Raw genomic sequence first — 281,123 nt, 5'->3', positions numbered from 1 at the left:
TTATGCATTACCTCGCCCTCAGACTCCACCCCTTGGGGGAGTTTCCCACCAACATCCACATCCCTGGCCCTGAATCCGCCCCTTCTGCCTCTCCTCCAGTTCCCAGGACCTCACTTCCAGTTCCCACGGTTCAAGTCCTGGGAGGGAGCGTGGGAACTGCAACCTACCCAATCCCTGCCTGCCTTCACTGCCGCACCAGTCACCTACACCCCGCAGCAGGGGGTAGGCCCGAAACACAATGGTCCCCCATATCGCAGCAAGTGATAAAAAGATGTATGTAAAGTCCAAAAAGAATTTGGCAGGGAAGTGAATTTTTCCGAGGTCTTTTAAAGGCAACATTATCCTCTGCTGAGTATGTACCAGCAGATCTGAGGACTCTCTTTTCATGTTTGATAATACAAGCAGAGTTCTTAGTCTGGGAATCAACATGGAAAAGGGCAATAAGGCATTTGTTGCCAGATCTATGGGCTAATCAGGACACCTCTATAGATACGGATGGGACAATAATATCAGTAGATCATTTGTGAGGGGTAGGAGATTGGGACTCAGGCCCTAAACAAGCAGATATGATTCCGCAGGAAGCATTAAAGTTAAGTAAGAAAGCAGCAGAAAAAGCCTTCTTTAAGTTAAAACCTAGCAGCCCAGTTATTAATTATCTTTGTATTAAGCAGAAACCTTCTGAGTCTTTTGTTAGATTCATTGATAGACTACATAGAGCCATAGACCTACAAGTACCAGATGAGGGGCTCAGGAGGGGGATCATCAAAGGAATCGCAAAGCAAAATGCAAATGAAGCCTGCAGAAACGTGATCCTCAGCCTCCCCTTGGACCCTGAGCCCACGTTACAGAATATGCTAGAAGTCTGTGCCAGAAAAGTCATCATTCCCACAAGAGATCACTGAGAGCCTCTCCGACCTCCACCCAGGACAGTCTCCATTGCAAAACCTACACCCTTGCACTCGACTCGCCACTTCCCGGGGCCGCCAAGAGGGCCTCAAAAAGACCCTTCATGCCATCTCTGACAGCAGGAGGGTCATTGGGCTCAATAGTGCCCAATGAGGGATGATTTCTTGAAATTTAAAAATCAACAACCAGGGTGAGGAATTTCCCACCAGGGAGGAAATTAAAAACACTAGAAGATCAGCGCAGTCCCTCCCTGCATGCAGACAAAATGAGGTGGGACAAGAACCATCATTAGAGGGGAGGGGCAGGGATATTCAACACCCACCTGAGGACACAGACAACAATATACCAGACATGACTTTATCAAATAAGACAAATAATACAGGAGACAAAGTTACATTCTTATCCAGGTTTTGGCTAGGTCGAGACCCCGATCATCCAAAATCCATTCTTAACACCTGTTCTAATTTTTCCTCCCTTTAGGCTAACCTTAGCTGAGCCTCTGTACCTTAAAGACACAGACTGGCGGCTCACCACAGCTGCCACCCAGAACCCCGGAACCTGGCAGAATATCCACTGCTCCACCCAATGCACCACCCCTTGAGGCTACGTCACCTGATCACACCCCTTTTCCCACAACACCAACATCTCCGCCCTCTTCCTACGTCACTTTGGTGCAAGGCTCCACTCTCCAGGACACTGCCCATCACCTTCCTGTTTCACACACCCCACCTTCCAGTTCCCACGGTGACGTGGGGGGTGGGAGCGCCGGGCCTGGGAAACAGAAAGTGATCAATGATGCCAATCCTCTGTTCCTGGCTCCAGTAACCTACAATGCAAGAGGGCAACATCGAAGATGGGAACCCCTCTCATATGAATGCATAGGGGAGCTCTGTGAAACCAAACGCAAATTTGGCCCTACAAGTGAATTCTTTAGGAGCATTTTAAAGGCAACATTTAACTCTAACACCAGGGTCCCTGCCAATTTGAAGCATCTGTTTAGTTGCCTGTTCCCTCAATCCGAGTATAAAATGTGGGAAGGAACTTGGAAAAGGTTAGCAGGGGACCTCCTTCCAGGTATTTTACAGAGCACCGATTATGCCACAGACATAGAAGAAGATGAAATCACCACAGACCACCTTGTTGGTGAGGGTGACTGGAGCCAGGCTCAGAAGCAGGCAGCAGGGATTCCTAGGGCTGTGTTAGGTCTGACAAAAGACGCTGCAGAGTGGGAATTCCTTAGCATGCCCTCTATGGAACCTCTAATATCTTATATTGCTCTTAAGCAGTCTGTTACAGAGCCATTCATTGACTTTGTTGACCGGCTGAGAGCCGCTGTAGAGAAGATGGCGGAAGGGCAGGAGTTGCAAGATCAGCTCACTCTAGAGATCACCACCACCAATGCAAATGAATCTTGTCAGCGGGTCATCTTGGCAATTCTAGCATCCCCTCCACCAACGCTTGATCAGGTTATCGAGGAGTGCACAAGAAAGGCTACCCTGATATCTGAGGACTGGATGACAAATCCATGGGAAAGGTGGCTTCAACATCGGCGGCCCCAAGAACTCCAGCATCGAGGCCTTTTCCACCTAAACGCCAATGTTTTCACTACATGCAGGAGGGCAACTTCATCAGACAGTGCCCCTTCCTGGGAATGGCACCTCCACAGGGGGCAAAGGCAGGGGAGGGGGAGACCTTTAACCAGTCAAAAAACTAATTGTGGAGCACGGACCTACCCCGCGTGATGACACAACTCGGGTAGGTCAAGGCATTGCTGCAAAGGCTGCCATACATCACGTCATACCAAGTATCAGCAGCAAAGCTTATACCACAGACAAGACTGAACCATACCGGCTAGGACTCACTAAAGCCATTCATTTCTTCAACCAGGACTGGCACTTCATCACAGCGACAGCAGAGCTTCTGCCCCGCATTCGAGATTGAGAGACTCACAGACGGAACAATCTACTAAACTGCAAGTACTTTGTCACTGGGGACACCAAGCACACCCCACATGAGATAGAGGTCCCTCCTGCCGTCCTTTCACTCAATCCTAGGACTTTCTATTTCATGGTGCGCTGTGTCCACCCCCCTCTCTTCCTGCTGGAGGGACAGATCATTGCACAGGCCATTCCAGAGCTTCGTCTTTTGTATGATGATCTGGACCTCTCTGTTTTTTACACTGAGATGCTGGGAGAAGAGAAGCCCCTCATATGTTGTGGCCTTAAGAGTGAAGGGGCATTCCATTCAACTTCAGGGGATGCTGGACACAGGGGCAGACGTGACGGTCATTCCCCCACACAAATGGCCGCCACAGTGGGAGCTGCAAAGTATAGGCAGCACAGTTTTAGGTGTAGGGGGTCCACAACTGGCACAACAATCTAAGGGCATAGTCCAAATTACAGGGCCAAATGGGCAATTAGCGTCTGTATACCCATTCATTTTAAATTCGAAATTCACTCTCTGGGGAAGAGATGCCATGTCCCAGTGGGGGGCCAAATTGGAACTTCTGGTCCCTCAGGATTTTTAGGTGTGGCCACTGAAGTGCACCCTACCCAAATACTCAATTGGCTCACTGATATGCCTGTCTGGGTAGAGCAGTGGCCACTAAGCAAGGAAAAATTAAGAGTGCTCACTCAAAGTGTGAAGGAGGAACTGGCCAAAGGCCATATAGTAGAAACCAACAGCCCTTGGAATTCTCCAGTTTTTGTTATTAAGAAGCTGGGGAAGGACAAGTGGCGTCTCCTCCATGATCTGAGAAAGATTAATAATGTCATCGAGGACATGGGGTCTCTCTAACCAGGGATGCCTTCCCCATCTATGCTGCCCCAAAATTGGAAATTGGTGGTAATTGACATCAAGGATTGTTTCTTTCAATTCCCCTGCACCCAGCTAATGTGCCGCGCTTTGCCTTCTCTGTGCCCTCCATCAACAGAGAGGGTCCAATGAAGCGCCACCACTGCGGATGAAGAACGAGTTCTCCCACAGTGGATGAAGAACAGTCTCCCCATCTGTCAGTGGTATATCGTCAGAGTTCTGTCCCCAGCACTGTCCATCTGCGCGCCAAGTGGGAGAACTGTATCTTATACCATTCTATGGACAACGTCCTTGTTTGTGCCCACAGTGACAACGTATTTGCAGAGGCATTGGAGGACACTATCACAGCCTTGTCGGCAGCCCGATTTGAGTTACAAAAAGAAAAGGTGCAACAGCTGCGGCCTTGTGTAGGATATGGGAAGGGAAATGAGGAGATTGAGATGCCATGGGAGGAGACCATTGTATGAGAAACTACACCCCTTTTCCTCTCCATCAAGTTACTGTTCAGTCCCATGTTCTAGAAAGTTCATTGTTCTGTGTTTGTTCATTGGCCCCTGTACCTTGCTAACCTGTACCTTGTCCTTCCATTGGTTGTTCCCTGATCACCCCATCCTTGCTCCTCCCCTTATCTCTTCCCTGGTTGGTTCCCTTCAACAGTTACCCCTCCTACCCTGTCCCGGTTATATACACTAGGCCCTCCCTCACTTGGGGCTGACTTTCTTTGCTGCCTCTGACCCCTTCAGCCTGTTTTCTTGCTCCTCAATAAACAGAGTTGGAATTTCAAGCAGCCAGCCTCTCTTGGTTCACTGGCGAGCCTTCATTACTACACCTCCACCCCGAGCATCTGGTGGTACACAGGAGCTAGCCGCACCAACCAAGGAGTTTGCTCTTGGGAAGGTGGCCCTCAAGGCGACTTCTGTCTGTGAGGCTGCAAACTTGTAAGTATCTGGGCCTCGAGATCCGACACAGAACCATCATGCCTCAGAGTCCAATTATAAATGACAACCCCAAGACGTTACACGACCTCCATCAGCTGCATGGGTCTTTAAACTGGATCAGACCCTGGCTGGGGCTCACCACGGGGGACCTATCCCCCCTCTTCAACTTATTGAGGGGGAGGGAGGAGTTAGATTTCCCGAGAGCTCTGACCCAGGAGGCCAAGGCTGCTTTAGAGAAAGTCCAGTCCACCTTGGCAGGCAGGCAAGCCCACCGGTGCCACGAGGGCCTGCTCTTCTGATTCATCATTCTTGGTAAGTTGCCGCACCTCCGTGGGCTGATTTTCCAATGGGACACAGACCAAAGGGATCCCCTCTTGATCATAGAATTGGTGTTCCTTGGTCATCAGTTGTCCAAAAGCATCACCAGGCCACAAGAGTTGATAGCCCAGCTGATCACATGGGCCAGGGCTCGCCTGCGGGTGCTGGCGGGGTGTGACTTCATGTGCATTCATCTCCCTGTTAAAATATCCATGGGAAGACTGTCTAAGGAAACACTCAAGCACTTGCTTCAGACCAATGAAAACTTACAGTTCTCCCTGGACATCTACACAAGACAAATTCTTATTAACCAGCCTGGCCATAAATTATTTGAAACACAATTTGATTTGATTCCAAAAAATATTCAAAGTAATGAACCACTGTAGGCACTGACCATTTTCACAAACGCATCCAGAGGGTCCCACAAGTCTGTGATGACATGGAAGGACCCCCAGACTCCGCAGTGGGAAGCTAATGTTAAGGTTGTGGAGGGTTCTCCACAAGTTGCTGAATTGGATGCTGTTGTCAGGGCCTTTGAGAGATTTTCAGAACCAATAAATACTGTTACAGATTTGGCTTACGTGGCAGGTGTCGTTTCCGGGCAGAGCATGCAGTGCTCAAGGAGGTTTGCAGCCCAGTGATACCTGGCTTGTTCTCAAAATTGATCCATCTGGTTTCCCACTGACAGCAACCCTTTTATGTAATGTACGTGAGGTCGCACACCGACCTCCCTGGTTTTATCGCGGAAGGTAACCACAGGGCAGATGCTCTGGCCGCTCCTTTACAGCTGGCTGGACAACCAAACATCATCCAGCAGGCCAAGCTGAGCCATCAGCTGTTCCATCAGAATGCCCCAGATCTGGTCCGACAATTCCACCTACGGCGTGACCAGGCCAAGGCAATTGTGGCCACATGCCCTGACTGCCAGGAGTCCACCTTACCCACTTTGGGTTCTGGAGTGAACCTTAGAGGACTCCGCAGTTGTGAGGTGTGGCAAACTGACCTTATACATATAGAAGAGTTTGGAAAATTCCAACATGTGCATGTTTCCGTGGACACTTTCTCTGGGGCAGTCTTCGCCTCGGCCCACAGGGGGCAGAAAGCCGTGGATGCGCGAAAACACCTTATGCAAGCATTCTTGACCTTGGGGGTCCCCACCACCATCAAGACCGACAATGGCCCCACCTATACTTCCACGGCGTTCGGTGAGTTTTTACAAGAATGGGGGGTTAACCATTGGACAGGAATTCCACACTCCCTCACTGGCCAGGCTGTGATAGAAAGGACCCATCAGACATTAAAGAAAGTCCTCCTTCGCCAGTAGGGAAATATCTGAACTTTATCACCACAGCTCAGGCTCTGCAAGGCCCTTTTTACTATTAACTTTTCTAATTGTTCTTTCAATAGGCCTGAACCGCCAGTCCTGCGCCATTTTAGACAGCATCAACAATTAAGACCCAACGAAAGACCACCAGTGTTAATTAGAGATCCAGACTCTGGAGAAATCCAGAGTACGTACCAGCTTGTCAGCTGTGGACATGCGTGTCCATGTCCTCAGGAGTCAGATGGATCCCTAAGAAATGGGTCAAACCCTATACCCCTGATCAGAGAGTGAGTCAATCACAGAGCACCTCCCCAGATACCTTGGAAGACCCCACAGATGATGCAGTTGCGTCAAACACAAAATGCTGCAAGGGGAGAAGAGTCCCCGAATTCTTTCTATCCTTCATGTTGTTACACCAAGTGGCATTTTCCTCCCATTGTTAATTTTTTATGTGGTCTCATTTTCTTTCAGAATCACATTAGGTCAACTTCTGTGTCCCTGTTCTTCCTTTGGCTCCAGTATGTGGCCCTCTACCAGTTCTCTCTGGACGCGTGGATCGTCCTGCAGCCCCAGAAAAATGTATGGCTAACCCTGGCCCATGCCCTCCAGCAAGATCATTTGTGCCTTTCCACACAGAAAGAAAATCCTTTCCACAGCAGAAAATCCAATGTCCACCTGCCTAGTGGGGATTCCATCTAAGTTGGAGGAGTATCCCACCTTGCTGCGCACCCTCCAAGCCCAAATCAACACCAAGAACCCTCCAAACAAGTGGGTTGAAATATTCAGGTATTGGGGGCTTGTCAACAATGCTAGAACACCCATTGTGCACCCTCTGGTGCTCTGGGCAGAAATGGGTCTACGGTCTGCCCTACGCTGATGCAGAGCCCCAAGAATTTGAATTATTGGGCTCTGCGAAAGCCACCTTCTGTGTTCACTTTGATTATGAGCCCAGTTTCTGCCGCGATCTATATGAAGATGTAACGTGGGAGAGGGTTCTGGGAACAGTCCCCCTGAGATGCCATGGAAGGCAACCAATGTGTCAGTTCCTGCCTCCCCCAATGTCAATCTTTTGTTATACCTTCCCTTTGTTGCTGTCCATCATTATGTAAGCCATCCCTCAGTTCCAAAATTTTCCTTCTTCTCTGTACCCCCATTGGTTCCTTCCTAATAGCCACTGCTTCCCCTTGTCCCCATTGGTTGTTACCCTATCATTTCTCCTGCCCTCCGCCCTTGAACCTTTCCCTCTTTGGTTGTTGTACACCCTGACCCTCCTTCCCTGTTGCTGTTAAATACTTTACCCCACCCTCAGCTGAGGGCTCTCAGAGCGACCTCCCTTCTTGAGTGGTTGCTTTCCTTCACCCCCGACTTTGCCTTCCTCATAATAAACCCTCAAGAAATCAAAGCTGCCTGAGTGTCCTCCCACCATCAGTGGAAGCATCATCTTAGCTATCCGGCTCCTGTTCCACTGTGGCACTCTCAGTGGTCACAGGACCCGGGTGCCACAATGTAAGGCAACATAAGCTTGAGTTTCAGGCAAATCAATGGTGCCAGTACGTCACCAAGGTGGGTGCTCCCTCAACTGACAACTCTTACACCAGTAAGTTAGACCAAGGAATGTTTCTGATTTGTGGAGATCGGGCGTATCCAGGAATCCCCTCTCGCCTTCTTGGAAGTCCATGCGCTCTGGGGCGTCTTTCCCTTGCTTCCCCCAACAGGACCCAAATTCCAATTTGGCAAGCAAGAAATAGAGCAAAATTTACTAAACTGAGTGCAAGTCAATTTGATGAACATTGCGATGCTGAAATTTACCACTGGGCAAAATCAAAAAGGGTTGCCATCCATGTGTTCCTACCATGGGTGGCGGCAGCCAAAGCACTAAGTGAATTAGGCAATCTAGAGTGTTGGATGACGAAGCAGGCGAATTTAATATCAATGGCCTTAAGTAACCTCCTCAAAGACGAGGAAATAACCAGGAAAGCTACCCTACAAAATCAGGCAGCTATTGATTTTCTGCTGCTGGCACACGGGCATGGGTGTCAGGAGTTTGAGGGGCTATGCTGCTTCAACTTGTCATCAAAGAGCCAAAGTGTCCATGTGTCCATCTGAGAGATGAAGAGCCTGATTGGCAGTGTACAACAAGAAAACGAGGACTGATTTAGGGACATGTTTAAAAACTGAACCCTTTCCAGATGGATGGTATCCATTATAAAAGACATATCTCGTTGTTATCTTCTTCATTTCGTTAGCATTCGGAATTCTGAAGCAAATAATTTCCACCATCATCACCAATTCTACAGCTTCAAAAATCGTGGTCGCTGCTGCTTTCACTGCAGAAAACGAATGGTTCCGGGAAAGGAACAGAGAAGCCGGCACTGAGGTCTAATGACCACAACTTCATCTTTCCCCAAGGTTCCATTGAATATATTAAACATAGAAGGGGGAGATGTGGTGTGTGTGTGTGTTTTGTAAGATTTTGCAGTGTTTTATTACGTGAGTTAGAAGTTTATTGTTAGAAAGTTTTGTTTGGCATGTTCCTTGTATTCCTTCCCCTCATAATGGTTTCTCCCAGGTGGTTTACTCTTACGTTTTCCCTCCACTTAGCTGTCACTCTGCATGTCAATCTTTCTGTTCCTCCCCTTTCACCCTAAAATAGATGTGTCAATCCAAGCTGCGCTGCCTATCTCCCCTCTCTGTCATTGTAGCCATCCCCAATTTGTTCTCAAAAGTTGTCTATCAATCACCCCTGTCCGTGTAGTTGGTTGGTCCCTTGAGGCTTCTCCCCTTTCCTGCTTTTCCCCATTGGTTGTAACCTATGATTTAATCATATTTTAATCTGTTCCCATTGGTTATCCCATGTTGCCACCCCTTCACACCCACACCATTTATAAATTCTAGCCAGATCCCATTTTCTTTGGATGTTTCTTTTCTTGTCCCTGACCCGGTTAGTGGAATAAAATCTCCTTGGACCACATACAAGTGTCATCTCCTTTGTCCCTCTGTCTTGGATCTTCGTGACACCTCTGTGCAAGCGTCACCCACACCGCCGCTGCTCACACCACCACCTGGTAATCTCATTAGAGACCCAGGGGCGGCCACTCCGGGGGACTGCTGGCCGGCACTCTAATACTCAGTGGCCGCTGAGAAGGTGCCACACCTGGCTACAATTAATAGCCAGGCTACAAAGGAGATTGCAAAGCAGGGAAATAACCTTGGGCTCTATGTCCTTTCCAGGGATGTTGGGTGTATTTTACTGAGATGCCCTGGGCAAGAGCACTTAGATATCCTCTGGTAGAGGTATGCTGGATGGCAGAGTGGACAGAAGAGTTTCTAGCAGCTTCAGCAACTGTTTGATCAGTGTGAGAAATGAGGCCCATTCTTTAAAATTTTTAAAGGTGTAATAAGGGATAAAGCAAAAGTAACAGCACTGGGTGCAGAGCCACATGTGTCGCTGCTGAGGCAGGGATGGAAATTAGGAGACTCCATCTTCAGAAGGCAAAGAATAATCTTTATTAACAAGTAGCATTCCTTTTTTATAACCAGGATTGCTAAGGTGAAATATGATTGGTCTCAAAGTGAAAACCTTTCACTCCATTGGTGCACTATGAATGGCACACTGTGGTAGAACATATCTACAAACAACATGAACAGAAAGACAGATAATAATTGCTTTCATTCCTTCTCCTAACTTTCCCAGGCTAGGCCTAGGTTAATTCTTTCTCTCTTCTCTCTGACTGAACTGAGAATATCCACACACATGCACACGGTTAACTATAAAACGCTTACATACTTTTTCATTGTATTAGTCAAATATATATTCATGAAAATTATGCAGATTCAAACATTCCTTTGAGTGCACATGTTCCAGGAATTTTTTATCTTAGTTCAACCCCTTGAAGAAGAGATTTTTAGAATTCACCTAAGTTAACAAAATTAATTAATCATTCATATTCTAGCTCATAGAGTTATGTGTTGAATTTTAACCTTTTACTTAAGAAACCTCTGCCATAGTAGAAAGAGCAAAAGAAAATGCAAATTTCTAAAGCTTCTTGCATAAAGAACAATGTCTAAGGATGCAAAGAACCCAGATAAAGAAGCTCCTCTGTCCCTAAGCCTATCAAGACTGATGGACTACTCAGATCAGCACCAAAAGACCAAAAGCGCACAACCAAAAAAGAAAAATTCAAAAGTTCAATCATGAAGAAGACCACGATTTTCAGCCTCAAGAGACCACCTGCAGGACCACCAGAGCAAACCTCACATGCCTAGAAGGGTGTGGACCTATTTAGCATGAAAGGCAAGGACAGGTTGAATATGCATGAAGAGTTGTGGAATGTATTGCATGTAGAACACCTTTGTGAATAAAGGTGTGGGCTAGACTGAGGCTCAGAGCACAAGTTTTTAGAGAGATAATATCTCACTTGCCCATGTGCTCAGTGCTGGCAATACAAACCCAACTCATAACTACCCCAGGTTGTGGAGTCCATTTATTTATTCTGCATATCTCTTCATCTGACCTAATCTTCTTACAATACATGCCACAATGCAGATGTGATTTTGAGAGTCTTGAATTTTATTTCATGGCAACGCCCTGAGTGGTCTGTGTTTAGAATTACTGATAGCCAAAGGGTCGGTGGTAGATTCCTCCTTGCTCTTTCTAGAAGTTCTAGCCATTTTTACAAGTACTTCCAATCAACATCAGCTATTTCACTACTTGTCAACTAGTTACAACAATGAAAGGCAGTAGTTCTTATTTCACAGTTACAATTACTTCTGCAAAAGTTAATGTTATAATACACATTACATAACCTCTATTTTAATATTTTGTGAAAGACTAAACTATAATATATATCACACCAAGATATACAATCTACACAGGGAATAGGGTATTAACCATAAAAAGCTGACAAATTATACTGTATCAAAAGCAGTTAAAAAGAGATTACAAACTGTACTATATCAAAATAATTTACTAAAGCCAGTAACAGCAAAAGCCAATAGCTACATAAATTATGCATAACAATCAGTTAAAAAATGGTTTCTGCAGATGGGATTATGAAGGCAGTGGATTTTGATGGGGGAACTCATTATACAGGGGGATCCTTCAAGGGATTATGGCTGCTTTGAGATTTCAGCGAGACCTCCATACTCCCTGGCACCCTGAGAATTCAGGTCAAGTAGAAAGGATGAATGGAGGAATAAACACCCTTTGAAGCTGGTGACAGAAACTAAGATGCCATAGGTACAGCTTTTGCCATTATCTTTGGCAAGAATGAGAGCCAAAGCCATGGGAATATTCAATTATTCCCCTTTGAATTGTTTGAGATTCTTAACTTGTCCATTTTCAAGGTGGCAGAAAGGAGAAGATCTATATTTGAACTAGTACGTAGCCAGGATGCCATGTCTTGTGAAATCTCTTTGACAGGAAGCCCAGTTAGCACCAACACTGCCTTTGGACTTTGCTGTTCATAACATCCAACCGGGATTTCAGAGAGAGCAGCCAGGAGATCTGAACATGGATGGACCCATCATATTCAAGTCAAAGTCTTGAAAGCCCCAAAGATTTGGACATCTCAGCTGGAAGAAAAGCATGGGAGACCTAGGCTATCAGTAGCCATGGACAAAGACTTCTAGTGATTAATGGGTTAATACATACAGTTAATATGAACTGTAATTATCTACTTTATTCTCTCTATTTACTTGCCATATTTGGTGCAGGGACCAGACAAGGAAAAGTCGTCAGGGGGTGTTTCAAACGGTCCACGTTGTGAAGAAGGGTTAATAATAGCTAGGGTTTGTGAAGACAAATTGAGAAGTAAGAAGAGGAGGGATTGAGAGGAAAGATGTGTGCTAATGTCTTTACAAATAATTTAATGGTTGATACTGATTACAAGTAATTGAATGGCAGGGACATTAATGGGGTTTTAATGTCTCTGCTGACTTCAGGCAGCACGTTTGTTGCAGAACTCACACAGTTTGGCTCCTGAGATAAACAAGTGGGTCTGCACAAGCCTGAACTTCAGAACTTTGGGGTAGAACAGGAGGTTCAAGGGGGGATATGGTATAGGCGGTTCAGGAAGGCTGTACCTCAGGCAAAGGGGAAAGGCAGGGGGCAAACTACAGCCTGGAGTTTAGGATAAAAGGAGGCTGTGCCCTCTGAAACACCAAGAGAAAACCCGATGGTCATGTGCCCCAGTTGCCTTTTCTACGTTTATTAGAATAAAGGTGAAGGGACTAATCTGTCACTTTTCCGGACATAAACCCCAGCGTTTGCGGTTTTTCCTGATACCAGGAAAGTGTGGACCCTTTGGAAACATCCCAAGCCCATGTGGATGTGTTCCTCTGCCACCTGCTCCAGGTGACTCTGCCTTGGCAGGGGGTTGCACAGGGTGACCTCAACCCTGCGATTCTGCGATTCAGCTTCCCCCACACACCAGCCGCTCCCAGAGCTCCTCCGCTCTCCCGCATCCCGCGGGGGTCCTGCCCCTGACCCGGCACCTCCCCACAGCGCCAGCCGGACACGCCGCGGGCCCGTCCCTCCCTCCGCGGGTGTGCGCTGCCTGCAGCCCCCAGCGCCCCCTCCGTCCTCCGCACGGCACCTCCCGGCTCTCTGCGGCCCCGGCCCTCCCCACAGAGCCGCCGCCGCCCCGTCCGGCCGCCCTTTCACGCTCGCCCCTCGGCAGCGGCAAAGCCAGCACCGACCCCGCACCAAGGACGGCGGCGCAGGCAGAGCTGCCTCACCCACACGCGGCCCCGGCGGAGCGGCCGCCTCCCTGCCCGCCCCTGGATGGAGCCGTGTCCCGGCCGGACCGGGGGGCAAGGGCGTCACAGATGCTGAATGTGGGCAAAACATCAATGGTCTGTCCTGGCCATGGTGTGGCAGGAGGGCCAGGACAGTGATCGTCCCCCTGCATTCGGCACTGGAGAGGCCACACCTCGAGTGCTGTGTCCAGTTCTCGCCCCTCAATTCAGGAAGGACACTGAGGGGCTGGAGTGTGTCCAAAAGAAAAGCACGTCTTCAAGTCTCTTCATCATTTCACCTTCTCCCATTTGACCTGTCTGCCTGGAAGCCAGGAACTCTGCAACCCCTAACAAATAAGGAAACTATTTAGACTAAGACCTTTTTCCTGACTTTGGCTATGCAGAAATGAGAATGATTTTGTTTTCACTGGAAAAGAGCTAGAGTTTTGGATGGGATTTCTCAGTTTGGGCCTTTCTGGAAGCTCCTGCACTTGCCTTGGTGGTTTGGGGCTGTATTGCAAAGCAAAGACAGAAGAATGACTGCAGCCAGGGAACGAGAGGGTTTGCACCTGGCCCTGCCGTGCACAGCCCACCCAGCCCTGGGAGCCGCCCTGTCTGTGCTGTGTATGGCTACTTGAGCCATAATATCCTGCTGCTCAACTTCCTTGAGAAAAGCTGCCATCTTTTTGGGAAAGGGCTCTTCACTAACAGTTTGACTCACAAGTGGCTCACTGATGTCCCTCTCATTCCCAAGTCCTTTCAGATCTACAGTTGCCTTGTAGGGATGTACCCCTGTTGCTCCTTTGATTTCTGTGGCAACCTCTTTGCCTACCATTTTCAGGAATGAGCCAGAAGAGGCAAGGTTCACCGGAAGGACATCCTGGGTCATTTCATTTGAAAAATTTTACACTTGGATTTTCAACAGTGAATTGTCATTGGCCCAGACTTCAAAATCTCTCTGCACACTCGTGTTTCAATGTGAAAGTTTTTACTCCGAAATAGTACCTTTCCCTGAATTTTAGTAAAAAATTAAATGGGAGAAAAGTCTTCCACTTAGTGTTTTTGCTTCATGAAAATTCCATGGAAATACCATATTGATCCAGAACACAGTGCTTTATTTGGATACTCATGAAAACTCCATGCCTTCCTTCTCCCCATCCTTTGCTCAATGCAAGGAATAGCAACATTTCTTATGCCATATTTGTTGCCAATGTGTTTGTTTGAAGATCATGCATTTAGTAATGTTATGTTAAAATCATCTGATCTGGAATCCCTTCCCAACTTCAAAATTTACACACTTCATTTGTTACTCCAGCTGCACCACACCTAGACGTCTCTTTCACCTACTTTGTTGTAATTGACCAGTCCTTACTCTCTTTGATCACTCATTGGGTCAGGTAAGACTAAAATGCAATGGTCCCTTTGAAACATGGTGATCTAGTCAGTGTATTTCATATTTTCCCATTTATTAGGTATCAAGACTTAATTCTGTCATGTAATAAATACAGACCTTCAGCTTTTAGAGGCAGAAGACATGAATTCCTTTCAAATTGGCTCAGTAATATTTATTTTATCTTCAGACTGACTCATGAACTGTTTCAAGTTTAGATAAGCAGTTAATGCATCCATGACTCTTAAGAGACAGCGAAAAATGATTGTGAGCAAGCAAATAATGGCTTTCTTTGGCACGCAGCAGACTCTGTAGTTTTAAAAGAGAATTTTGCTACATTTTGTGAGTTTTAAAGGAGCAAATGGAGAACAAAAATCTTTAATGTTTGGAAGTATCATATATAAATATGCAAGTGTTAATGTGAGAATCTACAGATTATCCTGCTTAATGATACATGTAGTTGTGCTGGTCTTTTATTTGCTCATAGGTATGTTTGTGTAAATAACCCCATGTAAAGGATTTTTTATAACACTTTGCAGGAATATTTAAATCGGATTTATATTCATTCTCTAACCCCGTGTGCTGTGGAAAGAACACTAATGCCTATATAGCGTGGTTTCCTTTTACAAAAACTCTTTTTTCCTATTAGTTTCCAACTTGTTCCCTGTTCTGCTTGGGTCAACAGAGCAGTGCCACTCTGTCTCCATCTGGAGTGTGTCCCTTTCTTCTTCCTGTTCCAAAGTCACCTTCAATCCCTGTCTCCCACAGTTCTGCTGGATGACAAGTAAGTGCAGCAGCAGTTCATTATCTCAATACCTGTGCATTATTTGCTGCCATTCTGCAGAACCCAGTAGAGATGTGTAGGCTGTGCAACAAGTGGTGGATTTTTCTATTTTCACACCTATATATTGTCGTGGACTTAATGCTGTTTCTGCTCCCTAAGTCTCTCTAGGTCCATTTATCTACTGCTATTGCTCAGGGCACAACATAGCCAGTGCTTTTCAGCTGGAACAGAATTGTTTTAGCAAACATCTGTGTGAATGCTCATGCAGATACAGTGCAAGATAGGTTTAGGAGAGCTGCATCATACAAAACAAGAAGAGTGTGCATTTTTAGGAGAATCTGAAGGAGAGGTAGTTCTTGCACACTGGACAAGAGCTCAAAGTGCCTATTGTTACAGAGCACCCTGCAGATCATGCTGTGCTGCCTTTGCGCTCGGCCTGAGGTGCCATGTGCTGGTCTCTGGGCTCGTGCATAGCCAAGGAGATCCCCGTGGAGGGCACTCTACAGCCCCATGAACGCACAAGAACTTTATGACGCATTTAAGCCTCACACACATGCAAAAACCCCTAAAGCAAAGTAAAACACCACAACAATTCTTGTAGGTACTTTTATATGGACTGCAAACATGCAAAACTTCAGAATGAGATTTTCAAAAGCAGTATGTCTTCACCGTGTTCTAACAGTTTTTCAAACAGAGGCAACAAATATATTAAAATTCTGGAAGCTCTCAAATCCTTTCATCTCAGTCTAATCCTGAAAATAAATTTATGTTATGTGTCTTCTGAAAAATAGGCTTAATTATATTCTATTAAGGAGAATTTTTTTCTTGGGTTTTTTGTTTTTGTTTTTGGTTTTGGTTTTTGTTTATCTGCTCTCTAGTACTGGAAAGAAAGCAAGATCTTTCTTGTGGCATAGAATAGCAGCAGAAAGAAGAATTTAATAGACTGTATTTAGAGCTTCATTTTTCTTACCGGTTATTTTTGCTGGAATTGCTAGACAGCCAAGCTGATAGGATATGGGTGGAGCAATGGATGATGTCTACCCCAGCTTTACCCAAGCCTTTGAGTGTCTCCTAGAGAATGCTTAAACACAAATTGCCAAAATGCCCAGCAAGGAAGACTGAAGAAATGGATGAGGACTGGCACAAAGTAAAGCTGGAGGCAAGTCAGGAGTGCTCTGACCCCCAGAGCCTGATCCTGGGGCACATACTCTTTACTGTCTTCATTCATGGCCAAGCTGGAGGAGCAGTTTACCCTCAGCAAGTCTGCAGACAATATGAAACTGGCAAGAGCACCTGATAGCTCAAATGCTTTTGCCGTTCAGAGGGATCTTGGCAGACTAAAGAATTGGCCTGAGGGGAATCTGATGGCGTTCAACAAAGGGAAATTGAGAAGTCTTGGACTTGGGCAGGAATAACCCCAGGCCTCAGGAGCTGCAGGAGGCCAACTGCCTGGGAAGCAGCTTTTTTATTTTCCTCCCTTGCCGGCTTGGGGTTGGGCTGCAAAGCACAGGCGGAGGGATGGCTGCAGCCAGGCACAGAGAGGGTTTGCACCTGCCCCTGCCGCGCCGAGCCCGGCCCGCGCCGGGGGCCCGAGCGCAGCGCCCCCCTCAGGCCGCGCGCCGCCGGCGCAGCCGCGGCCGTCGCGCTGCGGCCGTTGCGGCGGCACTCGGCGATCGGTGCCATGGCGGAGCTGCCGCTGCCCGCCGGGCTCTGCGCCAGCACCTTCCCCGCCAAGCTGTGGCGCCTGGCGAACAGCCCCCGCGTCCGCTCCGTGCGCTGGGACAGCCGGGCCCAGGGGCTGCTCATCGACCGCTCCCTCTTCGAGCGGGAGCTGCTCAGCCCGGGCGACGCCGCCGGGGCGGGCGGTGAGAGGGCGGGGCCGGCCCCGGACTCCTTCCAGGCGTCGCACTTCGGCAGCTTCGTGCGGCAGCTCAACCTCTACGGCTTCCACAAGGTGCCGGGCAGCGTTGGCTCAGCTGCGCCGGGCGAATCCGGACGCTGGCTCCACTACAGCAACCCCAACTTTCGCCGCGACCGCCCCGACCTCCTGCTCCGTGAGATAAGTAAAAGATAATTTGTTCACTGTAGTATGCTTGCTTACTTTGGTTTGCATAAGAATATACTGTGGTATGTTAACCTAATTTGTTTTGCATAAGATAGTGGCTAAGAATGTACTGGTGTGTCTTTGAAATGCTTATTTGCTTACAAGGTGATAAGGAGGTTGAGATTACAGTCCTGGGTGTGTGTGTATCTGGTCTGCTTGCTGTATCTCAAAAGAAGAGACTTAGAAGCTCTCACAACGACCAGACTCAGACTACATCTGGAGAGTCACGCCTGCAAGGAGAAGGGGGGGGATAAAAGGAAGGTTGGGACAGAACATTTTTGCGCGCCGTTGGTGGAGCAGGAGACTCCCCGGCCGCCCAGCGCTGGATTTTGCCTGCCTTACTCGCTTGCTAATTCTAAATAAAATTGCTTTATTGAATTAAGACACTTCAAATTGCCGTGTCACAATTTATAACAATTTGGTGCCGTGACTCGGATGGAGAAGTAGATCAGTCGCTACGGGACGATCGGGAGGCGTCCCGCCCTTATGGCGGCCCGGCTGCCCCAGGCTTTCTGATCACTCTCCACCGACGAACCTAAAATGAGTAACGGGCAAAGGACAACCGGTTACCCCTGTAATCTTTGTGCACGAAGAACCAGCGAAGACGCAAGACGCGTGAGTATAGGCCGGTTTCCCGCTCGGTTTGGGGTGGTTTTCCCGGAGTGCTGTGTGTGAGAGGTCTCGTGGAGACCAAGTGAGTGCGGACTCTGTATTAGTGCGTTTTCCATTCCCCGCGAGGGGCTGGGCCACGAACCAGGGGAGCACGTGTGTGAGAAATTGAGTGCACTCCGGAAGATGGGACAGAGGAAAAGCAAGCCCTCTGGTCCCATGGGAGAGGGGACCCATGCTAAGCTTCCCCAGATTCCCAGGGATAGCCCCTTGGGTTTAATGATAATTAATTGGGATGCTTTCCCATCTAGAAAAGGGAAAGACAAAGTTAAAATGATACATTATTGTATGGAAGGGCCTAACCCTAATTCCCATGCAAGGAATGTAGAACAAAGGGAGAATCGGGAGCAGAGTTATATTTCTAGGGAAGGAAAAGGAAGAGGTCGTGAAATTGTCTGCTTCTACCGTGGAAAGAAGGGACATATGAAGAGGGGATGCAGACAACAGATAGTGGATGAGAATGCCTTTAAGGAAGATTAAGGGTGTGAGGCCCCAGGCCAGCAGAGAAGCAGCAAGGTCCCTTCACTGCCAGCCCCAGAGGTGGCAGTGGGGTTAGAAATGTCAACCTGATGGAGCTTATGGTGTAAACCACCCTTGTTTGGACAGCTGCACTCTTGCATTACTCTCCAGTGCCAAAATTTCTGCTTCCACCCACACTGCAGTGTAGCTGCTCAGCCTTTTCAAGATTTTGGGACATGCTGTGGAGCCTGTATGGGGTGAGATGCTGGCAGTGCTTTTACTTGCTTTTTATAATGGACCACATTATCTTGCCCTCCTTAAGAAGCCTTTTGCTTCTGCAGCTTCAATTCTTAAATGCAAAAGTATTAATGTATTGTTATTGTCATTTAATTGTACAGTTGTCACATAACTTACTGTTCAAACATGGTCCTACCTCCACCCTTTCAGGACACTTCCCACACTGCTGCTGCTACTGTCTGAGGGAACAGAAATTGAGGTTGGGAAGCCGCTTTTTGAAGTTCTTAGATTAGTCAATTCATTCTGAGCTCTGCTTAACTTGTTTTCTTAGGTACACAGTGAAGTAAGTATTGAGGTAAGTCTCCCTAGCAGGGAGCATGGTCCAGGGAAGTGTACTATAGAAAGAGCTCCCTTTCAATAACCAGTACTTTGATATCATCACTGGAAATCACTGTCTGCTAATGATAGATGATGAGGTTTTGTGCCTAGAGACATTGTAAACAACTGTTAGTTACAGCACAAATAACTTCTTCTAAGCAGTTCTTCCTTATTACTTTCAAAATACTGAAATTGCTATCAGCCAGAGCATTATGTCTATTTTAAGTAGGTCTGAGATTCAGGGAAACAATGTGTGCAAGAATAGTTTTCACAAGTAATTGCAGACATTGTCAGAACTGCATGTGTTGAAGCCTTGGTGCCTGCACTGGTAAAATCAGCCGGAGTGCAAAACATGACCTGAGTAATTCAGCTCATTTGCTTCTAAAAGGCAAAAAGCCCTTTCCTTTCAATGCATTTTGGATGTAAACACAGTTAATGAGCTTGTAACAATTTCTTAGTAAGGCTGTTCATTCGTTTGATACTTATTTTCTACATTTAAGGGAAGACACTAAAAAAAAAAAAAAAAAAAAAAAAAAAGTGTTCTTAATCAGAAACTGGTTGATCCTTTGTATGATCTTCAAATGCAGTCTCTGCTTTCCTGCTGTATGCTGTGAAACCTCGTGCATTTAAAAATGACAACAGCCACATCAATGATGTTGTGGACTCCATCCTCTCCCCCTAAGCTGGAATAATGCCAGGACAATCTAAACTCAGAAGAGTGAATTCCTGCCTCAGCTTATACAAATTCAGCTTAGTGTGCAGTCATTTTATGAAATGTCTACTACAAAAACTATTCTTCCCCCTTGCATTTCTGTGGAAGTAATTTGAAATCATTGTGTACGCACTATTATTTAAGCTATGATATTTTAAAATAAGTGAGTTATTTACGTATGTAAAGAAACATCATAAGGAGCCCTTGGTAAAGCTTAAAAGTAGGACCCCAACAACAAGAGATGGAATTTTTAGTGGATACCAGGGCTGAAAGATCCACAGTGCAAGCCTTGCCGCTTGGATGTAAAAAGTCATCTGACACTGTACATGTAATTGGGGCAAAAGGAGAGCCCTTTGAGGTATCTGTTATCAAGGATGTGATGGTAGAAACTGATTCCAAATGTGGTATAGGTTCTTTACTACTGGTACCTGAAGCAGATTACAATTTATTAGGGAGAGATCTGATAATAGAATTGGGTATTAATTTAGAAGTTGTAAATAAAGAATTACAGATAAAGCTCTGCCCTTTAAGGGTGGAGGATGAAAAGAAAATTAATCCTGAGGTGTGGTATACCCCAGAAACGGTGAGGAAATTGCAGATTAAGCCTTTCTCAGTAGAAATAAGTAATCCTGGCAAACCCGGAAGAATAAAACAATACCCTATCCCTAGGGAGGAAAAATTAAGACTAAAACCTGAAATAGATAGGTTATTGGAAAAAGGGCTTTTTAGAGCCCTGTATGTCTCCCTTCAATACTCCCATCCTGCCTGTAAAGAAGTCAGATGGGTCCTACAGATTGGTGCATGATTTAAGAGAAATAAATAAGAGGACTTTGGCCCGGTTTCCAGTAGTTGCAAATCCATAAAAAGATTTAAAGGTAATTGAATCCAGACCACTAAGTAACTCCTGGTCTGCACAAGCTTGTGAATTATATGCAGTACTCAGGGCTTTAAGGTTATTAAACGGAAAAACTAGAACAATAGACACAGACTCTAAATATGCATATGAGATAGTAGAAACAATAGATTCTGATAGGGGACCTCACTTTGTGTCCAAAATAACTGAGGATATCTAACATGCTCTGGGAATTAAGTGGGAATACCATACCCCATGGCATCCCCAGAGTTCGGGAAGAGTGGAAAGAATGAATGGGGAACTAAAAAAAGCAATTAACCAAATTAATAATAGAAACAAAATTGACATGGGTCAAGTGTCTCCCTTTAGCCCTATTGTACATAAGAACAAGACCCAGAGCAGATGTTGAGATTTCCTCTTTTGAAATGCTATACGGGATGCCATATGATTTAGAGGAACCCCGAGACCACCCCCGGTTAAAAGACTATAAAATAACCTCATATATTATTGCCTTAATGAAACGCCGCAATGAACTTTGGGAAAAAAGAATCATTACGCAAAGAACCCCTTTAGATTTAAAAATACATAAAATATACCCAGGAGACTATGTGTTAATAAAATCCTGGAAAAAATCTACACTAACCCCACAATGGGAAGGTCCTTATCTTGTGTTACACACTACAGAAACTGCAATTCGGACTGCAGAAAGAAGATGGACACATGCCAGTCGAGTAAAAGGACCAGTTAACAACACTGTGTGGCAAGTAAGCAGTCCTCCCGGGAACCTGAAATTGAAGTTACAGAGAAACTAATGGACTCTTATCAGATTAAATACACATCAGACTTATATTACTTAGATAGTGGGCTAATTAGTAATTCAAGTGTTAGAGTAAAGTGTAAAAATCAAAATTGTAATTGCTATCCTTTTGTATACTATATCTGTAAGGTGTGTGGGGAACAGTGGTGGTCACATTGCAACAGAGAGTATCCTCCACGAGGAACTTGCAATTCCTGTTAGAACGTACAAAGAGAGATTACAGCTTGGGTACTGACCTGTAAAGTGACTAGAAGGGAAATCCAATTGGAATCTAAAGAGTGGTGGGAAATTTTCTCAAATTACTGCTACCATACAAACGAGCCGAGCCCATTTGTGGCAGAGATCATAGAAGGCCTTTGTAAGAAAGACCTAAAAGGGGTCAGTTGTACCGCATCAGAAGTAAAAGATCAAAATTGGCGTTCTTATTGCACGCGGCAAAGCACTAGAGGGCATAAATCCCCTCCTGAAGAATACTCTTGCTGCCAAGAAGATGGTACACCCTGTGGCTCGAAGCACCCAAGTCGACAGGCGAGGCAGAGGAGTAAACAGCTGTGGAGGAAGGAGCCCTCAGGATGGAATACGCAAGCAATATTTGCGGAACTACCCCAGGACTGGGAGTAACAAAGGCAGAAATAGTTTTTGGGCTCAAGAGTATAATTGTTGCAGTGTGAGAAATCAGACCCCACATGCCATTTGCTTACTGCTTGTGATTTTCCTTTGTATATATTGTAATACTGCGGAAGTAACAACTCATGAACCTTTCAAGTGGACTTTAGGAAAATGGGAGGATTCACGAGTTATAAGGAGCAATACTACAGCTAGAGCTCCCACTTTCCAGTTACCTGTGGCATCCTTAGGTACTGGTTAGGGTTCCCATTGAGTTTCATCGTTTTATATGTGTCCTGCTTCAAATCCTGGTAAAGGGTATTGCAATAGTCCTAGACAATATTACTGTGCATATTGGGGTTGTAAAACAATAGCTAGTACATGGGACCCCCCACTCCTGATCCATACATTAAGGTGGTCTGGAAGCCAGATGGTTATATTCCTCCCGGCTACTAGACAGGTCATAAACCCCCAGAAAATATTTGCAGGAATATACAAATTACTGCATTAAGGCCAGAGGATAGTATATGGTTAATTGGAAAAACTTAGGGCGTTCGCTTATATTCGGCTGATTTTGGCAATTTTGGTAGCTTAATATTTATAAAGAAGGAACTTGTGCCCCCTGATCCTGAACCTGTAGGGCCAAACCCAGTGTTATTAAAAAAGAAGGTTGTTTTAGCCAACCAAACAAAAGAAAGAGATCAGACCCAGAATAAAATTCAGAATGAAAACACTTCAGGAGACGAACAAGAAAAAACCCAGGAGGGTAATATACTCTGGAAGGTTATGAAAGCAAGTTATAGTGTCCTAAATAGAACCAACCCAAAACTGACAGAAGACTGTTGGCTGTGCTATAATTTAAGACCCCCATTTTATGAAGCCATAGGGGTCACTGCAAAGCCCAGAAGAGTGAATGGAACTAATCCGAATCAGTGTTTGTGGAAAAAGGGTAAAGAGACAACACCGGGGCTTACCTTGGCTCAGGTAACAGGGAAAGGGAGATGCATAGGAAAAATCCCAACACAAAGAGAATACCTTTGTGGAGTAATAGAAACAGGCAGAAAGAAACCGGCTGACTGGCTATTGCCAGCAGCTAACACTAAGTGGGTATGTAACACTCTGGGTGTCACACCGTGCATCTCACTGAAACTGTTTAATCCAAGCCAAGACTACTGCATCCAGGTAACGATTATGCCCAGAATTACCTACCATACAAGTGACTACATATATGAACAACAAACTGTGCCAGAACACCACCTAATGAAAAGGGAACCCCTCACTGCCTTAACTATTGCAACTCTCCTTACCATCGAGGGAATAAGAGCTGGAACTAGGGTGGCATCCCTAGTAAATCAACAAAAAGAATTTAAAGCATTAAGAATTTCAGTAAATGAAAATCTGAGTAAAATTGAGCAGGCCATCGATGGATTGGTAAAATCATTAAAGTCCCTATCTGAGGTAGTGTTACAGAACAGAAGGGGTTTAGACTTGCTATTATTACAACAAGGGAGATTGTGTGTAGCCCTAAAGGAGGAATGCTGTGCATACGCTGATCATACTGGAATTGTTACAGACACCATAGCAGAATTAAAGAGAAGATTAGAGCAGAGAAAGAGGGAAAGAAAGGCACAGCAAAGTTGGTATGAATCATGGTTCAATCAATCTCCTTGGTTAACTACCTTGCTATCCACCCTTGCAAGACCTCTGATACTAATAATATTGGGACTGATCTTTAGGCCATGCATCTTCAATAAGGCAATAAAAATAGTAAAAAGACAATTAGAGGCAGCACATTTAATGCTCATTAGGGCAAAATATGAACCCATACACAATGTGGATGAGACCCTAATACTAAGTCACCAGGAGTTACAAAAATTCAGTGAACAAAATAAAGATAAACAAGAAAAGGGGGAAATTGAGATAAGTAAAAGATAATCTGTTCACTGTAGTATGCTTGCTTACTGTGGTTTGCATAAGAATATACTGTGGTATGTTAACCTAATTTGTTTTGCATAAGATAGTGGCTAAGAATGTACTGGTGTGTCTTTGAAATGCTTATTTGCTTACAAGGTGATAAGGAGGTTGAGATTACAGTCCTGGGTGTGTGTGTATCTGGTCTGCTTGCTGTATCTCAAAAGAAGAGACTTAGAAGCTCTCACAACGACCAGACTCAGACTACATCTGGAGAGTCACGCCTGCAAGGAGAAGGGGGGGGATAAAAGGAAGGTTGGGACAGAACATTTTTGCGCGCCGTTGGTGGAGCAGGAGACTCCCCAGCCGCCCAGCGCTGGATTTTGCCTGCCTTACTCGCTTGCTAATTCTAAATAAAATTGCTTTATTGAATTAAGACACATCAAATTGCCGTGTCACAATTTATAACACTCCGCATCAAGCGCCTGACCAGGGCCAACAGGCAGCGGCTGGCGGCGGGGCTGGAGGTTCGCAGCCGCCAGCCCAGCCGCTTCCAGCAGCTCCACGCGGAGCGCGCGGTCCCGTCCTTCCCCGCCGGGCAGCCGCCCGGAGCCGGTGAGACAGGGCGGGAGCTGCGGGCGCGGAGGGCGGCGGGGCTGAGGCCGCGGGCACTGCCCGGCGGGGCAGGAGCGGGCCCTGCCCGCTCTGGGGCTGCTCAGCGCAGCTGCCCCGGCCGGCACAGGGGCTGTCCTGGGGCAAGGCAGCTGTGCCGGCAGGGCCCGGGAGCTGTGCCGGCTGTGCCGGGCTGCCGGGGCTGCGGGACAGGCCCGCCGCGGCTGCGCTCACGCGGCTCGGCTGCAGCTGGCCCGGCCGTGCGCCCTGGCTGGCGCTGCTCCTTGCCAGCCCTGGGGTGCTTGGGGAGCTCTCCGTGAGTGCGTGTGAGCTGAGGGCTCGGTCCTGGTCAGGTCCGCTGGGAGGGACCCCTCTGTCCCTCTGGGGCAGCGGGCAAGAGACCTGCAGTTGGGGTTCTGGCAGTTGGCCCCTGCCGGGGAAGGGCAGTGGGACAGTTTTCCCAGACAGTTGAGCCAATAGGGGAGAGCAAAGTAGACAAGGAACTGCTAGTTAAATAGCCCCACAGCATCTTGGATTCTTTTTTTTTTCCTTTCTCACCCTGCTTGGGAGGGTGGGAGCTTTTGTCTTCCCTGACATAAGTACAGCTGCTGCCAAGGGAAGCACACCCAAATCCCAATAATGATCCAGCCCTTCCTTTGCTTCCTTTCTTCTTTCCTCACTTCTACACAGTGCTCTCCTACCAGGACCTCAATGCTGCCTCACCTGAGGGTTTAGAGCTGCCTCCAGGCCCTTCCAGGCAAAGTGCAGGTGCTGAGTAGTCTGAGTTTTTCCTAGCATCTCCCAAGAAAATCTTTACCTCGTCTGGACCTCTTGGGGTTTCATCAGAGGAACCAGGCATGGACACATTTAATCCCAGCTGTGAGCTCATCATCCCACTGGGTGCCATGGAGCACAAATGCCACCCTGACCTCATCGTTCCTCTGTTTCCTATAGACCATCACAGCCCTTCCATGGCTTCTCCACAGAGAAGCTGCTGCACATCTTCCACATTTTCCCTCATTCTTTGAATGAAGACAAACTAGGACAGTGATAGGAGATTGCAGATATTTAAGACTGTCTGCCCTGCAAATCAAGCCATGCCATTGAAATGAGCTCTGTGTGCTCCAGAACAGCTGCACCAGCAGCATATGGCCTCAGCCTCAAGGTTGTTTTTAGAATAAACTCACTAATTTCAGTGTGTGTGTCTGAGGATCTGGGCTCTTCCTGGGCGACTCTGCATTCTGTGGTCTTTTGTGATGAGAAACTCCAGCAGCCAAATCCCAAAGCTGCTGAGAAGATACAAAAGGCTGTGATTAGAAGGTGTCTTTGTGTGTGTGTGTCTATACCAGATTTACAATCCATGGTAAAATCTATGTACATGTCAATTAGGATAACTATTTAAGAGGAAGAACTCACTTTTCCAATTCTCTGGGAAGTCTGAATACATTTTTGGAACGGAGGTTGCTGTATGCTTCTTGTGATGTTTGATCCAAGGCAGCACTAGAGCTCTGCATCGCAAAGCGACATTCAGGAGCCTGACCAATGTGTTTGGATTCTTGCAGCCACCAAAGACACTTCGGCCCCCTGTGCTGCAGCTGTCCGTGCTGGTTTCATAGCATGGACAGCTCCCAGCTGGCTGTGGAGTACTCCTGGGGAAGAGGAATTGCCCCCAGTGGATCTGGACATGGTGCTTGAGACACTGGAGGAGATGTTTTCTCCGTCTGCTCAGGTAACTGCATTGCACAAGATGAAAGGGGCTGGACTGAGAGCTTTTGAATGTTGTTGCAGGGCTGAGAAGCAAAGGCTTCTTGAGTTCAGCTGTGAACAGACAGCTGTGAACAGTGCTTGCTAAAGCAAGGTTTCCTGAAGAAGAAGGAATGAAAAATTCTGCCCCCTGAGTAAGGATGAAAAGGTGTGAGCCTTTTTGGGTTGGCCAGGTTTGGGTGCTCGTTTTCCTGGGAAGAATCCCTCCTGCAGGGGCATTTGTGGTGAGGAAGTGGAAGCTCTGTAGGTTCTAAGAGGCTTTGTTTGATGGAAAGAAGAGAGGAGTGTTTGGAGAATTGCCACTGAAGGCAAAGTGTCCCGTGCATGGAGGGGCATGCGAGAGGTGCCTATGTTCCAGCAGCAGATGTGGAGATGTGGGCTCTGCCTCTTTTGGGTGGGAAGGCCAAGGCAAAGCAGGGCTGGGCTGCAGCTGCTGCTGCTGTGAGAGGCCTGCCGTGCCTGCAGGCGCTCCCAGAGCCATGGGTGGGGCTGGGCTGGAGCTGCAGCTTTCCTCTCAGTAACCTGGTGCCTGCAGTCCAGTTTCCATCTGGGAAATCCTCAGCTGGGCAAACTGGCCAGTCTTGCTGTCCATGTTGCAGAGCTCAGTCGCCTTGCTCTTGGGCATCTCTGTGGCAAGAGATCTGTGTTCCCACGCAGTCCCTGCCAAGCTGCAGCCTGGATGAGACTGCTGTGCTCAGGGCTGTGGAGGGAGGAGCACATCCCTGTGCCAGGAGCTGGCAGGACTCCTTCCTTATCAGCCATTTCACGTATTCAGTGTCACATCCATGTCCAACCCTGTCAGCTTTGACAGTTTCTGGACTGTGTTTGAAGAAATGAAATCTTTTTGACAGTTGAAGGGCTTTGGGGCCCAGACTTCTTGTTAGGAACAAGGGATTACGAGTGTGAGCCACAGAGTTGTTGGACCAGGTGTTCTGTGTAACTGCTGAGAAGGGTTTCTTTCTTTCTGTTTCTCTTTCAAGGAGAATACTGTTGTTGTGCCTGAGTCTTCAGGAGGGGAGCCTGTGGACAAGGCTGCAGCAGAGGGAGCTTCCTCTGGCACGCAGAGCTGCACGAACAGTTCCCAGGAGCCCGAGGAGCCTGGTAAGGACAGAGCCCCCATTGGGTTAGAGAGGTGTGAGACGGCTGCTCTGAGCCTGCCTCTGGCAGGAAGATGAGATGAGAAGAGCTGAGTTCTTGTCTGCAGGGTTGGTGCTCCCCGTGCCTTTAGTTCAGATCCTGCACTGGCACGATGTGCCTGAGCCCTGCCCTCCACCCTTCTGCAGGGGCTCTGACACCGAGTCCTCTGCTGTGGCAAGAGAGCAGGGAATAAACCCGACCTTGTGGGAGTTGTGTCACCAAGCCAGGTGTGTCCCAGTTTTGTGCTGATGCCCATGGATAAGTTTGCTGCAGGGTGTCAGTGCTCAGGAGGCAACACTGAGTGACTCTTGAAGCAAGAGTGGAAATCCCCAGCAAAAAGTCAGTGTAGGAGTCTGAGCTTTTTGTCTCCAGGCATTAAATCAATGTAGTACCAGTCTGCTGGCAGCTATAGTGAGATACATTAAAAATACAAGCACCATAAGCTCTGAGACTAAACAAATCATTAAGTCATAAATCCAGTAGCTCAAGGAAAAACTGAAATTACCCCAAATTAGCGAGAACTAAATGAGAGAGCCCTTTGGATTGGCATTCTTGTGCAAAGCTGGTGTAGCCTGAAGGCCTGGTAGGGAGCTCTTTCCCTCCCAGCTTTTAATCCCAGAGCTGGTGGTTGTTTGGAGGAGCTGTTGCTCACTGCAGAGGGCAGTTTGTAGGTGGCAGGGAACGGTGCTAGTTCATAACTCAGCCCCCAGCAGCCCTCAGCTTCAGCCATTTCAGTGAGGACTGAGGTCTGTCTGTCCTCAGAGGACAGAGGGAGCACAGAGAAAGAACAATCCTGGGCTTCTCTGTGGCAGCTGGGACTGTCTGTGTTTCAAGCTCTCATGGGTGCCATTTGCACTGCGAGTGCAACTTTACCGAGGTACGTCAATGCTTTACACAGTTTTGAACAGTTAGAAGGATCTCTGTTCTTTAAAGAGCAGGTCTGAAATTGCCAACTAAGAATCTGCCTTTCAGGCCATCTTTGACAGTCGCTGGTATTAGGACAATTACTTCCAAAGGGAAGGATGCACAGAGGCCAATATTGACCCAGCATTCCTTTTTCTTCCCAGATATCCACCTGATCTACCTTGCCAGGAGGGCTGCCCTGCGTGGGAAGAAGGATCAGAAGGACAGCCTGTGACCATCGGGCAGGTGGAATCCCTCTGTTTATACATACTTCCATAGATTCCTGTAGTTCTATTTATCTATCTATATAGTTACAGCTATAGATTTATAGATGTCTGTTTATCTAGTTAAACATATATATATTTATCTTCATAGATGTGATAAATTTATATTTTTATATATGGAGTAATGTTTATACATTTTTAGATTTTTCATTTATAGATGTATAGAGTAAGATGTATATATATGTATAAATATGCATAGTTATGTAGTTAAGAGTTATATGAATATTTAGATGCGTAGATAGAACTGTGTAGGCCTAGGCTGCATTTTTCCCTCTTTCTCCCCTGGGCTGCCTTTTTCACCTCTCGCTTTTCCCCTGTGCCCCCCGTGTCCCCTCTCCCTGTGCTGGTCCGAGCTGGGGCCGGGCCGGGCGGAGCAGCAGTTCCAGCCCGGGTGTCCCTGGAGCGCTGGGAGCTGCCGCTGGCCCCAGGCACTGTCCCCTGAGGAGCTGCTGAAGGACGGTGAGAGCGAGGGGCCGAGGGCCGGTGGCGCTGAAGGGACGGTGACCCTGAGGTGCTGCTGGGGCTGAGGGTGTGGGGCAGCCGGGGGCCATGGTGGCACTGAGGGGACAGGGAAGTGGCACAGGCCGAGGGCGTGGCGGGTCGAGGGGGACGGGAAGGGTCAGAAGGGCCTGAGGGGGCGAGAGGACTGTGAGGGCTGAAGAAACTGAAGGGGGCTGGGGCTTTGCCCGGAGCATGGCGGGGCTGAGGGGATGGAGGGGCCGGCAGGGAGCACAGAGGGCTCCGGGACTGCAGCTCTGCCGGGCCTTGGAAGCAATTCCAGAGCCTCCGCTTTTGCCACAGCCGCACTGAAGAGCTCGAGGACAGCCGGAGGCGGACGGGAGCCAGCAGGGAGAAGCTGCCGGCCAGCAGCAGGAGCAGGACCGGGGAGCTGCTGCTGCCAGCCTGGAGAGAGCCCGGGTGAGGCCACAGCCCGGGGAGGCAGGGTGGGGCTGCGGGCGGCGGGGCTGAGGCCGCGGGCACTGCCCGGCGGGGCAGGAGCGGGCCCTGCCCGCTCTGGGGCTGCTCAGCGCAGCTGCCCCGGCCGGCACAGGGGCTGTCCTTGGGCAAGGCAGCTGTGCCGGCAGGGCCCGGGAGCTGTGCCGGCTGTGCCGGGCTGCCGGGGCTGCGGGACAGGCCCGCCGCGGCTGCGCTCACCACGGCCTGGCCCGCTCGGCTGCTTTTTCCTTCTGGCCCTCCTGGGGAGGCTCTGAGATCTTCTCCTCCCCGATGGAAGTGCAGCTGCTGCCAAGGGAAAGGTCCCCGTACTGACTCAGTGTTCCCTTTGCTTGCCAGCTGTGCCTTCTGCCGTCCCTGTCCAGCAGAGCTGCTCTGCACAGGAGGAAGAGACCGAGGGAAAAGCTTTGGAGATGGGGCAGCTGGGATCCTTCTGCTTTGTAGTTCTGCTTAAAGATGTCTGGACTTGTACATGAACACAGATAATTACCTGGATATTTCCATATGTGTGTTGCTATTTGTATAGGTTTATTTCTATGTGTTTGTTTTTATATTTATATATGTATTTATATGCACATGTATGTAATAAATGTGTACATATATATCTAAAAATCCATATTTATTTCTGTATATTGTGGTGGTTTTATATATATATATTACTTTCATTATGTATGCAGTTGTTTAGCTATGTAATTCTATCTATTGAGTTCTTGGTAGAGGGTTATTTAAAGAGAGAGATTGATATTTTTGTGTATCTACGTGCTGCGGGTCACAGGGAAGATGTTCTCCAGCCAGCTCACTCCTCGAGACCTGTGTGCAGTCACGAGGGTGGCCACCCCCAGATCTCCACTGAGATCTCCTGGGTGGTGGTGCTTGCTGGGGACTTGCAGCTCCCTGCAGCAGACGGCTGTGGCATGGGTAACACAGCAGCAGCACAGTGCGAGAAACCGAGGCAAAGGAATAAAAAGGAGTCACTTGTTTGAATTCTAGGGAGTTTTATTCCCCAGAGGATTCAGGGACAAATGACAATAACTGAGGGCAAAAAGCTGCTTTTAATGAGAGCGGGATTTAAGGAAGGACACAACCTTTTACTAATAGGAAGGCATCAGGGGAGGGGTGCAGGATAAGGACTATCCAATAGAAGCCACCAAGGGGAAGGAGCAAACCTTGCACCCCAATCTTGTTTCGAGGAAGGGATGAAGGACAGGGAACACTCCAGAAGAGAACAAAGGAGATACAAGGAGATTGACAGGTGGATTGACATCCACTTGTGGAAAAATTTTGGGGTAAACAACTCAGGACTGAACCATTACAAAGCCAAATGTGGTACATGGAATGCACCATTACAAACTTGTAACAAGGAATATGTAAAACCTACTACAGAAGAACAAACTTCAAAACAGAAGACAACCACATTTTTGTATTCCTAGATGGGTTTTACACTCGTGGTAATATGTAATAAATTAAGTTGTGAAACAACTAATTGATCTTTGTGTACAGTGAATTGTTGTAGAGGTTGGCAATAAATTAAGGCTTGCTAACTGAAGTTGGTATTTGTATATTTTTACATAGCATTGTTTGACTAATGTAATAAGTTCCTTTTTTAACATAAATTAATACTTGTATAGTTCTGTATTCTCAGCGTGGGTGTAGCAATTTGTAATAAATGACGTTTTCCAACTGAAATTGATTCTCGTGCATTTGTCGATCAGCCGTGCAGCTGTAGCAATCTGCAGGAAATGCCATTTGTCAGCTGCACTGGGTGTTTTGTGATTTGTGCTGCCCAAAGCCATGAGCAGATGGAAATGCTGGAGGATTTTGGCCATGAAAATCTCTGGCCGTGCCCAGGACTTGCACTCAGGCTGGGCAAGGGAAGCGCAGATTTGGGATGGCAGCAGAGCCACACGTTGGCTCAGAACTCGCTGCAAAGGACTGCTGAGGAAACTCCAGGATTCCACTGAGAGTAGAACTCCAAGCAGGAGCCACCCTGGCAACAGAAATCATTCACAATGAAAAAAGAGAGCAAATGTGGCAAAGCAGACGTGGGGATACTCTGTGAGTCTGATAAAAAGCTCTCAATCACCGCTGCCTAGGCACATCTGCAAAAATACTTTGTTAAAAACTGAGCACCTCCCATGAAATACAGATTTCACTTTCCCCTTTACTTACCTTGCTCTGTGAGTGGAGACACTCTCTCCTTTTCACTGAGAATGTTTGCCCTTCAGCACCTGACATGAAATCAAAGGTTCTCTACTGCCACTTGGCACCATACCTGAAAACAGCCCTGCCCTTGTGACAGTGTTTGCAAAGTCTTCCCTCCTCCTGTCCCCACATCTCACAAACGGAACCATCCCCTTCCTGTGCAAACTGTGCCTGAGGTGAGTGAGGGCTCCAGGAGCTCAGGAGGGTGCAAGAGCTCTGCAGGTGGAAGGTTTTGCAAAGCTTCCTGAGCATCAGTAAACTCTGGCTTTGCCAATCTTCCCCTGGAATATTGTGCTACTCAGGGATGATCTTGGAGGACACTGCCTCCAGCTCACTCAAGTAAAGTTTGTTTTCTTCAAGACTTGAATAGAGGAAAATGAAAATTGTAATAGTAAGTGTGAAATTTGGGGTTTGGTGCAGCTGGGTTTGCTCCATTATTTGCAGTGGAAAGTAGGGTAAAAGCTTTAAATTCCCAGCAGAAGCTGACTACCAGCCCACACAGACCTGAACGAGGCCCAGGTGTGTTTGCTGCATGCTGGTCCCAGGGAAAAGTTGGAACCGAGTCCCCTTTTATTGCAGCTGGAGCCCGTCTGTACTGTTGTCTCCAGGGCTGTCTGTGGTAAAACACAGCAATCCAGCCAGAAAAGGTGGATATGAGAGTTCCAACAGCAACCTGCTTCTCCAGAGGGAGGGACGAGGCCAGCCCGAAAGCCTGAAAGGTGTTCTGGGTACTGGAGAAGGCCAGGCTGTCCTTGTGCAGGGATGGCCTTCGAGGGGACCTCACACCTTGTGCTGCTGACAAAGGACAGCTGCTGGCCTTCCACAAAAAGCTTCTTTTGTTCAGCTCTTCGAAATGTTCCAGCCAGCAACAATTCCTGCTGCTCACACCAGCCCCTTTCCAAGCAGGAGGAATTTGTGGAAGCAGCCTGACAGCTTAGTGGCAGGAGAATAAAATACTCAGCTGAGTGTTATCCACTCTCTGCCAGAAGCTGCATCCTCAGCCCCTTATCTCTTCCAGTTGTCTCTGACGTGCAAGAAGCAGCAGGAAATCACTGATCCTGGAAAAGCAGAAGGAGGAGAGGCAGTTAGTGGCTGGTCCCTGGAGGCCATGGGAGCAGTGAGAGCCATCCAAAATAGGATCTCTGCTGGGTTGTGGAGCTAAGTGACCAGCCACCAATGCTCTGTGTGAGACTGGGGCCATCTGTGTATGTGAGCATGGAAATCCGACCTTGCAAAACAGAGAAAAAGGGCTCCTTGGGTATTTGCCACAGCTTGGAGGGGCTCTGAGTCACCTGCTTCAGTGGAAGGTGTCCCTGCCCATGGCAGAGGGGTTGGATCTAGAGGGTCTTTAAGGTCCCTTCCAACTCAAGGCCCTCTGTGAGTCTAAATTCCAAACCCAGGATGACAAGGAGATCACAGCAAACCTGGGTCCTGCTACATTACTGGAGGCTGCCTTAGTCACTTGTGTCCCCTGGAGACTGGTTTGTATCAGGAGATGTTTTCATGGTGTCACAGTACTTGGGTGTGACTTTCCTGGTTCAGGGCCCCAAAAGATGCCAGAAGAGATTATTTGCAAGTACAGAATTGGTTAAGCTGCCTGTGAACCTGATGGGAGAAGTGTACTCATGTTATTGCAGTGTTTGCCCTGTACTGGTGATATTTTTTCCATTTTGAATATGCAATGTTCTTGCACAATGTTTGTATATGCATAAATACTGGCTTTAAATCCTAATTCCATCTTCACACAAGGATGTGTAATTCATCAGAAATATTTAACAAGGAGCCATATTAGCTTTGGGCTTGATGGTATGTGTTGTTTAAAATGTGTGATGAGGAATGGTAGCTCTAACAAATATCCCTCTTGTTAATTTGGGTCTGTCCTTTATCAACCCTGTTGCATACCAATCACTTCTTTACAGCAGAGACAAAGTGGAATTCCTTAGTACAGATGAGAATTGTACAATTCAAGCTGATTAAAGGGGAAGTTTTTTGGTATTGTGAAAAGACGATCTAGATAATGTGTTTGCTGTACATCCTGGAGGAGACTTTGCAGTTAAGAATGGAAAGGAAAAAGACATTTCTCTTAAGAAGGGTCTTCAAAGAGCTTTCTGTCTTACCAGAAGCAGCTACACTGATAGTGACCTCCACAATTAGAAATGCACAACAACCACTTCCATTACTTAATCTGGCCATGATTTTTAGCTGCAATTCCAAAATCTCATTAAATACATTGCTGTGCTTTAAACAAGGAAGGAGAGCAGAAACACCAACATTTCTCATCAGCCTTCTGGCCTGGAAAGACCATTTATGTTCCCTTAGCTGTCAGCCTAAACTCTGCTGTGCAAACCTTAGGTCTATGTTGGACCTTATAAACTTCTTTAGCGCTGACATAGGTGCAAACCTGCTATAAAACCCTTCAGGCATCACACTGATTTAGAGTGACAGGACTTCACTGTTCCAGCACAGAATTTACTTTACTTGCCCCTGCAAGTCATTTCCACAGTGGAAGTGAAATCAGTGCCTTGCTATCTGGATGTGGTAGGATTTTATTCCTGTCCTGATAGACAACAGGGAATAATATTTGTTTCTACTATACCATTACATCGAAATCTTGGTTTGGAGAGCAAAAGGAAAATGTTACTTTAAGAAGTAATTTCTGCCTGGACTTTCTGATATGAGGGCAAGCTGTGGTGTCCTGGCAAGAACAGCATTGTCCCTGTGGGTACAAACCCTCCTGAAGGATGAACAGACTGCTGTGACAGGGGCCACATCTGCAGGATGAAAACCCACCGTGCCGTAAACTCGATGCAAACTAAACACAAGTGACACAGCTCTTCATCCTCAGTAAGGACTTGCCCCTGCAGAGATGTTACTGACAGTCTCAGCTCTTGTTTACAAGTGTTGTTAAATTGTCATACAAATCAACCACCCCTCCCTCTCTCGTCCTTCTTGGTGTTCGCTTGCTGAGCTGCTGCTGAGAAAGGAAGAGGTAGAGTCCTTCAGGGCAAACAGAGACTTTCCAATGGGCAGGAACTTCCTCCTTTCCTTTGTTTTCAGCAACAATAGAAGGGTTTGTCTGCAATCTCTGTGTCAGCGGGGAAATTGTGCTTACACATGATGTCAAGGATCTGAACAACCTGGATTTTTATTGGTGTAAAACCCAGAGTGGCCTCACCTTCTGCAGGAATAGGGTGAGAAGAGTCAAGAGGGATTCCTGGAATGTTGCAATAAGCAGATAGTGGTATTAAACATATATAGATAAAAAGGCATAAAAGCTCATAAAAGCATATGGAACTGATGTAAACCTAATCAAAAAAGCAGCATTTTATTGTAATAAACAGTGAGGATTACAGAGCACAAGAAAGTAAGTTTCTGGTGAGACGAACACTGGTTTTCAAGGTAGGACCAGCTCTTGAGGTTTGATTTGTTCCTTCTTTCATATCACAAGGAAGTTATGGTGTTAGAGTACGATCTGGTGCCAAAAGTTTGAGAAGAGGGTGTGGGAAGATCACCAGGGTATTTTATCTGTATCGAAGAAGAAGCCTTGCAGAGTTTCTCTGGCTTTGATTGAATGTAGAAGTCCCGTTTTTAACAAGAATTTGGATCTCTTGGTGTTTTGGAGGAAGAAAAAGAAAACAACAAATGCCTGAAGTCTGCACTGAGGTGAGGTGTATCACAGAGGGCAAAGAGCTCACCAAGGCAAGAGACCCTCCTGTAATTTAAACTGTACTTTCAATAACAATAAATTCTCAGTACATGTTTCTTTCAGCAGGCAGCAGAGTAAGTCAGTGTCTCATTTCTTGTTCTGGCCTTTGACAGAAGCTAGGGACTTGTTATAATATGAGGGGAGCTGGACTGGCCAAAACGCAGATCAAGCCAATATGGTTAAAGCTACTTTCTCCGTTTATTGTCTAAATGATGGCAGTTTATATACACTTCAATATAATTTACAAGTTGTGAACATGCTATCATTGGTCAGTAAACATTGTTTACCTTTGCCTTAAGGTGGTCAGGCTTTTCACACTGCAGCTCTACCCTAATTCACACTGGGAGAGCTCATTAATTGGTGGTTACCTTAACATAATTTCTAACTGCACCACCACTAATTTCTTAGCACATCAAGGCTTCCAGGCCCCACCAAGGCTGCTTATCTGAGGCCTAGTCTGAGGGGTAGCTCAATCCTTACTCTAAAAGTAAATCATGTCCTGTCTCTCAGAAATCTTACAACAGAAAAGTCAAGAAGAAGAGAAGGAACAGGAGGAGAAAGAAGGAGAAGGAGAAGGAGAAGGAGAAGGAGAAGGAGAAGGAGAAGGAGAAGGAGAAGGAGAAGGAGAAGGAGAAGGAGAAGGAGAAGGAGAAGGAGAAGGAGAAGGAGAAGGAGAAGGAGAAGGAGATATTGGGATGAAATAAAGTTTTCAAGACTTAAGGAAAATGGCAGGGAGAAACCCACTGCAGTTATGGGGAGGAGATTGGTTCACTCCCAGCATCCCCTGTGTGTACATGTAAATCACCTCCAGGAAGTTCTCAGTTCTCTGTGAAATTGTTGGTTTAAAAGTGCTGCAATATTCTGCATATTCCTACTCCCTCTTTCCTATTGGACCCCCACCCTAAAACTCCATCTCTATCCTACCTTATAGAAATTCTGTTTATGCTTGCCCTGGGCCTTTTTGGTGCACCCCTCTGTACAGTGCATCTTCATTCCTGTTTGTTAATTTCATATTAATAAATTGTGGGAGTTGCAATTTTTTTCTTTTTCTCCCCCCATTCTCCCTCCCTCCTCTCCATCCTTTGTCCCAATCCTGTGTTCCCTTATCCCTCCCCCTCGCTACATGGTCGGTCCATGCCCCCTCCCCACCTTTCCCATCGCCATCCCCGGGTCTCCAGGGTTTCCCCACCCCCTGCCCATTCCCCATTGGCCGCGGTTCCTGTTTCCCCCCTCCCCTGGGGGTATCACCGACCCCCGGCCGGTGCCCCAGGGTCTCAGGAACACGCTCCCACAATAAACACGTGTTTGCACCCGAGCCCCGTGTCGCCCTCTCCTCTGTTCCCGTGCTGAAGCTGAGCCACGCAGAGCCGAAGGGGAAAGCGGCGCCGCCTCTCCCCTCTCCCCCTGCGGTCCCACCGGCGCCAGCCCGGAGCCGGTCTCGCACAGCAACAATAAATCCTCTTAATTTTTGGGTCACCAGTCTGTGCCCATCTCTCATTTTGATCTCCAAGTTTGGAGATCTTTCACCAATCTCCCAGGTGGTCTAAGGGTCTGTTCATTTCCGCAAGCCCCTTGTGCTTTTCACAAATAAAATTAAAGTACTCTATAAGAAATTAAACACAGCTATCCAATATATCCCCCGTTTCCAGAGGGAAAAATAAAAAGAAAAAAAAAACTTTTCCAGGATAAGAAAATAAGCAGTGCTTTAGTCTGTGTTTTTCTGCTGCCCAGCCATAAGCTAAATAAAATAGTGAAAGCATATAATACACGTGATGAGCCTTTTTCTTCTTTTCTCCTCTCCTTTTTTTCCTGTTCCATCCACTATTGAATTCTGAAGATGCAAAGCATGTCCAAGAAAAATATTCTTTCCCCTGTATCTTTTATTTCTGGGCAGCAACTTTCTTGCTGTGTCTGCAGTTCTCCACAATGACAGTCATTAAATATGGGACATAAACCTCCATAAAACACACAAACAGAAACAGCTGTTAGGTGTATTGATTCAGTGAAACAGTGTAATTGTATATATATAAAAAAAAAGGTTATTCACCATTCTCTGAGAGAATTAAATGCTTAAGATGCCACTTTCACAGGGGAGAGAGGTTTACTAATAAATATGAATGACTTTATAATGGAAAATTTGTTCCAAATTTGTTCTAGAAGTGAGAAATACCAGGGCAAGGGCAAGCTGGAATTATTCATAACCATGACGTTTAGCTGCTGATAATTTGCTGCAAGGATGTGGTGACACTGTTGAGGCAGGACAGGAATGAAGTAGTCTCCAAGTCAGAAGGCAAAGAAGAGAACTGAACTGATTTATTTCAAATACATTGCTCATTTTATAGAGCACATGGTGCAGACCAATTTCAGTGGTCTTAAAGTAAAAACATCTCAACCCATTGGTGCGCTGTGAATGGCACACAGTGGCAGGACATATCTATAAACAATGTGAACAAGAAGGGAGATAATGAATTATTTACATTCCTTTTGAACTCTTTACCAACAGCATGAAGTTTAATAAGTCTAAGTGCCGAGTTCTATATTTTGGTCACAAAAATCCCCTACAACGTTACAAGCTGGGGACGGTTTGGCTGGATAGTGTTAAGGTGGAAAGGGGCCTGGGGTACAGCTGGTTGACAGCCGGCTGAGCATGAGCCAGCAGTGTGCCCTGGTGGCCAAGAAGACCAAGGGCATCCTGGCCTGTATCAGGAATTGTGTGATCAGCAGGAGCAGGGAGGTCATTCTTCCCCTGCACTCGGCACTGGTGAGACCACATCTCGAGTGCTGTGTCCAGTTCTGAGCCCTTCATTTGGGAAGGACGTTGAGATGCTTGAGCACATCCAGAGGAGGCAACAAGGCTGGTGAGGGGCTTGGAACACAAGCCCTGTGAGGAACGTTTGAAGGAGCTGGGGTTGTTCAGTCTGAAGAAGAGGAGGCTTAGGGTGACCATATTGCTCTCTACAGCTTCCTGAAGGGAGGTCGCAGACAGGTGGGGGTCGGTCTCTTGCACCGGGCAGCAACTGACAGAACAAGATGACACAGTCTCAAGCTACATCAGGGAAGGTATGGGTTGGACATAAGGAAACAAATTTTTCACTGAAGGAATAATCAAGTCTTGGAACTGTCTTCCCAAGGAGGTGGTGGAACCACCATCTCTGGATGTGTTTAAAAATAGACTGGACATGGCACTCGGTGCTGTAGTCTAGTTGAAGTGTTAGGGCATAGGTTGGACTTGATCTTGGAGGTCTCTTCCAACCTCATTATTCTGTGATTCTGTGATTTGCATTGCAAAAAAGATACCTTTTTTTAAATTTAAAAAAAGTCAGACATTGCAGAAATACATGTGAAAAAGAGGTGAGGATGAGCTTCCCACCATTACAGGGAACTGCAACATGCCAAATTTTCTGGGAATTTTGCTTTTGTCAGTAACAGTGAAGTATGGCTACAATAAACCATGATACAAATGGTGAAGAAATATTCCCAAAGTTCTAATTAAATGTAATTAATTCTATTAAGAGCAAAATTTGCTCTTTCTGTATGTATTTTTTTTTGTCTAGAATTTAATGGAAGAAGAGCTGTAACATGGTTTGTCAGGGACATGGTAGCAGGGGTAAGCAGCAAGCTCACGAGAGCCCTCATAAGAGAAACTCACTACCAGTAGATGAGATGACTGGGAGAAGGCAGCACTGAGTGCTCACCTTGGGAAATCAGTGTCAGGTTTATTACAGAGGAGTGCATTTAAAATTAAACGGCAGACATCAATGACACAAAAGCAGCAATTCCGTTTTTTTGTCTGCTTGAACCTCAGTGGGCCATCACTAGCTGTTTCCATCAGAAGAATTAACTATCCTTCTCCTTTAAATATTATTTAGCAAAGACTCCTGCAACCTGAAGCCCCTGAACCAAAGGTCTCTCTAATATGAGGGATGGAGAACTGTGCCTCAAAGTGCTGCCCTTCCCAGATGGTGAGAGTCAAGCACAGAGCAAATCACCCTCTGCAGAGGTGGTGAGCCCTACTGTGGAGGGCTGGGCCTGTAGCTGTGCTCTGCAGCACAACATTGATTATATTCGTGGCTTCAGCTGGTTTATTTTTCCAAATATTTCAGCTGAGATCTTGGAAGAGGCTGATTTACATCTCTGTGAGTCTGTGTATCAGGCTGCCTTTCCTTACATCTGGTGGTTTGCCTGTTTCTGTGAGTTAGATCAGAGGCTCTGCAGCCATGATTTATCACAGACAAACCACTCCATCTGCTCCTTCGTCTTCCTGCAGACAAAGCAGACACAGCAGGTTTGGCATTGTCCAGTGAAGTATTAAAATTCAAACAACCAACCAACCAACCAAACAACAAAAAAGGAATATGGAGTTAGGAATCACAATCAAAATTTACAGCCCCTTCTTTCACACACTGAAACCTGTTTATCTCCAGGATAACAAACTCATCAGACTATATGACTATTTGTTATTTTTTTTCTTTTTTTTACAATAGGCATCTGATGTTAAAAAATTTCTTTGTGATTAAACTTTTTAATATTTAGCAGTATCCCAGCTCTAGAATTCAGCATGTGTAGAACACACAAGATTTTTAAGAGCTGCAGGCTGGCCTGTGCTTCTCTTCTTTTTTTCATTTTTTTGTCAGGGAATAAGATGCAGTGAAAATATAGGAACTGTGCTTATGAACATTGAATGATGATTTAGGAATTTAAGATAATTTAGTGCAAAGTATTTTTAAGTTTTTATTCAAATATCTCAGCCTTTTACTTGAAGCGTCAACATCATGGATATTCTGTGAAATAATTTGGTATTAATGTCCTGTGAGTTGAGCCAAACCTCCAGAGTCAAAGATTGCTCAAGATCTAATTCTTTTGTGGGCAATATTCTCTTCTATTAAAGACATTAGAAATAAATTGCTTAATTTAAAAACTACAACAAATCCAATAGACCTTTCTACTTAAATTAAAGCTTTTCCAGAAGACTTAATTAATGGTATACTGCATTAATTAATTTAAAATCTATTATCTTTGCATTTCTAAAAAAGACCCTTAAATATGCTTAGTCTTCTATAATTAAGAAGAACAGAAGAATATTTGCAGGAAACCTAAAAACCTGTAGGGTTTTCTTTGTGCAAATGGACACAAGAGACATGAGAGAAGTCTTTTCACATCTTTCTTTCCCTTCAAAGTTCTTCTGCCTTGTCACCTTTGTGTCTCAGTTCCTCCACTACGACAAGAGGCAAAGAAGGAAATTATGTCTTTGTGATGCATTTGAGTTGCTTTATTTCTGTATCAGTTCAGGCAATAAAAAGCACTTAGATAAACATGAAGTCCCTAACAGAATGTTTAAGTGTGAGGAGTTATTAGCCCCATGCCATTTAGCTAGAAACATGAATACAACTTTAACAAAAGTCTCAGGGGGCTCGGTAGAGGTGATTCCTATAGGCTTCCTTCTTTATTTGAACACAGTTTTAAATTTCACAGGGTAAAGATTCTTCCTGGTCTGTGAAGGTCCATCCTCCACTCCTGGCATGGTCCCACAAGGGCTGTGAAAGCCTCCCAGTACCAAGACAAGGCTGATTAGAGAGTTTCTTCTCTCTGACACAGGCTGAATCCCTGAACTAAGGGATTGAGGCAGTAGGTGTTAAAAAGTGCTGCTGTTCAATCAACTTGTGCCCAGGTCTCCTCCTCCTCTTCTGCCGGATCCTGCAGTCAGACTGCACTTGCTGGGCAACCTCTGCTCAGCAAAGCTTTCGGCTGCCCCTCCACAAAGGAATTTAGGGCAGCTCCTTGCAGCGTGGGAGTCTCCCTGGACAAAGACTGGCAGATCTGCCTCTACAGCCACTCACAACGAGACAACCAGCAAGGAAGCTGCAGAAATGTTCAATTTCATCCCAAAACAGGCACTTTCATCTGCTCCTCTGAGTCGTCATCTCACGTTCTCCGCTGACTGACTTAATGGATGCCAACCAGCCACAAGGGACTCCACGGAGACGCTCACATGGACACCTCTGCAGGGACCTGTGATCCACTGAGTGAAAACTGCATGGAATGATTTTGACTCTGCTTCACAGAGACTGCCAGAAAGGAACACCCTGGCCTTGCCAGCTGGGTTTTAGTATTTCTTTTTATTCCATCTGCCAGAAGGACATATGCATTTTTCTTGACAAAGATTTCAGTACAGTCCCCAGTCACAGGAACTATCCTGAATCAGCCTGGATTCATTATCCTGAAATATTCCCAAAGATTTCCCCAAAGGAATGTTGGGGGGGAAAAAAGAAAGTAAGCAGAAGGACTGTGATCTTTGTTCTTTATTTATCATTCTTTTGCATAAACTTTTTTAGCTGAAAATGCCTTGACTAGTTTTGGCTTTCCTCATTAAGGGGTTCTCAATTTGCTACCACCACCACAACACCCGGGCAGGTAGTTCTGGTGGTCATTGTCATAAAGTTCCTCACAAGTTACATTCTCTTCCTCCTCCCCATTCTGCATGCACAACATGAGCACTGATAGCCATATGGCTTCAGGAAAGCACCCTCGTTGCTGGACTGTGGTTCTGCTGTAATTTCCTAAAACAAATCAATAAACACTTGCTGGCAGTGGGGAATTCTATAAAATGTGGAATAGAACAGAATTATTATTTCCAATTCATGGCATTACCTCTTTTTTTTTTACAAAAAAAAAAAAACAAAAAAAAAACAAAAAAAAAAAACAAAACCCAAACCATTTCCAGGGTTGTTTTGTTTATTTGATTGTATTACTCCAATTCTCTTTAATTCTACATGATAAATTTGGTAGATAATGTTCTGACAGAAGTGAAACAGGAGGCCCTGGGTGGGCTGTGGCTGCCCGAGGTCGGAGCCACCACCTTCGCCTGGGAGCCACCAGGGTTGAGTTCCAGGTGGCCCAGGGAGCACTTGGCGGCTCCAAGAGAGCAGAATTTTGGCTGGGTCTCCCTGCTGGCTGCTGGCAGAGCCCCGATGGTGGGAGCTGGGATGCGGGGTCCCCCTGCAGCAGGGATTGGTGTGCCCAGGCCAGGCGCTGCATGGTCCGCCCAGAGACACATGGGGATCACTCGGTGCCGGCAGGGCTGGGGTTGGGAGAGCAGAGAGTGGCGGTACCTGAGCTGGGGGACACTCAGCAGCCTGCAGGGAGATCTCCGGATGCGGGGGACCCCCCGGACCCTGAAACGTGGCCCCGGAGAGGGGGAAGCTCCGGCAGTCTGGAGATATTGAGAGCATGGACAAGGGGGACCCATGGGTACCCCAGAGCCCTAAAATGGGGACCCAGACAGGTGAGACTCTGGAGCCACTCCAAAACCAAACTGGGGAGCCCAGGGAAGAAGAACCTCTGGGATTTGGGATTCCCAGGATCTCCAGCAGCCCAGAGAGATGGGATACCAATACAGGATCTGCAGCAGCCGAGACATGAGTGACCCCACAAGCCCTAAAGGTGAGAGACAGAGTGGGGCAAGTTCTGGGTAGGAGTTTTTTCTGAATCTTGGTGTTTCACAGGTTTTTATGGACATGACGTGCCTGGAAACTTTTACAGATGAATTTGGGCAAAGGATTATTTTGTTAAGTTATTTTTGAATGGTTCGTTCTATTGTTCGCCTATGTTCTCCACAATGTTGCTTTAGCCCGAGTTGTATAATCCCTTAGAGCTGTCCCTCAAGCCATTCCCCTCCCATTGTTCTAGTATCTTCCCTGCCTATCAGGCAAGTCAGCCTCTTTTTCCTGAATCTTCCCTGCCACTCTTTCCCTGGACCAATCCCTGATTCAAACACCCACTTGGAAATCCTCTAATCTATGACGCCCCATTGGGCCCTGTGACCTTTCTCTCTCCTCCCCCTACCCTGACTGGTCCCACACTACTGATGTAATCCCCTTGTTCTACCCTTGAAATTTTCCTATTGGGTTTTTTTTTTGTATCTGCCCCCTGGTTTGTGACAGTATTTTAACCCATGCACTGAGGTGCTTAGGGCCCTTTTGACCTGTCCCCTTCATGTGGAATAAAGTCGTCCCTGTGGAACCTCAGAACAGAGAGCCTTCTCCTTTCTCCTTCGCCCAGTCCCTGACATTGCTGATTCTGCTGGCTCTTCAGGTTCAGCTGTGGGCAGAACCCAGTTCCCAGCTGTTCCCCACTCCTGGCACAGTGCCGGAGTGCCAACAGAGGTAGCCGGGACTCCGGTGGGCTATGTCACCAACACAATGTACTCTCATCTTGCTTTACCCCAGTACAGGATTCCCTTTCCCAAATCTTGACTGGATGAGCAAGCTGGCAGAAAGGAAGAGGAAGATGCCCCAGAACACCCAGGCAGGTGAGGACAAAGTCACTGCCCTTTTCCTCCTCTCTCCTCCATCTCCCAGCCCAGCACCACCCCCAGCTGCAGGACAGCCCCACTGCCAGCATTATCCTTCCGGGGACAGATTGAAGAGATCTCTTTCCCCTTCTTCTGGCTTGGAGACAAATCCCATCCTCTCCTTGTCCCTCCTTCCCCAGAAAAGGAGCTGAGGATGTAGACCAAGAAGGACAAATCCCCATGGCAGAACCTCGTGCAAGAGGCTGTTTTGAGCAGCTCCACAGTGCAAGAATCCAATGGGGAAGAAGATCCCCAGAGATCTTGCTCAAGGAGGAGTTCCAAACCCAGCTCAGGGTGCTCCAAGGAGGAAAGACCCACCCTGTGCCAGGATGGCAGCCGGAGATCCAGCTGGAGCTCGGACCTGGTGGTGTATGAGCAGCTTCATGCCAGAGAGAAGCCCTACAAATGCTTAGAATGTGAAAAGAGCTTCAGCTGGAGCTGCAGCCTGATCCGCCATTGGAAAATCCATATCGGGGAACAGCCCTATGAGTGTGAGGCACATAGGAAGAGTTTAATCCAGAGCTCCAATCTGATCTTTCACCAGATGATCCACCCACGAGCACATCCACCCTGGGAGACAACCTACAATTGTCTGGAGAGTGGGAAGAGCTTCTCCTGGCCATCATCCTTGACCAACACCAACAAACCCACCAATAAGGGAAGCCCTGTAACTGCCCCCACTGCACAATGAGCTTTGTCCTCTGTTCCAACTTCATCCCCCATCAGAGGATTCATGTTGGGCAGAGACCTGGTGGCCCACTTTCCCCTAGATCCACATTGGGAAGACACCTGTCCCTTTGCTTGCACCTGGCAATGATGCAAGGTGGGACCAAAGAACACGAGAGTCTGGCCATGTCCCCATCATTATCTTTGATCCCACCTCAGGTCATTGCCAGAGACTAAGAAAGGAGCTCTCTCTCTTCCCATAGGAGAAGGGTGACCTTTCCAGGTAGGAGAAAATACATGGCCTGGAAGAGCTGGGTCAGTGTTGTCACAGTTTTCCCTGTAAGTCGTTTCTTTGTCTTATTCCTTCTGTTCTCAATATTGTTGTGGTTCCCAGTAACAACTTCCTATCCCAGCCTGGGATCTTTGCCTCTTGTGCCTTCACAAAACAAAACAGGGCCACTGTTTATGCTGCTGGAGCCCTGATCAGTTACCAGGAGGCATTTCTGCTCATCCACGCTGTAGCACTGTGGACTCAATTGAAATTTTGGTATTATTGCAGCTGAATGAGCCTTTGCCCCTGTTTATGCCTGGGCTGATTCCTATCCTTTCCTTTTCATAATTCACCAAACAACAACAGAAGTAATGTAACAATGGCAGATGAAAATAGTTGAAGAAGAGAGAAAAAATCCCCTAGAAATAATTTTTTCAAACCAGAAACAGAATCAACCTTAGTCAAGGATGTGCTGCCCAACCCGGCAGCACAAGCTCCACCAACAGACATGAATATAAAACATGTTTGACACCATAAATGTGTGTGCTGTCATAAACTGCTTTTCCAAAGTGATTTCAACTTCATTTGAGGATTGAAACACATTCATGCTTCAGCACCTGATGTATGAGCTGGGCGCACTAGGCAGCTGAGCTGCTTTGGGCAGCCAGAAATAAGACAAACTTTCTCAGCAGTATTTGGTTTGCTTTCTCTTTAATTTCTTCTCATGCGAGAGGAGACGGACTTCAGACTTACAGCTTCAAGAATATTTGAATTTTAACCACCTCGTAATTCACCTTATCTGGCTTTTTGTACAACCTGGTCTTATAAAACAGATGGATTTTTATTTATTTACTGTGGGACATAAGAACAGCTCAATAGCTGCCCCAGTGTTTCATTTTTTTCAAACAAAATCATATATAAAACAAATTACATCTGAGAAAGCCAATCAGAGTCAAAACAAGTTGCTGCATTATTCAGTGAACATAAGCTAATTTTCAGAACTAAACCATAAAGTTGGGAATGTGAGTAAAGGTGTGAAATTGTTATAAAATGAATTGGCAAATTCCGTAAGTTCATGATTAAGCATCACAGATAGATCAAAAGAAGAATATCTTTCTTAATCATCACCATATGATCAAAAGATGTTTAAGTCCTGGGTTTCCAATGAATTTTTTTAAAAGAAGTTGCATTTATCATCATGCTTCAGGAGAAAATAAAAATTGTCATGTTTTCAATTCAGGTAAAGTATATTTTTTAAATTAAAAATTTCAGTGCTATTTCTTTGGTTTTTAAACTAGTCCTGTAACTTGGAGATCCTGCTATTTCACAGCTCTTAGCTCACAATATTTTACTCTAATGGAAGTAAGTTTGACTTGAGACTGTAAGACCGTTAGCTATTACAGTTTGTTGATTTGGGTTTTTGTTGAACACATTTCTAGTAAGGCCACTTTTCTTTGCAACATCTTGCTGTTATTCTGACACTTCTACCACACCCCCTCCTGTAGATGCACAAACACATGCACAGATAGATGTAAGGCAATCCAAAATTCAAACCCCAGTTAAGGAATTACAGATTTTGGGCCACGATGTGGAAGCACTACAACATAGCCCTGTAGACATAGACATGAACAATGTGTTGTAAACTCCATGACAACAGACATGTGACTCTTAGGCAAAAATGAGGTTTATATTGAATTTTCTAGAATTTATGGAGCAATGACCTTAACGTGGGAAGTAGCTAAGCAGGACGTTCTGATAGGCTTAAGGAGTCTCGACCCACAACTGCAGGAAGAAATTCACTTCTAAATATAACTGAAAGTGAGATTAAAACACAAAGGAGGTTACATGTTGAGAATTCAAAGCGATAATACAACTTTTTTTTTTTTTTCATGAAAGATGAAAGAAAAGGAAATAGAAAATTAGAGAAATGCCAAGAAAAAATATGAGAAGCACAGGAAAGGGGTTACTACCACCATGGCTCCAGCCCTGATTTCTCTTTCAGCTGTGGCCCCAGGCAGCCAGACCTGCAAGGTGGGGCAGGAGAAGCCTCATAGGAGCAGCCAGGACAGCAAAGGACAGCAATGACAGCAAAGACTCCTGACACTTTGTAGACACCGTGCCATGTTGGGCATTTGTTTATTTAGGGATATCTTGCTTTAAGGACAGATGGTAGCAATGGCACATGCACCACGAGCACCCTCAGGACAATGGCACATCCAGCATGTCCCTCATGAACTCCCTCATGATCTCTGCTCCCTTGAGGAGTCGCTGAGGTCCATCATGTGTCCAGCTCTGCAGGACAACTGAATAAACTACCCAGAGCTGGTGGAAAGTGCTGCAAACAGCACCAGCACCAGCTCCCTTGGAGCAGGAGGAACACGTGTAGCTGATCCTGAGTCAGTGCAAAGTGCTGTTGGGTGGTTTGGCAGCAGAACCTTGACTCGGCACCGTGCAGAAGATGTCCCCTTGTCTGGTTTTGTTTTGTTGGCTGTTTGCTCCCACTGTTGACACTGAGCTGCTGTGGCTGAGGCTGAGACATCCCTCCTACCTTGTCAGCAGCAGGCCCTGTCCAGAACTGTACAAAATATGAGAAAAGCAGCTGGGAAGAACAATGCATGGAATCCTACAGCTCAGGAGCTCTTATGTCAGAGCCCTGCCTGTGCCTTCTGTTTGTCAGCACCTCCTTCTCTATGCACACAATAGTGACTGGTGAAGGTCTTTTTTGCCTAAGAGCTCTTGAGAACCAAATGCTCTGCTGGGATTCTCACAATCTGTTAAGTTCATTGCAGGGAAACAGAAAAGCAAGGGCAGGGTAGCAGATCAGCTGGAAGCTGGTCACTCCCTGCAAAGGGCTTGTGTGTGATGTGGGAACATCACATGCACGGATGGGCAAGAAGGGTAAATGTGCTCAGGTTGCTGCAGGTGAGGTTTAGGCTCATCTCAAGGGCAGTCAAGGGTGGTGAGCACTGGAAGATCCAGCTCCAGTCCCCAACCATTTCAGTGATGTCTGCAGCCTGGATCCAGAACACCCTGGGGGGCTCCTGTGGCTGGCTTTGCACTCAGGTGAGGATAAGAGGCCGTCTGAAGACCCTCACTCATTTCTCTGCCGATTGCCATGAGCAGGAACTCCCTTCTCCCACTGCAGTTCTGGCTTGGAGAAGGCAACAGTGCTGGTGCAGCCACTGCACTGTCACGTTGGCTGTTCCAAAGGAGCCTGGCAAGAACTCGGCAAGGAGTTGGCAAGGACTTGGTGAAGACCCAGCGTGGACCCAGCACAGAGTGGCCTACTGCAATTCCTGCTTCACTCTCCATCCTTAAGCCAAATGAACTGTTGGGGTGACTCTGGTGGTCTCTCACTGCAGACCCCTCATCTCCCTCGTTGTCACCATGACAGACGGAGATCAAGAACCCTCTCCCCAAGGACTGAGACTGAGACCCCTGCCACAGGGAGTGGAGGGATGGAGGGAATGGTGGTGTGACCACTATTGACATGACCTGTTCTTCTCCAGTAACTTCAATGGACTTATTCTTTATTGTGTTCATCCTGCTTGGGGGTTTCAGTGGACTCACCTGTTCTCCCACAGCAGTTTCAATAAACTCTTAAGTTCTGTATGTTCTCCCCTTTTTCCGCAGTGGACTATAACTGGACCCCTGGGTTAGGTAGGACTTTGGAGGCTTTCCCCAACACAATAAGATGGATCTCCATCATCCGGACCAGTGAGGATCTCACCTGTGTCAGTAGCTATTCCCATCCCCCTCTTTTCTCTCTCTCTTCTTCTATTTCCTCTCTGATCCCACTATCACATGTATTGTTTTGGCCCCTAATAAAGGTGAGTTTGTTGTGATTAAACTGATGGTGCTCTGCTGTTTGCCTTTTTTGCACTTTTGGGATTGGCCAACGAACCATCACAACACCCCGCTATGGGCAGATCGTGACACCAGGAGCCGCTGAGGCCAGCAGTGGGCACCAAGGCTGGGGCTCGTGGGCCGGGAGGCGGCTCTGGGGGCTGTGACACGCCAGGGCATGGGTCACAGTGGCAGCTGTGAGCAGGGGCACTTGGCAGCTGAGTGACATGGTTCTGCTGGCTGTGACATCACAGAGGACAGGTGACACAGGCTCCTGTGTCCAGGGGCAGCACAGGGCAGTTGGATTCTGGCAGCCAGTGAGTGCACATGCAGGGGGAATGCTGGGCTGGATGGGAGCTGGGAAAGGTGCCCTGGGGGTTTAAAGCCAGAGTGGGAGCTGGGACCCTCAGGGTAGGGCACTGTCCTCTGAGCTGGGGGAAGAGGAGCTTGGAGATCTCAGCGTGGCAGGTGCCCAGAGAGGCTTTGGGGACATTGCAGGTGTCGCCAGCCCCCTGCTCCCTCCCAGCCAGACATGCTGAATCCTCTTTCTTCCACTAGGCCATGTCTCCAACAGTGGCCTTCATCCTGGCCTTGTTAGCCACTCATGCTGGGCTGAAGGTGAACCTACAAATTGAAAAGAATGAAGATAATGAGATGCTGAAGCGTGAAGAATATTTGCATCAAGAGATGATGCGGCTCCTGCAGGAGATTGAGGGGAGCAGTGGCACCATGGAAGCCCTGCTCCGCTCTGGGATGGAAAAGCAGTGGCTTTTTTTCATCAGTGCAGCAGTCCTGGCTAAGGTTCTTGCTATGGGCTGCTGGCTGGTCAGGAGAAGAAAGCGTGGCTCTGCCAGCAGGAGGAGGCAGGAGGGATCCAGCAGGAAGGAGAAGGTCAGTGAACATGAGAAGGTCAAGGGTATAGGCAGGGTGGCAGCACTTTGGCTGTGCCCAGCCCATCACCAGTGGGCACATCCAGGATAAGGCTGGAGTGGGCTGTCAGCAGCCTGATCTAGGTGAGAATGTCCCTGCTCGTTGCTGTGGGGTCACAGTGGACAGCCTGTAAAGGTCACTCCCAAGCTCAGCTGTTCTGTGATTCTGCAGCAGGGCCTGCCCAGCACAAAGGTGCTGCAGGAGCTGGTGGACGATCTCCTCAGTGTCTGCCGAGTGCTGTCCCGGAGGAACTTCATGCCGGAGCTGCACCCAGCCGCCGGGACGGACACCAGCCCCACCTGCAGCGCCCAGGAGAACAGCAGCACCTACCGCACGCTGGTCATCCTGCGGCCACCGCCCGGCCACTCCTTCAGCCCGGAGAGCAGGAAATGGCCGCCAGCCGAGCGCATCCGCGTGGAGCTGGAGTGCCTGTGCTCCGGGGAGCAGCTGCTGGGGCACACGTGCTTTCTCCACGCCTCTGGTGGCCAGCTGCCCAGCGACCAGGAGTGGTACCTGATGGACACCCTCTGCACGGGCTCCTACTTGGACCCAGAGAAAGTCACCCGCTGGGTGCAGATGTTGGTGGCGTCGGCCTGGCTGCTCCTGCCGCACTCGCGCCGTTTGCAGCTGACGGCGCTGCCCTGCGGCAAGTCCTGCAGGTTCCGGCTGAGCGGCGCCTCTGGCCTGCACCGCAGCATCGAGATGGTTCTGGCCGTGCAGCAAGGCAGCTCCTGTGCCTGCCTGAGCCTTGAGTAGGCAGCAGCCGTCTCTGCCAGCAGCACCGTGCGGGCCACAGAGCTGCCACCTCTCCGTCTCACTGCCACGATGGCTGTGCTCTTGAGGTGACAGCACTGCAACCAAACAGGAATTGAGGAAGGTGAAGTCAATCATTCCTCATGGGACATTTTTTGTGTTCTGTTAGGATTCTTTAGTTCATTTATTATGAACTCTGAAGAAGATAGCCAAGTGAAAATACTTCTAAAATCTCCCAAGGCAGAGCTGGGAAGGTTAACATGATTTCAAACATGTCAAAAGTTTTGTTAAGGAAAATTATACATACATAGGAGGTTTTCCTACAGTTTTGTATTCTTAAAAAAATAAAATTCAATGATTCAACAAACATTTGGTCTACCATCAAGTCAGGAAGAGGAAGGAAGAACTGGGTTGGAAGAGTGCCATGTGCAGGAGTGTGGGCAGAGCTGGCTTACCACGAGGTTGGTGCGGCAATAGGATATATAAGGGTGACTGTCCCTTTTTCTTTATTCAGTCCCTTGTTGCAGTTCAATAAACCTTCTAAAATTTTAAGAAGTGACGCGTTGTTTCTCACAATGCATAAGGCTGATGCAATATCAGGTGTATAAAAGGTGGAGCCACCATTTTGTGCACGAGCCTCTGGCATTTTGCCACACACCCAGCGGTGTCCCTTTTGCTTTGCTGATCTTTTTATTGTTCTCAATAAAAGGTCTATAATTCATTCCCACTTGGGGTCTGGGTCATTTATAACAAGCAGCAGGCAGAGGCCCTCAGCCGTGCCTGTGCCTCAAGGGCAGGAGCACAACGGAAATGAACAGGGCTAATGTCTTTATTAATGTTCAGCTCGTTATTAAAAAGATCAGCTGGGCAGGGGACCGACACGGAGCTCAGCCCCGCTGTTGTAGCTTTCCCAGGTAGCCAAAGGGTGAGGAGGTGTGCAGAATCTGTCACTGAGGTCCAGAGCAGCAGCTGTTCCCTCTCCTTTCCTCGTGGCACACTGGTAGGTGAAGGGTGAGGAGGTGTGCAGAGTCTGTTACTGAGGTCCAGGGCAGCAGCTGTCCCCTCTCCTTTCCTCATGGTAAGACCAGGGAAATCTGCCTCTTTGTTCCTGGTTCGCACAGCTCATTCCAGTCTAATCTTCTGTAGGTGATGGTGACAGGTCAAACATCGATCAGGGGATGTGTTTCCCTCTTCCTCAGCTAGGGCACCTGTCCAGCCCCCTCTGCTGTGTTTAGTTCTCCATGTGGAGCCGCCAGTGCTGTAAAGACAGTGCAGCCAGCACAGGTTGAGGAGAAAGAGATGAGGCTCTTTCTGTGCCACGCTGTGGCAGCTCTGCCCTCTCGGCCTTCACCTTGAGCCCTTTGCTTTTCCCTCAGCTCTGATCCCTGTCCTTGGCCAAGGGCCCCCGGAGCCCTTTCCAGGGCTGCAGGAAATCTCCCTCAGTCACAGAATCACAGAATCCCTAGGCTGGAAGATCATCGAGTCCAGCCCATGCCCTAACACTTCAACGAAACTGTGGCACTGAGTGCATATCCGGTCTTTTTTAAACACATCCAGGGATAGTGATTTCACCACCTCCCTGGAGAGTTCTGTCCCAGGAAGAACCAAGATAGCACTTGGGCCTTCTACCCACTGCTGCTTGGAACTCTAGAAGTTTTTCTGCTTAGGGAAAGGCTTTAGAAAATTAGTCACTAATACAGTAGGCTACAGACTTACAAATATATGTTTGAAAACTATAGAAAACATATGAAAGAAAAAAAGGCAAAACACAACGACATCAGCAAGGTCCTGAGCATGAACATGTATGTCCAGATGGTCTTCTCAGCCCTATTTCTGCATATTTCTGGGAACTAGAGGAATCCTGCTTGAGCCTGTGGGCAGGTAGGTTTGGGAAGTAAAAGTTAATTTCATTTTTTCTCCTGAGGGCAGCTCCTATTCCTAATATCAGCCAAGCCTGTGTCCAGCCTGATGCCTCTGATGGTTGCAGCAAAACAATTTATGGCAGACAGAAGACACTGACACTTGCAGGGACATGGATTTCTCCGGTAGCAGCTATGAGTGGGAGTCAGATTGAAAACTCCATAAACTACGACTGCTGTGGCAAGTGCTGGTCTTGGATGGTTGGGACAGATGGAGACGAGAGATCTCTGGAGTCAGGTCTCGGGATGTATGGTTTATTGTGGGGCCCTGCTCAGAGCTGCCAGCTGCAGCTCGAAGCAGGCCCCAAGGAGTGCGGGTAGGGCAAGACAGCGGGAGAGTTCCAAGAGAGGGTCCAAGAGAGTGGAGAGAAGGGGAGGGCAAGAGAGCACACAGGAGAACGGGCAGGAAGAGGGGCAGAAGAAGGGCAGGAGAAGGGGCTGGAGCGAGAGGCAGGAGAGAGAGAGCGTGGTCTCCCGGGAACAACTTATCAAGGGGGCTTGAAAGTGGGTGCAGTATAGGACTTTGGACCAATGGGATTACAGATACATCATGCATCAGGGGAGGGTTGCAAATGCAAGATAAACTCTACATTTTTGAGGAAGGAGACAGAGCACTTTATCTGACCCCTTCATTTGTCTGTGGATCAAAAATGGGAGTTACCTGCTACTAGCTACACCACTGTCCACCAGTGCTTAGCAACCAAGGTCTGCCATCTCAAAGCTTGTTTTCATCTCAGTCTGCTTACACTCTCTGTATTTTCTAAATCCTTTGTCAGGCAATCATATTTATTAGACTTTCTTATTTCATCCTCTCCAACAAACTCCATTGGAAGATTCCCTTCCTTTTCACTCTGCAAATAAGCTCTGCATTCAGTACTGAATTGTCAGTTGTTTGCTAAGGATGCAAAGTTCTCTTTTACGTTTCTTTTAATGTGGTTTGGAATTGGGTAAGGGTTTCCTTCATTCACAAACTCCAGACCAAACTGCCTTTGGAATATGGCACAGTGGGCAGTTTTTGCCCAGCCATCGTACTGCTAGATCAGAAAGCAAGGGCAATGGTATTTGCAGTCAAAGCCCAACAAAGCCTGGGACAGCCAAAACATCCTGTGGAGTTACAGGCCTCCAGCTGTTACTAGAAATAAGCAGAGTTCCTGCCAAATGGTTCTGTATCCCTAAATGCAATCTCTTGTCCTGGATCAGAGGCTTGCTCGACTGAAAAAGCAGAAAGATCAGCCAAGGTGCTCCCAAAGGCCCATCACATCTTTTTTATTCCACTCATCTGGCTTAAGTTTGCAACTAAATGTGTGGCATGATATTCTGGAGAAGGAATCACTGGTGTATATTTCATGGACCCCTCTCAATCCTATTAAAGTCTTGTAGTCCTGGTTTAAAATAGGCAGGTATGAAACAACTTTGAGAGACAGAGACTAAAATGGCTTGTGGATATTTTTTTAAGAATGAGGAAAACTATCCAAAAGATGTTTTTTCAAAACATTTTAAAATATGCTACATAAAAATTAACAACTTCAATAAATAAGAGTTAAAAAATAATTGCTTTGGTATACAAGAAACTAGAAAGACGTAATTGTGAAGATATGAATGTACATTTTCAGAAAAATATAAAATTACAGACACAAAAATACATATACTGAAGTAGAATACAAAGCTAGTACTTGAATTAGTTCTTTTTACATTGATGGAGTTTTTTCTTTGTGAAGAGAAGCTAGGATATTGCTGAAGAAGCCCAACACAAACAGGACGGGGCAGCATGCTGTGCTTTGTGCACTGATCCAGTGTAATCCATTAGGTGCTTTTCATCTGATTTTTATGCTCTCAGGCTCATCTCAATACTTAGTCAATTTGCTGATTGACCAATATGGGTTAGCTCCAGGGGTTTTGTACCAGCAAAGCCCAATGTTATAACTCCGTTCACAGTTATCCTTTTTTTCCTGGCTCCAGTACCCAGTAGGGCTTTCAGGCTGCCAGACCTTGATGTGGCTGGTGGAATTTATGGATAGGGTGGATACGCATGGAGTGTATCCTACAATTTCTGAATATAACCCTCCCTCTCTGCTAAGTCAGAATATTCCAATTACTCGTTGGTCCAGTACCCACGCCTCCGGTCTCAGAATTCTTTTGGGGGTCCCACAAGTTTCCCATTTCAGTAGTTGCTCAGGAGTCAAACCCTCACCCCTCCAAGGCCATTTTTCAGTGGATTTTAGCCCCCCACAGACCCAGCAATTAGACAACCTCAGCTCTGTGGAAATTTCCTGCATCAGATCCACAAAAAGATTTTGATCTGAAGCAGGCAATCCCCATTTTGTGTATTGTTTTTCCAACTGGTCATATTGCTCACTTAGAAATCTCAGCCTTTCTTGTTCTATTCTCTTTTTCTTCATCTCGGCTTCCTCTCTTTTTATCTCTTGCATTACCTGTTTCATCTTATTTTCTGGGTCCATCCCTTCTTTATCCTTGGTGAAACAAAACATTTTATCATACTGTAGACAGGCCCTGTCGTCCTGGTCCTCTAAGAGGTCCAGGATGATTGGCTCAGTTTCTAGAGGTATCCTGTTTTCATATTTTAGGTTATTTCCCACCCAGTAGATTTTTTCCCCCCATTACACACATACGAATCTTGTTTTGATTATAACACACTGGGTTAGCTTGGAAATAAGCAACAAAGATAGACTCCTGCTTTACCCCAACCCATAATGTAGGATTACATTCGTTACAAGCCGGAATTGAGATTTCCCCTGTGCTCCTTCGATGTAAATGATGAGCTGACTGTCCATTTTCAAGGTATGTTTTTGGTTTCCCTTTGAATTTGTACACCCCCTGTTGAGTGTTTGTTTTAAGGCAAGGTTTATTCGGCTTACCCTCACTGCAGTTCCATGAGGTAAGGGGTAATTTCTCTGGGTATCTGCCACCGAGTTCCCCCTTCCCAAGATTAGGGAGGTTATTGAGGCACGTGGCTAGACTCGGGCTCACCAGGAGTACTTCCACCGCTAGGATCCCTCTGCCGTTCCCGATGCCCACTGGGGTGCCTCCAGCAGCCGAGTAGTCCATCTTCTTGGCAGCAGGAATCTTTGTCCCTGGTTTCAGAGCAAGACCGAGCTGCATTCCTTCGTTTAAAAATGTCCCACTGGCATAATTCAACAGGATCTTCACTGCAGGGTACCTTGTTCAACCTGTGACACTCAACAGTAATAATTTTAGCTTTTCCTTCTAATTTCCTCCTTAATCCATTCTGATATAAGCGAAACCAGATTATTGAATTCAATTGAGACAATCTCAGCTTTGCGGCTAATACCAGAAAATGGCTTGTCAGGTCTTGCTCCTGCTCAAAGCACTTTCCACATAACCCACTTGGTCTTATTCCTCCCCCGCAATGAACAACCCAAACCTTATGAAAGTATTTGTGAGGGAAATGTACAAAAGGATAACAGTTACACTTTGGCACAGAACATTTGACAGAGATGCTTTCAGTCATTTACTTGGCTGGCACAGGGTTATCTTCAAATCTCCAGTGGGGGAGGTGATTTCCCACTCTGGAGATCGACTTCCTTCACTCTCCATGCATGTGTCCACCCCTTTTCTGCAGTTCCTATAGCAGTATCTGTAGTCAAAAGAAGAATGAAGGGTCCCTCCCAATGAGGCGCTAATGTGGCCTCCTTCCATGCTTTCACAAATACTTTGTCCCCAGGTTGTATTTTATGTATCCAGAAGCTAAGAGGGCTGTGCTGCATGATCAGCCCTGGCTTTCGCAATTGCTCGAGATTCTTCTTTAATGCTACCAGGTATGATTGTATTTGTCTATTCTCTAATCTTGGATCCCTACAGGCATACCATGGGTATAAGGCATATAACATTTCAAAAGGTGAAAGCCCCGTCTCAGAATGAGGCATAGCTCTTATATTTAATAAGGCAAACAGGAGGCATTTTATCCATCACATTCTTGTTTCTAACATCAATTTGGCTAATTGGGCTTTTAATGTCTGATTCATTCTCTCAACTTGCCCTGAGCTTTAGGGGTGCCACGGGGTGTGGTATTCCCATCAAATGCCTAAAGCATCTGCCGATAGCTTAAAAATTTTTGATGTGAAATGTGTTCCTTGGTCGGAATCAATGCAGCTTACTAACCCGTATCGAGGTATCATTTCTTCCAATAAGATTCTTGATACTGTTTGGGCTAGAGCCCGGGAGCTTGGGAAAGCCTCTACCCAGTGGGTTAGTTTGTCTACTATGACTAATAAGAATTTGTATCTCCCAGCCTTGGGTAGATCAGTGGAATCTACCTGGACCTGATAATCCAGGAGGCAGTTGTTGGACTGTGGTTTTTTCCACTCCTGTATCCACTAAAAAGCCCAACTCCTGTTTTTGGTGTCCAACCTTTAATTTTATCAAGGGCTCTCTAGATGTCTGTGACCCCAAATTATAAAGCCCCTCACACCTCTATTCTTCTTCAAAGACCACTTCATCCTTTATTCTTTTCTTACAATCCCTCTTGAGGTGTTCTTTCTTTTTACAGTAAAAACATTCGGGGGCACTTATTCGTTTGTTTGTCTTTTGTGTGTGTCCCAGCTTTCCCTGGGGCTTCCGGGCTGGAGCTGATGTTCCAGCTGTTTGTGCTTGTGCTTCCCTAACTGCTGCTACCAACACCCTGGCTTGTGTCTTTTGTTTTTCCTCATCCCTTCTCACACACACCTTCTGTGCTTCTCTCAATAGTTCCTGTAAACTTCTTTCTTACCAATTATCTATTTTTTTCTAACTTTCTTTGAATGTCCTCCCATGATTTAGCAATGAATTGCATTTTTAAAAGGACCTCCCCCCCCACCCTGCCCCAGGGGATTCAGGGTCCGTACCAGAATACATTTGAAGACTTTTTCTGAGCCTCTCCAGCCACTCGGTAGGAGTTTCATCCTTCCCGTGGCATACCCCCAGCACCTTGCTAATATTTTGTCCCTTGGGGACCGCTCCCTGAATATCTTGTACTACCATGTTTCTCAATCCAATAATTTTTGCTCGATCCGCCCCTGTCTGAGCGTTCCCTGACGGTCTTTGTTCCAGCCACTTTTCTGCCCCACTCCTGCCCTGGGGATTCCTGAATTCCCAATCTTTTATGGCAGCCTGCCTTATTATATCTCGTTCTTCAACATTAAACAAGGATCTTAATATAGCTGGGATCCCCCTGCTTGGAGTTTTGTTTAAAGATGTATGGACTTGCACATTGACAGTGATAATTACATGGATATTTACATATGGATGTTGCCATTCGTATGGGTGTTTTTCTGTATGTCTGTTGTAGTATTTATGGGTGTATGCTCTGTATATATTGGTTGTGTATATATTCATATGTGTTTGTGATTACATATATGTGTATATATGTATCTAAGTATACATGTATGTTGTTTTTTCTGTGTTTAGTTCTATTTTCTATGGGTACAGTTTTGTTGCAGTCTAAGTCTGTTGATGAAGTCATAGATATATGGCTCTTTAAATAGGTATGTTGGTATTTGTACTGGTAGATACGTCTATTTTTATACTTACATATGTATATTATTCCATTTCTGTGTGTAATTATTTTTACCTACGTATCCAGATGTATAGCTGTATATTTGTATTTGACGGATTTGTATGGATATTGATCTTGGTACAGTGATATTTGTAAATTTATAGATAGGTTTGTGTTCTATATCTGTTTATATATTGTATATAACATGTCATATTTAATCTGTGTTTATGTCTATTGTTATATATGTATTTATATATATGTGTGTGTGTATATGTATTTAGTTCTATTTAAACATGTACAGAGATCTATAGTTGTATAATTCTCTCAATCGAGCTCTTGGTACAAGGTTGCTTGGGGAGGGAATGCATATTTTTCTATTTTTATATGGGCTGTACACTTGTAGTTGTCGGAATCTGTGGTATTGATGATTCTGAGATTGTAAAACATCTCTGTCTTTCAGCCCCGTTGCCAAAGAAGAAGTCATAATTCGTCTGTGCTGGTTTTCAAGGTTGTTTATTCTTGCTTATCTATAACATGTTGTGCTGCCCTGCCACAGCTCTGTCCTGCAGGGCAGCATGTGGGGCTGTACCCCTCAGTGGGATGTCACAAACATTATATACCAGAAACTACGTGTGCTATATTTACAATAACATGCCAAGATCTATCATCTACCTTGAACAGTGTGTCCCCAGTCTAAACCAATAGAAAAATGCCAACACTGCAGTGAAACATGGAGGGCATGAAGAAGGAGAAAAAGGACAAGACACACCCAATTGCCTCCATCTTGTCCCCTTGGAACCCCTAATCCAGAAACCTACAATTTTACTTTTGCACCCGTGCCACACTTAATTATTACTTCTATCAAACACTCAGAGCTTGTAATTCATCCTGTAAGATTGAAAACTCTTTTCCATGGACAGAGATCACAGACAGTGTCTCTTGGGGCTCTGTACAGCGGGGATCCTCACCCCCTGCCAGCATCCCAGGCCTTCCAGGGCAGCCAGAAGGAAGCCCTGGATTCCCACAGTAGCAATATGTCATCAATTAAGTTCTTAAATACCTAATTGATCTTTGTATATAGTGAGTTGTTGTAGAGGTTGGCAATAAAGTAAGTTTTGTTAACTGAAAGTTTTTAACTGAAGTTGGGAAGCCAGAGCCCCAGGAATATTTCTTTGTCTGCTCTGGGGTGTCCTGACCCCCAGGGGAGCACTGACTTTGACCCTCATTCATGGAGAAAACTTCCAAAGCCTTAAAGGTAAAATAGAAACCACAAAAGTGTGAAAGAAATTGTACAGATTGTAGAGAGTAGTGTAGCATGTCACAAGGGTGAGGAATTTATGCTTTAGGATTTTTAGTATGTTACAGATGGGTTCAAGATGGACAATGTTGTCTCAAGTTCCTTTCTTCTCTCTTCTTCCTCTTTCTTCTTGGGTTTAGGTGGTATCTTGTAATTGGGTAGAAAAATCTACATTGCAGGCCTTTAGGGGTCAGTTTTGGGGTGAGAAAGGAAAATAATCTAGGTGTCACCTCTTAATTGGGTAATTTAGTTTTTGATTAGACTTAAAAAGTCCTTGCAGCACAAGGTTGTTGGCCATTTTTGTGCTGTTTTCACGCATGCAAGATCTGGGCACAGACAGTGTGCTGAAGTTTTGATAAGATAACAATAAACAGCAGCTGAAGACAGAAAAGGTCCAATGTGTCTCCTGTTCCCAACACAGAACTGCTCCAGGAGGGTCTCCCCTGCCAGGGGAGCCCCCAGGGAGTTGCCCAACTTGGGGCCCGCAAACTCATAGTTGGTATTTGTATATTTTTACCTAGACTGGTTGTAATAATCTAATAAATTCCTGGTTTCAGCCTTAATTGAGATTTGTATAGTTCTGTATTGTCAGTGCAGATGTAGCAATTTGTAATAAGTGACATTTTCCAACTGAAATTGATTCACATGTGTTTGTCGATCAGCAGTGTGGCTGTAGTAATCTGCAGGAAATGCCATTTGTCAGCTGCACTGGGTGTTTTGTGATTTGTGCTGCCCAAAGCCATGAGCAGATGGAAATGCTGGAGGATTTTGGCCATGAAAATCTCCAGCCATGCCCAGGACTTGCACTCAGGCTGGGCAAGGGAAGCGCAGATTTGGGATGGCAGCAGAGCCACACGTTGGCTCAGAACTCACTGCAAAGGCCTGCTGAGGAAACTCCAGGATTCCACTGAGAGTAGAACTCCAAGCAGGAGCCACCCGGGGAGGACAAATCCACGCCGTCCCAGGGGCAGCTCTTTAGGCAGCACTCCAAGTGTCCCTCTGAAGCTCGTCCTGGAGACCAGGAGCCAACAGGAATCCTGAGCCAGCTCCGCTGCCTTTGGCAGCACTTTGGCAAATGAGCTGCAGCAAGGGGGAGGCGACAGTGACTGTGACTGCTGCAGGCTGGGGATGAAGGAAGGGCCATGGACACAAGTGCTGAGATGCTCCAAAATCCAGGACAACTGGGGAGCAACAGGTTCTGACAAGCAGTAAAATGATGGAAGCCCTCTGTGTGAAGTGCCCTGAATTGCCAGGGGAGTTGCTGCTAGCATCAGCAGGAGCAGAAGGCAGCAGGATCTGCTTGTTTTCCCGGGTCTGTTTCTGGACACAGGCTCTGATGGCCCCTGCTCCCACAAAGCCTCTGCCCATGGAGGCTGCAGGGCAAAAGCAATCCCAGCGCAAGGAGAGGCTTTGCAGTTGAAGTCCACTGTCCTTTCGTTTAGGGGAGGAATGAGTGCAGTGCCAAAGCACAGCAGCTGGGCTGCAGGGCCCCTCACAGCTGTGTGTGTGTGTGCTGCAGGCCCACTGATGTGCCCATGCTGCAACATGTGCAAGAAGGACAAAGTGACCTGACTGTATTTTTAGCACAGCAACTCCTCCATCTGATGGCACACTTCCCCACCAGCCAGGGCGAGGCCTTGGCCAGAGCCAAAGCCTGCACTGGGAGGAGTTTCCCCCAAAATACCCTACAGAAGCCTGTATTTATGTCAATTGGGAAAGTTTCCTAAAGTGATACATTTCTCGCAGATAACTACACAAGGTTATACAGAGTTAGCCTGTCTCTGTAGTCGATTTTTAGCCAAATATTAATGGGGTTAATGACCCCAGGATCTATCTTGTAAGTCAGCTGTGGCTCAGGCTTGCTGCTCAGGCCTCAGCACATCAGACAGTGAATTTAGAGAATGTTTGAATTTAGAGAATGATAAAGGCTATCGTTTCTTTACTTCTTTTAGCCCAATACTTCTAGTCGTGATAAATCAGAAGTCTTTCTGTACATTCTGGCAAACAGACTATCCAAAACTTTCATTGTTTCTAAGTGTTAAAATTATCCACCCTGAGAAACTCAGTCACTTCCAAAATGAGCTTGAAATAAGCTATTATTTTAAAACAAAACCAAAACTTTTGCTAAGGGAGAGGTTTCCAAAACTCCTCTGGGAAACTAATGCAGATTGTTTGAAGTACCCATTTCCTGCCAGGAGCAGAGAGATGCCAACCTGGGCAGAGTTCACACAAAGCTCATTTCAGTACAAAGGTGATACAAGAGTGACTGGGGACGGACAGAGGGGCTTTGCAGCTCTGCTGGGGCTGCAAAGTTCAGGCTGCTGTTCACAGCTGTAAAAGGAACTCCTGCTGCTGTAGCAAAGCTCTTTGAAGACACAGACAGTTTATTTATGAGCCAGATCCTGCTGTGATGAAGAATAATCTGTTCCCCAAAATCTACCAGCAGCATTACCACATCATTCCTCAGCCAATTTGCTGCCAGAACCTGTAATCCCAGGAGCAATTTCCAGGGAAAGGGGAGCAGGTTCTACTCATTCCTTCTAACAGCTCTTACACCATGGCAGAACTCTCAGCAGCCCAGATTCCCCTTGGAAAGGCAGGATGCTATCTTGCTTCTCACTTTTCAGGATTCCTCATCATTTACAAGGCTTTACTCATATATTCTGAATGCTTTCACCAAGATAATGAATAGTCTAAGAGCCTGTGATGAAGTCCTTTTACTTTGTATCTGCTATTTCACGCAGGGAGGGGATGGAGGAAGGCAGGAGATTCCATGCTTCAGGGAAGGGACACCCAGGAGACAAACCTCTGACAGGTGCACCTTCCACGCAAATTAAATTTACAGGGAAAACATTACACCCTAGGAAGAAATGTCACAATTCAACTTCCCATTTTGATTTTTGGAACAGGCTTCAAATGCTCCAAGCACAGGGACCATTGAGACTCTAAGCCACACCATATCCCTGCCAAAATTCCCAGCAGCCATGACAAAATGGCTGCAGAAATAACGCAGCATCCTGGCCCTCCTGTTGTGTCAGGAATAAACTGCTGGGAATAGAGCCCAAGGGACAAAAGTTGTTCTAGCTGAGCATATTTTGAAAGGAGACAAAGGAAGAGATCAAGCGTCTCTAGCGTAGAAGTTTAAAGCTTGTGAGAAATGTTTCCAAGAACTGGACAAAGGATGGGACAGGAGACAGAAAGTACCAGAGGCAGGATAACCAGAAAAATAAACCAAACAACAGCTTTAATAAGAATTTGTACATAACAAGGTTAATCTTTGTGGTAAAGCTGCAGCAAATGAACCACTAGAAGTCCTTTGCCGAGAAGGACAATGACAGCACTGATGCTTCAGCCTAGGTGAAGGTGAGCACATCAACCAGGGCTTGTCAGTGGAATGCTATTTCCTAAGGGTCTCCAAGATCTCTGCTTTCTCCTCTTGTGGATATTTAGATGCGTTTGTTTGGGGCTAGGGTTTCCTAGTGCACCAGCCCTCAAGGGTTCTTGCCCTGACTAAGGAACGTACAGAGGTACCTAAGGAATTGCTCCGCTGAGTCTACAGATTAATTTCCTTGGTCTCTATTGAGCCTGTTAACTGGGAAACTCTTCCCTCTCAGAAGCAGTGCCATTTCTTGATAGACTTAATCATCAGCCAAAGCAGAGCCCTCAAATAAAGCTCTAATTTCTGCTGCAGCTCAGCTTTCATCCCACCAAGGCAGCACTTCAGCTGCATGTTCCCACCTTGGCAGTGTGAAAGCAAGGGTTGCAAAATTTCCTCTGAGGCACAAAGAGCACACAAAAACTGAGGGCAAGACCAAAGGGACAGGGCCAAGAAAAGAAGCAGATCCAGAGATCCAGGTTTCTCTTGAGACCCTGAAGGCTCCTTGCACGAGATGCTGCAGCTGAGGCAGCAGAAGCTGAGAGGGAGAGAGGGAGGCTGGCTCAGCACCAGCAGGGGCTCTGAGAGGGCTCAGCCGATGTAGATCCTGTGGAAGTCGTTGGCCCCAAAGGCCGCGTTGCACTTGGGGCACTTGCGCTGCCGGGTGTCGTAGCGCGTCTTCACGCACTCGAAGCAGAAGACGTGGAAGCACTTGGTGAGCACCGCGTCCTTCTTGCGCATGTTGCAGCACGGGCACGTCAGGCGGGCCTGCAACAGACACACACAGACACGCAGAGCTGTGAGGGGTGCTGCAGCCCAGCTGCTGCACTCAGAGATGTCTCAACATGAAGGTACCTCCATTCCTCAGAAGGACAATGCGCTTTCTCCAGTGCCAGAGAACAGACGAGAAATGCCAGTCACTGAAAGTGTGCCTACACACCCCTCTGACTAAAGCAAAAAGGGAAGCCAATGGACACAGGTACTCACCTTGTAATCCTTGATTTCCTCCATCAGGATCTCATCACAGTTGGGAACCATGTCAGGCTTCTTTGTGGTCTCCAACTTCCTGCGCAACCTAGAAATATCTTCCTGCATAAAAACAGGAGACCAAGTGAAGGAGCAGTACGTTCTCTGTCAGCTTCTTCAGGGACCAAAGAGAACGTGCTCCTGGCTAAGTCATGCCAGCCACAGTTTCATCTCCTATAATCCAAGAAACAAAACGATCATCTGATGCCACAAGCATTATCAGTTATCAGGGGACAAAATCTGAAAGAGCCAAGACCTGATGAAGCCAAAATCAAAGTGAAACTGGATACCAAGAGCAGTTGAGCTGAAACCCTCTGCAAGCTTAGTGTATAAGGAGAAAGACACTAAAGCAGACAGATCTTGAAGAACTGTGCATAGGGTATATACCTCAGCCCTTTTGAAGTTGAACATCTCCTTCTCTCTAGTTACTCTGTTTTCCACAATCTCCTCCTGAAAATCATGTAACTTCTTCTGAGCCAGCTCTAGCTGAGCTTTCAGATCATCTGCAAGCTGGGCTGCATCCATGGCCTGAGAAAGAAAACCAGTGTATAATGACCAAACACGGAAGAACAGCTCTAGTGGTTTCTAGTCCCGTGTTACTACCTTATTATCAACAAGTTCTAATCATTTAGCTTCAAGATTCCTTTGGGCAGAGCCAAACCTTGTCACACTCACATCTCTTACAAATGTGCCACACGCATCTCTTACAAAAACCAAAATTCTCTTCTTAATGTATTTTCAGCCTTCCAGCTTCCATGTCTTCTCTATTAAAGTGTTCAGAGGCAGTTCCATAGCTGAACTAGACAGAACTGCAAGATACCTATTTCTAACAATCTCTCTTCACCAGTTCTCTTCTGACTTTATAACCAAATGCCCTTAATACCACAGATTGTCATATTAAATACAGGTGACTGCTGAATTCTCCCTGGCTCCTCTTCACAGGAATATTCCTGCTTTCCTTTCTGCCTGTTCTAATGTAATTTCTGCATTTGTACTAAAACTTAACAACAAAGGCAGCATCAGCTATAACTTAAGACTTATTTTACTGGTAACACACCTACTTTACTGATCTTAGGCATTTGTAGAAAGTGTTCACATTCCCCAGATGCATTTTCTTTTGCTTTTCCCATCTTTGCAACAAAAGCTTAGACCAGAGTTCATCTGGCTGCTATCTCTCTTCAACAAAGGATACACAGAAAAACATATGACTTGCTTCTCCTTATCAAAGGAAAACATCAGTCTCCAGGACTTTAATCATAATTCTCTCCAAGCCTCTTCAGCCTTCTAATATACTCATCCAGAACCAGGGAATACTAGGTTCTCTAATGCCAATGAGAGCTCAGAGCCTTCCATGCCTCCCACAAGGCAGCAGCTCCACCTCACAACCCAAGAGGAAACAAAGGCATCACTCACCTTGCGTTTGTTCATCTCCAGGGCCTGTGTTCGCAGACCCAGCTCCTTCTCTCCTGTTCCAATGCTGCTCTGCAGTAAGTGTTCCTTCTCCTCCAGCTTACGTACAACCTGCAGCTGGGCATCCACCTTGGAAAAGGAGACAGAGGGAACAGAAAGAATTAATATATGCTCTGTGGGTCTTCAGAACTGTCACTCAAGCTGCAGGCTAAAACTACCCCTGCATCCCCATCACCAGGGAGCACACCATCAGCTTGCCTTTTTCTCCCTGAACAGCTGTGACTGTATCCAGAGAGCTGTACCCAGATCTCTATGGTCAACACTTTAAAACTTAGCAGTCAAATATTTGCAACAAAGATTTCTTAATTTTTGGACAGTGGCTTAAAGACTTCCTGCAAGGCAGTGAACAGTTCCACAGTGGTTCTAAGGATAACAGGATACAGAGCCACAGAATGGCCTGCATTGGAAGGGACCTTAAAGATCATCTAGTCCCAGCTTCCCTGGGCTAACTTCCACAGGGCATGTTTCTCAAAGCCCCATCCAAGCCTGGCCTTGAACACTTCCAGGGATGGGGCATTCACAACTTCTTTGGGCAACCTCCAGCAGTGCCTCACCACCGTCTGAAATTCTTCTGAGTGAAAAATTTCTTCATAACATCTAATATGATCCTGCCCTCTTTCAGTTTAAAACCATTGCCTCTTGTCCTGACATTGTATGCTTATATAAAAAATTCCTCTCCCTCATTTTTCTAAGTCCCCTTCAAGTACTGGAAGGCTGCAATGAAGGCTCCCCTGAGTCATCTCTTCTCCATGCTGAACAGGCCCAGCTCCCTCAGCCTGTTTTTGTAGCAGAGGTACACATTTTTTCTCGTTGCCTTTATAGGCTCCTCTGGACTCCCTCCAACAGGTCCATGTGTCTTTCCTGTGCTGAGGACCCCAGAGCTGGATGCAGCACTGCAGCTGGGGTCTCATAAAGGCAGAGCAGAGGGGCAGAATCCCCTCCCTACTGTCCATGCTGCTTTGGATGCAGCCGAGGATGCAGTTGGCTTTCTGGGCTCCCAGTGTGCACTGGTCAGGTCCAGCCTCTCATCCACCAGAATCCACAAGTCTTTCTCTGTTTCAGTGTTCTCAGTTATTTCCTCTCCCAGCCTGTACCCATGTATGAGGTAGTTCAGACTGAACCACAGTTTCCAACTCCTCCTGCTTGTTACCAATATATACAGCTACAGGTAGAATATACAGGCAGAAGTAACCTTCCAACAGGAAAAGGACTTACCACTTTTCCTCACCATCTGCTCTCCGTAGCCCATAGGACATTTTAATGCTGATAAAGCAGTCTCAGTTTCTAACAAAGACAGGCTCCTTTGAAGTCTGATGCATTCCTAGGCTGGTGAGAGGAACATTCTATCCTGGACAGATTCTGGTGAGGACAGTTAATTCTCTTCAGAGCAGCTCACATGCTGCTGCTATGTTTTGCATTTTGGAGCAAAAGACTTGTCAGTAACACAGCACTGTTTCCGCTGCTGCTGAGCAGCACTTAGCACCAAGACCTTCTGTGTCTCATGCTGCCCACCAGCAGGTAGACTGAGGATGCCCAGGAAGCTGGGATGCCACACAGCCAGGACAGCTGATCCAGCTGGCCCAAGGGGTGTTCCATACCCTACAATGCTGTGCTCAGCAATAACAGCTGGTGGAAAGGAGGAAGTGGGAGGATGTTCAGAGCTGCAGCCTTTATTAAATAACAGTAAGACATGATGAAGCCCTGCCTTCCTGGAGATGGCTCAACTCCTACCTGCCCCAGGAAGTAACCAATTAATTAATTTCTTGTTTGGCTTGTATGGACATCTTTGCTTTAGCTGTTAAACTCCCTTTATTTTCCCTTTACTTCATCTCATCTGTTTTCACACTTTGTCCCTTCTGGTTCTTTCCCCTTTCCCTCAGTGGGGGAGTGACCAACAGTTGTGTGCAGCTGCCTCAAACAGGTAACTCACACCTCCACCTCACTACCAGCTCTTGTCCTCTTTGATTTTTTCCCTATTACCTGTGTTTTCAGTGTCAAAACTTGGTCTGCCAGCTCCTCCTTTTCCTCTTTCAGCAATTTATGGATCTGGTTGGACTTGATACGTTCTGACATCAGCTTGAAGTTGGCATCATCCTTCTCCCGCAGCTGCTGCATCAGGCGGATGTTCTGCTCTTGCATGTCTTCAAAGGCTTGGCCTGTGACATCCATTTCTGACAGCAGGGCCTCTTCCTCCTGCAAAAGAATCACAGGCTCTGGCCAAACTGTGCCCTGGACCCCTTATAGTGAGCCTGAACATTTTATTCAGACACACCAAGCCTAGTGAAGATGGAGGAAGATTCTTGGTGTCAGGGAACACCATTATCCCAACAACCAGAAAACTGTATTCCCTACAAGTCTGCACCACAGCAGAGATACTCTAAATCTGAAGGTGCAGAAAAAGGATGGTCACCTGTCACTTGTCTGGCAGAATCAGGTTTGACACAGTTGTTGCCAGAGCTGGGCAGAACCCAACACCCAATTCCTAGCAGCTGAACAGCTGTCAGATACCCCAGGCCAAAAATTCTACATGTGTACAGCTTCCAACTAACAGGCTGCCAAGCTCCTTAAATTCACTTTGGCCACTTCAGCATTGACAAGGTAGAGCAGTTCTGTTCTACAATGAAAAGAATCTGAATTCTAAAAAAGTACATGTCAATTAATTGGCTTGCCTCTACCCTGCTGAGGTGGTCCTGCTCTCTCATTGGATTGAGCCTTTTTTAGCAGAAGGTATTTACCACTTCCATGCAAACATATTCATTAGATGAACTGAGGAGGTAATAACTCTTAAAAAGAAATTGTAATCTCTTCCCCTAATGGCTGATAAAGGCAATTCTCCTCCGTGTACTTCACTCAGGCCACGTGTTTAATTGTTTATTTAACATTTAATTGTTATTTAACATTTCCCACCATCGCCTGCCTGTGATATCCTGGAGCTGAGGGTGGAGGGGGTTATTTTATTGGTGGTTCTTTTGCTTGCTCAGTTTTCTTCCCCTTTGGTAAACAAGCACCAAACTCCCATCTCTGGCCTATATGGATATACATTTCTTTTCTCTTCCTGGATGTAACCGGAGGGCAGCTCCTTCAGTTGCCCAGCCAAAAGAGAACTCATCGGGAATTTCTCACCTGCTTAGCCATGGCAAGTTTCTTCTGTAAATATTCAATTTGCTCCTCCACTGCTCGGATCTTGCGGAGGGCATCCTCATCAGCCATCTTCTTACTCTCCTTTTTTTCCTTGTCTTCCAATTCTTTCACCCTCTGCCTCAGTTCTTCAAGCTACAAAAACCAACCAGAAATGACACTAAACACAAGGATATCCCCTGAGCATTGATAAGAGCCTGTTTTCTCCAAAATTCTCTGAAATACTCAGGACTGCCTTCAAAGCATGGCAAAAAACCCCAGGCTGTTTTGACAGAGTATTACAGGCAGATGTACCATTGAGGTGGGCTATAAGCCCAAGATCTTGACTTCCACACCCTTGAAAACTTCACATCATCTTTTATCACAGTAAGAACATCAGTCTCCTGCAATTGTACGTGTATAGATATGTGCTCAGAGAGCATCTGCTCCTTTAAGGGCATCTGGTTAAGGACCTTCTTCCATACAAGGAGAAGATAATAGGAAAAGAAGGAGGTAAAATAAAACATACAGAGATACAAACTTGGCAGACAAATGGTAAGGGAGGCAGTGATGAGAACAAAACTTGGTCAGTCACACTGATGAGAGCATGTCAGAGTGTGAAAATGTTTACTCCATCAAAGTTATCCGAGTGTGCAAGAAGCAGAAAACCCAAACCAAAATATACAGAGACAGAAACCTGACAAAACAAACACAGAGACAAAGAGAGGAAGCAAACCTCTCCAGTCACAATATCTTCCAGGAACCTACAGGAACAACCTCCAGGAAGATCAGCTTAGACTTTATAACTGATGACACTGTAAAGCAGGAATCTCTCCTGAAGTGGAACAGCTGTGGGAATCAAGAGCTGCTCAAATCCAGAAGCAATGTGCAGGGAAATGGAGACCAAGGATGAACAAATTTGGGTTAGACAGAGAAGGGCATAGAAGGAACCAGTCCTATGGAAAATATGGGCAGTCAGTACACATCTGTCTGGCTTGGCCTTGCCCGTGATCATCACAGCCTATCCTCTCCTATATTCTTGTATCTTTTAATTACACATTTTCCTAAGTATCGCAGTGTAATCTAACTCTTTACCCCATGTACATGTGCTGCACAGAGGAAGTGCTGCCTATAGGTGAGACCTGCTTCTGAAGGCAAGAGGGGAACCACAGGGGTCCCAAACAGAAGGACATGTTGGAACTTAAGGGATCTGCAAATGGGCCTGTGCTTATAAACATAGAGATTGTTGTGTGTGTGTGCCTGCACTAGCAACTGGTCCCTGTTTACCTTCAGACCATTCCAATCTCTAAGTGACAAAGCTGAGAAGACAAACAATCCTCAGTTCTGAGGAGAGAAACAATACAGCTCTGCTGCAGACTATCTGAAAAGAAGTTTAAGTAACACATTAAAAAGAAAAGAGGAAGAGAAATTAGGAATACCTCAGCTTTTGCCTTCTTCTCAGCTGCCATGAGCTGCACTTTGTCTCTCTGCTCTTTGGGGGCAGAGCGGTACATATCTAGCAACAGCTTCATCTCCTTTTGGCTCTCCTGGGCCTTCCTGGAGAAATGGAGACAGACCACAGTGAGAACACAGCAGCAAAGCCACAATGTTACACAGCCAGCACCATAGCCTGGAGATATCTCATATCTCATCTCCCATGTAGATATGGAGTTGTTGGTGGATCATTTTATAGTGGTAACATAAAACAGCAGCTGAGTATAGGCTGGAAAAGAAGTATGTTCAGGCACACGAGTTGAAATGCAAGAAGCGAGCTGGAGATGAAATAGGTACCCTAACAATATGGTACAAATGATCCACCTCTGCCTTGGGAACTGTCCAGGAGTGGGAACACTGCTGTGTCCTCTATTAATACCCTGCTGCTGTGAACTTGTATGCTATTGTTATGACAGCAACAAATCAATGTTACTTGACCCACACCATGAAGTATCTGCTTTGGTAATTCATGCTTTAGGCTTTTGTAGGAAAAACACTTCTACACTGACCACATCACAATCAGATACAGAGGGTGTCAAGAAACTCTTTTGGCTCCAAACTCCAGTGATGTTGATCCTATAAAAGCAAGAACACTGAACACGTCAGGCTTGGGCGCTGCTCCCACAGGAAAGGGAGAAACAACAACTCTTACTTGAGCTCAGCCTTCAGCTGCTTGATCACTTCAGCCTCCTTCTTTCGCCCGTCTTCATGCTTCCCTTTCTCCTTCTCTTTGGACTCTCTCTCCTTCTCTGATTCCTTCTGCTTCTGCTTTTCCCGCTCTCGTTCCTTTTCCTTCTCTTTCTCTTTTTCTCGCTCCCTCTCTTTCTCCTTCTCCTTTTCCTTCTCTCTTTCCCTCTCCCTTTCCCGTCTCTCCCGCTCCCGTTCTTCTTCATCTCTCCTGGCCTTCATCTCATTAATATCTTCAGAAGCAGCCTTGGGAACAGACACTTGGGCAGAAGGATCATCAGGCTCCTGCTTGATCTCTGCGGGTTCCTCCTTTGTGTCTTCAGTGCTGGACTGGGACTGGAGGAGACAACTGCCACTGCGAGAGCGGATCTGGTGTGGAACAGCAAGAGAGATGACCAAGAAAACAAACATTTAAGTTCTTAGCCAGGAGCCTTCCTTACTCCCTTCTCCCTTGTCTTCCCAGATCCATACTTCCATGTCCCCTTTTCATGGAGCACTACACAGACATGAAGAAAGAGTATCAATTTAGTCAAAGGAAACAGCAGAGTGTGGAGCTCCACAGAAAATTTCACTGCATCCTGCACAGCATATCAGAAAGGCTGATACTCCTGGCATGGGTGACAGCACTTCCCCCTCTCCTAAGCACTTTCCCCTCTTTTTGGCATTTCCTGCTGTGTTACCTTGCTGAGGTCAGACTGGGCCTCTCTCAGTTTGCGCTTGTATCTCAGCACCTCTCCCTTCAGCTGGTGGTTGTGATTCTGGAGGCTGCTGATGAGGTGACGCATCTCCCGATTAATGGGGCCTGCAAAAACAGAAACACCTCAGTTACAAACCACACTTCTGTTAACCTTCTTGAGGACTTTCGTGGAGATGGAGAACAAGATAAGTGACAATGACAAACAAAATAAGACTATCACCATTCTGCCACATAACAGAGCAATACAAAACACTTGCAGAAAAAAAAGTCATGCCAGTTTTATACACAACCATAAGTCCTTGCAAATTCACAGTCCTAAGTTCCCACTTAACATTCTTTTTATGCCCATGATCCTAAGGGAAACATGTCATGTTACAAAGAAAATCTGATTTAAATGCTACTTCAGAAGTAACTTATTTCCTCTGATGAAATTTAAGAATTACTGCTTTGCTATCTAGATTGTCCTTACAGACTTGGAAATGAATCCTCCCACCACAAGAAATTTTTAATAAAGCAAAATATCCTGCTATAAAGCAAATTGTGAGCAAGATGTATTTATTATATGGCATCTAGAAAGAAGTGGAGCTGGCCTCCCAGTAAAACAGGTGAAGAGTTTTGTTTTGAGGTGAAGAGACCTGCCAGAACAAGTATTTAACAGTAACAAGGAATCAATCTTGTTGATACATACAGTGTTCTTGTGCACTGTAGCCCCTAATGAGCATTGGTCATTAGGTGGTTGTTTTCAGGCACAGCAGAACAACACCATACCTGCTTGCTCATTGGCAGCAAGCGTCTGTTCAAACTCTATCCTCAACATCTCATATTCTTTGCGGACTTGTGCCAGGGTGTCCTCCAGCTGAATCACCTCCGTGCGTAGCTTCTTGTGAAGGCTGACCTCATCCCTCTGAGGAACAAAAGGAAACAGAACTTGGTGCTTTGAACATGGAGTATATCTCACCATATCACTATCAGGTTCCACAAGAGCCTGATTATTGCCACGGACGTCCATTTCCTGAGCATTTGCAGAGGCACACAGACCCAGCAGTGATGGTGGTGGCATGACAGAGCTCCCAGGCTGAGGGAGCAGAGGCATTACCTCAATCAGTTCCACTTGGCGCTGGTGCGTGGTGCGGGTGCCGTGCAGCAGCGTGCGGGCCTCATCAAGGTGTGCCTTCAGCTGGAGACTCTCGTTATACAAAACGGAAAACTGGGACTGCATGCAGCGATATTCCGGCGTCTCCTTCACAGCCTCTTCCACTGCTCGTCGAAGCTCAACCTGGATGGGACAAAAGAAAATGCCACAAAAAGAAAAATTATCACCTTTTGCCTTTGGTTTCTGTCTTTCAAGACAGGAGAACAACGGATCAAGCTGTCACAAGAAAACATAAAGCTAGAACTTGAATAGCATTGTTGTGAAGTAGGTCCAAGTGATATGATTCAGCACCAAATTTAAAAAGTCTCCATGCTCTCTGCTTGCATTAGGCTGCTTCTCTTGCACAACCACATGACAGAAGTTTTTGACTCTTGGGTCCTGAAATAGTTTCCCTCAAAGATATGAACTTGGAAAATATAATAAATCATCATCACCCAGATCAATAAAGATGAACACACAGAAAAGTATGAGAGAACAGATAAAATGCACATAAGTAGGCATTATGTTAGCCTTCTGCCAGTAAAACATAATGACTGACAGAAAGAGAAATTAAAAAAAACCCAGAGAACTGAACTCCTAGAAAAAAAAATTAGCAAATGATTGTGACTAGAAGCAGAGAAACAGACACATATATACATGCATTCAGCTTAAAACTAATTAGGGAGGGAAAAAAAAAAAGCTGTAACCTAAAAACCACTCCTCTCAAAACAAATTCATGTGGGTAAATAGAATTCAGAGGTGCCTCAAGACAGTTCCTGCATCAGATCTCTGGATTTAGGTTATCAAGACAGACATTTCTTATAACTGGCACTGACCACTAAGATGAAATTTGCATTATTCTTTCCATTATATACTTATCTGCCACAGAGCCACAGCTTCTTGTGTTACTGCCTTTAAAACATCACAAACTCACAGGCTGTTTCCTATCTCACCATCCCCCACAGTGGGAAAGACAGAAATTCATTGAATCTTTCCAAGAGCATCTCTCCCCTCACAAGTTCCCTGATTGTTTCTGTTCTCTGGTTCCACTTACAGACGACATGGGAAAGGTGGAGGAGGGATCACTACTTGTAAAGAGGTGAAAACCGTTTTAACCAGACATGGTTAAAATGGACTCAAAGATCAGAACGGGACGTGGGCAGGAAACCATCACAATTTCCAACGGTGGCCACACGCTGTCACCAACGCACCGAGCTGCAAGCGGAGCCACAGCCTCCATGGCCTGTACCTGGAGCCAAGTGTAACACAGCTAAAGAGCAGGCTCAGAACAGACACTGCTAACGAGGTTTTCTGCAGGCACACCACTGCAGAGCTGAGGGCAGCACATCCCACAGAGCACCTTCACCCTCACACGGCTACAGATGTCTCACCTTGAGCTTTTCATTCTGTGTTGTTACTTCCTCAAGATCCTGGCGTAGTTCCTCCAGTTCATTAAGGCGATTCCCAGCAAGCTCTTTATTCTCTTCCAGCTCTGCATTCATCTCCTCAAACTGTTGGGATAAACTGCTTGTAAATCCTGCTGTTAATGTGTCTCCTGAAAATGCTAATGAACTATCTGTTCATGCAGTAACAGCAATCACAGACTGAGCAGTCAGGTAACTTGACCAAGAGAGACAGAGTCTAATTCCACCAGGTGTTTTTTAAGTAGAAACCTCATCCACAGACAAAATGGCTTACACAGTCATGCAGCTTTGTGGCACAGGATCTAAAAATTATCTAAAATAAGTACCTAAATTCTGTTCACATTGTGGCCCTTGTTCTCCTTGACTGTATTCTTCCCCTTGCCCACAGCCAAGCTCCTGACCTCACCTTGCGGGCATTAATGGTGATTGTTCCTCCATAGAGGCTGCTCCCAGCTCCATACACCTTGTAGCCTTTGGAGTTTACCTGCAAATATGCAAGAGATTTCCTCAAGACCCAGTGAAATACCGAGTGATGCAGCAGATCCAAAGACCAAAGCAGTACACACAGCAGGTTCTCAGCTCTCCCAGCAAAGTCCCAGAGAGGATGTCACATACCCATCCAACACCACCCCCATTCCCAGGTTTCCTGGCCAGCACTTACTCGTTCCAGGACGTCAGCCAGGTGGCGGTTGAGCCTCTGCTCCCTCTTGCGGATCTTGTCAATGTCCCACTGAAGGTCATCAATCATGGTCTCCAGGACAGACACTCTGGATTCTGCTGTCTCCACCCTCTCTTGCAGCTTGGAGAACTGCAATCAAAGGAGTGCTTCAGCCAACACATTTGCATAGTGCCAACTTTTCCTGACGCTGTTCGGGAGTCATTTTTTTCTTATTCATCCTGTTTTTCACTTTTTGCTGTAGTGACAGACTATTCCATGAACTGTCCTGAATTTTACACTGGCCAAATCTCAAGACAGCAACAAAATTAAGACAAAAGAGAGCAGGAAGCTGGTAATATCTGGCAGAATACAGAGGGAGCCACCTCAGCTAATTCAAAGGCTTTTTGATTTTAATCTTTTCAATCCTTATGTCCATCTACTCTACAGAGCACCTAAGCACTCAGAGGTCTAAAGCTGGGCAAGACCAGCATTAACATAATTTTTAAATGAACTGAAATCTCTCAAACAAATGCTGCTAATAATGTGAATAATTTAATAACTGGGATCATCCTGAAACTGGTATCATTACACTGTCAAACAACACAGAGAAACCAAGGAACTGAGAATGACAGGATGTCACCTCCACTGTTCCATGTGTCTACAGTCACCTCAGCATCACCTGTCCCCAGTTCCTCTGCTCTCCCCTTTCCTTTAAAAGTTCACTGACATGTAAATCAATCTGATTTATATAGAAAATCTATGTACAGCTCTCCACAACAACAACCTTTTTCATAACGTTCAAACCATCTTCCTCCTGTGCCTCTCCAAGGAAATTAGCTGCTTTCCAATCTATGGCAACCATAAATTATGCTAAGCAGGTCCCCAAAGCAGATTTCTTTCCTTTTTATACCTCCTGAGACATGACTCTGTGCTTCTCCTGAAGAACATCAGCCAGTTCCTGCAGCCGTCCATTCTCCTGTGACAGGTAGGTATTCAGCTCCACTACTGCTTCTTCCATCAGTGAAATATCTGAAAGGTGCAGAAAGAAAAGGAAATTAATGGAAATTAATCAACACTGATTTTAATTCATGAACAGCAAAGAGAGAAATAAGAAAACAGAAAAAGGAGTCTGGGTCTAACTTCAGTTTACCTCTCCCACAGGTGTTTCCTGAGGGCCTGATCTCCATCCAGAGAGCTTTGACCTGCACTCCATAACAAAAGGCTCTGCAGTTTAACAGTGCTGCCCACTTCTGACCTGGGGGCCATTCCCTCTCACCAGAGATCACTTCAGCTGTGTCTGTGCCAGCAACCCAGAGCATGCCCTTGGAACCCAGGGACACCCCAATGCTGCCCAAATTCACGCGTAAACCTGCTGCAACAGATGGCCCAGGGTGACACACCAGGCCAACACACCACGACACCATGTGACAACCACAGCACCAGGGTCACAGGTGAAACTAAAGCACCTGAGGATAGGCTCACATGGCACCAGTGTCAAAGCTACTACAGTTCAGGACTGCCAGCCAAGGACAGCAACACTTCCCTACACCAATGCCAGACTCGGTCAGAGCACACAGAAGGCACATCAAGCATGAGTTGGCTTTCATTCATAAGAATGAAAATCTAACCTTAAGCGAATGATGTTTTTTCAACAGTCATCCATCTGAGTCTAAAGTGAATCTGCTACATTAATTTTTAGAAGATGGTCATTTGGCTTTTTCTGCACATATCTGCTACGTTCAAAACTGACAGCGACACTAAGCAGCTTGTTATTCCTACACCTTCTACTAAACTGCAAAGAAGGAGTCCACCATCAGTTTGCAGTGCTGATTTCACTTCTTTACTTGTAAGCATGAAGCATTTTATGTGGAAGCTGAGAAGGTTTAACTGCTCTCTGACTTCTCAGGCACATGAACACAGTACTGGCAGAAACAAGCTGCCCAATACTCTGGGCAGAACCCTCATCATTCAAATACAGAGGTAGCTACAATGCACTTCTGGCACATGATCCTTCAGAAGAGGTTATGATAACAAGAGTTTGGAAAGCCAAACAAATTCATTTTGGAAAATACAAGCATGTGAGAAGGACTAGACCTTAATGTTAAATGCATGATCAGGTCTAAGGTGGGGGCAGACAAGCATTCTTGAATACCTGCCACCTTGATCATACCTCCACTATTCAGTTTGTGAGACAGCACGTCCACCTTCTCCTGCAGCTTGTCATACATTGTCACAATCTGGGCAACAGCACGGCGGGAGGACTCCACACGCTCCTGCAGCTGAGATTCTATCTCCTCACTGGTACTGCTGGCTAGAGTGGCCAGGAAAGAGAATGCCGGCTCCAATCCTTCCCCTGGGAACATAAAGAGGTGAGAAAAAGTGTGTTCTAGAAGGTAGCCTATCACTGCTCTTTACAATCACAAAAAGACTGTCAGCTGTGGCCCTGATTTTTTAATATTTACTAAAGCCTTCTGAGTTTACATTCTTGTAGCAAACTTTCTCACACACTTTCTGTAAATAACGTAATATTTTTGCATTCCTTCATAGAGGCAGAGAAATTTGATAGATTGGTAGCTTGTCCAGTGTTGTTGGAGAAGTGCCATTTTCACCCTCCAATCCACTGTCACCTTTGGAAAACTATAAATGCTGGAGTCAGAAAATAAACTTCCTTTTTTTTACCTTTATAATAGCAGCAGTACGCGTCTTGCTTTCTCGTGGCCTATAGTGACAGACAGCCTTTAGAAATGGGCATCAGCATTGTCCATAGCTGAAATCCCACTGTCCCCAGACAGTTGCCTCACCTCGTTCCCTCTCATCTTTGCGCTCCTGATTACTGTCAGAGTCTGGTTCAGGTTCTGGCACCACCAGTGCTTTTCTTTCAGACAAGAGGTCTCCAAGACCTTGGTCCAGGTCAAAGCGTTTCAGGATGATGCGGATATTTTCATCAAACTGAATGATGGGATAGGCAAGGCAAGGCAAGATAAAGAATGGATGTGAACAAAAGGACTGCAGTGATACAAGGGAGACAAGAAAACTGTATATGAAGTAACAAAAGCTGTTACCAACCTGATTCCAGTACCGGTTTATGATCAGCAGAGAGGCATCGTCGGTGGCCTGCCGACGCTCCAGCTTCTCAATGTGCTCCCGCAGCTCATCTTCGATGGCCTGGCGCTGGTCGAGCATCTCTGCAAGCTTCCGGTTCTTGGTCTGCAGGGTCCGGATGTCCAGCTCCTCCTGGGCACAGGCATATGGCATACAGGCCAGGTCACAGACAGGCTCAACCTGACCCCAGAGACATTTCTGCCTCCAGATGAAAAAAAACCAAAAGGTGGAGAGGGGATATGCAAGAAAGACATACCGTTGAAGAAACACCACCGAGTTTGATGGTCTCCACAGTGGTGCCTGAATCTTCAACCCCTGCCTTCTTCTCTGGAGGTGCAGAAGGGCCAGGCTCTCCTGCTGTCCGTTTATTGCCGATTCCAGACATGGTGGCTGAAGTGTAAAGATTCCCACCTTCTCCAAGTTCTCCCTGAACATTAAAGAGCGCTATTTAAAAAACACCAAATACACATCCATGCGGTCAATTTTATTTGTGGTTTTTAACATGCTGACCCATTATGGTAATAAAATGCCCAAAACAGAGAAGATCACGGAACCAGAAAGATTTTGAAAAATATTTGTTGGAAGAAATGGATTAAATGTGGAAGACTGGTAAGGAGGACTGTAAATCATTCAAGTGACCTTGCAGCTGGGAATAACCCTTGACAAGTCCATGATCCTCAGGCACAGGCTGAGTTTAAGGGTGCCCATATCTCTAATACTGCACCTCCGCCCAGGTGTTGCTTTAGAGATCCCACAAGTAGCAAGGTAATGGAAATAAATCTATTCCGTGTGTTTTAACTGGGAGTTTGTGCCAGCCTGTGCTGACTCACACATTCTGGTCCAACACTAGCAGTAAAAGACACCAGCAGGATCTGCACTGCAAGCAGAAAGTTCATGGGGAAAATATCCACAGCACTGTAACATTAAAATAAAAGCACTGTACCTTATCACCCTCTTTGCAAAAAAATCTTCATCCAGGTTCACTCTCTGCTTTTCTGCATTAACAAAAATGAGTCAGGTTAGACTTGGGAAAAAACTGAGACAGTGTGGATGTGGCACCAGTTCACTGCACAACAACCAAACTGCTCCTATTGAATCTACACACAAAGCCAGTCAAAGCTGAGAGTAGCAACACCCTGGAAATAAATGACCTCTGTACTTAGAGAGCTTACAAAACCTACAGAACTGAAAAGCAACCTGGAGCCAAGGCTTGCAAAGACCCATTCCAAGAGTTTTGCTGTGTACCAGGAGAGATGTGAACATTTTTCAAGAGAACCTACTCCTAAGTCAATCCAGTCTGAAAAGCTCTGGACTACTAGAGAATCACGGAACAGCTGGGATTGCAAGGGAAGACAGGAGGCCACCTGCCCTGTGCCCTGCATGAAGCAGGCTCAGCCAAAGCATGTCCAGTGCAGGGCCTGCTGAGGGTCCTGTCCAGGCAACCTGAGCATCTCCAGCTACAGAAACTCAGCCATGACTCTGGGCAGCCTCTCTAGTGCTTGATCATCCTTAACATTAAAAAAGGCTTTTCTCATGTCTGAACAGTAATTCCTGTAGTTCCCTATAATATTATTGAGCAAAATTACAAGTGTATCCTCAAAAGGTTTACAATACAAATGGAAGTGACTGGAGATGAAACATGGAACCAACCAATCTTCACTAGACATGAGCTGCAGTCTTCTCCCACAGCCACTGGTGCTGTGGCAGCCTCTAGACTGAATGAAACCAGAAGTGAATGAAGTGCAGACTGTACCAGTAAATCCTGACTTGTTCCATTTAAGCCTATAATGGCATTTACAGTCAAACTAGGGGTTATGAACTGAACCTCCCAGTTCCTACCTGCTTTAATTGAGCAGTTCGACTGAAAGCCACAAGGCCATTGTGTTTTGAAGATGAAGATCGTACACTGCTTTGCCAAATCTCAGCAATTCACAAGCATCTCAGCTTGGCAGTGCCCTTCATCATATGCAAAATAGTATAAAAATTATTTCTGAGTTACTGAAACAGCACAGATCCTGTGAGGTATCTTTTAACAGAAACATTAAACTACATCTCAAATTTACAAAGAAAGACAACTGCCACTGAACCATTTTCCTTCTCTTAGCAGCAGCTCTGACTTTAGGTGGAATTCCAAGAGAATTGGAAGGGAACAGCTATCACTAAAAACATCTCATCTGTCCCCTGTCAGTCCAGCAAGCCAGCACTGCTCACTGCCTTTCACACTTTTTGTCCAGGGACAAAATACCCCTTCCACTGCCTCCTGGCATCACCCCTCTCAGCTCCAGCTCCCCTCTCACAACCTCCTCATACACTGTACACAAGACCCCAACCCACTAATTTTTTATGGCCACAGACCCAGTCTTTCACAGAATCATTTAGAATGGGAAAACCTCTGAGACCGAGTACAACCTATGAACCAACACCACCCTGTCAGTCACACCATGGCACTGGGTGCCACATCCAACCAGAGACAGGGAACCCACCAGCTCCCTGGACAAGGCCCTTCCAGTGCCTGACAATCCTTTCTGCTGCTCACACACAGAAGAGGTAAAGAACTCTAATCATGAATGTACATTTCTTTGAATGTCATATTTATTTCCTTCTTGACACAGAACTGCTGATCTGCTCTGCTAACTAACAGAGTAAGTTGTACTCAGTCATTCTGTATTTACTTAAAAAAAACCAGGTGGATTTCTGATTACAAGCCCTATCAATTGAAACTCAAATTACATTTTCTTTTCTTACTTACTATCATTTTACAACTAAATCAAAAACCTTTACTACACCTGCCACCACCTGATGTTCCTGCTACAGTACAGGAACTATACTACAGACACTACACACATATAAACCGGGATTTATGTACAGACACAGAACAACAGAAATAAAAGCACTGGGCAGATTTTAAAACTATTATTTGAGTTTATACTCCCCAGCAGGAACTCCAGTCAAACAATGTTCCATCCACAAGCCTAACAGGATTTTTCCATGGCTTCAGATCAGACTCAGCAGGAATATTTTAAGCATTGGAGGAGAAAGGGGAAAACTTCCAACCCTCTGCTCTGCTTGGCACTAGCATGGCATGGATGGGGTGCTGTGTCCAGGACTGGACTCCTCAGTACAAAGACAAGGAGCTGCTGGAGAGGGTCCAGTGGCAGCCACAAAGATGATGACGCCTCTGGAGCATCTGTCTTATAAAAAGAGATTGTGATATCTGGACCTGGTTAGTCTGGAGAATACTGTGAGGGGATCTCATTAATGCACACAATTATTTCCAAGGTGAGTACTAAGAGGGTGTTTCAGACTCTTCAGTGCTACCCAGCAACAGGATGAGGAGCAGTGGCCATAAACTAAAACCCAAAAAATTCCACATGGGGAAAAACACTGAGGGTGGCAGAGCACTGGAGCAGCTTCCCCAAACATCGAGGACTCTCCCCTTCGGAAACATCCCAAGCCCATGTGGATGTGTTCCTCTGCCACCTGCTCCAGGTGACTCTGCCTTGGCAGGGGGTTGCACAGGGTGATCTCAACCCTGCGATTCTGCGATTCAGCTTCCCCACACACCAGCCGCTCCCAGAGCTCCTCCGCTCTCCCGCATCCCGCGGGGGTCCTGCCCCTGACCCGGCACCTCCCCACAGCGCCAGCCGGACACGCCGCGGGCCCGTCCCTCCCTCCGCGGGTGTGCGCTGCCTGCAGCCCCCAGCGCCCCCTCCGTCCTCCGCACGGCACCTCCCGGCTCTCTGCGGCCCCGGCCGTCCCCACAGAGCCGCCGCGGCCGCCTCGTCGCTGCCGTAACCGCCGCCTCCTCCTCCGCCGCCGCCGCACCCCGTCCCGTCAGCAATGGCCGCCCCCCGCCGCCCCTTCCGGCCGCCATTTCGCCCTCACCCGTCATGGAGGCGCCACTTTGCCCTCGCCCGACATGGCGGGACCGCAGCGGCACCAGACGCCGGCGCCCTCACCCGCACCAAAGATGGCGGCGCGGGCGGAGCCTCCCCCGCCCACACGCGGCCCCGGCGGAGCGGCCGCCTCCCTGCCCGACCCGGGATGGAGCCGTGTCCCGGCCGGACCGGGGGGCAAGGGCGTCACAGATGCTGAATGTGGGCAAAACATCAATGGTCTGTCCTGGCCATGGTGTGGCAGGAGGGCCAGGACAGTGATCGTCCCCCTGCATTCGGCACTGGAGAGGCCACACCCTTGCTCCCTTCCAATAGCGAGAATGTTCTGCTTTCCTCAGTATTGTTTAAAGATTAACTGCGTGAATTATGCAGAGACAGAACAGCAGATGAGGGAAAAAAATACAAGAAAAAATCTGAGTGGTGAGGAGAGAAAGAGAGGGATTCATAATATTTGTATTAATAACTGAGATTCTTTTTTGAAGAAAGTGGGAGAGCCAAGCAATCCAATGCTAGTGCAGAGGAACTGCAGAGAGTCTTCCAGCAATTTGCAATTACTTAGTCTACCAGGAATATGGCAAATACGGTTGCTTTTTCCTGAACCTTGTAGTCTTTCACTTGCCATTACTACAAGGAAGAGTTGAACACTTTACAAAATTACAGTTGGTAAGAAGTGAAGTGACTGAAGCTGGGTGTTTCTTGGAAAGAATGTGCACATGTTCTTAGCATAAGCAGAGGGGAGCCTGGTATGAAGAAAACCACCGGAGACCTGGACATGAACTGAATAAAAAAGTTGTGTAAGAAAGCCTAGAAAAGAGACAATTTGGAGCTTGCAGTGTTGGTATGCTCAGACTGTGGCCACTAAAGGGGACCTGGCTGGACTGAAACTCCTATAACCAAGAAGTGCACAGCCTTGTGACCAGGCTGAGCATCACCCATTACCTGTTCCAAAACCCTATTCCAAATTAAAAAGACCCACAAAACCTCAAACACTGTCTTTCCCTCAAGTTGTAGGAGTAGTAGTAGCCACCAAATTTGCTATGAAAGCCCAACACATGGGTGTGAAATGCATCCTCTTTGGTAAGGTGGGAGGTGGAGACACAGCATTGTGAACTATTCATGTATTACCCAGATGTGTTTGCAAATATACAGGTAAATATGGAGCTTTAGCATACCCAGGACAGTACCTAAAATTATCTTTGATCCAGCAGAACTGTGCTGCTTCCAAGAGGAAAGGCTCTATGGGAGATGGTCTGGGAGCCCTCTCACCTGGAGGGCAGAGGGAAATCCTCTCTTTTGGGAGAAGATTTGTGTGCCTGGAGTCTCCTGAAGAAATAGCAGAGCACAGATTCATCCCAAAGATGGGAACAGAAGAGCTTTGGCCAGTCAACACAGGTGCTGTCAATGGCAGATGAAGAAAGGGATTGCAGGTTGCACACTCAAGGAAAGCACACTTAAAAGCTGAGCTTTGAAGCACAAAAAAAAAAAAAAAATGGGCTCAAGAACATAAGAAGCAGCCAGTCTAAGATTATAAAGTGGAAAAGTGACATCTACAGGCAACGAGTAACTGGGCAAAGTAAAACAGTACCCAAAACGCTCACAGCAGACTAACTACCCTAGAGGAGATAACTGGATTCCAAATTCAGTGGAGAAAAGCCATGTGCATCAATATTTCTGTGGTAAAGATGTATTTTTGTGTCAGCACACAAATGAGCCTTTTCATTAACTGGGTTGTTAACTGGAGCCATAGCAGTTACTTTGTGATAATGCAGTGCCAGGCACCCAGAAGAGCAGGTATGAAACACAGCCCTCAGTCCTGTGTCAGCTGGCACATCTATTCCGTGCCTTCTAGATCAGATCATAGAGGTGAAGTAAAGGAAGGAAAAGTCAGAGAAAGAAAAAAAAAAAAATTTAAAATGCGTATTAGTGGAACATACTTCGAAATAAAAGTACCAGACCTGCCATATGTGTGTACAGGTCTTTGACTTCACAGCAAATGTAGCTTTTTTCTTAAAAACAATTACAATAGATAAATAAATAGGATGAAGGGCTTGTACTGAGCTTCCTAACCCCCCTTAATTTCCTCATACACTGGCTACAGGCAGAGTGATTCTATCTTGTCCTGCTATTTTGATCATTGGTGCTTTGAAGCAAAGATAGAAACACCAGTGTCTTAAAAGACATCCCTGTCTTAATGGCTTATTTGTGGAAGAGGCACTTTCATGTTACCAAAGTGTGATAAGCAGCAACAAGATTAATTTTAAAAGCTAAGCTTTGAAGAACAAAGCTTCAGTCCTTGCTCAAAATTTTGTCCTTGAGGATTGTTCTGGTGTCCTCTCCTCTAGACATGACTTTATCCTTACTTCATTGTAAGGTAAGGATAAAACATACCATTGTAGCTAAGGTTGTGCTCTGAAAATAGGATAATTTTTGGTTTTCTTCTCAGGTATTGTGAAGTAGTCTACGTTGTTGCTGTGGGCATGAACTGGAATGAAGGGTGGTGCTGCAGGGTGCTGTGCAAGGTTCACATCAATTAGGGCCAACAGTGGAACTGCATTTGATAAGATCAGGTACTTTACCTAATGATATCCACTCAGTGGATCAGATCACACAGAAACGTATCACTCCACAGCATCCTTGATCCAGCCAACAATTGCTGTTTATGTTATTTGGGATGTCTTTCTCTTGACAGACAAGCTGACTAAAGAAAATGAACACACATAGAGCTGTAGCCAATGCAGTGAGTTCTTGCTTTTCCATTGAAAGAAGTTGCATTACTTTTTTTTTTTTTTTCTGTTATTGTTATTGTTATTGTTATTAGAATTGGATAGTTCTTCTTTCCTAAGTAGCATAATAGGATACTTATGACTCACATCTGGGGAGAGAGACACTGATCCTATTTTGCCCAAGTGTAGTAAAGAAATTCCATTGTCACCTGACCAGAAGGAACTTGAATAGAAATGTTTCAGTTGCTTATATATGCTGCACAAAAATTCTCACTTACTTTTGTTTTGTCATGTTCCTACCCTAGTTGTCTTCCTCTTGTAGTGAAACACTTAATGCTAAATGGAGAATATGTGTATGAATTGAAGAAGCTCTCTCACTCCACTGACACCCAGATCATCCTGGCAGGCAATCTGAAAAAGACAGAATGAAAGATTTCAGTCAGTGAGAAACCCAGGCTGGAAAGTCTCAGCAGGGATTATTAGTGATTGTCTTGCTGCCTCACTGCCCAGCTGCCATAGTGATAAGGAGAAATGAAAAGCCCAGGAAACAGAGCACAGGCTTTACTGTCTCTTTCCCTTTCCCTCAGTCACTCTCTTTTGGTTTTTTTTTGTCCTGGCACCACACCACCTTAATTTGCTGTCTGTGCAGAGGATTCCTTTGAGCAAATAGAAATAGTCCTGAAAATAGTGATATGAAGAGTTTCCTGTAAAGGAGCTTATGACAACTATCCAAACTTATTTAATTGCAGTAGATGCATTTGAATTTTAAAGACAGGCTCTTCAGAATCCTGGTAAGCTTTTTACTGGTGCATTTAGAGACCAGAGAAAGAAAACAAGCTGCATTTGAAGATAATAATTACTCAGCAGTGAAAATTACAGAATTCGCAAAATCAATTCTAGAATCTCTAATCAAACCCTTCAGCCTTATCCTTGCCAATGTAGCTCATGTCATTATAGCAGGTTTTACTTCTAGATCATGGACTAGTCACAGACTTTTATATCTTGCTTAAGTTTAACCTTAAGACTTTCAAACAAAAAAAATTACCAGAATGAATTAAAAATATTAACTAGGAGTGAAATACTTGAGCCTCCATGTTACATCCATTATTAGGTGGAATAACAAAACACCATTCAGCTAAACTGAATCAAAACCTCTTAAATTTCAAATAAGGCTGCCCCTTAGAGATTTGAAGCAGTTTTAAAATAGTTATATTTGACACAATTTTCCTGAGAATCTTTGTGTAGTTAAAACCTTGTACAAATGGTACTCAGACTTTCCTAGACAGGCCACTTCTCTCATGCCAGCATCTGACCTTTAGTTCCAGAAGCACTCTCCTAAAATTTGCAGTTAGCAAAAGCAGAGAAATTGCTAGCACTCTGTGCCTCTGACAGAGTGCAGAGTTTACTAGTGAAAAGTGCCCAGTGACCATACAAAATAACATTACTTCATTTTGCAAGAGAAAGTAAAAGTTTTCCAGCAATCCCTGGGGGATAATTCCTCCTAACTCTCAGTTTAGAAATCTTCTGGTTTGCCTTTTCACCTCATTCTCATTTTTTAGCATCAGCATCTTTTTTTAGCACAAAGTACACTGTTCCAGGCCATTCTTCTATGTTGCAAAACAAAGCAAATAACTGAGAGCCAATGTATTTTAACATTATTTATTATTATTATTATTATCAATGTATTTAACACTGATATTTTAAAGAGCCACTAGACTTTATGTCTAAATTAAAATGTTTGTCCCTTTCTTAGAAATACTCTATGGTCGGCAAGAGTCAGAACATTGGAGCAAGATGGGAAGGAGGTTGGATCACCAAAGCATATGCCGCTAAACTGGCCAAGGTGCATCTAGTTCTCTTGAGTGTCACCAGGCTTGCAGTATTTCTGCAGTTCCATGATAATTTAATACATTTCTGTGTTGGCTCACTCTGGTGTTCTTTTAGCTATGAATAGCCTTTTTTAATGGTTTGATTGAAGAAGCTAAAGAAGCATAGAAAAAGGCTGTGTGTGATGGGGAGGGGTGCCCAGTAGTCTCTAAAGTGAACTGGACTACAGTGAGTATGTTTCTGTCATCTTCAGATGTGTGCAGCTTGGGTAGAAGAGATTACAGAAACAGGATTTAATAATTCATTTGCAAGATCAATTAGCTATTGGTAAGAGCCTGAAAAAGTCTGGCTGTGGTTGTATATCGGAGGTTTTGTAGAGGGAAGACTTGGGAAATATATGAAGGGTGGTTAGTCCTGAAAAGAACCAAAATCAAATGCACAGACCAGGATGAAAATAAGATTAAAATACTTCAGTCTTTTTAGAGAATACTAACGTACCCTAGACAGCCAAGCCAGTAGGAATCCATTCCTGCTGGAGCTGTGTTTCCTCTGACTATTGCTGTCTAAAGTTAAACACAGTGTCTCTGACATATAAGTTCATTATGTCTCCAGTAAATGGCAAAGGACAGCGAACACTTTTTGTCCCAGTGATCAATATTGAGTCTGAAAAAAAAAAAAAACCCAAAGAGAAAGCCACTGCCACTCTATGTAATTTGGTTATCCTCAATATTGTATTTATATTCAAAATAGCCATCAGAAATGTCTGCTGCTTCTTACAAAAGCAGAATGCAAGCAGGAAATATTAATTGGGGTTTTTACCTCTATAAATAATTAGCAGAGGAAGAAAATTATTTTAAAAGTTAGCCCTTGAAGTGAACAGCAGATACGTACACGGAGAACATATCCATTGTGCAGCTGACAGTACAGGAATAATCAGTACAGTCATCTGGTATCAGAATGTAAAGGAATAGTTCTATCACTATAGAACTCCTCAGTGTTTGTGGAAGAGAGCCTTTGCAGGGTGTGTACATACTAGCACAACAAGTTATGCTAAACACATTATTCATTCCCCCTGCTGGAATGCAATGGCTTTGGATTTTTTCCTAAGGAGACCAGCCTTACAAACCTTCTTTTCCTATGTCTCTTTTTTTTTTCTTTTCTGTCTTTTCATAGCTTCCTCCTTGTTCCTAGTAAGTGTTGCACTAACTTCTCAAATTTCATTGCAACTGGCTGAAGGAGGTAAGCCCCAAATAGGTGTTTGCTGCTACTTCAGGCAGTGCCTTGCAGAGCAGAGCTGAGCATGTCCATCCTGCTGAGCAGAACCTTAGGACACCCCGAACAGGAAGTTGTTTGATTTGTTTGCTGAATAATCAGCACAAGCAGCTCAAAATCAACTGGAGTGTGCATACCCTTGTGCCCTTGGCTTCTGGTAAAAAACATGATGCAGTAGGAGGAAAGCCAAGGAATCAGGAGGGGACAGAGAACATGAGGCAGGAGTAAAGATAATTTGACAGCGATGCATACTGTACAAATAACACAACTTGGAGGACACCGGTCTTCTCAGTTCAGCTCCCCCAAGACTATGAATGTCTGCCCTGCCTGCACATTGAGCACGTATCTGAGCACCACCTCGCAGCCTTGTCCTGCCTCTGACACTCATGCTTATGAAAAGCAGGCGCTGTACCTGATCTCAGGCAAAGCAAAAGAAAATATTATTCTAATTTCCCTGCACAAATGTTCAGTGCCATCAGAGCTATTACAGTGGATGGCAGAGGGGAAAGCTTTGGCAACGGAAAACACTGGGATCTGAATGATTGGGCTGAACCTTCACTACCTGGATAAATTCTCATCCCAAGATTTTTTTCTGATCATAGTTTTAAAGTCCTGTCCTGTTATTGTACAGGCTGAATAATTTCCTAAGTAATTATTTCTTCTGAGCATTTCAGGTGGCAGTTAGTTTACTGCAGGAGTAGGTGAGTCCCCAAATGGTCATCTCTGCTTTCCAAAGCCCTCCCAGCTGTGCTGACAATGCTATTTGGTATGGGGAGAACTGAAGGGAAAAAGTGACCCAACTAAGACATAACCCACAAGAAGAAAAAGTTTATTTTTCAGCTACATCAGTCTCCCTTATGCTCATGCACAGCAGGAAATGGCACCATGATAAGAGTGGATGAGTATTACACCTGGAGTTTGTGGAGTCCATCTGACCCTGGCTGCCAGAAGTGTCCTGGATAGCGATGTCCAACTAAGCACAACCTGTCCAGGTCCCTCAGTCAGGCTCTGAGCCACGGGCAATCTTAGCAAGCAGCTCAACTCTTAAGTGAGATCAGCTCTTTGGTGAATTCAGCCCTTTAGTAATTTCAGCTCTTTGCTTGCTAAGGTGCCCTGGCAGATGCAGGGAGAGAAAGAAGAAGGCTGTATGAGGTTCCACAGTGGTGTCTTTATTGGCAGCTCCTGCGAGGGGTTTCAGTGACACCTCTTCTGCTGAACAGTGTAGAAATGTGTGTTTATATAAGGTGAAGGGGTTTTGGGAAATGGTCCAATAGTAAGGGTAGAGGCAAATATGACCTATGGTCTTACAGAGAGATAACAAGGGTCCGAAGATACAAGAGGGGCTACTTTGGTCCAGTCATTATGATTAGGCATTTCTTATTCTAAGGCAAGTGACCTCCAGGGACTTGCAGGGCCTCTGGCTGCTACAGATGAGTAGTCAGGAATTACAGGCTTCTACTGTCATTCTGTGCCACTGGTGCCACTGCCCCAAAATCACTTCAGGCTCTTCTCCCTCAGTCTTTTGGGTCTAACAGAAGCTGTTTCAAAGAAATAATTGTTTAAGGATGAAAGTCAAGTGTACCCTGAAAAGCATGCAAGTGAGCAAAGAGGGAGCTGGGAAGACTGCATAGAAGTCACACAAAATTACAATGACCTAAAAGAAAACGCCTTCTGGGTATTTTTTTTTTTTAATTGCCTCTTGTAATGAATTCTGCTGACTAAAACATCATCCAAAATGTAATCCTGGGTGCAGTGTGGTAAGTGTTTCTGCTGGTGCTGCTCAATAGTCACCCTCCTACATGCATACTGATACAGAATTGGAAAATGTTTCTGTTTATTTTTAAAAATTCTACAACTCTTATCCTGGGAAGAACATAGTAACACATCTCCTAGGAATGTATACTCGTTTTCCAACCTCCAAAACTGTCTTTTTTCTCTGCTCTGTTCCAGAATCTGCTGTTCTTTCAGTGTATCAACTTCTGAAGGCATGAGAGCATTTAAGTGGAAGGTAGAGTATAAATCACTGTCATTAAAAACAGAAAAAAAGACAGAAGTGGTCAGCAAGTGGGTGTCTTAGGTTGGAAATGAGTGTGTGTATTCTATTCCTATCTGTGGAACAGTTATCTTCTGTTAATTGTGAATTTTCTTTATCTCTTCCACAACCAACCCTCCCCTTGGGAAATATCTTCTGTTAATGGGCCAATGAGTGCCACTGCATGACTGATAAAATTACATGATCTCATTGGGAGATGCTCTGCCCAGAGGAAGGAGCCAATCATTCCTAGCTGGATATAATCTGAGATCTGGAAGACCACAGCCAGCCTTTTCTATTGGATTTCTGGAGGAGTGACCCTTGCCCACTGGATCCCCAGAGGAAGACTAGGCCCATCTACATCACCACTGGACCTTCAGAGGAAGACCACACCCTTCTACAAGATCACTGCTTCAAAAGAACCACACCTGCCACTCCAGGAGTGCAGCCAACATTTAATCAGACTGCTACCAACACGCTGACCAAAAGGGAGTCAGGTCACATTCTGACTCTGCCAGTGTTGTTTTGTATTGTATCACTGTGTTGTTTTCTTTCTTTTTTTTTTTTTTTTTAATTTTCTTCCCTAATAAAGAACTGTTATTCCTGCTCCCATATCTTTGCCTGAGAGCCCCTTAATTTCAAAATTATAACAATTCGGGGGAAGGAGATTTACATTTTCCATTTCAGGGGAGGCTCCTGCCTTCCTTAGCAGACACCTGTCTTTTCAAACCAAGACAGAGGGATTTGGGAAAGCAAATCACCTGAGAAGCTATGATTTCTTTATTATTTTGAGAGAGTAACATGCATCTTAGTAAGCTGGTGGACCTTCCAGCATACCTAACCCGTTCCTAGGAAGTCACTACAGGAACCCAACTGTGTTGTTTGAATGTGTTGTTTATTTTGGGTATTATTGTTCCTCTAGCTTTCCTACCTTCTTCCATCTTATCTCTGCAATAAAAAGCCCTAGATGTGGAACAGCTTTTGTCAGGAGGAAGAATAAGGATCACAGGCATGCAAAGCGGATTTCTTTTGTTCACCATGCTTTTAAGAGAGAATAATAGAAATTGAGATGTTAAAATTATAAACATATATCATTCTAGAATCTTCTGATTACAGTACTGGACACTAGCAAAATTCTAGCTGTGCTTAAGAGAACATGGTATTTTGCTGAAAGGGCCTAAGGGATTTTTTTTCTTGGTATTTCCCCCCCCCCCACCCCCAAGATTCTTCTAAGATGTAAGAGAGGTCTGAGCCTGAAAATATTTCAGCCCAAATACATGCACTTGCATTTGCTGGAGCTGCAGGCACAAACCGAAGGAACTGCTACAATAACAGACAGTAAACTTTCCCTGAAGCATCTTTCAGGTACAGTTAATTAGGTATTATGGTTACAGGGCTGAAGGGTGTGGGTGATAAGAACAGGGAAGTGGAACCACAGAGAAAAGCACTGGTGGGTGGGAGGGAGGGGGAGTGAACCGGTCAGAGGCAAGTCTTGGGGCAGTTTGATAAAATGTTTGAATCCTGAACAGTGTGATATAAATAATTTTGTAGGTGATGAGCCTCCCCACTTCAGCCAATACACCTGTGAAGACGTTGCTGCTGACTATGAAAGCTTTTACGTGTCAGGACACGCACATAAAGAACCTGCTGGTGACTCTTGGCTCTTTCTGCTCGAGTTTGCGGGGCCCCGGTGATCCTCTCCCCTCCTGGGAGTGAGGCGAGGGGTCCGGAGCATCCAGCAGGTCCCAGTGGGGGAGGGCAGTGCCCCAGAGGCGCGGGCAGAGAGGACACCCGGCAAAGGTGACACCCGCCAGAAGTGACACCACTAAAGGCGACACGCGGCCGTGGTGACACCGGGCATATGTGACACCCTGACTGGGGAGGGCCCGGGGAACTGCGCTGTCCCTGCGGTTGTCCCGCCGCTCCTGAAGGAGCGTTCGGGGACCGCAGAGCAGTAATGAGGAGCTCCGGCTGCGCAGCTGCCTCGCCCCGGGCGGGTCCCCCTGGGGCTCCGGATTTACTCCTGAGCCTGCTTCCAGGGACCGGTCCTCTCCCCGGTGTGCGGCGACCCCCTCCGGCCATCTCCCCTTCCCCTCCTCCCTTGAGCATCCCTGTGCTGGCGGAGTCACATGTTTGGTCTTTGATGCCTTTAATCCCACCCTCAGCGCCCGAGAGGGAGGAGAGAAACTCGCGGAAGAGAAGTGAGCCACGCGCCGAGAGCAGGATCCTGGCGGGAGCGGAGCTGCGGGAGGGAGGGAGGCGGGAGCGGCCGTGCGGGGCTGCCCAGCGGATCGGGTAAATCTCCCGTTCGGATCGGGTAAATGGCCCGCTGGGATCGGGCTGTCCCGGAGGGATGCTTCCCCTTCCACTGTGGGGGATAAGGGGGCGGGCGGTGCACCGAGGCTGGGGGAGCGGGGAAAGGGGGCCACGAAGTTATGGCTGATGAGCAGCCACAACTGCTTATCAGGGCTGGGTTTGGCTGCTGTGGATGCGGCACCCGAGCCAGCAGGGAGGTGGAAACCCTCCAGGGATCGAGATGTTTCTGTGCTCGCTCCGGGGATGTGCCTGCACACGGTGACGAGCGAGGACAAGTAGCCGGAGCCTGGCCGCGCCTAAAGAAACGGCCCCTCCCTTAGGGGAGGTGAGTGGAACTCCTAAGGGAACGGGGAAAAGCCAGCCAGCTTCTGCCCTGCGCTGTGCCACCCAGAGAAGCCTTCGCCCGAGGTAGAAGCCTGGCTGGAATCTCTCTAGTCGGAAATCCGGGCAAGGAACTGAGGACTGGGCACACTGAAATGCCTTCTGTGTGTGTCCTGCAAGGAGGGCAGAGTGGAGGTGGGACCAGCTTTTCTTATCTAACGCCCTTTCCTCTTTGACCATCCCCACTGAGGTAACTGCTATTAATCCCGGTGCTTTACGGGTCACCTTGTGCTACCTGGCAGCTCTCCCGAAGGGAACGAGGAGCAGCTAAGAAACCCAATGGCTGAAGTCGCTGACATTTAGAATCAAAGGCTGTTGAGAAAATCTGCAGTTGTGCTGTGATGCAGCAAAACATGAAACGGTACTGATGTACACTACAGGTTCCTGGGCTGGCTTCTTTCCTGCAGTCACTGAGAAAATAATTTATGTACAACCATTAGGGCACATCAGTTCAGTAAGCCTTTGCAAACACAAAAGCCAGGAGGAACACCCTCCTGCACGTGAGAAACCTGCTGATTTCTTGTCTGTCCAACAAGGGCATTACTAATTGTACAACAGATTTTTTTTCAGCTCCTGCATTTACCTCATTTTCTCCCCTTGGGGCTCAAGCAGATCATCAGGATACCGCAGAACCAGGGCATTCCATTCACCACGCCTTCCTGTGCAGGATAAACACTCTGGTTCATGCATTGTTTGGGGGAGGGGAGGAAGAAGGTGGATATTTCCCAGGCACAAGTAGTGAATACAGAGAAATCAGTAGTTTTACAATAGTAGAGAGTCTCTTCAAAGAGGAACACTTCTTGTCAATATGATGGAACATTTTTCTTTCAAGCAGAGGTTTGAATCACAGTACTCTGTTGTCTCATACAGTCTTGCATTTTGACTGTTACACAGACCTGTCACAACTGGAAATGTACAACTTTGTCATCAAAGGCCTTTGTTTACAAATAGTCTATTTCCTTATTCCTGTGCTTTATTCTTCACAGTCATAAACAACAGTAAAGCTACAACATCTGCAGTGTTGGCAGCCATCACTGATAACACTAAAGGAAACATTTGTTTCCTTTTCTCTCCCTCTCCCCCCATTCTTGCACCCACAACTCTACTGGCACAGGTGAATTTTTAAGAGAATTCATCATTCTGGGGATAACAAAAGGGTTTTATTAATTATTAGATGATGATCAAATTATATTTAATGATAAATAAATTGCAAATGGTGATTAAGGAATAATTAAATTATAATTTAACAATGATTTAACAATAAATAATTAAGCTGTAATGAAATGGTAATTAATGAACCATGTTTTAGTTTCTGATTTCAACAATGATTTAAACCATGATTAGACTCTGCTATTTAATACACTTCTACACCTAAAGCTGTAGCTGGATATATAAATGTCATTAATGTACAAAGGATGTACTTGCAGAAACCTATTGGGACTGTTGGAGTCCTTCTGAGGACAGAAAGGGAATTTCAGTGACAAGCTCACCAAGTTGGTGAGGGCTTTAATTTAAAGCTGCTGTGGGAGGGGAGCTTCAAACCTTTCAGTTTGAAGCCAGGGCTAGCAAGAGTGGCCCAGAACATGGGGATGGGTCACAGATCAGCAGGAGGGCACCTGAATGGCAGGACAAAGGCATTCCAGCCACTCCAGCCACTCCTTTGCCTTCATCAGAGTCCAACTTACCTGCCTCTGTGCAAAGGCATGGGAGATGAAAACAGGGAGCTGGAGTCACAGGCACACCTGTAGGGCTGCCAGCTCCTTGGCATCATGTCAATGTGCTGGAGTGGCTCCTGTGACTGCACTGGTGGAATTGGAAAGATACACAGTCTTTAGCAAGGGCAGGTGGAGGAGTTGAGGAGGGGTCACCCCCTATGTCAGTGACTAGCTGGAGTGAGTGGAGCTCTGCCCAGGGATGGATGAGGAGCTGTCCAGCAGATGATGAATCAGAATTAAGGGAGGACAGGGACAGGTGACTTTACTGTGGAGGTCTGCTACAGGCCACCACACCAGGATCGATAAGTCCCTCTATAGACACATTGACTCTTGTGATCACAAGCCCTGGTTCTCTTTGGGTATCTCAACCCTCTGTCACCCCAACCAAAATCACAGACAGCTCTCCAAAGTCATTGCCGTAAGTCTCTGTGTTTAGCTATTACCTTGCAGAACTCTTCTCAGGCTGCTCTCATCTTCCATTTCATCTGATCTGATTGCAACAGAGGGCCCTGCAGAGAGGCAGCCAGGGGAAATGGGCTCTGTTCAGGTTTGTGTGACAGAGGAAAATTAATATACATGAGAAACAAGGCAGAGGAGAAATAAGTGTAAGTAATTTATATTGAGTTCACAGCATCTTTCACTGGTGGCTTAGTTTTATCCTCTTAATTCAAACAAAATGGGCAAAATGTCATTCACCTGCCACAGCTATGTCCCTCCTTTCTTAGATCAGTAACTTTCAAACTGTGCATCATGGATTTCAAGGGATTTATGAACAACCTGTAAAAGTTAACTACAGTCTGATGAGAATAGCAAGCCAGCCTATGATGAAATTTACATTCAAGTTTTAACTCTGCAGTTTCTGGTGTTACCTAATTGGTCAAGATTACACCCTGCATATTTGTGCATTTTTACTGTTCTAATGGTGCTTAAATTCCATTTCCTTGGGCTGAAGAGGTCTGTACATTCACTGACAGGCCATGAGGAATGGCAGATCAAAACAGACAGCAGCACCTTCAATTTCTATCTCATGCACCACATAACTTTTCCTAAGAGCCAAGTCCATTGCCCCTCTCTAGCCACTTCTCTTACACTTCAAGCTGTCATTAATACGTTAACTGTAACAGTACACAGACCATAAGAAACAAAGGTTCTAAGTTCTAAGTTCTAAGGTAGCTGAGAGCTTATGTGCAGCAGCCCTGATCTTTGCCTGGCTTATCTGATGATAAGATGACAGATGCCACTCATCATTTATGAACAACAAAAGAACAATTCCTTTCAGCAATGCTTGAGGAGGTGAGAGATATATTTGGTACCTGCCAGTAAAATGCAGTCAAATAACGACTACTGATCTCTTACCATTAAGGTTCCTCTGAATGTTTTTAGCAGCACAGCTCTTGCTGGGATGGTTTGTATTTTTTAGGGATCCCAACTCTCAGTTTGGCATGGAAGTGCAACAATCAGATCTGTGGATGCTTGGCTTCTGCTGTTGTCAAGGGGGGCCTGACACATTGCAGAAATATTATCTGGCACCTGACCTACTAAAAACTGACATAAACAAGAGGAATTGCAGATAAGAAAAGCTGGCCATCTGGCCCAGTAATAGGGATCAGCTCATGGCAGAGACCTCAGGTTTTGGAATTTGAGGATATATGTACATTCCCTGTCAGCATGCCTGTATGTTACAGGAGATCTCTATGGCTCCTTGGGAAGCTTATATTGGCTTCCTCAGATTCAAGCAGGATGTTCATCACAGCACCACAAAGGCCCTCTCCTGCCAGAGAGGATTCATCAGCAGAGGAGCTGGTCCTGAGCTGGCAACTTTTCTGCATGGTGTTAGGCTGGAGTGTAGAAAAGCTTTTCACACAAAGGTTTCATCTTGAGTGCTGCTATAGGGTCAAAAGTGTAAAGGACCACTTGTGTGAGCACCATTACTCCCACCACTGCTATGGCCCAGGTGAGACTGTGACAGCCCATGACATTTCCATGACATTTTCCAAGAGCTTACCTTTGCTTCCCTCTTTCATCCTTTTGTAGAAAGATGACTCTATGGCTTTCACCAAATGACTTCATCCAGCTGATTTTATGTTCGAAAATAAATGGTTTTTCCCACTGACACTGAGAAGAAGTGTAGATAGGCCAAAAGGAGTAATTTAATATTGTAATTGTACAGGAATAGTTGTGTCTTTGTCTCATGGTGCAGGCACTAGAAGGCAGATGGTCTCTCTTACATCAGCTATCCAGGAACCTAAAAATTTGCAGCTTTGAAACATATAGAAAACTTTGTTCCAGGAAGACCTCTCCGTGGAGAAGAGTTTGGAGCAGACAGAAAATTCAGCTTTCTCTTTTAAAGCACAAGCACGGCAGACAATTCTGCACCCCAAAGAGTACATTACTTATTTTTCTTCTCTCCTTGGTGTACAAAGAGGTGAATTTTCCTGAACAGTTTAATTCAGCCAAGTAATTAGGGGACTAATGAAAATACTCTATAGATTTGGAATTAGGTGTTTCTTGAAGGAATCTTCATCATGAGAATCTAAGAAAAGAAACAAGCCAAACTACAGCCTTATATTGCCACAGCTTCTAGTTGTGTTTAAGCAATGGCTCAGTTCTACACAGAACATGTGTAAATGTGGTCTCTCTTGGAAGTATTTCTATTATTGCAAAGTAGTTATTATTCAGGTTTAATAAAGTGGGGGTTTTTAAGGCACTATAAAATCCAAATCTGATTCTTCCTTTTCTCCTTAGACTTCTTTTTTTTTTTTTTTCTGTCTGAAATACCACTTGCATGAAAAACAAACAAGTTATTTTTCTACCTAGAAAGGGAAAAAACTGAAAATGACAGTACATAAAGCTCCCGAAAGGAGTGTCTCCTCTGAAGTCAGAATCATCCTATTGGGTGGAAAACAGCTTGAGCAGAAACTCTGGATTCAAATCCTGCAGATAAGAGCAAACTTCACCTCTGCAGAAGTAAGAATTTATTAATCTATATTTTGAAGTATCAGGTTCCCAGTGTTGTGGATGCCAGCCTGGTCAGGGAGAGAGAAATGGCAATCGTTTCTCACTATGCTTGTGAGAATTTTAGGGAGTTGCAGGAATGTTAGTCTAAACAATCTGCAGGTGGTATTTTTCCACCTTGCTTTTCTGCTTCTCTCAAGGATGGTGTGTGAGAAAGACGTTTTTATTACCTAACCAATCAAATAGAATGTATCATATCAGTCTATTTAAGATGAAGTTTACTTTCCATTAAAGCCTTCTTTTCTTCTTTTTTACGCTGTGTCTCTCGTCTGTTCTTGTGTCATTCTTGGTGCAATGGTGACACAGTTTACAGACAAAAGGTGTGAAGGAGGTCAGCCTCTCCCCTCTCTTCTAGATTTTTCAGCTTGTTTTTCACATTAACTGCAGTATCTGACCTGTTTAATAAACTCCTGACCATTAGCCTCTGTGGTTATTTCACTGCCCAGTGAAAACACAGTTTTCCTCAGCAGATAGAATGACAGAGTGTGGCTGTACATGTGAACATGAACAGTTCAGGCAGCAGAGGAAGATGTGAAGAGTAGCAGTAGAGACTGTGTGATTGCTGTTTTCTCAAGGCTCCCTGACTTGAGGAGCCATAATAAGAGCTCTAAGATCTTGAATTCTGTTACTGGTGCAGTGAAGCCAGGGTTAAATCATAACGCTTGGAATTACAACACAGTGACTTCCAGTCCTGTGTGCATTTCCAGGGAAGCTGGAAAAGGAGGTACTTTCAGAGAGGTTGGTGCTCACCTGCACCACCTCATCGACCCTGCCTTGAGTTGGGAGCTAGGACACCAGCAGGTGGAGTCCCCACACCACTTTGTCAGCACTGTTGAGTTTCAGACTCAGTGTGAATCCAGCTGCAGGGACCTGGACATAATCCTTTAACAACAGGTTCAAGGGTTGCAGGAACAACAAGTTCAAGGGTTGCAGGAGCAACAAGCTCAAGGGTTGCAGAAGAGCAAGATGTCAAGTGAGAACTTGTTTGATTCATCTCATGCAGCCCCCCCAGCTCTTCTGGCCTCTAGGGAGGACATGCCAACCATTTTTCCCTCTTCAGTAGAAGATGGTAAGAGGGAAGGAGGTCTCTTCCTTGGTTAAAGTTATCATCATAGAATCATAGGATGGTTTGGGTTGGAAGGGACCTTACAGAACAGCTAGTTCCAACCTCCCTGCCAGATTCCACTCACTAAACCAGGTTGCTCCAAGAATTATTAATGAAGAAATGCTCAAAGAATTATTACTAGTGCTTCAATATGTATCCCAAGATCTCATTGCCAGCTCATAGGTTTTGTAGCTCAGAGCTTCAGCATAGCTGGAAGATGGAAAGTAAACTTTATTCCCTGAGAACTAAACTACCTTCTAGTTTTCCTTTATCTCTTTTTCCCACTGTGGTCTTCACTTTCAAGTTTGGAGGCTTGCTCAGAGACAGTGCCTACAATGATGCTTGTATCAAGAGAATGCTTGACAGTGTGAGCTGTACAATATGATTCTGAATGTTTGTGATCTTTTAATGCTTGTGACAAGTTAGCTGGAAGGCCCAGGATTCTGGATGAATAAATGCATTTAAATGCCAGATCTTTGCATCTGATGGATTTCAGGTCTTCACATCCTGAATCCTCAGGCCTTGGATCTAGCTGACGTGCAGCCATCACCTTTAAGGCCTTTACAATGCTCACTGATGCAATTCAATGCAGCATTTGTACAATAGAATTATGTAACAAGACAGGAAAAAAACCTATATGGGAAGAAGCTGCAGATTCTCATGCATCAGCATGTAAAAGTGTTTTCAATTTAATTACTCCATATCTTGTCTTGAGCCCTAAGAGTGCATAAACACTGATGCTACAGTCTGTTTAAGGACACATAAACTGCCTGTTCTCTAACAAATATTTGGAGTAACTCTTGTATATTTTGTATTAATCTTGTTAAAAGGCCTTTCATAGATGGTTGTCACATTCCTATATGGCAAGAGGAAAAGGTTCTCCTAATGGTAAAAAACAGCAAATCTGTGACCTCTGTAAAGAAGGCAGTTCTGAAGTACCCCCAAAGCCAGACCTTGCTCCATGTCCTCCAAGTTTTTTCTTATGCAAGATCAATTTTTCTGAGACAGAGGAGAAAAGCCATTATTTTTTTCCATCTACCCAACTTTGCTTAGGCTGCTTCAGATAGCCGTGCAGAAAGGGACAAAGAATTAAATTTTGGAACCACCACATGATGATCAGAACTTGCTGAAGGCAGAATGGTAAAAATTGGAGAAACTCTGCACTGAACACCCAGTGCACATTCAGTCATTGCAGTGAGGGGAGCATGAGTACCTCAGTTCTTAGGGAGAGGGAACAGGAAATTAAAGGGAGAATCAAACAGCAGATTAAAAGTGAGATTACTGACACAAGAGAATTCATCTGAACAACCTAACTGCCCTGATTTTGAGTAAGCTTTTGTCAGCCAGGCTGTGAGGTGTTCAGGGCAGCCAGAGAAGCATATATGGCAAAATCTAACTGCTGTGAAGGTGGATATTTGCTCAAAGTGAATGTATATACAAAAAAAACCAAAACATATTTATATGAGTACTTCAGTTTAAAATTCAAGGCATTTACTTCTAAATTGATATTTGCTCAAAGTGAGTGTATATACAAAAAAATTACATATTTATATGAATACTTCAGTTTAAAATTCAAGCCATATACTTCTAAATTGTGTACTTTTAAATAAGAAGTAGGAGTCAATGACTACAATGTTAATGTTGCTGTGCCCATGTATTTCACAGGGTCTAGTAAGGAGGAGACAAACACATTACCCTTAGTATATACAGGCCCTCATGAAGTAAATTGGTGTATGTTTAAATGGCTTCACACTCTGGGGAGGAGAGTGAATAAAACCACATTTGGAAGTGTGTGAGCAGCAGGAGGGAAGCATGTGTGCCTCCAAAGAGGTAAAAGTTTATCTCTCCAATATGTGCTAGACTAAGATACCAGAGATCTGGCTTTGTTTTGTGTCTGTAATCTAAACATTATTATGTCACTATCACCAGACAGGAGTATGTAAGTTCTATGCTTTTAACAGAAAGGGATTTCCACACATCCTGCATCTACCTTGCCTGTTGTTACATGTTTGAAGCACAGTAACAAACACGCAAAGTCCTTTTGAACTCGGTTAAATCAGAGCTCCTATGTGATAAAAAGGCCCTAGGGGTCCTTTGCTGCAAACTGAGTTTGACTCATCTATCCTCCACCTTCCAGTACTATTCTGTGATGCCCCCACCATAAGGGTTCCACAGAGGTCTTGCATTTTAGCTTACTCAGAGACTAGTCCCCTGCTTTATATTTTTTCTGTAAGTTCCTATTTCAGTAACTATCATTTTTTCTTCCTTTCTAGGCTTGGACAACCTGTGCAGGTTTGGCAGCAATGGCCCCAGTGGTATTCTGCAGGGAGAAGGATGCCTTGGAAGTGAAGGATTGAGGGCATGAGCAGTGCAGGAGTGCCCTCTTTCTGCAGCAGTTATGTTGCACCGAGCCCGGCACCTCTGTGGGAAGTGGTGCCGTTGGTCCAGCCCTTTCATCCATCTCCTCACTCTGACTGTGGTGACTTTTGGTGTGCTGGCACCTTTGATCTGCCACCGGTTCCTCCACTCTTACTTCTACCTGCGGCACTGGCACCTGAATCCCATGAGCCGGGAGTTCCTGGAGCTGAACCAGCAGGAAGGCCAGGATGCCCTCCATTACTTTGAGACGATGCAGATGCCAAATGCCTCTGAGGCCTCTGGCAGTGACACCTTCCAGCCCTTGCTGCTGATCACCATTATCACTGTGCAGAGGCGGAATGATTTCCACTACGTCTTGCAAGTGGCCTCCCACTTCCACCGCCTCCTCCAGAAATGTGGGGCGCGTTGTCAGAGCCACCGAATGCTCCTCTGTAACGTGGAGTCAGACCCCAGCAGCCATCAGGATGTCAGGCTGCTGAGCAGACTCTTTCCTATGGTCAGTCGTGACAGAACTGGAAAGAATCCTGACCCCAGCCTGAACCAATTTGAGAAGGAGAAGCAGGACTACGTCTTCTGCCTGGAGCAGTCACTGTTAGTGTACAACCCAGAGTACGTCCTCCTTGTGGAAGATGATGCTGTGCCAGAGGAGGAGATATTTTCTGTCTTGCAGCACCTCTTCTCGGCCCGGTTCTCCAAGCCCTACCTCAGAGATGCTCTCTACTTCAAACTGTACCATCCCGAGAGGCTCCAGCGCTACTTCAACCCTGAGCCCATGAGGATCCTGGAGTGGCTGGGCCTGGGCATGTTCCTGGGGCCAGTGTTGAGCTGTGCATACTGCTGGGCTGCGGGGCGGGCGGGCCCCAGCTGGTGCCTGGTGGCGTTCTTCGCCCTTTACAGCATGGCCCTGTCAGAGCTGGTGGGACGGCACTACGGGCTGGAGCTGCGCCGCCTGCACCCGGCGCTCTACAACGTGGTGCCAGCCAGCGAGTGCTGCACGCCTGCCATGCTCTTCCCCGCTGCCTCTGCCCGCCGGGCCTTGGGATACCTGCGGGGGCTGCGCTGCCGCCGGGGCTTTGCCAAGGACACGGCCCTCTACTCGCTGCTGCGGGGCAAGGGCGAGAATGCCTTCGTGGTGGAGCCCAACCTGGTGCGGCACGTGGGGATGTACTCCAGCCTCCGACTGAACAGCGACCCAAAACTGCTGTGAGCTGCTCCTGCCTTGCCGCACAAACAACGCCCAGGGCACTCTACCATGGGGCAGAGGGACAGTGTGCAAACTTGGATTCTGTGCTGCTTGCACCTGACATCCCGTCTCTCCACGTGGGCAAAGAATAACTCTCTCTAAAAGCACAAGTTTTCTTAAAAAATCAGCTTTTGTTCATGGAGACCCTATTTAATACAAACTTGGAACTAATCACCATACACCACCTGGGAGGGGAGTGGAGGATTCCAGCTCACTCTCCTTAGCCATTTGCCAAAGAAATGCTCTCACACCAACATGAACAACTTTCCTGCCTACTCTCCTGGACAGTGGTTAAAAAATCCTCACCTTAGGGCAGCAGAAATGTTGGACAAAGTCAATGTTTCAAATTAGCTAATGAGGAGCAGAAGGCCTTATTTCCTCATCCTTACTAAGGTCTCATCTCTGACCTATCTCTATTCCAAAGCTGTGGTTTTGAGCAGACCCTTCAAAAGCAGAAGTGGTTTGCAGGAACTTTTCCACACATTCTGCCTAGATACTTCAGAGTTTTGAAGTCTCTTTAATTACTGTCTCCTTATCTGCACTTCCACCATTCCCACTTCTTTTGCTTTGACCACAGGCTCTTAAAAACAAAACCTCTGCTGCTTCATTAAAGGTTACCTCTCAGAGTAGGGATAGGAAAACAGAATCACAGCCACTGGTGTCACACAGATGGGTCACAAATGCACATTTTCTTTGATACACAACACACATTGCACACAATGATTGCTGTGTTGGTTGGGATCATCACTTGTACTGGATCCATTTCAGGAGGACTTGTCAGCCACTGAGTGAACTTAGACATTCAACATGAATTTACCTTGATTTTCCCTCAGCACATAGGCAACGAAAAGATTAGATCAGGTGCTGTTGTTGTGTAGGATCCTTGCTCATTCTGGAGCTGTAATTCACAGCTCAGCTGGAGTGGTTCATTCAACTGCCCCTGGCAGAAAGCAAAATACCTGTGGGAAACAAAGACAGCTGTTCACATTAACAAGCAACAATAGCACAGCACATCAAGGGGCTACTCTGACCGTGACCATGTCTCCTGGTTGTTAGGCATCTGGGATAGGTATTTTGCACGAGGGCTGTGGGCACAGCTAGATAAAACCTTGCAGATGACAAGAGACCTCATACTGAATGAAAACAGGCATAAATTTGGTGTATCTGATTAAAAGCCCGCTTTAGCTTTAGTTAGCTTTGAATAAAATTCACCTTGAGGTGGCATTTGGTTGAACTATTCTTAAAACCATATTCCTTGCTTTGGAATGAACCAAGAAAATATTTTTTGTTAAGTTTAATCAGGAGGAGTTGCTTCATTTTTTCTTTTTGGTAATAGACAGGCTCTAGTTTGAATTTTTTCTCCTAGTTCTCGCCCAGGTGATTTATGCCTTAAGCTCTTAACAAGTCTGATTGTAGGTGAGAAATACCTAAAGCTCTTGAGAGATGAAACCAAAGCAAATGGCAACTCTCCTCCTGTCAGCATGGTGGGTATCAGTTACACAACACAGATGCACAGTGCAGGTTATCACAGCAGTGCTTTGATATCCAGTAATCAGCTGGATACCTTCAGAACATCTCTGGAAATTAGAGTGAATAAAAACTGCTTGTGGGTTCCATGCCATTCCAAAGGCAAGGCCTTCCGGCCTCCAGGTAGAGGACACCAGGCAAATGGCACAGGCAAAACCAGATTTTGTTCCCAGCCACTGTAAGCTCTGGAGATGCCAGGGTAGTCACACACTGGCAGGTTGGCAAATCTGTCCTCTGGGTTTACTGCAGCGGGGTTTGCGTGTCAGGATTTGAGTGTCACTGTGCATTTATTCCACCAAGTGCCTGCACATACAACTGGTTTCTGTATCTTCAGCTGTGAATGTTTCAGTGCTTGCTCTTCTCTCTTTTAGATGTATGTACTGTAAAAATCCAGGACAGTGCTCTGTTCTTTCCATTCATACTAATTCTTGCAAAGAAAATCTCACAGCAAGAAATGGGACAGGCAATGGAAAAAGGAGAAGGAGAAGGAGAAGGAGAAGGAGAAGGAGAAGGAGAAGGAGAAGGAAGAAAGGAAAGAAGAAAGGAAGAAAGGAAGAAAGGAAGAAAGGAAGAAAGGAAGAAAGGAAGAAAGGGAAAGAAAAAAAGAAAAGAAAGAAAAGAAAGAAAAGAAAGAAAGAAAGAAAGAAAGAAAGAAAGAAAGAAAGCTGTATCCAGTTAATAAATGTTTTGATCCGAGGAAATGATTTATCCAATTGTCTCAAAGTTATTTCCTGTTTGTTCAGTAGGACTTAATTTGGCATTTCAAAAGTCCAGAAGATGTCAATAATTTCACTGAGCCTTGTAACTGAAAATTGAGAACATGAATTTGAGGCATCCTTTCTAAACTAGAAGACAATTTTCATGGCATAAGAAGTGACAGAATTTGACTGTGAGACCAAACAATGTGCAGAGGGCCTAGGGCTTGAGCTTGCCCGTGTGAGAGTTTCAGATAGACCAGCTGAGCACGAACTCCTTTGTGAAAAAAGCAGGTTAATAAATTCTTCTATGTTCTTCTGGGACAATTTCCTAAAGTGCTCAACTCACCTTCACAACAGAAGTGCTGCTTTGCTGAGCCTGCAGGGAGCTGTTCAGAGTTACTCAGGTACTTGCACAGTGCCCACCCTGCCAATGGGGCATCCCAAGAAACGGCTCCTGCTGCTGCCTTCCAATCTTCCAGAAGCAGATTGAGTCCTGTTTCTCTTTTCGGCGTTCCATGTTTTAGTAGAAATTAGAAGTCAGAGAAGTGCACATCACCCTCAGAACAGAGAATTGGAAGATACCATGAATTCTTAATTCCTGTTGGATTTTCTTGTGCAGTTCAGGCTAAAAATGCAGCATTAAAACACCCCAAAGCCTTTCCTATCTCTTTTCTCTGAGGGGAGTGGAGCTGAGTTGCTCGATCTCAGACTACAGAAATTCAAAGCATGATATTACATCCCTGAAATGTGGCCTTAAGAGCTTGGTTTCTTTCACTTTAAAACAAACTTAGTGACTATTTTTAAACAAACAGTATGGATTTGCTTGGGTGTTGTTTCATTCCCAATAGTTTGGAGACTTCTTCAATGCAGCAGCTGCTGCTTGCACAAGAGGAGTCTTTCTTAATGGGCATCAGCAGGACCCAAGACTTTATTGTCCAAGACAGTTCAGGGGGAGTTACTAACTTAAACACAAACTACATTTGTTTCCAAAGTGTGTCCAACATAACCATGATGCAGGCAGAACACAGGGCATAAACTGACAGGTCTCTACTAGATTAGAAACCCATGAGGATTTTCTAACTCCAGTAGGTATCAATGTCTTACTGAGAAGGCACTGCATTTGAAGAGAGAAAAGCCTTCCTTCCTGTGGTGAGGAGCTGTGAGTCACCAGATGGGGTATTTCAGCAGCAATTTGTCTGGATACAGACTGAATTGTTTGGTGGGTTTTTTTGGTTTGGTGGTTTTTTTGGTGTTTTTTGTTTTTTTTTTTAACTAAATTTATTTACAAGCAAACTTTCCACAAAATAAAAACCTTTATGTAAAGACACTATTAATAGTCTCTTCTTCCTGTGTCCTGCTCTTTGTTTTCCTGATTGGCAGATCCATCTTTCCTTACCATATTTGACAAAGGATACTCCCACGTTCATGTGTTGGCACAGATGTTACAATTTTGATCCAATTGCACTCAAAGCAGGTCTTATTAGACCAGGTTTCTCAGGCCCTTCTCCAATCAAAATAAAGGTATTTTAACATGGACCTGAAGTAAATTGCAGCTCTGAGTGGTGGAATTTAACCTTGGCTTACTTTTGTATAGAGAGGGTACATATTTCACAAAATTAAAAATGTAATTTTTCAACTGTGACAGACAGTTGCAGTTACAAAGGCATGGGTAGTTTCTCTCCCAAAGTCAGAGTTTCATTTTCTGTATTTTCACACCAGCTTTACAGACATCGTATCCAAATTCAGCAGATGGCAGGTCCCAACATGTGGCTCTGAATAATCTTCAGTAAAACATAAACCTGCCAAAAATGCATAGAAAATTAGGTACTCCATGGCCTGTGCTTCTTCACTGCATGTCTCCATTCTGGAGTAACTTCATTTCCACTCATTATCTGTCCTGACAGCTTTGGGAGAATCCACCCCACCAGCCAGTTTATTCATGTAACTACAGGCTAATAGTCAGCAACATCAGTGTCCCTTCCCATGACTTTGTTCTTCATGGCAAGCTAGGAATGCCATGTTGGTGTCTAGGAAGCTAGGAACAACAGCGATTTTTAAATGTTGATGAAGAGTTACATTTTATTGTTCTGTTTGTAAGCCTCTGTGCATCTGTGCCTATTTTCTCTTCAAATTTCTGCCTTGGTGTCCAGTGTTCCTGGACATGAACCACATCTACAAATGGTCCTTTCAGCAAGCTTGTCCAGTTCAGACACCTGCTGTGGTTTGTATTTTGCAAACTTCATACAAATATTATCATGCAGCACCTAATTGTGCTTTTTTTGGGTAGGATGTGCTGTTCAGATAAACAGATAATAAACAGTTAAATGTCTGCCTTTATAGAGCCCAGGTGTTTGCCTTCTTGCTTTATTTAAAAACAAAATGTCAACAGAAAGGTACAGAGACCAGTGTCATTACAGCATTTACCTTCATGTCCTGTTACAGCTGTTTCTCACAGCCCAGAAAAGTTGCCACAGGCAGCTCAGTTTACAATTGTATCCTTGTTTGCTATACCCACTATAAAAATTAGTGCAAAGATGTTTTGATAACAGCAGTGTTGCATGCTTGCCTGCTTTTCATTCCAGGTCATGATGATTGCTGTAGCCCAGCTTTAAGTTGCACAGAATGCAGAACTAAGTAAACCCTTCCTTGTGCAATCTCCTTGGTGGTCTGAGTCTCTTCTGCCCAACATCCCCCAGCCCACCCAATGTACTTGTCTGCAGACTCTGCTGTGGAGCCAAAAATACAGGGGCATTTCTTCCAGTGGGGTTAAACAGCCAGGCTCTTCATATTGGGGGTGAGGGCTGTAGGTGACTGGGGAAAACAAACCACTTAATAAACAATACCTCTGATTAGATAGGGATGAACAAGCTGGACTTTGAGATGGTTAAGCAAGACTGCAGAGTACAGAAAACAGGAAACATCCAGCACAGTGTGGGGAGGTGGTTAGGAGGCAGACTCCACTCTGCTCGAACCTGCCCAGATTAGACTTTAACCCCATCACGCAGGCAGCAGCCTCATGGGGCAACAGAGCCAGGTGTTTTTCATGTGGATGCATATTATTTTTGGACATCTTTCCAACTCCCAGTGTTTTTTTCCATTGTATTTCAATCCATTTTACAGGTCTGACCAAATCCAAAAGTACAATTTTATTTACTTAAGTGCAGAGAGAAGCTTTATATTGGTAATTTTTCTTGTGGTGACCATATAATCTCTGAAGTTGCTTCATCTATTTGTTTTTCATCATTCTTTTTGAGGTGTACTACAATTTATCTCTCTCACATTTACTTATTTTTTTATTTAAGATGCTAGGTCGTTTGAGCAGTTAAAGGCAAAACATGAGAATTATACTGCTAGACAAAGACAATAAAAATCACAATCTGGAAAATCATAAGCAATTACAATATTTATATCTATCTTTAAAACAAGCTTTCTGTTGATTTTAATATATTTTATCCAGCAAGACTTCACCTAAAACTTAAGTGCACAACTATCAGATCCTTTGACAGCAAGGCTGGATATAACAAAGACAGCAATTAAATTGTTAAATTCCAAAAAACCCACAAATTAAGGCCAAAGTAATAACCCATGCCACATGTAAATAGAGTTTTCAATGGTCCTTAATATTTTTAAATGCATACTTCTGTCAACTTCTATATGGGGATTTCAGATGAGAAAGTTGACACTAATAAAGGCTCCAAGCCATTCAAATAGAAAATTCACTTATGTCATAACACATTTCTTGTGTTTTAATCAATCTCTTTTATAGCTAACTACTGCTTTCTGTTTCTATGCTATAAAAGGCACGACAATGAACATTTAAGCTCTGCAACTAGTTATGCATCTTGTTTACAGTGATGTTTCAAACACAGCTATAAAGTTTTTTATATTGCAAGACTGTTTATATCAACTCTTTCATGAACACATAAAAAAGCCACAATATGTGCAGAGCTCCCCCTGTATTTAAGCAATCAATTCTCAGACATCCAAAACTCAAAACCAGCAAGTAATAATTTCTCTAATAAATTATTATACTCTTCACTAAAAAAATGTATCAGCAATCACTGCAATAGTCTGCATAACCATTTTTAAGAATACAAAAACCTGAGAGTAGCTGTTCTTTAGTGCAATTGACCTCCCTTCTTGTTCACCCTATCCTTATCCTTGACTGGGATCTTTGTCCTGGGTCCTCCTTCCCATGCCAGAAGCTGAAGGGGATGAGGAAACCCAAGGATGCAGAGGAGAGATGGTTCAACCTCTGAAACTGAACTCCCACTGGGAGCCCTGCCTGCATGGCCACTGGAAAGGTGTGAGAGTTACCAGGTCTGAGTTCAAACACTACCTCCATGAGACAGAATTACAGCTTGGATAATACACCAATTTTAGCATGGAATAGTTAGTGCAGGCAGTGATTTGGTGCTTTTTATGTACCAGGTTAGTTGTTTGGTAAATGCAAGTAAACTGCATACCCACTCATGATGCAAGCTTTTCCCTCTTACTATTATTATTAAAGAAACCATACTACTATAGCCGCATTTTAAGAGGTCCAAGTATCCCCAAAGTATGATTGCGTGTGATGGAAGTATGTACTCTTTTTCACTGTCATTTTAATATCACTGTTATTTCTGCACAGTATGGTCAGTGTGATAGGTCTGCATGCTAACATCTTTCAGAGACATCATCTACTATGATTCTTCATTCCATTTTCTGACCTGAAAAGGCTCCCATTCCTAAATTAAGTGAAAAAGATAAGCATCTTGTATATTTTCCTTTTTTTCCCTGTGTCCTCAAAATATCTGTGAGGACCTGTAATCCTGTGCTCGGAGTGCTGGATCGAAGGGTTAGAAGGCCTGGAAAGGCACATACCAGCAATTATCCATCTGGAAATACATTTATATGCTTCTGAAGAGTTCAGAATGCAAGGTGGGCTGTGGAGAATTATTAAAAGTGCATCAAAATGTCTGACACTGCTTTTTTTTTCAAGAAGACTCCCAAAGATTTTCTCTAATAGCCTGTGAGACCATATCACAGATGAGATTGAGAATAAAACACTTCCAAGAACTAACCTCCTGTGTAAGCTTCTAGCCAAACCAGGAACAACAGGATTCAAATTATGACTCTGAAGAAGACCACCATTATGGCACCTTCTTGGTCTCAAGAGAGTCTTAGATAAGATATTTAATGAAAAATATTTTTAATCTATATTAGATGCTTCTGTTGTGGTAATGAAACTTTAATACACCATGGTGTTTGTCTTTCTGCTAGGATGGGAGAAATGGAATGTAAAGCAAACACTGTAAAGCAGGGAAGGATTTATGTCCATGTTATGTACTACAGCTTCTTTCAGCAAACAACACAGAACAGGAAGGGCAGCATGGAGGAAAACAGAGGAACACAAGCACAAGGTTTTGACTGGACTGCACTGTCAGCTCCTTCAGGTTTCTCTGCTGACTGGCAGCCCGGTAGGCTCCTAAGGTTTCCTACAAGCACTGCCCTTGGCATGCAGCTGCACAAGAGCGGCTCAAGGAGGAAGACAGTGTTGTGGAGAGAGAAATCAGGGTCTCACCTGTCCATGTAAAGGCCAAAGTGTCACTGCAGCAGCCAAACAAACGGAGGAACGACGTCATTCTTCAGACAAACACTAGGTCTCTGTGGTAAAAAGGTGCCAATGTCCAAGGTTGCTGAGGGTATGATGTTTGTCCAGCAGTCCTTGTGCTATACTTCCCTCCAGGAGTACTGGCCTGCAGGATGTGGAGAAATAAATTAAAGCAAATAATCAAACCTGACTGTAGTGTGGATTCATATAAACTGCAACACTGATACACCATTTATACAGCATAAGTGTTTTTCACTGAAAACTTCTGCTAAGCAACAGAGAAGTTTGCATATCACCACAATGTGGGTGGGCATCTCAGTGGGATTTGGGGGGAAACCTGGCTTGCAGCTGTGCACCTCAAAGTGGGCATATGTGGTGTGACAACCATTAATTTCCCAGGTACATTGTGTTACAGAAAATCAGAACTTGCATTAAACTTTATAATTATACCTGATACCGTAGCATCACATTTTGCCTTTCCATATACCAACTGGAAAAGGAACACATGGTTTCATGCTAGGGTTTCCAGGGAGGAAAAGCAATGTAACATTTAGGAAGCCCCTGAAATGATATCACCTCATGCAGTTAAGGATCTGTTGCATTGTTTCTGCATTTTGTTTTCTGCTCTTTCTTCCTGCAATTTCCTAAGTATAAGCTTTCAGAAGACCTAACTCTAAATTATAAAGCTGTGCCCAAGATACCTGTAAGCAATTTCCATAGTTTCTCTTGTACTTCTTTTTAGTCTGTTTCAGAAAGAGGAGAAATAATTTGAAATAACTGGAAAACATCTCAGTTTTACTGGATGAATGACCTTATATATACAGGGGAGGGGAAAGGGGAGGAACAGCAGAAGCATGACCAAGTCCCATTGGAGGTGTGTGGTGGTGGTCTGATAGCCAATGACTGACCTTGAGCAGTGACATGTCCCCTGACAGTTTGTGGGGGAGGAGAGACAACAAAAGAGTGGAGGCGGGGGGTAAAAAGCCCCACCAAGAATTTTATAAAAGTTAGTGATTAGAAGGACTGGATCTCTTTGCCTGCAAACACCTCACCAGAAGCTTGTAGCAGCAGAGACACTGCCCACAAACAAGTAAGTATAATAATTTAATTTCTAAACTTTAAAGCTAGTACATATATCAGCAGCTGTGACCTGGTATGTTTATCTACAATGGGAAATTTGGTTTTGGTTTTAATTTTGTTTCAGGAACAGCTTGTGAGAAATAAGCGCTGAGCCATTCTGCAGTGGTCTTCTAAAATGATCCATTTGCTGCTAACACTGGCTTTCTAACTTAAGCTTATTCACTCAGAACTCCTGGAGTGCATAAGTGAATCCTCTGCCTAAGGGGACTAGTGCAATAACATACCTGCATTGCTTTCTGTTGCTTTGTTTCGTGTTTGTTTTTAAATTTCTGTTTTGCAAGGAGAACAGAGAATGACTGGAGAAAGCAGCTGGTCCTGACAAACATCAGTGCTGACAGAAGTGCAATTGTGCGTGCTTGTTGTACAGCTTCTTCTGATAAGATTATTTGGCAAGGGGGGTATAAGGTCTGCAGGGCAAGAAAGCAAAGCCTATTCTTGCTTCTGTATGCTGTAACATTTCAAGCTGTGTACAGCCAGCTTCAGGAAATTGCTTGACCAACTCAAATCTTCACTGATTCTGTGATCCTCCATCACTCAACTATCCTATGTGCATACCCAAAACTATTTAGTCTACCTGAGACTCACCACTGCTTCCCCCACCCTCCCCTGATGGCAGTACAAGACTTGAATTCAAGTCTAACCACAAATTTTTGCCTTCTCTGAGAAAAGTCCAGCCCTGAAAGAGAAGTAGCTTCTCCCTAATAACACTTGCTTCCAAGCAATAATCTTGCCACCTTAGCCAAATCTAGCCATTCTGAGTGCTCTGCACTGACTGCAGAGGACAGGTCTCTGAACATAACCTCCTTTCGCAGTTGATAGAGTAATGAAATAGGGATACATTTGCTCAGGGCTCTGAGGTTAACATGGGAATCAGCACAGGGAACTTCAGATCTGCAGTTCCACCTGCAACAGCAGGTTGAATCAAAGTCTCTAGACAGAACATGAGGATGGTAAAAAAACTCAGAGAGCAAAAAAACAACCAAGCAATTTACAATCATATATGCCCCAAAGGACTGATGAGATGGTGACATTAGCATGTCAATCAAAAACATCTACCCCTTTTTCTAGGTGACAGAAGTCTGAGTATCTCCTTTTGTCTCAAACCCTTGAGACTTTTTAGAATCCAGAAATTAAATATATTGCTGACCCAATACCTTCATCTCAGTGCAAAGATAATGGGAAGCATGTTCTGTTCTTTCCTGAGAGCTCTTTCATAGATGTGAAGAGGTACCACTTCCACCTTGACTCCTTAAAACAGGTACTCACTGAGAGTCACAGGGTAATTCAGGCTGAAAGGGACACAGGAAGTCTGTAGTCCAAGCACCCCTTGCCTAAAGCAGAGTTAGACATGAGGTCAGACCAAGGTGCTCAGTTCTTTATTCAGGTGCATCTTGGCAGCCTGCAAGGATGGAGACACTGCAGCCTTTTTTGTCAATCTGTTACATTGCTTGGCTGTCCTAGTAATGAAAAAAAAGCCTGTAATGCTTTGGATTGGATTCTTCATATCCAGTCTTAATCGCCTTTGTTTCAGCTTGTGCCTGTTGTCTCTCACTGTCCCGTCCCAGCTGCTGTGAAAAGCCCAGCTCTGCCTCTTCAATCACACTCTGTAGGTACTGAGGACTGCTGAGAGTTGTCCCTCAAGCCATTGCTGCTTGAGGCTGAACTAGACCTCTCTGCAGACTTCTCCTCACAGAGGAAGTGCTGCAGCCACTGACCTTTTTGGTAGAATCTATTGAACTAACTCACTTCAGTCTGTCAGTACTTTTCCTGTACTGCAGGGGCCCAACACTGCATGCAGTATTCAGATGTTAACTATGGAGTGCTGTGCAAGGGGGGATAAACCCATCTTCTCCCCTGGCTTTCCAGGCCAGACCCCTGCTCACACAGGATGCTTGGACCCTTGCTGCTGGCCCTGTTCATCTTGCTACCTGACAGGGCCTTAGGCCATCCCCAAAGAGCTGTTCCCTCATCCCACCAGTCCTGGGGAATGGCTGCCAGTGCTCTGCACCTCAGGCAATGTCTGGGCATCTGTCTTGGCCAGACTGCACGGTGCTCTTGTTGGCCTCTTCCCACTCCCATGTCCAGGCTCCCCTGGATGGCTGCCCATCAATCAGACATATCAAGTAGTCCTGCCAGCTGTGTGTCTTCTGCCACCTAGGTAAGAATGTACTCTGTCAGCTGGATAAGGCTGGACTTGCCCAGCCATTCATACCCATCTGTTTGCCCCACGCCCAAGGAACCAGACTTATTTAGAAACAGCTTTTTAATGGAGGTCCTTACAAAGAACTGAGGTCAGTAACCACAGATGTCCCCTGCAGAGAATATAAGGTGCCTACGTCATCATGTGTCTGCCTCTTCTAAGCATGTAAGTGTAAAAGAGAAGTAAATTCAGTCATGTCAACACTGTGCCTTCATGTGATAGGTTAAAGTTTGAATAATTTTCATTGTCTCTAACAACTGTATTTATCTGTTTATATATTCAGCTGCTTCTTCTTCAAACCTTGTTCTTTGGAAGCAAATTTCTTGTGTGCAGAGTTTGTATTGCTGACTGTTAAGAGAGGATGCTGAAGGGCGGTATTTACTAGTAATTGATCAGGAAAAAAATTACACATGTGGGATACAAGCTGTAGTTTAAAACTTTGGTGCTGTACTTTTGGATCCAATTTTACAAAATAAGGCAGTGCAGAGACCCAAGAGAAAAACTTAGATATTCTGATTCAGTCTTGTCCCATCTGCAAACTGGGACTCAGGTGAGATTTTATGTAAGATCAGAAGATACCAGTCACATGAGGTTCTTGAAAAGAAAATATGCCAATGATGTATTGAAGTTTCTAAGATGACTGGAAGCAAAATGTAACATTGTTCCTTCTGCTATTCATCTTGACTCTGCTCTTTGGTTCTCACTATTAACAGGAGCAAGTGCTTGTGCTGCCATAATGCATTTCCCCTCAGCCCTTCTTTCTTTATGGTAGCTGAGAGAAACCCAAGATCTCAGCATTACAATATTTACTTTTACAGCTGTGCTGTCCTCTGTTTCTACACCCCCATCTCCTGCTGGGCAGAGGATGGAGGCTGAATAAATAAATTAGATTGCTTAAGGAGCTATTGAAGCCTGATAAGTGCTCCAGGTAGCTAAAAAGCTGGAATGGGGGGTGGGTGGGGGTGGGGTTGTGCAGTTTTATTCTTTTGAGGTTCTTTTATAATTCTACTTAAAAAAAAAAAAAAGTAAGCAGATACTACAAAGAGACTGCATTACATTCATACAATGTAAAATCAGTGTGAAATCACTTGAGCTTATCACACTTAGCCCACAGCCTGTGGGTAAATAAAAATAAAGCTTCTTGAAACACCTTGGAGGGACAACTCCCAGTTACTGTTACTGAGATCACAATTCATTAGAACTTTTTTCTTTCTGGAAAAGTTGTCAATTTAAACAGATAAATCAGATTAAGACAAATAGGCTTCATTCTTGGAAGACTGAAATGAGCTTTGCAGCTTTGGCAGTTTTTTCTCAGGACTTGTGAGGTGACATATCCAGATTGAGGGGATATGAAAATGGTAAAATTAATGCTTTTATGGATGTGCTGAGAGTTTATTCTTTACAATAGTGGCTTAATGAAATGTTACTGAAGTGTAAGACTTTTCCACTCCTCTTGTGCCTGCTCCTTTGCTCAGAGCAGGACCTTGAGCAGATACACCCTTTCTGAATGCAGACATGAAGATTGTCAGAAATTATTATTCTCATGAAAGAATCACAGAAAAAAAAAAATCCTAAATCAAGAGTTCTAGAACATTCTGCACCTTTGAGCTATTACAAGGTTTACAATTGTTCTTTTGTCCTAATTTCTTCACCATTTCAGCTAGAAACGCCGTGCCTTTTATTTGTCCCTGTAGCTCAGCAGAGTATCTGGGAACCACTCACCATGGCCTTAAAGATAATTTTGGGGAGACTTTGGGCAGATCTCCACCTGCTCCTCTACACTCAGTGAGATACTTGCATATAAATTGGAACTAATTTGCTGTCTTCCAGTTCATCACTTTGTTGTTTCAGTCTCTCAGAGTTTTCACTTGGAATAGCATTATTCACTGAAAACTCATATTTCTGTATCTTGAAAATTTGCCTTGCAAGCTGGTTTTGAGTGATAAGTGTCCCCTTGTTATCTTTAGGCAAACATTTGGAACAAGTAAGAAAGAGCAGACATTAGCCTCATTGTTTATTGCCTTGCTGGAAAGAAAGTGTACCCATCATAACATGACTGGAGCAACTGGTGATCTTGCAGTCTGGCCAGCTGAATTCAAGGTTACCTGGATACACCTCCTGGTGCTGTAACACAGCTCCAAACTGCAACTCTAAAATTTCACCCCTGATTTAGCAGTTAATTAACTCTGACCTTAGACACAATCTTATTCTTGCTATAGCACAATTTTCCAATCTTGTCCACGAGGCTCTAAACTACTAGAGTGACTCCTTATAATTTTGCATAACAACTTATTTAACAATAGTGTGGTTTTAACTGAGGTGCTCATCACCAAGCTATTATTACAGCAATCATAGTAACAAACCAGTTTTCTCTTTTTAAGACATATCCAACACAGAAAGCAGGTGAGGGATAAGGAGAGTTGTAGGTGAACTGAAGTAGCTATGCAGCATAAACCATAGATTTTCAAATTCTTCTGAGTGAGCTGAAAAGGCCAAGAGTTGGGAGTTATGGGGCTGTGACCACCACAGTAGAAGGATGGTTCCCAGAGTTCTGGCCACAGGCTGGAAGTCAGAGAGAGGGATTCAGCTAAGCCTGTTTCACCATGACCACAGCAAGAAGGCATTTTAGCCCTTTGAAAAGCAGGGAACTCTCTCTAATTTAACTAAGTATTCATCCTGCACTCCTTCATCTTCCCTCTAAACCTCAAATTACTCACTCTGTGGTAAGCTGCATGTGAAAATTTCCAAGCTCAGCTTGCAAAGATGTAAAGCAGACCTGCATCTGACTGGTCTGTACTGGCAGACAATGTCATTTGAATTTTGCAGGATAACATTACCAGTACCAAAGTAGCTCCAGCTATAAATCAGGGACATGAATTTGCAGCTGTTACTATACTCTGATAGCACAGTTGCCAGAAAATTTTGGCACCATTTGACGTGCAATACAGAACTCTGTTCCCTATCATGAATAGCAGACAGACTCTTCATTGTTTCTCCCCATTATGCTCTTCAGCAGAAAGGATAAGACAAGGATTCCCTGGCAACTCAGCATCTGTGTGCTGGGAAATAAGAAGTGGGATTTGACTGCCTACATGCTTATATAGGGGGAAATGTTTTCTGGCCATCTCTGATGAAATTTGAAATGGCATGTTCTCACTCCTCTCAAACTCAGGCAGAGTTTGGGAATAGAAAATGCAAACACTGTCCAGAGTCTTGCTGTTTTGAATGAAAATGTGATATTTGAGATATTTTATGTTGTTTTTAATTAAATACCTACTGGATTTACCACCCATTAGTAAAAACAGAGGTATTGCTTTAGCTATCACATATGATAAACTGTAATTTAATGTCATATAACCAAAACTTTGCTAAGACCAAGAATTTTGTCACATCAAGAAAGAACCAAGATTTCAGGTGCTGGGTAGTTGCAGCTGGTAACCCTCTACCCCAGCTAAACATATAGAACTGAGGGCTGAATTCTCCTAAGGCTCCAAATCTTCTGTAGAGGAAGCAATGCACTACAGTTCTGAAAGCAGGCATAGGGAGAAGAATTACAAACCCAGGCAAAAGATTAGGGATGGACTAGAAACAGCAACCAGACACAGCAGCAAATACTGCGAACAGAGGTAGGAAATAGAAGAGAAGCAGTGTTAGGAAATGTGTAAAGATAAGCAATGAATAACTGGCATTCTACTGACAGGAACCAAAAAGTATGCAGAGTCAGCAATTTGCTTACTTGTTACTTGGTGCATGTTTTTATGACAGACTGACCTTCCTTTATTTTCTGAGCAAATCCACGTAAAATGCAGAGTCTTTCCCACTTTGGTTCTAGAAGGATGCGGCAGGATGTATCTACTGCATTTCTTTCTAGTTTTTCCAGACATGTCAAGCCTAAAAGAACTCAAATGGATTTCTAGTCATATTGCCTATGATAACATGGACCACATAAGCACCAAGAGCCCTGCAGAGGAAACATCTGAGTGGTGTCACTGGTTCACAGTCTCCAGCTATTACTTGTAATTACTTATAACAGGAATTCTCTCCTACAGATAAGTCAACATGACCCACCAGTTCCCAGCACTGTCTCCAGAGCAGAAGAAAGCTCTTGCAGACATTGCTCAGCGGATTGTGGCTTCAGGAAAGGGGATCCTAGCTGCAGATGAATCAGTGGGTAAGTTCTGGACATCAATAAGTTAGCAGTATGCAAGATGTTTTTTCCTTTTAGTTTTGCTTCATATTTGAAATCAGTTGAGTAGATGTAAACCACTTTGCAACTGTTGTCTGAGCGGAACAAATCAGCCAGGCAGCGCTGCAGCTATAACAACAAAAGCTTACAAACTATGGGTTGAGAAGGGAAGCTCTGAACTGAAGTTCATTACTGCTTATTGGGACCAGGAGGCCAGCCAAGCCTAGAACCTCTTTGACCACCTTACTAGGTACCATGGGGAATAGACTGCAGCGGATCAATGTGGAGAACACAGAGGAGAACCGCCGAGCTTTTAGAGAGATCCTCTTCTCTTCAGACACTTCCATCAACCAGAGCATTGGAGGAGTGATCCTTTTCCATGAGACTCTCTATCAGAAAGACAGCAGTGGAAAGCCATTCCCAGCAATCATCAAGGAAAAAGGCATTGTGGTGGGAATTAAGGTGAGTATCTGTATGTGTTGGGCTGGCACAATAACCCAAATCTCATTTTCAGAGAAAATGATAAATGGGGCTGCAGTGTCTTCTGAAAAACACTGCCCCCTCCCCCCTCATTTTTGTCCTTGGTTTTAAAATTCTCTGCATTGCTTTTGTACAACTAACTAGAGACACATTTTCTGGAACTAGATGCTGGAACTTTTCATACACCAACTCTTACCTACTCACCATTCACTGCAAATAAGTCTCTCCATGCAGTAATCTAAACCTAACTCTTTCCACATCTAATAAAGTTCTTGAGCCATTCCCTGGAGGCATCTGTATACACACTACTCCTCCTCTTACCCAGTTCACTCCTTTTTATTCCCCTTTGCTCCAACATTTCCTTCCTTTGCACCCCAAACATATTAAGGTCCACACATTAGTAACAGTCTGCCTTCAAAGACAGACCAGACATGGGTAGGAATGTAAGAAATAGCCTAATTCTCACCTTTCTGTAACTTTTCCTGTTTTTCTGACCTCCACAGCTGGATAAAGGCACAGCACCTCTAGCAGGAACAAATGGAGAAACCACCATCCAAGGTAAGGAGAGGCCCAAGGAGCCTAAGCTATGGCCCAGGCAGCAAAATCCATAGGATGACTTACCTGAGATGCAGCCTTGGCTGAAGTCACAGTACTTTCCAGATCTCCATGCTGAAGAGCAGCTCTCAGTGAAGCATTATTCTCCTCTGCAGGGCTGGATGGGCTGGCTGAGCGCTGTGCCCAGTACAAGAAAGATGGTGTTGACTTTGGCAAGTGGCGTGCAGTGCTGAAGATCTCCAGCACAACACCCTCTCAACTTGCCATCCAAGAGAATGCCAACACATTGGCACGCTATGCCAGTATCTGCCAGCAGGTACCTCCCCTCCAGCAGCCTTTCCTGAGATGTTGCTGTCCCTTCTCCCTGTTCCCTGTGATAATACACTAGGTAGCTTGAAAGGAGAGTCCCTGTGAGGGTTTTGGGAAAGACAAGGAGGAAGGGCAGCACAGCATGAAGGAATACCACCAAAGTCAGGACAAACAAAAATAACAGTTTTACTTCCATAGCCCTAAAGAATCCCCTGTCTTTCTTTTCCTAGCATGGCTTGGTGCCCATTGTGGAGCCAGAAGTCCTGCCTGATGGAGACCATGATCTTCAGCGCTGTCAGTATGTCACAGAGAAGGTAAGAAGAGATTCCTCCCTCTGTGCTCCCTCTCACAAACCTGCAGTTAAATTTTGTGCAGTTTGTGCTCACAGATCTTAAAGTGATTTGACCAAAAATGGTCTTCATAACTGCATGACAAAAATGAGCTGCTCCTAGGCACATAACTAAAAGGAAATCCAAGAGTATTTTCCATGCTTTTGGATTTTCACTTCAATAACAATATAAGCATTCTCAATCTCAAAAAGAAGAATCGGGACCAAACCAAATTACCTCAATTTCAGCAAGGACAAATCCGTTAAATATACATAGTTGTATCCTGGTAATCTCAAAAGCAGTGGGGCCTCCACAACTGCAACCCTAGAAATAAATTTCATGAGAAAGCAAAATTCAATTCAATTTTGCTACACTACCAAATAACAAGCTGTCTTTCCAAGCAGCCTGAGGTGAAGATCTGAGCAGAGGTCTGTATTCAATCCTCCCATTTTCAGGTTCTGGCTGCTGTCTACAAGGCTCTGAATGATCATCACGTGTACCTAGAGGGGACACTGCTGAAACCCAACATGGTGACGGCTGGGCATTCCTGCTCCAAGAAGTACACCCCTCAGGATGTAGCCATAGCAACTGTCACTACTCTCCTCCGCACCGTTCCTGCTGCTGTTCCTGGTGATTCCTGATTCATTCCTATCTCTCCATTCCCACTCTCTCTCCTACGTCTGACAGGCCTGCTCCTCTGGCAAGTAAAGATTAGGGATTGAGGTGGCCAGAACTTTGTATTTCTAAGCCTCAAAACCGCTTTCTTGCAGGAATCTGCTTCCTGTCTGGAGGTCAGAGTGAAGAGGAGGCTTCTCTCAACCTGAATGCCATGAATCAGTGCCCTCTTCCTAAGCCTTGGAAATTGACCTTTTCCTATGGGAGAGCCCTGCAAGCCTCTGCCCTGGCTGCATGGTTGGGCAAAAATGAGAACAAGAAGGCTGCTCAAGAGGCCTTCCGCAAGCGGGCACAGGTACGAGGCTTCCCCTGAGCAGAGAGAAGAGCTGTCACCATGAAGGTGACTTGTCACCCTCGTAAGGCTGCTCTTGATCCTACCCTTCCTGGCACTTCATGTTCACCCAGGGCACTATTCTGTTATTTCTGCTGGCTGTTCTGTACACACCGGCTTTTCCTACTCCATGCTGCTGATTGTTTCTCCCTCATTTTTTCCCCCCTTTCTTTTTCAGATTAACAGTTTGGCTTGCAGGGGGCAATATGTCCAGTCTGGGAAGAATGACACAGCTGCCACACAGTCACTGTTCACTGCCAGCTACACCTACTGAAACAGCAGGAACCTTCCTTCCTCTTGTCCCTTCTCACAGAGTGGAAGATGTTCAGAAATGAAAGAAAAATATAGAAATCTAATTTCCCTTACCCTACGCCAAACTGGAGATAGAATGGCTTAGCTTCCTCTCCACCCTTCACTCCCACAATATACCAAGGGGATATTTTTTTTTCATTTGCACGTTCCAAGGAAAGGGAATTTTTTCCAAACAACAAACAGCTGCCAATGAATCATGAACCCACCCTCCCTCAGTCTGAAACTCAACCCCTGGAATAGCAGGCAGATTTAGTAGTTCCCTAGCAATTCAAGTAGCTACCCTTGCCCATTACCACACTTAGCAGCCACAATCCTGAATTATAAAACCTGACTGTGTATTCAATCATGTCAATAAAACAGTAATTGAAAACTAATCTGTACCTCACAATTCTTTTTGTTTGTGTAAACTTCATAATATCTTCCACGTATTTGTGGGTTTTTGTGGTCCTTTAAAAGATTGAGTGACAAAGTGTTGCAGCTGGTGAGTTTGGGAAACTCTGAGGGTATCAAAGGGAAATAACCCAATAGTGGCACAGCTGGAGAGGTTAATACTGCCACAGAAGTCTGGCAGACACTACAACATTTGGGAGATGTAGCCAGCAACCAGCGCTGGGGAGTCAGGCCACAGATAAACAATAATACCCTCAGAAGCATCTCATGACTCTGGAGAGCCATTTCTGGTGAGAGGAGGCTGGTAAACACTGTGTTAGTGTTGCACACATTGAGTCAGGGCTGTGCAAAGTCTGTCCTCACAAACCACCTTTACGGTGGCATTTTCCACAATAATTAACGAAAAGCACGCATGAAGGCATCTTGGTGTACCTGTTGCGTAGCTTGAGTAATGAGGCTGATGTTGCAGACACATGGTTCGACCTTTGGCACATTGCTATATCCCTTTTAAAGGTGTAAGCTTTGTTAGCAAAAGCTAGTCAGATGGTCATGAAAAAAAGGCATAAATGGCAAAAACAGCAGGCCTAGGTTTATGTAAGAATATTTGCCTGGCTACGTGCTACACCAATCAACCCATGAGGCCTTGGAGCAGCCCCCTAAGCAGCCAGGGCCAGGTCACCCAGAGGACTCCACACCTTTGCAGGGTCACCTCTCTCTGTTGGCTGCTCCTCCTGGCCACTGGCACTCGCTGCTCCTGCCAACAAATACAGGGAAAACAGGCAAAATCATTGGCCTGTAACCACCTCCTCATGGCCTCTTGAGTTAATAACCAATGTGTCACACAGGCAATAAATAAACAACCAAAATCCTTCATGTGGATCTAGTCACTGCATAATTAAGGTCTGCATTTAGTTTATCCTGACAATGAACAAAGAGCAAGTGATTTGCCAAAAAACACTCCAGAGTCTGATGTTAGTGTCAGGAATAACACCTCCTTCCTGCTTCAGCTGTGGTCCTCTGGGTCCCCACATGACAGCACCCTACTGATATTCTGATCGAAGATTAATCTCAGAATCATTTGCATTAGAAATGACCCAAACAATTATATTTTTCAACCCATCTAGTTCCAACCTCCCTGCCATGGGCAGGGACAGCTTCCACTGGAACAGGTTGCTCTGAGCCCTGTCCAAACCTGGCCTTGAACATTTCCAGGGATAGGGCGTTCCCAGCTTCTTTGGGCAACCTGTGTTAAGGCCTCACTGCCTTCACAGCAAAGAATTTATTCCAACTATCTACCCTTCCCTTTTTTAGTTTAAAACCATCCCACTTATCCTGTCACCATCTGTCTGTGCAGAAAGTCTCTCTCCCTCTTTTTTATAAACCACCATCAAGATGACAAAATTTTCCCCCTATTTATATATATTAGTAAACAAAGGAATTAATATTCAATGACCACAAGTTATCTAGTTTTCATAATAATTAGTATTCTGTTTGCTGTCAGTTAATGATCCTCTTGGTTCTCATGCTAATTAGTCTGCATGCTCAGTCAGTGGTTTCTTAAACTGGTGGCCATGAGTTGATGACCGTATTGGAATTACCTTTTGCCCCACCGGAGCTGATCCAGCACAGCTGCTGCATTGGCTTTATCAGTTTATTCCTTTCCTTGGGGGTTCTCCCAAATATCCTTGTGCCCATAAATTCTCCATTCTTTGTGTCCACCATCAGTGGTACATCCTACTTTCCAAGACTTGCTAACCTCGCCTGTGTCTGAGGTAACTGAAGCCTGTCAAGCCCTACACCTCAACAAGGCAATTCAGCCAAGAAGTAACCTGCCTTTCAAAGGCCTGGCCATCACTTAGAGCTTGTTGACTAGTTTCTGTTACACGGACAAAATGGTCTTTCCTGTCGATTAGGCCTGAAAGCACGCAAAGACCAGACATCAAAGAACGGCTTTTCTGAAGGGAATTTCCACACATTCGACTTCCCAGCGAGGGCGCAGGCTTGAGGGAATGGACTACCTTTCCCAGGAGGCTTTGCGGGGCGCGGCAGAAATGCGTCACCGCGGCGGCGGCGGCAGCGCCCGGCGCGCTCCCAGCATGGCGGCGGCGCGGGCGCTGTGGGTGGCGGCGCGGCGGAGGCCGCAGCTCGGCCCTGTGGGGCTCAGGGCGTTCTGGGGCGGCCGCAGGTACCCGCAGGGCAGAGGGTGGGGGTGGCGTCTGGCCTTCTCGTCATGCTGGGCCTTCACCGGGCCGTGGCCCTCTGTAGGTCATTTAGCCTGGCACCCCCTGAGCAAGGCCCTCAGGGTTTGTCCAGGAGGCTTTGGAGTGTTCTTAGGGAAGGAGGCTCCTCAGGTTCTCTGGGCAACCAGCGCCCACCGAGGTGCACTACTGGCGGTGCAGGGTTGGAGCCTTTAGAGCTGTTACTGCTTTTGTTAGGAGTGGGAAGGGTTTTCGCAGGAATGAGAAACAGTTCCTCTGTAACATTTTGCGTGAAACCATACATGGGTTGTTGACTAGATTGGGGCATATGAGAAGGTAAATTTTTGTCTTAAAACTAATAATTACTTTTTTCTTACATATGGGCACTGATTTTCTTCAGTAGGAGTGGTTATTTTCTGAAATGGTTTTTATTCACAGCAAATTAGAAAATGGGTTTGTAACAGAAAACAAGTAACTAATCTTGTTAAAATCCTGCTTTCACTCAGAGCAATGAAATAAGGTTGGGGGGTGTGATTGCTCTGCAGAGGCAGCCTGTGTGGGGAGCAGCACTTGGGGAAAGCCTGTGCACTTCTGGTAACAGACCTGATGAGTCCGTGGGATATGTGGAGTGCCTGGACTGAGTGGTTTAAAACACCACGGGTACAAAAATGCTCTGACTCTGTCTTGTGTAGCCCAGAGGCTGAACATGTGTTCTGGTGCCAGCAGGAAGGAGGAGGGAGAAGTGGAAGCAGACCGAGCAGTTCCTGAGAAGGAGGAGAGCAGCGAGCCCAGCCTGATCCAGCCCCCGCCACTCCGCCGGAGCTACGTCCCTCCTGAGGACCTGCAGAGCTGCCTCGAGGGCCACGTCAGGGAGGTCTTTGGGCCCTCTGTTCCCGACGACTGGCAGCAGGCTCCCCTGCAGGAGAACAGGCTGAAGTATCGCCTGCTGGCCCGGCTGGCGGCAGAGCTAGGGCACGCTGTCCCCAACTCGCAGCTGCATCGCATGTGCTGCGCCGGGGATGTGCTGGGCTTCTACTGCACCCCCATGAAAGACGGCACCAAGATCGATGAACTCGCGGCCGCAGAGCTGCCCCCGAACCTGAAAATCATCTGGCAGCAGTGAGTCCCCCCACAGAGCATTCCTGTGCCTGTAGGGCAGCAGGAAAGCCCCCTGGTTGGGGTGAAATCTGTGACTTTCAGTAATAGAAGTTCATTGAAATCACTCAGTAATGGCGGAGAGCCCTATAAAATCAGCTGCTATTGAGGCATCTTGTTGAATTCTCCAATGCTTGTTAAGGGCCCCATTTTTTAAGTTCTTTGGGTGTTAGTTGTTCTTCCCATCTAATTGATGAGGCAGGTCTGCTTTTAATTGGAGGAGGCAAGCAGTGAAGTCAGGAGGACAAGAAAATAAACAGTCTGAGAAATGCATGGTACTTCATGAGTGTTTTCTATGAAACAAGTTGTTTCCAGTGAGGTTAAAAGTCTATGTGATCTTTCTGGGAATAATCAGAAATGTCCTGGTTGTACTGCTCCAGGCTCCCCTAGTTTCTTTCAGCCTGCAGATGCATGAAGCACACTCAGGCACTGCTGCTTTTGTGTATTTACAGTACTCAGTTATCTTAACTGAGCAAACGTCTCAAGTGCTGCTTTTTTCTCAAAAGCTCTGAAGAAATTTAGGAAATGCTTTCTTTCTCCTTTTGACTATTGGAGAATGACAGAATAGTCTAAGTGTACACACCTACATGTTCCACTACGGGATGAACTGGGGTGAGTGCACTGGGGATGTTTCACTGATCACTATGGAAGGCTGAATGTTCATAAATCCCTCCTCTGTAGCTTATGGGAAACCACAGTGTGACAAATGGCTAACTCATCTTGTTGGCTTCAGAGGCTGTTTAGGAGCAGTGAATTGGAAGTTACTTTTTCATGAAATTATGTCCTTCCATCAAAGTCAGTGATACCTGTGCCTCCTTGTTTCATCTTTAACGTTCACTATCTGGGAAAACACTTCAGTTGTAGTTGCACTTTGTGCTCATTCCCCTTTTTGTGTCTCTCCAAGGACGTAACTTTGATAGCTCATGTAATGTGATCAGAACAAAGTGAAAAACAGGACTGGGAATTGTGACAGGCAAGAAATGAGCTGGACAGCAGCTTGTCTTGTGTTTTGCTGTGTCTGAGTTCAGTCAAACTGCCATTTCCCTGATCCCAGACGTACCAGTCTCTTGGAGGTGCAGACCTCATGCTTCCTTCAGCACAGGAAGCTGCAGGACTGGAGTACAAGGGGAGAGATCAAACACATGGGTGTTTGAGATGCAAAACATTTAACTGCTTGTAATAAGCTGAAAAAGCAGAAATCTGAAATGACATTGAAGTCCTGTGCCATGGAAGGGCAAGATTTTTAGATGCTTAATCACTTTATCCCTGGGCTTTTAAAAGTTTGTCACTTCAGTTGAATTTAATTACAAATAAATAAATTAATAAATAGAAGCCCTGTCCATGCATCTTTCTTTGTTTTAGGCCAGAGCAGTAGTGAAAATCAGACGAAAGTGTGAAAAAGCCAGCTTGGGAGTGTATTTCTTAATAAAATTACTCAGAACAGATTTTTCCCTTTGGAATTTTGATTACAGCTGCAGTGAGGAACCCAGAACACTTGGCAAAGGCTCCTCATGGCCACAGAAAGCATGGCCCAAGTCTGATCCTTATATTCCTAAGCCAGAAGCAGGAATCAGCAGGAAGAAACACCACACAACCAGACACAGACATTCCAGATTTTCTTTGTGTCATAGGCAAATGAAAGACTGGCTCATGTGTTTGCTTGTTTGATAATTTTTTTTTTTTTTGCTTCTGTTTTGGAAAAAATATACAAAAAAAAAAAAAAAAAAGCTGAGAAGAACCAACATGGAAATGTGAGGTAAACATTCCAGTAAAAGTACAAAGGCTCCATTCTTTAAAGGAAACACACAGCAGTTATCACCATGCTAGAAGAATGAGATGCAGGAAAATCCTAGAAACAGTGAAAAATCATTTAATGAAGCCTTTGCCCTAGTTCTAACTATTGTAAATGGGATTAGTTTTGTTCTTCCCATCCCCAACCCATACTGAGTTGTCTTCATAATGCTTAGACAAAGTTATTGAATTGTAAAATAGCAGTTTTGATATAAATTCTGTATGGCAGAATTTACAAAAAAAAGCAGACTGCTACTACAGATTCAGATTTTCTTTCTTTCTTTTCTTTCTTTTCTTTCCTTTCTTTTCTTTCTTTTCTTTTCTTTTCTTTCTTTTCTTTCTTTTCTTTCTTTTCTTTCTTTTCTTTCTTTTGTCTCTGTCTTTCTGTTTGTCTTTCCTTTTCTTTCAGTCTTTTTTTTTTTTTTTTGACTTGTCAAAGCCCCTCAGGAAAAAAAAAATACATTTTGGGCAGCAAAACTGGCTTCTTGGCTATGCCAATTTGAATGCCAAGGAATTGCCACCCTGGTTTAGGAGTGGTGCCACTTTTCCTTTGCACCAGTGTCATTAGTTACCCCACAAATCTATGATGAAATGATGAAACACTTACAGCGCAGCCGGAGCCCCACAGTGGTGGCTGTATATCCCCATAGTCAATTCCTGAAGCCAGGTTTCACTGGGAGCTTTAGCTGGGCCTCGGGGAGGAAGGAGGGTCTAGGGAGATGATAATAGTCAGCTCACATGCTATCAGCTACTACTATAAATTTTGATGTCCTGTCTGTCTATACTGCAGACCAAGGATGTTGTTTTAGTCATTCTTCAATAACTGGCACAATCACCCACACCAGAACAATCAGGCTTTGATTCAGTGAGGTGCTTAAGAACATGCTTCTAGTCTGGGAACTGGGTGGTAACTGAAGTCCATTAACTCTTAGGGAACACTTAAGTAGCTCACTGAATCAAGGATGGATTTTTGTTTCTTGTTGATAGTATTATTCAGGTTAGATTCCTGATCACTGTTGTTTTAATATTAATTAAATATATGCAATTGCTGCAGATCCATGCTGAGTTAACTCAGATGAGAATCTGACCCAGAACTTCTTACGGTAAGAAAAGGTAAAAGTGAATTTTTCCCCCCCAAGATATATAAATTCAAAACTGAGAAGAAAAAAAATTGTGTACAAATATCACATAACAACATCAACAATTCCATAGATGTAGTTCCTCAGTGCACACTTGAAACAAGAAAAGGGTTTTTTTTGTTCTTTTTCTGTTTTGCTTTTAAAGTCTAGCATAATAATATTAAAGCTGACAAAAAATCAGGGCAAGCTACGTCACTTCCTCATACAAAAAAAGTACAAAACATTAGCCTCTAACTAGACATAACATAATACTAGTCGTCACAGTTAAACATTTAGTAACTGTGTGTCTTGAAGTATTTTACTGGAGGGTAGTAAAAAATAGCTTCAGCTGCCGATCTCCCATCTCAGGTTACTTCAGTCATAGAGGCAGAGTGATTCTGCAAAGAGGAAAAGGCAGACACATGAACATTTTTATACAGCAGTCTAGCACTGACATACTCTACTAGTGTGCAAAAGCAGTGGGAAAAACCCTCACAAATAAAACTTGCATGTAGATCTATGGTCAATAATTATACCATATATTATAATTAATTATAATTATACCAGTTCTTAATTATAATTTAAGAAAATTATCTTGTAGATTTCAGTTAGATCAACAGTTAAAGTTCAGTCCCTACCTGCATTTCACAGTCCAGTAGCTATAAACAGTTGACTGGACAAAGTATTTCTCACAGCTCAATATTTTCACCTGCTCAGCCCTTCTGTCTACACAACACAATGTAGATATATAAGTAGCACTTACTTTCTGGACTATAAACCCATCAAGAGAACATCTAATGCACACAGTTCTGCAGATTTAGTGGAAAGACTTCCAGTAAATCTTCGCCTAATCAAAATTGACTTTTCAATTAAGCAAAGGATTTCCAGACATTAGAGACAGTATATTTCCCTTAAAAAAAAAAAAATCCTCTTTTCAGTTTATTTCACAAAGACTTAACAAAACTTGCTATTGATCTTTCCACTAATCTTGCGTAACAGGCCGTCTAATAAAGGAAGTACAATTGGAAGACCAAATAAATTACATCAGTGTATTTCAGATAACTAATTGGCTACAATTTATCCTTGTTCCCAGAATTTCTGGCAGGTTGCATTTACTTGTCTGTTTTGAAAAGACTGGGTCTGATGCAGTTATGCCAACACAAGCCATTTAAATTGTCGATATTCCCACTAGCTATTTTTTTGCAGGCTTGAAAGAATGCTAATAATTTTTCTTTGGATGACTTAGAAAAGGTATATGATTTCTTCTTATTATAGAAGATACCAAAACAGTAATAAGAATAAAACACCTAATCTCTGTAATATTTTTATTACAGAATAAAACAGACTAGTTTATCCTCAGGAAAGAATAAATCCTTCATACATCCCAAAAGTTTTCTAGAATGTAAATAGGCAGAATTATTTTTACTTTTTTCTCAGTTTTCTATTCTTATAAGGAAACATTTGTGAGGCATGTGAAATCTTACTTCTTTAGCTGTGGACATGTATGGGGGCAGAAGATCTATAGTATTTGGTAGTTTCAGGGATAAATGCGTTAAAACAAACTGCTGTGACACAGTTTCGCTCTGTTCCATGGGCTTGAAATGAGGCACATGTAGTCAGGTACAAAACTACTTTTTACTCTGATGCAACAGAAAATGTGCTTGGTGATGGTCTGGGTAAGATATTTACAGTACCTGTGCACTCAGTGTCTCTAGAGGACTTTCCACCCTGGGAAAAGCCATTAGTGGCATTCCTCTTGGGTCTTCAGGCTTCGGTTTAGAAGGAGCTGCATGACTGCCCTTAAAATTATGGACAACACATATCCCCTGTGCAATGCAGAAAAAAAACAGAGTGAGGTCAGTATGTTCCCTCCCCAGGAAAAACCTGGCGAGGGAATGAATTACTATGTGGGGCACAGCTGAAATAATTTAACCTGGGTTTGGGTTCAAGGCATCATCTGTGTCAGCCTTGGGATGCAGAGTAGTTACTGACATGGCTGGGCATGATGGACTGCTTTAGTGATGAACCATTCTCACACTGGAAACAGCAGAGACCCCCATATATGCCTTATCATCCCAGAACCACACACTACCCAAATGATGCCCTTAACTGGCTAAATACTCCCTTCAGACTCTTGACTTTGTCATTTTCAAACAGTGAACATGCTCTGTAGATGGCTGAACCTCCCTCACATCTGGATGGCACCATTTAGCATCATTCCTGCATGCTTCTAGCATCACTACTGTTGTGTTTACCCTTGATTTGTATATTTATCCCTTATGCATGACTAGACTCACAGCACCACTCACATGTGGTGATGGTGATGCCAGTAAGAGCAACCGTGCACAGCAGTGGGTAGCTTGAAGACACGGAAAAAAGAAGGTACACAGGAGCTGACACATTTACTGGTGGAGTGTTTTACTTGCTGGCTGCTCCCCTTCACTGCCATAGACCCAAGCAAGAAGCAGGCTGCAGCCTGGTGGGTCCTGTGCCAGCAGGATCAGTGCCAGAGATCTGACAACACTCCTCTGGGGAGACCCTTTCCACCACTCTGAAATTCAGCTTGTGACACTTGGAGGGTGCCAGAAGGTCTGCAAGGTCAAAATACAGCTGGGGACAGGCTGTCACTGCCACCAACAGGTACTGGGAGCACAGACACTGTCCTGGCCTGATAGATGGGGCAGCTGCCTCTTAAATTGCATGGGTGAGATTTAAACTGCCTTTCCCAGCAGGAACTAGACAAATTATTCACATTAAAGTCAAGGAGATTCAGGTCAGAGGCTGTAGACATATTTTTATCTGAAATGAGCACAGGAATAAATGATGCTTGAAGATTTGTTGATGCTTTTTCAAGTACAGAATAGAAAAAAAAAAAAAAAAGAGCGACAGGACAATCAAGATTTAAGGGATCTTTGAAACCTAATCCCTCCTGATTACAGGGATAAAGTGTCTGTTGCTATGCAGTGGATAGTTTTGAAGCATATTTTGATTAAATGGAACTAGGCACATTTCTTGGTAATAGTGAGAGTGACCTGGACTGCTTGCTGTGTAAGTAAATCCTCAGCAAGAGACCTATCACCAAACAAAACATTTAAACCACACAGCCCATAGGAGAGACAGTTACATTCAGAGTCTGGAGAGATTCTCTTCCTAGATTCTGTGGGAAGGCCTTTGCTATATTTTAGTATGTTTGTGAGGGGGGAACCATTTCAGGTTTTCTCTAAAAGATGCAAAGGGAGGTAGTTTTATCTCCAAGGGAATTTTATCCTGACTTTCCCTTCTTTTTTGCTTCTTTTATGGTCTGAAACAAAATTGAGAACCAGGATCACAGCTCAGAGCCCCAGATAACACACTGTACCTTACATTTTTGCCAAATACAAGAAAAACAGAGGGGTTTTGCAACACAGAGAAGGAGTCTCAAGCACACCCTCCTTTTGCTATTGAAATCTACACCACCTTTTGTAGCATTTTCCAGGACAGATCAAGTAAGAACATGGAGAGTAATTCAAATAATTGAAATATATAAAATTTACAAATGCTACTGAATTAGACTTACCAATTAGTATGAACCTGATTTCATATTAGGATTTTCTTTGATAATACTTTTAATTAGATGGGGCTATAATTAGATCTTGCAGGCTACAAGTGATTGCAATTGTTTTGTTTTGCTTTAGGGGTTTGTTTGTTTTGTTGTTTTGTTTTGTTTTGTTTTTTAATGTGGTATATTTAAAGGGAACACAGAAAGACTGATGGACTTACCAGAAACAAGGCTACAGCACTCCCCAAGATGAAGCCTGCGATCACGTCTGAACAGTGGTTTCGATACTCAGACACTCGATTTAGCCCAGTGAGGAAGGCAGCACACAGGGTTCCCAGACATAGCACAGGCTTGGCTAGCCTGCTGCTCTTTGTTTTAATAGTGCTTGTGATGTACATCTGTAAGAAAGGGCAAACCAAAAATAAAAAGTGGTTCCACCAGAAATGCATCTATCCTACCCAGACAAATTCTAAATCAGTAAAGATGTGACAAACCTCATGATTCATTAAAAAGAAAAAAAAAAAAGCACCGGAAAATGGAGGAAGAGGTTTCAGGTAATTTAGAGAACAACTGTAGGAGTACAAACACAATACTGCTAAATGATGTGAAATATCCTCTTGCATTTACATGATGGACCTTTTCTGAGCAGTCATGCACAGGCTCAGCTTTACTGATTTTGTGCAACAACCAGTTCATACGGTGGCAAACACGCACTCTGAATGCACACAACTAAATGCTGCAAAGGGACTCAGGAGTTCAGGCTTATACTCCTGCAGAAATTGTAACGTGCAGAAGGTGGAGTGCTTAGAATCTGTATGAACTAACTGCTCCAGTTTCCTAGATGGTTTTAATTTTAAGGAACAGAGAACACTGAGAGAAACCATTCCAGCCATTCCCCCTGCAAGATGAAAGGAAACACAGTGTAAGAGAGGTTTCTTTCAAAACAAAGTTGATTTTGAGAACGTAATTCTGGAAAAAGAAGTTTCACTGTTCTTCAAATATTTTTTAACGAACCCCACATGATTCTGGCAGTTTATTGGGAATTTTTTTAATACATTCTGACAGAGAGTAAAAACACGTGACTCACATTTAGCAATCTGTTATTCGTGCCAGAGCCACAAAATAAGAAAAATGAAGCAAACTGAGTCTGATGAAAAAGCAATGAATTAAAATCCTTTTCATACAACAGGTATGTAAGCCTACGTGATTTCCAAAGCTTTGCTAATCTGAGATGTTGATGCTTGCATTTTTTTTCCACACCTGAACCTGACTATAGCAAATGCCTTATGACAGCTCACAGTGAGCACTAGGCGGCAACCTTGCCCCAGTCTTGGCTGGCAGGTTAAGCTGTACCTATCACCAAAACTCACATTAAGGTTCTTTGGAAACAATAGGGAAAAAAATCAAATCATTGTCACTGCGTGAATAATTACCACCCACCCTTTCACCCTATGCATTCCTTGTACTCAATTCAATCGAGCAATAGGGAGGCAGATTGCTTTCCTGTTCCCCACCGAAGCACCACTGCTGTTTGCAGAATCCAAAGGAAAACCCATCACCTCTTTAAAGTAAGAATGCAGTCCTGCTGTGACAGCTGTGAACCACAGCTGCAGGGAACAACCCATACATGCTTGTCTCCTTACAGGTATGAGATGAAGTTAGACCTTTGGGTTACCCAGATGGGAGGCCTCTCTTTGTCACAGAAGGGAAGTATCTGTAATTGGAGTTTCACACGTCTTGGCAATAAAATGTAAACTTGTAGTAAAAAGAACATTTTTAGCACAGAGGGTAACCAACGATGTGAACAGATTGCTGAGAAAAATCTGTTAAACTCTCATGAGGAAGGTTTTAAACAAGACAAACTGTTTTCCCAGAAGATGGACTCCAGTTCATCCATAAGTCATGCACTATGTTCAGAAATAACTGGGAGAGCATCTCCTTTCTGATCAGACTTTCCAATCACTGCAGCTTGATCTTTATTGTTCAGGCCCAAAAGCCAAGATATTTTTTTAGGATTCCTATAGTGTTTACCCACATTTAGAGCATGGTTTCAGAGCTCTGTGCAAGAGACCAAAATTTCAGTAAAACCAAAACCATTTTTTTTTTCCTACATGCAGCAAGTGTTTTTGAAAATTTCCCACGATGCTATCCGTAGAGTTAATTTATTTACAAAACTCTAAATGTCAAAACCAGAAAGGAGGAAAGACCTGAATATAAAAACATGTCTACAACATATTAAATAAATGACACATGATTTAACTATACAATTTGTCTGTTCAGCTTTTTGCTGTGATATTATCAGTAGTATCAAGTAATGTATTTAGCAATATGCAGTGTGTGATAGCAGCATTTATCCCATATGATTCCTCTCTCATGTTTTTCAGAGAGACAAAATCATAGACAAAAGAGGCTTTTTTGTCTGCAAGTTTAAAACAGGCATATACATTTTTATATGTATATGCAAATATATACATATTTTGAGAACACGTTATATCTATAATGAGAAAGGCAGAGTGGAAGAAATTTATCTTGTCCCTTCAGTAGAAAGTGAGGAGATTTGTGACAGTTTATTTTCCTTAGAGAGTTCAAAATTTCATACCAGTATTACAAAAGTTTGTGTCCTAGATGTTCTACGGACAATGTTTTCTTTTACCATAGAGATACTACAGTATAAGAGAAGCAGAACCTTTGAAAACAATGCTCAGTGCAGCTGCTCATGGTGCCAAGGCCTTGAATTGATCTGGGTTGCTGCAAGTATTTGCTGTAGTGTCCTCTGCTGTTCAGCATTTCCAAATCTTAGGAGGATTCATGTCCAGGAACAGAGACCCAGAGAAGTTGATTTTAGTCATGGGGTGGATTGTGGTGGCTGCACTATGAACTGAGGAATGCTCATTATGCCTTGACATTGACAAACTGCACCTGGATTAAGCCCATGTTGAACGAATCAATGACACTGTCTGTTCACAAGATCTAACAAGTATCTATCAGACACCTGTTTTTTAATTAACAACCTTGGAAATTTATTTTTCTTGCCTGAATAACAAACCAAATGGTTGTTATAATATTTTTCTTAAACAAACCTTCAAAGGAAGTTAAAAAGGACAAAAAAAAATTGTGGCTACGGTGGAAAATCCCCACTCTCTTGGGGTCATCTAAACAAGGGTCCAAAGTGAGATTTTTTTGTGCTCTTGACTCCCAGAAGATAAGAGGGTAATGTGTATGTCTCAAACACTGATAAATGGATGGCCATGGAGGCAACCAAGGTCTGTTGGAAATAACCAAGGATTGTTGTTATTAACACAGACATGAGAAATATCAAGTTTTGGCTGGAAAAGGGGGGCCAGAGATAGGGCATTTTTCTGTGACAAATAACCACAACATAGCACAGGAAATGGACATAGGCTACAGGGTGGGATTAAAACTACCCAAGACCCCTAAAGCCTCTCCCCATTTCCAGAAAGACTGGTAGAATGGGCTGCACATGATAATTAATTTACAGAGAAAGTGAGACACTGATCTTTGGGGTGAGGAACCCTGCCCATAGAGAGGTATCCTCCCAAGCCCAGGCAGTGCCCCCAGGACCCTGGACATCTCATGGGCTGGACCAGTGCAGGTGGATTGATGCTGAAACCAGGATTGACATCCTATCAGCTGGCTTTGCGCTGGAACCAGGAATGGTGATCTCTTTTTCTAACCATTTATTTTTAATTGGAAAAGGAACTTAAATTCATGTGAGTGCACAGCCGCTTGCACCAGGTACAGTGACTGCCATCTCTTCTTGTGATCATTCTGAGAGACTGATAAAACTTCTTTAGATGACAAACTTTTTTATTTTTTTTAAGTATGGAAGCCAGGGCTGCCACCCCTTTTCTCTTTCCCCTACTTTAGGCATACAAGATTAATTTCCACCTGCAGTGATCAGAGAAATGATGCTTTGGGTTATCCTCAGCTTCTTTAGAAGGTGATAAAGAAAAGTCTAGTTGATTAGATATAAATCCCAGGTTATAAAAAAACAAAAACACCAAAAACCCACAAAGCCAAACTGGTCACACTGGCAGTGTTTTCAGTAGCAGAGTCATGAACAAGCAAGACACCTGCACAGAATATTTGAAGTTCAGTGAAGGGAGAAGACTTCTAGATCTCATATCTCATAAGACATTTATAAAATGAGAAGCATGTCCGTGCTTATTCCATTCTCCAGCCTCCTTATGTTGTACTTGTTCTATTTTTCTTGCTCCTATGGCTAAATTCTTCATCTTTCTGCAAAACACGGCTATTACTAAGTAAATAACCTGTGTTTTATGTTCAGTAGGCCACATTATTATGCATACTAGAATCAGCAAGAGACTTCTCAAAAATCTGTGCACAGCACAGTTATTAAGCAAAGCTGGATATGAACAATGCATTCCTTGTGTAATGCTCATTTATTCCTAGCTGACAGACAAAGAAAAGACAAGAAAACACATTTTTAGCTCTAAAAGGTGACTTCAGGCAGAGAACTGGGCTGAAATTGGACTGTGGGCTGAAATGCTTTAATGGCAAACTTTCATGACTCTGTGGCTCAGAAAGAGTTCCACGTTCTGGCTCCTGATATCTTCCTATGTGAGAAGTGCAGGGCCATAGCAGATATTCCTGGAAAACTAAGCTCATAAATACTAAACTACTTGGGGCTTAGGCTCAGGAAGAAACACAGCGTTACCCTTCAGCTGTAGAAGTCAGCCTGTTGTAGAAAATTTGCCCTCATAGGAAACAAAGGAGGCTGGGCAGGGAAAGTCCATCAAAGGATGTAACTAGCTTAGGACAGAACCAGGACTAAGACTGACCCTGGAACTTCCACCTAAGAATCTATCATGGTGCAAACAGCTTCTACAACCATGTTAAGTATATTGTGGGCTGTACTTCACACAGGGTTGCACATTGTTCAGACGTAATGTGCACAAAATGTTACAGGCTTTCCAAACATTTCCCAACAAATCCTGATCAAAGGAGTTACAATTTATTTCTCCATCATTATTCACACAACATTCAGTGAAAACAGATGGATATTGAAACAGCAGTGGGTGGGCTCTTAATTTTAGGACTAATAATGTGGTGTTTTATTTATTTGCTTCCAAGAGCACTGGGCAAAATACTCACTAAATACCCTGTCTTTAATTATTTTAAGGCTTTTTTTGCATACTTATAACCAACAGACAGATTCTGACACTACTCCAAGTCAAGCTATAGGGAGAGAAAAGACCTAGGTTAATGCATTTTGAGCTCAGAAGCAGGCTAAGTCCTTGGATATTTATGGCAAAACCACCAAGGTTTTCTGCTTTGCTAGTAAGATTCTTGGATCAGTTTTTAAAAATCACAGAAACTTTAGCCAAGAACACAAAGGAGCAGTTGATCTGTTTCATCAGACTTCATAATTTCCTTCCTGTCTGCATGGCAGTGTCACCTTGTCAGTCTGTCAGCTGGGGTGCATTTCTCTGTGATAACAACAAAATTCTGGCACCGACTTTTATTAGAACCCTGATTGCAATGTGAGTTCAGGTCCTAAACGAGTGAAGCAAAATTCAACATAAGTTCAGACCTCTATTGAAAGGGCAGAATTTAAATTTTAAATGTTCAGCAACACATGGCATGTGAAAAATGTAGCGACCCAGAAGCTGTTTAAGGATCAGCTTCATTTTAATGCTCATGAGACAGGGGTAGGGAGAAGAGAAAACTGAATGAGAAAATCAGCAGTGAAGACAAGTTTAGGACCTCATGCCTCCGCATGCAGTGCCTCAAAATAAATAAGCATTTCATTTGCTTATACAAGGATTGGTAAAATGGAGAGAGAAGGGGATCTTCCCCTACTGATAAAGGAAAAAGCTGCCAACAAAACAACCTTTTTTTCCTCCAAAAATCCACTGTAAGCAAAATGCCCCATTGAGAAAATACAGAAACCTCTCTTGCAAGTCAGCAGCCATCACTGGCACCCACCGTGGCATATAGAGCTGAGTAGATGCTCAAAGCAGCATGTTTGGATGGAAAGGATCTTCTGGCCTTTTCAATCACCGCCACATCCCCTGTGCAGATGTTGCCGTTGTTTATGAACTGGTGGTGGGCCCGACAGTCGTTTCCAGTATAGTTGGGTTTGCACACAGTCAGGAAGTAGGGAGCCAAGTTCCCAGTCACAACCTGGCCAGCATTTACAAAGATGTCAGTGGCAAAAAGTCCAAATGCAAACACTCCTGTGAGAAAAGGTTAAAAATAGTGATTATTCTAACAGGTTTAGAAAATGCCACTATGCCTGAGAGGGAGAGACATAATAAGAGTAGTATCAAATACTTATAACAAATCTGTGACAAAAAAAATTGGATCTCTGAACCTGAAAGAGCAGTGTAGTGCTAAGACACAATACTTCTCTTATCTAACATAAATACCTAGGATTAAGTACCTTTTGGATTTTGGATTTGGCTTGAACTTTGGATTTGCCACCTTGATGTTGAAAATTTACAATCCTGACCTAGCAATATTTGGTGTGTACCCTTGGAAGCAACCCAATGCTTTGCTCTGGAAGACAGCTGCAATTCAGCTCAAGAGCACATAACCACAATCTTGTAAGATGAAGTATTCACTTGAATGCAGGAACTTTTCCAGCATTGTGAAGCATCTCTTGATCAAAAGAGCAGTTTTCACATCCTTTACTAGACTCCCCTTGACTGTTATCAATACCTGTAACAGCTGCTATGAATATTTGAAGATCATTCAGATGCATGTAATGGCTACATACCAAAGGTACAGAACAGCAGGTTTGCAAAATTACCAAACCTAAATGTTCTGAAAGATCAAATAGCTCTCCTCTTCCCCTTCTCATTACTAAGGTTGATTAAAGTGTCACAAAAACATAGAACAAATATATACTGGCTTGATGTAGGAATATTGAGGGTCATGCAGTTTTGCTTTCTCCCTTCTGTAGCTCTGTAAGCAAAAGTCATTAAATTATAAATTAACTGAGATTGTTATGTATTTAAACATGACCAAGAGCTGGAGCTCGAGGGAAATCATCTTAGGGAAGCTGTGATAAAATCTTAAGAGCTGGCACCACCGTGATTGTTACATCTTCACTGCTTATCTATACTGAGTTAAAAAACAGATTAAAAGGCTGTTCTAGTCTGAGACACAAAAAATATGAGAGACTCAAAATAATGCATCATGTACGGGCACTAACACAAAATAAAACTAAGTAAAATGGATATGTTGTACAAGTGTTGAGTGGGGTTTGGCGGGGCCAGTGGGTTAGAGAGATGGTTTGGTGTCACTGTGGCAGAGATCCCTCGCTGAGGAACTGATGGGAAGAGCCCTTCCCTTGGGAAACAGCCTGGAGGGGCTGCAGGGCTGCAGAGCTGCTCCTCCTCACCATCCTTCCCCAAGGACAGCAAGGAGCATCACACAGTAAGGTGATTATGGAGGCTGAATGTATTCCTATTCTTCATGTATGTTTATTTTTATTTATTATTAATGGACTGGTATGTGATAATAGATTAAAAAAGCCGGTGGTGGCCAAAGAAGGAGGGTGCTTTCTTCTGGTTTTAGGCTGCAGGACTGTGTAGGAATGTGCCCCCTGTTGACGGAGTAAACAAGTTACTCTTGTCCCCTTAAAAAGGAAAAAAAGCCCAGAAATTTCTCCCCTCAGTTTGGTTAAAAGACATCTCATAGAACCTTGGGGACTTCACCTCAAACTTAAGGACAGCTAATTGGACAGGAACCAAAAAGTCCCTCCTAAGCAATTCCCTAGAAAAAGAAGAGAACAAAAGAAGTAAATCGTTTTTGTGAAGTGTTTTAGCAGGGGCAAGAGCCTTTTGCCCTGACTCGGTTTTTCTCTGTAAAGAGCTTTTTTGTTTTTGCCTTTAATTAAAACTTTTTGTTTCCAGCACTGTCACAGGAGCCATCCTGCTTCTTTTATACCACCTGAGGTAGCTGAGCTATCAAGGGTATAATGCTTATCTCTGAGAGCTTGTAAGACCAGGCTTGAAGAGAAAAACCATTAGGACTGGCCCCTGTCTTTTCAATGATGTGACAGTTTTCCTCCCATTTATCTTGCTAAATGTGTTTAAAAGAAGAGCACAGAGACTGCTCTTTTATTTCCTTTATCCCTCTGGTAATATTTCAAATCCAGGGTTTTCCACAGCCATCAGGAAATTCTCACCTACATTACTCAGTGCACAAGAAAGTTCAAAAGAAAAAAGCAGAAGGGTATCTATTCAGCCTGGTGAAACAGCCGAAGTTATGACAGAGAGGAATCTTGTTTTATATACAACACTCTGTCAAAATTTTAATTTTTTTTGGCACAGCTTGCTTTAAATAGCAGCTTTCTGATGTGCCGTGCAAATTACAGGGAGTGCAGGGAGGATTATTACCCAGCCTTTACAATAATTAGAGGAAATTTAAGTGTCAGGCAGTCTGGCTCATGCTCTTTATTGTGCAAGTACAAGCCAAGGACCAAGATATTTCAGGAAAAGGTCATGAGCTACACAAAACTATTTCAATCTCTAGGAAGTGCATATATACAAAGGTACTTCTCTCCATTAAGAAAACAATTTTTAACACTTGCATTTTCTTAATATTTGGTAGCACAGAAAGTGGTGGCTCAAACACAGCTGCCAAGGCCTGCAGTAATGTGGAGAAGAGCAGAGCAAGCCATGTCTGAAACCTTTGTCACATTCTGACTGTGGTGCATTTTGTCTGCTGCAGTGTGTCTCTCACAGTTCTGCCAAGCTGTGCTCTGTGAAAATCACAGCAGCAATGAGTCTGTCTGGCAGGGATGTGACCCTCGCAGGCTGATTATACCTCACATCTCTGGAGACTTGGAGCAAGGGCTGGCTGTAATTGCTTTAAAGGCTGTAATGCCAGCGTGCTTGGGCACTGCTGGACAGTCTCCTGATGGTTTTTGTACCTCAGGAATCCATCTGTTCAATGGATTTGTTCAATGACCTACAGCAGCTAAATCAACTGACCAGAGCACAAAAACGCAGTGATGTGATTGCCAGCTTCTTAGAGGCAGACAAATTGCCCTGAAAGGCTTCAAGGGAAGGGCAACTAGCCCCAGCTCTTCAGGATCATACAGCTCATGTCCATGATATAATGTCAGAGAGAAAGAATCTGAGAGGATGTGCCTCTTCCAGACCTTGACACTCAGGTGTAATGGGAGGTGGTGTCATCCTGCTCAGCAGCAAGTGCTTTGTTTCAGTGTGATCACTCTGGGCCAGAAAACCTGGGAATGAACTGTATGGCAGAACTCAGCATATACTGAGAAAAGATGGGAACAGTGCAAGCCACGCGGGAAGCAGACCTACAGCTGCTCACTAGTAAAAGGATGAAGGTTAATTGCAATTACATAAAGTCAATCTTTCCCCTCAGCCACTCATGTCACATAGTCTGTCTGCAAAAAGACACCTTAAAGAAGAAGTAGGAAGCTATGTCTGGAAAGGTCTCCTGACTTCTTCTCATTGAACTGAGACACAGCTGTGCTTGTGTCTCAAGAGCAGCCAGAAAGAGGTGTCTAGAAGACAAAACAATAAGCAGAATGTAACTGGGAGAGATACTAGCCTAGACCAGACATAAGAGGGCTGTACTCCCTGCTACTTTCTCAGCTGCTCCAGAGTTCAAGAAAACAGAGATCATATTTTAACATATCTTTACCACCAGTGAGAAAAACCTTCGACAAAATAAATGTTCGAGTAAAAAAAAAAAAAACCAAAAAAAACCAAAAAAACAAAACAAAACAAAACAAAACAAAAAACCACAACAAACAAGGAAAATCCTGTTAAAAAATCCTGAGGATGGATGAAGTGAAGCTTGACTTTCCTGCGTCATTTCACCTGAACTAACAGTTGCCTTGGCAGAAGAAAAGTCTAAGTATTTAGCAGCTTCAATTTTGAATGCTTCATTTTTAATTTCTCCACTTACACATACCTCTAAATAACTGTCAGAAAGTCTTTAATGAACCCCTGACTTCTGGGCTCTGACCCACATCCTATTCTCATGTTCCATCTCCTATCAAGCTCCTTCTGTGGCAGTTCATCAGTGTTGCCACCTTCAGCTCTGTGGCTTTTTCTAACAGTGCCATCTGCCCTGAAGAAGAATCCAGCTCTTCTCACTCACTGTAGCCTCAATAGAACCCTCTGTCCTCGCTGCAATTAATGTTCAAGCTCTCTTCTTCCACCCTGAATCTATGTAACATCAGTCACTTCAGCTGCCTGTTGTCTCTGTGGAAACTCTTGTTATTAGAGGCATTTAAAATGCCACTGATTTGAAAAAAAAGACCAAATCACCACCACAACAAAAATCAACAAAGCCCCCCTTGGGAATTGTAGAAGAGCAGCTGAAAATATATTGGGAAGAGACAAGTGAGAAGAAAGTGGGTGGAAATGAGAATCAGGAAGTAGAAGGCTTTATTAAGGAAAAATCATGAAACCCTTAAATAAAGTGACAAAAGAAACAATGCATTGAAGTGTTCATGAGACATCAGAAGCTCAGCTTCTCAGTAGCTCAGCTTCTCAGTAACATATCATCATGTTTTCTTCCAAGGATATTTATTAATGCAACCCTCTCTGGCCCAATTATCTGAATTTGTCACTCTTAACCTAACTTGCTCATAAAGTGTTCATATTTCACATGCACACTCATACTCGCCTAACCCCTTTCCCACCCCTCTGTTTTTAAAGGAAGATTAGAGCTTCATTGCAGAGTGTCCCTGGAAGGACTCAGGGCTCCATGGGAATGCTGATCCTCAGCCCATTTTTGAATGTTTTGCTGTAGATATCCTGTGCATCCAATAAAGCCATACATTTGTAGTCCTGTGACTCAGACTCTGCTAAACTACCCTTCATTTCATCTTAAAGGGTGTGTTACAAAACACCTGTATCATTAATCCATTTTACAACAGGAGAGATGAAGGTTGCAGGGGAATTTATTGTCCTGTTACCATGACATCAGGAACAGGCTCAAAATCAAGCTTCTGAGCACTCATAACCTCATTCTAAGACTGGCTATGTTCTTCTACTGAAAACCCCATAAAGCTCACTACTCCTGAGTCTGACCATGCCAGAAGAAATTCAGTTCCCAGTGCAAAAGTCCTCTGGTGGCTCAAGACTTCTCCTGACAGATGTACAGGCTATCTTCCTTCCTCACTGCTTTCACAGCCACCAGTTTTCATGGAGGCAGCTGCCAGCTCAGAGCATGGCATCAAAGAAAACAGTATGGTCTGATGTGTCCCCAGCACAGTGACCTGTTCCTCATTGTGGAGATTCTTCAGGGATAACATCTACAGTAGTTCAAGCTGCCGCAGCAGTTTAGGTTTGGGGCAATACTCCTAAATACAGCTTGAGCCCAATGGAAAAGCAGCCAGTTAGTAACAGAACATGCACTGTTTCACAGCAAACTTCAGATGCAAGGCAGACAGAAGGACAAGGTCAGGTAAGCTGTCTTGTGCAGCTGCTCAGGGAATTGACATCAGAGCTCTGGAGTATAGCTATCCTATTACAATAAACTCAATGTGTGTATAAATCTTGTAAACCTTTATATGCTGAACTAAAATCTTAATTTGCTGAAATAAAGCCCTAATTTAATTATTTAGCTGCCCACTGTGAAGTGTCACCATGCTTTAGATTAAGTTGTCAACAGAAGCTGATCTGCCCCATTTGTTAATGACAAATTATGCGCATCTGAAGTAAAAGCCACTTGGTAACAAGCTGATGAAGCATGCTGAATTTCTAGATATCTGAACTAGAAAGGGGCTACTTGCATGTTATCAGGGCTTTGCAGGTAGACAACTTAATCACGTGGATTAGAAACCTAATATAATGTAATGCAGCACAATGCACAATACAGTCACTCTGTTAGACTGGGTCAGGGAGGTCTGAATCCCTGATCCCGGGGGTATGAAAGCAGCTGTACATAAAATGACTAAAACCTTGACTGAAACCGTTCACTAAAATATTTTATAACCTCTATTTGCAATACAAAGCATTAAGTAGAATACAGAAGCAAATGCAAGGTGCAATGATGTTAACAAAGTATTGAATGTGAAATTACAAGACAGACTGAATAAATACACAAAAGGCTGTGTATGCTCCAGCTGGGAGACAGGGCAAAGAGGCAGAGGCCCAGAAACAGCCACCCTTACCAGTTAGTTTCTCAAAGGTTCAGCACATAAATAGCAAGTTTTGGCATCAGAAATTGATGACAGAACTGCTGGGAAGGGTGGGGAGAGGAGGGAGGTGAGAGGATGTGCCTAAAGTAAAGCAGTACAGCAACAATATATTAGAAAAAACTGTTATGAAGCAATTGCACACCACTAGTTTGACCTCAAAACCTTAAAAAAAAAAGTCTGTGGAAGAAGCTGTAAAAGATAAAGAGGAAGATGGAAAAAAATTGAAGCATACATCAAAATCTGATGTTGATGTTTCCAAGCTAAGCCAGCTTTTTTCCACTGATAAAGAAAGTATTTTTCTAAATATAGGGAACACAGCAGGTTTCACCAATTTAGACTGCAATACAGGACTTGATATACACTCCAGCAAGGTGAGAGGCAGTCTTTTGCCACAAAAGCAAATGTCAATCAGTGTGAGGGATTCATGTCTGGGCCAGGAAGCAAGAAGAAATTGTGGCTCTGCTTCATGCAGACAAAGATTCAGGGAGAGATTTAATACAAATCTCAACATTCAGAGTCTCAACTAAACTCAGGAGAGGAAGCTCTTAGAAACAGACATGTGCTGAAACCTTGAGCAAAACAAGGAGAGAATCAACAGAGAGCACAGTAAACAAAATAGGAAAAAAACAGAGAAGAAATGCGGGTTTTGTTAGCATTCCAGAACAGCTGTAGGTTTTTTGTTTTGCTCTACTTTCAAAGAGCAAAAAAGTCCTTAATTCTGCATACATGAAGGTCAAGTAAGAACAGAAAAGCTCAAATCTAGCAACCAGAAGATCCAACAGAGATTACATTACAAGATTCCTTGTATTTCACACAACCAAAAGATGGCTTAAAGTTTCCCTTTTTGCATCTCTTTCCTTGTAAAATATACATGAATGTTCAGTGAAGTATCTACAGTCTTCTACTTGTTTTGTGAAAAGTACATTTAGGCTACAATTCTTAAAATCCCATCTCTTCCCAGTAACTTCTATTACAGAGTTGGGTGGGGGGAGAGAAAAAGCCTCTTTGCACTCCTAAATATTTGGGACCAGCAACTCTTAAAAGTTCTCCATGACGTGCCTTGCAGGGTCACTTAGTAGTCTTTATTTTTTCTGACACATAAGAACCTAGACACATTGCAGGATTTTTCTCATACTTTTGAATAATATAAACTGTAATGTCTTATAAGGCAATTTTCCAAGGAGTTAAGTAACTGCTTTTTGCAGGTACTCCTTAAGACTTACTCAAACATTTGGGTAACAAACTAAATTGGCAGCAAACTTTTTTTTTCAACTAGCCAGACTGCTTGCTAGGGAAGAGAGCTTACTTGCAAGAGAACCTAGCTAATCAGCTCTGTAACTTTTGGCCCTAAGTTTTATCAAGAGTAGGCACACAGAGAGAAATCCATGTACAAGTAACCCGGCTGTCTTTGCACAGCCAAGCACCTGGGAAGCTTCATTTTAGAATGGGCAGTTGTATGGAGCTAACTTCCCTGGATCATCCAGGCACAGGGTACAGCTGCTCAGTCCATGCCATGTTTTCAAAACACAAAATGAGAAACATACAGTTATCTTCAGTTCCTTTCATAAATTATTTCATCCAACAAATCCTACTTCTTTCATTTCACTACAGGGGCCGGAAAAGGTTTCAGAAGAAAAGCACGCTGTGTAGTTTAAGACAAGGCAAAGACTTCAAGCCTTTTCTAATAATATTAAACTAATTTTTCTCAGGAAAACAAATACAGCTGCAAAACCAAGATTCATTTCCCTAGCATGGTTTATGTCCTACTACTCTCTGAGAGTCCACTGTATCATGCTACCCCCTTCTCTTCCACCAGAAGAGAAACAACAGCATGAATGTTTAAGAATAAAGCTAACTGTAAGAAAATATACTGAGCAAAAACTTAGTCTCCATGATATAAGGACTTCTAGTGTTGACCCCACAGGCAAGAGTGTTTGATTGGGACTTTGCAACATGCTAAATGTGCTGGAACAGTCAAAAAGCCCTGAATGGCCCAGTGGACACTGGCACCCTGCTTCTCCTTTATTGGCAGTTTGCTATCCATCAATATATCCCAGAGGTTATGTGACATTCAGGGGTGTTTTACTTATAACTGCATTTTGATGTCTTTCTGTTCTTGTTAGCAGCATGCAGACCAGGCCCAAGTAACAAAACACTGGTGGCTTGTTTCCACCTCCATGGTGGCAGAAGGCACATTTCACTCCCTACCTTCCGTGCATAAACAGGAGGCACTGAGAGAGTTGAAGGAAAAGGAAAACCATGACTCTTCCTGCTTTGCAGCATACATTTGCTGATGATGAATATGCTAGCACCTTCAACTCTGTGTTCTGAGGAAGTATCCCTACTTACAGCCAGGGATGTGCTCCATGGAAGCAATACAACAACTGGCACAGCCACAACAGACATTTTCATTCCAGGTAAAGCTCAGGAATTCAGCAGTGATGGGGAAGAAGTGCCCTCCAGATACTTCCATCTGGAAGTATCTTTTCCTCCCACTGCCTGCTTTAAGTCAGACCATTAACTGGGGCTCAGCTCTCTCTGAGAGGCAGTGAGGGTGCTTCACTTCTGAGAGAGCACAAGGCAGTGGTGTGATGGCAAAGCCCCTCTTGGCCAGTGGGGAGCCATCTGATGAGCTGCTGGCCCATGCCTTCAGCCAGGCATCCCATCCCACACATGAACTCGGGACTCATCAATAGTGTGAAGAAGGTAAAGCAGTTTGCAAGCACCATAAAAAGCAACGTCCTAATGGTTTAATGACAGAACTTCATTTCTCAGCAATTAACTCAATGAAAGCTCTAAGAAAAGGCAAATACAAAGAAAATAATATTATTTTGAAGTGAGCTCTGGGCTATTTTACGCTGTGCTCAGCTGAACATTATGTAGCAGAGCTATGGATGTTAAAATTAGAGCTGAAAAGTGCCACATAAATGAGCTGGTGAGGACAAATTTGTAACTAAAATGGGTAGCTTGCATAAACTAGCAATGATGGATTTATTCACATAAGGATTTGATTGGTAAAACCTTGCTTTAAGGTCTCAAAAAAGCATTAAGCTCAGCAGAATATGATTTAAACCCATTCCAGCCAGCATGATATGGCAAATTTTGAAAGTTACCTTGGAAATCCTGAGGGGACTATCCCTCTAAGGTGGAAGATGCCTGCAAAGATTTCACAGCTTAATTAATTTTGTGATGTATTTTGTCAGGGTGTTTTGTCCTGGTGCAAGCAGGGTCCAAGCTTGCAGTGAACAGAATGCTTACCTATAAAACGTATTATTCTTCGAAGTAGTGGGTTCAGGTAACAGCACTCTCCAGTCAAAATAGTTTTCTCTTGAATAATGAGGGTTTCTCGGGTTGACTTTATGAAATACATGGATATCTCACCAATAAAAATCTGCCAAGGAAAGGGAAAGAAACAGAAGGTTAAAAATTACAGGAGCAAACATTAAAACATGGATATCTAGTTCCAGCCCACAGACAGCGCTACACAGCTTTGTGTTTTGGGGACACTGCACTTGCACTGTGGGGCTCAGCATGACTGACACACCCAGCTCCCACCCTGGAGAAGGATCATTCCTGCACTCAGTGATGCAGAGACCCAGAGAAGCTGACTTTACTCATGGGGAGTATTGTGGTGGTGCATCTCTCCCCCCTGCCCTGACTGCAGAGCTGAGAAATGCTCATTAAGCCTTGGCCTTGATGAGCTGCACCTGGACTAAGCCCCTGTGGAGTATATCAGAGACACAGTGTTTCCAGAAACTCTGCTGTCTAACAAGCATTTGTTTTTTCACTAACAGCCTTGGACACTTATTTTTCTCGTCTGAATAATAACCTAAGTGAAATAATATTTTTGTTGTTGAACTTTCAAAAAAGGCTACCAACTTGAATTGTGCCCAGGGTGGGAGATTACCATAACTACAGCACGATTTCTTGTGACTCTCAAAATAAGAGTTCAAAGTCAGATCCTTTTTGATCTCTCAATTCCCAGAAGATGAGGGTAATGTGTATGTCTCAAACACTGATAGCTGGATGGCCATGGAGCCAACCAAAGACTGTTGGCAATAATAGACCAGAAATGTTGGTGACAACCAAGGATTGTTGTTTTAAAAACCCTCTGAGAAAGAACAATATTTGACTAAATGTTCTATTAACAAAAATGAAGTCTCCACAGAACCACTGATCATGATGTTAGTTGTGCTTATGTATTACATATTTTTGTATGAACTGAACATTCATGCTTTCTATAAATGTAATAGCTGCTTCCCTTAGGAGTAGGATCATTTCTTAAGCACTTAGAACTAACTTAGTTCTGTTGCACTGAGGCCTATCTACCCTCACTAAAGCTGGGAAGAATTTAATCACAGGCTTTAGAGGCAATGATGGTCCACACACAGCAGGAACCTCTGAAAATACTACCTATCATGTTCTGTCAGCAGGCTTTAGAAAGGGAAACTGGGACCCCTTTAGAAAGACAGAGTTTATAATTAAAGTATTTAAAATAAAAAAAGCTTGCCTGATGTGGAAGAAATGAGCTTTTAAGGGGAAGCACTCAAGATTATTAATTTAATACATTATTGCAGGACATACACAAGAGAACCCATAGTGTTAGGGAACAGTCAGAGAAATACATAACAGAAATCTTTGTGTACACACACACAGGGTGGCACAAACACTCAGAATTAGTATAAATGTCAAGGAAGTCACCTTAGTTCACTCTGACTGCTGAAATGGTGTGCTGTTTCAAGGGCAACAATTTATCCTTATTAAGCCAGACGAGCGTCCTTATTGATTATTGACATTCAAGCCAAGTATGCTCAACCTCTTTATAATTCTACCCACTGATGGCAGGAGCTGTGGAGCTGTAAAATGCATGTCGATAATGGCATCTGGAGGGGAGCTGATGCATGGGAGCTGCACTGAAATATTGCCTTTATCCCATTTCACTCCATCTGCTCTTAACAGAATTGGCAAGCAGTTCAATAAGCTCAGCTCACTAACGATGAGGCTGGGAATTAAGAAAAAGACCATCTGCAATAAAGCAGTTTGAAAGTGACACTCTGCTTCAACCCGTTTATTATTTGAATTATTGCAATGTTCAGAAGTTTGAATTACTGCTTTGGCTCTCTGTCTGTCTGGGGCTGTACATACACACTGATCGACCATTCACATCTTGAGGGAATTCTACTCTATGAACACAGAGGCTACTCGACTTTAAAATAGCCTAAACTTTTCAAATATGAGAGACTTAGGCATAAAACATACTAATGGTCATCCTGTAACTATACATCCATCTTTAAAGTTCCTTTGCATCAGACATTAATGGAGTGTTTTCCTGCTTCAATTTCCATCTTTGTTTCTATAAATCTAGCTGTCTGGCATACTCTGAGCAACTAATCATGTGTATAGATTAGTTCCACTTAGATTTAGGAGTAAATTTTGCCAGGCTGTAAATCTGTTCAGTTCTGTTCTACTAATTTAAGCAGAATTATCCCGGATTTGCTACAGCATAACAGTTCAAAATTTGATTTTTTAAAATGAATACTGCCTTTGGTTTAATGCAGAGTTTAGGTATATGGCAATAAAGCTGTGTTTGTGTGGAGATACAAAGTGATTCAACATAACTGGACCATTCTTGCCATGTCATCTCTGACACTGAATTCAGTTGCTGAAATTTGTTTTCTACAATGCTTAATAAGGGCTCTCTAGAAATTCAGACTTGCTGTTTCCTAAAAATTCAATAGGCAATTGGACACTTGATTCTGAAAGCTAATCTGTCTGTGTGCAGCTGAATGTAGTCTGAATAGCTCTCAAAGAACTTTTGGTTTTTTTTGGGTTTTTTCCCAGGTATTTCCAAAATCAAGTAAATCTACTGCTTCTTTTGATTTAAACCCTGATGATGCTGCATGAGCAGGGTCCACATCCAGCCAAGTTGTCCAGCTGGCCTCCCAGAATCAATCACCGGCACTGCTGAGTACCTCAGCTCCTGCCAAAACAGAATCAGCACTCCAGGAATGGTTACAAATCAGTTCTATAGCTGATATCTAAATATAGACTCTGTATCTAAATATGGGTTGAAAAAGAAAACAGCAAGCAAACTGATTTTATTTTCATTTGGGAAAACAATGCAAGGTTAATGAAGATCTGCATCATACTGGCTTAATTAGACAGTAGAAATGTCAGGAAAATTGCACTGGATTGCAAAGATAGTGCCTTGCATGTGTTTTTGTTCTTGGTTTTCTGAGTAAAATAGCAGCTCATCTACACTAAGGACATATTGCTTGAGAATGCTTGTTCACATTGCATTTCCTATTCCTACTAGGTAAAAATACATGAATGAACCAAAGGCCAATTATGAATTTGAAGCACCTACCCAGCAGGCTGATTTCAACCTACCCTCTGCTGATTTCAACCTCTCCAGTGAGAAAACTTCTTCATTTTTCCCTGCCTTCCCATTACTGTCAGTGTCACCAAATACTTGCCCCTCAATGTTCAGCTCTCAAAGTCCTCTGCTGAACACACACTTTACTTATTTCCTGGCTTATTCTGACCCAGCAGATGATAAAATTATCTGTCCATTTTCCTCTTCAACAGTCTTTTATCCATGATAGTCCTTCAGCTGACATTTTCAGTGAAATGTTTCATCTTCCCTTTTCAAGAGGCTGTACCTGACGTTGGAAAATATCCTAATTATATTTTTTTTTATTATTTTATAACTTTAGTCAGTTTTCACAGAATCACAGAATGAACTAGGTTGGACTAGACCTTTGATATCATCTAGTCCAGCATATGTTCACCTTTGCCCCGGGGGGAAGGAAATTAGGGTTTCTTTCCTCTTTCCTTCAGGGCATTGTTCCACCAAGTCAAATTCTGGTGGCCTAAATCTGCTCTTAAAATCTCAACAGACTGGGAGCAGAACAGAAAATACACCAAAGGTAACAGCCAGCAGCGGCCATCAAGGGCCATTAATAGACCATCAACTCCAAACAACACCCCAGTCTGGAAAAGGAGAGAGAAGAATAAGGACCTAATTAGCAACAGAGGTGAAAATATCTGTAAGCAATAGGAAACCAAGTACTTAAGAACTACCTAACTTGGAACTAATGAACATTAAACCAATGAATATCTATGGGTTTTGACTGTATAAAGTTTGTGTAAAATCTCATAAAATACGTGTGGCATGGAATTATTTTCTCTGCACACCCGGCCTATGTGAAGATGAAATTATTTCTGTTGCACATCATGGGCAGAACGACATCCTGGCCAGAAATAAGGCATATATCTTGATTCTCTAACACTAAAAATGCTGTTGGATGGTTTTTGTTTTCCTGGAGTTTTGGTGACACTCATAGCACTCCTGCCTCCCCTTCACTCACTCACTCACTCACTCACTCACTCACTCACTCACTCACTCACTCGTGACAAACATGAAAAGGCTATTTTTGTAATTTTTTCACACTTCCAGTGAACACTGGAGTTATATGGAAGTTCCCACCATTTAAATTTCAGCTGCAATTCCACATGGATAAAGAAGGAGGAGCACCAGCCAAGGTGCATGGAAGAGATGCAGGATGTGCCACTGTGCCAGTTTGGGACTGCCTCACGTCTGTCTCTCTGTGAAAGTTACTTCCTTCTGCTGCTTTTCATGAAAAAGTACAAGTGATGTTATTTTCCATCACAGGAAGACAATGGAGTTCCTATATTAGGGAGAATTATCTGAAGTGCAGACATGACCTATCTGTCTTTCCTAGGTATTAAATTAACATTATTCCGACTTCTGCAAACTTTTAAATCCTTTAACTTGTTTACTCTAACAGCACCCTTGTGAGACAGTCAGTCCTTTTTAACATGACTTTCTACACTGAAACCCCACCCATGGACATGCTCTGCAAAATCTCTGCAGCAAATACAACTGGACTTAGATCTTGGGACATCACTGCTCTAAGTTCTGGGCAGGTTTCAGCAAGCTGTATGACATTTCCCAAATCCCGTGCATGGATGTGTGCAGCTACATTTTTAATGTCACAAATAGAAAGAACCAAATTAATCAAGTCTCCAGCATTCGAATGGAAGCCAAGGGGAGGAGAGGATATAAGGAAGGCACTGGCTGTGAGACAAGCTGCATGCAGAGCGGTCAAAAACAGAGAACAGCAGCAGATGAGCGTTGTAGGGCTTTCCACCACAATCAGCCAGTTTCAGCAGGACTCCACACACTCTCTCTGGGAGAAGCAGGACTTTTCACCAAAAGGTGACCTTTCCAAAATATTCCAGAGGGTGTTTCATCAGCACTGGCTTGAGCTGGGTGAAAAGCAGTTCTGCAATTTTGTACTGTGGCATCTTTGAAGTTTTTATTAGAGCAGCTGCAGTCAGGATAGGGATGTTCTTCACGCTCTACATGGGAGCTCATGACTTCAAGGATGGAGATCCCACAGCTTCCGCTTGAATGTTTGCCTATCCTCATTGTTCAAGTTTGCCTAACTTTTAATCAGTTTCATTTTTTGAAGCTGGTGTCCTTTGCAAGGTTGCCTCTTGTGATCTGAAACAGTCTGTTTCCCTCTTCTCCACAGTCCCCACCAAGTACATGGCTTATATTGACTTTCACTTACTGCTGTGAATTCCTTAATTCCTTAGATCTCCCTCACGTTTAGCCTTAGTCCCTGAGGAATACTGATCTGCCATCCTATCTGTTATCCTCAGGACCCAGTACTGACACTGTGAAGCTGAGACACTGCATGGTCAAACCCAGGTGACAAACACTTAGCAACATTTATATTGAGAAAAGGCACCTCAGAAGGCAAGGGATGGCTGAGGTCTGCTGCAATATCCTCCCCAGGACACAGGATTTCTGCTGTGACCCACAGATGGGAATCTGACCCAAGCCTGTCTGGGTGGGCAGAGGTTTTTCCCTGATACCATCACTATCATTGATATTCCAGAGGATGAGGGACCAGCTGAGAGCTACCTCAGACACTCACTTGTCTTTGCTATCAGACTCTGGTCAGGTGTTCTCAGGCCCTGGGAATCAATACTGTATTTTGCAAAACTATACAAGACAATAAAACAGTGTCTTCAGCTGAATGTTGCAATGCCAGCTCACTTTTAATCTTCCAAGGATACAAACTCAATGGGTCCAATCTTGCATTTAATTACTCACCTCATTCTGTTTTGGAGTGGGTGGTTGTTGTTGTTGAATGAAAACAATAGCAAAGAACAGTTGCAAGTACTTTTCCAGAACAAGAAAATTGCTTTGTTGTTTTGTTTCTCTTTTTTATTTTAAGTCAAAAGAGTTGAAATCCACAATTTATATTCTAGCCCACTCAAAACCAAAAACTGTCTTAGTGTTGTGCTCAAAAACCTAATATGCTGTGGTAAAACTGCCTAAAATAATTATACTGGAGTTCTAATGAAGAGAATACACATTTTCTACAGCCCTGCACTGTTCCTCATGAGCTGGCATGTGGCTGGAACCACCACAGGGTCCCAGAGACACTCTCAATCAAAGTGCCTGAAAGTGTTGCACCAAACCAAGAAAGCATATTTATTCTTCCAGAATGGTGTGCAAACAGCAGAATATAAATATTTACACAGGACACACCTTTGCCTCACTCCTTTTATCCCTGCTCCTCATTCACCACCTCATGAGCCCTGGCAAGACCTCAGGAAAGGAGGGCAAGTCACCACTGGCAGAGGACACAGCCAGCTGTGCCAGCACAGGGTGAAGCAAGGTGGGCAGCAGGCTGTGGCACAGCAGGCTGTGCCTTCTGGCAGCACCATCGCCAGCAGAGCCTGGTGATTCCTTCTGGAGAAGCCAGGAAGGAGTAGAACTCTGCTGTAGCAGAGCTCTGAGCTGTGTCAGATGTTCTTGGTTTTCCTGGCATCTGCTGCTGAGCAGCCACAAGGGAATCAGCCATGACAGGCAGAGGTTCCCTGGCTTCCCTTACAGAATTAAATCACTGTAGTAACATGGCTGTTCTAAGCCAAAGCCAAGGAATTACGACAGAATAGAGCCATTGAGAATAAGGATGTTTCTGAAATTTGAGAGGTAAGTGCAGATTGTAGAGATAAATTGGAACAATTTCCTCCTACTTCAGACCAACACTGTAATTCAGCTTCTAATTCATAATCAGACTGGTTCAGTTTGACTGATTTCAACATTATCTGAAAACCAATACTCCTTTGCACAAATTAATAGCACTGGACAGTTAACAGATTACATCTAGGCTGCTACTTCCCACCTGGAAACAGAAGGAAAGAAACTAAATTCTGTGTGAAAATGGTAGTGGCACTTTCTGTTCACTTTAAGATAATGAAGAACAGTGAGAACAGTGCTCTTTAAGCTTTCTGTCACTGTTCAGCATTCATTTCAGTGAGCTGGCTCTGTTCCTAAGCCTCTCTGCTTCTCTCGGGTGGGTAGATAAATCACACTGGATGGAGCAGAGCAGGCAGCAGTGCTGAACTCTGGAAGGATTGTTTAGTACCAGCTGGGGAATTGGCTGCTTTGCAGTAACCCTATAACAGAGAAAGCTAGTCTTCAGGGACATTGATGAATGTGGTGGAGTCATCCCAGAATATTTTTAGATAAAAGTTTCAGAAACAATGAATAAGATTGCATGAAACCAGACCAGACACATTTATTTTGCCACTAAAAGTGCAGGGAAATGAAGGTACGGTGGTACCAACCCACAGCAGCACTTCTAGAAAATGCTCTCAGAAATAAAACACATGCATTCATTTTGCCCATGCCCAGTGTCGTTGCCAAATGACAGAGACATAAAGATATTCCATTAAGTTCACAAAGATGTTCGCTTTTGGCTGGCAAGCACTATAACACCTCAAAGCTGTGCTGAAATCACGGTTTTGAGTCCTCCCCAGACCCATGCACACAGAACTGCACTTAATGCTGCTTGTGTCTCAGATGAGGAAGCTTGTACAGATCCCTAGGATACCTTCCACAGATCCAGGAGCCCTCCTAGGTTTTATGAGGAGCTGCTGGATTCCACCAGTAATCACTCCTCTCATGTCATGAGGTGTCAGGACAGTGGCAATGTGAAAATACACAGAGAGGCTGCCACATCAAACCAATCATTTGCCAAATCCACTGTTCTGCCATTAGGAAGTGAAGCAGTAAGTGTTGTGCAGAAACAAGTAATTGCAAAGGTAATGGCATTACCTTTGACTTAAGTCATGTCTTGGTGGTGTAGCTGCACAATGTTAGTGATTCCTCCTGAGAGCAAAATGTAGGGAGAGAAGCTTAATTGACAGTGAATGCACACAGCGCTTCCTCCCACAATACAGAGTTGTGTGGGTTCTTCTGTTTGTGTGGAGCTTTTTGGAGGGTTTTTTTAAAGACTACAAATCTTCACTGTCTAGATAAAAATGGATGCATTTGCTCCTTGCACTGAAATCCCTGGGACATTTGATTGGATCAAATGTCTCTTCCCAGGCTGTGGACAGGCTGAGTGAGAGGCAGCACCCATTTGGGTACAGGATGACAGATGAGGATACTCACAATCTGAGTGGGCTAACCAGCAGGGAAGTGCAATACAGAGTTTAGGGAGAATCTGAGCTGACTTTCTGTCTGATTTATAAGCTTATTATTGATGACCATTGTCAAAATTTGGTCTGCAGAGTCAGCTACAAACTGAAGCAAAGTGTGAAAATACTGTGCAAAGAAATGATCTCTCAAGGAAAAGGTGGGAATGAGAAATAAAGTGAAGCTACTCCTATAAAGATATTGGGATGAGCACCAGTCAGGAGGACAGACAAACCTCTGACATATGCTCTCATTGAAGATTAACTTGATATTAAGTAACTGGACATTAAATAATTGAAATAATTGAATTATGTATTACTAATACAATAGAACAATACAACTAATTTAAAAATTTGATTAAACAATGCATTAATAAATACTGTATTAAAAATGGAAATAAAAATGTTTTGCCAGAGAAGCTTGCTCTGTTGTCTCCCTGAGGTTGTATCTAGAGATCACTGGTGCTAAGCATGGTGCCAAGAGCCCTCTGCTGACCCTGATCATGTTCTCTGTGTAGAGCAATGTGTTCAGTGCAACATTACAGCACAGCCCAAGAATCAGAGTTTAGCAGTTAAACCAGCCCTGGATCCATTCACCCCGGGTGATGATTGTTCTCGTGGACCCAGGTTAACATTCCTGCACAGTTTGCATGGGATGGATTAGCTCACAGAATCCAGCTCCACACAGCACTGAGCTGAAGGTCTCTTCAGCACTCAACCACCTTACCTGACATTCATTACAGCCTTTAATTCTTTGTGTTTAACATAGGCTATGGAAATGACAAAAAAAACCCAAAACAAAACAAAACAAAACAAAAAAAAACAAAACAAAACAAAAAACCAAAAAACACTACTTTTCAAGGAATCACAGAACTGCTGTTGGAAAAGGGCTTTAAGATCGTGAAGTCTGACCATTAACCCAGCACTACCAAGTCAAGATTCCAAGCCAGCTTTTCATAAAGAATAGCAATTAAGAAAACCTTCTTGGGTTACTAAAATGCAAAGAAAATACTGATCCAGTGCAGCAAAACTTGAAAGGTTAGCATCAAACTCTAGCAGAGAAAGGATTTAAACAGAAGATCCAAATAAAGAGCAAGACTCATTACCCAACGTTGTATCAGTAATCAAGGGACAAACCTCCCACTAACGTCATTGTTCTGAAATCAAGGCAAGGCTGTGAACCTCCATCTACCTTTACAAAAAGCACTTGTGAAAGCTACATCCCTGAACACTGGCACTATGTTGATGGGGAGCTCCAAAATATAGGTGTTTGGTGGTTTTGGTTTTTTTTTTTTATTTATTTATTTTTATTTTTATTTTTTTGTTGGGTTTTTTTTCAAATAATCTATCATTGCAGCACAAAGTAAAATGAAAGCTTTGACATACAACAACATCCAATACACAAAATAACTCTGTTACTGCAGATATTTTTATAAACTCATTATATAATCCACTTCAAAACACCTAGTTGTTTTCAGAAAGTGCAGAAAGTGTCCTGTACCAAAATCTATAGCCTCTTCTGCAGATCTCTTTCACACTTCTTACCACATTCAAGACAGGAATATGATTTGATACACTCAAATTACTGCAGAACAAAACTTAAAACAGACTATGGTGAAGCACTCGCTATTTAAAAATAAATATGTAATGTATAGCTTTAATCAACTTTTGAAAGGGATGAAAAGCAAAATTAATATAAGAAATAAATACTAACAGGGAAGAAATAAAGATAAAGAAATGAAACAAAGGCCATAAACACAATTTAAGAGGAATTTTTCATTGCAATTACAAATTCAGCAAAGCTGGGGCTGTTGGTGAAATATGCAACTTTCTGTATGGAAAATGGAAAAGGGCTGAAGTTTTGCTAACCAGTGACTATAAATTGCAATAAATTGTTTGTCATTGTATGTACTCAGCTAAATGAATACTTTAATCTGCATAGAACAGCTACATCACAGTTTACAGGCTGAATAGTGAATAAAATCAGGTAAAAAAAAAGTTTAGTGACTGTTGGAAATAAAGAAACTATAAACAAAAAGAAAACAGGATTCATATTTTTCTTTGTATTTAGTATCCTTCTCCTTATCTAAGCCTTTTATGGCCATTCAACAGTTCTTTTAATATAGCAGGAAATAATCCTGGATATACTGCACATCTGACCTGGATTTTACTTCAGCTTTATCCTGTTTTCTTATTTCAAGTAATACATAACCATTGCATTAGAGCCTCTCAGGAGCTCAGAAAACTTACAACTAATCAGTGAAGTAAGCAAGCTACTGTAATAGGCTTAAAAAACTCTAACCCTCAGTCTTGGGTTGTGATTGCCTCAGAATAATTACTTCTGGAGACAACTGATGAAGATCATATTAGCCTGAGGCAAAACAGAGATCCTGCTAAGTGTAAATCAATTACAGCTGAACAGAGAGGTGAGGAGACAAAGATACCACAGGACTATTATTATTTATGAAGTAGTCATGGGGATTTCAGGTAATTCCTCATACTCACAATCACTGTTGGAGTTGAAGCCAGCACACAGTACAGAACAAGTGGTGAAATGAAGCTCTCGTCCTCTGTCCCAGGGTATGGTTTCATCAAATTGCCATCCTGACAGAAGAAACCTTGGATATGCACCTGAAAAGTGTCAGTGTACTCGAAGTAGTAGGCGAGCAGAACAGTCCCAGCCATGATGACGAGCTGAAAATAAAGCATAGTCACAGAGAGGCATTAGTTGCTTTTTGAAAAGATGCAGCTGCGCCTGAGAGCTACTCCAGTCCTGTGGACCATCCTCCCTTCACCGTCACTCTGACAACCCCTGCCATCCTGGTGTGTGAGCGAGTGTGTGTGTGTGTTCCTGTGCCTCTGCTTTGCAACATCTGTTACATAAACCTTTTGGCAAAGGACGCCAATGGACGTCTCAGCTGAGAGCGGGTCCGCGCTGCGGCGCGCAGGGGGACGGAGCTCTGACAGCTCCGCGTTATCCAAGGGCATGTGAGCGTCAGCGCAGCAGGGATCGATGGCAGCGTGGCAGAAGACAGCAGCAGCGACAGCTAAAACCGTGCTCGGTGGCAGGGAGTGGGAAAGGATTGTTTCAAAGCCTAGAGGAAGCTAAAGCCAAAACACTTCCCCGCTGCAGCTGCAAGCCCGTGCTGGAGAACGTGCATGTTGTGCTAATTCAGATGAGCCCACTGTGTCCCAGATGAAGATGCATCCAGAGGAAGACTTCTCTGCTGCCACTCACCTTTCCCTGGAGCTGCTTCTTTATGAGTAAAGCTTTAAAAGCCTACTTAGAAATCTCCAAGCAACCTATGGGGACTTCAGGGCACTGCCTGACTTACCCACTCCACCACAGCCAATTTGGAAAAAATGGCTTGAGTCTGAAGCTGCATTTATATCACAGATATTAAATGCAAGGAGCCTTTCTGGTCTTTCTTTTCATACTTTATGGCTCCTAAATTTGTTGGTTGGAAGCTTAGCAATTCACATTTTTTGTATATATCCACAGTATCAGCTTCCCACACTGCTTCAGCAACACGTCACCACAACCTCACCTAAAGGTGTCCCAAACCGAACCTCATGAAAATATGCAGATTTATTAATTCTTGTTCTCCCTTCACCACACAGCAAAGAAAATCTCACAGCACAGTCCTCACCCAAGACAAAAATAGTAATATCAATTTATAAGGTTTTTTTTTCAGGGTTATAAAACTAAAAGAGGGTGAATTAGGATTAGGCATAAGGATGATAAGTATTTTACAATGAAGGTAGTAAAAAAATAGCCTGGAGAGGTAATGAATACCCCATCTCTGGAAGTGTTCAAGGTCAGGCTGAAATCGACTTTGAGCAACCCGGTCTAGTGGAAGGTGTTCCTTCTCCTTGCACAGCGGGTGGACTAGCTGGGTTGTAAAAGTTTCTTCCAACTTAAATCCTATGATTCTAAATTGTGACTACAGGAACTGTTTCAAAATCCTCTCTATGGAGACTAGTGCCAATATTACAGAAGTTGTCAGTATGCAGCTATTTTTTGTCATTATAACTTATCTTGCCACACCATAGAAAAAAGTTAAAAAAACAGGTCTTGGTTTTAGTATTTTGCCATCAGGATCTCTGCATCAAAACTATATTGCTGCAAGATTATTTTAGGATCTCTGAAAATTAATTTTGGCAATTCCATCTCAAAGATACACTTGAAGATATTCATGCAGTCCTCTGGCACATCCCTGCACACATAGCTAGCCGTTAAAGCTATTGTATAGTTGAGTAGGAGTTGGACTAAAATTAGAACAAAATAATGAAATCAGATTAGTTATTGATGAAAGTAGAAGACCAAAGAACCCCTAAGCGGTTGAGGTGGAGAGGGACCTTTGGGGTTCAGTTGGTTCAACCTTCCCTGCTCAAGCAGGGATACCTTGAGTTGTTTACCCAGGACCATGCCCAGATGTTTTCTGAACATCTCCAAGGATGGAGTCTTCACAACCTCTCTGTGTCACTTGTAAGACAGAAGAATGTCACAGTGAAGCCATAGTTGTGGCATTCTGTCCCCCATTTTTTACCTTTAAAATTAACCACCTCATTTTTTAGATGTATTATTTTCAAGACCACCTACCCACCCAGAATAAATTTTCTTTTTAACAATCATAAAGAAAGATGCTTCTATCTGTGTATTCCCAAGAGATCTTTACAGCAATCTCTATGAGTACAAACACAGTCCCACAGCTAAGGACACAGGAATTAATTTACATCTGAATTTAACTACTTGAGCAGCTATAGATTTTCTGATCAACCTGGGCAATTCAGCTTTGCTAATTAACACAGAGAAAAGCAATGACACTATCACTACTCTATCTGACATGCCCAGATAAACACATTGGAGATTACAGGATGCTTGGATATAGAAGTCTTTAAACTCACTTCCAGCACCTCATATGACCTGGCCTGTCAAAAGCAATTTGACCCATTCTTCCTATCCCAAACATACTCCCAGAAATATTTCAGGTTGCAAATCCCAGCTGGCAAACATAGGCAAATGATAAATAATAAATGATACAACAGACAGCTGTTTTTTTCTCCTCTTACTGGAAAACGGAGAAAGCAGGTTACTGAACTTTTAACCTTCTCTGGGTGTCATATAGAAAACAAAATGCTTTTCAAAAAATAAGGTGCTTTGATATGGGAGAAAAATGTCACTTATCCCAAATGCAGTCTCTCAACAGCAGTTCCACAATTAACCTTGACTTTTCCATTGTCAAATGCTGACTCAGTGCTGCACAAAAACCCCTCTTGCATATAAAATACAGCTCTTGACTGACTCAACATCGATATTGACCTAGAATATCACAAATCACAGGATCACAGAATGATTTGGGTGGGAAGAGACCTTAAAGCTCAATACATTTCAATCTTCCTGGGACACCTTCCAGCCTGGTCTTGAGACACCTCAATAATGAACCAATCGTGTTCACACTCCCTGTGTTTCTGTGTTTTGTTCTTCTGAGAAAGAAAAAAAAAATCTAATCTGTGAATTTGAAATTTGAATTGTGGACACATTGTATCCTGTAGGTGACATCCACCATCTCAGTGAAACAGCAACAGCAGGCAGTGGCAATTTGACCTCCAGTTAAACAGACCTACTATGCTCCAAGGGATGACGTGAGATACAGAAAGCACAGTCAGCCACTACCAAAAAAGAGCAAAATTTTTGCTGCTCGTACAGTCAGTGAAGACCTGACCACTTCTGTGCAGCAACTTCCTGTGCCTCCTCTTGAGTATTCACTTCTTCAAGCAGCTTCTTAGCAAAACACAACCAGAAACTTCTTTTTGTTCTCCCTTTCCTTTTCCTTTCCACATGGTAACTAATTGATTTGTGTTTAACGTGAGTGACATGACAAGTGCAAGAAGGGGTCAAACTGGCCAGAAGCAGGGATGACAGAGATAGGAGGGCTCTCTGCAAGGCAGTAAACTTTCCCTGGATGCTGGGATAAAGAACAGCTGCAGTGCTGCCTTGTAGACCTCCTGGATTATGAGCACTCCAGGGTCCAAATCAGTGGGCCTGAATTTTGCAGCCTTTTCTCACTTTTCTCCCCCTTTTCAGGTTTACAAACATTGAAGGAAGCAGAGAAGAACAGCCTGAATTAGACTAAAGATACAAAGCATCCCATTACATAATTCATAAAACACAATGCAGTTTAACATTTTGCAGAGTTTATTTATTAATCCTTATTAACTCATTTCCTTGAGTTTACTTGGGGAAAAATTAAAAATGCCTAATAACTTCAGAAAGGCAGCCAATGAACAGAAGACTGTCTCTGAAGGCTGCTAATAAGTCTAAGGTGCTTAATGGCCTCCATTAGCACAGTGTTTAACCACATCGTAATCCTTAATATTTATCATCACTGCTCCATTGTAGGGTAAGAAGATGCTCTTATCATCATTTTACAGAAAGGGGACAAAAGCTGAGGAGATAAAATGACTGCCCTCAGGTCACAACAGAGCCCGTTGCAGAGACAAGATTTATCTTTCTTCTGGACCAAATTTTTTTGGATTAGTCAATAATCTGCACATGAAAAGGCTCAATGATACATATGCTTAGGTTCCAGTTCTGTAGAAGCTCATTCATGACAGTGTTAAGAAAAATCGTGTTTCTCACTCAGTCCCATTTAAAAAATCCTGCTGAATTTAAATCAATCATGACTAGCTGTACTTAAGCAACTGGGGTGTGTTTTTTCCCTCAGTCATTTAAATGGATTAATTATGTAGCACGTAACATCCATCCCTTGACATACCATTAAATTCTGCCCTGCTCTAACAGTCCACACTGGTTCTGCCCTTACAGACCTTCTTGTCACTGCATGCCCTTACTCCACTTTAACCTGTGGGCATTCTCTGCATTCAAAAAATAATTTTCTTCAATGTTTAAGAAATAAGAAGCAAGTTTTGCAATCCTCTTTGGGTAATGAGTAAATTTTTTTGTGTAGATTTAATCAGGTATTGATGAAAGATTGTGTCCCAAGTATAAAGAAAGAGGATTTTTGCAGTAAGCAGTACAGTTAGTTACACTAACCCTAGCGTACTGGTGTACGTTCAGAAACCCTCCTCTTCACTGTAATAGAGTCTCTGACAGCAAAACTCAGAGAGCACTAATATCCAAATAAAATTATTGCACTTCCAGGTAGTGGGACTGAAGTCCCACACAATATGCACTCTCATAATTCATTGCAAAGCACTTACCCATATCCTCCACAATTGGGAGATTTTTTAAAAAATACTGTAACTCACAGAAAAGAGGCCCCTGTTCTGCAAGTAAGTAAGCAAGAGGGCAACTCCACTTGGGAAAGGTGTATTAAACTGTAAAAATAGAGATCAGTTTTAAAAGAGGGAAGACACTGTGGAAGACAGAATTTTTTTATCAGCCTAGAATGAAGACTCCCCAGAATTCTTAACAGAAACTTACGGAGAAAAGGAAGATGCTGGAAAAATTTCTGGTGTACCCTTTAGCCATACAATTTGTCTGCCCTGTAAGACAGGCACATAGCCACTGCAAAAATCTCCTTTTGCTGTATTGTCTAAGTTCGACAAGACAGGAATCTGCGAAGGAGGGCTAAAGCCTCCTGTGCAATGGAGAAGGTAAACCCCCTCCCTCTGAATTACTAGGAGTTTTAAATCAAAAGGCTCTCAGGCAAAGATATGGGAATGGGAGTAACAATTCTTTACTAGGAGAAAACTAGACAACAATTTAAAAAGGCAAATGCAATCGGTACAAACAAAACCAGTGAAAAAGTCCAGAACCTGAGGATTCGGGGTGTTGGTAGCAGTTCGGTTGAAATAACAGCTGCTACTCTTGCAGTGGTTGATGAATTGCAGCTGCAGTGGTGATCTTTAGAAGGGTATAGTTTTCCTCTGAAGATCTGGTGGCAGTGGGGCCGGTCTTCCTCTGCGCCGAGGTTGCCTCCAAGCTCCGCCGCCGCCGCTTCCCCGGCTGTTTCGCTTTGAGATCCCGCGAAGAAGAGGGAGAGAGCTGCTTCTCTGGGAATCCCGCGAAGAGAGAGAGCGAGCTGCTTCTCTCGGAGTCCCGCCCAGAGAGCTGCCTCCTCTCCCCAAAAAGCTACCCCTTTAAACAATAATAGAGTGCTTGGCTTCCCCCTCTGGGTGGGATCCCTCACGGTGTTACATTTGCCAGCCCTGCATTGAATCAGTCAATGGCCCACTAACAAACCATTACCTCTTAGGAGCAAAACCGGTTCTTGGAAAAGATAACAAAACCTGTCCAACAGGTTTGCCTTCAACAGATGGCAAATAGAATACAAGCTTATCTTACAACCTAGGACATTATCCACCCCTTATTCTATTTCCATCTGCACACCATGAAATCTTACACCCAGTTCTCTCTTAAGACCAAGTTTCCCTGTGGTACACAGCGGGTCTCCCCATCTTTCTGCATTACCCACCAAGTGTAACCAGGTCCTTGAGCAAAGACAATCCCACGAATGGGTTGGTCTTTGCCTGAGGTGGGATTAATCCAAACAGTTTTCCCTAAAATACCTTTCATATGTACTACAGGGACCTTATCTCCATCTACTGTGTGTAAGGGTTCTGACTGGGCAGGGCCAGCTCGATTGACAGACCCCCGGGTGTTGACCATCCAGGTTGCTTTTGCCAGGTTAATTTCCCAGTTTCTAAATGTTCCCCCACCAAGTGCCTTTAGGGTCGTCTTAAGGAGTCCGTTGCACCGTTCAACTTTGCCGGCAGCTGGAGCATGATAGGGAATATGATATATCCATTCGATACCATGTTCTCTGGCCCAGGTGTTGATAAGGCTGTTCTTGAAATGGGTGCCGTTGTCAGACTCAATTCTCTCAGGGGTGCCGTGTCTCCACAGGACTTGCTTTTCCAAGCCTAAGATGGTGTTCCGGGCAGTGGCATGAGGTACAGGGAAAGTCTCCAGCCATCCAGTGGTGGCTTCCACCATGGTCAGCACGTAGCGCTTGCCTTGGCGTGTCTGGGGCAGTGTGATATAGTCAATCTGCCAGGCCTCCCCATACTTGTACTTGGACCACCGCCCACCATACCATAGGGGCTTCACTCTCTTGGCCTGTTTGATGGCAGCACACGTCTCACAGTCATGGATAACCTGGGAAACACTGTCCATGGTTAGATCCACCCCTCGGTCTCGTGCCCACTTGTAGGTGGCATCTCTGCCCTGATGACCTGAGGCATCATGAGCCCATCGAGCCAGGAACAACTCCTCCTTATGGTGCCAATCTAAGTCTATCTTTGACACCTCTATTTTTGCTGCCTGATCTACCTGCTCGTTGTTTCGGTGTTCTTCATTAGCCCGACTTTTGGGGACATGGGCATCTACATGACGGACTTTCACCGTCAGCTTTTCCACCCGAGAGGCAATGTCTTTCCATATATCAGCAGCCCAGATTGGCTTTCCTCTACGTTGCCAGTTGGCCTTCCTCCACCTTCCCAGCCAGCCCCACAGAGCATTGGCTACCATCCACGAATCAGTATAAAGGTAGAGCTTTGGCCACTTCTCCCTTTCAGCAATGTCCAGAGCCAGCTGAACAGCCTTGAGTTCAGCGAGTTGGCTTGATCCACCTTCTCCTTCGGTAGCTTGTGCAACTTGGCGCGTGGGGCTCCATACGGCTGCTTTCCACTTCCGGTTCATCCCTACGATGCGACAGGAACCGTCAGTGAAAAGAGCGTAGCAGGTCTCCTCTGCTGGTAGTTGGTTGTATGGTGGAGCTTCTTCAGCCCTTGCCACTTGTACCTGCTCCTCATCATCAGTGAGACCAAAGTTTTCACCTTCTGGCCAGTTCGTAATTATCTCCAAAATCCCAGGGAGATTCAGGTTTCCAATACGGGCGCGCTGAGTGATGAGGGCAATCCATTTGCTCCATGTGGCGTCAGTGGCATGGTGGGTAGAGGGAACCTTTCCTTTAAACATCCACCCCAGCACCGGTAGTCGGGGTGCCAGGAGGAGTTGTGTTTCTGTGCCAATTACCTCCGAGGCGGCTTGAACTCCTTCAAAGGCAGCCAAGATTTCCTTCTCTGTGGGAGTGTAGTTGGCTTCAGACCCTCTGTAACTTCGGCTCCAGAATCCCAGTGGTCGGCCTCGAGTCTCCCCAGGCACTTTCTGCCAAAGGCTCCAGGACAACCCATGGTTCCCGGCTGCAGAGTAGAGCACATTCTTGACCTCTGGTCCCGTTCTGACTGGGCCAAGGGCTACAGCATGAGCGATCTCCTGCTTGATCTGGGTGAAGGCTTGTTGCTGCTCAGGGCCCCAGTGGAAATCATTCTTCTTTCGGGTAACCAGATAAAGAGGGCTCACAATCTGGCTATACTCAGGAATGTGCATTCTCCAGAAACCTATGGCACCCAGGAAAGCTTGTGTTTCCTTTTTGCTGGTTGGTGGGGACATAGCTGTGATCTTGTTGATGACCTCAGTGGGAATCTGGCGCCGTCCATCTTGCCATTTCACTCCCAGGAACTGGATTTCTCGGGCAGGTCCCTTGACTTTGCTCTTCTTGATGGCGAAGCCGCTTCTAGTAGTATCTGGATGATCCTCTCACCTTTCTCAAACACTTCTGCCGCTGTGCTCCCCCACACAATGATGTCATCAATGTATTGCAGGTGTTCTGGAGCCTCACCCTTTTCTAGTGCAGCCTGGATCAGTCCATGGCAGATGGTGGGGCTGTGTTTCCACCCCTGGGGCAGTCGGTTCCAGGTGTACTGCACGCCCCTCCAGGTGAAAGCAAACTGAGGCCTGCATTCTGCTGCCAGAGGAATGGAGAAAAACGCATTAGCAATATCAATGGTGGCATACCACTTTGCTGCCTTGGACTCCAGCTCGTACTGGAGTTCCAGCATGTCTGGCACAGCCGCGCTCAGTGGTGGAGTCACTTCATTTAAGCCACGATAGTCCACAGTCAATCTCCATTCTTTGTCAGATTTGCGCACAGGCCAGATGGGGCTGTTGAAGGGTGAGTGGGTTTTGCTGACCACCCCTTGGCTCTCCAGCTCCCGAATCATTTTGTGGATGGGGATCACGGCATCTCGATCTGTCCAATACTGCCGGCGGTGCACTGTCGGGGTCGCAATTGGCACGCGTTGTTCTTCCACCCTTAGGAGTCCTACTGCAGAGGGGTTTTCTGACAGTCCAGGCAAGGCATTCAATTGCCTAATGTCTTCTGCCTCTACAGCGGCTATTCCAAAAGCCCACCTGAGTCCCTTTGGGTCTTTGTAATATCCATTCCGGAGGAAGTCTATGCCTAGGATACACGGAGCATCTGGGCCAGTCACTATAGGATGTTTCTTCCACTCCTTCCCAGTCAGGCTCACCTCGGCTTCCACCAGAGTCAATTGTTGTGATCCCCCTGTCACACCAGCAATGGAAACAGGCTCTGCCCCCACATGTCCCGATGGTATCAGAGTACACTGTGCACCAGTATCAACTAAAGCATCATATTTTTGTGGCTCTGATGTGCCAGGCCATCGGATCCACACTGTCCAGAAGATCCGGTTTTCCCGTGCCTCTCCCTGGCTAGAGACAGGGCCCTTCTAACACTGGTTATCATTCCTTTCCTGGGCATACATACTAGAGGTCCCTTCAAGGGGGTCTGACAGATCGTACCCACAAGCTTGGTCACGGGAGGTTGAGGCTACCTTCACTTTGGTGGAACTCCCCCGGTTAGAGTTTCCCTCCTTAAGTTGACGGACCCGTGCTGCCAGGACAGAAGTGGGTTTCCCATCCCACCTCCCCATGTCTTCCCCATGGTCACGCAGGAAGAACCACAGATTAGCCCTTGGGGTGTACCCTCTCTCTCTAGCTGGGGATTGTTGGGTGCTGATTCTGGGGCCTGTGACTCTCACGGGTGCTGTATTAACCTTCCTTATCTCCTCCCTCATCTCCTCTTTAAACTCCTTAATCACAGCTGAGATATGAGCCTGCATTGGGCCATTAATCATACTCTCATAATTCCTAAGTTTGTTGGCAACAGAACCTATTGTCTCCCGGTGGGCGTCAGCATTGATTGTTGCAATGAAGGTGGTGTATTGAGACGGCCCCAGATTTGCTAGACTCCACAGCATTTGTCCCGTACACCTGACCTTGTCAGGGTCATTATTGTGTCGTCCATCCCTCCCAAAGAGTACCTCCAATACTGCCACTTCCCTCAGCTGTTGGATCCCTTCCTCGAGGGTCTTCCAGCGCATTCTATGATGGTGCTCTTGCATTCTCTCTCTGTGGACAAACCTCTCCCTGACACTCATTAAGAGCCGCTCCCAGAGAGAAAGGGACCCTGGTTCCCTTACAAAAACCTGATTTATACCCGAGTCCTGGGTCAAGGGTCCCAAGTTCCTTGCCTCACCACCGTCCAGCTGCACGCCTGTACCCATAAGATCCCAAACCCGGAGTAGCCAGGTAGCATAAGCCTCACGCCCTCGTCGCACAATGTCTTTATGCAGATTGCGAAGACTTTCGTACGTCAGGGACTCGGTGATGATAGCAATCTCTGGGTCCCCTGTGGGTTGTGAGGTTCCTCCATTCCTGTCCCTATCTGCAGGGTGCTCTGCTTTCACCTTAGACTTCCTTGTTTCTACCGGGGCCACTGCTGCTGACCGTGACTGCCTTTGTGGTTCAGCTGGAACCTGGACAGTTGTAACATTTGTGGGTTCCACAGCTGTACTATTAGACTGTCCCTCCTCAAGGCAAAGGGCCGGTTTCTCACCAGCTGGGGAAATGCACTCCTTCAGCGTCTCTCGTATCTCCTTAACCAGAACCCTCACCCAATCTGGGCGGTTCATTTCTGAGGTGGGCTGTGGGGCAGGGTCAGGCTCTGGAGCAGCAGCATCTCGACTCTGTGGTGTAGGTGTGAGGGTAGTTATCCAGGTTAATCTTCCCTTATCTCTGAATGCTAAATATAACAGGACTATCAGCAACACCACCCATTGTATGGTATCATTAGCACTTAGAAAGGATCTTAACCCTTTGAGAACTGGTGGTGCAGACCCAAAAAGATGGTTAAAAGGTTGGGAGAAAGTTTGCCCAGGTGCTATTTCCTCACAGTAGGTACCGTTATTAAAGTAACCCCAAAAACATACGGTAAATGTGTGATAGCTATGAATCCATGTACCTGCCTTCCAGAGGAAATTAAAGATCCATGAATTTCTCACCCAATTAACCCAGAAGCCAAACTTGATAACAGACACCGTAGCCTTAGTTATAGGACCCATTTTTAGATAAGGGTCTGCAAATGGGAAAAGTATAGCTACGATCACATGCCACCCAAACCAAGGTAAACTAGACCACATGGTGATGCTGAAGATGTTTTTACACGCAACAAAAAACCAAATTACTTAAGAACTGTTAATCCTTTTTCCCTCTCAATGCCCTCGAGCCTCACGTTGATGCGCCAAAATCTGTCTAAGTTCGACAAGACAGGAATCTGCGAAGGAGGGCTAAAGCCTCCTGTGCAATGGAGAAGGTAAACCCCCTCCCTCTGAATTACTAGGAGTTTTAAATCAAAAGGCTCTCAGGCAAAGATATGGGAATGGGAGTAACAATTCTTTACTAGGAGAAAACTAGACAACAATTTAAAAAGGCAAATGCAATCGGTACAAACAAAACCAGTGAAAAAGTCCAGAACCTGAGGATTCGGGGTGTTGGTAGCAGTTCGGTTGAAATAACAGCTGCTACTCTTGCAGTGGTTGATGAATTGCAGCTGCAGTGGTGATCTTTAGAAGGGTATAGTTTTCCTCTGAAGATCTGGTGGCAGTGGGGCCGGTCTTCCTCTGCGCCGAGGTTGCCTCCAAGCTCCGCCGCCGCCGCCTCCCCGGCTGTTTCGCTTTGAGATCCCGCGAAGAAGAGGGAGAGAGCTGCTTCTCTGGGAATCCCACGAAGAGAGAGAGCGAGCTGCTTCTCTTGGAGTCCCGCCCAGAGAGCTGCCTCCTCTCCCCAAAAAGCTACCCCTTTAAACAATAATAGAGTGCTTGGCTTCCCCCTCTGGGTGGGACCCCTCACGGTGTTACATTTACCAGCCCTGCATTGAATCAGTCAATGGCCCACTAACAAACCATTACCTCTTAGGAGCAAAACCGGTTCTTGGAAAAGATAACAAAACCTGTCCAACAGGTTTGCCTTCAACAGATGGCAAATAGAATACAAGCTTATCTTACAACCTAGGACATGTATTTTGTCATTTATATAAGTGGTATTGCAAGTTCATATGAGTAAACTTGAAACCCCTCTAGTATTGCTGCTATTTATACATAGATAGGTAAGTTCTTCCAGCTTATTGCCCTTCCCACAAACTACTCATAATATACCTTACAGCACCTTTAATGTGCATGACTGAAAACTGAAAAACTGTTCTGGCACACAAATGGCAACATAGAATAGGACTTTTCTATTCCTCCTGAAGAAGTCAAACTGCTATTTTGCATGTGGTGTTCCTTAGTGGATAGTCATTGAGATATCTATTGATGCCCTTGTTCAGTTTGTTTCCAACAAACTTCAGTGGTTTTCACTTCTTTAACTCAAACTTCCAGTTTCATGAGCACCAAAAACCTAAACAAGTGTTTTCATCCCTTGATACACATGCTGTGGCTCACAGTTCCATTTTGATCATATTTCTACCTCCTCCTCTGCCTAAACTCTAGTGACCCACTGTTATGCAAAACCTGAAACAATTTGGTGTGCTTTTTCTGAGAGGTGATGAGAGCATGACTCTTGGAACTGACACACTGGGAGTATCCAACAGCCATGGCATCTGTGTGGCCTGAAATAACTCCTAAGTTGCTGCTGAAAGGAATTGTTTAAGTGTGTCTGTGCTCTCTACTGGGTAATATCAGAAATAATGAAATATGCATTGTTGCGGTGTGCCTTCATGGTTTACCCCCAGACCCTGGTTCCTCCCCTGAAAGTGTCCTCCCAGGTGTGTCAATCACTCCTCCTTTCCCTGCCCTGACCCCTGCCAGCACTGTCTGTCACTCCTGGCATTCCAGAAGGGCATTGAGTGATTGGGCAGGTTCAAAAGATGCCCTCCACCCCCGGGGCCATTGGGCCATCCAGGTGTCCTTTGTCCCCTGAGACCTCCTCTCCCATACCTGGCTGCTGGCTCCCCGTCCCTTCGCCCTTCCCCTCCCCAGGTAAAAGAGGGAACCAGGGTCTAGGAGTTCTGCTGGAGCAGGGACTGGATTCAGAGGCTGCAGGGCAGTTCTGCTTGGAGCTGCTGCTACATTCAGAGGCCCACAGGCCAGAACAAAAACTCTGGATCAAACCCTCCATCAGAACCGACTCTTGTCCTTCACCATAGCCTTAAAAGCTCCTCTGGCAGTGGGAAACCTGAGGAGTGCAGCCCCTGCGGGGGAAGCTCCATCCCGCTGCCACCTGACCCCCGCCTTGCCTGGACTTGTCCCCGTGTGTGCAGCTACAACGTCCAGCCAGCCAAAAGTGTCCTGGCGTGAAACACCACAGTGGACACCATTTGGTCCAGCAGCAGAGGCCAGACAAGCCAGGGCATGTCTTGTTCCCGAAATCGGTAACTCCAATATAATGCATCCCAGACTGTTTTGCCTGGGGATGGGTCCAGGTGTCTCTTTGTCAAGGGAGAAAGTACATTTTATCTTGGGTGATGGGAACTCCAGACTTGCAGCTGCAGCAGAGGGATGTCAGAAGCAAAACAAATCAGAGCAAATCACATTTATTATTAAATGCAAAGACCCACTTCTGGCTTTCTAAAGCAGATCAAGTCTCTATTTAAGAAGTACCACATCTGTTTCCTGAAGTATCCTTATTAGGATGAGGCCTCAGATATTCAAGTTGGATCAATATTTTTTACATGTGTTGGCTGTATTTATTTGTGGTTAGCTGATCTCTACTTAGTAAACCAACCTTGGCTCATAGTGCTTGTAACTGACATAAGAAAGAAAATTTTTTTTTTTTATATTTTATTTTCTTAAAAACTCAAACTTTCTTCTGTCAGAAGAATTGGAGACTCCCAGAAAATACTGGATTTGGATAATTTGACCTGAAACAGTTATTTTGCCAAGCCTTTTTACAGTATTCTCTCTGGGAATTTTTCTCAAGGATCCTGAAATAATCTATTCTGACAGACCTACTACAACATCTTAAGAAGGATCTACATTTTCACACAGTGGAGTGGTCAAGTGGTAAGGAAATTTTGAACATGCCTTCAGACAAGCTTATATTTACAACTAACAAAGAAGATGAAGACTATCATTAATTAGAAGCCCATCTGATCCAGATGTGCCAGCAGGTGAAATTTCACACTGAGGTGTGAGGGTGGCAGGTGCTTGTCCTCCATTAGCTGTTAATGGGAATTAGCAGGATGAACCCTTCAGGGATCAACTAAAGCCTTGGTCTACAGCAGTTCTACAGCAGTTTGTGAAGCAGCTGTTGTGTGCCATTTTATCACAAGTGATTCAACTTTAAAGGTTTCACCTTCACACTTGTGCAGCACACCCAGGTCTGTGTAAGGAGAATTGTACTGGACAGAAAAGGCTCCTGAAGACAGCAACTGCAGCAAATTAATGTTTGTTATGGATTATAAGGATCAGGCTGACTGCAAAATCTTTTATTATGCCAAGAAACTGAATGTAGCAAATCACCTACTTTTTATGGAAATACTGCAAAAAACCAAAGACAAAAAATAGACAAAGGACTGTTCATTACAACATTATTTTGTATAATGAAAGAGACAGAGAAAAAATGAACCTCTATTAGAATTCCACGTAATGGTAAAACAAACACAAGTGAGTGCTTTCATTATACTGAATAACCATTTATTTTACACTGTCATATTAAATATGAAATCCAATGGTCCTTCTACACTGCCACTCCTCAAGGTGTTCTCTCTCCCTCACTTTATATAACTGATTCTGATATCAGGTTTTTTATGCAACTGTGGCAAACAGCAATGTTGTCTACAGCAGCCCAACACAGGATGTGGCTTTTTTGCAGGAGTTCTGAAGTCCATTCAGTGTGCAGGAACAAGCTGGGCAGTGGAGGCAGAGAGGTTTATTAAGGCACACAGGCTTTTGAAGCTGGAACTATGCAGAAATCAAAGCAGTCTCTGCAGAGCTTTTTACAAGTCCATTTAATTAATTTATTGTCTTATTACACCATTTTAGGAATTAAGTATGGATTATGTAGAGTTTGTATGCTGAAGAAAATATGCTTAGAAAAAGAAAGGAGTTCATGTCTTCCTAAGGCATTTATTTCAGCAGAAGTTGTTTTGTTAGAGTAGCATGACCTTTAAAAATACTGACATCTGGTTAAAAACTCTTTCAATTTCTTTTTTATATAATGGTCCTTGAAGAATGGTGAGGTGCTACACTACAATAGCTTAAGAGCTCACCCACAAAAATAATCCAGATTTTTCCAGCTCTAATTGTGTAGTTAAAGCAGAACAAGTCTTGTAATGGCAACAGACATAAAAACATAAAAATGCTCTAACCAGTACAACCTTTTCATATGTAGAAAATAAGCAACAGTACGAAACACCTTGATTACCTCAATCTATATAACTCTGCACTTTATACACTGCTCTAGCTTTCTTAGTTTAAAACAACATTTTTCAACCTTTTCATGTAAAGACTTTTACTTCTCACCAGTGATTCTTACATAATAAATTTAAGCCGACTTTCTTTGACAGGTAAGAATGATCCATGGATTGATCACAGGCTGAAACTGCCAGCCTAAAGGAAGGAGGGACATCTACCCACACTGTGTCTGTAACAGCCTGAGCCTTCTCTCACTGCACCACAAAGAGCTGGGCTGCCCTGGGAAAGCCTCTTTACATCAGCTATGGCTGAGAAAAGCTCAGCCTTTGATGCTGGAGAGGGACAAGACAGGTCTTCTCACTCTCTTCAGAGGTGCAGGGGTAGATGCTCCTGCAAACTTCAGGTGGTCAGCCAATGCTATGGGCACTTGTACAAGATTTTGTGCACTTCAGAGAGGCAGGGAGATGAATGGACAAAGGAATGATGCAGCAGCACAGGTGATGGAAACTGGAAAAAGCACAGTAGTGTCTTTTTAATTGCTAACAGCAGAGGAAAAGCATTTCTCCCACAGCTTGAAGAGGGAGGAACTGGATCCTCCTCTCTCTTGTCAAATCAAGTAATACCTGTGTTGTGAGAAAATCTGTAAAAATCAGTAATAAATACATATTTTATTTACCTAGAAAATAGATCATAAAAGCTATGAAAAGGCTTATAATTTAGGATCATGGTTTAGGGACAAGGGCTAGTGGTAGACTTGGCAGTGCTGGGTTAATGATTGCACTTGGTGGTCTTAGGGGGCTTTTCCAACCTCAATGATTTCATGACTCAGTGTCCACTAGTACAACCCTGAATATCTGCTCACCACCTTGCAATTTCTCTTTTTTGGCAAGTTTAATTTCATTATAATAACTTGCTTTCTTTATGAAAACATCATAAAAAGGTTATTTTTCTCCTTTAACATTCAAATTCTACTACATAACTGGACCTTAAACTAAACAAAGAGCAGAAGGCATTCATGTGGGACAATTATAAGGAGCTGTTGTTACTGTTTTTGTGACAGCACAGACATTGTTATGTAGCAGACTTTACAGAGATGTGATCTATTTAAGAAGAACTCAGTTATGATGAGATATATGCTAGATGTTTTGGGGCTTTTTTTAAATACAAGGCGTGTGCTAATGCAAAAGACTATTAAATTCTGAGCTTGATTCAAAGTAGATTTTGAAGGCTTATCAGCAGGGGGCATTAATGCGACATTAGATTCCAAATGCCACACTATCAAACATCCATGCAGAGCCTATAATGTTTTATATTTTAATATATTTAGGGGTTCCCCTGTATTTTTCACAACATCATCTTTTTTTTTTTTTTTTTTTTTTTTTTTTATAAGTATAGTTGGAATTTCAGGTCATTTGGTGGTAACAGTAATTTGGTTAATAATCTACTGTGGGCTTCATCCTGACTTTTAAAAGAAGTCTTTGTCCCTGGTTTGTGTAGAAAAATGAGAAAATGATTTTAAGACCAGTAAACTTACAGCCAGCAGTTTCAAGGGGATTATCATAATCAGGAAGAATAGGTGTGTTCGTCCCTCTCAGTGAGTATTTGTTTAGAAGCATCAGTTGCTCCTTGACATCAGATCATGCACCCAAGTTTTCTGTGTTTGCACTCTGACCTTACTACTCACCTGGACAAAGGAGGTGTTTCCAGAAGGCAATTTTAAATAGCAACATTTCCCCCCTCCACTGACTCTAAACTAAAAGCAACAGTGATAATGTAATTATTACTTACAAAGTATGAATCCAGGAGTTAATGTCTGTAGGATTTTATCTTGTGTTAGTTCTCCAACATTAACAAACAACAAAAAGAATGTTTTTTCCCCCCTTAACATCCTTGAAGGTGGTTCACAAATGTTTTCTGTCAGAAAGCTGATCTAGCTGTGAGTTGGTGACTGAAGGGGTCAGAGCTAAAAAGGAAGAGCTTTCCACTGCATTGGCTCTGCTCCTCGGCCTTTTACTCAGAGCTGGTTCTCAGATCCTGGCACACTGTGATCTCACTCTCACTTTGTTCACTAATAGCATGAAAGTTACTGAACCTGGTCTGACCTTCCTGGATTAAAATCTGTGTAATTTACATCAATCCACAGTCTGTATGTGTAGTGTAAAGAGACATAAATTTAAAATTTTAACAGGAGTTACATTAGTAAATTCTCTTTCCCACAATAAGAAGCTGGATATTTAGCTAACTCTTTTAAACTGAACTTGACATTTTCACATCACTACTTGATTGCAGGAATGGAATTTTTAGAGGAGCATTAAGAAAAGTTTCAAATACACAGTAACATTGGGACTTTAAGTAATATTTGGAAGACATTCAAAGATAGGGCTCAGAAAGCTGCTTGACTGCTACAGTAGCAAACTACTCTGTAAAATTAGGTAGGTCTTGCTTTTACGGCCAGACTCTCCAGCTTAGCTTCCAGTATGTGGGACATCATGGTACATCCCACACTTTCTCTGTTCCTCAAATACACATTCTGTATTTCATGTAATATCTTTTTCTCAGGCACACATAAACTTTTGTTATGGTAAAAATCAGTTTCCAAAAAACAACAGTGAAATGGAATGTGTTCCTCAAGCAGCTGTATAAATCCAGATATTCTGAACTTCCTGTGAAATCGCTGGCTATCTTCTATGTATGAAAATTAGGACTCCACTCTTTACAAAAATTGAGAACCACAATTTTCCTTTAAGACACCAGAAACATGGGGTCTGACACCCTTTCAGATAAATGATGATAAATGATAAAGAATGAGATTTATACAAGAGGAGTTGTGGTGTGCCTTCATGGTTTACCCCCAAACCCTGGTTCCTCCCCTGAAAGTGTCCTCCCAGGTGTGTCAATCACTCCTCCTTTCCCTGCCCTGACCCCTGCCAGCGCTGTCTGTCACTCCTGGCATTCCAGAAGGGCATTGAGTAATTGGGCAGGTTCAAAAGATGCCCTCCACCCCCGGGGCTATTGGGCCATCCAGGTGTCCTTTGTCCACTGAGACCTCCTCTCCCATACCTGGCTGCTGGCTCCCGGTCTCTTCCCCCTTCCCATCCCCAGGTAAAAGAGGGAACCAGGGTCTAGGAGTTCTGCTGGAGCAGGGACTGGATTCAGAGGCTGCAGGGCAGTTCTGCTTGGAGCTGCTGCTACATTCAGAGGCCCGCAGGCCAGAACAAAAACTCTGGATCAAACCCTCCATCAGAACCAACTCCTGTCCTTCACCATAGCCTTAAAAGCTCCTCTGGCAGTGGGAAACCTGAGGAGTGCAGCCCCTGCAAGGGAAGCTTCATCCCGCTGCCACCTGAGTCCCGCCTTGCCTGGACTTGTCCCCATGTGTCCAGCTACAACATCCAGCCAGCCAAAAATGTCTCTGGGATGAAACACCACAGTGGCTGCTATTTGGTCCAGCAGCAGAGGCCAGACAAGCCAGGGCACGTCCTGTTCCCGATATTGGTAACTCCAATATAAAGGGGGGAAGAGAATTAAACTTCCATTTGTCAAGAGGAAGAATATATCAGATTTTAAAAATTGTATTTTTATTTAGTACCTTGAGGAATGTCATCACCAATACCAAGTGTTGTTAAAACCTCCAAGCCATAAGTACAGCATATTTATCTTCCCTTGAGCAAGTCTCATGAGGCTTTTCAGCAGTTCCAAATGGCACACAGCTATGAAATTGTTGCTTCCAGCACATAACACCTTAAAATGATCTACAAATTCTGGTGGAGACTAAGTAATTTTCTTAACAGAAAAGTCTGCATTAAAATGGCATCTGTTCAGAATGATTTTTTTTAAGCAACAGAAGCAGAGCAGAGATATATTTTGACTACTCTGATATTAAATGAAAAGAAACCAAGAACATTTTCTTTCTTGCCTGTCCTGCCTCATCTGTCTCCTCATCTCCCCATCAAGACATCTGCAGAATCAGCTTTTTCAATTGAAGAGAATACCACTGGAACTCTAGGCATGTACCAGCACGAGTAATACAGCACCTTTAATGACCAGACTAGGCACTTAATGCAGTTCTACACAGCTTTCCCCAGGCTGAAAGATTTGATGTTGAAGCTGAGAGAGAAAGCAAACTGAAAGATACTGAGGCAGAAAATACCTGTGATCACTTGGGACTAACAGAAAATGAGTTACACTCCCAGGACTCATTATCTTGCCTATACAGTGTTTGCCTAAAACAAACAGTACAAAATGCTGGGATCATCTCCAGGACTTGTTAAGAGAGCTCTTACTGACTCCATGGAATCCAACATCTAACACACTAGTGAAAACTTCTGTACTTCAACAGAAGTTGTGAACAGCTTCATGTGAACAGCCACTGCTAAAGACAGCTGCTTTGGAAGAGCTTGTTTGGTAGGAGGATTTGGAATATTCTTCACTTCTTCTAAATGCAGGAGGACTGCTTTCCACCTCATGTCCACAAGAAAGTTAGAGCATAAAAAATATCTGCCAGGATGTTCTAAAAATCTGGTATCCAAGTTGCACTTAAAAGCATTCAGGGTTTGCTCCTCTAAACCATGCTCTGGATCTACCTATTGGTCTGCTCCAGCGTCAGAAACACCCAAATTCATGAAACTTGCTCTAATACTTGCATATAGCGAAGTAATGAAAACTCCTGAAAACTCAGAGCAAGTACAAAGAGTGTAATCAGAACTTGGTGTTGAATTTTCCCTTCTGACTTTGAACATGTGTTCTGTGAAAGGCTACTTTGAGTTTGATTCATTCTGACCGCAGTTGTTAACCTGGACTACAATGACATGAGTCACCCAATCCACTAGAAGTAATGCAAAATCTTGTCATAATTTATTGTCTGCCTAGTTTCAGTAACCAAAATCACAAAATAGCAGCTTATTTTGCTTTGAAGTACCACAGTCATTCCATAAAAAAACCCATTGATTTGACTGGCACACACACATTTTATTCCCATGTATCTGTGTCCTCCAAAAATGCCCAATACGGGGACTGTTCTGGAAAGTTGAAAAGCTGCCTTTGGGTAAAACAGCTTCCAAGCTGCCCCGCAAGCCTGATAATGGTTCACTGACTAATACGTTTTCACTGTACAAATGGCTCATAAAAGCTGTTAAATCCATCATGAACTCTAAAGGCTTTTTAATCTAATGACTATTTTCACTTATGTATCAGGACCATTTATTTGCCAAATGTTGAGAAGCAACAGATCCTGACAGGACACAGGATTCTGACACAACAGACTTACACATCTTTTCAGTGTGCCTCTCATGATTGCACTCTGCTGTCATCTTCACATGGCACCCAAGCAAAACTCCAAAAACAGGGAGATGCAGAGGTATATTTTGATTTCTAATGTGTCACTGGAGACAGAAAAGGAAGCATCTCTCTGAAAATTGAAGGAACTGACAGTGGGAGAATCAGATGAAAATAAGAATTAGGATAAAGCAAAATTCAAAAGGAATAAAGATCTGCACAAAGTGAAAAGCAAACCACATCAAAACACAACCCTTACTTTCCCTTTGCTTGTTCTCAGACTGCAGACTTATGGATACTAACAACGACATTTTTAGCAATGTCTTTGAGATGGGTTCAAAGTAAAAGAGAGTTCAAAGTAAAAGAAGTTGAGGACTTTTTCCCACTCTGTCACATAAACAAACAATGCAACAGCAGTGCAGTGTACACACTCTCATCTCAATGAATGGCTGTTTATTCTTACACCCCATGCATCTTCCTTGTCTGGAAGATGATTCCCAGACTGTTCCTTGAAAGAAAGAAGATACCGATTTCCCAGCTGCTCTACAATTGACAAGCTATTGCCTCATCCACACATCATTTTTCCAGAAGACCAAAAAAGCTGTAAAAAATATGTCCATCAGACAGATCTAAAGGCTGCTGGGATCTTAGCTGGCTAAACGAAGGGGAAACTGTTTTACTCTTCTCAGCATCTCTGCCTTGCAAGTTCAGGGAACATCTCTCCAGAGATGGAAACCTTATAATAAATTCCTAGAGTGTGAAGAGCACACTCCTCAGACAGCTCCTCATTCTCTCACCTTCCTCACACTGAAAGCACTTGCCAAATCTGTTCTCTTCTCAGACATTTTTGGCAGTACTTTCATCTCTTGTTGAAAGAGATGGTCATCAGTCTGCCTGTTGGGAGAAAATCTCAGTAAGAAACCAAATCTCTCAGGTTTTTAAAAGATATTACTCTGGGCAATGCAAAAGTGAGAAAAAAGGAAGCCTAACTCCAGAGCAAATCAGTATATAACCCACATTGTTTTTTAGTGAACATTGTAGGTAAATTGCAAGTGGAAGAGCCGTGAGGTTTAGAAGAACAGCAGTAACTTCTTTTAGTTAGAAAATTCAATTATTAGACAGAACAGAACTGTTTTTCTACAATACTTCTCAATACAGAAAATCCCAGGATAAACACAAAGCCTCAGAGAAGCCAAACTTTGAGACACTGTACATTCTTTGGCCCCTTTCTTGCTGCTTTTGAAACACATGATCCTGTTTCCATTGATTTTGAAAAGTGTTAACAGTCAGCCTTTTCTCTGAAAGCTTCATTACCTATGGACATTCTTGGGGTTAGAAATGGGCAAGCAATTTCTCAGCAGTGGATGTGCACAGAGAAACAAGAGGCTGTGGTCAGACCTTTTGTCACAGCAGTGTTTTTGCAGCAGGGTCTCTCCCTCCACCAGCCATGCGGCAAAAATGAACACATTTTATTGCTCTTTCCCTGTGAGAAAATTACTGTTCTACTCTGAGGACTTGGGACAGGCATTGATATATCTTGTGTCCTTGCAATCAGAGTGCTCACTGGTGTGCACCTGGAACTTACTTGTATTCCTTTTCTTCAAAGATGACACTCAGATAGGTCATTCAGTTACAATAAATTGCAATATTTAATTCTTTGCCCTGCTGCCAAGTTATTTTTTTTAATTATTAACTACTTCTTGAAGCAGTCTCTCTAATATTCTACCTCTTCTTCCTATAGTGGCATGTCACTCTGACACATTTAGGCATTTTTTAACCCTCCTCTTTTCCCCATGTGCATCAAAACCCTTTGTCTGTTTTTTAATGACTAATGTTTCACTGCTACCTGTTCAGGAAAGGAAGAAAAGGAAAGGCTGAGCAATTGTGTTTCAAAGCCAGCAGCTTTAGAGAGGGCTGCAATTAATTATTACTAAGATATATTTTTCAATGTTTTGCTGGAGCAATGGAGCCATAAGTTGATAAATGTTTAGTTCTAAGAGAAAAAAAAAATATTTTGCTACGAAAAATTCTGCTGATAGTTCAAGGTCATTAAAGAAAGAAAAGACATATGAAGAAGTGAAAACACAGGTATTCAAATAGCAGCTACCAACAAACACTTGGGTCTTCTCAGGTAAATCTGAGAAAAGATACGCCTTCAGACTGAAGCAAAAGTCAAGGTTAAAAAAGGTTATATGTAGATACTGAGACCCTGACCCTCAGCAAAGGAGTAACTGCAGGCAAGTCACCCTGTGCCTCCATTTCCTCATCTCTAAAAATAAAATACAGCTCCCATTATAACCCATGTGCTACAGCAGTTATCTCAGCATCAAGGAGACATGGCAAACAAGGGAGCAGTTAAATGAAGCCACTGGCTACAAGCAACTGTGAAGAAGGTGTTAGACTGTGATTGAATTGCTGCTGCTGGCATGCACCTCTGGAGATCACCTAGACTGACTTCTGGCTTGGAGCTGTGTCAGATGGAGCAGGCAGTCCACTCATGTGAGCTATCTCTCCACATCACTGTGACACCAGCAAAATCATAGCCCTGCAAATGCATTCAGACCTTTAATTCCTCTCACTTCCTACCCACAGCATGTACCTCAGTGTACAGACATGTCAGGGAGTGTGACCATGCCTGTGTTCCTAGCTTTGAGTATTGTGCAAATGTTGAGTGCAGCCCTAATCTTGAGTGATCACAGAATAAGCTCAGTTGGAAGGGATCAACAAGGATCGAGTCCAACTCCTGGTTCTGCACAGAACTGTCCCCAAGAACCCTCTGGCTGACAGAATTGTCCAAACGCTTCTTGTGGTCTGTCAGGCTGGGGCAGTGACCACTGCCCTGGGGAGTCTGTTTCAGTGCCCAAACACTCTCAGGGAGAAAAATCTTTTCCTAATATCTGTCCTAAACCTTCCCTGACACAACTTCTGGTCATTCCCTCAGGTCCTGTCACTGGACACAATAGAGCAAAAATCAGTGTTTGCCCCTTCTCTCCCCCTCACAAGGAAGTTGCATACTGCAATAAGGTCTCCCTTCAGTCTCCTCTTCCCCAGGCTGAACAGACAAAGTGGCCTCAGCCACTCCTCATATAGCTTCACCTCCTGGTGCTTCACCAACCTCACTGCCCTTCTTTTGACATTTTCTAATAGTTTAATGCCATTCTTATACACTACAGTGCCCAATATGCCCCAGGATTTGAAGTGGTGCCATCCCAATGGACAGCAGGAGAGTCCACTCCCTTGCCTGGCTGGCTATGCTGGGCCTGGTGGCCCCAGGACAGGAATGTCCCTCAAAGACACTGCTGACTCAACTTGCCATTGACCAGGACCTCCAGGCTCCTTTTCATTCCCCAGTCTGTCCGTACATCCCCAGTGCATCCAGCATTTTCCCTTGTTGAACTCCACATGGTTGCTGACTGCCCAGTTCTCTAATTTGCTGAGGGTCACTGTCCAGGGCCTCCCTGCTCTTGAGGGTGTCAACAGCTCCTCCCAGTTTGGTATCATCTGTGACCTTGCTTAGTATCCCTTTCAGTCCTTCACTTGGACACTTCACAGTGTCCAAGTCACATACGAAGATGTTGAAGAAATGCCCACACTAAGCAGCCATGAAAGCTGGTCTCAAGATGAAACACTGAATGCAATAAATAAGCTGCCAATTGATAGACAAGGAACACCTGCCATTAAACTGGACAAAGAAAACCTGTTAATGGCAACATGCCTGCCATGCCAGCTATGAATCTCAATGCACTTTTTGTGCTGGGAATAGGTTGCTGACAGGTGGCTCCCATTAACCCCAACAAGGCAGGGATTCCTCCCACTGCTTGAAAAAGCTGTCCTTTTCTGCAGAAGTGAGAGAATGGTAATTGGGATCAGAGGTTCAGATTGGTACTCAGCATGAAACAAATTTTACTTGCTGGCTGAGACTCAATCCTGAATCCTGAGTCTGTGTTTGGGTAATCTGGTTGTCTCATGGCAAACAAATGGATTGAGTGTCTGGCACACAGTGTGTCTGATTGTGCTGATTTCCCAAAAGTGAATCGAAAACCTTCCCTGGCACTTCTTTCCTTATGTGTTTATGCTTGGTGGGATTCCATTTCATTGTTCTCTTGATTAGTGCCCCTTCTGCTCACGCCATGCTGGGTTCTTTGCTCAGTCCTTGTCCATTACTGGTTCTTCCAACCTGTTCCTTCACTTCCTTGTATGATTCTTAGTCACTATTTCCACTCCCATCACTCTTAATTTTAAGCTCTTCTCTCCAGGTTGGCCAGGCCACTGGCAAAGCTGCTTTTGCTCCATTTGGTCAGGCTGCTTGCCTTCTAAGCAGTCCAGATCCTCATCCAGATCCGTGGACACAGAGGCCAAATCCTGCTGCTCAGACAAACACAAGTATGGGTCACTCACTTAAAACCTGGTGATCCGTGGTGATTCTTCTGGGTCCCTTCTAATCCAGGCTATTCTGTGACCTGTGATCTCAACTGTGGACCCATCAGATCCACCCAGTCCTTTTCAGATCCTCCTCCTCACCAGCAGGATCAAGGAAAGCAGTCATGGGGGCCTTCACTCTCCTCAGGTAGAGAATATCTCAGCACTACCACTCACTGTTTTCTCTTGCCATGTGGTTCAGGTTCAGCTGGTTCAGGTACTTCCCTGTGCAGGGCTCTCATCCAGGGAGCTGCCTCGGCACGGGACCTCTTCTCATGGCTTCAGATCTGCATGTGGAGCAGGGGCCTGCTCCCCAAGGGCCAGAAACCACCAGCTTCTAACCTTCATCATCACTGGAGTTTCCACTTTCCAACCCTGGTAAACAGAGACTCCATCTGTTCTCCTGATGCAGTTGAACATTCAGGGTTTGGAAGCTGCAGCAGATCTGGGCAACATGTGCCAGTGTCTCACTCGACCCTCCTTGTTCTGGACTCATGATCTGCAAGCTCAGAGCCCCCCTGGATCAGGAGTAGCTGGCAGAGCTGACTAGAGGCTGCTGCTAGCAGACATGGGCTCATCTAGCTGTCCTCACTGGCACCCTAATGCTCCTCCAAGAGTTTCCAGGACAACTCATAAAAGTTCCCAGAAGACCAAGAAAGTCTCAGAGTGGAGATACTGCTGTGTCATTGGCTGTGTCTGGCAAACAGGGAAAGACTCTTGATCAGGTGCCAAGTGCAGTAGTTTTTACTTTTTACGTCAACTGCTGAAGCTATTGGTTGACATAAACAAAATTACAGATGTCATAAGAAAGATGTAAAACTCCCTGACATTGGAATTATATGTGCCAGCAAATTACAAGTTTTTTTCCTATTAAAAAAAATGGAACAAAAAAACAAACCTGGGGAAAAAAAACTAACAAACTAGTAAGCAGACTGACACTCCCTCTGACCAGAGGTTGTAGCAACACCATGTCAGAGACAGTCATGATACAACAGTCTTGTTTTATACCCTTCTCTAGCTATCTCCTGGTTATGACAGATGTTTAGAGCCCAGCTGCCAAGACAAGGCTCACAAATGCCTTAAGTTCTGCTGGTGAAGGATGTCACTTTCCTGGGTGCAAGGGTTGCTTGGGCTGGGGTCGATGCAGCTCTTTTGCCTTTATTAAATCAGCTCAGTATTCTCTTAATAGCTGTGAAGCACTTTGATGTCTTTAGACAGAGAGGTATCCAGTGGCACTAGTACACAAACAAATCACAGTATAATTGCCACTGGGAGAGGTGCAGAGAAGGTGATGAGAAAATGGTCAGCACAGACACAGGAGCAGCCTTCACGTCAGGACAGCAGACAAGTGGAAAATACCCCGGGGAATTCACTGCAGGCCCCCTGTGTTACAGGTCTGGCAGGTACCACAACCCCTCAGTGCACAGACAGAAACACAGAGGCTCCTGCTGTCCTGCCCTTCCCTGACAGTGCCCAAATGCAGAAACACTGCATGTGATTTTGCACTGCTGGTGTTGCAGAGCTTCCGAGATCTGCTTGCCAAAGCTGCTCTGCATTCTATCGTAAATCCTACTGGAGTGAACCATGCTGGACCCCAAATTTATTTTGGGAGGAAAAAAAATTACTGGGAGATATCTTTCAACTCCAAGGTATTTTCTTCTTCACAAATGTCACGTGTTTCTCTGATGGTATCTTCAAGCAGCTGATGTGGCTTAAATCACAAAGCAGAGAACCTGTAACTCTGCCTGCCCAGCTTGCTCTTCCTGTTAGCGTCAAGCAACAAAGCCCCCAGAATAGGAGACGGGGCCTCTCCTAGAAGCAAAAGCCTCCCTGTACAAACCAGAATTGCAATTCACTCACTTTGCTTTTAGTCTGCAACATCTTGCAGAAGCCTTGAAAGTGGCAATGCCTTGCAGTCACAGATGTCTATTTTTGGGGTTTGTATTAACACACAACTATGAGTGTTAAAAATCCAGCATAGTCAGTTCTTTCCTAAGTGAACTAATTGGGCAACATGGGATCTACTACTGGAGTTTCAGTAAGTATAATATACCAGAATTTATGCTAAAATTAAATTCCAGTATTTTCTCATGGAAATTCTTTATATGTTTGTATTTAGTTATTTTGTGCTCCAGTACCTTTGTGATGAACTGCTATGTCCAGTGAAAGCCAAGACACTGCAGAATTTATGTGTAGGAGAGAGAAAATCAAATCTAGCCTTACTCTAACAGCACTGACCTTATCATGTCTTTAGTTGCTTGTCCTGTTGCCTTGTTCTACTAGGAATAAAAGCTTTCCATCTGAGCTGACAACCGTGGAGCTAGTTGGAGTTCTGAATCTTTGCCATTCACAGAACAGCATTTATTAAAATTCATAATATTTGTGTGTGCTTCCAGATCCATGCTATTTAATAGAGTAATGCAGGTTCACAGTCATTAGACATTGATAAATGCAGCACTTACTGCCAAAAACCTATCTGTTGATACCAAGATTGCAGGACTCTTAGACCAGTCATAAAAATCAAGTAGAGACAATGTTTTAAATTAAAACAGTCAAACACATTTTACTTCACAGTTTTATTAATATGTATAATTCATTATGAAATCCATTTTATTTGCCTTCAACATTTTCCCAGTTGAACAGGAAGCTTTTTAAAAAAACAATTACTACTTTGAATCTCCTCTGCTGCATGCAAGTTATGTTGTGCCTGAGCCAATCCTTTAATACAATTATTTATCACTGGCAGGCAGTCATATTAAAAAATTAATAATGACTGCTTCATTTTTCAGAACTTGTAATCATCTTGCTATGCAATTTTGAATGCAAGGTAAGGAAGAAAAGAAGACCTAGAGTTTGAAAACTTTCATAAAATCCCACCAGGTTCTGGTGCTCACTTTTTCCCCTTTTACTTGAAGATACCATTCTCTTTTCAATGTTTAGCCCTGTAAAAAGAAAGGGGACTATTCAAAGGTATTTGCTATGGCTATTGTTCATGACAAGTTTTGGATCTAATTCAAGAGTAGTCATGTCTGAACCCAGATTTAACATTACTGATCATCCTCTAGATGCTCATTTAACAAGTCTCCATGTAAACTAAGGGCAGTTCAATCTCCTTCTTACTAAATGCAGTATTACTAGACCAGGGCCCAGCAGCAGGATTCACAAAGGTACATGCCCGGCTTTTACAGGGAGTTGATATCATCCTGTTATCTGCATCCTGAAGTGATTTCCACTGCACTCTTTTCCAAACTGTCTACTATTCAGCTCCCTATAAAATCTATGTGTGTAGAACTCATTGAGTTCACAAACAGAGTGAAGTATCAAGGCTTGAACAGGAATCTTTCTCCAGCATGCATTTTCATACTGGGTATGCCAATACCTAGGTGAAGTTCCTGCAATAAAAGGGCAGGCAAAATGCGATTCCAACTGTACAAAGCTCTAAAAGTCAAAAAGGAAGACTTTTTTTTTTGTTATTAATTTCTTTATTGCCTTTCTGCTACTCATTCTCTTTTTTGTTGCATCCTCCTTTCTCCTTTTTCTGTCATGGGGCCTAGATTTCTTATCTTTCACACCAGGTTGCATCCCTTTATTAGAAAGAATATTAGGACAAGTATTTTCCTATGAGGATACTCAAAAACGAACCAGGTTACTTGTAAGAAAATTGGAAAACTCATCTAGACCAGGCCCAAATTAACTTCACCCAGCTGCTGCTTTTCTGAGCTGCATAATGCCTAGAGACTCACAGAGAACCCCTCCCATCTATATAATTCTGAGTCTACAACCTTTCTTTTTAACTCAAAGGAGTAAAGATTTCAGTTTATTATTTACTTGGCTGACTGTGGCTGCCTTTCTTGTCCAAACACAACTAGTCTGAGTTTTTTCTAAGTCCCAAACTGCTTTAATCCTTCTATAGAAATATATTTTCAATAAGAATGAAAAATCCTGAAACTCAGCATGTTAAACCAATGCTGGTATTTATTCACATGATACCAGCACTATATAAACCACCTCTATTCCCACAATTTGATCTATTTGAGAGTTTCAATATGTTCCCCATCACTGTAACAGAGCTGAATTGATTTTTGCTTTGGCTGGTTTAAATAAAATCATAAAGATCCTTGATGACTACTGACCTAGCTAGCTGCAAGTCAAAATTAGCACAATTATAAAACTCATAAAAGTACAATCTGCTATCAATCTATTTAAAAATTTAATTCATTCCATTATAACTGGAATCTTACATTGGTCAGGGTCGAATAAGAAACTACACTACATTTATGCAGTGCATTTACAGATATTTTTGCTGTAATTTTATAAAAAATGCTGTGTTGAGACTATGGTAAATCAAATGGAAACTCAATCAATAGTTCCACTGTAAAAAAGTAACACAAACTATTTAAAAGCCTCTCTAGCCTTATTCTCTCCATGAAGCATGCACAACTCAGGAAATTTTGAGAACCAAGCAGTCTGTTATATACAGTGTAAACTAAATAAAGGTGATATAAATTCAATAATGTTGTACATCTGCACATAACAATCACACACCAAATTTCTGTGCTTTAGTAAAGTATGTAACAAATATTGATACAAGATTAGCATTAGAGCTCCTGTCAGGTATGCCAAGTCTAAACTTCAAAAGTCATGATGAGCAATAGATTATTGATTTTGGGGATAGACATGCAGCATTTAATAGGTGGGAGAATGAAACACAGGAAATATGTGGCTTTTAAAATACCAAGTGTAGCTATCCTTTTTATGTTATAGGATGCACTGTACTGAACTCATGAGAAAACTGACAGCAACTTCAGCAATAACTGCATCATTGTTTCCAGGTTGCTTTAATCTTATTGCAGCATATTTTTCATAGGCCTCATCAATAATTACTCTGGAATAATAAAAAGTTAATAATGCCCTAGAACTGTGAAAAGTTAATAAATTATTCAAATGCATTTTGGACCCATCCTTTTATATGGTTTATTCCATTCATCTGCTCTTGTGTTTAGGTCATAAAGGAAATGATAAGAGAAAGAAGTGCACAACAGGTTTTGGAGTATGCCTTAACCCTTTAGGCTCTTTGCACTGACCCTCTGCAAACAAGCAGAATCTCTGCTGGTAGACATCACGGCCTTGGGACTCTCAGGATGTGCAGTGTGATGCAGATCTTAATCCTAGTGGGTGCTGTAAACACATCACTCAAAAGTGAGTTACACACCATTATGAGCACCCATGTGGTTTCCTGAACTGTGAAACAACTCTTTAAAATTGACAATGTTCTCAGTGAAATATTGATTAACCATGCACCTAACAACCATTTCTAAAAGTCTATCTGCAACAGAAATCTTGACCATTAAATCAATCAATCAAGACAACGATACATCTTAATTCCTGATTCTTTAACTTAAAACTGGAGTGTTTTAGGAAGACCTAGCACAATTTATCATTATGAATTTACACAGATATCCTAAATCTGACCCTAGCCTGAACTTGTGAATCAGAAATATTATTTTAGGCATGGTACCAAGCTGAAAGATAATCCATGAGGGCTCATGAACTCTACAACTGAGGGTCAGTCTGTCACCACTGTTTTAAGTACACACTATCATGAATAATAATTTCATGTGTGTTAAGACCTGAGTGCCCATTTAGCATCATATGCACAAGATGCAACAACTCTGAAAGCATCAATTCCTACTGTCTCACTTACTTCCTGCAAACACATCCATATTGATTAATTTTCAGTCTCTTCAACAGCTCCACTAAGCAGTTGCCACAGTTATGACAAAATGATGTGTGCAAGCCTTCCTATGCAAAAAGCATTTGCTCTGACTTCAGGACTGGGATCTGCAAACTACTTGGCTTTATATCCACCACCTCACAGAAATTCCTGGTGAAATACACCAGTGAAGCAAAGACATCAGAGAAGAATTGTTTATTGTGAAAATGCTGGGATGTGGAAGTGGGCTGAGAAGAAGCATCAGATGACCCTTCAGATTGCCCCAGGAGTGACAAAACAGATCATGAAACCTGAGGTGCACTGGCCAAGCAAGTCAGAAATACAGAAATATCAAGTATCATTTCTCCAGAAAGATTTTTTGTTGTTGCCACATTCTGCTGCATTCATATAAGATTTATTTAGTTCATGTTACACAGGCACTGGCAACTGGATTACCCATTTGTGCTTTAGAGGGAGAAGATCTCACAATTCAGAAGTTATCTGCTACCCTCAAAGGCACCCAAATGTCGCGAGAAGCTTGGAGAAGTTCTGTTGATGCAGTACCTTAGGTTTGTATAAGGTGCAGAAGGCTTGGCAGACCAATTCCTAAAGCTTGTATTAAAAACCAATTGGAATTTCTAGAGAGCAGAAAATGGCAATATTCTTTCAAAGCTAAATCGCTGAAACAAATATTTTTGCCGTAAGGCTGATGTTGATTACTTCACCCTTGAAACACTGCTAAGACAAACTCCTCCTTTTCAATGTCTGGAGTGGCTGGTCTGGAACCAGAAATCAAATCCTGATGAAACTGGGCATGATGCTTCAAAAGACCTAGTCTACTTTTAAAAATTCTCCTGATGTCAAAGCCACTGTCAAAAAATTGGGATGGGTTTGATATTTCAGGATATGCTTTAAGCATCTTCTTTTGCTCCTGCATTTTTCATGTCTTTCCCACTGATCAGTTCTGGAAAAGCTTGACTGTTGTACTTAGGGTTACTTGGACTGCACTTGTGAGTCCCTATTGATTTCTTTCCACTCTTTTTAGAACCTTAAATAAGTTATTCAAATTATCAATATAAGCAAGGGCAGGGATATTCCTACAGACCAAAAAAAAAAAAAAAAAGAAAGTTTATTCCTAGATGCAAACCAGAGGAAATGGTGCAGATGTATCACAGAGCAGTCAATAATTTGACAATGCACTGCACCTTTCCTGATCTCCAAATTTGTATGTATCTGAGCAAATAAATAGCTCTATGTTGTGTGCTTGGGAAAGAAAACATGAAAATCCCTTATGTTTTTGAAGCAGGTAAACAAACAAAAATTAACACATTAAGGGCTTTATAGTACTATCCATGAAACTAAAACCTAAGTATACTTCTGAAAAGAAAGGAGGGAAAAATGGCCAATTACATATTGTGTCCTGTGTATTTTCACATTGCTGTCTTAAGCCTAGTTAAAGCAGCTCAGTAATTACTGGAAATACCTTCCAACTATGAAGGCTTCAAATATGGCTTGCACACCTCTAAACATCTGCATGAACAGTGCCTGGTTCATAACCCCTTTTTTTGCATAAACTTTCTGATCAGTATATCTTCTAGCAAAAAGCTGTGGGGTTTAGTTATTTGTTAGTTTATTAATTAACCAATGGAAAAATGCATTTGTACTCCAGAACCAGAGCAAATCCAATCTCCCTAACTGCTGAGTATTTTAAAAAACTTGTACAGTTCCTTCTCTTAGAAACCTGATTAAACAGAGCAATGTATTATAAATTACAGAAGCTCTCAAAAATGTTGGTGAGCTTCAAGGCACAATGTAAACAGGTAAAGCAATTTGTTCATTTTTCTCTACTTCTAAATGCAATTTTTATTACTGATAAAGACAAAGAACTTTTGGTACCTTTAATCCCTTCCTGGAGAAGCCTACCAGATTCATTGGTGGAAACCCTAAAATGTTAATCAGGTTGTCAAATGGATTATTTGCAATGGGAAGTTTTCAGGACACAGGGAAGGATAAAAAAAGGCTTCATGTGTCTGCAAGTAGGAATACAAGTCTTCTTTCACTTATGTTTTAAACAAAAATTCAGTAAAGCACCTAACCTCTCATGGCAACTTCTTAATTTTAATAGGTACTCAAGAAGCTAAGGAGAATCAAATAATAATCAGATTTATTTCACAGTGCCTATTTTGGCCGTCTGTGCTCTCTGCCTAATTGTGAAGCACTTTGAAGGATTTTTTTTATAGTCAGGTAATTTGAAAGCTGCTTAGCAATTCAACAAAACTAATCCAATATTCAAGAGACACCTATTCACTGAGATTAAGCCAATTTTGCAATATGGAGTTATCCAGTCACCTGGAACAAAGCAGGTATGTGAAAGACAAAGAATGCAAATGCTGAGGAACAAGTGGCAAATGGGGAACATAAGGAGAGTTTTAGAAACAGCAACAAGGAGAAATGGATACATATGCTGAGTGAATAAAATTAGAAACAATGCATCCCAAGACACAGAAGTGACTGAAGCAAAGGGATTTATGCAGAAACATCACCCTGCCACAAGAGGAGCCCTCCAAATTTGCACAGCATCTGTCAGCACCAATTCTCACAGGCTAAGTGGGCATCTAATGACAGGCATTTTATACAACACCAGCACATTACACATCCTTGTGGCACTTTGTCCTCACAGCATCCCAGAGGAGCAGCACAGCACATCCAAACATGACATGGATGGAGAAGGAAAGAACAGAATCACTGAGGGCTGCAGCTGTTTCCAAGTTACTTCACCTCGGGATGATTTTCCAGTTAAAGGTTATGTCAAATTTGAGGATTACAGCAAATGTAAGAGGTCATTTCACACTCCTCAAATACTGCTAAAAATTAGAGGGCACCAACCAGTACACCCAAGTGTACAAAACTTTTTTAATTTTCAGAACACCTAAGCAATAAATTATAATAAGTGCCACATATGTCATGAATGTTCTAAATTCACTGATTTTTTTCACAGCTCCCCAAGCCCTGCTGTGATGCTGATGACAAACAGTTCAAGAGGCATTTGTATCACTTACACAAATGATTTCAGTGTTGCAGAAATTCTCCTGCTACTTGGTAGTTCAGCTGTTGGCTTGACTACACAAAGTACTGACATGAAAATATATGTGGGCAAGGAAGAAGAATGCTTTCCTTCAGTGTTTCTGTAGGCTGAAACTTTTTTTTTAATTACATTTGAACTGATATTTGAACATGATTAAATCTGTCCAAACATAAAGTCACCATAAGTAAAGGAAAATATACCCCACTGAAGAAACAGAAATCCTGTGAGGCTACAGCATACCTGCAGTTCAAATCCAAGTTTGTACCAAAATAAGTGACTAGAACTTTTTATTTTTCAGATTTTTTATTTTATTCATTTGTGGGAAGAGGATAAAATATTTTCTGTATAAAATCCTCAAGCCTTTGCAATGTCCTATTTATCAGGCTGTCAAGAAAAAACAGTTTCCACTCTGTCTGCAAAAGCTATCCTGAGGACATAATAATGGATTTAGTGTGAAAAAGTGGGATCTTCAGGTTACAGAATTTAAAGATAACCAATGTTTTAAGTTTTAATGGTGTTACATATTTGAGTCTGCCCCTATTACTTTGTCAAATCAGAATTACAATAATCCACAGTGAAGCACAATGAAGAATATACATCAGTCATATACAAAGCCTTTTGGTAACCCTTTGGTTCAATTTAAGACAATTTAATTAAATCTGGTTACAGAAAATTTTAGTGTTTTCATGTGCTAAGACACACCTCAGATGTGCCCAACTCCATCAGAAGTAGCTACACTTGAAAATAAATCCTTAGATAACTCCCTGGAACCACTCAAGCCCTCAGGCCAAGGCTTGCAGTGTGGAGAGGAGGAAAAAGGAAGTAGAAAATGCCTCATCAGCAGAAATTCCAAACCAAATTTCTCCTTTTGTTGCTAGAGAGCCATTACAGACTTTACTCTCTCATTGAGAAGAGGGTTTTCTTTGCAGGAAGAAAAGGATACCTCTTTTTCAAAAACCACCATTCACACACACAATGGCTCTGAAGTTGCTCTCATGCCTTCCCCCTGAAGTCATGTGTAGTTGTGGGGATGCTGTTTACTCACAGTATGGAACCTTCCTTCCAACATCTATTTGCTAATTGCAATTACCACATCCCCTTGCACTTCCTGTCACTAATGATGAGCATCAAATAGGCTGCAAAAGCAAGGACAACACTCAGACCTACCAAATTCAAAGCCATACTGGACTCTCTCCTTCATCCCCCTAGCCTGAGTTTTCTCCTGGAAAGCTGACTGCCAAAATGAGATGAGCAAAGAGAGGGCAAGAGCACAGAGCATGGAAAATATCGGTGGATGAAGACCTCAACGTAATTCACCAGTCCCACAGGAAGAGGACTGGGATTTGCCAGGCATTGCACTTCTCCCACTTCTATCCCGGGCACTTCCCAGACCTCAGGAAGCTTGGTTGTTCTGACAAATTATTCCTCACCTGCAGAAAACTGGCTATACTTTCATGTACAAAACACATCTGTCAGGTGTGATTGTACCTTTCCCCACATTCAACCAGCATATCCTTCCATGGGAAGATGGAATACAGTACTCCCTTGACCAAACCTTGTAAGGTGGGGTAGCAAAACAATGGTACAGCTCTGCTGAAATATTGTTACAGATGTTTTTGACACTGTTCTGTCCTAGCAGGTGAAGGAGGGAGGAGATGCCCCACAAAGAGCTTTGGCCACCATGAGTGCAAAAGGAAGAATGGGATAATTTTTGTCCTGTCATCGCAGATGCTTCCTCTCCTCCTTTCTCTCATGCTTGCCATCCATAAAACCACTTCAGTGATCAGTTTTGGCCATCAACAAATCCTCACACAGGCTGCTGTGCACCACTGCCATTTGTTGAGATAGATCTAGGGCATATCAAAAGCATCTCTGAGTCCATCACTGACTCCAAAGGGCTCTGGAAGCTGTGGAGTGTGGCATCTCTGCACTACTATTTAACAACTAATGCAAACCAAGGTTGGGAGACAGCCTCCTGAAGGCTTCTTTCAGGATGCTGTGTGCGAAGGAGGGTAGGGAAAAAGAAATCTCAGTTTCCTGTGAAACAGAGATTTTTAGAGTTCACTTAAGTTAACAAAATGAATTAAGCATTTATATTCTAGCTTGTAGAGTTATGTGCTGAATTTTTACCTTTTACTCAAGGAACCTCTGCCATAAGTACGAAAGGGCGTAAGAAAATGAAAATTTCTGAAGCTTATTACACAAAGAACAATGCCTAAGGATGCAAACAACCCAGATAAAGAAGCTCCTCTGTCCCTAAGCCTATCAAGGCTGACAGACTACACAGATAAGCACCAAAAGACCAAAAGCACACAACCAAAAGAGAAAAATTCAAAAGTTCGATCATGAAGAAGACCACGATCTTCAGCCTCAAGAGACCACCTGCAGGACCACCAGAGCAAACCTCACATGCCTAGAAGGGTGTGGACCTATTTAGCATGAAAGGCAAGGACAGGTTGAATATGCATGAAGAGTTGTGGAATGTATTGCATATAGAACACCTTTGTGAATAAAGGTGTGGGCCAGACTGAGGCTCAGAGCACAAGTTTTTAGAGAGATAATATCTCACTTGCCCGTGTGCCCAGTGCTGACAATACAAACCCAATTCATAACTACCCCAGGTTGTGGAGTCTATTTATTTATTCTGTGTATCGCTTCACCTTCACATCCTAGTTAATTGTTTACATGTTTAACAAAATGTATTGCACCAAATCTTCACAGACATTTGGTGACAAATGTCAGACTGTAATGACACCTCTTATAATATAATAAAGAATCATCCAGAAAGCTGCCTGCATTATTTGGGAGAGGGCCTCAGATTTGATAAGTGGATCAAAATTACTTTAATGATTCCCTATTTAGGCTTTAAATTCACTCATAATGTGACATTGTATTTCCAATTAGGGAATTAAAATGTTGATTAAACATTTCTGTCATTTCAGATTAGCCATCACATGTTATTTCCTTATTAAAACTTTCATATTCTGAATATAAAAAGGAATCTGTAGAGTCAGGCACAGGGTTTAAGTTTTTATAATGAGCCATTCGTCTTCAGGTCAGGTTCCATAATACTAACTGTTGTAAGTTAGTTCAGTGGGAAGAAAATGAAATGGGAAAAAAATGGAAATTAGAATAACAGCTGAAACTGTGTCATATTTGTACAGACTGAAGCATGATGGCATTTAAAGTGCCCAAACTCCTTGTGACACCTCGGCCACCACAATTTCATGAAGCCACACTGCAGAGTAGGCAGTTAGCAAATATCTACTGGCAGGGCATCTGACATGACAATCAAGGCTCAGCATTATTTTCTTAAGAGCAAATATCTGAAAACTTTTAATAAGAGGACAATATTCCAGTGGGGGAGACCACATATTCTGGGTGACAGGCCTGTGATAATTTTTTACTGACTATTACTTTTCCTATTATGTACAGCTAGCATGGCTGCTGCTGGATTGTTCTCCTGCAGAAAAACACTGTCAGGAAAGCAGGCAACATTATTTTTAGCTGTCCTGCTTTTCACAGCAACAGCAAGGCGTCACACTGCTAATCAATTCACATGGTTGTTTCAAAGCAACAAAAATAGGATATGTCCTAACCCAGGTAATCCAGCACAGGACTTGGTGTCTGGGGCAGCTCCTCTGAAAAAAAAAAACACTTACTTTAGTCTTAAAACCACAACAGTGGGAAAGGAACAACACCTCCAGTGTGCTTTAAGATTTACGGGGACTTTTCAGATGGAATGGCTACTATCAATCATCTCTGTACTCCCAGCAGGAAATTAGATTTCCTGTTGTTTAATGCTACAGTGCTTGACATAAGTCTATGAATTTGTAGTCCCAGTAGTGCTACATTAAAAATCTGTTGTGTGGACAAAGAGGGGAAGAATGTATCAGAGAACATCTTTTCAGACACTACCTCTCTGGTTTTGACTGATTTTTAATTTAATGTTGTGTTTTAATCAGAAAATCAACTATGTGAAAGGACAAGGAATGTACATTTATGAAGCAAAAAACCTCATGTCAGTCTTGTCTACAGGAGGAACAATTTATGTCACTGTCATAAGCTGCCAACCAGGCCTATCATTCATTTCTTTAGTCTTCCAAGCTACTTGTGGAAGCAATAAATTTGAGACATCTGATTCCTGATTGTTTTTATTGGATGTTTTTCTGACCTCATTTCTGCTTTTCACTCATTTTTACCCTTTGTTTCTCTAGCTGTTAGAATAAAGCAGTGACCCATTGTCTCCTTCAGAACAACAATTAATCCTTTGATAGTTCCTGGCACTTCTCTTATGGAAGAGCTCAAGTTGCCTCAGAACTTGGGCCAAAGGGTGAGCATTCCAAGCTACATCAGACAGGTGGCTCTGAAGGTGGTTATTTACAGGCAGTATCTCCTTTTTACCATCTAAATCTGATGGAAGCTTTCATCCTCCCAGGAAACACAGAGTTGCTTCCCTTGCCAGCCTTCTAAGCACAAGCTGAACAATCATGGATTTGAATAATGAATGCTGGCCAGTCTATCAGTGTTATGCTAAGTAAAAGAAGAACCACAAACTGTCATCTGTATGGATTAAAATAATAAAATACTAAATTAATAATTAAAAACCCCACCACACCAACTGCCTTTAACAAAAGACATGGAACATTAACTGTAGATTCACTGCTAGATAATTCTCAGCCCTTGTGCTGGCCAAGTTACTTTATCACACTTAAAGGTCAAGTATGCCTCATCTACATTTTATGTTCCACCTGAACTGAAATCAGAGCTGAGTGTTGCTTCCCAAGCCCATGAACCATCAGACTGTGAGATCAGAAATTTCCCTGGATGAGTTTTTTAGTCCCTATGCAGCACCAAGATGTAGAGAGGTCTGAGGAGGATGAGCAATTACCTGCTGATAACCTACACCTGTAGCTACTGCCCACCACAGGACTAGGCAGAAAAACTGAGAAGTCTTGGATACACAGTGTCTCTACCACAGTGTCTCATGTTTGCACCTGAGATCTTGGTAACTCAGGCAGGTCTTTTTTCAGGGGGATCTGATGGCATTAAGTAAGAAGATGGATATCTAAGTGATCAACTAAGACAGCATCCTCTGCTACAAATAAAATTGCTAACAAATTACTTAATTCCTGCAGAGCTGCCTTCTAGGTAGGCTTGGCAGCTGAATGCTGCACTCACCTCAACAAAGATGAAGCAGGGGATGATGGAATAACTTCTCTGGGTATTGTTTCCTAAAGCCATTTCTCATCACACTTCTCGAGGAGGCACTGTTCAAAAGTTTATATCCTGAAAAAGAAAAGACAGAGGTATTTCAGTATATTTCACATTTTTGCAAACTGTGTACACAACACCCTGAGAAAACTCTCCCTTTGCAACACAAAAGAAGAGGCATAGGTTACAAGATACATCATATACAAATCAAAGGGTGATAAGGAATACAATAGTTTTCCTTAAATATAATCCACTGTCAAGCAAAAGAGTCTTCCTCAGAATTGTAAAATCACATTTTCAGCCCACTGCCTTGGCTAAAGTGTGTTTTAAACCAGGAGATTTTGGTAATTGACTTTTAAACTTGCACTTATAGTATACTGACTATACACATGATCAGAATGTTTATCTGTAGAAATCTGCTCAAGATGACAGCATGTGTTATGCACAAAAACTCTCTACCCATAACAAACAAATGCAATGAAAATGAAATGAAGACCTGGACCTTTTCTGCAGTCTTTCTGTCCTGATACAAATTCATACATTAACACACCGAACTCTAACCACTTAGCATTATTTAGAGCTACTGTCTATCCTAACTAACATAACACTGTGCTAAGACACACTTTTTGCTTGAAAAGTAGAAGAAGCAGAAAAAAGAAGACTAACACAAATTTTACTGACAGTATGTGTCTTTTCCTGCATGTGTGAGGCAACACATCAAGAAACTAAGTCTGGTTTAAATGCCTTTACAGGGAGATACAGAGTAGGAGGGAAGGTGGAAAAGCAGTGTGCAGCCCAGAGCTGCTAGGTGCAGGATTGCACGAAGCATGAGACACAGGAGAGAATCAAAATCCTCTGCTATCAATTTTAACCTGAGCACAGCAAGCAAGAGCACAGATTCAGGTGGGTCCAGCCTCACTTCCAACACTCACAAAGAAACTCTGCCCTGATAAAAAGCACCTCCATGGGTCAAGGAGGAGAAGGAAGATGGAAACAGATGTATTTTGCAGAGATTGCTTTGCACAGCATCTTCCCGTGACTCTTTGACCTCACTGACACCTGGGTGGCAATTCAGGCCTTGGCATATGGAGCCTGTGGGGTTCACAAAGGGGTCAGTGCTTTCTCACCAGCTTGCAGCAGGGTTACTGGCAGAAATACCATGATCAGCAAAAGTGAGTTCCCTTGAGGCTAGGATGGAGGAGCTGGATCAGCTGCCAGTGTTTGCCACCTGCACCATGATGCCGGCTCTTGTCTTACCACCTATGAACTACTTAATGTATTCCTTATCTCAGCTCTTCACAGTTTGACCCAGAGTCATAAAATACACAATGTATATGATGGATTTAGGCACAGCAGAGTTACTGTGATTCCAGTGAGGCCACATTCTGTGTCAAGAATAGCTTCTGAACTACTAAGCATTGAGAAATACAGTTTCGGGGCAAAAATAAATAGTCAGGAATGTCACCTGTGACATACCTCATATACTCCCATCTTACACGATATCCCATTCTAAAATACAAATATTTTCAAAACACCTCATTTTCCAAACAGACTTCTACTTTACTTATTGGATAAAATGGGGTTTGTCTCAGGGGTTAGTGTCATTGCTTAAAAAAATACAAGGTAATCTAACCTCATTTGGACTGTGGAACAAAATTCAGTAATTCATTTTTTAACACCATTTTTAATACCCTCAGCTCTTGTGCTATGTAGCTTGGCAAACACATGGAACCTGGTGGAATAACAGACTAAAGAGTCAGAGCAGCTTACAGAGCATTATTCAATGAAACTTTTCTAAGGTTAGACTAAGGTTAACCAGATTAAGGTTAGAAATAACCAAGATTTTCCATACCACTATACTGTAACCCCAACCTATGCCTTCTGTTGCAACTGATGTGTGTTCTTAGCCAAAATAGAGGGTTACAAAGCAATCCAAGAATTTAGATACTTTTCACAACAGACGACTGAAAGCAATCGAACAAACTGGTAAAGAAACTGAGGGTTCATAGTTGTATAAAATTGTCTGATTTAACACTAGGTGACCCCTGATTTTACAGATGTTTATCACTATGTCTGTTCCTTTAAGCTTATTGTGCACCACTGCTTTAAAAACTGCAGTGGCTATGGCAAAGCATCTTTCATGCCAGCTTCTCTCATATGTGATGACACATTTGTGTCATGCTGAAGTAGTAAGAGACCAAATGGTTGCATGATCAGCTAATTCCCAGATTGTGGGAAAACTCAGATACCATTGCTTGGTGTTTTCATCAGGTTATTTGACAAAACAGTAAAGGGAAGCAAACGTGAAGTCTTGGTGGGAGCATAATTTTTTGTTGCTCTTCAGCTGGCAATAAGTCCTCTAGAGATACTGACAGCAAAACACAGATTACAGGAAGCCCCAGATGCTTCAGCCTCCAGAGATAACCCAGTTTTGCTCAAAGAACCATCATAAGATGTCAAAGAAGTTTTGGTAAAAAACTTGTTCTCTAATCCATGCATATCTCTTCACATTGAACAAACTTTTGTAGTCCAAAGCCTCTGACCAAAGCATAAAAGCTATAATATCAGCATCAGCCTTGTCCATTTATTATTTCTATTTTTATCAACTTGGCTGAATTGTTAAGGAACTCATGTGAGCAAAACTGTAAGTCTTTTTGGATCCCAGTAGGTGTGACCTTTTCAGGCCTGGTATGTTATCACAGCATGAGAGTAGAACTGGTCAAACCTAACTAATTAGGGACCACTGTAGAGGGAATACTAAGAATCTGAAGCTTTGGTATTATGAGGTGCTTCTACTCTTAAGACAACATATATAATTGTATAATGCAATATTTGTGAATTAATTAAAACTAGTTCTCACCTTGCTTAATTTACCTCACCTGGGCATTTTCAGAAAGCCCCATATCTACAGTACAGGAGGTTATTGCCTAGCATCTCCCGGGAGAACAAGTGGAGACAGAGAATATAAATAAGTGAATTGAGAACTGAATGAAAAGGACAGCAAAGAAAATGAGAATTCAAGCTGAAGAGATTTTCTTGCCCCAGGACTCTATCCAGGGGAATGGCTTTCAGAATGCCCTATTCAGGAATGTTCTAAAGCCTTTTATGTGAGCATGTGGCAGACAGCAAGAAGGACATATCTAGGACAAACTAGTATTCATCGAGCCTTTACACTGTAAGTTCCTGCAGCAGACACAGCACATTTAGCTATCGTTCTGTGTGATCAGTCATCAAACCAGTTAATTTTTGTGGTCTATTCCGGTGGAGACCCTATGGTCAAACCTATGTTTTTTAAGCCATGTCCTGCATAGGTAGGAAGAGAAGATGAACAATGTATTTAGCATATTGCCACAGTGAATATCTGGGCTTCTGTGGAAAATACTCAAACCAACAAACCAGGCTAACAGGCCCTGTTCATCACAGTTTTCAACTATGTTTCAGTCAATCAGAATCAATGGTTATTTGTTTTGCTCTGGTGCTCAGAGACCACCAGCCTGAAATCCAGGAGCTGCTGCACAAACCACAGCAGCAGCAAACACACTGGCACATGTGGGACACCACCTCACAGCAGAATCTCAAATATTCCCTGACCAGGGGTGAGAAGAGTAATTACTGGTCATTTGATAGCAGGATGTGATGCAAATGCAGAAAAAAAAAAAAAAGGATTTCTGTCTCTTAGTTTTATGATCTTTTCAGCAGCAGTATTCATGGTTCCAAAACAAGGTGTAATTATTACACTAGAAGGAACATTAACTATTTCTGTAACAATGTAAAAGATACCTGAGACATCAGTATTTCCTTATGCAAATTACTTTAACCTTATGTTAGCAATTTGCAAACCTCTGTTGGCAACTGGCTTCAAATTAGAAAGACCTTTACTCTCATTAAAATATGAATTCTGTTTACAAGTAAAAAAATATCATCAAAACCTCTGCACCATTCCATCAACGATCAGTTTGCCCAACTGAAACACAAATTGCTTATGTCAGACCCCCATTCAGTTAAGGAAACAAATTAAAATTAATACTGCTGCTAACAATGATTATCCCAGCTTTGGCAAAGAACTGTATCTTTATAATCACTATATATTATACCATCTCTCACAGATCTCACTGTAAAGCATGGTTCTCTATTTCCTGTGGGGGGAAACAGATGAAGCAATTTGCCAAACATCACGGAATGACTCAATGTACAGGCTGAAGAAAGACACTCACTCTGAGAAGAAGACGTTCTTTTCAGACTCCTGTCAGGTGCTCTGTCCACTTGACAATCTCTGCACTTCAAATGTGCTTGCTACTTCCTGCACAAGGGCCCCACAGTTCTCATTGCACATTTTAGGAATAAAGGTTTCCCTTACTGCTTGCTGCTGGAATCAGCAGAACACACATTGCAACCTTACAAAACAGGGGCTGATCAAACATGCCCCGAGATGTGGCAGCCTCATGTTCTCTCTTTGTAACTTCACCTGGCATGTCCAAAGACACATTATCCCTGTGGAACCTCTGCATGAGCATGCCTACAATTCTGAACAGGATGCAACAGGATAACAGAGGGTTAGAATGCCTTCCCCAGAGCTCTCTTCCACATAAATCAAAACAATGCACAAAAAACGGATGAAGGAAGAAAAGGTAAGATTTTACTGCAAAAGGGCAGTCAGTATATTCCAAGTACAGATTTCTTCACTGTTTTCAAAGTAATTGAAACCACAGTGGCAGCAAGAATCACTTCAAAAGTCAAACCATATTACAAAAAGCAGAAATATACAAATGGCTTTGTGGTATAACATCTGCTTGTCTGCCTTTCACCCAAACACAATGCAGACCACTCGCCTGAAAACAGTAAAACTAAGAAAATAACATAATGGTTGCAACAATTACAAGGTACTAGAAAACTGGCACTCAGTTTGCTACTTCAGTGGCCCACAATACACTAATTTTTACCTAAAAATGAGACAGTTATCCTTTGGATCATGTTGCCCTTGAGGAAGTGTGCCCTACACACAATGGGGCTTGGGAAAGAGGGAAGACACTTATATCATCAAAGAGCCCTTTACCCATTCACTGCGGACCGAGGCAGAGAGCCACCAACACCAGCCATAGAACAGTGACATGGTGTGAGTCTGGAGAAACTGTTTGTCCAAACCTGAGTGTTTGAGTCACGCTTGATCTTTAGCTGTTGAATGTGAAGTTGTCTAGTGGCAATAAACAAATAAACAAATGTTGTGTGCTAAGCTTCAGGCCTTGGCTGGTGCCTGTCTCCAAGAGCACTCCTGTGTGAGCAGCACAATGTCCCACTTTGCCAGAACACTGAAAAGAGGAGCTGAACTGGTAAAACAGAAATTCAGTTTACTGAATTTAGATCTTGCCCCAGAATACAATTTATTATAAACTCTCCTGGTTTCTGCCAGGAGAACAGTACCATTCAATAGCTACATCATTCAAGTTAATTGCCTGGTCAGTGAAAGTGCTCCTGATAGGTGTCTTCACAGATTCTTGGACAATAAACTAATTACATATAACTAACAGCAGTAAGAAAAGGAATAAAAAAAATATGCAAAATAAACACACATATCTTCACCATTGCATTAAAAAAATATTTTGCAGCATTTAAGGCAGAAAACCACTTTCTCTGATGAGAATTCTGATGCTTTTCTGCTAGCAGAAGTCACATCACATTCAATACTCAACAAAGGAAACCATCTTATGGCAAACAGTGATACTTAAGTAATATAGTTCACAGCATATCTGAAATGATATCTCTAAGTACAAAACCCACCTGATTATGAAGAAAGCTACATTAATAACTATCTTGGTTCCTAAATTAATTATCTTAAAAATGTGTTGCTGAATCCCTGGTGTCAAAGCACAGTTTGATACTTGGAAGAAAGTGATGCCTCAGATTTCAAGAATCATGTTAGGGTTGTTTTCCCTTGCTACCAGCTTCATGTAGAAATACCCCATGACTAAGTGATAAGCAACAGTACAAAATCTATGGCTAGGCAGACTGGTAAGAGTTCTGCACCACTTATATCTTCAATAGAGTTCAAATGTTATGTCTGCCCAGCAGAGGCCTCGTAACAACTTCTCACTGTGGGGAGGAAAGTGAAATTTCAATGCCACAGCTTCTGTCAACAGAATTTTCATTTACACCACTTGGCCAGAATTTTATAGATGTCAAAGAGAACCCAAACATATCCGTGTGAATAGCAAGTATGTGCATGCTAACACCCAGAAAGCCAAACAAAATGGCCACAAGCCCAATTCTGAACCCTCTCAAACCCAAGAACCTCTCCTTGTCCAGCAGGTCTGGAAGTGTCTTCATGGTTGGTCTGCTCCATTTCATGAGACACTGAATTCCTTCTGAAAAGTTCCACTGTATTTTGTGTATTTCCACTGTACTTTGTGTTGGTTTGAATGAACCCACCTAAATTTGGTGTCACATCAGCAAAACCATATGAATAAAAGGTTTTACCTGATAATGCTCCTCTCTTTCTTGCAAAAGGATTAGTGGTACATAATAAATGAAGAAGGAATCTGACAAATTTCATCAGGGAGTTCTTAAAAAAAAAAAATAAGTCTCCACCAAAAAACAACAAAACCCACTAAGTTTATCCATGCAATTACAAGACTGTCCTGCTTCTAACTCTCCTTTAAGTCAAAAAAGCGAACTGTTCTAGCTTTCATTTCAGCCTTTCAAACTTTAAAGTGAATCTAAGTTAAACACTTGTGGAAAAGAAAGACTATTTCTGGGCTTCTGGTCACCACCATACCACCTGAAGGCACGTCACCTTGATTTAGACGAAATTATTTGCCTTGTGATCTTTTCTGAACAAAGAGAAAAGGCATGTTTCATGTTGTTCTGATTGGTTAAAACTCCATCTATCTTTAATGTTATTTATAATAAAATAAATATAATGGCATGTGTGGTCAGCATTAATGTAGCTCTTCCTATACATAGAGGATTCTGAAATACAGAGATCAGCTATATGACCAGTTTGATGAAAATGTAGCAGGCTATTGTTCCAAGGGTAACATAGTTGAGATCCAGAACTGCAACTGATTGATTTAATTAATCATGGGCTTGAGATATAGGTACTCTGTTTATGCTAAATCACCATCTGTAAACTATTGCACGAGAGTTCTACATTCAGTTTCATTTGCATAACTCACAAAAAAATAATCAACACCATTTCTGATTTGCACCTGACAGTCTTGCAAGGTTCTGGCTGGAAACCAGTGATCCCCAAGGTATTTGGGATACTATCATACTATCAAGGGCTTGTGACCAAATTTTACCCTCTGAAACCAATTCCTTGGTGAGTTCCCATGCAAAGCACCAACAGGCACTGAGGAAACTGAAAGATTTCAACAGGAGAAAACCAGCAGCCTTCACCTCAGGCTCTTAACTGGTGAAAAAGTAGGGAGACATTGAAGGGAAAGAAGAAAGCAAAAGAAAACTTCAATACAGAGGGTAACAATGGAATGGTGCAGGTGAAAGAAAAATTGGATAAACTACAGGAAAACTCCTATGGGATGGAGGGTAGGAAAGGAAAACCACAGCTTTTCCCTGTGATATAAAACCACAAGACTGAAAATTTTGTCTACCAATATAATAGACTCTGGAACACAGTCTACCCTTGCCCTCCCAAAAACATCAAGGTTTTGCAGAAGATAATTTATTTTTTTAATTATTAAAATACTAAAAAATATTCAAAGACATTTTCTCAATTCAGAAAATTTGTACTTTACTCCAGAAAACTTTTTTTTTTTTCTTTACAAAACCTCCTTAGCCCATCTCCTATTGAAATCTATTGAGCTATTAAAAAAAATCAGTTGGCTGCTTATGTGTCAGCAAGAATGAAAAATATTTTTATTTATAATGGAGCTGTGAAGCTCTGCACAGAACTAATTTCAGGGATCCCAACCCAATATTAAAAATGTATTTCAAAAATACATGCTGCATGGTGCTCTGTTATGCCACATCTGCTGAGCCTAAGACCAAGCACACTGCTGATCCACACACTTATGTGCAAGGATGAAGCTTCTGCAAAGTGCCAGCTATTCTCAGGCACAGATGGACATCTGTGAGTAAATTTCAAACTTCTCTCCTCCCACTGCCCTTCTATGACAGCTTAGGAGGCCAACACTTTGGAGGGTGTTCACACAGGTCATAGTATGAAGATCAACAGGCAGAAATATGAGATGAGCATGAGAAGGAACAGTGCACTGCAACGCTAGACAGGGTAAGGGGACGAAAATCAGATGATAAACATGGTTCTATTTATTTCTGATTTTTTTTTCCCCAGGGGATGAATTCTGCAGTGGAAATCTCCTCTTGAAATCATGGTGAGCTGGTTTAAAAACTAGTCATGTAATAGGCACAAGTCAGTGGACTCCAGATACAAAGAAAAAACCCATTCATTTTGTCCCCTCAGGGCTCAGCAAACTGTGTGAGTATTGATTGCAAGCTGTAATATTATGAAAGTAAACAAACAACTGCCTCTCCATAGTGTAGCCTTTTGCAATGAGGTCCAGGGGCAGGGCCTCTTGCTCCTCTTATATTCTGGAATTCATATTGGCAGTGGAGCAGTCAGGAACACACAAGGACTGCACAGGCTCATACTCCTGCAAACCTGGCAGCAAGCTCAATCTCATGTGGATCTTTTGTCAGTTTGTCCACTTGGTTTATAAACCTCCACCTTCATCCCTTGCCAAAACAGACAAAGAATTTGTAGCATACCTTCTCTTTTCCCTCATACAAAACACTTTGGTAGAAGCTCTCCTAATAACAATGAAATTTTTTTTTTTTGCTTTCCTCTTTTCTTTATCTGTGTCCATTATGCAGCCAAGGGAAATATAACCCCCCATCAAGTACCATTTCCCATTAAGGGAAGTATAACCCCTATCAAGTATGATCCCCATATCCCCAGTTTGCCCACTTCTAAGGACAGTACTGCAGTACAGCTCATGCAGTTTATGTGGGTCTCAGAAGCACCCCTAGATGGAAAGTCAAGAATTTAAGAACCTATTGTTAGACTACAACATTTTGTAAAAAAGGAACTTCTTATTAGTCCAAATCTATTTATTACTATGAAAAAAAAATACAGCTAACTATAACAAAAACATTTCTGGATTTACAGACCTTGTAATACCTCTCCTTCCTCTGTACTGTTATGCTGCCCACAGACTCCTCTGTGAATCCTGCTTAGTCTAGAATAGGAGAGACAGTTATGGCAAAATGTTCCTAGTCACAGTTTTTCTCCAAGAGAAAGGCACCAGGGCAGATGGTGAGAGCTTATTCCTCTTTAGACTACTCAACACCCCTTGGTGAGTGGGGTGGCTGCTTTTATCTTGATTGGCTCTGGTACCACCTTGTGTTGATAGATTTCAGGCCTCTGCTGTTGTCCCATGTCTGCTCTTCTCCATGCTGCCATTCAGAGAGTTCATTTTTAAAATAATAGAAACTTGATAGTTCTACCCATTAGGCAAAGAAACTGATGAGGATTATTATAAAAATAGGCACTAAATTTTACAACTGTATAAAAACAAGCTAAAGCTAAAACTGATTAGGTAATGTCACTCAGACAGCTGCTGTAAGAGTTAAAAGGCAGAACAAAGCTTCAGGCAAGCCCTGACAACAAAGATCTGACAAACCTTTGTCCTCACAGAATCATTTCAGAACTTGTGTTGCTACTAGAAAAGGCAATAGCATTTGTCTGGCTACAAGGCCACAAAACAGATTTTGATATACATGGATGCCCTAGATTTTGAGGGACTGAAAAACATGGGTTTTGACCTATAAATCCAGCAAGGCTGTTGCAAAAACTTCTGTGGATTTAAGCTCCTGATTAGGGCCAAGCCTTAGTCATCTTGGAGGTCCGTGCTCTTCCCTGTGTAATTTTGTCTTGTGACACCTATAGAGGCCTAACAGAAGCTCACACAGGCATTGCTTGAGCTATTAGGCATTTGATTTTTAAGGCAAATACAGTCTACACAAACTGAACTGTTACAATTAAAGTGACTCAGCCCACAAAGACGAATTCTGAGTTTCCTGTAGCTGAGACCTTAATGCTACTTCTAAGAGTGTGATGTTACTGAAATCACATTCTGTAAGAATTCTGCATCTATTTCAGGTCAACTGTATACAGAAAATTAGCTTGTAGTATTTTTTGGACACTTACACACCAGCATGAGTGTGTGCTCATACAGATTCATATAAACAAAAATGCTACTGGAGCCTGCAAATTGCATGAGGGAATATGGCTGAAAATAAAGGGAACAATTTTACATGCAATCTGACTTGGTCAGAATATGATTAAACAGTCCTTTGAACACTAAAAGCTGACAGAAGCATATCACTATACCATCATGTCCTGTGCTGTTTGCTGCCATCCTTCTAAGTAGACCATCAGACATCATTTCTTGTTTAATACTCCTGTACTGCTGATGTACAGCTCTCACCTCTAAAATACCATTATTATAATTTTCAAAACTAATTAGCTCTTTAAAAATGGAAAAATTATTTCCAGCAAGTTGGAGTAAGATTGCATACCACACACACATACAGCATTTTTGCATAGAGGAAACTGTTTCTTACAAAAAACCTGTTATTTTCTGCCCATTCAAGGGCCACCAATTTATACAATGCTTTTTTAAAATACCCCAAAGACAATGTTAGACAAAGATGCAGTCACGCCATTCACAACATTGAAGGATTTATGCACTCTCTTAAAACTCAGTTTATCATGGAAAGCAGTTCTAGATTTGGCTGACCCATGTACAATTGCTGCTTCTAGTGCTCAAAACATCACATTTTATAAATGCACAAGAGTTATTTCTCTAGGTATGTATACACACATGTTCATTTACATGTCATTTAAAAAAAATACATAATGAAGCACTGTATTCCCTAATCTACTAAGCACAATCAATATTAATAATACAAAATGTACATATTCTCACAAAGAAAATAGTTTTCTGATTTGGAGATTAATGCAGTTTCAAATTTGATTTTCTTTCTCTACTTCACTAAGTTCATATTTTTCTCCTGTCACCTCAACTATGAGAACTGACTTAATAAAATATCTGACATAATAAAAACATTGCACCACTCTGATCGCATATGTGACAGCACAAACTAAACAGGAACAGGGAAAAAAAAAGCCAAGAAATGCAAAATCATCAATATCCATGGCACTGGAATGGATTATATTACTGCATCAAATACACAACCATGCTGTTCCATCTTGTATGTGCAGGCCTTCTTTTCTGTGTTATAAGCAAGTCCTTAGCCCCTCATTCTCTTTCACTACCTGCTTCCTTAGGGTAGTTGTCCCAAGAGCAGGTGCCACTCTCTGCACCTGCTCTCCAGTGTAGTGGAGTGCTCTCCAGTGGTTTATAGACATAACATTATGCAGCTGCTCCCGGGCCTTTTAATTCCTGGTGAACTTCCAAGTACTGCCAGAATCACAGGCTTTCCCCAGTCTCTTCATTTTAATTTTGTGTGAGCCCCGGGAAGACAAGAGATGGGCTGTAGGCTGGGCCTGAGAGACTGGGAACACTGGGTTTTATTTATTTTCTTGTGCAGATCTCCTCGCCTCCAAATGCCCCAGCATGAGATTTACTGAAGTACTGCCCTGCTGCTTCCACTCCCTCCACAGCCTTCATGCTAAGCAAAGGTACCTGCCACAACCTCCTTCTCCTCGTGTGCATGTTGCAAAGGCAGCAGTTTGTACTGCCTCTTTGTCTCCTCCTAGCCCTAGGATTTTTGTTTAGCTTATAATCATCTGTTTTCCTCCCAAAGACTCCTGTTTTTCTTACCAGAGTTCTGCCTCAGACCATGTAGCTCACATATTTCTAAGTCCTAAAATTAGATGCAAGACCGTTCACCATAGCTGTTTTACATGCAGCATGCAGATCTGTGGTTTACCACAGTAATCTCCAAATTTTTGCAATTACAAACAGTACCAGGGGGAAAAATCTGAGACATCCATCCCACCTTCCCAAGGTACCACCATTCCTAACATATTATGCAACTTGTAAAACATACAGAAAAAGTAACAACTATAAGCTAGAGATGAAATAAACATAGTTTTAAAATTTATTAATAGCACAAATCTACATTTTTTCACACCCCAGTGGACTGTTTTATGCACACCTTGATGTACATGCACCTGCTTTGGAGACCACAGGTTTAACAGACCACAGACAGAGCCTGAGAATCCCTCCAGATCTGAATTTGCTTTTATTTGGCACATGGCCTTTCTTGAACATAACTCTCATGTTTTACTATTACATTTAAAGCTTGCAGAAGCCAATGTGCTTCCTCAGAACCATGATTTGTGGCTCCAGGGGATACATCTAGCTCTGCCTTTATAGTCACCTACTGAGCAGCTGCAGGGAAAGCTTGCACAGCATTTTGTCATCCAGCCATGGCAAGCAAATACTTCATTTAGGAAGCTATTCAGAACACATATTTTTATTTCAAAGGCCCAATTTCACAGGCAAGCCTGCTTAAAGTTTTGGGGTCAGCTCAGTAGTTGCATAAGAGACAACTTTGTATGTTTCTAATTGCACATTTATTTTTCTTCCTCTATTCCAAATGCAAAGAGTGCTCCAAAATCCTCAGTGAAGAATTCCAGCATCTCCTTAACAGGAACAACAGAACTTGTGAACTTCTGCTCTTCCAAGCCATAGGTCTCTGCCCACCCCACTGCTTTGGTAACAGCTCGGGTGAGCCATTGCTTTTCCTTAGTTCTGCACTCAAAACTTCCCACCTCAGCTCTACAATCTCATAGTGGAGTTGCTTATGGGTTTTTTGATAATGCACCGTACTTTTAACTTATTTTGCTGCAAAACTAATCTTAAATTTTTCTCTCTCCCAATTTACATGCTCCATCTTGCCTTCCCTCTCTTGTTTTCTGTCCTTCATCTTGCAAGTTTACAACTATTCCCCTGCACATCTGGATTCTTCACAGGACAGTAGCGCTTCTTCTGCCAGGTTTGCAAATTCTTGGACAATATCCAGGACAGTCCTGCAAGGATCAGGATGCTAAGAGTTGGTACCACTGTATAACCCACATCCCTAGGTGGCCTTTCTTTTCCAATGAAAAACAAGGAAGTAACCATTTAGGGAGCTGCATGACAAGCTTCCACTTCCACTCTGGTACTGTCATAACACTAAGAGGATGTATATCTGTTTTCTGACCTCTCTTTTATAGATGTCCCTGCCTTTTCTATTCTTTATCCAACTTGGCAGAAAAGTCTGCTCAAGGTAAAAATTAAAATAAAAATTGAGACCCAACTGTCTTGAGGGATTGAGATGATGGGATTATAAGAACTGCATATTTCTTCGCAGAGCTTCCAGTGGAATCATGAGGTGTTGTATTATTCAATCTATAAAGCCAGGGAATGATCCTACAACACAGCTCAGTTTAACAGCCATCATTATGCATCTGCTTCCCATTTTAAGTGGAGAAGGAACAACCAACACCTGTGTGACAGCTGGCATCTTGGCCAACAGAGCAGAGACTAACCCTGACTCCTCCAAAACAAAGTGGTACTTTAGCCCATGTCCACAAAGGACATCCAAACTCTGCAGAACAGGTACCTGAGGGGCCCATGAGACATTTTAATATACAGCTGGTCTCAGATGCTCATCATTTAGAAGTGTCGAAGCATAGACTTCGTTGTTGCCCTGTACTGCCACGACAGGTATATCCACTGGGAGAAGTTTCTGCTCCTCCTGCAGTTGGATGCATTAATGATCCGTGCAGAGAGCACAGCTGCCATGAAAATGGTCAAGCCTGGATTTTTCAAAGCATTGGTGATCTAACTGTACAGTCACCGAAAACAGAGATAACATTTCCATAAATAATATAGTTCAGTAACAGCTAAGACTATGTCTCAGTTTTACTAAAAATTCATCTCTCAGCCTCCCAGTCCCTGGATCAAAGATCCCAGAGCTGTGTCTCCATGCATTGGTGAGGCACTAAGAACAGCTCTAGTTAAGAACTGTTAAAAAGATCACTGGTTAACTAAATTTGCAGGCTACATTCTAAACCAAGTGCTGCCTGTCCTCTTGCAGCTGCCAAAAAGCCAAGAAAGGCCAGACTGTGCATTGAATGTGTTCAGCAGTCACAGGCCCACCACTCTACCCAAATTTCCCACTGCTTGCCAATCCACAGTGCACTGATCTGGTATTAATGAGTGTTCAACCACTCTCTCAGTGCTGATGAACAGGAATTGGACCCAGAGGACCTCTCTCTGTATGCAGTGGCTGAACATTTTTACCTGCTCCTACCAACACAACTGGAGTTTTTCCAAATCCCACCTCCTCGCACCTTCTGGCACAAAGAAAAAAAGCCAGCAAGAAATTGACAGGGAGATGGAAGACAGTGGGGAGGAGAAGATCCAGTGTATTGAGTTTGGCCCCGTGGAGAAAAGCTCTCACTAATAATGATTGGCATTAAAGAGGTCCATGATAAGCAATGGAGCAGTTATCACAACAGGAGACATCTGCTCATAAAAAAATGACTGTGACAGCTAAACACAGTCAGCTTCCCCAAATGATGAGGAACATATGATGGTGCTTTCCAAGTATTTGGAAAGTATAATTTACTTTGCAGCTTTGTCCTGACTGAGAGTTACTTCCAAAAGGATCTTTTCATTTTGGGGCTGTTTGAAAAGAGGTATTTGAGCTCCAAAACTCTGAACAACACATGCAGCTTCTAAAAATGAAATGGAAGTATTTAGGGTGCTGGTGATAACAAGTAGCAGGATGAAATATAAGAAAGAGAAGTTGCGACAAGTGTCAGATTTAATATACCACACATTCCTAGCATGGAAAATTTTGGAAATATTTCAGCACACTTGGAATTGTGATATCTTTTCCAGCCTTAACAATTGTTTGATCTAGCTAAGCATACCAAACACAGAGAACTAAAGAGGGCAATGCTTGATAACAGACACAAACTAACAGCCTTTTCCCACCTTCTAACCTGAATGAACAGCCACGTAGTTGACATCTCTCCCACTCTCAGTGGACATACAAATATATAAAAAATTAGAAAGTAATCATGCTAGCATCTCTCACAGAAAGCTGAAAGGGCTACCAGCACTTTCTGTGTATGGTTTTCATAACAGACATCCACACACATTACAATTCCAGCTCTGGGGTCCACAGCCTGTTGAAATGAGATCAGAGGAGGCTACTATATTTATCAGAGCACTGGTGCTCCTCTCCTATGAAGAAAGACTGAGAGACCTGTGTCTCTTCAACCTGGAGAAGAAAAGGCTTTGGACAGGCCTTTCATAACTTAAAGGGAGTAATACAAGAAGGCTGGAGAGGGACTTTTCACAACAGCATGGAGTGGCAGGACAAGGGGCAATGGCTCTAAGCTAAAGTGGGGAAGATTTAGATTATGTATTAGGAAGAAATTCTTCTCTGTGAGGCCCTAGCACAGGCAACTCAGAGAGGTTGTGCACTCAACATCTTTGGAAGTGTCCAAGGCCAGGTTGGACAGGGCTTTGAGCAGCCTGGGATAGTGGAAGGTGTCCCTGAGCTTTACAGTTCCTCCCCACTGTAACAGTTCTATGATTCCACAGTGCAAAATAAGCCCCACAGCCATTTCAAGACATCTGCAGATACACTCTCCCACGCTAATACTTGACACTGTTTTTTCACATTATCTTTGAGTCTCTCTCAGTGATTATTTGTGGACATAGCAGGACTCACAGAAACTCCGAAAACTTAAAGATGTAGTCAGAAGCAGTTCCATGACTTTTGCACCAACAGTTGAACAGTCTGGATGCTACCAGTGTCTGCCAGTGAGTTCAGTTGGGTAAGATTTCTCTCTTTTTTTTTTTTTTTTTTTTTTTTTTTTTTTTATCAAGACGTTGTTGTCAGAGGAATAAAATTCATTCCACTCCTAAACTAGCATGTTCCATATCATCAGGCAAGGTTTTGTTACAGGCAGGAAAAGACAATTTGATTTATGTATCTCTCTTGTCCAGAATTCTTCTCAGAGGAAGTCCTAATCTGTTCTATCTAGAAAGCAAGAGACAAAAATCAAACATTTTCAATACATAGAATTTTTAGAATGGCTCCTCACAGGCCTTAGACAATTTTAGCTCATCATTCTTATGTGAAAATCTAAAAAATCAACACAAGTGGTACCAGCAGGATGTGTTCCTTTGAACAAAACTTCAGCTTCTGAAGTTTGTGCAGTCTGAACCAGTTAGACACCAAAGGTATTCACAACTTCTGTCTTTGGCATTGCCTTTTGTTGCACCTTCTCTAAAGTCACAGCAGTGACTGATAGGAATGTGCCACAAAAGTCAGACAGGCTTTGAAATCAACCCTCTAAATCCCTACAGATGTGTTTGCTTGTTGAGGGTATGTATGACCAGAATAAACTCTAATCAAAAGAAATTTGCATTTCTCTGAGTTCACTGTTTTCCCTGGAATAGAATAATCTAATAGATTGTTGCCAGTCCAGGTAACCCACCAAAATAATCTGAAGACAAACTAATAGAAAGTGTTTTCAAAAATTCACGTGACTGCTAACAGACAGTCAGCACGTTTCCATATCACTAAATCAAATCACATTAAGGGCACCTAGGGCACTGCAGGAACCAACTGCACATGTTTGCTGAAGACAGAAGCCAACTCTCATAGCTAAACCCTGAGTGAGCTCTGTGTTAACACACTAATAATGGATCTAACAAAGATCACCTGAATGCTTGGGTCAGTTTGATTCTTCTGACACAGATATCTGTGACAGATATATTTTTGATCTGCATGGATCAAAAATAAAAAGAGGCTTGCCAGAATAAAACATTTTCAGAAGGAGTGTTGCAACAAAAGTATTAAGATTTGCATGAGGAAAACATGAATCTAAGTGAGTGGAGGGAAGAGGGAAGCAGATAAGGAAAATGCCAGAAGAAACAGCAGACAAAGGGTTAAAAAGAAAGGCATGCATTAATCATCAGAGCACTGCAAGAAAAGTTTCACTGAAACAGGAAAGATAAGCTGCCAAGACAATGAAGAACACATCTGGAAACATAAGATATTGTGGTAAGTAAAACTTTTGAACTGTAAAATTCAATAACTTTTCACAAGACTTGAAAGAATGTAGAAAAGGTGAAATGAAATATAATGAATTGCAAGATCCATGCTAGCATCTACTGCTAAACTACAAAATAAATGCTGGACTAAGCCCCATTCACTCCATTCACAACTTCCAGCCAAGCAGAGTCCCACAGATGCAGCAAGGCTCCACCTCGAGACTGGTTCATCTCCTCAATTCACACCTGAGCCATGCAGCTTTAATACACTCATTAACAAGAGGATACAAACATCCCACAGTCAATGGCCCACTACAGATAAAGGGATCTGCTATTAAACTGAGTGAAACCATGCACACTAAAAATCAAGTCCAAACTAATCTCAGCAAATTTTTAATAAATCCAAAATCTTGGATGCAATTCAGTGAATACAGATAACACCAAGATGAGTGATAAGGATGACAGGCCTGAAGGCTAAAATGCCATCCAAGGGACCTTGACAAGCTCAGAAAATGGGCCCTTGGGAACCTCACTAAGTTCTACAAGGCCAAGTACAGAATGCTGCTCCTTGGTCAGGTCAGTCCCACAGAATGGACTGGGAGCAGCCCAGAGGAGAAAATACTTGGGGGTACTGGGGGACAGGAGGCTGGACTTGACCTAGCAACATGTGCTAGCAGCTCAGTTGTGTCCTGGGCTGCATCCAAAGCACTGTGGAAAGGAGAGTATGAAGGGGATTCTGCTCCCTTGCCCAACTCTGGTGAGATCCCACAAGCAGAGCTGCCCCCAGCTCTGGTGTCCCGGCACAGCAAAGATGTGAACCTGCCCCAGTGAGTCCAGAGGAGTCCCCGAAGATGCTCAGAGGCTGAAAGAGTTGGGATTATTCAGCCTGAAAAAGAGCAGGCTCCAGGGGCATCTTACTGTGACCTTTCTATAAGAAACATGGGGACAAATATTTTAGTATGGCTGCTGACATAAGAAAAGGGATAGTGGTTTTAAAGTGAAGGAGTGCCAATTTACATTAGGAAGAAATTATTTTACAATGAGGGTGGTGAAACCTTGGCACAGATTGCTCAGAGAGGGGGTGGATGTCCCATCCTGGACTTAACTCAAGGGAACTCTGTGTAGGGCTCTGAGCATCCTGACCTGTAACATATCTGTGCCTGTGGCAGGGGAATTGAACTAGAGGGCCTTTGGAAGGTCCCTTCCAACCCAAATAATTTGATGATTCTACAAGGATAACAAGCAGCTTGACAAATAAATTCAAAGAAGTAGAATTACAGAACCGAGGGGCTGATGGCTCACCATCATCTCCTCTTCTTGATAAAGGCTAACCAGGCCACTAACTAAAGGACTCAGGATCATCAGAAGGGCCAGTATGCAGGAGAAAGGGACAGGTACTGGCAAGTGTATGCAACAGTTTTCTTTGAGTGATGAAAGGGAATTACTTGAATAAAAGCAGATAACTTACACTGCTCACATAATTTCTACCAGCAGCTGGTGTGTGTTGACTAAACTGTTAAAACACAGATTAGAAAGTAACCTCTTGGCTCTGCATGGAAGCTCTATTTCCTATAACTGCTGAAGAAAGACAAGAGGAAATAACCCATTATCTGATTAATTAAAAAAAAAAAAAATCAGTCAGAAATGGTTATTCCTTTTCAACTTCTCTGAATTCCTTCCAGAGTTACTAGTTACAGAATATTTCACTAACTGGGGTGACAGAGTTTGGTAATACCCAGCACCTTATATTGTTTTCCATCATATTTTAACTTGATCTCACTTCACTAATTTTGTCCTCAATTTGAATGTTCTCTTCTTCACTGCATTTTCCACAGCAACTTTTGCTTTTGTTACTGATATTGTTAGGGATTTTGCTCCAAAGTCATGAAACTTGACAATTACCCATAAACCAAACTATTTTAGAACAACTTTAAAATGGGACTTTCAAAGACCCTTACATAAGAAATTACAAACTACATATATGCAGTCTACAATGATGAGAGAGATAATAATAGCTTACAATATTTACTTGAAAACTATTATTTTTAAGATAATGCTCCTCAACTGGTAATTTCCTGGGTTTTTCTAGCTTTTGGAATCCATGACTTCCTATCACAAAACTTTTCAATTACAGCATTGTGAGTGCAACTTCAACAACAATCAAAACAGAGACAGAGATTATGTGGCCACCAGACATTGGCAACAAAAGCTTTAAGACAAGCATGAAATACAATTCTACAAACCCATTTTGTGCAACCTTATCATCAACATAAGATGATATACACATGGTCTTTGCAGACCAGAAGAGTGGAAATGCTTTCATTTCCTTCTGGGTGGTAGCAGATCTCTGTCCATCCTTCAGTGGATGTAATGCAGGAAGGCTTTTTTTTCTGTTTTTGAAGGCATAATAGTGCCAACAGAAATGCTTTTGTGGGAGCAGTTTTTTCCACCAGCCCCACACTCAAAGAAAAATGGTGCATGCATAGAAGAATATCTGTTAAACATCACTTTCACAAATGACATTTTCTTTTGAGACACTCCAGGATATGGGCTGACAAGAAGAGGCTGCCTGATTTAAAACCACTGGAGTGAAACATTATTGTTACTGTTTACCCAAACACCAAATACCTTCACTCTCTCATTCATGTTTACCAAGGTGAACTCTGACTAACAAAACCTGCTGTACTCCAGGTGTTATGATAATCACAAAGGTGAAGAGGAAGGAAAAGTTTAGGGGAGAAGAAGTGAGAATGAGAGTCCACTTGCTATTATGATCCAGTAGTAGAATAACAGATGGAAAATAAATCCCTTACCCAGACAATGTTATGAAAGTATCCTTTATTCACACACAGACCAACAAATCCATGGTGTGAAGGGTAAATGATTTAAAATCAGTACAAATTTCAGGGAACAGATGCCTTTGTTTCATCTTCAGTTTGGATAAGCTTAATATAATTTAAAAAGTGCTATGCTCTAAACCAAAAGAAAGAAAAAGCACACAGAAATAAACGTGTCACTATCACAGCCTTCACTGGCCTATACCACAGAGACTTCTCAAGCTGAAGACACTGATCTCTGATCCTTGAAGTAATGTGCTAAATGCTGCTGTTCAGTTAGTTGCCTCCTACACTGGCAGTGGAAAAAAAATAGGTGACAGCAACCAACTAGTTATCAATCTTAAAACTGCAGCAGTTACATTCTCTTTGCTCACTTTTTTTTTTTTTTTCCCTTCTTTTTCTTTTTAGGTGCAAGCATAGAATATGTGTAAGTGTAGGCTTGCACTGAAGCTGTGAAATGTCCTCCCAAGGGCCATGAAGACACTTCACCTAAAATTAGATAATGTAAAATAGCAGAGAACATGCTGCAGTTACATAGAGCCATTAAAGCTCAGAAGAATTTAACTCTGCAAAGGCATTCTTTTCAAAACCAGAACTTTTCAAGAAAAAGCTGTTAGGAATTTCAAAACCTTTTTCACTACCCTGAGGTGATGGAGTGCATGTTTTGTGTGTGCTTGTCAGAGAAAGAAAGAGAAGAAAGAAGTCAGAGGTAAAAAGAACTCAAACTTCTGGAAGCTATTGTTTTTGAATGAGTTAATTCGATTTTCAGCATGAACACTTTTAAATTTGCTACGGCTAAAAGCCTTCTTAATAAGCTAAACCCCCCTAAAACAACACAAGAAAAACCTTGAAAGGTTCCTCAATCTTTAACTTTCAAAATACAAAATTAAACATATAAGCATCGTTTTTATCTCCTCCCTTTACTCCCACTTTCCTTTACAGAGTTTAAGCTTCTTACCTGTGGATCAGCAGTGTTTTATGATGATGTCAAATACCAACTTTTCCGCATTTCCCCTTATCTCTTTCAGTTTAAATATTTAGGACTTCACAGGTTCTCCAAACCAAGCACAGGCTCAGTAAACATTTATATGGGCTGGTGAATGTCCAGTCTGACTCTATGTAACATTAATATTTTATGATCCCTTAACAGTTCCATTCTAAGAAGCAGAGGGAGAGATGCAAAAAAACCCAAAAAACAAACAAACAAAAACAAAACAAAACCAAACAAAACCAAACCTAAAGCAAATACACCCCAGAATTGCTTTCTAAAAGGGTAAGTTGTTCTGCAAGGGTAGTTTTTACTAATTGAGAGGTTCTTCTGTCTGGTATTGGTAAACCCCTCTCCTGGACTTAAAAGTCAATGAAAAAGATTCCTTTATTCAGCTGTTTTAGATCATGGCAAACACAGAAAACAGCTCACCCTCCCCAGGCATAGTGTATTTCCCCTTGATATTCTGTGAAATTGAGGTTTTATACCTCTGGGACCAGGTTTTAATTCTCTGCTTGTTCTATTCCTGTTACATTTCTCCTTGGAGAATTTGATTTGCTACTGCAAGTGAAATACTTTGCCAAAAACAAATAAAGCCAAAACAAAAACACCAAATATGCTATAAATTCTGGTCTTTCCAAGTATTCCTTATATTGATACAAAGATCTAATATTCCTACGAATATTACTCATCTATCACTTGAAAACAGACTTCCTCCCTCTGTTCTAGCTTCTCCACCCTCTCTCCTCTGTTCCTCCTCTTTCCACCCCTTCATCTCTCATCTTTCCTTATTTTCTTCAGATTGAACAACCAAGGCACTAGTCTGCCCCACATTACTCATCTATCACTTGAAAACAGACTTCCTCCCTCTGTTCTAGCTTCTCCACCCTCTCTCCTCTGTTCCTCCTCTTTCCACCCCTTCATCTCTCATCTTTCCTTATTTTCTTCAGATTGAACAACCAAGGCACTAGTCTGCCCCACATCAAGGCAGTCTCTAGATGTAAACAAAGATGTAAACAAAGAAACAACACAAGCCCAACACCCTCTGCCCACCCACTCACTTTGACAGAGGTATGACCTCAGGCGACTGCCTCGAAGACTTGGCTATTGGTGAGCCAAAGCCCAAATCACTCCTCCCAGAGATGGGGACAATAAGATAACTGTTGGGAAGGGTGGATACATATAATTATTCATAAATAATACAGCCAGGATGAAAACGGCCCCCCTGCTGGCTGGACAACGCCCCTGCCTACAGATGGGTCCAGGGGTCAAGTGGACTGTTCCATCTCATCCCCCAAAATGTATGGTTCACCTCGCACCTCCATCCCTCCCCTGAAACATCAAGTGTCTGTGACCACATTGGCCCGAGTCTTGTTCCAGCCCACCTTGAAGCCCCCTGATAAGGGGTCTCCGAGGGGCCGGACGCTCTCTTGGAACTTCCCCTCTCTTGGATCTTCCCCCCCCTTAGGACCTCCACCCTCTCCTAGACCATCCTCTTGTCTCTCCCTTCCCCCATCCCCTCAAGCCTTGCCACCTGCTGCGTCTGGCAGCTCCAAGCAGGACCTTTCTCCATCCCTAATAAACCTTATATCCTAAGCGCAGCCTTCAGGGATCTCTCATCTCCATTCATCTAAACCGTCCTGGAGCACAGCTCACCCTACAGGTAACTTCCCTCATTTTTCACACCCTCAGCTAGCAGTTTCAGGTCTGTGGATCAAGGAGACCAGTATATATCTTAAGCTCCTGTTTCGGATAAAGCTCTCCAGCAATGGGAATCAGGTATCCTGTAAAGCAGTAGCTGCCTCTTTCTGATGACAAAATGGCAGGAAATGAAGCCACATATTTGATTGTGTACCTATCCTAGAATTCTGGTTTTGCTTAGGACTCAAAACTGAACAATATATTAGGCCTAATTCTACACACAAAGCCAAGTTACTCTCAGATAATGTAACAGCCAAGCTTTGCATCCTTTTCCAACTTAAGGGTTTGCAGCAAGATAAAAGGCATCAAAATGCATTTCTCATAAGAATAACTATTCTATTAAACATATCCCTTTTTTGGCACTACGCAGTTTTCTAATGCATGAAGTCTTGAATCTGTCACCTTGAGGGCACATTCAGAGTGCTGGTGAATATAAATTATTCCACTTCACAAGGAACCCAGATTCTCATTACTCTGCAGCTGGTGACAACCATTTTAACACCTATTATGATCCATACTATCAGCAAGAGGGAACTGAGCACCTTTTAAAGAATGAGTCCTGTGGGTTTTGTGCATGCACAGAAACCAAGTCCCTGCCCCAGAAGAAGGATCAAAATACGGACTTGCCTACAAGCAAATACACCCTCAAACACAGTATTTTAAAAATCAAAATGTGCAAACATTTAAAGCAAATATCTGTTTAAAGCAAACATCTTGCATATGATTCCTGTTTTCTGAAACCACCCTGTAAATCCCAGGGGTTCATTTCACTAAGGTAGCATGAACCAAATGCTGGGCCATGTGGTGTGAACAGACGGGCACTGAGGCAACATCAGGAGGACATGCAGGAGCTTTAGCTCTGATCCGCAGTACAAAATACAGCCTCCTCCAAGATAAGAATCTTCAACACAGGACCTTAGGCCAGATCAGACTTATAATCAAAAGATAATCTTTAAAGTAGAACTCTAAAGTATTTTTTAAAGAGAAAACTGCAAAATGTTCAGGAAGTGAAACTAGAAACTACCCTTCTAACCCACCCAGCAGATTTTCTTTATAAATAAGTGTTCAAAAGAGAATAGTCTACATGCAAAAAAGGTGAATTCTTTACACTCAGTGAACTTGCAGCTTATGTGATTTGATCTCGGAGAGACATAGTATGTTTCTTTGATGAATTGCCAAAGATGAAGACTATTTTAGCAGGAATAAAGTGATAAGACTATTTAAAGTGGTAAAACAATTTCAGTTAACTGAGAAAGTAATATTTGCCCCACCTCAGGAGTAACTGAAAGGGCAAGAAAATTAGGAAGAAAGGAACTAAACATTAAAGTGTGTTTCAGAGCAGATTGCAGAAAAACAGTACAAAATCTCACATGTAACATCAGATACTCCTAAGTAATGGAAATGAGATAAAAGAAAATATTGATAGACTCACAAGGCTTCAGTTTTGCTTTCAAGAACTGCTGCATACATACAAGCTTGTGTATAAGTCTTTGGATAATTTAGATGTTTGTTACTTCTGCTCTCTTTTCCTCCATGTCCCTCTGCACAATTTCTGAATCAGAGTCCTTCAAGCAACACAAGTCCTGATTATAAAAAGCCAGGGTGCTTTTTATTGTTTGCTATCACAATCAAGAATTAAAGGACAGCAATTGAAGATTCTGTTGGAGTGCCTTTCTCAAAGCTTGTTCATTTGCCAGTCTTCAGCAAAGGTGATGATTTTTAATTTTTACAAAATTCATAATTTTTCAAACATTCATAATTTTTCAAACTCCAGTCTGTCAATAGTAATGACTCCTGCACCTAATATACCCACACAGTGCAAACATATTTGCCTTAAGAAGGCAGAAAACCTGTGAACTCCTATGAAAGGCACACACTGCATTCCCACGGTCTCCTCACACTCTGTGTACACAGAGGCACAGTCTGACAATCTTGCCAAGTATAACACTTGCCCTCAATTTATGGTATCACCCTCTTCATCCATCACATTGTTCACTGAAGTCAAAAGCATTCTTTAATCTTTCTTTGTGAGCTCCCTATGTAGCCTCTATCCTGTAGACGTAATTCAGACCTGCATTTCACAATTGTCAAATGAGTGAGTTGGCACTTGCAGTTATTATTATTATGTGTTTACACCAATGCACTGAAGGAAAAGGATGTGATATTTTATAAGTAACTACAATAAAAGTAAAAGGAAAGCCCCATCATACCAACAAAACCCCATCAAAAAGAAAAAAAATCCCTCAATTAAAATCTAACCCAAGACATTTCCAGTCAGCATTAAGATTTACTTTTCAAAAGTATCCATTTTATTAGGGAAATGAGAAAACCCATGAAATCTTGTTTCTAAAATGGAAAAAAAAATCCGCAAAGCAGGTGAAGACCCAAAGCAGAAGCAACTTACATATCCAGTCAACCCACAAAATTACTCTGGCTTACCATATGATTAGAAACTTGGCAAATACCATCATGAAGAATAAAACATTTCATAATTAAAGAGAAAAAAAAAAAAAAAACCAGAAAAAAAAGGAAAAAATAGAAGGAGAAAAAAAAAGAAGTGCTTGAGTAGATGAAATGCTTCACAGGAAATGTATCTCCCCAGTATTTACAGATTTATAGACTCTTGAAAAATATTAAATCCCTGATTCTTAATTTTTGAACAAGTGTCCATTATAACATGAGCAGCATGGGAAATAGGAATAAAATCTCCCACATCCCAGCCCAGTGTCTACCACTATGATACCATGAAAATTAGAAAATAAAAGAAGCCTATTTCTAAACATATTCACCTTTTCTGTGATTTGCTGACATAGTTGAAAGTGCAGCTCAGGATCCAGCAAATTAAAGTGTGGATATTTCAGAAGGTGGAGCTTTGAAATCCTTTCAGAGCTGCAGGCATAGAACTTTGATAAATTGCCATAATCTGCAAAAGACTTACCGGAAAAAGATGCAAAATAAGAGAGAGGGGCAGTGAACCTACATAATGCTCTGTTCTACAAAGCTTTGAGGAAGAGTGCAGAACTATGGTATGGCCATCTAGACTGAATGCATTTGGTTGTTTTACAGAAGTATAAAGGTTGGTAAGCTTTCCAAATAAAGAAAAATGCATGACAGAAAGAATTTAGAACAGGATTTAATGAAATTTTCTTCAAATTTTCACCTACAATTTGGAAGTCTGATTTTTTTCTGGTTTGAAAAAAAGAAAAAGGTTTACATATTGGACAATTTTTACCAAACAATCTTGAAAAATTTGTCTTTCACTTGTCAACTTTTTATTTAATTTTTTTCCACTTTTATTGTGCCTATTTTCCTTAAATCACAGCTCTCTAGTAAAGTGAAAAGGTAACAGTTGAAAAAAAATAAAACAATGCAGTGAGTGGAGCAAAAAAAACCCATCACCAAAAATTAAAACAGACTAAGTATCCTTCCAAGTCTGTGCTTATTTCAGGAGAAATTAGAATGATTTCCAGCACACTGAGATTTTTGGTATAAGTTCTTGTAAAAATGAATGCCATTCCATCCTGTGCCTTCTTTTCAATGACCTTTTTTCTGCTGGTTTTAACTATGCAGATGTTAGTAAATAATAAATATTTTGTATCTATTGCATCAGAAAAATGTAGATGAAAGATTTTTCACCTCAACAATTCACTTATGATCCTAAGTCACTGCCTGTAATTTCTAAGACTCAACTTCAGATGTGGTTGTGAGGCAACAAAATGACAACCAAAATGACAAAAATATATTTTAAATAACTGATTTAATTTGCCGTCACACAGTGCCCACTGTCTTCCCCTCCTAATTAGCACACAGAAGTCATAACGAGCAAGTTTATATTGGTCATGTACAAGAATTAAAGAGTGGAAAAGGCAAAAATAAATTAGGACTTCTGGCAGCTATGTATGGAGTCAGCTCACCATCTTCAGAATCACTGGACACAGTAATTAGATGCAGTGGAGCCCATCAATCTTTATTAATGTTGTCTATAAAAATAAGAGCAGCTGCATAACTACATTCACATACCTGGTAACCACTTCTGAATATAACAACTTGCTGCCCTTTAAAAGCCACTTCATTTTGAAAAATCATGCAATTATTTCCAAGTGGAATTTCTGAAAAATAAATCTATTACTTTCTATTAGACTTGAAAAAAAAAAAAGTTTTTATCATGTCTGAAACAGACGCTCACATTTTGAAAAGGATGCCATTGATTGTACAGATCATTACACAGCAGGCATTTCCAGAGCCTGCTGAAATCAGCTGGCAAAATTGCTATCAAAACAGGACTATATTCAGTTAAACAATGCTTTCTTTTTTAGAAAATATCTGTTAGCTGATGAGATTATACTTGGCCAAGGTATCACCCTCATCCAGTGAAGTCTGAGAGAAAGTTCTTCCAGACAGAACTGTGGAGCTTCCCACAAACCCTTCTATCCAAAAAATGCAAGAAACACAGAATTAAGCATGAAAATACAGCAATAAACAGCTTTATAACACAAAATATGGGGTCTCATAGGAAGAAAGGGTACACTAAACAGATTTTGCTACTAGTTCTGTGACTGTGGGATTTTCACATCTTTGGAGAGATTAGGAAGATTGACATTTTCAAAATTTTAAGTTGAATTGAGAATATAAGGGCCTGAAAATATTATATGAGTTATTATTTTGCTTTATATATTCATAATTCCAACTAAGACCCTTCAGTATGTAATATCTGTGTATATTTGCTCTACCTATATTTAATTTTTAATTATTTAAGGAAGTTTTTTCACACTGTATTTGCCTACAGCGTATCATAAAATTGTGTATTATGATTTCCCATTCTTTCTATACTAGGAGACTCTCTTATCTCAAATCAAGATTCCTCTTCCCTCTTCACAGTGTAACAAAGGTAAAATGGCTATGATTCTCTAATATTCATTCATTAGATTTAGAAACAGAACTGCCAAAAGTATATACTGTAACCTGGCAAACCAGTAAACTTTCATTTTCATTCTGCATTGGAAATTGTATAAGTTTTCAATACCTAACTTTATTAAAATAGCCCATTTTCAGGTCCAGAAGTTCAGATTCATGTTTTTGCTAACAGAGACATTTTTCTTCCTTGATCCATAGACAGAAATGACCAACTATAAAACACATGATAAATGATTAACTGGTGCCAAGGTGGCACATGATTTTTTATTTTTATTAATGGAACAGGGCTCTCAACAGCTGCATAGGAAAGCACTTTTGTTACCACAAGCAGGGAGACAGTGTCCTCTCCTCTTGAGAGCAGACATGTCTTCACACATGAAAGAAAAGCCAGTGGAATTTTCAACATCACTGTAATCATATTTGCATGTTCCCTTACACTACAATGAAGTGACTAGCTATTTAGAAAAACAGCTTCACATTTGAGAAAAGAAAATGAATAACCCACTAGCTCTACACGTTTGACACTTCATGGAGGAGCTTGTGAACATATTTATTTATTGCTCCCTCTTTTTACTGTACTCTCTTTTCTGACTGTTCACATTCCATGGAAACTGGCACATTTTCTGCAACACATTAAAAGAAAAACACAACTAATGTAGAGAACAACATAACCAAGTATCTCTAGGCTTACACCTGTTTATGCTGCTCATCCAGCAACAGCAGCCTCTGGGAGCTCCTGCCTGTCTCCAATTCTCAGTGTGAGGGTTGCCTGCTGCTGCTAAGAAAGAAAATTCATCACAAGACATTCACCTCTGAGGGTAGATGTCAGCACTTTCAAAATCAGTACTAGGCATTTCTTCTAAAAGGCCTGTCCTTCCCCTGCATTTGAGACACCCGACTGGGACCCTGGACAGACTGGCTATTCCTTCTCCTGGCCCTCCACTGATTTCTTGCAAGTCACTTCATCCCTGTGCTTCTGGCATTTTATTTTTCATAATTCAGCATTTGTAATTCCAAAGAAATGTGTCCAAAAAATTCTGTGAGTTAGCTACTACAGTGTTGTTGTTCAGATGAAAAGGGAAAGATGACAGCCAGGCTACAGCTTCTCACGTAAAGCTGAGTAAGATGCAAGCAAGTGGTTGTGTGGGTTTTTGGCAAACTAAAACCTATCAAACTCATTTTCTTCACTACAGATCTCTTAGAGAATGGCAAAACTATTCTTTTCCCAGGCTATGTTAGTAGAAAACTTCAGAGTGGTCAACATCACTGCAACACACCACTTCTTGTGACCCATTACTAGGGTTACACTGCTGAAAAAAACCACAGCAGAGAAAGCAAGTGCTTTGCAACCCCACTTACTCCTCTTGTCTGACGCTCCGGAGACAAGTGCCAATGCTAAAATAGTAAGTTGTAACAGCATGATGAAAACTCTCTCTCAAGCTGCAAAAAATTCATACTGTATCTGAAAAAAACATGGAGATAAAGCTTAAATTCCCTATTGCACAAGCCTCTAAATAGCAGTCAGATTTTCAGTTCTTTTTTTTTTTTTAATACCCTGACTCCCTTCAAAAATGCCAGAAAAACTCTGTCAAGCTCAGTTTCTGGGGGAAAAACCCACACATACATTCAAAAATGCAACCAAAGAAACCACCCTACACAGAGACTCATTCTTTCTCAGGTCCAAGTTAGGTCTATCCCTCTACTCAGGTCAGGAATTCATCGAGCTCATGGAACAGCATCACATTCTGTACATTTTTGCTCAGTTACATGATCAGAATCCCTCTTGCTCCCTTTAGTAATCCTAGCTACTACGCTAAAGGCAAGTGACTGTCCATGACAGGTTACAATGGCACCAAGGACTGAAACACTAATTTCACTGTATTCTTAAATTAATGTAAATATTCAAGTCTAAGCCAGATGGGAAATTTTGTAAAAACCATTTATTGAGAAAGGTACTGCCAAAAATGACACATAGTCATAAGTCATTTGCTTAAATCATTTGGGTTTAACTTTCTCACAAATGCCTTCCCATGTATTTGAACAAAACTCAGTTCCTCCATGCTCCATGAAGGTTATATTGCTGTATTTCTCCATCAACTAAAGAAAAACAAACCTTTGCAAAACATTCATCAGATATGGAAACTGTGTGCTAACACTAGCAGTTACTTTGCAACCAGACAAAAGAATACAGATTAACTGTGACCCATTATTGCAGGACAGAAACTAGAGAATGTAGCTTCTCACAAAATGCACACAGATCATGCTGTCTGCAGGTTAATTTTCAAAAGTCAGCAACTTTCTGCATTGTAAAAAAGAAACAATGCTGTAATTGGTAAAAAATGCAAAGCCCTATTCTAGATAAAAGAGAATCCTAATCACGTTGACCTTAAGCTATTGTACTGACACAGTGAAACTGCTGATTTCTAATCAATATATTCCAGCGTGTCTTGTTCCAGATCATGGAACTATTAATCCACCTGAATTTAACTGGTGTGAAAGTTTCCCTGTCTAGAAAGCCCCATTAGTAATAAGAGAACTTCCAATTTTGTTTTTGTTTTTTTTATTGAGGAATATCAAAGACAGTCTGCAATATGCTTATCATATGCAAATGTTTTTGTACAAATTAATACAAACTGTAGTATTATATTAAAATAAAATGCATCAAATTTCATTTAGCATGTGGGAAAATAAAATTAAAGCAAGAGTTTAAATGCATAAACAGGATAAATAGATAAGATTTTGCTTCATCATATTGAATAATTACATCCTGGCACAGTGCCCATATCATGTTCATTATGAAGAAGCTACAGTGTACAAAGGAACGTACAGCACACTAACTTTCTCAGACAATGGCTAGATGACTGACAAATCAGAAGTCTTACAGATTTGCTTGCTATTTCTGCCTTGTATATTCCTGGAAACCTGTTGAACTGCAATTCTTCATTGTATTACCTTCATTAACCAGGATGGCAAATAGGAAAGCTGCTCATTACGCTTGCACTGTGCTAGTGTTCACCTGGCATTGTCTGCACTCCTTACACTTCCCAGATTGCAGTGGGTTCCCCTCCAGGTCTGTCCCTCAGCCTGCTGTAGGGGCTGGAGAAGGCTGTCATCATTGTTTGCACCGTAAGGAAACAGAGGCTGTTCCCATCCTCCTGCTGCTGTGAGGCTGGGCCATCTGTGCAGCTTAAAAAGAATTTGCACTCACCAGATCTCTGTCTTCTGCTGTGTTTTTGCTTTGGAAATATGCTTCACTTCTGGCATTGTCTAAACTACTTTATTCCCATCTAGAAGAAGCATTTACAATACATAACATTCTACCTTATTAATAAAATAAAAATTTAAAAAATTAAAAAAAGCAGCGGCAAAAAAGCACCAGGCACCTAATCCATACACGATAAAATCGAAGCATCATTTGTTGCCCAGTAAAGTCCACAGAGAATATGAAGTCAAATATCTCATTTTCAAAATGAAAAATTTTTTTGCTTTCTCACAAGAGTTTTTCTGCTGTACTTTTTCTTCCTTCTGTGACACCACTTATCCACTCCCTCATATTCTGCCCAACTGCCAGGTGATTCCCATGGAAACACCATTCACAAGATTCAAATGAAACATAAAGAATTTGTACCCATGGATATTGCTTTAGAATATCCTTCCAAACAATCTAGTGGGATAATATGCTCCTCAACTGAAGGTGACATAACCTTTATGAATTTATTTTTCTTGCTAAAGTGAAACTTGAAAGACTAAATAAACCATACACAGGTATACAAAATCCTCTTTTGGGATTGAAGAAAGAGAAGTGAAGACAAATCTCATGCTTATGAATGATTAGCTCCTTAGTAGACCTTGAAGAGGTTCTTGTCCAAGGCCTGTCCTGAGAGGGAGCAAGCAGAGGTGTTCTGTTTCCCAGTTGTTTCATTTCCAAAGGGAAGACAGAAACCTCTATTTCAGACCAGTACCAGTACCCAGCCTCCCTCTTCTTGATCACAAGGAATTTCTCCATTGGAGAGGTCCACAAAGCATTTTCTTTGTTTCCTACTGGTATTCAGGGACTTTTTTACTGATTGCTAAATTATAGCAATATAAGCATTTCTGAAAATTATATGGCTAGCTTAGGGACAAAAGGAAGTCTCAACACAGACACAAACAAAGAAGATAAGAGCTGTTAATTCATATTACAGAAACTCTAAACAAAAAAAGCATCAGATGAAAACTGCACTCTATTTTGGCTAATCTAGTTATTTGTCTGAAAAAATATTCAAACCACAAATGCAACCTTATGCTACTTGCTCTGAATCTCTTCAGTGATAGGTGCTTTTTTCATAACAAAGGTAAGGTGATTTTTTTCATAACAATTGTAAGATGATTTTTTCATAACAAAATCAGGAAGCCACACAAAAAAAGGCTTAGCTGCCTGAAGGGCTGGAACACCTAGCTGTGGATCCTGTAAGAGATTCTCCTCTAATAGATATTTTTAAGTTCAGAAGATTGTCCTCCTTAAAGAATTCTTTATGTGACAAACTTGAACAAGACAAAAACACTCCTGTTTTAAGGCAAAGCAAAAAGTCAAGATTCCGCCTGTCTAAAACACAGAAGATAAAGGGACATTTCCTTTTCCTTGGATGGAATCCAAAACTGAACCAATGACAGTCAGGCACTATTCTGACACTAGATATGACTTTTTACATTTACAGGCTTTTTAAAAGCAGCTTATTATCAGGCAACTACATGTAGCCACAGCAAGATCACTTCAAATCACCTGCTAAAATCAATGAGTAACTCATAAATCAATGAAAATAAGTAACTCATAAAAATAACTGGAGTTATACCTGGATCTTTTAGCACATATACTGAAGGTTGAGGCTCTCTTTGGTTCTGTTTAGAACAATCTCCAGTACATTTTAAAGTTCACTGAAAGGAAAAAAGAAATTACTAAAGACAACACAGATTTTAAAATAAGTTTTCTCTGCAAGGACAGACTGATTTTAAACTCTGTAATGCCTTTTTATAGAGGATTTCAAAGTAGTGTGAGGGTTTTTTTTGTACTGAAGCCAGAATGTAATGGCTTTGCTTTATACACAGTGCTTTGTTTATACATGATATTTATGCACTTGTAACATTCTCAAAGCCAAAAATGGCTCCTTTGCATTGCAATGAAGCTAGAAAGAGAAAGGCTAATATTCTAATGAAGAACATGTTGAATATCTATTAATGATCAAAATAAAAACAATCCTTTACCACCTTGAAAACATCATAACATTTGTTTCTAACCTGGCCTTATGCATTATTCCTTTCCATTAGGAAAAAACCCCAAGAACAACAAACCATTACACAAGTGATTTTTTTAACTGCAATGGCAGCTGACTGTAACTATATTTCCTGTTGTCATTCATCAATCATGCCAGTTTTAAAAGACATTTTACTGTATTTTCATAGAAACTCTCAACTCATCTAAAGCATTGTTGAAAAGGCTGAAATACAAATACAGAAGAGATCTTTTAATGTGCTGTGCTTCAACAGTAATTACAAAGGTAAAAAATGTATGTTATCCTACTCTGATTTCATCTTCTCAAACAGCTGTCAAAGGTTGTCCACATGCAACCAAATTTTATTTTAACAGCAGAGGGGAAGGGACAGGTGCCCAACTTGGCATTTAAAGGCTAGCATAGTCTGGGGATAAAAAGTGATGCACTTAAAGCATGCTCCAATTTATATCTTAGAAGTCATTGCCCCAGTCCAGCAGGGCATTAGTTTTGAAACTTGAAATTGCTTTACTGTTTGCTCAGCAGGGTAATGAGATGAAAGGGATTAGAGACATGAGCTATGACTGGGACCGGAATAAGTTATTATCTTTCAGTAGCTTGAGAAGACAGAAATGTCCCACTGCTTTACATCATCACTGCAATTTACAGTAGATGTGCACGTTTTTGTTTTTCAGTGACATTTCTATGATCACTGTGTTTTAAGGGGCTTTGCTCAGTGATGTTTACCAGCACCATTTGAACTCTTTGACTGAAATAGTATATTATTGTCATCAGCTGTCAAGCAACTTCATACTTTTTCTGGAAACTTACACTTTTGACGGAGGCTGTTAGCAGGTTTGTGTGTATGTGTGGAAGCTGAAGCCTGGCATTTCAAAGGGTTACAAACTGGAATATGACAGCAGGCCTGTAGGTGACTGCATAGTCTGGCAGAAACCCCCACCTCTTACCATGATCACAGACTGCTGCATCTTCCACCTGTAAGCTTGGAAATACTGCAACTGGCATTGCAGAAGGACACACTGCAGCACAGGTGAATGTGGGAAAACCTGGGAAATCCTGCCTGAGCCAGGATCTGGGCACAGGCCTCCTGCACCACCACCACACTGTCCAGTGGTTCTCCAGCGGAGGTGAGAGCAGTAGCAGATCCAGGGAAAAAAAATCAATTGCTTGGAACCAGTATGTCTTTTAAAATGTCAGGGCTTGCTTTGTGGCTAACCCTGCATTATAAAAAGGTAAAATTTGTATTTAAAGTCTCTTCTGGTTTCGAGGGGAAGGGAGGAGAGGGGAGAGAAGGGGAGGGGAGGGGAGGGGAGGGGAGGGGAGGGGAGGGGAAGGGAGGGGAGGGGGGTTGGTTTCACTGAGGGTGATATATCTGGTCAGCATGGCCACCTGAGCAAGGCCTCACCACCATAGTAATCTGGGAGCTGCTGCCTGTGATAAATAACTGTTGGGAGAAGGGACCTTATTTTGCCTGTGTAGTCCCCATTCACATAATCCTTAAGCAATTCTGAAGAACAGTTTCATATAAATCAGCACAGACAAGCCTGAGATGAGGACTTTCCTCATGCAGCTGAGGAGAGAACCAGATCCTGCACAACAATTCAGCAGTTTTTTGTTTGGTTGAGATAATGTTTTCCTAGTGCTACACAAAACATGACATCAAATTTTTGCAGTATCCAAACAGAACCCCTAAGAATGAAAGAGATGTTTATTCAGAGACTGAAAGGTGCTTCCTTTGCAGAGTTTTGTGGTGGGTTAACACCTCCCTCCCCACACAGCCCCCAGAGGGGCTAGAAGTGATAAGGACATGCTGGCTCCTCTCTTCACGCGTCCTGGGCTCTTCCTCCAGGCTGAAACATGCATCAGGAGAACTGTCCTGGACTGCCACGAGACCTGCTCCTGGGGCTGTTTTGTGTTCTTTCCTCTAATGCTCCTCACCCTTTTTCCCTCACTCCTCTGCTCCTTCAGCAATTCCATCTTTTGTTCCATACTTGGCAGTGTATGGCTGAGGGCTGGGCTGGCCATGACCATCTCCAGATGGCTACAGGGAGTCACCATCAAGCTTGGAGCTGGTGGAAGCTGTCTGGCAATGGGCTCAACCAGTCCTGAGCATCCACCAGCAGAGACATTGACACTGATCACCCTTCAGCAGAGATCCTGTAACTGAGCCCAGGCAGACACAGATTTATCTGGGTATTACAAAGGATGCGATCAAGGGGAAGAAAGAACGGAAGAAAATCAAGCTGCCTGTTACTTTTTTGCAAGAGATGTTGGCACATCTGTGTCTGCTAAATCACACAGCTCTGTGTGCCCATCTTAAATCCCAGCAGGACTGGAGGAACCGGCATTCGCAATCTACTCATTCCTGGCCTTAGATGTTGTTGGCCTAATTAATGACTTTTCTGCCAGGGCTTGCAGGTAGAGGACAGCTGCCAGCCTGCCATGCAGCACCTACCCAAGACTCTTCTCCCATTCCCTGTCTGCTGGTCTCAGGAAATCTTGCTCTTTTCAGCTCAACAAGATGGAGGAAATCACATTACCCTTGCATAAGGAGAAAAGTGGTTCAGTGATGGAAACAACCAGGAGCTGAACCACTTTTGGGGTTTCCTGTTCAAGATTCATATTGCAACACGCCTCACCTCCTCAACTGAAAATCTAGGGAATGGATTAACATTGTGGTTTGATTAACAAAAAAAGACCTGTGTAGCATTAAAGGCAAGATGCTTTGCAATAAAAGCAAATGGAGTGCCTAGACCAGTCCCAGTGGTAAAAATGAACAGCAATAGTCAGATTGGTTTGACCTGAAGTACTCTTCATTCAAACCAAATGAAATTTTTAGTTACATCTGGCAATATTTAATATAAATAAAATATCTCTCATTGTTAAGTCTCAAAGAAAAGGCAGTTGAACAGAAGGTAATTTCACTGTCCTTGGTTTTATTAGCTCTGCCATTTAAAAAGGTTCTGTTAAAAAAACCCGGACATATGATTTTGATGCAACCATTTAAGTTCAGACTGTTGAACAGTTTGAAGTAAGGATGTGTTCAAATAGTTTGTTAAAACTTCATTAGACTCTCATTAGACTCTCAATACACCATACTCTAAACACTGCAATAGTCTGTGCTATTGCTTAGCAGTGTTTTTTCAGATATTTGTATTTTGATAACACTGTGCTGGTTGTTACATTTATGATGCAGGGATTTCAGATCTCTCCCTCTCCAGTCATTGCTATAAAGTCTAAGTACTTGGGTTAGTCTTCCTTTATGGAATGGTTGAGAACCAGTCTAATATGGCAGAGGCAATGGCTCCCAATTTTGACAATATTTCTCTGTATAGATTTTCCACAACATTAGATTTAAATTCTTCATTTACTGGCATATGTATCAACTGCACCATCAGTTGCTATGTGAGGAAGGTTAGCCTGGATTAGGCCAAGCCTGGATGTTTCAGAAAACCCTGAGCTCAAAGCTCTGTGGGCCTGCTCAAGTGACACTGCTGTGAATGGTAACACACATCCCAAAGCACTCTTTGCCGCTGTTCAATGAAACAAAGCCTCCAAGACCGCAGGCTTCTCCACATCCACGTGGCCATGACTCTGCAACAACAGATTTTCTAAAGAGATTTCAGCTCTCATCATTTTATGTGTTTTAACATGCCTAACTTACAGTCTTTTAGACATGCTGATGTTTGAATATATATTTCTTTGTCACCTTGTTGCTATTGCAAACACAAACCAGAAATTTAGTTGGAGATGAAACTACAATAACCAGTGATCTATTCTGGGGATTTGGTCTTCATGTGTAAATTGGGCTGGCCCCAAATAATTTTGGATTTGTTTGTGAGGAGGTCCCATAAGAGGTCCTATTGTGAAACACGGAACAGAGCAAGCTGAGGACAGCAGTTAGACCTGCATTGTAATAGGCACACCAAACACCAGAAAAGCAAATCACTTTCATATGCACAAATTCACTGTTTCTCCAACAAGTCCATAAGAGATCAGTGCTCCTAAGAAGGGTTCACCCAGACAGGCAGCCTCATGATCCTTTTTAGGTCTCCCTGCCTTCCTGGACAACACTGTCCTGTCCTCCTTCCTTCTTTGCCCTGCACAAGGGGAACCATACCCTTTGAAACAAGACCAAAGATGTCCTGCTGGTCCTGCTGTGCCACCACACAAAACAAGCTTCTCTCTCATTGCTGAATTTGCATGCATTTGCTCATCTTAACATAGATCCCAGTTAAAAGCACAGACAGGTCCTTTGCCCACGTGTCAGGCCATTTGCAAGCTGCCTTGTCTGGCACTAGAAATATTAGCAGCTGCCTATCTCATACTTACAGCTCCTTAATAGCAAGAAAACATAAACATCTTCTCAGTAGAGATGCTTGCTTTCTTTACAGGGCTAAATCCCTCTGCCGACAGCCTTCTTGCACTCTATCCAGCAAGGAAACCCTCTGAAGAAGAACAAAACATTAAGTCCATATCCACACGAGCATTTCTTAACATAGTGGAAAAGGTTCCCACAGAACGCTTTTAGCTGTGATTAATGCTGAGAAGACATTGGTAGGCAAAGCATGGCTGGGCAAAAAAAGCACAAAACATTTTTCATGGATGTCACCTCCAATTAATGGATAAATCTGCTTCAGCTATTTCCATATCTCTCTTTCTGCTCAAGTGACTCTCTAGGGAATTAAAGCCTCGTAAATACATGCTTGTTTTCTCTTCTGTACACAGAAATCACATCCAACTTGTGAATTCCTTGGACTGAAATGATTGAAGGTGAGAGAATATTATAAAGAAGCAGTGTATATGTGCCATTCCAAGGCAGCATTGTACCCTTTCCTGGAAACCTAGCTGTATTACATGGATGTAGCCTGGCTGAGAACCCTGAAGCACCAGAGAAAAATGCAGCTTCAGCTAGAAACTGGTTTTGATGGTCACTTTTTTAGACAACAGAATGCTGTCTAAGGAAAGCAAAACATTTGTCTTCCAAAAAGCCATTGCTCAAAAACTAATTTTTACACCAGAAAGGCTGACTTCATACTTATCAATAGTCCAGAATAATCACTGGTGTTCTTTTAAAAAAATTTGCACGTAGCATTTTCACTTTAATGACAAAGCAAGTGAGTTTTGCAGGGGTGGGGGTGGTTAAGGCAGGATGCAGAGTTAAGAAGGAAGAATAAGACAGAGCAGTAGCAGTAGTACCAAAAAAAAGGCAAAGTCCTTGAGTGATCAGCCTGATAGTAAAAGGCTTTTAAAATCATGGGGATTTGGGGAGTTAGAAGGACTCAGGCTTAGTAGGCCCTGGGAAAATACCCGGGGAAAGTATAGAACGATATAAGTTTAATAATTAATACGTAAGTTATATAACAACAGAATATAAAATATGTTCAGCTTGAAAGCCATGTCAGAGTCAGATTTGGGTCTGTACCCTTGACTCCCAGAGTTTTTCAATACAGCACCTGCATATAATCATATTCTGTTGATTTTAAGTGTTCCTGAATGCTAACAAGCCAGCAGAAACAGATTTTACCTCCATCTTGTGTAGGGGATGGACCCAAATTTGGTGTGACACAAAAAATCATGAAACAGGAGAAACTCCTGGGTCTAACCCATGCTTCCAGGCTGTGGGTGTATCCATCAGGGTCCAATGACACTTTTAACCTCACATTCTGCCACCTGAGAGTCAACTGCTGCACAGTTTTGTGTGCCCTACACTCTTAACAGTCTGGCTTGTTTTTAAAGCTGCAGTTGTCAGAGTCTATTAGAAAGGTGAAATTAAGTAAATTTCTCTAATTGACAGTTGTGGGGACAATGCTTAATAACAGAACAAAATAACAAAAGCCAAAGGAACATCAGCTGAGGAAAAAAAGGCTGTTCTAACTTTTTAAGCTCCCAGTGCAAAAGGTAGCAGCTACACGCTGCAAAATCTGGCAGCTAACAAGTATACTCAGATAAAAACAATAACTGAATCTTCCTCATTGTCCTTAGGGTATGAAGACTTACTCCATCCTGTGTGCCCTTACAACTGCTTGCAAACAAAGGCAGTGGTAGAAGGTATCATTTCTCAGAGGTCTAAACCTGTGAGAGACTAGGACACCCCCAGTTTAGCAAGGTCAGAGGCTGAATTACAGCTGAGCCTGCACTCCTGAAGTTGCTGAGCATTATTTGCATCACCTCTATTCTTCTCTATTATATCCATCACATCTATTCTTCCCCCAGACATAAAGCTTACCATTACCTGGGATCTCCTTTCTCTTCAACCTAGTTAAGCATGAGTGAGAGGACAGAGAAGCACTACAAGAAGCATTTGGCTAATTAACTGGTCTCTGTACAGTAAAACAGGTCTTTGTCAACACAACTGAACAAGAAACACAGCTGAGGCTATGCAAGTCACCAGAGCTTTTAGCATCCTCTTTTTACATGTCTCAGTTTTCTTGCAATATAGTCTTAGACTTAGACTTTCTTAGGTAAGGTTTAGATAGATAAAGAAATACTGGAAGTTAACAGAAGTAACAGCTGGTAAAATGGCACCCTACTTTTTGATTATATTTTTATGTTTGGTTTTAATAAATCCATGCAGTCAGGACTCAGAGTGTATGTATGGAAGCCAACAAGAGTTCACCTGTGCTAGGCATCAAGAGATTAAGATGACATGCTATGACTTCTTAAAAATGTAAGATATTTTGTAATAAACACAATCCTGAATGCATATCTGAGATTAAATCCAGGCCTAGTGGGAAAAGGAAGCAACTTCAATCCACTCAGTGTAAAGTAAGTTGCAGTAGCAGAGCTCTGAAAAGGAGACCAAGCCAAGAGAATAAGGCAACTGAGAGTATCTGAGGATTCTGAGGGATGGTAGATCAATAAAGAGGACAGCAGAACAGATACTGAATCTCAAAAATTTAATCTGTATTGAAACTAAGGAGAGCCAGAGAGTGTAGCACTACTCTTTGGTATCCACCCATGTGTAGCAGCCAGTGCATCAAATATCAGGCCCCAAACAGCATCTTATCATCCAGTGCCCTGTGTGAATCAGTGCTGTAATCTCAATCACTTTAAATCTGGCTCAATCCTTTGATTAATCCCTTGTTTCCCTCTCCATTTGTTTTTTCAAGTTTATCTTCTTATACAGCAGAAGACTTCATCTGATGTTAAGGCCCATATTCCACATTGAGATTTTCTTTCACCTCTTGCCAACTGTCTCTAAAAGATGCCAGTCAGCAACAAACCAAACTTCTGCTTTAAACCACTCCTTTCACCCTGTGGGCTCTAGAAGATAGCGTTTAGAAAAACACAGAATTTCTTATAAACACACTTCTAAACAATGCTCAAAGGTTTATTGTCTATACACTCACCTATGAGTATCGTACTGTGTATCTCTGGTTTGCTCAGTCTATGCAGAAACTTCCAAAATAATAAGCCAAATTAACAACCTTGCTCAAGAAATAAAGTATTTCTAAAAATTGTTAAATCAGGCTGACATTTATTGGAGACTGACAAGAAAAATAACAGAGTAATAATTAATGTACCCATGCTAAGCCTTCCTTTAAAACCCTCTCATTCCATCTTACCAAAATAGTACCAAACTGAAATTATTGTTCTTGTTATGGTCAGGTACAGCTCTTGTATTCTCTAGGCTCTACTCTCTCCTAGTTAAACTGGCAAGGCTTCAATGAATCCAGGGCTTTTCTCCTGACTGAGATTTCGGCCTCTACCTATTAAATGAAAAATTTCAGTCCTAGCCAAGGTACAAAATTAGCTACATCTTTCAATGATTTTCTTTTCACGATGCAGCAAACCACCTGTTTTTTCACTTGTAGGCTTGTAAAGCAAATCACAAAGCTTGCCAGAAATGACAAAATATACATTTTAAAGTTAATCAAGCAAAATAGATTAAACTTCAAAGGTCTGATACAATCCTAGGTATGCTGCATTATAAGCCAAATGTTGGTCACTAACATCTTGTGGTGCCATCACTCTCAAACAGGAAAGTCGGCCAGGAAAAAAAAGGGAAGACTGAGAGAATTGGGATTGTTCAGCCTGGACAAAAGATGATTAGAACATAAGGGAACATTCTTGTACTGAAAGAGGCTAGAACAGAGTTGGAGAGGGACTTCTGAGAAGGGCATGGAGTGACAGGACAAAGGGCAATGGCTTTTAACTGAAAGAGGACAGATTTAGATATTGAAAAGACATTCTTGACTACGAGGGTGACAAGGCTGGGGTGAAACAGGAGGCTTTTTCTCTCAACATACATTGTCTGGGTCAAGGGTCAGAGAGGATCAGAGCACAGTAATACCAATGAGAAGAAGAGGGTAACAGTAAAATCTACTCCTGTGTATTAGTCCGTCTCTTTAATGTGTGCTAAGATTAATCAAGTTCACTGAAATTAATTAAAATCCTGAGAAACCTGATTGCTTTGAAAGACTGCATTTCTAAAACTAATCTCACCTCTAAGCTTCTGGGTGGTTGTGAGTATTTCCTGTGAAACATTTTTAGGGGTGACAAGGGTAAAGAAGCACTGCTACTCATCACAGAGAGGTAGCTACACATCACCAAAACAGTCACCACTGGTGCAGCATTCCCTCTTTTGCATTTAAGGAAGAAAAGGGCACTCAGACTTTGCTTTGCCTGACTCCTACAGACCATCCAATTTTGACTGTGGTGAAATGGAAATGTCTCACAGCATGAGCAAGATGTGTTGTAGATTTGTTAGCTTTGGTATCACTGCAAAAGAAGGCCAATGCAAGTAAATGTACACTGTGAAGTGAGAAGGACAGAAGAGGTCAGCTTCGATGCTCTTCCAGAGAGAGTCAAAGTCATAGGGTAGAAGGTAAGTGCAGAGAGAGGTTTCAAGGGTGAGATTGTAGCAGTGACAAAATTAATCCCATGGCACAGGCAAGTGGAATCCATCAGAGAACCCACAGGGCTAAGTTCTGCTCTTCACAAGCCTTCACAAAGATGACAGAGATGCAAGTGTCAGCAGAACTTGGCCTGGCATCTCCAGCTAAGCTTGTGTGCAGCTGGAGATGTAGAAGGTGGATATGGAGTGGCAGCAGAGAACAGCACTCACAGCTGGTCCTGGTGAGGCAGCTGCACACAAAGAGCAGGTTTTCCAACACATAAGGAAAACTCATCCTCACAGGGAATAGCAGAGATGATAAAAAACACTGGAGTGCCAAGCTATTCTCCCACCTTTTACCCAAAGACTGCAGGCCCTTGAAGTCTGTACTCATATGAAGAGAGGGATGGCAATCCTGTTAATTATTAACAGTCTTTTGGTGAAAAGAAAACATGCTACTTAGAAACACACCTCTGTATGTACACAGTCTTCTACAAGAGAAGCCTGTATGTCACATGAACTAATTTCATAAAATTCCATATACTTTCTCACAGTAAAGATTTTTATTCTAAATTTTCAAATTCTTCCATTTCATCATGCACAGAGGGGAACTGCCTTTCCGTTTTGTGTGCTGGGTTTAAATACACATGCATTAGAAGAATAATAAAGTTGGCATTCTTGAAATATTTTTCATTTTGTCCATGATAATTGTTCTTTCCTCAAAACCTATTTTCAAAACCATTCTAAAAAAAAAAAAAAGACAAGGCAATTGACCTCAAAAATATATTTCCCCTATAGTTTTGAGAAAAAAAACAACTTCTATAATTGGCATGTTTTATTACCAAACTCACCTATGCTGCAACAATAATAAGTGGGTAGCAAAGTGGGACTAAAATTTTTAAGTGTTCTTTGTTCCTAGGTTAATTTTCCTTATATTATCTGGACCCTTGAGGAATACAGCAGCCTGTACTATGGTCTAAACCATGATAAAAACATCATTCCTCAGACAAATTTCTCTGTTACATTCCCACTGCTTTTGTCAAAAGCACTGTAGTTTTTTTATCCAGTCTCTCCTTTCACATCTACATCTAGACAACACGTATCCCTTGTAGAACCCACCTCAAGCTTCTTCAAGCTCTGAAAACACAATATTAGGATTGATTTTCTCAGGTACCCTGCTCAGGGTGATGTTTACAATGTACGTAGTCACTGGAAATACAAGCAGCTCAGATGCCTGATCTGTACCCATTCAGCAGCAGATAAACTGAGCTTCCAACCACTGACACTGAGGCTGGGATAAAAGCATCAGAGCAGTCACAGATCACACTCAATATCCCACCTGACAGCAGCAGCCTCCAGGTGCTCGGTGGGTGCTAGCAGACTGCAGGATAATAAACTTACCTACAGCCTCTCCCTAATCCGTCGACAGGCAGACTCCTGACCTAAATGCATGCGAGTTCCCACCCTTCCTACTTCTGTCAACACAATTTATATCCCCAGCACTTGCTTTCTGATCAAATCACCAAGAAGTGAAACTTCCTGAAGAAGTCACTTGGTATTAGCAGCTCTTCAGTGTGATGCCACACATTCCAGAAAGCTTCAGGTTTTTTTGGGTTTTTTTTGTGCAGAGAAGCTAATTTGAGCGGACTGTGTTTCTGTAAGACTATGAGGATAGAAAACAACAGTAGCAAAGCAGAGTGTTAAGTGACAGCAAAAAAAGAGGTGAGCATACACTGAGGGCGGACTCAAAACAGCCAAGCACACATCTGGCTGGAGGAAAAATGCCTTGATAAATTGGTGTTCACTGTTTGTCAGCATGCACAGCATATGTGCTTTTAAATGAACTGTACTGTGAAAATGTTCCCTGGAAAACACTTGAAATCAAGGCAAGATAGTCCACTCGCTTAATCTGTTATTTTAGGCATTAGCCTTTTTCATGTTAAGTAAGATAAAACTTAAGTTGTTCCAGAGGAGATTTAGATTAGATATTAGGAAAATTTTCTTCATTGGTCAAGCACTGGAACAGGCTGACCAGGGAAGTGGTGGAATCACTCCCTGGGAGTGTTTAAAAAACATGGAGATGTGATGCTTAGAACACGGTTTAGTGGTAGACATGGTAGTAGTGTTCAATCAAAGGATGTTCAATCGTCTATTTTTGACTGGATGACTCTAGAGGTCTTTTTCAGCTTTAATGATCTATGATTCTATGTTTGAGGGGAGGGGAGCACTTGTAAATAGTGGGTCAAACCCCAACCTCACTGAAGCAGTAGAAGCTTTGCCATTAACAAAAGCAAAGATCTAGTAAGGTCTATGAAAAAAACCACAGCAATAGTAAGGGAAAGTCTCTTGCAGAAAAGCTTTTCCAATGAATGAATGAATGAGCTGATGCCAAAAGGTCTACAATGTAACAAAAAAGTAGACATAAATAGACTTTATTTGCCATTTATTTTTTGTTCCTGTTTAATTTTCAGGTCTGTAACAATGGCCTGGATGGGAGCTGCAAGTTTCATCATCATAATGAAGATTTATGAAAAATTACCTTTTTTTAAGTTACACAACCACTAGAAAGAGTTTGAGTGCCTGCATTAATCACTGCTTAACCTGAGCAAACCAGAAATCAGAAGTAAACACAAGTACTTTTCTATTTGGCCTAATTTCATCCCACCTAATCACCCAATGTCATGCAGTACATAAAACTTAGGCTATGTGCATAGGGTTATATTTCACCACTCACATGGGACATGAGACATCTTCTGCTATAAACCTGTATAACTTCACTACCTGCATTGTCAGCAAATCAGTGCCATGAGCTGCATGCACAGCCAGAAACCCAGATGAAAAGAAACTCTGGAATATACTTTTAAAGATCAGATACCTTTTTAGAGGGTGTTCCTGAGACATGTGTTGCTGTGTTTAGAACATCAACAAAGGAAACTCCCTGCCTGCTTGCATGGGAGGTCTAACCAAGGGCATGTTCTGAGTGCAGTGGCAGAGCAGAGCTGTAAGTGCTGTAGGCACACCAATAAAGGAGCTGCATGACCAGAATCCTGACATAACAGCTCTGCAGTATAGGGATGGTTTTGAGACATGACATTCTGTGTTAACATATGCATGAGTTGCTAAATTGTTTGAGTTTGGTCCACCCTGGAAAAGCTTTTTGATTTGATGCTTTTCATTTTGGCAAACAGTTTCATTGCAGCCAGTTTTTCAAATTGTCAAATTATCTTTCTGCGCAAGTATAGTAGTGCTATAACACATAAGAATGAGTGAGTCCATAAACATTTGGTTCTCCATTTTCTGAGGTGTTTTGTCTGAAACAGGAAAAAAGCATTTTTCACATGCAGCTTTAATGGGGCTAGCAATTGCTCTGGTCACTGGTGAAGGATATTCTTTGGAATGAGTAGTGGAATTATCAGTATTTCCCTAGACGCAAGACTCAAAACATAATCATAATTTACTTTATCTATTTATCCTCATGCACTCGAGGAATATTTGAGGGGGATCCCACCGTCTGCTCAGCCTGGAAGGTATAAACACAGACCAACTCTCATTCCTGTAATGTTCTGTCATTGCCAAAACAACTGATGCTCACAAAACCACTGCCTTTAACACCATTCCATTCCATTCCATTCCATTCCATTCCATTCCATTCCATTCCATTCCATTCTTTCTCTACCTCCACTTTACATAATTATCATTTGCCTTTTCCCCTCACTGAAATCCCAGCTCTATCTGCGGTAAACTCTTACTCATCAAACACAGATATAGGGTGCATACATTAAATGTAGAGTTTTGCACAACTTTCAGCCTAAGAGCTACATCCTCCCAGCACCTCAGCAGCTGTTTTCAAGCTGTCACTGCTCAAATGTGCACACATTGTTTACAGCAAACTGACAAAACAGGGCAGGAACTGCTTCTGTGCACTAATGCAGAGGGAGAGAGAAGTCCCGAAAATTAGTTTCCAATTTCCACCTGTCACTCACTTGAACTGAAATACTTCCATTACCCACTGTGCTTAACAACTTATCAACAAAACCTTCTAGCAGAAGAGGTGTTGGAAGGCTTAAAAGCAAAATAATTTTTAAAAACTGCCAGTCTTGAGTCACTCATGGCTTGAACAAAACTTTTGAGTCTCTCACTGAGGCCCTTAAGGCTTAAAAAAAACCTCAAAAGGGGCAATTGCTACCAAGAATGCCCTAACTAATATTTCCCAGTAATCTCAGTTCACTTTTCTGACATGATGCAGTGACTGAGGAAGTTTCAGCTTCTCCCTTCTGTCATCATCACAGGTAGATAAAACCAAAGCTGTAAGAGACAAAGGTAAATTAGGATTGAGAAGACCAGTGTATAAAGGAAGGCCAAGGCTGGGAGTCAAAGGACCTGATACTTGGCAGACAGACTGTTGAACACTTTGCTACTGAATATCGTAAGGAAACAAACCCCAAAAGAACTGCACAACTTGGATAATCACATTGAAGTATTCATTTAAAGCAGAAAAAACCTGGAAGTTCTGGGACATGAAATGTTGTTGAGGACGATGAAGGAAATGAACATAACTGGTTTGAGTCCTGAAGAGCACACCTCACACATCTGCCTTGAGGGCAAAAGGTGTGGACAGAGGAGAGAAAAATGTTTTTTTTTTTTATTACAAGGTGACAGAGGAGATGACAAGGGACAAAGCACCACATAAAAAACTAATGCTAGCCTGAAGTCTGGGAGGACTCAGGTATCCTGATCTCCTTCATCTCTCTCTGCTTGTGAAGCTATTCAATGCTAACCAAAACCCATATAGGCATTGGTAGTACAATTTCACTGGGGCACATGATGCTGGGTCCCAAAATGTGCTCTTCTGTCCTGTGATGAGCTTCACCTGAAAAAGTGCTCTCACTGTGCTCCCTCTGTTCTGATTAACATACCATCAACTGACTCATTAATCTCTTCTCACAGTGTAGATTTCATTCCTGATTTCTATTTCCCATGTTGAATGCTTTATAATACAGATAAATAAACTTTCCCCTTTAAACTTATTTTTTAAATTACCTGCATTGATGACTGGCTTCTGCTGAAGATCATCAAGATAAATGGAATTCTACAAGCAATAATAATCAGAATTTTGCTATGGCTATCCATACCTACTTTGAATAACAAGGAAGAAGAATGGCAATTTTAAAACTACTGCTTTTTGTTGATCCACAATACAGTAATATTTTTTAAAAATCATTCCACCTCACATCATTGCAAACAGCAAGTGTTCCCTCCATGCACTCCATGGTAAAATTTAGTATGAGACCTGTGTAATGGGATTTAAAGCTGAACAGCTGTTTTGCTAGCCCTCTACACCAGGCAAACATCTTAGAACCAGGAACCAGCATGATCTCAGCAGGAATTTTGAAACCAGAAAATACATATCAAAAGAATAATGAGTAGCCTCTCACTCAACAAATCATTCTGTTCTTTTGAAAATTACAGTTCTTTAAAGTACTCCTGTCTTCGGAACTCACATTGCTCACACTTAGAAGCCAATTTTCCTGCTCCACAAGAGGAATAATGCAACCAAACATCTGCTCTCAGGTGAGTGACTGCATTTTAGATCTGTGAAACCATTTCACTGAGTTATTCAGCCAAGAACCCCATGAATAACTTTGGTCCAGATTAAGTCATCTTTCATGACTGTGAGATACATCCATCAGACTGAGTCTCTGACAGCAGCAGATATCATCTCTACTGTATAAATGAAGCCAAGGGAGTAATTCCTCTTAAGATAAATGAAGCCTTACCATTATAAAAGGATGGCGACATTAACAAAGTGTTATGAAGATGTTAGTTTCCCAAGAAGAAATGACAGAAAAGACAAGATTGTATGTTAGCCAAGGTGATATGTGGTAAGCCAATGAAGATTTAAAGAAAGCCAACCATTAAACAGTCTGACCTAAAACACTAGTCAAATAGCAATTTCTAGTATCAGAAACGAACTTCTAAAACTGCTTAGGGAAGAAAAATGCAAATTTTATCAGAAATTTCCTTGCTGCTAATGCCTAAGCCTACAATGGAAAATCCAGTCCCTGTATGTATTTCATCAACTTCAGCACTGCCACACTGTCCTGAGGAAGGCAGAAGGTTCTCCCCTTTGGCTGCCACTCTGCAATGTTGCACCAGGCAGCTGGGCTGAGGCAGGAAGTGCTGTCCTAAGAGGCACGGATATTGTGGACATTCAGCTGCTGCCAGGAGTGTGGCAACCAGCAACAAAACAATTTCAAAGCAAACACCCCTCATAGCTCATCACGGTGTAATGACCATGTGCGTGTTGATGACATTGTGGATGTGGGTAATACAGATCTCAGTCACATGATGAAAAACATATTCCAAATTTTGGCCTAGCTCCAGATCACCAGGGATGTACTATCATCTATCTCTAATTTAACTTTGTCTAACCTGAGATGGAATACTGTTTATGTCAACTATTAATTAAAACTATCTATAATAATTATTCTCAAACAGTTATCTGATAATTAAATTATTTTTGAACACTGAAGGAATGCTTATAGGGCTGCTCGGCTGCAAGACATTATGGAATGAGCTTCTTTTTGAAATGGATTAATTGATGTCATAAGAGATTTGTTTTTCCTTTGAGCACCCCACTGGTGTTGATTCCAAAGACAAGAGCATTTGACTGGATAAATGACTGCAGATTAATTGCAGGTCATTATGTACTGGAAAATACAGACTGCCATGGCAGGAGATGCAGAGCCACTGCTATTAAAAAAAAATGTCAGCAAGTTTCTATACCATTGCCTTGACCCAAATATTCTTATTTAGAGAACAAAAACAGCAGGATTATTATCACATCAATGCTATTTACTCTTTTTTTTTTTTTTTTTTTTTTTTGCCATTCCAGTTAGGGTCTCTTTCTGTTGCTCCTTGTTCAGATTGACATTAATATTTCTTCATGCAAATAACTTACTAATTACTCCTATGGTGATTAGAAGTGATGTTTGATATCATGCTTAGGCAACAAGATTGTTATAGGTTTTATAAAAAAATAGAGTGTAGTCCTTTTTCTGTAGGGATAAAATGCAGTCACTTCCTGAGGCACCTCAGTCAATACTGAATAACTGTAGTGCACCCACTTCACAATGCTGCTGCTCTGTGGAACACTAGCTGTGCTTTCTATTCTCTTAAGGGGCTGCTGAATCCAAAGGAAGAGTAGCAAAGGGGCTGGGGAACACAATTTTGGTCATCAAATCTAACAGGCAGTTTCAAAATTGAACTCTGGGTTAATAAAATTATTGAAAGTAACTGCAAACCATAAAGAGATAAAAGCATTACAAATAAAATAAAATATTTCAGTATATCTGAAATGACACCCTATTTTCCTCCTGTTAGCAAGAAAAACAGCTTCTGGCTTTGGTCAATCCTAAATAATTTTCTTCCCAGCTCCTGGTTGTTTCCATCACTGAACCACAAACTCATGAAATTCTCTCTGAAAATCCAAATGAACACAGATATACACACAAAGAATTAGCAGACAAGTCCTTCACTAGATCTTTAATTTGTTTTTCTACTTCAAACTCCACATTCCTTCTCTACATTCCAAAGTCAAAAGTAGAATCTTCTCTGTCAAATTCATGGTGCTAACACAACACAGAAAAACAGATAAACCTTTGCACCCTCAACTGGAAATAAACAAAGAAAATAAACAACCCTCACCCCCAATAATGCTATTCAAAGTGGTATATAATTTTATGTTTGCAATTTTAAGTAAAAATAAAACAAGATCTCAAAAGAAACAGCCCTACAGAAAAAAAAAAAAGAAAATGCTCAATACTTTGGGCCAAAACTTTTCAAATTTGAGTAATTTCTGGCAGAAATCTGTATGCTGCAGAGTTTTATTTTGCTATGGAAATTACCTGAATAAGAGAAAAAAAGCCATAGACCAACAATTTCTAGTCAAAACTTTCTCCTCTCTCATGCAAATCATACAAGTCCTCGAACAGCTTCTCTTTAAAGATTATATCCTGCAGCCCAGGCACAGCTTTTCTCGCTGAACACCTGTGAATTAGTAATATTCTGCAACTGCCTTGTGTGATCTGTGAGCAGGCACAAGTGGTGCCCAGCAGCTCCCCCAGTCTCAAGAGCTGAGCCCGTGGTTGTCCAGGTGCCACCTCTGGTATGGGCTACACCTCCTCTGGGGCGGGCAGCAGGGCACATTAACCACCTTTAGCCACCTCAGCATCGCTGTCACAGCTCCTTTACAAAGCTCAAGCTGAGCATCACTGAACGCCTCATTTCCTTTCCTTCCAGAGCTACTGCTGTCTTCACCTAACCTCAGGTACCTGAGCTTTTATGAGCTGTTTCTGTGACGTTTGGGTGGCTGGCTGCACACGCTGGGGCGTGCACCAGGGCAGCAGCAGATGTGCTGTGTGTGACAGCCCCACACAAAGAATGGCCTCTCTGCCCCCACTGCTGCAGCAGTGCCTGAAATTATTATGTACTAATGATTTGTATTGTGCACTTTTGGCAGCCTTACAGTAGTAATGTGGTGGCCACAACCCATGACACATCTTTAGCTTTCCCAAAACCACAGGCTGTGCCAAAGGGCTGCCCTCTGATGCTCATCAGCACAGAAAACCAACCTGCAACCATGAATCCAGGACACCACTTAATGGCTGGAATGGATGATCTTACAAGCCTTTTCCAGCCTCAGTGGCTTTATGATTCTATGTCTGCATTCGAGTTTGTAGCCTGTGCAGCCAACAAATAGTAGGGTCTCAGTGAAAGCCTCAGGAAGCTGGGTATTTCTTGAGTGGCACTTTATTTTTCTGGTATTTGATCTGCTGAAAGACACTACCTGCTTGTGATGGCTTTCATGACTGGCAAATTGTGTTATATCTTCTCATGTCTTTTGAAATAGCATTCACTGTATTCTGAAGATAATTGAGAACAATTTGTGTGAGTGATGCAAGGATGTGAAACCTTCATCAGTTTCTGGCTTACATTTGCATTGTGAAGAACTGAAATTCCCTTGACTCAGGCCAGTGTTTGAAGTATAATGCTGGAGACTGGTTTCTTCTGCCTGCTGTCCTGCTTTTAGAAACATACCCACTATCACCATGTATGTTTTTAAGGTGGAGCCCATTCTATCAGCAATTCAAATTCCTGAATATTCCAGTTGCTACAATGATTCAGTGACAAATAACTTTTCACACCCAGTTCTTTAAAATATGTTTCACTTTTCACCAAGATGGATTACAACCAGACGTTCTGCAATCTAGCAAAGGTTTGAGGCACTTGACATCTCTCTAAGTCACACCAAAGTGATGTGCACGCGCTCCTGTTCAGCACACGTGTATTTTCCCTGCTGATCAACAGCATTCCCAGCACCATGAATAGCAAGACACCTCCTCAGGTGTCTCCTTCAAAAGCACCGTTGTGCTCAGAGTAATCTGTGGGCATGGTCCTTACAAAGAAACAAAAGACACTTGGGGGCACTTCGCTACAAACGGCATTTGGGGGTAGTCTGTGGGGCTCTTACCCCACAGCCCTGTATTTTGTAGGCTGTCCTGCTCTTGACCTGCTTCTCCTCAGGTCTGCTTGCTGACCATGGCACATTACAAGGTAGGAGAGGTCCTAGCACAGGAGACCACGAGCTTGTACAGCAGGTTTACTCTGTGAGAGGCAAGACTCCTTCACAAGACTCTGTAAACTCTAAATTGTTCTTCTGGCTTCATTTATCCAAATACAGCATTGCCATCACAGCAAGTGTTATTCCGACAGGGTAATGAGTGTATTTCATCAGTATTACAAGCAATCTTTGAGCACAAAATAAAGTGATTTAAGTGTTCTAGAGAAGAAGATGCATCCTTTTACAACTACTCTTCATTTTTCCAATATTTTGCCTTTCTACCATAACTTATTCTCATAGGATGCTCTAAAAATCCCAGTTGCATTATATGAAGTTATATTTTTCAAGTTTCTTGCAAAATATCTCAGTGAATTAAGAAGAAATAGCTTAGTTTCTCTTCAGTTCACGTTTTACTAAATGTCCCCCTCCACACACAAGAATGGAACAAAGTCTGGAACATGCAGAAAAACAACTTACCATAGTAGAGCTACCAGCAATTACACTAAATACAATAAATTATTGCATATCTGGAAATTAAATGCACTTCATCTTTTTGTCACTGAGTATTTTACAAGCGTGGGTGATAGAGGCACAGAATACAAATGTGGTACAACTGCCTCTTGAAGTGTCTGTGTTTCCACTGAAGTTGGATTTTTTTTCTCCTCCTTTCCTTTTGATAGATTTAAACTGATGGATGGTGAAGCAGGATCCTGATTAACTGGAGCCTCAGTTAAGTATCAAAAAGCAGCAGAACATCTGGAAATTTCACACTGCAATCTCAGGCTCCTGTTTGAGTTACTCAACAGATCAGCTCTTCTAAGAGGGTCCAACCCTCAGCTTCTGTAGGAACCTGTCAGCCTTGAGAGGCATTCAGGCCCACTCACATGAGAGTCTGCCAGGGCCAACCAGGCATGATATTCAGACATGTTTCTGGAGACATACATCATCTGTCTTCAGATAGGAATTAAGCTTTATTTTGCAATTGTGCAGAGGTCAATTTCAAAATCAGTTCTGTCCTCTGAGGTGTAACAGTGGTCTTAAGAGCTATTAAGAGAGTTGGTGTCTCACAGGCATTTGCCATGATTTCTGTAAAACCACTTTATCTTCAATGGCACAAGGCATTCATTAATGATAAATGCTGTTTCCCCAAGTGGAAGTGGCCTTCCACCTGCTAGAGCACAGCAAAGAGAAAATAAAGTCAAAGAAGGTGTGCATTGTCAAGGCTATTTACAAGTGGCTTAAAGGAGTAGAGAATGTGTGGCAGTGTGGCACACTGTATGGTCTTGAATAACACTGACACCCTCTAAACAAGAAAGCAAAGGATAGCCAAGCCCCTCAGCTAACTTTAAACCTCTATCTAGCAGACACACTTCTGTTATTTGGCAATGAGTGGCATGAACTTACAGTTTATGCTGGTCCTCAGATCTCTAGAGGAGATGTTAAATCAATGATCAACATGTTTCTGCACATAGATCTGTCCTGAAGTTAATTCTTGTTCTGCTTAAGATTCAAGAATAACAGAGCACAAATCCTTCAGGAAAATGAGTCACAACTCTGTCTTATACATATAAGCCCATTCTGTCCCCACACCTCTACCTGTGGCCACCGCCTTCTGACTAATTAAGTCCTTGATCAATCCTGCGCAAGACAGACATTGGTCCACTTGTTCATTGGGGAAAAAAGTAGTGCAACAAGTCAACTATAGGAATGATGCTACCCTCCATTCTCTAGACTGTGTGGAATTGCCCCATCACTGTTACATGTGATTCATAGAATCATAGGGTTGAAAGGGACCTTTAAACGCCATCTACTTGCAAACCTTCTGCCATGAGAAGGGACACCTTGCACTAGACCAGAATGCTCAGTGGCATTGAACACTTCCAGGTATGAGATATCCACAACTCTGGACAACCTGTTCCAGTGCCTCCCCACCCTCAGAGTAAAGGGCTATTTTTCCTAAAATCTAATTAAACCTACCCTGTTTCAGTTTGAAGTCATTCTCCCCTATTCTGTCACTACATGCTTTTGTAAAGACATCTGGTTGCTTACAACACAGGCCAGCTATTAGCTCAGTTTTGACAGGCACAGGCTTCCAATAAAGCAGTTTTCCAAAAAGGGAGAAAACAGATGAATGCTGACCCCATATCTAACAACCCAGATAACAATTATTCAGAATAGATAGTAGAAGTCAGATGCTGTAGCCTCGCCTTTTCAGCCCCATGTCCATCCAATAGATGCTGATGGTAGCACAATTTTTACAAAAGCATGAGACTTTCAAAATCAGGACATGCACTGTAGTGTGACAAACAACGCCCCTCACAATGGGTCTCTCAGCTGCTGCCAAGTAAACATTTCTGAAAAGCACCACTGAAAACCCCAAGTTTCACTCTGGATATGCAAACCTAGCAAACAACACCTTAAGAGGGAAGAGAGAATATGTGAGTGAGCTATAACACCAACTCTGAACACCAATAGCAATAAACATGGTGGTCATTATTTCTGTGTTTATGCTCCATCCAAACATTTATCTATTAAAAACTCCAGAGCTTTAGATGTTCTTCAGAAAACAACTGGGTTTCCAAATTGATGTTGGCACTCAGTCTTTTCAGTGGTAAGATTAAAAACAAAAAAACGCAAAATCAAACCAAACCAAAACATTTTAAAAAATGCCCCGTGATGGTACAGGGCTAAGTCTGAAGAATTTGAAGTAACATCATGAGGCTATCTGAAGAGCATGGAATTCCTCCAGGGGTGGAAAATTCAAAGCACAGAGCATCACTGACACCCAGGCAGAGTCACATCAGACACTATGCAGCAGCCTCTGGAGAGCTAACCTCCCAGATGCCAGAGAACAGAACTGGTTTAACTCACATGAGAATCTCACCTGGGAAGCCATGAGGCTAAAACACAGCAAAGATTTCAAAGGAAGTCACAACTTGGGGTGTCCTCACTTAACTCACTTCCTATGAAATAAGCATTCTGGTTTCAGTCACTCAGAACAAGGTGGCACAGCTGATTTCACCACCCTTGTGTGTAAACTAGTTGAGAATTGACCATATACCACAGACTTGCTGGGCACAAACCAGGATAGAGTGAGAAGACACGCACATAAATCTTCTGGTGTTAGCATTACGGAATTTACCTTGTTCTACCTTTATTTTGAGGAAACAAAAATGGGGGAAAATAATCTTGAAGGCAGATCTTATTCTTGAAGAGTCACCAACTGAAAAAGTTTCTTTCACCATAACTTTGGCCTGTACACATAGGACAGCATTAATGGAAAAAAGAAATGTTTCTTTTAAGCACTGATGATATGTAGCTGTTTTTCATTAGAGAAGTTTGCACATATTGAGGGTCTAGTGACACAATAAGTGACAACTCCACAATAAAATCCCAACGTGATATTCACAATAGCTCCTTGTGAACACAATTGGAAAAACAAATGTCCTCCATGCTGTTCTATTATCCACACAACTGCAAGATATTTGTGGCTGCAGAAAGTATTAAGAAGAAAAACTAGAGCACAAGAAAGTAGGCTAATCAGTTCAACATACTATCTGATGGAAATAATAATTATAGATATGTCTGCCACTTTAAAAAAAACCTCACAAATAACAAAGTACAATGAACAAAGTACATTGAACAAAGAGATAAGGAAGAGTGAGTGAAGAAGAAAAAATTACAACCAAAGCTGGGAAAGAAAATTGAGGTACAGTACTAAATAAAAAAAATCAACTGAAAATTCTGAAGTCTCCTTCTGCTGTGAACTCAACCTAGACAAAATGTCTCCAGTTACAGACCAAGCAAAAGGTTCTGTAACTGCAGTTGTGACTACATGACTGAAGAACTAAGGATATGGCTCCCTACTGGTTCCTTCTCTCCTCTGATGTCTCACCAATCAGAAAAAAAAAAAAAACTATTATCTTTATTGTGTGTTGAAATATGTTAATAAGCAGCAACATACAGCACAGTTCTGACCAGATTCTTGTAGTAATTCTACATATGAAACAAGTTCTTATACATATGAAACAAGTTCACATCCACCATATCAAAGGAGAAATGCCACTTGATATCATCCTTGTTGATACATGTTTCCTTAGTTATCTTTTTCAGCATCACTGGTTTTCCACCCAGAGTGGGCAAAAGCCAACACTGAAATATGCCACATGAGAGCCAACAATGAAAGAAATACAAATAAATATGGGAATGTAGTAAGGAGCTGTTGTTATAGTTCCCAGTGCTTGACAGATCCTCAGTTGATGTAAATTTTGTTCTTTTTCCTCTCCTGTGTCAAGCCTTGAAAGCAGATTCTCTTCCTGTGCAGTATATTCAGATTTACCTGTAGACAAATGCATAAAGGACTTCCCCTAAGGTCTTACCAGTCTTTATTTTCAGAAACAACCAACCTAAAAATCAGACCTGAGAGCAGCAGAGATGACTTAAAAGAGAGGGAGGTCCACAGCAATGTCCTCAGATTAAACGGGATCCTGAAATTTAAAGGCTGAGTGGAATCACACTAAGTAGCCTCAGCCTCAGAGATAACCGCTTCTGCAGGAACTCCTATGGAAACCTTTCTTCCCAAAGCAGGCACAAAACCCCCATTGTACAAGAACGAAAGGTTTTAAAAGACACTCCATCTCGTGCCCAAGTAGGAACAGGCAGAAACCTGTGCAAAGAGCTGTAATCTGTTTTTCCTCACCGTGCCCACCTCATTTGGAGTAGAGGGGATGTCTCTTGGGGGTCCCTGCTCTGTCCCAGGTGCCTTCACACCCCACAAAAGACCACACAGCATGCAGGACGAGCGCTGTTACTCTAACACATTTATTTCTCCAGTACTCACCCACAAGGAGCTAGAGAACTACTGTACAACCGTAGAGCTTGGAAATCTCATCTCATCTCTCCACCTGCAAGCTGTCATTGACAGCTGATCAAAATGCCTGCATTTCTCTCCTTTCCCTACCGCGGAGGTTTTGCAGAGATGCAAAAAGACCGAGTATGAGGGGTCTCTCAAAGCATCCAAACCTGACAGGGACGTCGCACACGGTGACATTTTAGCATCTGCTCCAAAGCATCTCTCCCTGCATGCGGCGCGTCCATCACGCCCTGCTGCCGCTGCCGCCGCAGCCTCCTCCCGAACTGCAGCCCACCGCACGGCCCCGCGGCTCGGCGGTACCGGCGGCGGAACCCTTTGCCGGGAGGGATTCTCGGGGGTGTTCCCGGGAGGAATCTCGAGGGAAAGGGCGGGAGAAGGGCCACTCAGCACCTGCCACGGGAAAAGCGGCGCTGCCCCCGCGCCGCTCCCGCCGTCCTCGACAACGACCCACTGCATCCCGCATCCCGCATCCCGGCCCGCTCTGCAGCACGGCGCGGGGAAGCCGCCGCCTCGCCTCGCCTCGCCCCGGTTCCGCCACCCCCCGCAGCCCCCTCGTCCGCCGGTCCCGCACGGGCATGCCCCGCCGGGCCCCGGCCCCGCTCACCCGCGGCGCGGCGGCCCCGCTACGAGCGGCGGTTTCCGGGAGGGCGGGCGGGGAGCGCTCGCCGCCCGGGCATCGTGGTCCGTCCTCCGCCGCGGCGGGGAGGCCGGCTCCGGGACTCCCTCCCTGCGCCGCCTGCTTCCTCGTCCTCCTCGCCCCTGCCCGCCTGGGCTCACCGCAGCGCGGCCCGGAGGAGAACAGGCTCAGCTCCCTCCCTCCGCCGCTCCTCCTCTGCTTTCCCGGGCACCGGACCCGGCTCCAGCCCCCGCCCGCCGGCGGGGCGGAGGGAGGGGACAGGGGCTGGCCAGGAGGGGCGGGCGGAAGAGAGCGGGGGAAGAGCGGGACCCCCGGAGCCGCCGCGGTTCCCCAGCTCGGCGTCTGCCCGGGCTATCCCCTCCCTGTGGGCAGAAGCGGGGTCCGGCGTCCGGGGACGTCGCTACCTGTCCTCGGCGGGGGCGGCGGGCGCTGGAGGCAGCCGGACATCTCTCCCGGGTGCTCCTGCCCCGGTCCCGCTGCGGGGAGCACGATGCCCCGGGGGCTTCGCTGGCATCACGCCAGCAGGACTGCATCGGGGGCAGAGGGATGCGGTCCGGGTGACCTGCAGCGGTGTCGGTGCTCCAAAATCCCGGGATACCCTGGGTTAGAGGAGCCCTGCAGCCTGGAGCAGAGGGGTGACAGTGGGGTGCGATGCAGGTGTTCTAGGCGTTGGCCATGCTGGCGTGACTCCTTCCCCATGCCTCATGTAGGGCACCGGGCAGGACTGCAACCCTGCTGCACGGCGGTGCTGTCCTGAGCCCTAAAGGTATCCATGGCCCTGGATAGGTCCACCAGTGAGGTACCAAGATACTGAACTCCTGGTATCCAACAGAACCTTGTCCTCAACAAACTGCCTTAGGCGCTCAGAACACAAGGAAAGGAGCTTGTGCTTTCTCTGTTTTAGGCTCAGATTTGCCTCCAACTCACAGATGTGTTTCTGTAACTGAGAATGGTACCACCCCAGTTATGTTCCAGCTAAATTCCTAGTTGTCAGGGCAAAGAAATAAGTGACCCAGGAGTTACTCTACTGCAAATGAGCACAGAGTCTTGGCTTCCCACAAGTGTGTGGCATGTTCTTGTAAATATGCCTTAAGTGTAAAACTGGAAAAAATAAATAGCACCCACAAGCTAGAGTAAATCATGCCAACATAATTTTTATCTGTGGATCAATGGAATTTAATTCCTCAGTTGCCAAGATATGTTGCAGAACTTTTTTTGGGGTATTTATTATCCCATCATTTCATGGACAGGGTGCCTTGCACCACATGGCAGTGAGGTGACTTGCCAGAGACCAGCACTAAGCCCAGACTGTGTCTGACCAGTGTGGACCATGGGCCACATGGACGGAGGAGTGCAGCCAGATGAGAGTTATTCACTGAATGTTTGAGAAGTGTTAAGTTTTGTCTGCTGCAATGCAGAGGAAAACGTTTGCATATCCAAAGCCCTTTTCCTTTGTAAGACACCAGGAGCACAGGCACAGCCCACTGAGGGATGAGAGGTATCTGTTCATTTAAGCTGTGAAACAGCATCAGTAGCTTTAGTTTGTCATACCCAAAGACTGATATTTGATCATACCCAAAGACTGATCAATCAAATTGCATTAATTTCAGGAATGACAGTGTGGAAACTTAACATGAGAATGTCTTTTTTGCAGCTTTCCATCCCTGCAGTTTCATTGTTTCTTCCACTGTTTCTCTCCAAAAGAGGCATTTACTGTCCTTGGTGGATGTAGAAGAGGCAAAGCAAAGGACTCACATACCTTTTTGCTCTTTCCCCACTTTATGCCATCACCAAGCCTAGTAGAAGCAGAGCATGAAGGCATGATTTGTTTGCTCCTGCTTTTTGGTCATATGGATTTCAGACTCACTTGTCATTTTGGGGAAGCTCAGCTGAGCATGATGTTTTCTTTCCTAGTGTGGTTGTTGTGTGGCTTTTGTGGAGCTACAGCAGTAGCAACAAGGGCTATTTTTAGCATAAAGTAGGCCAGGCAGTTCCAGAAGATGTATTAATAGGGGGAACATTTCAGAACAAAACAAGCAAACAAAAGAGAAAACAAACTGAGACATGTAAACATAAATAATCTTTTATCAGAAGCAATTGCTAAATAGTAAATATGAGGAACAGCATCCTCTGTCTCAGAGGACATGACCCCACCCCATAGCAAACAAATTAATGCAGTCTCTCATCAATATGTGTTACCTCCAAAACAATCAAAGTATCATGTTTTAGCACCATGCACTTGGAGTGGGATTTTTAGAGATACCCCATTTGTCAGATTGCAGTATGCATTAGTTTCCCAGAAAAAGCATGCCTAGCCTGGAAGTTTAAATATATATTAATCTCCTTCTCAGAGATCACTACACATTTGTGTTTTGAATCAGCGTGTAGCTGGTACCCAAAGTGTGTTGCCCAACTTGCTGGGAGAATTCACGCCCACATTTGTAGTGAAATCCTGTGGGCAATGTGCAGCTCTCTGCAGTAGGCAGGAAAGAGGCAAGGATGTGTTCTGTAGGAGAAAGATTCATATTTTCTGCTAAAAACAACAAATCTTAGTTTTCGATCAATGATAATTCAGTAGGAGGCATAGATATCTGTCACCTCCTTTATCCTTTCTGGAGTTTGAAGACTGGATTGCAACAATTCAGCAGTCTGTAAATCTTTGTGGAAGAATAAGTGCAGCAACATTTATCACAGGTATATACTTGCCACATGGTTGGTATGTGTACTCCTAGCCCCAAGGGGCTAGGAAGAAAACAGCATCCCTGACTGAAACTCCAAATCAGGCACTTGGCCAGGCTGCAGAGGTGCCATAAGAAGTGGTGAATGTCCTATCCTTGGAAATATTCAAGGTCAGGCTGGGCACAGCACTGATTAAACTGATCAAATGGAGGGTATCTCTGTGCAAGGCAAGGGCGTTAAAAGGAGGTGGCCCTTAAAGGTCCATTCCCATCCAAACCATTCTGAGATTCTGTAAGTCTGTCTTCATAGCAGCCAGGTTGAGATGCCAAGCCCACCTGAGTTGAACAGCAGCCCAGGCAAGCCTCTCATGAGTAACTATCAATGACCTGTCAAATAGCCAAAGTCCTGAAATAGGTCACAAATGCTTTCTGCCAGACTAATAGTCTCCCAGCCACTGCAGTCTGTGGTGGAATGCTGCTCAGACCTGGGGAGAAGAGATAGTAGCAGAGAAGCATCAAGGATTTCCTCTCACTCTTTGCAGATGAGGCACTGCATAGCTAATTAGCCACAGGAAAATGCACCATCTGTTCTGCCAATGTAAGATAACAGTTCTCCACTTCAACTTCAGGGAGGACCATCTTCATAAACAACACCATACCCAAACCTTCCCTCAAATGGACTCCTTTGGCCACAAGGACATGTGATGTGAGCTGCTGTTTCTCATTAAACACTCAGTAGGCTAAATGCAAAGATCAGTGTCTTTTCAAACATCAAAGGATTCAACTATAATACACAAGTTAAAGCTCACAGAGAGGGAATAGACTGATTTCTGACATGTCACACTGCTGCTGCAGGTATGAAAATCATATAGCTGCAGAGAAAGTCTTCACCATGGAGAAGATTAGCAGGGAATGGGAACAAAGAAGGGTGTGTATACAATGAGTAACACACCTTGCAGAGAATAATCCAAATTCTTCATTCTTTAAGGAGTGAGGGACCAGCTTTCTGCTTTTCAACATCAGATTGATGCTGTCCATCAAAATAAAACCCAAACTGCCTCTGTATGTTTACATATACACACACAAACAAGGCTGCTGATCGAGTATGATACACCTAAGTTTGGAAAACAATCTTGTAGCATTCTGATAAAAAAAATTACATTTGCATAATGAAGTGTACGAGTAGGCAAGCTTGAGCTGAGTGGGTGTAGGCAGGTAGTACACTTCAGCAGTAACTTAGAAAGATGCTCCCCTAGTACATTTGAGGAGTTTATGTGCCTCAAATCCTGGGGTGTTTTTTAGCATTGTTTAAAAAATAAAAAAAAAAAAATTCTAGCATCTAACAAGAAAGAAGATGCCATCTCTACGTGGATAACAGCAAATTCATAATTACTGCACAGGAAGAGATGAACAAACCAGAATTTGCACCTAAATAGAGATGCCCTGTATTTTTTTCTGGTATGTGCCTAAACCCAGCACTTCTGACAGAGAGTCCACAATATCTGAGAGCATTGCAGCCCAGTTTTCTCTTGGCCTCAAATCAGGACACATCCTCTATATGAACATTATTTAAACCAATTTTTTTTTACTGCTTAGGTACCTTAAGAACAAACTCTGTTTTTCCACATAGCATTTGAAAGAATAAAAATGTTTTAAAAAATTACAGACAGTTTCAGATTTGGATGCATTGCAGATCTAGGAAGAAGGGCTATCCTACACAAAGGTGTGTGAATTTAGCTAAATTTTTAATCCTGCTATTTATATTCGTATCAACTCACAGGAGTTTAGCTTTCCTCCCTTATTTTGCTGAAGTAGATCTTAACTTCTAACCAAGCTACACAAGATTTTTCCCAGTAAATTTTCATGGTTTTTAAATTTATATTCATTTTATTGATTCTTGTACAAACATGTTGAACTGCACTCTTTCTTCAGGTAGCGTTCATACTTAGTGGGGTTCTGTTTTAGTTCTCAGAGCTAGTCCTTCCTGTTCCATCACTTTTCTTAGTTTTGAACCTTATTTTAAAAAACATAGCCAGTATTTGGAAGTTGATCAGAGGCTGCGCAGACCCTGTGCCAAAAGGTAGCCATCTAATTTTGGTGCATTAGTGAAATTTTAAAGCAAAGAGCATGAATCTTGTGGCTTGTGCAAGTTTGTACTTTGATGGTGTTTTACTTGATTGTATTTGTTCAAGTTGCAATTGCACCTTAAGCTGAAGTCCAGCAGCATTCATGAGTTGGGTTAAATCCTTCTGATCATTAAATCCATCAGTATATTCCTGGACCTTTTCATTCTAAAGGGAAAACAGAAACTTCTAAGTGCACTTTAGTCTCTTCTCTAAGGATGAGGAGTCAAGCATCCTTACTGAGCTATTTAGACCCATGCTACAAGACCTACACTAAAAATCACTTCTAGACATGCATGGCATGCTAGGCATGCAGGCAAATGATGGGAGCACTGTCTGGACTCTGGCCAGAGGCTAGCCAAGCTAATCAGGATGTGGAAACATTTTGGACATGGTGTGAGGGAACTGTTGGACATGTAGATGCCCCATCCCTGGAAACATTCAATGTCATGGATGGGGCCCTGAGCAACCTGATCTAGTTGAGAATGTCCTTGCTTATTGCAGGGTGGTCAGACTAGTTGGGCTTTAAATGTCTCTTGCAATCCAAATTACCTTGTGATTCTATGAGAAATAGCAGTGGTGAGACACTGATAGGTGGTGCCACAGAGGATGGATGGATGGGTATTATAGGCCGCCAAGGGGATGTTGTGTGAGACATGGCCAAACTCCACAGATAACTGGAGGGAGCACTAAAGACCTTTAGGGAAAGACAGCCTTGTAAAGCTGCCAAACCCATGTAACTCTTTGAGGTATATCACATCAGACAGGTCACAGGATCAGAAATATCAAATTTGGTGTCTGGCTGGAAAAAGTTGTTGATTTGTGAGGAGACTGAAGTGGATAAGAAGTACAGGAGTGATAAAATTAAGGGTTGAGAGATGTGAAAAGGGATAATAACGTCTGCAGATTATGTAAGTGGGGTTGTCTGGGGGTAACTGGCAGTCTGCCCTGCCCTTGGGCATGGCAGCTGGAGCAAAAGAGTAAAAAACCCTACAGCTCCACTGTCACCGTTTGAATGGTGCCAGGTTATGGCCTCAGGAGAGCAGGATGAGAATAGGGCCTCAGCAGCCCAGCCCTGTATTCAGAGAGATCAAATGGATCATCCTTGTAACACCATGGGGATGCCCCTTCCAGGTCTGTGGCTTTGGACGCTGAACACTGTTGCCTAAACAAACTCCCAGTCTCAGTCCTTGCTGCTCTCAGGTGCTGCTCCAGGGGGAGGGCCAAAAGATGCACACTTGTGTCATCTCACCATTCATGCATTTGCCTCCCAATCCAGTTCCAGTGCCTGTAATGTCATGGTTACAGGTCCAGGCTATCAGTCATTCACAGTAATAATTTGCTACAAAAAGTCCTTGAAAGTTCTAGAAGCTTTCACTTGCCAAAATTAGGGCACAAACAGTCTGGGATATCAGCCAGTGTCTAACACTTTTATTTTTCTCTGGTGTAGGAGTAATTTTTAAAGCCCTTTAGCAAGGAAATCACTTCCCACTAACTGAAAATGAGTTGTCTTCATATCAGTTGAGGACTTGACCACCCTCTACCCACTCTACTTATCTCCTGCACAGCAACTTCTCCGTCTGTGCTCATCTGCTTAGTCATGACTCCACTACAGAACTCAGAGGCTACTATGATACTTCTGAGCAGTGAGGCTTGCATCAAAACAAACACCAAGATAAATTTCTGTTTCTTTGTGCTCAGCCTAACAAGATCAGCATGCAGAAATACAGTGCCTGAAGTTTTAAATTAATTTGAAGTTTCTAGGACAGCTCTCTAGAAAATAAGTTGTTAAAAAGGGATGATATTTTTGAGTTTAATTGCACAGTCATTTGTAATTTTTGTTAAGCCAAACACAATCCCTTTGCAGTAGCTGAGAATTAGGTGCAGAAGTTGTAATTGTGGGAAAGGAATCTGGGACCTGAACTAATCTGGCAGTTGGGTAATCTTACATCAAAGAGATCATATAGTTTGGTGGGAAAATGTGGCATTGCATTCACAAGAGCACTGAGGGTGGCTGCTTCATTTTACAGGTTTTGATATTATTAACCTTCTTGCTCTTCTGGCAAAACAGCTTTTCCATTAGGCATGTGGAATGGAACTCCAGAAAGGTTGCTTGTGAAGTTTGGGGATTTAACTACTAGAAATGTAGCTGGAACAATAACTTTTTTAGAAGCTACTCTTTGAGAATAACCTCATTCTGTCAGTGAGTGTTGATGACAGGACAGCAGGAAAGTCAGACCCACTGCTTCCCTCCTGCTTCAAGGAATTATCTGAGTGATGGCTCAACCAGCAATGACCTTTTTTTTTTTTTTTTTTTTTTTTTTTTTTTTTTTTTTTAAGGAGACATTACAATGGAAGGAGGGAGGTTGAAGAGGAGTTCTTACAGACCATTCCAGAATCACTGCCCATTGCATTTCTGTCTGCAGCTCTGATATGCAGATCAGATTTGGGAAAGTTATGTTCCCAATCTTGCCCTGTATCAGTACAAGCCACCTGCACAACCTCTCTATCTCTACAGCCAGTCTTGCTCAGATTTAGGGCTAGCGACATGGTTATTCCCTGGATGAGCAGAGAAATACATGGGGTCTTCACAGCACAGGGGTTCCCACATTTTTGGGAATATTTAATTTTCTGTGGAAATGAAAGACAACAGAAAGCCTTGTCCAGCAAGATGGATGGCTGCTTTGGCTAATCAGAGATGAGAAACAGGGAAAGTCAGTGGCTGTTGACCTTGACTTGATCCAGCAGCTCTCTTTAAATAAGGAATATGCATTTGACTGTCTCCCCTTTCAGGGAAAAGGAGCATCAGTCCAGATCATCACCAGGAAGGATAATGCCCTGTTCAGGTGCCACTGTGAACATGATGACAAATCATAGAATCATGGAATCATTTGGATTGGAAGGGGCCTTAGACATCATCTCATTCCAAGCCCCTTCCATGGGCCAGAACACCTTCCACTAGACCACAAGGTTTCTCAGAGCCCCATCCAACCCAGCCTTGAATGTTTCCAAGCATGGAAATTAACATAATAATTATAATAATTATAATATAATTCCACTGGGCAACCTGTGGCAGTGGTTCTTCACTCTTATGAGGAGAAATATCCTTCTTATATCTAAATCTACCTTCTCTTATTTTAAATTATTAACCCTTATTCTCCAGTTACATGCACTTAAGTCCCTCTCCAGCTCTATTGTAACTTCCTTAGGTACAAGAAAGTGCTCTGAGGTTTCCCTGGAATCTCTTCTTCTCCAGGATGAACACTCCCAACTCTCTCATTGTGTCTTCATAGGAGAGGTGCTTCAGCCCTTTGAGCATCTTTGTGGCCTCCTCCTCTGGACCCATTCCAGCATGTCCATGTCTTTCCATGAATGGAATCTTTAAAAAAATCAACAACGAACAACTCAGGGGTATTTATGCCCTCATTTGTATAGAGGTGGCAAGTCATCACCATCCAAATCAAAGTGTAGCAGAACAAGAGCTGCCATCACAGCTACAGAGCACTTGGGATGGCAGCCAACAGCACCGTGTCCAGGTGACTAATGCAGTATCTGTATATGTATATAAAGAAGAGGGTCAATTATAAAGTCTTGACAGATCAGCTTAACTATCAACCAGCAGGAAAAAAAAGATCAGAGATGCAAGGTTTGACTTGAAGCAGAAAAGACTTTTCTTCTCTAGAAACAGCTTCAAATAGGAGGCCTCTCTAGGCTTTTTTTGGTTCCTTTGGTCTTACTGTAATGAGCCAAGCTGTGCATTTAAAGAGGAGGATACACCTTTGACCTGATTAGAGAGACTTCCAGGGATGTTTCCAAAGTGTAAACTGACCTGAGCAATCCACTCCAGTAATCTCATTGATTTTAGAGGGTCATTTACAATGTTTGGAAGGAGAGGAGAAAACAAAGAGAATTTGTCTCCACTGAGGTTTGGTTCTTCAATTGAAGAACTGCTTTCTTTGTGAAACATATAGGACATATAGGGATTATATACTGTCCCTGTCACTTCTTGTTGATGAGTGTTGGGATACAAGACAGAGGAGGAAGGGTGGAGAAGAACCTACACAGATTTCACCCCCACCCTGTGCCCTGCTATGTTTAATACAAAACAGAGCAGCATCAAGTAGCACAGAGTTGAAATTTTGTCAGGTATACTTCTCCATTAAATTGACTTCATAAGATTTAGAATACCTGGAAGAATTTAGAATATTTAGGGAAAATGTTCAGTTTATATGATTATTTATATACACGTGATTCCTTTTTTCATTCTCAAAAGGATCACATTCAGTTCTACAAGCATCATGGTGCTACATATTTATATTTCACAAGTAGGCACAATCCATTCTAGGATCAACCAGTGTTGTGCTCCTGAAGGGGCAAATGCACAGCTTGGCCCAGAGGATTCATAACCTTGTACAAGCACAGATCAATCACAAGGGTAGAATCTCCTGTGATACCTTACCTCCAATTATGAGATATTCAACATCCACAAACCAGCAGTCTGCACAGAGAGCTGCTTCTGAACATTTGTTCTTACAAAAGTTTCAGGATAAACACAAAAACCTGATACCTAGCACTTCTCAATACCTCAAGGTTTAAAAGGAGGTGTCTTCTTTCAGTCATTGCAATCAGATTTATCTGTGGATCTTCCAGAGACCCTGGCCATGAACAGGTATCCTGTAACAGTAGGAATCAGGGATAGTAAATTTAGTAAAAGACTTGAGATGATTAGATCAAAAGATCAACAAAAACACTAGAGCTACCAAAGAGATAAAAACTTACACAGTTATTGTACTTTGCCACCAGAAAACCAGGGTCCAGTCAAGATACAAATCTAGATTTTAAGCCTTAAAAATCCCTTAGGCTCTTTGGAAATTCCTGATGGGGCGAAGAAAGCCAGGGCCTTGGAAGGATTGAAAGGAAATAGCAGTTGGTCAAAGAGACAGTGGTGTTTCTGGGCAATATCAAAGGGAGTAAACTGCTTATCAAATGAGGTATTTCTACCATCCACCTTCTTTGTTTTTATGCCCCAATGGGGTACCCACCACCTTCTAATGTCATGAAGGATGCAAGGTGGGCAGGAGATAAAGGTTCATGACACTAATTTCCTGCTAGCAAAAAGAAAATGAATAATTCTAGCATGACTACTCATTAAATTTGTCGAAGAAAATGGAAATTATGATCATACAATACGGGATTGTTAGAGGAGAGTAATCAGCATTGTAGTTGTATAATTTTATTTCCAGGAATGTGTCTTCTTTTCTTAGAACCATTTACACTTGGAAGAAATAGGAAGATTCTACACCTGCACTTAATGATTATCACTTCAGGGTGAGATACTGAACATGATGAAACTCTTGAAGTATGCCTACTACCATGGCAGGATACATTTTTGCTCTAAAGTGACACTGTTCAGCAATAAGACATGCCCGTCATGGTATGTTTCTGCACCTCTCCAGAGCTCTTAGCAGGCACCGGTGCTTACAGGTGGTAACAGCCCTGCATTAACTTTTGTGAGGGAAGTGAAGAATTGAATTTCTATCAGTGGTGGAAAATGAGGCAAAGGCATGGATTTGGATTTGGAGTGCCCTCATGTCTGCTTCTCTTCAAACTTTACAAGTATATATTTATTGGTACTCCTCATAGTGTTATTTGCAAGAATAGAAATTAGATTTTAGTAAAAACACAGTGATTTGAATTTCCCTTCACAAAACTAGGTGTTAAAGGACTTAAATGTCAGTGGTTTCAAAAAAAAATGTTGCTGGCCAGGTTGGTAGAGGTTTTTTAAGCAGATGATCTTTGTAAACACCCATCTTAACACAACTGAAATCTGAATAATAGAAAGGGTTTTCTTTTCTTCATAAACTGTTAAACTGATACTATTTAGAAACTAGTCTATTTGTAATACTTTGGTGGTTTTTTTGGTAATTTTTTGGTGTATATGGGTGTATTCCAATCTAGATACCTTAAATAATCTTTGAATGTGCTGAGAAAGATGCTTTGGAGAAAGCAGAATTGTTAATACAATATTTGTTTTCACTGTTCATGTAAGTTGAATGATAAAAGCAGATACAGACTGTAAGGTACATTGTTAAAGGCTGAAAGAAGCCTTTATCTTTGTTTTGCAATCAGTGAACTAACCCTTCTGGTTTTTATTCTTTGAACTATATAAAATATATTTCTCCTGTTCTTTTTTTTTTTTTTATGTTTTGGCTATTTGGGCCAATTATTTACTTGCTTAAAGTACAACATGAATGGTCAAGCAGTAAGATTGCCCTTTCTGCAACATATACTTGGTTTTTTTTCTTAAATATTTGCCCTGCCAGGTCTCAACATTTATTACAGCTGTCAATATTATTCCCATCCTACAAGTGTGAACACAAAGGGATGCAGGAACTTGCTCGGTATCATCCTATACATGTAGCAGACACATTCCCATGCTCTAGGCAAGTCTCAGAGCCTCCATAATATGAGAAATATCACTGAACATTTAACTTGCTGTTCCTGAAATACACAGACTTGGGAAAGAATTTATCCTCGATAATTTATTTCTGTTAAAGGTCTTAACTTGAAGGCACTCAGGAAGCAGTTATTAAGCTATTTTGATGAAGTGATTTGTGGATTCAAAGACCACTGAACACAGCATGCAAACCAAGACCCACCTGTCAAAGGAAAATCATGTCAAGATGAGCTCAAACAAAGCCCATGTCTTTATTCTTATTACTTATGGATATGCAAATATATTTGTGTAGGCAACAAAGGTATATTGCCATAAACATGTGCTCAAATGACATTCACAGAGGCTGTTTTCTACCTCATCCTTTTTTCCTTCCCCTACCTCCCTGGCAGGGATTCAGCCTAAATGGGTCATGAATTGACTACCTTTGATGTGAATGGTAAACATTTCATCTCCTGCTCTACAAAGTCTGCCAGTTAATATTTATAGGGATTGAGGAATAGTAAGTTATTTGAGGAGGAGCATATACATATTCCCACAAATACAGAGAAGGAATGGAAGGGAGGTTGTCAAGGTTTACAAAGACATCAAGTTGTAAAGAGTCTTGTGAAGACATCAGATGGTGAAGGAGCTAGTTATTTACAAAAGGAACTGAGTCGTTTTAATGAACACAGTTCATTAAAATTTAATATTGTCTTATGCATCTTAAATTCCAGGCTGCCAAAAAATAAAAGGTGATTTAATGTGAATTTCCACTTTCCTTGTTAATTCATCATTTTTATTAAAAACATTAGCCTAACAGCCACAAGGAAAAGTAGGAGGGCTTTCAGATAGAGACCTTCAAAACATTTTATTTATGCATGCTTCTTGATTTTAGAAGGTTTTGCTTCATCTTCAGAAGTGCTGCTACAGGGCTTCAGTGGAAGCCCTGAAGGACAGGAGAAATCATAAAGCTCATGAGAGATCTGTGATTTCTTTCTCAAAAAGTCAGTGAATATAGCTTGCATATGGAGACTGTAATTGTTAGGACTCCTTAGTCTGGCAGAGAGCAGAGGTCAGGCAACAGCAGCTCCACTTTCACTAAAGGAGGAAAGCTCTAGGCTTTGCATTTTTCTTCTCATCTTCAGCCTTTTCAACTCCATGATGTTATGGATCTCAACACATTCCTTAAATTTCTTATCTGCTCTGTGTTGGGGATTTTAGCATTGCTCTTCACCTTTCCACTTGCCATACTGTCCATACATGGGTAATTTCCCTTTTAAGAGAAGATGTCATTCCACCTGATACCCCATCTGACACATTTTGCTGTTTAATGTGTCATCATATTCTAGCTGGATTAATTTGTGCTAGAGCAGCTTATAAGGTCTTCATCTGTTTTCCCCAGCCAAATTACTGTTTCCCTCTCTCATCACCTTTGGTCTCAGTCCTCATGTGTGCAGATGGGGATGAGGAAGAACTGTATAATTAAACACTAAAGTGACAGCATATATCTTTGTCACTTGGTGAGGTGTGCCCTGGGCATGTGCCTGAGAGCAGAGGATGTTCGCAGCAGCAGCAGCTGAGTACAAGGCTGAGCCTATCAGTACTACAGACTGCTTTGATAGATATTGGTAAACACTGAAATGAAGTAAAAGCAATTTGAGGTATGTGAGGGTAAAAGTAATCCAACTGATGTGTTTAGTTCGACTCCCTGCTTTGCTGGCAGCTGCAGGTGCCTTCCTCTAAGTATTTTGTGGCTCTAAGCCAGCATGCCTATAACCTATCTGCCCTCCAGGGCAGTCAGGTTCATGAATTGAAAGGTATAAAACAAACTCAAGATCCATTAGGGAATATATGGAGACAGAACCTTTTTTTTTTCACAACCTGTGATGTGCCTAATATCCAAGATAAAGTATAAGATGGGAAACGTGGGATTATGGTACAGCACTGTGCTTTTTTTCAAGAGACAGGTGGGCATATCAGCCCCCTCTCTAAACAAATGGTCTGGGTAGGCACCTGGTTAGAGGTGGGAACTTACTGAATCCTCACATTAATCAAAATCTCACTCAGAGACAGTAGCTAATAGCTACTATAGCTGGTAGTTCAGAATAGTAACTAAGAACTAGAAGATTCTCAGGTAGTGTGGGAACAATTATCAATTACAGAACTTCCATCACCAACAAGCCCTAATCCTTTGAAGAGACTAAGAGGATTTCTGATAGTAACTCCATAATACCTAGAAGGTCTGAAAGAATTTTAAAGCACATGGGTTACTTGATCTTTTGGCCTCTAGGGATTGAAAGTAGGTTACACAATGCAGTTGGCAATAACTCCATGAGGACCTGGCAGAAGTACTACTTTCATCTGCAGAGAGCCCTCATTCAGCAAATATACCTATTTTGTCACAATTTCCTTTTAGTTTTTTAATGCTGTTGATTTGCAGAGCTGCCAAAACTGCCTAAACCTCCAATTACAGTCAATAAGGAATAAATAGACAAGCAGATTGGTTCATAGTGCAAGTGGATGGTTCCCCTGTTATAATGCAATTTTAAGGGAGAGCAAAATGCATAGTGAGGCTATTTGTACTGCCCTTGGGAGGACAGGAATATCTACCTTTAGTTCTCTTGTGCATGCAACACTGTAAGTTTGCAAAAAGGTGCTTCTTTTCTTTATGCATAAAATGCCCCCAAGACCTCTAAACAGCTTTGTTACTTGCAAATTTAAAGTATTCATTATTTACCAGCAGTTTGAACAAAACAAAAATAATATTGTAATCCCAGTATATTCTGGTATATATAATACATTTCTAATAAAACAATATACTATATGTAATGAAATTCTATAATATATTATATAAAAAATGTATATATATCAAATACTGAAAGAAAGGCCCTGATGTCCTTTGCTTGGAAATGTCTGGAATCTCCCCATCTGAACCAGAATTTCTGCTGCTCCTCAGTATGGACTGTTTGAAATGGTTTCCTCAGGTACTCTTTGAGTTTACAAAGTTTTTTACCTTCCTCAGGTACTCTTCATGTTTTGGCATGAAGCTTCCCATGTCCTTCAGGATAAGCTTCTCTCTGTGTTCCACAATTATTTTGTACTTTTTAAATTTTGATAATCAGGGTCTGCTTCCAATCCAAAAGTTTTGCCTTAACTCCTTCCTTATGTTGAGGAGCCTTAAGATAGAATGGAAATTATTATGGTATCATAACCCCAATTTGGTAACCCCAAATTCCAGAATCACCCCAATTTGGTAACCCCAAATTCTAGAATCAGAAGGCATTGTACCATAGTAGGGATATGATTTTCTGACTATGAAACCTTTCCCAGCTGCCTACATACCTCCTAAGGGTCAGGGAGGACCGGTTATAGTCTTCATGAGAAGTACCAGGTAGAAGAAACTGACAATATTAGGTGTTGAAAGGCACTCTTCAGCTCAGGCCAAACTCTTCCTTTTAAATATTCAGTATCATTTCTCCAAGGAAAATAAATTCACTGTATCAAATCCCTTCCATTAGTCCAGTCAGTGGAAAGCTGCTTTCTCAACCACTCCACTCTTTGTTTTTCCAAAGTGTCTCCCCAAAAGAGCATCCTCCCACTCACTCTCTTCTCTGAAAGGCTCCCAGAAGGACTGGGTGATCTTCCTCCTATTGTTGTTGACCCCATTTGGAAGAGAAGCAATTGTCCTCAACTGGGCCAAGCCAGTGGATCTTCCTGGGCCAGCTGTGATGACTTTTATCAGCCAACATCCCATGGCTTCCCAGCTGTAAGACGATCTCTGCTCAGAAAGGGAAACAGTGTGAACTTTGAGCAGCAGAAAGTAATCCCCCAACAGTCATGTAAAAACCAGGAAGTCTCATTAGTACATCTGATCTCTAAGGATAATATTGTGCAATTGAAAGTCAGACAGGAAACAGTGTAGATGCTTCCATGTAGTCTTCTTCCAGCTAGAGCTAGGAAATAATTTATCTCATCTTTATCATATGTCATCACCCTTGTGGCAACACTGCTTTCTGTTCTTAATTGGATGTTTCTGATTTGTTGAGTGGATATTGTTTTATACATTTGCCTTTTTTGGTTTCTATAATTAATTTGTTGCCACAGACTAGGTTGAATAGGAACAGGTTTTGAATGTTGGCAAGTAGTTTTGGCCCAGCAAGTTGTCTGAAAATATGTACCACATGAGTAGTCCCTCTGTATTAGACCTAACATGGCTATAGTGGAATAAAATTTCCATGCCCTTATTGATACTAAGGGTATGCTTTTTTCAAGTCAGAACTGATAGGCTTATCCTGGAAATCAGAGGATGACATGAATATGAATGTTTCCTTCCTCCTATATAGATTAATGGAGAGATTTTTAGAAGTGATTGGTGACTTTGCAGGTAGAACATGAGGCAGTGTAAATGTATGGATTTATTTTTCTTCTAATTATGAATAAGACACCAGACTCTGGTGTCTTTCCTTTGAAACCAAAGACTGACATAATGAATTTTCAAAAAATGTAATCAGCTAGCAATGCCAGAGCTGGAATCTCAAGTTGTTTATACAAACATTATTTGTTTTGCTCTGCCATTCACATTCATTAAGTCCATATTTATTGATTCTGCATGATTTGTTGAATGGGAACATTTTATAATTCCATACCAGACAAGCATCTCCCTCATAAATGTATTTATAAAGTATGTTTGTATGCAAATACTTATTTCTGCAGACAACAGCAAGAAAATACCACAGACCTTCATCAGCTGGTTTAGCAGAGTGGTTCCCAGGCCAGAAGATGCCAAGACTAAATAAGAGCAAGGCAAAGAGATATGGCTGGGTGATGGCTTGGCAGTGCTGGGTTAGAGGTTGTACAAAATGATGGTCTTTTCCAGCCTAAATGATCCTACAATTCACACAACCAAGATTTAGTCATGACTGGATAGTGTCCCTGGACATTTTCCACGTCTCTGACACTGACCTTGTATGTTGTTCTTGTTGATCTTACTATCACTGTGTCATCACCACTGCCAACAGTGAAGAGCAACCAGGTGGATTCAGCACTGATTTATAGCAGCTAAAGTTTTGCTCCAGGAATTTCAGACACATTGGCATCTTTCTATTGATCCAACTTCAAACAAAGGCTCAGGAAGTGAAGACAAATCTCTTCTGAGTGATTTGAAACAGTCTCCCATTTTCTCGAATCTATCATTATAAGGCCCTATTTTTTCTTAATGCAGCTGTAATTGCATTGACTGTTAAACTGTTTTATGCTTCCCTATGCTTTTACACTAAAACACACTACCAAGTGTAATCATTTTTTCTGGAGTTTCTTCTTTTTCTTATGCTCTGGAGATAAGCAAGACAGCTCCCAGCATTTTTTATTGGTACCACTTTTCAATTCTGATTTATCAATTACTGCACATTTTCAGTGTTATCAAGGTGCAGAAATACCACTAGCCTATGATATTTTGCATGCTTTTTTTAACCCTTACCATTTTTTTGCTAAGGAGTATTCATGAAGCAGTGATCAGTTGGATATCCCAGATGAGCATTCATTAATGCAGATACACTTAATTTCTCCCTCTGTTTCTTAGGAAGACTTATTTTTTGGAAATGCGACAGAGAAGATATATTGTAATTTTTGGTGTCTTCGTTTTAATGGACACAGCTATGTGATACCTTTGTCAGTACAGTGGAAAAAAGAAAATTAATTAAGATTTCTGTGTGAGAGGTTTATTATTTGAACAATACAAAAATAAAATGTAATTTCTTCTCATTTTCAAAGCTTATAAAAAAGAAAATGTGTCAGCTGCTCAGAGGCTGACTCTTTGTCTGCATTGCAGGAGCCAGTTCTTCTCTTGTGTACCAGCATGTCTCTGTTGCTCAGGGACAAGACCAGACAGGTATGGGAGTATATGCTGCTTTACCTGTGTAAGTCACTTTTGGATAGGAAGAGTTCATCCTTATTGTGCCGGAGTCACTGAATGGTGAATCCTTAATTTTAAAGCACAAGTGTAGCAGAAATGCCTGACAAGTGAGTTACAGTATGTCAAGTGACACTGAGCTCACACTATGCCTGATTTTAGTGAAAAAATAACTGTTTTGCCAGAACTATGCTCAGCGCACTGTGTCAATTTTATCCACACACTTTTTCTCCCATTTTGTTTTGTGATCATTTATCTATTTTGCTTATGTACTATTTTCTGTCTGATATCCAGTTTATCAATTATTTGGAAAGGAGACTGCCCATACTGATCAGCATTCAGCACAGTGAGACCCAATTTGACCTGTGAATTCTGCATGCATCTACACAGACACACCTGACCTTGAAGCCAGATGGGAAAAGAACATAATTTATTCAGCCAGGGATAATATGTACATTCTCAATTAATTAATGTACAGTTCTGGCTTCCCTCAAGACAACTTAAGACAACAGAGAGCTGAAGTGTAGAAGAAATTTATCACAGATGTGAATTTTTGTGATGAGTGCTTCATAATATCTCAGTGCTAAGATCAAAGCTCCACTGCAGTCCAGTGCCTTTTGCTTTATTTCTGCACATGAGGCCAGGTCTAAACTTGTTCCAAAAACGGACAAGGAAAATGCTAATATGGGGGCATTTCCTTAGCTGAAATTTCATACAGAGAAACTTCTTTGAGAAAAGATGTGATGTTTTCATTTGTGACTCTGCATTTACCCTATGTGTTGAGCAGTGATTGCAGAAAAGTTGCTAAACCCCTTTGTTTACATTGTTACTATGACAACTTTATTATTTTTCAATTTTAGAGGATAAATGGAGACAAAACCAAAACCATCATTGTTTTCTAAGAAATACACATAGAGTGTGGCTAAGAGAGGTCCTTGAAAGATTCAGAATGATATTAAGTGATACTAAAGCCAAGAACCATTTTGTATTATTTAATATTAATTCCATGTTCTGTAACTGCACAGAGTGCATCCCTGTGCCGTGGGTTATGGAGAGAAAAAAACCCTCTAAATCAATCTTTAACAAAAGGAAAAGTGATTGTGACAAAGACTTTTCTACTCTACCAAAATAGCTGTGAAATGTTACTGTATTTTGGTTTTGACACCGTGATCATATTTTTCTAGTTCCAAGCAAGGCAAAAGGCAAATTCCTCTAAAACAAAGAACAAAATATCTTGCTTATGCATATATGGAAAAAGTTGTCAGTTGTGCAAGAAAAACTACAAGTTATCAGGAATTTTAGGGTTATGCTACAAAAGGCAAATCTAAAAACTGCTTAGTAATCACAGACTTCATGACTTGTGTGCATCTGTAAATTGAGTTGATGAATAGAGTGGATGTTAACTTATTGCCTTTATAGAAAAATATTGTTTTGATAATAAAGTCTTTTCTAGTAAGTGCTCAAAGTTCAATCAGAATAAAACAGCGTTGCCAGAAATACTTCATTCTTGTCAAAGGCTCAGAAACCCCAAAAAAGTTGCAAGATTTTTCAAGTGTAAGTTGCTTTGCAATGAATGCTATTTAAAGGCATTGGGTTTGAAATCTTCACCCAAATATTACATATGAATTTGCTACACATTTTTTTTGCTGAACACCAATGGACTTTGTAAAGGAGCAAGAAGCAATTAAAAATATCTCTGTGGTGATAGAGATATAACACTGATCCAAACTAATCTGAAACTAATCTTGAATTTTACAGTCTGCAGAGTGGCAAAAACAAGCTATAAAAAGAAATAACAGCTCCAGACCAGAGGCTTCTGTTACCTCAAATCTCACATTGTTAAATCTATGTTTGGGGCGAGTGGGAGAGATCTATAGCCATTAAAAGCACATTAAATTATGCCATTAGGTTGATGTGTGGAAACATGACCTGTTACACTTCTGTTTTCATTATGGCCATCCTTATGCCTGAGAGGTTGATGTGTGTGCTGCAGAAATATCAAGCTGCAAAGAACTATCACAAATAAAGGGGCTGATGAATTGCTAAGAAGGCTCTTAATGGCAGGTTTTGCATTGAATAGAGTTTGGGCTCCTATTTGCCCAACTGAGCTACCTGGAATGGTGGCTTTTTGGTGTGGATTACAGGTGGCATTAGAAATGCCCCAAAATCTCTGTGTCAAAGCTGCTTTTTTTTTTTTGTATTATGTTCATAAATAATCATGACCAGCACTCATCCCTCCTGTGATTTATGAGAACAATCACAAGGGACTACAGTATAGCTTCTTCCTCCTGCCAAGATGCAAAGGCACAAAAATGTGGCAACAGCTGCGTCTGGCAGGATCAATGCCATCCATCAGTCCTAATGTGAAATGAAAGGGACTCCTGAAGCTTTCTAGGCCACCCTTGTGCCCAAGTCCTATCACTAGTAATTGAAGAAAGGGAAGAAATTGAAGAAATTGAATGTTGTACTTGCACTGAAAATCTTAAGAAATAAGCACTCCAAGCTTATAAGACATGCTGGAACATCTTCTAATTATACCATGTCAGTAAGTCTGAGCAACAGGTGTTATTCTATGTTTGCCTTTTTAAAAAAAGACAGGTCACAGCTCTTTCATCCTCTGTACTTCTGAAGCACTGCTTTCCAAGAATCTCATATTAAAAAAAAATGCACTGTAAAACAAAACCTTCCCAAAGCTTTTAATCAATATAATTTATTCCCTCAGTGTTGTAACAGTATCTGTTAGGGCGGTCTAGCTTTTTGGTTTGTGGGTTTTTTGTTTTTTTTGTTTTGTTTTGTTTGGGTTTTTTTGTTTGTTTGTTGTTTGTTGTTTTTGAGGGTTTTTTTGGGTTTTTTTGCTGTTGATGAAGTACACTTTTGCTTGGAAAAGTAAAAGCAGTTGAAGGCAGCTTCTGTTTCACTGGTATCATCAAAAGAACACCTAAAGTCTCCAAACAGAACTCGTGGCCCTGGGTAGTTCTGACTCTTGTCATTCCAAGTAGCATGGAAAATAATTTTTCTAGCTTGTGGACATTGCTGAGAGGACAAATAGTTTTCCCCATTCTGCATCAGGTAGTAATTGAGATATTTATCAATTGTATTTAAAAATGTTTTATTTTTTTAATTTTGAATGGGCATAAACTTCCAGAAATTGATTTTTTTTCCCCAGAATTTGATTTCTCTGCTAGATTTAAGGCAACATCAGTCCATGGAAATAATTCCTCACAAAAGTATTTAGTAGTCATGTCATAGATCAGACTCCTTTTTGGTAAGTGAATCTGGCAGATTCCTGTAAGCATCTCATCTTAACGAATTTTCTGCAGCCTCTAAATGCTATGTGATGTGTCCTTAATGTGACTTCCCCAGCTTTTCTGCAAGCTTTTAAATTAAAGCACAAATACTCAGAAAGAACCACTTCCACCTAACTTCAGAGTCCAGAGAAATGTGTGCCCTGTGGGTCTCAAGGACTCTGTCACATCAAGGAGAGCACACCACAGCTGTCTTCTGTCAGAAAGTGGTGACTGTGGTCTGCTCATCCCAGTGGATTGTAATCTGTAGGAATCCCCTCGTCCCCTCTGAGCATGGGGGGCGAATCCTACATGGACAAAGATAAAACACGGGAAGCGCTCTTCTCTTCAGGACTCAATTCCTGTTTATTATAGGAGCCACCTCAGATGTGGGTGATGCCTCTGGGATAACAGGCTGAGGCATCTGGTGAGGTCCAGAAGAAAAAAGAGCCCGATGGTGTTGTCCAGAGGGGTTTTGAGCCCAGGGAAAAGGGGTGGGGCGGAACCGGGAAGCCACATCCAATGGGACACAGGTGAGGAGACGGGGACGGGGCAGCAGGTCAGGGAGAGACCACCACACCTGAGGCTTAGGGTGGGAGGGGAAAGTTGTGTAGAATAGACCAATGTGACATAAACTCCATAAAGCAATATAAAAACTACTCAGTGCAAATTCCCAATCACCCAGTGCAAAACAACAACTAAATAAGCTATTTAGTGCATCACAACAGTAACCCTGTCCATTTCCATCATTAAAAATGAAGGAAAGGGAAAAAAATTTCTTTATTGCTCAGATACATTCTTGATGGTATAGATGTGGGTTGCAACATGCACTTGTTGAAGAAGAGAGGCAAAAAAGTGTCTCCTCCTGGGCTTCCAGTTCTCTACCAGGATTTGTGTGCATCATTGTTGTACTTTGCTCATTTGTAATTATCAGACTAAATACACTTTTTTTTAGGTGGAAAGCCTTACCTATCAAAAATCAAACATTCCCAGTCCCTCTGCAGCTGAAAGAGCCTTTGCATTTTTTAAAGTTTTTTGGGTTTATGTTCCCATTCAATCAGACTAGACATTTATAAACTAAGTTAATTTCTATCAAGAAAAAATAAAACATTCTGGTTTTCTTTGGGTTTTAAAAGGTCAGAAGCAACCCCAACTTTTCCACTGACCCTTAAAATTTTATTTATATTCCTTCCAGGTAATCATTTGCAAAAGTAATCCAACTAAACCAGATAGGTTAAGGCATGTTGTAAGGACCTCAGGTCAGCCTCCATAAATATGGGTGTGAATAAGTAACAAAGATAAAGAGAATTCACCACCTCAAAATACAATGGGGAAATCCTTTCTCATTCTGACATCTTCTATGACTCATATGAAGGATAAACAGAGGTCTTTGTGCAGAGCAGGAGTCTCTCCCAGCCATGAGGCACATTGCAGCTATGTGGCAGTTTATTTATTCCCAACTTCACTTTTAGCTTCTTAATTTCTGTGGCCACACCAACCTTGAGAGTCCCCCCCATGGAAACACGTTCTGCTGATGAGTGTCTGAGAAGCAGGTAGGAAGAACAGATCCCTGGCTGTAATCTCACATTCAACCATCAAGATAAACACTGTTAAATAAGGTTCACATAAACCTGTCTTTGGCTTGGGCCCTGGTCCCTGTTCAGTGGCAATGACAAATACTGGCGCAGCAGCTCCAAGTGAAGGAAATCTTGCTGTTCCTCAGCTTATCTCAGTGAGCAACTGCGTCCATACTCGGGGTGAATGCTTAATACACACTTCTCTACCCTGGCATCCTGAAAACATAAATTCTGCAAACTGCAGCATAAGCATTCTTCTGAGTTCTCTTGGTAATTGGTTTGATGGATACTAAGAGCTGGACAAGCAATATAGCCTGTACAATTTATTGCTATAGCTAATTATAGAGAGTGTACATGTGCAGCATGGTACAAGGAAAGAAAGTGTATGAAGTATCCCAATATATCCTTCTAATGAAAACCCCAAAAAGAATTTACTGAAATACTTCCAATCAACATCTTAGAAAATGCAATCCAATCTTAACATAGTTAGTACGCTCACAAAGTAACATTTTATGGCCAGCTTAAAAGTATTTGGCTAGGCATAGCACTTACATTTAAATACTCCAAAGATTTAGAACCACAAATTCTGAAATCCTTTAAACCAGGTGGAAAATGAACACTGTGCTTGCTCACTGTAGGAAATGAGGAAACTTCACCAATGGCTTGGTAAGAACCAGTCAGCTTTAGTTATGTCTGTCAGAAAATTTCTATCTCTTGTGCTTCTCACTCAAGCATGAGGTCTCTCTCTTGGTTACCAAGCCTGCAATCCTCCACTGAAAATGATGAAAACTCAGTGATCAGCAAACACCCATTTTATCTGTCTGCATTTTTTGACCGCAGCTTGTTCCTCAATTAGCTTTTAAATTAAGCATTTGTTTCTCCAATACCAACAGTTCTACAACATGTAGAATTAGTCTAATTAATTAGTCAAATTAGCAACAGGCAAAATCATCAAGCTAAGATGTAAAAGCTATTTATGGGCCAGATCGAAAGCTCAATTAACTTAATTACTGACTTAGCATTTGATTCAGCATGCCTTGGTCAACCCCAGCATTTGGTTTGGGACCAGTTTCCCCTCTGGGATTTGGCACTTGCTTGAGGGTAAAAAATAGGGAGGGTCCCAGCCCCTGGGGAATGTGTGCTGAGCCTCTCCAAAGGAGCTGCAAAACAGATTCCTATGTGTATGCAGGTGAACCCACAGAGGAAAATGTGTTGTGGAAGTCAGTCCATGCTGGGAAAGGGACACAGCCACTGCTGGTGGCTGAGAGGGGCTTCCCTGACAAATTCTATTATTCTCATCAGGATGAATGGACCTTGGAAGCCCCTTCTACTGCGATGTATGCATTTGCTCTGCCACAGAACTGCTGGCCAGGGCAGGGTCATATCTGAAACCCCTTGGGATATTGTGTCTCAATTTATACATATTCTCAAGGGAATCTTGCTGCTTTCAGCAGCTCTTGCTGTGGGACAGCAGTAATTGGATAATTGTTTGGGAAGCAGTACATTTACCACAGAATGATGTGGGTTTGAAAGGATTTTAAAAGTTCATTCAGTCCACTCCCTGTGTCATGGGCAGGGGCATCAACCTTACACTTGACCAGGTTGCTCAGAGCTCCATCCAATATGGCCTTGAACACTTACAGGGATGGGGCATCTGGGAAACATATGCCAGTGACTCTCTGCTCCCACAGTCAATATTTTCTTCCCAATATCCAAGCTAAATCCACCCTTTGTTGGTTTGAAACTATGTCCCCTTGTCCTGTCACTCCATGCACTTTTCTTTAATTGACTGCTATGGTAGCAAAACCCAGTTCAGTCTTTTTGAACTTCAGAGGGACCTGAACTTTACAGCTTGGTACATATGTATCTCAGAAAGATTTTGGGGCAACAAAAGGACACATGATCCTATTTTCAAACTAACATTCTCTTTATGCCTAAACCCAGCAAGCAATGGCTCACAATGCCTTGGATTCTTACCTGGATTTATTGCAGGGCTGGGAAGATGGCTTTGTTTTCTTACAGGTAAACCAGAGCTGCTGTGTGTATGCTCCAAGGGCTGTGCTGTAAGGATAGCAAGCATTACAGTGAGCTGCCAGTCAGGAGGAGGAGGATTATGAATATGAGCAGCAAAACTTAGCTGCAGCTCAGGAAGAAAGAAGGGGGTACATATTGTTGCTCTAAACTAATGAATTCACCCACCATCTGCTTTCTCCTCCCTTCCAAATTATTAATCGGTGTGCCCTTTTTTAGTTCTTTTCTCACTTTTCCACCCATCTGTCTGCCTGGATCAAGTCAGTTTATTATGAAGATTATTATTATCATCAATATAGCAGTGCTTCAGCACATATTAATACCTGAAAAAGACTGAAGCAGAATGTAATGAGGGGTCATGGGATAGGGTGTTCAGGCAAGGATTAAAACAGTGTGAAACTGGTTCATGGAGGCAGTGCCCTGGGAAGCATGAGGCTCCTGGACACATCTCCCATGAGCATCCTGGGGCCCAGAAAGCCCATGCAGGGAAGTTTCTTCTGCTTCAGCTGCTTTGGCTGCAAAAATGTTCTGCCACCCTTCACATAAGTTTCCTCCTTCATGGAAATGAGTTTGCTGCTTACAGCAGAGAAAAATTATGCTGTACCTCCTCTTCAAACCTGGAGTCAGATTATTTTTCAGACATTCAGATTATGTTGTTAAAGGGATCTTGGCTTCAGAAGATGCAAGAAATGCTTAGTAAAATTCCAGAAGAAAAGTCACCCTTCAAAAGTGCCTTTAAAAAATCAAGTGCCTATTTTCTGCTGGACTCTTAGTGGATCCACATATTAATTGCTCAGAATTTATATTGCCCAGACTAGCCTGGTCTCTGCTGTGCCGGGTGTTGTGTTCATGACCACATAACAGCATTCCCCTGCCAGAAATTTCCTTCAACATCAAAGTTGTCATCTAGCAAAATAATGGCAAGTCTGGAGATGATGAGAGGCAGGTGCTGTGTGGCACAGACATAATGGGATTTGTCTCAATCTATCAGATCAGACCTCTTGCACCCAGATAATAAATATGCACTGTACCAATCAATGCCAGAAGCTCATTAACATAAAAAACAAAACAAAACAAAACAAAACAAAAAAAAAAAAAAAAAACCAAAACCAAAACCAAAACCAAAACCAAAACCAAAACCAAAAACAAAACAAAACAAACAAACAAACAAAAAAACCAAACCAAAAAACCCCCATGTTGCTTGTTTGGGCAGTTGGAAGATTCACAACTGATCAGTTGTGAATCTTCCAATTTCTTTCCAGCCTGGAGTACTCCTGATGCAATTGAAAAAGTGACAGGCCAAAGGTGGGGCAAGACTGGGGTCCCTAACCATGGAGTCAGTCACCCTTTTCTGCCAGCTCCTTACACTGAAGGGTAAGACAGAATTTTCAAGCTAACCACCTCCAACATTAGGATCTTTGTAAACTTACTGCAACTACTGTATTCCAGGAGCCACTGAAAACGAGCAGTGTTATAAATCCTTCATAGCCAGTTGTACAATGAAGTAAGAACTTGGGGAATTGTAGATGAACACAAATTTTCAGTCTGATTCTATGAGAAGAGAAGAAAATAAAAATGTAATGAACAATTATAATACCTGACTGGAACCATAGAAATTGTGAGAGTGAAATAAAATATGCTCCTCTACTGTTTTCTTGTCTTTCCCCCACTACTGGTTAGTTTTTCCACCTCAACCAGTGGAAATCAGCTGGGCAAGGTCAGCTGAAAACAAGTATGAGACTGGCTTTCCTTTTCAAGGAAATATAATGGAAAGGGCCTGGAAACTAGGCATATTATGTCTTTGAGAAATAACTGTCCTCTTCTTTGTCCCAGTGTTGTTCACAGTGCCACACATCACTCTGCTTTTGTCTGGAAACAGGTTTCAAAATATATGATGGAATAATTGCTCTGTAGCAGAGAGGTTATTCTAACACAAATCCATGCTGTAATGTTCAAGGGAATAGTAGTGTTTTCTCATAGGTAAAAAAGCTTGGAGCAGTCTGGAGATGTTCTGGCACCAGACTGAAAAAAACATGGAATGGTCTAGCAGTTCAGTACTAGCAGCATTTTTGACAGCTGCCAAAGAAGGTAATAAAGGATATATGAAGGATACCCCATCCCTGGAAACATTAAAGGGCAGATTGGATGGGTCTTTAGGCAGTCTGAGTGGAAGATGTGCCTGCCAATGGCAGGGGGGTCAGATCAGATCACCTTTCAAGGTTCCTTCCAAACCAAACTGTTCTGTGATGCTATGGTCCTACTTTGTCCATGGCTGAGGTCTCAGCCCACAAAGAGGCTCTAAATCCTTGACCAAGAGACCCTAGGGCTGGCACTACAAACAAAGGCCTTTACTGGAAGCAGATATCCTGCTGGAGCAAATAAGAAAATGGATAGCTGTAATGCTTCCCTGTCGCTGCAAGTGAGATCAAGGCTCAACATCTGCACGGAGCAATTTTAAAGCTCTTATCGATCTCCCATGTCCTTGCCACCTTTCCATGCCCTTGCTTATCAAGGGGAGCTCAGTCATTTCAACTCCCCAACGTGCTCTCATTGAAAATCTATAGCAATGGTTTCGGGTCATTGGTCTGATGAAGCAGGGCTCCAGCACTGCACCGTGAATCTCGCTGGTGGCACTTTGTCAGCTCAAAAGCATTCGCTGCTGACAGATGGAGAGCAGGTGCTTGAGGTGGGCATTACTGAACCTGCTTCCTGCTGAAGGCAGCAAAAAACTGCAGAGGCAGTGCCTTTTCTAGAGGCAGCACACATTCCTCACGCGCTGCTGGGAGAGGAAAACATTTCTGAGGTGTATTTGTGTACACTCAGACCTTTGGCAAGTCTCAACAGAGTGGAGAGGAACAGTCTGACTTGCATGGCTTCTCCCTCAGTGCTATGCATTTTAGCACAGATGCACAAAATATGTGCAAGCAGCATTTTCTTTGTACCCACATTCATTTCCAGCTACAAAAATCTTTCAGGTGATGCTGGGGTAAGGATAGGCAATCTAGTAGGAAAATAGCACAAAGCCTCTGAACTGACTCAAAAACACATCAGAGATCTATGGAAGGAATTTGTGAAACCCACTTGAGTTGTGGTTATCTTTCAAACATCTCCATTGATATGTGGGCTGAGAAGCATCAGGAGTTCACCAAAGTTTCCATGTGCAGCACAGCCAATCTGCACAACAGCTGAAATATTTGCACATCACTCATTGTTTCCTTCCTCAAATCCTTTCCCAAGGGGCTGCCAACAAAGCCAAAACTATGGAACAGTGTTGCATCACCTTTTTTTTTTTTCAGATGCCATCCCAAATCCTTCTGAGAGCAGCATCATTTTGCAGCATCTGCCTCTAAGCTATTTCAGCTGGACTATCACTGTGAGAATGAAACAGTGGAATATACTCACATTTTTTCCCAAGCAGTATCCATGCATTAGTACCAAATGCTCAGCTAGCAGAACATGGGTTTCTTCTTACTGAGGTTTATGGGACATGAACCATTTTATAGCATTTCCCAGTTTATGGGACATGAACCATTTTAGAGCATTTCCCAATTCAGCTTATGTTTAGTAACATGCACCATCCATTCTCTTCCCCTGCAGTGATGAGGAGACAGACATCAGGAGGCTCTCTACCCAACTGGTGGCCTGCAATGCCTCTGTATTTACCTTGAAGAGCTTCATGTCCCCTGCTGCAAATTACCATTGTCCACACTACTTCAGGAGAATGCTGGGCCATTCTCCACCAATAGTCTCAGACATGCTGCAATACCTAGCACTATCAGAGACCTCTCTGTAGACTTTGGTATCAGTGTTCCCACAACAGATGAGTAATAAATCATGGAACCATGGAATCACAGAATCATGGAATTGTAACATGGAAGGAGCCTTTAAAATTCATCCAACTTGCATGCTGTGGGCAGGAACACCTTCCATTAAATTGAGTTTCTCAGGTATACATTATAATTTTTTTCTCCTTCCTAGAGACAGCCATAAGTTTACACCAAAGAAAACTATTTATTCTGCAGAACAGCTTATGATGAGAGATACAGCAAAGCACTGAAACTCCTGTGACAGAGTGGTCTGAAGGAAAGTTAGGTCCAAACAAGTGACTGTGTTTATCAGTCAAACAACAATATTATCACAGAGAGGATCCTGCAATTTTCAAGTAGCTTCTTATCACAATATAATTTATAGAGGAAGCTAATCCTAGTTTTCCATTTAAAGTTCAGGTATTGTCATAATTGTATCATGCTTTAGCAACCACGATTTCCTTGAACAGCCCATGAAACTCGTAAACATGTGGAGCTTCTGCTACATTTAGGTGCAAAAAATGGTGACCACCTTACTAGATGTGAAGTTGGTTCAGAGTTTTCCAAAACTGAAGCCACATATTGTTCTTTGGCTGGATGAAATGACAGCAGGGAGAAGGACCCAACAACACAGAGAAAAGGATGCCTGTGCTGTCCTGCCACCAGGTCACAGGACAGATGTGTGGAGGTTGCAAGGACAGGCTGCTCAAGCATCCACCCTGCTTCCCAGGCCAGTCTGTGCAGCCCACGGTGAGCTCCTGTGATTGCAGGAATAACAAGGGATCAGCAGACACAGCTTTGCTTTGGTGAGAGGTGAGGGCACAGGGAGTGCTGTGGACCACAGCTGCAGACCAGGGCTCACCGCCCCAATAAACCAGTACTGCCCACAGGCCCTGTCCACATGGATAGGGCTGCTTTGCTCCAGATGCAGGGATATGGAGGGATCTGAAAGCCTCCTCTGCTTCAGCTGCCAATTGTGTCAAAAGTTACTCCAGGGAGACTGAGCAGCTCCTTTTACTACATTGATGTTGGCAGAACCCAGTTGAATCTTCTTTGAATTTCAGTTGCTGCATTTATTTTCAAGAAATTGAAACTTCCATATTCTGCCCAGAACAAAAGATCAGAATTCATCCACTTTATCTTTACAGTGAATTGAACTATCCTTCACAGAGGGAGGCAAGACATACCATGTACAATGGATGATGAGCAAGGACAGCTGATCCTTTTATCTGAAAAGAGAAAGTTTTTTAGGCATCATTGGAATCAGAGTCCAAATAAGGTATCAATTTTCAGGCCCTCTTTGCAACAACAGTTTATATTTAAAAAGGAAAAAAAAATATTCTAGTAAATAATTTTGTCAGGTGACAAATCCAAATTCCAAGCGGGGTAATTTTAAAGAGGACAGATGATCTGGCTATAAAGTCAAGGACAGCCTCCTATAAATCTCACACACATCTGTGTTTGAAGCCTACCAGTTACCATGGTTACCATGACATTGCTAGTCTTATTTATAGGCCTGCACTATATATATTGCTTTCTAGAAGGCATAAAAGGGAGAGCTGACTGTGAAGGAATCTGGGAACTGTGCATTAAAACTGAGACGCAGAGGGAATAAAGCTAATTAAAGAGGGGCTGCCGGGGTTTGATGCTGGCTTTTGCAGCGCCAAGCTGTGACACCGTCCTCACGTCACACAGGCGGCGGGGAGCAAGGTGGTGCCATGATTCCTTCCCCCTGTGCCTGCTCAAAGGACAGCCGTGGCACCCCTTGGCACCCCTGGGGCAGCATTGCAGTGCTGCTCTGTGCTCCCAAAGGACAGGAGGGAGCTCGTGGGGGGCAACGCAGGTGGGAGAAGTGCTGGGAATGGAGAGTGCCCAGCTCTGATGGCAGTGTCCCCCAGGGCTGCACACCGGCAGCTGCAGAT

At 42.9% G+C, this 281,123-nt stretch overlaps 6 protein-coding genes and 2 long non-coding RNA genes across 17 annotated transcripts; 4 read left to right on the top strand and 4 right to left on the bottom strand.

The window, feature by feature from the left end:
• Positions 1-49,214: 49,214 nt before the first annotated feature.
• Positions 49,215-50,339, top strand: LOC146763744 (inositol 1,4,5-trisphosphate receptor-interacting protein-like 1). The gene is made up of 2 exons (XM_085566506.1): positions 49,215-49,544; positions 49,755-50,339. Exons 1-2 carry the CDS (start codon positions 49,215-49,217, stop codon positions 50,337-50,339), a joined length of 915 nt encoding a protein of 304 aa, XP_085422632.1.
• Positions 50,340-62,291: 11,952 nt separating this feature from the next.
• On the bottom strand, positions 62,292-81,366 carry RNF20 (ring finger protein 20). Of its 3 annotated transcripts, none has more exons than XM_077790195.2 (21): positions 81,133-81,366; positions 78,191-78,242; positions 77,504-77,674; positions 77,212-77,379; positions 76,947-77,094; positions 76,316-76,498; positions 75,056-75,174; positions 74,149-74,295; positions 73,894-73,971; positions 73,455-73,574; positions 72,028-72,207; positions 71,700-71,835; positions 70,915-71,036; positions 70,200-70,603; positions 69,493-69,610; positions 68,060-68,209; positions 66,917-67,129; positions 64,880-65,005; positions 63,854-63,994; positions 63,428-63,529; positions 62,292-63,208 (listed from the first exon to the last, which is right to left on the bottom strand). In XM_077790195.2, the coding sequence occupies exons 3-21, from the start codon at positions 77,630-77,632 to the stop codon at positions 63,032-63,034; spliced, it is 2,961 nt and encodes a 986-aa protein (XP_077646321.1). In that variant the 5' UTR covers positions 77,633-77,674; positions 78,191-78,242; positions 81,133-81,366; the 3' UTR covers positions 62,292-63,031. The 3 variants fall into 3 exon arrangements, with proteins under 3 accessions (XP_077646321.1, XP_085423114.1, XP_077646320.1); XM_085566988.1 differs by lacking the exon at positions 81,133-81,366 and adding an exon at positions 80,977-81,106 and having other exon boundaries at positions 77,504-77,691; XM_077790194.2 differs by lacking the exon at positions 81,133-81,366 and adding an exon at positions 80,977-81,106.
• A 2,837-nt stretch (positions 81,367-84,203) lies between these two features.
• On the bottom strand, positions 84,204-93,490 carry LOC110479240 (uncharacterized). The gene is made up of 3 exons (XR_004149311.3): positions 93,380-93,490; positions 92,278-92,353; positions 84,204-84,277 (listed from the first exon to the last, which is right to left on the bottom strand). It is a non-coding gene; the product is annotated as an uncharacterized LOC110479240 (long non-coding RNA).
• PGAP4 (post-GPI attachment to proteins GalNAc transferase 4) lies at positions 91,155-103,343 on the top strand. Of its 3 annotated transcripts, none has more exons than XM_021546352.4 (2): positions 91,155-91,292; positions 99,803-103,343. In XM_021546352.4, exon 2 carries the CDS (start codon positions 99,928-99,930, stop codon positions 101,113-101,115), a length of 1,188 nt encoding a protein of 395 aa, XP_021402027.1. In that variant the 5' UTR covers positions 91,155-91,292; positions 99,803-99,927; the 3' UTR covers positions 101,116-103,343. The 3 variants fall into 3 exon arrangements, with proteins under 3 accessions (XP_021402027.1, XP_085423115.1, XP_085423116.1); XM_085566989.1 differs by lacking the exon at positions 91,155-91,292 and adding an exon at positions 91,691-91,829; XM_085566990.1 differs by lacking the exon at positions 91,155-91,292 and adding an exon at positions 96,247-96,376.
• A 935-nt stretch (positions 103,344-104,278) lies between these two features.
• LOC146763743 (uncharacterized) lies at positions 104,279-109,760 on the bottom strand. The gene is made up of 3 exons (XR_014951391.1): positions 109,671-109,760; positions 108,940-109,114; positions 104,279-105,175 (listed from the first exon to the last, which is right to left on the bottom strand). It is a non-coding gene; the product is annotated as an uncharacterized LOC146763743 (long non-coding RNA).
• A 194-nt stretch (positions 109,761-109,954) lies between these two features.
• Positions 109,955-119,860, top strand: ALDOB (aldolase, fructose-bisphosphate B). The gene is made up of 9 exons (XM_021546353.3): positions 109,955-110,059; positions 116,359-116,480; positions 116,746-116,957; positions 117,479-117,533; positions 117,686-117,846; positions 118,070-118,153; positions 118,624-118,798; positions 118,939-119,138; positions 119,353-119,860. The coding sequence occupies exons 2-9, from the start codon at positions 116,369-116,371 to the stop codon at positions 119,446-119,448; spliced, it is 1,095 nt and encodes a 364-aa protein (XP_021402028.1). The 5' UTR covers positions 109,955-110,059; positions 116,359-116,368; the 3' UTR covers positions 119,449-119,860.
• Positions 119,861-121,870: 2,010 nt separating this feature from the next.
• Positions 121,871-124,561, top strand: MRPL50 (mitochondrial ribosomal protein L50). 2 transcript variants are annotated; one of them, XM_021546347.3, is made up of 2 exons: positions 121,871-122,061; positions 122,798-124,561. In XM_021546347.3, the coding sequence occupies exons 1-2, from the start codon at positions 121,886-121,888 to the stop codon at positions 123,195-123,197; spliced, it is 576 nt and encodes a 191-aa protein (XP_021402022.3). In that variant the 5' UTR covers positions 121,871-121,885; the 3' UTR covers positions 123,198-124,561. The 2 variants fall into 2 exon arrangements, with proteins under 2 accessions (XP_021402022.3, XP_021402023.2); XM_021546348.3 differs by having other exon boundaries at positions 121,952-122,061; positions 122,801-124,561.
• A 464-nt stretch (positions 124,562-125,025) lies between these two features.
• On the bottom strand, positions 125,026-251,599 carry PLPPR1 (phospholipid phosphatase related 1). 5 transcript variants are annotated; one of them, XM_021546351.3, is made up of 8 exons: positions 251,499-251,599; positions 194,582-194,689; positions 155,892-156,080; positions 145,119-145,251; positions 135,647-135,897; positions 129,898-130,074; positions 127,833-127,964; positions 125,026-126,536 (listed from the first exon to the last, which is right to left on the bottom strand). In XM_021546351.3, the coding sequence occupies exons 2-8, from the start codon at positions 194,642-194,644 to the stop codon at positions 126,504-126,506; spliced, it is 978 nt and encodes a 325-aa protein (XP_021402026.1). In that variant the 5' UTR covers positions 194,645-194,689; positions 251,499-251,599; the 3' UTR covers positions 125,026-126,503. The 5 variants fall into 5 exon arrangements, with proteins under 5 accessions (XP_021402026.1, XP_021402024.1, XP_085423117.1 ...); XM_021546349.4 differs by lacking the exon at positions 251,499-251,599 and adding an exon at positions 251,326-251,462; XM_085566991.1 differs by lacking the exon at positions 251,499-251,599 and adding an exon at positions 250,871-251,006 and having other exon boundaries at positions 126,192-126,536.
• Positions 251,600-281,123: the final 29,524 nt, after the last annotated feature.

This window comes from Lonchura striata, chromosome Z, assembly GCF_050655825.1.
Source record: "Lonchura striata isolate lonStrDom1 chromosome Z, ASM5065582v1, whole genome shotgun sequence".
NCBI lineage: Eukaryota > Metazoa > Chordata > Aves > Passeriformes > Estrildidae > Lonchura > Lonchura striata.
The sequence above is the reverse complement of the archived record's forward strand: the minus strand, read 5'-3'. Positions and strand labels throughout refer to the sequence as shown.

What these genes read in the sequence shown, in the direction of transcription:
- PGAP4 (XM_021546352.4), top strand. Translation starts at nt 99,928, where the DNA reads ATGTTGCACCGAGCCCGGCACCTCTGTGGGAAGTGGTGCCGTTGGTCC.
- PLPPR1 (XM_085566992.1), bottom strand. Translation starts at nt 156,374, where the DNA reads ATGCCCTTGGATAACGCGGAGCTGTCAGAGCTCCGTCCCCCTGCGCGC. An exon ending in CTTCAACTCCAACAGTGATT is followed by an intron (nt 145,252 to 155,891) that starts GTGAGTATGAGG and finishes TTTCCTTGGCAG; the next exon opens with ATTTTTATTGGTGAGATATC. An exon ending in TAGAGACACTGAGTGCACAG is followed by an intron (nt 126,537 to 127,832) that starts GTACTGTAAATA and finishes TCCTCTTTGCAG; the next exon opens with AATCACTCTGCCTCTATGAC.
- LOC146763744 (XM_085566506.1), top strand. Translation starts at nt 49,215, where the DNA reads ATGTCTCCAACAGTGGCCTTCATCCTGGCCTTGTTAGCCACTCATGCT. An exon ending in GATCCAGCAGGAAGGAGAAG is followed by an intron (nt 49,545 to 49,754) that starts GTCAGTGAACAT and finishes GTGATTCTGCAG; the next exon opens with CAGGGCCTGCCCAGCACAAA.
- MRPL50 (XM_021546347.3), top strand. Translation starts at nt 121,886, where the DNA reads ATGGACTACCTTTCCCAGGAGGCTTTGCGGGGCGCGGCAGAAATGCGT. An exon ending in GCGTTCTGGGGCGGCCGCAG is followed by an intron (nt 122,062 to 122,797) that starts GTACCCGCAGGG and finishes TTCTGGTGCCAG; the next exon opens with CAGGAAGGAGGAGGGAGAAG.
- ALDOB (XM_021546353.3), top strand. Translation starts at nt 116,369, where the DNA reads ATGACCCACCAGTTCCCAGCACTGTCTCCAGAGCAGAAGAAAGCTCTT. An exon ending in AGCTGCAGATGAATCAGTGG is followed by an intron (nt 116,481 to 116,745) that starts GTAAGTTCTGGA and finishes CCACCTTACTAG; the next exon opens with GTACCATGGGGAATAGACTG. An exon ending in GTCAGTATGTCACAGAGAAG is followed by an intron (nt 118,154 to 118,623) that starts GTAAGAAGAGAT and finishes TCCCATTTTCAG; the next exon opens with GTTCTGGCTGCTGTCTACAA.
- RNF20 (XM_077790195.2), bottom strand. Translation starts at nt 77,632, where the DNA reads ATGTCTGGAATCGGCAATAAACGGACAGCAGGAGAGCCTGGCCCTTCT. An exon ending in CACAGAATGAAAAGCTCAAG is followed by an intron (nt 72,208 to 73,454) that starts GTGAGACATCTG and finishes TGTCCCATCCAG; the next exon opens with GTTGAGCTTCGACGAGCAGT. An exon ending in TCAACTTCAAAAGGGCTGAG is followed by an intron (nt 63,530 to 63,853) that starts GTATATACCCTA and finishes GTTTTTATGCAG; the next exon opens with GAAGATATTTCTAGGTTGCG.